At 33.3% G+C, this 285911-nt stretch overlaps 29 protein-coding genes, 1 long non-coding RNA gene, 1 other non-coding gene and 1 pseudogene across 60 annotated transcripts in view; 15 read left to right on the forward strand and 17 right to left on the reverse strand.

Annotated features, from left to right (window-relative positions):
• Positions 1-2141: 2141 nt before the first annotated feature.
• On the forward strand, positions 2142-5281 carry LOC105257391 (annotated as a pseudogene).
• A 347-nt stretch (positions 5282-5628) lies between these two features.
• LOC105257362 (E3 ubiquitin-protein ligase TRAIP) lies at positions 5629-8077 on the reverse strand. Its single transcript, XM_011267930.3, has 7 exons — positions 7571-8077; positions 7021-7395; positions 6806-6907; positions 6564-6686; positions 6245-6476; positions 6024-6170; positions 5629-5938 (listed from the first exon to the last, which is right to left on the reverse strand). Exons 1-7 carry the CDS (start codon positions 7681-7683, stop codon positions 5825-5827), a joined length of 1206 nt encoding a protein of 401 aa, XP_011266232.1. The 5' UTR covers positions 7684-8077; the 3' UTR covers positions 5629-5824.
• Positions 8078-21174: 13097 nt separating this feature from the next.
• Positions 21175-30860, reverse strand: LOC105254236 (bestrophin-4). 4 transcript variants are annotated; one of them, XM_025412654.1, is made up of 12 exons: positions 30489-30860; positions 29870-29974; positions 26088-26157; positions 25835-25967; positions 25245-25521; positions 24739-24873; positions 24394-24560; positions 24167-24324; positions 23075-23383; positions 22850-23001; positions 22488-22622; positions 21175-22186 (listed from the first exon to the last, which is right to left on the reverse strand). In XM_025412654.1, the coding sequence occupies exons 5-12, from the start codon at positions 25421-25423 to the stop codon at positions 21343-21345; spliced, it is 2079 nt and encodes a 692-aa protein (XP_025268439.1). In that variant the 5' UTR covers positions 25424-25521; positions 25835-25967; positions 26088-26157; positions 29870-29974; positions 30489-30860; the 3' UTR covers positions 21175-21342. The 4 variants fall into 4 exon arrangements, with proteins under 4 accessions (XP_025268439.1, XP_025268441.1, XP_025268440.1 ...); XM_025412656.1 differs by lacking the exon at positions 29870-29974 and having other exon boundaries at positions 30683-30860; XM_025412655.1 differs by lacking the exon at positions 29870-29974.
• A 953-nt stretch (positions 30861-31813) lies between these two features.
• LOC105254209 (RNA polymerase II-associated protein 3) lies at positions 31814-36387 on the forward strand. Of its 2 annotated transcripts, XM_011262739.2 has the most exons (9): positions 31814-32048; positions 32424-32546; positions 32648-32892; positions 32984-33194; positions 33280-33561; positions 33629-33919; positions 33994-34186; positions 34262-34392; positions 36278-36387. In XM_011262739.2, the coding sequence occupies exons 1-8, from the start codon at positions 31905-31907 to the stop codon at positions 34348-34350; spliced, it is 1578 nt and encodes a 525-aa protein (XP_011261041.2). In that variant the 5' UTR covers positions 31814-31904; the 3' UTR covers positions 34351-34392; positions 36278-36387. The 2 variants fall into 2 exon arrangements, with proteins under 2 accessions (XP_011261041.2, XP_019883910.2); XM_020028351.2 differs by lacking the exon at positions 36278-36387 and having other exon boundaries at positions 34262-34462.
• LOC105254217 (TRAF3-interacting protein 1) lies at positions 34646-37798 on the reverse strand. Of its 2 annotated transcripts, none has more exons than XM_020028345.2 (10): positions 37485-37798; positions 37112-37229; positions 36927-37027; positions 36579-36863; positions 35944-36329; positions 35718-35846; positions 35398-35635; positions 35148-35273; positions 34994-35079; positions 34646-34852 (listed from the first exon to the last, which is right to left on the reverse strand). In XM_020028345.2, the coding sequence occupies exons 1-10, from the start codon at positions 37617-37619 to the stop codon at positions 34702-34704; spliced, it is 1755 nt and encodes a 584-aa protein (XP_019883904.1). In that variant the 5' UTR covers positions 37620-37798; the 3' UTR covers positions 34646-34701. The 2 variants fall into 2 exon arrangements, with proteins under 2 accessions (XP_019883904.1, XP_011261052.1); XM_011262750.3 differs by having other exon boundaries at positions 36927-37039.
• Positions 37799-37893: 95 nt separating this feature from the next.
• On the forward strand, positions 37894-39207 carry LOC105254224 (39S ribosomal protein L40, mitochondrial). 2 transcript variants are annotated; one of them, XM_011262771.3, is made up of 5 exons: positions 37894-38079; positions 38236-38319; positions 38407-38577; positions 38708-38906; positions 39036-39169. In XM_011262771.3, exons 1-5 carry the CDS (start codon positions 38045-38047, stop codon positions 39048-39050), a joined length of 504 nt encoding a protein of 167 aa, XP_011261073.1. In that variant the 5' UTR covers positions 37894-38044; the 3' UTR covers positions 39051-39169. The 2 variants fall into 2 exon arrangements, with proteins under 2 accessions (XP_011261073.1, XP_011261063.1); XM_011262761.3 differs by having other exon boundaries at positions 37897-38079; positions 39008-39207.
• Positions 39208-39661: 454 nt separating this feature from the next.
• LOC105254189 lies at positions 39662-47128 on the reverse strand. 2 transcript variants are annotated; one of them, XM_011262704.3, is made up of 4 exons: positions 46752-47128; positions 44547-44808; positions 41223-41637; positions 39662-40951 (listed from the first exon to the last, which is right to left on the reverse strand). In XM_011262704.3, exons 2-4 carry the CDS (start codon positions 44794-44796, stop codon positions 40456-40458), a joined length of 1161 nt encoding a protein of 386 aa, XP_011261006.1. In that variant the 5' UTR covers positions 44797-44808; positions 46752-47128; the 3' UTR covers positions 39662-40455. The 2 variants fall into 2 exon arrangements, with proteins under 2 accessions (XP_011261006.1, XP_011261013.1); XM_011262711.3 differs by having other exon boundaries at positions 39664-40951; positions 41223-41634; positions 46752-47125.
• On the forward strand, positions 42575-52659 carry LOC105254204 (neuroparsin-A). Of its 2 annotated transcripts, none has more exons than XM_011262724.3 (4): positions 42575-43189; positions 51685-51751; positions 51831-51972; positions 52315-52659. In XM_011262724.3, exons 2-4 carry the CDS (start codon positions 51699-51701, stop codon positions 52525-52527), a joined length of 408 nt encoding a protein of 135 aa, XP_011261026.1. In that variant the 5' UTR covers positions 42575-43189; positions 51685-51698; the 3' UTR covers positions 52528-52659. The 2 variants fall into 2 exon arrangements, with proteins under 2 accessions (XP_011261026.1, XP_025268430.1); XM_025412645.1 differs by lacking the exon at positions 42575-43189 and adding an exon at positions 50675-50822.
• Positions 52660-54348: 1689 nt separating this feature from the next.
• LOC105254179 (AT-rich binding protein) lies at positions 54349-59235 on the reverse strand. Of its 2 annotated transcripts, XM_011262695.3 has the most exons (3): positions 58931-59235; positions 55802-56250; positions 54354-54926 (listed from the first exon to the last, which is right to left on the reverse strand). In XM_011262695.3, the coding sequence occupies exon 2, from the start codon at positions 56224-56226 to the stop codon at positions 55867-55869; it is 360 nt and encodes a 119-aa protein (XP_011260997.2). In that variant the 5' UTR covers positions 56227-56250; positions 58931-59235; the 3' UTR covers positions 54354-54926; positions 55802-55866. The 2 variants fall into 2 exon arrangements, with proteins under 2 accessions (XP_025268443.1, XP_011260997.2); XM_025412658.1 differs by lacking the exon at positions 58931-59235 and having other exon boundaries at positions 54349-54926; positions 55802-56259.
• A 568-nt stretch (positions 59236-59803) lies between these two features.
• On the reverse strand, positions 59804-68481 carry LOC105254171. Its single transcript, XM_011262688.3, has 5 exons — positions 67601-68481; positions 62772-67447; positions 62410-62504; positions 61095-61396; positions 59804-60926 (listed from the first exon to the last, which is right to left on the reverse strand). Exons 1-5 carry the CDS (start codon positions 68437-68439, stop codon positions 60179-60181), a joined length of 6660 nt encoding a protein of 2219 aa, XP_011260990.2. The 5' UTR covers positions 68440-68481; the 3' UTR covers positions 59804-60178.
• Positions 68482-69777: 1296 nt separating this feature from the next.
• LOC105254164 (diphthine methyl ester synthase) lies at positions 69778-71169 on the reverse strand. The gene is made up of 5 exons (XM_011262676.3): positions 71122-71169; positions 70907-71045; positions 70594-70770; positions 70156-70480; positions 69778-70016 (listed from the first exon to the last, which is right to left on the reverse strand). Exons 2-5 carry the CDS (start codon positions 71039-71041, stop codon positions 69802-69804), a joined length of 852 nt encoding a protein of 283 aa, XP_011260978.1. The 5' UTR covers positions 71042-71045; positions 71122-71169; the 3' UTR covers positions 69778-69801.
• A 178-nt stretch (positions 71170-71347) lies between these two features.
• Positions 71348-73366, forward strand: LOC105254149 (essential MCU regulator, mitochondrial). 2 transcript variants are annotated; one of them, XM_020028322.2, is made up of 3 exons: positions 71348-71773; positions 72125-72217; positions 73268-73366. In XM_020028322.2, the coding sequence occupies exon 1, from the start codon at positions 71436-71438 to the stop codon at positions 71712-71714; it is 279 nt and encodes a 92-aa protein (XP_019883881.1). In that variant the 5' UTR covers positions 71348-71435; the 3' UTR covers positions 71715-71773; positions 72125-72217; positions 73268-73366. The 2 variants fall into 2 exon arrangements, with proteins under 2 accessions (XP_019883881.1, XP_025268451.1); XM_025412666.1 differs by lacking the exon at positions 73268-73366 and having other exon boundaries at positions 72125-72563.
• On the reverse strand, positions 73349-79898 carry LOC105254155 (protein flightless-1). The gene is made up of 22 exons (XM_011262663.3): positions 79715-79898; positions 79251-79361; positions 78815-79053; positions 78549-78710; positions 78216-78436; positions 77924-78140; positions 77580-77821; positions 77391-77479; positions 77243-77313; positions 76887-77133; positions 76590-76775; positions 76192-76506; positions 75822-75994; positions 75621-75747; positions 75410-75532; positions 75121-75324; positions 74889-75010; positions 74537-74788; positions 74325-74454; positions 73941-74123; positions 73699-73812; positions 73349-73585 (listed from the first exon to the last, which is right to left on the reverse strand). Exons 1-22 carry the CDS (start codon positions 79775-79777, stop codon positions 73451-73453), a joined length of 3726 nt encoding a protein of 1241 aa, XP_011260965.1. The 5' UTR covers positions 79778-79898; the 3' UTR covers positions 73349-73450.
• LOC105254143 (mitochondrial import receptor subunit TOM22 homolog) lies at positions 79888-82481 on the forward strand. Its single transcript, XM_011262646.3, has 4 exons — positions 79888-80071; positions 80501-81011; positions 81415-81520; positions 81640-82481. Exons 2-4 carry the CDS (start codon positions 80898-80900, stop codon positions 81843-81845), a joined length of 426 nt encoding a protein of 141 aa, XP_011260948.1. The 5' UTR covers positions 79888-80071; positions 80501-80897; the 3' UTR covers positions 81846-82481.
• A 428-nt stretch (positions 82482-82909) lies between these two features.
• On the forward strand, positions 82910-83846 carry LOC105254135 (39S ribosomal protein L17, mitochondrial). The gene is made up of 3 exons (XM_011262635.3): positions 82910-83159; positions 83387-83597; positions 83672-83846. Exons 1-3 carry the CDS (start codon positions 82965-82967, stop codon positions 83803-83805), a joined length of 540 nt encoding a protein of 179 aa, XP_011260937.1. The 5' UTR covers positions 82910-82964; the 3' UTR covers positions 83806-83846.
• A 55-nt stretch (positions 83847-83901) lies between these two features.
• On the reverse strand, positions 83902-86692 carry LOC105254270 (2-oxoisovalerate dehydrogenase subunit alpha, mitochondrial). The gene is made up of 8 exons (XM_025412672.1): positions 86636-86692; positions 86026-86187; positions 85436-85631; positions 85176-85337; positions 84820-84964; positions 84544-84747; positions 84100-84363; positions 83902-84021 (listed from the first exon to the last, which is right to left on the reverse strand). Exons 1-8 carry the CDS (start codon positions 86690-86692, stop codon positions 83940-83942), a joined length of 1272 nt encoding a protein of 423 aa, XP_025268457.1. The 3' UTR covers positions 83902-83939.
• Positions 86693-87364: 672 nt separating this feature from the next.
• On the reverse strand, positions 87365-92209 carry LOC105254098 (D-aminoacyl-tRNA deacylase 1). 2 transcript variants are annotated; one of them, XM_011262597.3, is made up of 10 exons: positions 91512-92209; positions 90138-90250; positions 89947-90059; positions 89694-89858; positions 89479-89624; positions 89077-89311; positions 88679-88991; positions 88293-88597; positions 87695-88158; positions 87365-87592 (listed from the first exon to the last, which is right to left on the reverse strand). In XM_011262597.3, the coding sequence occupies exons 2-10, from the start codon at positions 90205-90207 to the stop codon at positions 87427-87429; spliced, it is 1977 nt and encodes a 658-aa protein (XP_011260899.1). In that variant the 5' UTR covers positions 90208-90250; positions 91512-92209; the 3' UTR covers positions 87365-87426. The 2 variants fall into 2 exon arrangements, with proteins under 2 accessions (XP_011260899.1, XP_011260907.2); XM_011262605.3 differs by lacking the exons at positions 87365-87592; positions 87695-88158; positions 88293-88597; ... (4 more) ...; positions 89947-90059; positions 90138-90250 and adding exons at positions 90505-90706; positions 90832-91067; positions 91178-91268.
• A 22-nt stretch (positions 92210-92231) lies between these two features.
• Positions 92232-99864, forward strand: LOC105254120 (centrosomal protein of 152 kDa). Of its 2 annotated transcripts, XM_025412671.1 has the most exons (12): positions 92232-92764; positions 93328-94198; positions 94362-94450; positions 94534-94734; positions 94811-94846; positions 95089-95328; positions 95443-95615; positions 95714-96175; positions 96281-96603; positions 96714-96817; positions 96903-98243; positions 98343-99864. In XM_025412671.1, exons 1-12 carry the CDS (start codon positions 92645-92647, stop codon positions 98514-98516), a joined length of 4134 nt encoding a protein of 1377 aa, XP_025268456.1. In that variant the 5' UTR covers positions 92232-92644; the 3' UTR covers positions 98517-99864. The 2 variants fall into 2 exon arrangements, with proteins under 2 accessions (XP_025268456.1, XP_011260930.1); XM_011262628.3 differs by lacking the exon at positions 94811-94846.
• An 835-nt stretch (positions 99865-100699) lies between these two features.
• LOC105254089 (lysosomal Pro-X carboxypeptidase) lies at positions 100700-105228 on the forward strand. The gene is made up of 7 exons (XM_011262585.3): positions 100700-101029; positions 102564-102707; positions 103084-103364; positions 103827-103984; positions 104063-104235; positions 104324-104673; positions 104969-105228. Exons 1-7 carry the CDS (start codon positions 100859-100861, stop codon positions 105171-105173), a joined length of 1482 nt encoding a protein of 493 aa, XP_011260887.1. The 5' UTR covers positions 100700-100858; the 3' UTR covers positions 105174-105228.
• A 1043-nt stretch (positions 105229-106271) lies between these two features.
• On the reverse strand, positions 106272-110136 carry LOC105254083 (kinesin-like protein KIF3A). Its single transcript, XM_011262573.3, has 9 exons — positions 109949-110136; positions 109105-109523; positions 108699-108889; positions 108488-108627; positions 108185-108382; positions 107633-108018; positions 107075-107492; positions 106752-106877; positions 106272-106604 (listed from the first exon to the last, which is right to left on the reverse strand). The coding sequence occupies exons 1-9, from the start codon at positions 109961-109963 to the stop codon at positions 106467-106469; spliced, it is 2031 nt and encodes a 676-aa protein (XP_011260875.1). The 5' UTR covers positions 109964-110136; the 3' UTR covers positions 106272-106466.
• A 158-nt stretch (positions 110137-110294) lies between these two features.
• Positions 110295-136269, forward strand: LOC105254043. Of its 6 annotated transcripts, none has more exons than XM_011262531.3 (21): positions 110295-110499; positions 112127-112393; positions 123091-123269; positions 127513-127763; positions 130426-130511; positions 130679-130877; positions 131176-131543; positions 131854-132079; positions 132167-132315; positions 132503-132538; positions 132802-132896; positions 132983-133156; positions 133351-133548; positions 133630-133899; positions 133994-134167; positions 134281-134473; positions 134570-134796; positions 134856-135075; positions 135382-135502; positions 135571-135782; positions 135968-136269. In XM_011262531.3, exons 3-21 carry the CDS (start codon positions 123207-123209, stop codon positions 136120-136122), a joined length of 3417 nt encoding a protein of 1138 aa, XP_011260833.1. In that variant the 5' UTR covers positions 110295-110499; positions 112127-112393; positions 123091-123206; the 3' UTR covers positions 136123-136269. The 6 variants fall into 6 exon arrangements, with proteins under 6 accessions (XP_011260833.1, XP_025268454.1, XP_011260825.1 ...); XM_011262514.3 differs by lacking the exons at positions 110295-110499; positions 112127-112393 and adding exons at positions 119882-120091; positions 120679-120874; XM_025412669.1 differs by lacking the exon at positions 112127-112393.
• On the reverse strand, positions 124528-127502 carry LOC112639273. Its single transcript, XR_003123406.1, has 3 exons — positions 127315-127502; positions 126361-126566; positions 124528-124607 (listed from the first exon to the last, which is right to left on the reverse strand). It is a non-coding gene; the product is annotated as an uncharacterized LOC112639273 (long non-coding RNA).
• Positions 136270-137228: 959 nt separating the features above from the next.
• On the reverse strand, positions 137229-138322 carry LOC105254072 (small VCP/p97-interacting protein). Its single transcript, XM_011262558.3, has 3 exons — positions 138100-138322; positions 137673-137840; positions 137229-137582 (listed from the first exon to the last, which is right to left on the reverse strand). Exons 1-3 carry the CDS (start codon positions 138163-138165, stop codon positions 137568-137570), a joined length of 249 nt encoding a protein of 82 aa, XP_011260860.1. The 5' UTR covers positions 138166-138322; the 3' UTR covers positions 137229-137567.
• A 2614-nt stretch (positions 138323-140936) lies between these two features.
• Positions 140937-141098, forward strand: LOC112639274. Its single transcript, XR_003123407.1, has one exon. It is a non-coding gene; the product is annotated as a U1 spliceosomal RNA (small nuclear RNA).
• Positions 141099-142159: 1061 nt separating this feature from the next.
• LOC105254035 (somatomedin-B and thrombospondin type-1 domain-containing protein) lies at positions 142160-152700 on the forward strand. Its single transcript, XM_025412662.1, has 5 exons — positions 142160-142969; positions 147447-147647; positions 148185-148263; positions 149031-149104; positions 152039-152700. Exons 1-5 carry the CDS (start codon positions 142711-142713, stop codon positions 152404-152406), a joined length of 981 nt encoding a protein of 326 aa, XP_025268447.1. The 5' UTR covers positions 142160-142710; the 3' UTR covers positions 152407-152700.
• Positions 152701-154799: 2099 nt separating this feature from the next.
• LOC105254027 (phenoloxidase 1) lies at positions 154800-161285 on the forward strand. Its single transcript, XM_011262478.3, has 9 exons — positions 154800-155053; positions 155546-155738; positions 155886-156109; positions 156605-156807; positions 157372-157789; positions 158039-158167; positions 158965-159292; positions 159693-159925; positions 160183-161285. Exons 1-9 carry the CDS (start codon positions 154940-154942, stop codon positions 160429-160431), a joined length of 2091 nt encoding a protein of 696 aa, XP_011260780.1. The 5' UTR covers positions 154800-154939; the 3' UTR covers positions 160432-161285.
• A 29448-nt stretch (positions 161286-190733) lies between these two features.
• Positions 190734-245371, forward strand: LOC105254013. 3 transcript variants are annotated; one of them, XM_025412631.1, is made up of 3 exons: positions 190734-191130; positions 241896-242151; positions 245075-245371. In XM_025412631.1, the coding sequence occupies exons 1-3, from the start codon at positions 191053-191055 to the stop codon at positions 245176-245178; spliced, it is 438 nt and encodes a 145-aa protein (XP_025268416.1). In that variant the 5' UTR covers positions 190734-191052; the 3' UTR covers positions 245179-245371. The 3 variants fall into 3 exon arrangements, with proteins under 3 accessions (XP_025268416.1, XP_011260754.1, XP_025268418.1); XM_011262452.2 differs by lacking the exon at positions 245075-245371 and adding an exon at positions 242994-244254; XM_025412633.1 differs by lacking the exon at positions 245075-245371 and adding an exon at positions 243819-244254.
• LOC105253972 (facilitated trehalose transporter Tret1) lies at positions 214760-220985 on the reverse strand. Of its 3 annotated transcripts, none has more exons than XM_011262400.3 (3): positions 220360-220985; positions 217578-217695; positions 214760-217474 (listed from the first exon to the last, which is right to left on the reverse strand). In XM_011262400.3, the coding sequence occupies exons 1-3, from the start codon at positions 220375-220377 to the stop codon at positions 216051-216053; spliced, it is 1560 nt and encodes a 519-aa protein (XP_011260702.1). In that variant the 5' UTR covers positions 220378-220985; the 3' UTR covers positions 214760-216050. The 3 variants fall into 3 exon arrangements, with proteins under 3 accessions (XP_011260702.1, XP_011260692.1, XP_011260684.1); XM_011262390.3 differs by lacking the exon at positions 220360-220985 and adding an exon at positions 219485-219944; XM_011262382.3 differs by lacking the exon at positions 220360-220985 and adding an exon at positions 218515-219000.
• LOC105253989 (unconventional myosin-XVIIIa) lies at positions 228075-273570 on the reverse strand. Of its 6 annotated transcripts, none has more exons than XM_011262408.3 (27): positions 273065-273570; positions 270805-271449; positions 269343-270002; positions 268437-268904; positions 265346-265480; positions 254704-254892; positions 254402-254578; positions 253991-254191; positions 253765-253917; positions 253099-253682; positions 252618-252800; positions 252181-252443; positions 251942-252104; positions 251674-251848; positions 251004-251162; positions 250559-250774; positions 235661-235789; positions 235121-235264; positions 234938-235027; positions 232313-232672; positions 232093-232247; positions 231348-231471; positions 230790-231244; positions 230375-230687; positions 229902-230165; positions 229391-229728; positions 228075-229221 (listed from the first exon to the last, which is right to left on the reverse strand). In XM_011262408.3, exons 2-27 carry the CDS (start codon positions 270937-270939, stop codon positions 229215-229217), a joined length of 6240 nt encoding a protein of 2079 aa, XP_011260710.1. In that variant the 5' UTR covers positions 270940-271449; positions 273065-273570; the 3' UTR covers positions 228075-229214. The 6 variants fall into 6 exon arrangements, with proteins under 6 accessions (XP_011260710.1, XP_019883854.1, XP_011260712.1 ...); XM_020028295.2 differs by having other exon boundaries at positions 270748-271449; XM_011262410.3 differs by lacking the exons at positions 265346-265480; positions 268437-268904; positions 269343-270002; positions 270805-271449; positions 273065-273570 and adding an exon at positions 256390-257406.
• A 520-nt stretch (positions 273571-274090) lies between these two features.
• Positions 274091-276125, forward strand: LOC105253962 (hemK methyltransferase family member 1). The gene is made up of 5 exons (XM_011262364.3): positions 274091-274594; positions 274934-275022; positions 275100-275313; positions 275413-275666; positions 275754-276125. The coding sequence occupies exons 1-5, from the start codon at positions 274334-274336 to the stop codon at positions 275995-275997; spliced, it is 1062 nt and encodes a 353-aa protein (XP_011260666.1). The 5' UTR covers positions 274091-274333; the 3' UTR covers positions 275998-276125.
• A 41-nt stretch (positions 276126-276166) lies between these two features.
• Positions 276167-283454, reverse strand: LOC105253954. 4 transcript variants are annotated; one of them, XM_020028377.2, is made up of 10 exons: positions 283313-283454; positions 280545-280860; positions 280151-280328; positions 279343-280084; positions 279000-279256; positions 278357-278538; positions 277968-278199; positions 277735-277894; positions 277215-277515; positions 276167-276872 (listed from the first exon to the last, which is right to left on the reverse strand). In XM_020028377.2, the coding sequence occupies exons 1-10, from the start codon at positions 283437-283439 to the stop codon at positions 276587-276589; spliced, it is 2781 nt and encodes a 926-aa protein (XP_019883936.1). In that variant the 5' UTR covers positions 283440-283454; the 3' UTR covers positions 276167-276586. The 4 variants fall into 4 exon arrangements, with proteins under 4 accessions (XP_019883936.1, XP_011260642.1, XP_011260651.1 ...); XM_011262340.3 differs by having other exon boundaries at positions 277258-277498; positions 283313-283439; XM_011262349.3 differs by having other exon boundaries at positions 276626-276872; positions 277215-277498.
• An 801-nt stretch (positions 283455-284255) lies between these two features.
• LOC105254262 (fatty acid synthase-like) overlaps positions 284256-285911 on the reverse strand; it is a 9694-nt gene continuing 8038 nt past the window's right edge. Inside the window, exons 15-19 of the mRNA XM_025412639.1 lie at positions 285898-285911; positions 285346-285812; positions 284932-285186; positions 284598-284849; positions 284256-284527 (exon numbers count right to left, since the gene is read on the reverse strand). The exon at positions 285898-285911 is cut by the window's right edge and continues 818 nt beyond it. Coding sequence (XP_025268424.1) covers positions 284351-284527; positions 284598-284849; positions 284932-285186; positions 285346-285812; positions 285898-285911 — 1165 coding nt within the window. The 3' untranslated portion in view covers positions 284256-284350. The remainder of the gene's footprint in view (positions 284528-284597; positions 284850-284931; positions 285187-285345; positions 285813-285897) is intronic.

A 285911-nucleotide genomic window follows, 5' to 3' on the forward strand; every position in this document is an offset into this window, starting at 1 on the left:
CGTCAACCGACTGCGTAACTTTCGCGGCGAAATCCGCGCAGTCGAACACGGATTGTGCTCGACGCGAGGGAGAAATCGCCGACTCGCATTAGCACCGCGAATGTTCACGCTATCTACAACGAATGAGCAGGGCTAATTGTTTTATAGCGCGATAAGGGAGGAAGGGTGAGTGTGACGCGACCATCCTCCTCGCGATATCCGGTTCGCACTTGACGCAATACTGCAATCAGTGTATCACTGTACGGGAAATCGTGCCGCGAATGTCATCAGTTAATCGTCAATCGCTTGGATAATTAATAATGCAGACGTAATATATTGTTTTATTCGCGAAACGCGTGGCTGATAATTAGAAACTGTTCGTGCAAAGAAATAACTGTAACAATCAGAAAAAGAGCAAGTGATTTCGAAACGTTCTATAGATAATTTCTATTTTTAATTTTGTTATATTTTATAATGATTTTATAATATATTAACCTTGCCCACAATATTGTACATAAATTAAATTAAGAACAAAACGCATTTACTACTTTATTAATATGAAAAATAAATGTGGATATAAATATGATCCTGAACTCCAGGCTGTGAATTAGACACCTATAGTACGCAATTTAATTAACACCGAAATTATGTCTTTGATATTTATCGATATTAAACCCCGAAATAACAAGCGCGATTTCACAGATCGCAGAGAAATTGAAGTTTTGCACAGCTTCCATCTGCTCATTTACGCAACGGAAGTCTTCGCTCACTCGACGAGCGCGCAAATCGCGCGATTTCCACGCATTTTCTAATCAACGACCACGCTCACCATCGGCACTGACGATCTAATTAAAGCTCGCATGCGAAATTCCGCGCGTTCCACGTATAATCGGTTTAAGCGTTTGCGCCCGACATGGCGCCGCTTAATTCTAAGCGATCTCTCTCTTATGAATACACGGGAGTATCTTATATATATATATATATATATATATATATATATATATATATAACAGGAATAATTAAATATATATATATAATACATACTCTCAATGTATGCACAGACCGTGTTCAACAAATGACGAGGAAGAATATATCTTTTTATACGATTTACCCTGAAATACCTTGATTTACCTATAAATTAATCAAGAAATATTTCAAGGTAAATCGTATAAAAAGATATATTCTTCCTCGTCATTTGTTGAACACGGTCTGTGCATACATTGAGAGTATGTATTATATATATATATTTAATTATTCCTATTTGTTGGCCGCTGAAATAATAATCTGTAATCGATTTCACAGCGGCGCTTAATTAGTTGTTCAACCAGATGTCTATGTGTTCTGAGTTCATTACCACATCTTAAGACAAATGCATATTCACGATGCACATAAGCGCGCGTTGGCGCGAATTATATATATATAAATATATTTATATATATATATATATATATATATATATATATATATAATTCGCGCCAACGCGCGCTTACTTATGCGCATCGTGAATATGCATTTATCTCAAGACGTGGTAATGAACATAGAACACATGGATGTCTGGTTGAACAACTAATTAAAGCGCCGCCGTGAAATCGATCATTACAAATTATTATTTCAGCGGCCAACAAGCAGGAATAATTAAATATATATATATATATATATATATATATATATATATGTATATAATACATACCCTTAACATATGCACAGACCGCGTTCAACAAATAACCCTTCTTTGGGATCTTTTTATACGAAGAATCTTTTTATACGATTTATCTTGAAATATTTCTTGATTAATTTATAAACGATTTTCTCGTGATATGAATTTGATGAAAGAGATTATTAAATATTAATGTCATATCAATTATTAATGTCATGTGGTTAAATTATTTTATTAAATTTAGTTTTAGAATTATAATAGCATTTATCAATTAATAATAAAATTCTATTGATATAAATGTATCGAGATTGTAACAAGTATGAGTGCGCCAAATTTGTATTGTAATCATGAACTCTGTCGTCGTTAAACAGTTAAGTGTACCTACATAAAATTTACAGTACCATAGACAGATATCAGTTTCTTTATAGCAAAGTGATAACGTGCGTTATCGTTAATGCGATAACGGTTACTCAGATCGGTTACAGCTATTTCATTGGCATATTAAATTGAAACTGTATCTACGGGTAATTCGGATTCTAATGAAAATGCTCCCTCGGAAAATGCTCTCGACGAATATGCCGAGTTGACATACTTGAGTGACATTCATCAGTAAATAGAAAAATTTAATTTCATACAAATCACTAAAAAGTACGTATGCTAACGAAAAATTTGGAAAATATTATAAAAATGACGCATATCAAGTATCGAGAATTTAAATCCTTTTATGTGTAACAAACGTTTTTTCAGTTTACAAATATATCTGTCATATTTCAATTTTAATTTTAATTGAATTAATTAATTTTTTTTACAATTTCTAGGATTTATAAATTTGTAGGCAATTTGGAACAGAGGTATTTTTAAAAAAAAACTTTATTATCGCTTTTTCATGGAGTAGGTCGACAAGATTCTCCCGCAGATTCGCGTAAAAGAGTTCCGAGAGTTTCACATTATTTAATGTAAAATATATTCTTTTTATTTATATGAATCATTCTAAGCTGAATAACAATATATGCTTAAAACTTTTAGAAAGAATACTGTTCAAAGTTCCAAGTTCCAGCAAAAAAGAGTTTTGATATTGGATTATCACAATATACAAGAGTTTCCGTTTTCTAAACATCGTATATCACACAGCAATAAATCCTTCTTAAACGTTAGCATTTTTTCCTGCAAGTTAGAAATTTACACAAGGCGATGATTAACTGCGACGCGACGAGCTAAACACACACACACACACAAACTGTTCTTTAAATATTATATAGTCTTCATCAGATCGTCACTTTAATAATTAACACATTAGAATTAAACTCCAATACTTATTAAACATTTAATTAATTTGGACTTTATTTGAATTTTAATTAATTTGGATTGATTTTTCAAAGATTAAGTATGGAGCATTGTCTGCATGTTGCAATACGTTTCTCAAAGCAAATGAAAAAGAGAGAGAATTTGTGTACGTATATAAATCAAGTTTTTACATGATGAAAAAAAATGATTCTCAAATGTTTTTATTTATTTACATAGGTTTAATTCAAATATAAAAGAGATAATATAAAATATAGAATACGCGATATTTTCAGTGCAACCCGTTCTGCAACGTGATATACCGGGCATTCTCGTCAAAACAGGACAGACATTTGAGCTTTGAGGACATTCTCGACTTCTGTTCAGTCTTCTCCGCGAATTGTCCCCAGGGCGTTCGAGCTTTTGAAATTTTTAGTAAGCTCGCAGAAATGCAATTTAATCTACATCCGCAGACTTTTGTGTGCTCGGAATTCTAACTTTCGTCCCAACAAATATTTGCAGTCCACTGTCCTACACGCTCATTAAACATACTCGCGGACAATGCATCGGTCACTAAAAATATAATTACAAAACTCTGTCGTTTGCTAAAAAAAGTCTTGATATTATGATACAATAGTTTTCCAAAATGCGAGCAAATCTCATCAAATGTACGGAATATCTTTAGCAAAGCAGATCAACGTTTATAAATTAAAGGCTGGACACATGCAAAAGACTGTCTCTCTTTCAACTTATAAACATCTTATTTTATCGAAAATATTATATAAAAATGTAGTATATAGCTGAAATAGTAGTATAAATTGTAAATCATCGAGCATTTATATAATAGCGGTCGATGATTTGCAGCCAATTTCGTTAATCAAGATTATTTAGTTTCGCGGGTCGATGTGTCAATTGCTGTGTCGCGCTCTTGCAACAATCTGTTTTTGCAATTCTATTTAGATAAATTGAAGGATTATATAATATAAAATTAACATATAAATATCATTTCGTGCCATTTTCAATTATTATATACATATATATATATATATATATATATATATATATTTATATTTATTTATTTTTCCTAATTATCATTATTTAAATTTCTAATTAAATCTCCCCTTTATATCTGTAATAAATATCACTTATTTTAATATTGTATAATGTGACAGGGAAATATATCGTATTATTCAACATTAATCGCATACTTGCAAAATTCCAATTACATATATAATCTGAATCATCTGTATCTGTAGTATTTGATTAACACATATATGTTATTATAAAGATATTACGCAAATTAATTAAAAAAAGAAAAACTCAAAAGTCAATATATGTGAAGAAATACTGCATTATATGAATATTTTTCATGATACAAATTATAAAAAATTCTTCTTATCTTTTGTATCTTATTTAGTTTTATCTTTTATGACAAATTTACCTGTCAACATTGCAAGATGCATATCATTCATTGTTTCGAATACATGAATGCAAACAGCGACCATCACTGATTGTCTTTATTTTTAGATTTCGACGGCAACTATCAAGTGTTTCTCGACGATCTGATCGAGGCAATCCAGAGGCTGGCAGGTTCAAATGAACGCGGACAGATCCGAATCGATCGGCAACGTGCGGAGAACATAGCGCGAATGGTCGGTGTGCATTCCTGCTGTGCGTTCTCGACAAAGGACGGAATCGGGAAGCGATTAATCCTTTTGCCGAAAGCCGCTTTCTGTTGCAACAAATTTCCGGTGGTGGTTGTTGATTTCGCGGCAGAAAGTAGGTGAATTGAAAGGAACTACCTTTCGTGAAGTGAAATTAATTCTGCGAAATTGTACTCGTACGATCTTTAAAACCGGAAATTACTTTTAAAATCATTAATTTCTTTTTTATCCTCCTTTATAGTGAAAAAACAAATTTATTTTTATATTCTCTACTTGAAATCAAGTATTTTTATTTTTCAGTAAAAAATGTTTCCTCTCCAAAATGATAAAAGTTTCTTTTAAAAGGAAGTAAAAAAGAGAATTAATCTTTAATATAAATTACTGTCTTTCTTTTTTTCGACTTGGAAAAATTTCTATCAATTCTTTTTAATTCACTTATTTTTTTACAGGCTCATCAATACAATTTTGATTATAGCAATTTATAATTTTTCCAATAGCACTTGTTCTTTCAGATATTGTGAGAAATAGATCTTTCTGGCACAGGCAGTATTGCACCACAAGAATTTATAATACAATTTACAATACTTTCAAGAATGTCAGACTTTGCATACACATTTTAATTCAAAATTTAATAAAATTCTTCATTTCCAACTTTTTCCTAGACAATGTTTCAGTATCTTTGTACAACAAAAATATTTGTACGCGCGCATGTATTATATTTTACTTACTTGAAGAATTATTTTGTTAGAATTTTATTTCAGAAATTGTTACGTAATATCACAATCATTATTTTACAAAAAAAGCTTTTTTTAACATTAAATAATTTAATTTAATTTAAATATTTATGACTATATTTTATTAACTTGTGTGAAAAAAACATAAATTAGAATTAGCAAAAATTAATATTAAAAGCCAATTTAAAATTAATAATGCAAAGAAATGTTTTATTTCATAAAATTAAATTTTATATAAAAATATCATTAATTGAAAATTTTGGTTTAAGAAATTTAATATGATTTTATTCTTAAATAATCAATTTTTCCAGCATTTTTTTCTTAAATAATTAATGCAATTTCTAATCGTAAATCTTTTCAAAATGATTTCTTGATTCTTATAATTTAAATTATTTTTATAACTTAGACATCACACATTATATCCATAGTCTGTATTTATTATTATATCCATAATCTGGAGTCACTGAGTTTCTGATTATTACCAGTGTCCAGTTTCAATCTCTTTGTCTTCATTTCTTTTTCATTTTCTTTATATGTGAACTAGAAATTGGATTAGGATATTTATCATACTTTGCATGTCCTCCGAAACCATCAAAAGTCATATCATTACCACTGTTAGTTTTCTAAAATATATGTAAAAAGAATTATGAATACTCAAATGTATAAAAATAGAGAATTATATTAAATAAAAATAAAAAAATAGTTTACTTGACTTGGTGCATTAAACTTTGATTTTTTGGCAAGTATAGAAGGTACTTTCAAATTGGTATTAGATCTCTCCCTTTTAATACCATGATCTTTCATTGAAAAGAAACCTTGTGATTTTATGTTTAGTGGAGTCATTTCAATACTATCCTGCAACAAATATTAATTTCAAAAATAATGTGATTGATGAAATGTATTGATGTAATAAATTACAGTTTACTTACTTCTATAATAATACAACTATCATTCTTTTTGAGTTTTAGAGCATCAACTTCACTCTTGTTTATTATTTCATTAAATTTTACTTTGGGACAGTCTTGTACTTTCAAACTGTCTTGCTTCTCTACAGATATTTTACTAGAGGCACATTTACATACACTTGTTTGCATATCAAGTAGCTGATTTTGCAGAATTATCTTTTCACTTTCACAATTAATCAATTGTTTTTCCAACTCTCTAAAAATAATAGTGATATAATGTAACAATATAACCTAGGAAAGACAATTAGAAAGGTGATTCTTTAGTTTCAAAAATGTTATGTACTTTCTTTTAATGCGTTCTTCTGATAAAGATTTGTTTGTTGTAAAAACTCTTGTTAATTCCTGTTGTAAACTTTTAACTTTATCTCTTAACTCTCTCTTCTTTTGCAAATCAGTATTCATATTTCTGAAAAATACATTAATTAAATTATATTAACATATTATTTGCATTTATACAATCAACACATACATATTATATATATATATATATATATATATATATATATATATATATAATAACCATACTTTTTCATTATTGTTATATATGTCTTAAGTTTATCAATGTCACAAGTCATCGCTATTATATCATCCACTTCATCCACAGAAGCATCTAACAAAGCCTGCAAACTGTAAAATTCACTATTAATTGCACAATTTAATAGAACTTATAAACGACATATATTTTCTCTTTTTCTCTCTCTAAAATCTATAAGAAAATTATTTAAAAAAAATATATTTACTTTTTTAAACTTTCAATATCTTTTTTCAACTGTTTTATTTCATTCTTATAAATGTCTACATCCTGACATTGCTGTTTATAGAACTTAATTTGCTGCTTCAATGCATGAATCGCACTATTTTTGCCATTTATTTCACTTTCAACATGTCTAACTTCTTGTCTTAAACCAGCTGTTTGCTTCTCCAATTTTTCTTTGATTTCAGTAAGATTATTGATATTTTGGTCCTTCAACTGCAGCTGAAGGGTCAGATTATCAATTTTATACTGTAGAGAAGTGGGATCTTCTACGATGCTATCACTGTTTGAGAAATTGAAATATATCCTGTATATCTTGCTCTCGGTTGTCCTTTCCCTGCATTGTGGGCATGTTTTGGATCTTTAAAAAAATAATACGTTATTCTCTACATATATATTATCAATGTTTTAAATACATAAATAATACACAAATATAAATTTTGAAGAATAGAATAAATATTTCATCAAATGATAGGCAAGAACAGAAAAACAAAAAATATAAATGAATACAATTTTTGATAATATCAAAAAATTACCTCTCCAGCCATTGTATCAAACATCCGAAGTGGAAAATATGTCCACATGGTGTGTGGAAAACATCATCGGACGATACTAATAATTCACTGCAAATCACACATATTATGTTCATTTTATCCAGTTTTGACAATCAAAAATCAAACTTCTTCCAAATATAAAAATTTATATCGTAGTAAACCGATGATACGAGAATGATAAAGCTCTCGATATATTTTGATGAATATTATGTCATCGTGAATTTTTCTTCGCACTATCCCCAAACTGTGAAGAAAACGTTAAAATTGTATGTACAATGATATAAATTTAAAAAAACAGATTTGTGGTTTTATCAGCTGTGAGAGGCAAACAATATTGCGCCAAAACATTGAAACTTTTAAGTAATGCCATCTGTGGTGTATATTTCTCATCATTAGATAAAGTTTAAACTTTTCAGAGCATGGTAATATATCGATAGAGTATTGTTAAAGATTTTCGGTCGATAAATCTTAAATTATGACATGCACAATCATCAATGATATTGAAGATTATCAGTCTTGCATTTAATTGGATTCCTTTGTCATCATTCGCACGATGACTCTTGAATAATAAAATAGTGAGAAACGCTTCGAATATTGTAATTTTCTTATTAAACACGATTAGTATCGAAACATAATTTGTTTTAAATATTAATAAAAATTAATTAACAATATGAAACTATATCGCAACCATAAAACTTTATCGAATTGTAATGCTTCATTACTGCGATTAAAAATTGAAACAGGAGATATATAAAAGGATAAACAAATTAATTATGTAATGATCTTTCGATCATTGCTGTTAATTATAATATTTCTTTAACAATATTATTAAAATTAAATATATTTCGAAAATGCTTTAAATTTTCTCAATCCTGATTAATTAAACAATATACAATTTAATCGAGAATCGATTAAATGATAGGAATCCAAAATATTAAATAATCGCTTCGATCGTTGTGATTTTTACAGACAATAATTATTATTTTAATATTTAGAATCACAAATATATTTCATCCGTGTTACTTTATCGTTCTACTTGATAATCTAAATATAATTTAGGATGTGAAAGAACGCAAAGGTAAAACAATCGAATTACAGATGCACATAATTAACATAACAAAAGATTCCGTGATAAATTATTTAATATATAATCAATTTTAATCAGTAAATTAAAATACTTCATTAACTTAATATTCTGCGTAAATGTATATTTTATACAATTTATAAAATACAATTAAAAATTATTAATACAATTTATACAATTAATACAATTAATACAATTTAAAATATTTCAGCAAATTATCGATAACACGGCGTTCGACTTTGGCAATATAAAATATAAACAGTAGCTCTCTATACGTTACCGCTTTGTCATCATTCGCACAGTGACTCTCGAGTAATATAGTTGTGGTGAGAAACGCTTCGTATATTGTAATTTTTTTTGTTAAACATGATTATGATTAGTCTTGAAACATAATTTGCTATGAATATTAATAAATGTTAATTAATTAAAAATTAATTAACGACATGAAACTGTATCGCAACGATAAATCTTTATCGAATCGCAATCATTCATTACTGGGAACAAAAATTGAAACACGGGATACGTAAAAGAGGATAAAAAAATTAATTATGTTATGATATCGATCAATGATGCTTATTGTAACATTTCTTTAACAATATTAGAATTAACTATAATATATTTCGATCAATGCGTTACATTTTCTCAATCCTTGTTAATAAAACAATGTACAATTTAATCGAAAATCGATTAAATTATAGGTATCCAAAATATTAAATAATCACTTCGATAATTGCGATTTTTATGGATAATAATTATTATTTTAATATTTAGAATCACAAATATATTTCATCCGTGTTACTTGTTCGTTCTATTTGATAATCTAAATATAATTTAGGATGTGAGAGAACGCGAAGTAAAACAATCGAATTATAGATGCACATAATTAGCATAACAAAAGGTTCCGTGATAAATTGTTTAATATATAATCAATTTTAATCAGTAAATTAAAATACTTCATTAACTTAATATTTCACGTTAATGTATATTTTATAATATATAAAATATTTTAGCAACGAATTATCGATAACATGACATTCGACTTTGGAAATATAAAATATAAACAGTAGCGCTCTATACGTTACTGCTTTGTCATCATTCGCACGGTGACTCTGGAGTAATAAAGTAGTGGTGAGAAACGTTTCATATACTTTAATTTTTTTATTAAACACGATTACGATTAGTATCGGAACATAATTTGCTATAAATATTAACTAAATTAATTAATTAAAAATTAATTAACGACATGAAACTGTATCGCAACAATAAATCTTTATCGAATCGTAATCATTCATTATTGCGATTAAGAATTGAAACAGGGAATACATAAACCAGGATAAAAGAATTAATTATGTTATGATATCCATCACTGATGCTTATAATATTTCTTTAACAATACTAGAATTAATTATATTTCGACCAATGCTTTAAATTTTCTCAATCCTTATTAACTAAACAATATACAATTTAATCGAGAATCGATTAAATGATAGGAATCCAAGATATTAAATAATCACTTCGATAATTGCGATCTTTACGGACAATTATTATTTTAATACTTAGAGTCACAAATATATTTCATCCGTGTCACTTTATCGTTCTTGACAATCTAAATATAATTTGGATTGTTGAGAGAACACGAAGTAAAACAATCGAATTATACATGCAAATAATTAGCATAACGAAAAGCTCCGTGATAAATTGTTTAATCAATAATGAATTTTAATGAATAAATTAAAATATTTGTATAATTTAATATTCCACGTTAATGTATATTTTATAATATATAAAATATTCAGCAAGCGAATTATCGAACACGGCGTTCAACTTTAGCAATACAAATTATAAACAGTAGCGTTCTATACGTTACCGCTTTGTCATCATTCGCACGGTGTCTCTGGAGTAATAAAGTAGTGGTGAGAAACGTTTCATATACTTTAATTTTTTTACTAAACACGATTACGATTAGTATCGGAACATAATATGCTATAAATATTAACTAAATTAATTAATTAAAAATTAATTAACGACATGAAACTGTATCGCAACAATAAATCTTTATCGAATCGTAATCATTCATTATTGCGATTAAGAATTGAAACAGGGAATACATAAAACAGGATAAAAGAATTAATTATGTTATGATATCCATCACTGATGCTTATAATATTTCTTTAACAATACTAGAATTAATTATATTTCGACCAATGCTTTAAATTTTCTCAATCCTTATTAACTAAACAATATACAATTTAATCGAGAATCGATTAAATGATAGGAATCCAAGATATTAAATAATCACTTCGATAATTGCGATCTTTACGGACAATAATTATTATTTTAATACTTAGAGTCACAAATATATTTCATCCGTGTCACTTTATCGTTCTTGACAATCTAAATATAATTTGGATTGTTGAGAGAACACGAAGTAAAACAATCGAATTATACATGCAAATAATTAGCATAACGAAAAGCTCCGTGATAAATTGTTTAATCAATAACGAATTTTAATGAATAAATTAAAATATTTGTATAATTTAATATTCCACGTTAATGTATATTTTATAATATATAAAATATTCAGCAGCGAATTATCGAACACGGCGTTCGACTTTAGCAATACAAATTATAAACAGTAGCGTTCTATACGTTACCGCTTTGTCATCATTCGCACGGTGTCTCTGGAGTAATAAAGTAGTGGTGATAAACGTTTCATATACTTTAATTTTTTTACTAAACACGATTACGATTAGTATCGGAACATAATATGCTATAAATATTAACTAAATTAATTAATTAAAAATTAATTATCGACATGAAACTGTATCGCAACAATAAATCTTTATCGAATCGTAATCATTCATTATTGCGATTAAGAATTGAAACAGGAAATACATAAAACAGGATAAAAGAATTAATTATGTTATGATATCCATCACTGATGCTTATAATATTTCTTTAACAATACTAGAATTAATTATATTTCGACCAATGCTTTAAATTTTCTCAATCCTTATTAACTAAACAATATACAATTTAATCGAGAATCGATTAAATGATAGGAATCCAAGATATTAAATAATCACTTCGATAATTGCGATCTTTACGGACAATAATTATTATTTTAATACTTAGAGTCACAAATATATTTCATCCGTGTCACTTTATCGTTTTTGACAATCTAAATATAATTTGGATTGTTGAGAGAACACGAAGTAAAACAATCGAATTATACATGCAAATAATTAGCATAATGAAAAGCTCCGTGATAAATTGTTTAATCAATAACGAATTTTAATGAATAAATTAAAATATTTGTATAATTTAATATTCCACGTTAATGTATATTTTATAATATATAAAATATTCAGCAGCGAATTATCGAACACGGCGTTCGACTTTAGCAATACAAATTATAAACAGTAGCGTTCTATACGTTACCGCTTTGTCATCATTCGCACGGTGTCTCTGGAGTAATAAAGTAGTGGTGAGAAACGTTTCATATACTTTAATTTTTTTACTAAACACGATTACGATTAGTATCGGAACATAATTTGCTATAAATATTAACTAAATTAATTAATTAAAAATTAATTAACGACATGAAACTGTATCGCAACAATAAATCTTTATCGAATCGTAATAATTTATTATTGCGATTAAGAATTGAAACAGGGAATACATAAAACAGGATAAAAGAATTAATTATGTTATGATATCCATCACTGATGCTTATAATATTTCTTTAACAATATTAGAATTAACTATATTTCGACCAATATTTTAAAAATTCTCCTTGTTAATTAAATCCTTATTAGTTAAACAAGTTATGTATCACAACATATAATTATTTTAATCTTTTAATCTTACGATACATTAATACGTTTGATATATGAAATACATTAATATGTTAAAATATTTCAACATTGAATTAACAACATATAGTATCCGATATAAACAGTACCGCCTTAATGATTTTGTTTTTCGGTCTTATTATGAAAATTTAAATTTATATACCATATCACAAAATATATATTAAATTATATATATTATATTATATATAAAAGAAGTTATATATAATATAACCCTCCCATGGGGTACACCTTGTCGTGGTGGGAGGGCTTAGTACTTGGATGGTGCCTTGAGATTTATCTTAAATTTTTCTATTTATGATAATCTTAAGGTGCTTGAAAGGGAAGCTAAGTACCCTTTCGCGTTGTCGGTGCCGTCAACGTGCCGCGGACGGCTGCGCTTCGTAACCGCGTTTTCGCGTTATAGCATTCTCGCGTTATCGCGTTTTCGCGTTTTCAAAATCCCAATTTCGTTTTTGTCAACGAGTCTCTCCTTCCGACGCCAACTAACTGGGATGTTTCATCGAGTCGTTGCTTTGCGACGTACTCGCGCCTTGTGCAACGTGGCACTTGGTGATGCCGGCCGCGCAGAACGTATGTCCAGTACAAAATGTACATGGGCGCGCGGGTTCGATGCTTCGCGCTCGATCGGCTTAGTGATGAACACGCTCTGCTTCGTCAATTGATTTGGCCCGAATCGGTTAGAACTCGATCGATTGTTCGAAATGGTCGTCAATGGGTCCCTTCTCTTTGCTCGTCTACCCTACAGCCACACGCCTAGCGTGTGTTAACCCTGTCGAGGAGTCGAGTGGATTCCCCTAGGCACGATTTTCGCTCGGTAAAAGGGGTTGCCTCCCCATTTTCTAAATTGCTGAATGTTAGCTTTTAAAAAATGTGGGTATCCTCTTCTTTTATCGTCTATCAGCCTTGTGTACTGCGCTAGTGATATAGCATCCGTGCGGGTCACTTGAAATCGTGCTTAGCGGGTCCAGGTTCGATATGAGATAGGATAATTATGCGCGAAAAAGAGCTGGTGAACTTTATTTTCCTCTATTCCGTCAATCGTTTCGTCTTCTTTCCGGTTCGGGCCTAATCTTTGCTCGTTGTAACGTTGCATTCCCGACCTGTTGGCTCGAATTTGATTCTCGCGAAATGAAATGGGATTTTCGCTCGTACCGAAACCGGGAGTGCCGTACACAGTATATATATATTAAATATATACATCGCGCGACCAAATTTTTAATCCGAATACCGAAGTAGTGCGGGAGTGCCGTTTAGTATCGCGCGTAAAATAACGAAAATAACGATATAAAAATATCGCTCGTGAGTGCGGGAGTGCCGTTTAGTATCGCGCGTAAAATAACGAAAATAGCGATATAAAAATATCGCTCGTGAGTGCGGGAGTGCCGTTGAAAGTATCGCGCGTCAACAACATGAGAGGAGGAGGAGGCCTGGGAGAGGCATCTTGCATCGGCGGAGCAACCTGATGGTGAATATTTATTATTTGTATATCAATTGTTATAAATCGTACGCATAATAATTCGATCTTATTATTTAAATGAATTAAAGAGAAAATTAGAGAGAAAGATTTTTATAAAAGTTATATAAAACTTTTTAAACAACTTTCTTAAAACACAGTTTTAAAATTTTATAAAAATTTTCCACACGTGTTTATCTCTGCTTATTATTTTACACATCGGATATAAAATTCCGCGCGATAAAAATTTTTTGAAATATATTGATTGCATTTTGTGAGCATTAATATAAATGAATTTTATATTTGTATGTTACAGACAACGTAGCTTCGATAATTATAACTCCGCTGTTGCGCATCAGTGTCGGTGAGTGAGAAAAACTTTTATTTAACTTTAAGGTAACGGATTCGTAGAGATTGTAGATGTAGATTGTAGATTGTAGATTGTAGATTGTAGATTGTAGATTGTAGATTGTAGATTGTAGAGTGTGAATTGTAGAGTAAGTCCGTTGCCTTAAAATGGATGAGCTAGGATAGATTAAATTAAATAACTTTTAATAAATTCTTTCGAAATGCTTTGCATCTATTGCGAAAATATATTGAAGTATTAATTTAAAAAAGAGAATCAAAAAAAGAAAATTTTTTTTGTAAAGACTTGACTAGTTTATTAAATCAAGAGCACGCATTAATAATTTTAACAATTTTATCAATTTTTGATACTACTTTATTCTTATAACGCCCACTTATTTTATTCTAATTTCTTATATCATAGCTCATCCATTGTAGAATTTGTTTGTAGATATTGTTTTTAAATTTTACTTTAACTTAAAATAAAGCCAAACGATTAATTAATTAAATAGTTTGTAATATCATAAAAGTTATACACATACATGAATTTTATATTTTATTAGAACATATAGTATATAGAAATTTGTAGTAATTTGGCTTTATTTGAGTTAAAATAAAGTTATATTCAAATATTTAAGAAACGATCGTAAAATCGAGCGATCGTTACGATGAGCGTGAAATATTTACGCTCATTTGCCGGTAATTAATCGGCAAAAGAAGGAGTGTTTATCTCCTTTTTCGATCTCTGACCAGAGATCGAGCGAGAAAGTGGCCAGGATCAACAAAAGTAAGTTCAACTGGCCTGAAGAAAAGCTTTACGTACAATAGTACGTAATGTCGGACATTTATTCACGCGGTTAGGGCATGCGGTTAGAGAATGTAATTAGGGCACGTAATTAAAATATACGTGATTAGAGATAGGCTTTCCTCGAATAATTTCACTTAATCGAGAAATAGGATTGTTAAGGCTATTAGGTGATCATTAGGTTTTTTTCCTTTCAAATTCCTTTCTATTATGTCATGCTATTAGGTCATCATTAGGTATTCCTTTTTATTATGTCATGCTATTAGGTCATCATTAGGTTTTTTCCTTTCAATTTTCCTTTCAAAAAGTAGAGGATTGTTAGTGCTATTATGTGATTAATTTAGCTCATTTTATATTATGTATCTTTTAAGGAATCAGGAAATGTAGGTTTAAATAATATTAGGGAAAACAAATTAATAAATATTTCAATAATTATATTATTAATATTAAGAATTTTTAAGGGATCAATATTTTTTGAGTGTTTTTTTATAGGTATTTTATTTATATAAGGATGAAAATTAAATTGTTAACACTCTATAATTTGTATAGTAATACGAATTTTTTTGCGAAATTTTATGTACTTATGTAATACGAAATTTATGTACTTTTATGTAATACGAAATTTTAAATGAAAAATTTAAAATATAAATTTATATATTAAGCTATTTTTTAGTAATATGAATAATAAATTTCGTATATTTATAAATTTATAAGTTATTTTTAAATATAGAAATTGAAAGATTTAAAATAGAATTAAGAATTATATTAAAGAATAGATATTAAAGAATGAATAGAATTTATAGGAAAAGATTTATTATTAAAATTTTAAAAAAAATTTTAATTTAAATAATATTTTTAAATAATAACTTTTCGAAAATTTATATATTCATTTATTTATATATTTATGGTTTTAATTTAAATAGTAATTTTTACAAAATTTATATATTTATATACTTATATATACATTTAAGGTTTTAGTTTAAATTATAATAATTTTTATATAAAATTTATATGTTTTCTTATATATAGATGTTTGTGTATTTATGTATTTAAAGTTTTAATTTAAATAATAATTTTTATATAAAATTTATATGTTTATTTTCTTATATATAGATGTTTGTGTATTTATGTATTTAAAATTTTAATTTAAATAATAATTTTTATAAAATTTATATATTTATATATATTTTGAGATATATATAATTTCATTAATTGTATTTCATTAATTTTATTTATATAAATTTATCTAAACAGCTTATATTATTAAAGTTTAACATCGAAGATATTAAGAAAATTATTTTTTTTAGATATTTGTGAAAATATATTGAATGTATATAATATTGAATATAGTGAATATTATGAACATATAATAGGATAGTAGTTTGTTAGGGCTACTCCATATAATGCTCCTTATGCACATGGTTCCGGGGACTTGCGCGTTGGAAGACTAAGGAAAGGCGCGTGGGGTTTTTAGTTGGTAGTCCCTGCCGTTAAAATGGCGGCGGGGAGAGCCCAACACTACCCCGACGGGACCGCTAAATAGGTCCTATTTAGCGGTCCCGTCGGGGTGTGCATAAGGAGCATTTTCCCCACGTAAAAAAAAAAAAAAAAAAAATTGTTAAATTATGTTGTATTACATTTCAAATTATATTATATTTTAATAATGAATTTCAACAATGAATTTCAACAATGAATAACATAATATCCGACATAAACAATACCGTGCCAATGATTTTGTTTTACGGTCTTGTTATGCAAATTTAAATTTATATACTATATTGCAAAATAAATGCTGCAATTGTATATATTATATTATATATAAAATTATATATAATATAACCCTCCCATGGGGTACACCTTGTCGCGGTGGGAGGGCTTAGTACTTGGATGGTGTCTTGAGATTTATCTTAAATTTTTCTATTTATGATAAATCTTAAGGTGCTTGAAAGGGAAGCTAAGTACCCTTTCGCGTCGTCGGTGCCGTCAACGTGCCGCGGACGGCAAGTGTTTCGTTACCGCGTTTTCGCGTTGTAGTATTCTCGCGTCGTCGCGTTTTCGCGGAAATTTTGGACTTTTTCATATAAAATCGCAATTTCATTTATTGTCACGAGTCTCTACTTCCGATGCCAACTAACTGGGATGTTTCGAGTTTGCACACGTTGTTATGCAACGTACACTCGCGCTTCGTGCTTCGTACTTCGTCAAATGATTCGGCCCGAATTAGTTAGAACTCGATCGATTGCTCGGAATGGTCGTCAATGGGTCCCTTCTCTTTGCTCGTCTACCCTACAGCCACACGCACTGCGTGTGTTAACCCTGTCGAGGAGTCGAGTGGATTCCCCTAAGCATGATTTTCGCTCGGTAAAAGGGGTTGCCTCCCCATTTTTTAAATTGCTGAATGTTAGCATTTAAAAAATGTGGGTATCCTCTTCTTTTGCCGTCTACCAGCCAGGTGTAGCCATATCCTGCATTGCGGGAAACTTCGTGTTCCGGGCGAAGCACCTGAAATCATGCTTAGCGGATCCAGGTTCGATACGAGATAGGATAATTATGCGCGAAAAAGAGCTGGTGAACTTTATTTTCCTCTATTCCTCAATCGTTTCGTCTTCTTTCCGGTTCGGGCCTAATCTTTGCTCGTTGTATCATTGCACTCCCGACCTGTTGGCTCAAAGTTAAGTCTCGTAAATGAAATGAGATTTTCGCTCGTACCGAAACCGGAAGTGTCGTTGAAAGTATATATATATTAAATATATACATCGCGCGACCAAATTTTTAATCCGAATACCGAAGTAGTGCGGGAGTGCCGTTTAGTATCGCGCGTAAAATAACGAAAATAGCGATATAAAAATATCGCTCGTGAGTGCGGGAGTGCCGTTTAGTATCGCGCATAAAATAATGAAAATAGCGATATAAAAATATCGCTCGTGAGTGCGGGAGTGACGATGAAAGTATCGCGCGTCAACAACATGAGAGGAGGAGGAGGCTTGGGAGAAGCATCCTGCACCGGCGGAACAACCTGATGGTGAATATTATTATTTATATAATTAATTGTTATAAATCGTTAACTTGTTATAAACGAACAATAATTCGATCTTATTATTTAAATGAATTAAAGTGAAAGATTTTTATGAAAGTTATATAAAATTTTCTATTCATAAAACAGTTACAAAAATTTATAAAATTTTTTCATACGTGTTTATCTGCTTATTATTTTACACATCGGATATAAAATTCCGCGCGATAAAAATTTTTTTAAACATTAATTGCATTTTACGAGCATTATTATAAATGAATAAATGATTTTTATATTTGTATGTTACAGACAACTAGCTTCGATAACAACAATTCCGCTGTTGCGCATCAGTGCCGGTGAGTGAAAAAAACTTTTATTTAACATTAAGGTAACGGATTTGTAGAGATTGCAGATGTAGATGTAGATGTAAATTGTAGATTGTAGATAAATCCGTTGTCTTAAAATGGATGAGCTAGAGGGATCAAATTAAATAAATTAAATTAAATAATTTAATTAAATTAAATTAATTAAATTAAATTAAATAATTTTAATAAGTTTTTTCGAACTTACGCTTTGCATCTATCGCGAAAATATATTGAAATATTAATTAAAAAGAGAGAGATCAAGAAAAGATTTTTTTGTAAAGATTTTGTCTAATTTATTAAATAAAGGATACACATTAACAATTATCAATTTTATCAATTTTTGATGCTAATTTATTTTTATAATACGCACTTTCTTCTAATTGCTCATAGCTCATCCATCGTAAAATTTATTTGTAGATATTGTTTTTAAACTTTATTTGAACTTAATATAAAGCCAAATGATTAATTAATTAAATAATTTGTAATATGATAAGTACGCACATAAATTTTATATTTTATTATAAAATATAATTTATAGAAATTTATAAAAATTTGAAGTAATTTGGCTTTATTTTAATTAAAATAAAATTATATTCAATATTTAACGAACGATCGTTAAATGATCGCTAAATAAGCGTAAATATTTCACGCTTTTTTGCCGGTAATTATCCGGCAAAAGAAGGAGTAATTATCTCCTTTTTCGATCTCTGATTAGAGATCGAGAGAGAAAGTGGCCAGGATCAACGAAAGGTAGGTAACTGGCCTGAAGAATATAGTTAGGGCACACGGTTAGGATACGCGGTTAGACTAAAATATATACATGATTAGGTGAGGTGATGATTAGAGATAGATTCCTCCAATTTCGAATAATTTTAGTTAATCAGAAAGTAGGGTTGTTAAGGCTATAAGTAGAATCATTAGAATTCTTCTATTAATATTAGGGTTGTTAGGGCTATTAAGTAAGATTCATTCTTTCTTTTAATATTCTAATAATTCTAGGGATAAATTAAAATGATTTTATTAAGTTGAATTTATTTTTAAAAACGATCTAAAAATAAATATAACATGTTTTAAAAGTGAAATTTAAATTATCAAAATTATTTTCAGAAATATTAAAGAAATTGCATATTTACGTTCAAGAAATCTTAACATGTTATATTTTATTTTAAAACTTAAAAATGTGTGTATTAAATCAAATATAATATTAAATCCAAAATGTTAATGCTATCAATATTAAATTATTACACCGATGTTATTAAATATTTGAATAAATGGAATATTATTACATTGACATTGATAGCATCACAAATTTATAAATTGTAAATTTAAATAGTTAAGTAAATTATAAATAATTATAATTGTATTTTAATTATAATCTAATATTGATATTTTAATTGTAAAATACAATACAATTATGATATACGTATAATGATTACATAATAGTAATTAATATAATAGTAATTCATTAAAGTATTTATTTCTGTAGTATATATTTTTGGAATATTCATAAAAGAGTAATTGTTTGTATTTTCATGTCAAAGAGTCATTAATAAATTCGGAAAATCTTTATATAAAATATAAAAATTCGATGCTAAATTAATGATAAATTAAATATAAGCATTATAAAATTTGACGCCTTTGTTACAGAATTGCGAGTTAATTATTATAAATTTAATGTTATGCTTTCCGTTAGCTTTATTTATTTATGAATTCCATATCGCGCGGAACTGAATATTCTTAAATAATTAAATTATGATTGCGAAAATACCGTGTTTTTCCGTATTCTCTTCGCGTCCTTATACAAGATTATCATTTTAACAGAAGAATTTTACCGCTGTCGCTCTCGTCAGATAATATTCTAATTATTAATAATATTCTAAATATTGCTAATTAAATATAAAGGAAATGTCGAATAAGAGAGTGAAGATTTGATGTGATAAGTCAACGATTAAATATTAGCTTCACAAAATTTAACAATCACCTTCGATATTATAGAATCGCGAGTTAATTATTATGAATTTAATAATTTGTTTTTTCAATTATATTTGTATTTACGAATTTTTTTTTTCGTTTCGAAAAATATTCAGAAATAAATTAATAAATTACCGTTACGAAAACATCGTGTCTTTCTCACATTCTTTTTCGAGTTTTTACGAGATTGTCGTTTTAATAAAAGAGTTATCATTGTTCCTTCTGTATAATAAACGTTAATGAAAGTTGCGTGGCTCGTACCGCCGAGGAGTCGAAACAATTTTCATCATGGAGAATTATTTCTTATCGATTTTTGTAAGATCCATTCGCGACGTCTAGTTCGGTGCCCCGTTGAAAATGAGGAATTTTTATTGTAAGATTGGAATAATTAATCCTATACTAATTAATTTATGAAATACATATAACTAGAATATTTTATGTATCACTGGTCATCATAATGATAAAACATGTACTGTTTATCTATTATTATTATTTCAGATAATTCTATAAACAAATATGTAATAATCAAAAATCGTTCATAAATATAATTTTATAGTTGCTTTATCATAGCACTATCAATATTTAATAAGATAATTTTAAGATCGTACAAAAGGATGTCACAACATTATTAAAATTAATAATAATATGTAAAGAAAAGAGAGAAAAAGAGAGAGAGAGAAAGAGAGAGAGAGAGAGAGAGAAGAGGGTAATGTCCAATGTTTACACTGAATTCTTTAGTGGGAAAGAATTTCATTAACAAAAAATTTCTATCTTCAAGAGATTTACACAAATTAAGAATAAATTTTGCAGAAATTATATTGAAACACTAACTCATTACATCATTCACAGCTTGGAATCGCCTTCTTCTTTGCAAGAAGAATCAATTTTGACACTTCGCGCAGTCTTCCGTTCTTCTAGATTTCTCAAGTTCGGCGAGCTTGAGCTGGTACGACTCATCATCGTGTCTATCACGGGTATGTTATCAGTAGTTCTTCTGCGAAATTTTAATGCTTTGCCGGATAATTTTGGCCATTGGATGCTCTTTTTTCTTTTAGAATCGCTAATCGATTGATTTCTTTTTATCAGATGCTTCGAACTACTCGCACAACTCGGTTCGCCGCCGATTACGGGCATATCAATTGGTTCTGGAATCTGTGAATGCTGGTAAGAGTCATCACGCTGATGTGGAGAACCAAAGTTATTGTATTCTTCTTTATCGCAGTCGCAGATGTCTGGCACGTCATGCAACTTCTCCTCGGTGAACGCCGAGTTTATGACACCCTCCTGACTTTTGTTGCTTTGCGACGAGATGCTCGGTTGTCGTCCCTCGGAATCATCTGTGGAAGATTGACGGAAACTCTTGAACGAATCCTTCCTCCAAGGATTTCCCTCTTCGGTCGACATGGAAACCGGTATAGATCGCGAAATGTTCATCGTGCTCGGCCAAGGATGATGTATTACTGGGTTATTGTTAGACAACTTTGTTAACTTTGTTGTCGAGAAAAAGGGTTTCCCGGTGTGAGACGCCGAGCCCTTCGCCAGAGCGGAGAATTTCTTGACCGCCTCGGTTATGACGTGCCGTTGTTCCATTTCGATCGGTTGCTCTTGCCCATCTGCATCCAGCTGCACAACCGTTTCGGAACAATTGCCAGCCATCTTCGCAAATGTTGCAGACCCACTGATCTGGCTGAAACAAACGAGTCTAACTTAATAGAGTTCCTGTATCGCGTTATTTTCGAAAGTTCCTGAGACGGAAATTTGTTTATATTCATTTGTTTATTCATATTTCAAGAACACAGTTTTTTAAACACACACACACACACACACATATTTTTTATAATTGACTGAAAAAAGAACACGATAAATTTATAAGACTTTATGATTAAAATAACTACAATTATTTATTTTATTATAATTATGATACATCTGCAAGCGTCTTAATTATAGTTACACAATTGTTTTGAAACAATTATGAGCCATATCCTTACCGCTTTTCGTTTACCGGACTCTCGTTTGGATTTGCTAAACTGACAGTGGAAGTGCGAGGTGTCGGAATATTCTTATATTCCTCTTCTTCCTCTAAAATTTCGGGCAGGAACATCATCTGTTTTTCTTCAGGCACCCTAAACAATCAATAATAATCAATCATCCCAAAACAATTTTTAATAGAAGCTGTATTTCCTGATTTTTCAAGACAAAATTTTCATGAGAATGTGCAAAGCATGTTGGGAGAGAAAGAGAAAGAGAGAGAGAAGAACAACCTTATATTAAAATCAATGTGATTTTATAAATAGACTCGACTAGCCAGAGTTTCAAATATCGTTGTAAATAGCACATACGAAATACTAACGTCATATTTGCCACGCTACCGCGATAAGTTTTCTTCTTGTACGCCGCGGCCGCTTCCGTATATGGCAGGCTCACATTTTCAGAGTCGTAATAAATGTCCTTGACGAGCGGCGGGCAGCGGTTCATCAGCGTGTCCACCCCGAGGTACGATACCTAGCGTTCGCATATAAATATAATTATGTCTTAAAATACGATATCCCGAAAATAAAGTTTAATCAGTTTCTACCTTGATATGACGATCGATCAGCCAGTTCAACTCAAAATCTTCGTCATCGTCTCCGAACGGATTTATCAGCTGTTCGGCTACCTTCAATAGTCCCATAAAGAAAAAGAACTGCAGAATCGTGAAGATCGGCAGATATTTATCTATTTTTAATTGAAATTGCTTTTCACCGTCAATGTATTGTCGACCGATTAAAGCGACCGCAAAAAAGCTATAAGTAGCGAGCGTCACTACCTGGGTATACACCAATGGGATAGACACCCAGTCGTAGCTCCATAGGAGACCACATTTGGTCCGGAACTCGCTGAATTCCTGCAAAATAAATATGTTTTTGTTATCGAAAAGGTGATTAATTAATCTTGGATTTATTAATTGATTCATTAAAATATTTGAACAATTAAATACTCAATAATTATCACGTCGTTAAAAAAAATCTATTTATGAGATTAAAAGTATAAATAAAATATTGATTCAATTGTTAAATAAAAAAAAATTTGCTTTTAAATTTCGTTATGACATACGTCATACTCGCTGATTAAGTTTATCGTGCATATTAAAATTGACTTGTTTGTAATGTGCAAACGCATAATGTGTTTGAGACATGTGTGCCTAATCGCGAAAAATAAAAACGTGGTTGATAAGCCGCGACACGTAAGTTTATGACTATTTCTAATCGGCCATATATCGACTTATCGTCGCAGTAGATGGTCGTAAAACCTAATCGTTCTTGCTATTGACTTCCTTGGTGTTAAACTTTTATATCATATAAGCGTTTCTAAAAGAAATTTAACACGGCAGAAAGAAACAAAAATAATGAGGTTCGACAGTTACGTTTTCAAAAAATTATAATAAATCTTAAATAATTCTATTTGCTTTACCAGTTAAACAAACTACAATAGAAATTAGAAATAATTTTTAACATTAATTTGTTTCATTTTAACATAGAACACTCATATGGTTATTATTATTTTTATTATATTTATATAATTTTTTTTCTTTTTTTGTACTTTATTGTAATAATGAAGGAAATTTACATCAATTTATAAAGATATTAAACAAATAATTAGGAGATACATATAGAGTTCATATTCGCACCTCCATAATTAACTTTAAACCTTGCGGATCAGGTATCCTGTGATTCTTGCGTGCCTCCTTGAGAAGATTAATGAACCATGTACTCGGTATCCAATAAGTGTTAAACTCACTACTCGGCACCGATTGATATAATTCGCGCTCCAATGTGGTCATGAAACCTGCAAGACACTCATTAATTTTTAATCACCAAGAGAACGATGATCAATAGTCTTTTTATTGTGATTTACCAGAATCAATAACATGATCAAGAGTAGGAAATCGCCTCTTCACAGCCGAACTGATGGAACGTAGGACAAGTATCAAAGAGAGGTTCAGATAACGCATAAGAGCTCTGCGCAGCATCCGACTGTATTCGTCGTTTCCGCTGATGTAGAGAGCCACGAGATGCATTACCCTGTAGGAGAAAAAAATGAAACAAAAAATTATACACACTTTTCTTCCATCGATTCTTTTGGTATTTGTTTCCTGCAAATTTTATTTTTAAGAGAAACAGAAATAATTTTCTTCATTGTTGAAAAATTAGGAACTTAATTAAAAATTAAAAATGCATTGTTTAATAACTGCTTTCTCACTTGTCAGGCCACGGTATTGCCTTGTATTGCTTCCACCATCTTTGCGCCACGTAAGATACATAAAATCCAAGCACGAAACTGAGCGGGATCAATTTGATTAAGGTGTCGCAGTAAATGACAACTTGCTCGAACTCTCTGTAAAGGATTATATATTACAATAATTCTTAAAAAATTACTAGAAAAAATTAACTAAATTAGATTTGAACGAGATAAATATGTATGAATGTGTATGATGAGATAATTAAAATAATTAATATAAAAAATAAATTTTTATATATATATATATATATATATATATATATATATTTAACATTATAAAACAAATTAATTTTTCTCTCATTGCATTCATATATGTTTATATTGAACTTTATTGACTAAATCAATAATATATTCTTATTTTTTCTACAATACATTAATATATATTAATATATATAATATGTCTTTAGATTTATATATATGTATATTTATAATGTATGTGTATGTTTAAAACATATCGAAGTATCCACCTTTTTTGTGCGTCATTAAAAGCATAACGATAAAGTGCGGACAAGGTGCCAAAGAGAAGCAAATAAAGTAGCAGTTCTCTGTAGATGAGCTTATACAGAGAACCACGCCACATAAACAGAAGCCTAGTGAATCCACCGCTGGTGGAACTGGCGACCTCATACTGATAAGAGACCGTCATCTTTTATCCATTCAATAATACCACTAAATTCTTCTCGAGAACGACGTGGTCGCGAGCACATTATTACTCATAATTCTTGAAATTTTCGCCTATCGAGCCTAAGAATAAAATTATACAGTTATAAGATGCAATAATTATGCAGTTGTAAACTGTTTAGTCATTTAAATATTTTTAAAAATAAAATATATAAATATTTGAAGAAATTTTCAAATTATATTATTAATAATATTAAAATTTTTATTAATTATAATCATATGTTTGTAAATTAATTTATTTTGATAAAATTAATTTTTTTATACATTAATTCATATAGAATGGAACAATGGATAAAAGAAATAAACACGCTTACAAAACTTTGTTTTAAATTTCGTTTCAATATAAATGTTGGAAAATTTATTTCTAAATACATACATGTTTTTCACCTAAGTAATTTCTAGTTTAAGATAGATCGGCTATTGTGCCGAAATAAGGGTTTGTATTCTAACGCAGAATAATTCATTCCAAGCATTAGCCATTTCCAAATTACTGTAGTATCGTAAGATATCTATTAAAAATAAGTTGTTAAATAATACATATATAATTAACATTAACTGATATATTCTTTTTATATTTTATATATTCTTTATTTTTTTATATTAAAAATTTTTATTGTTCAGTTACGTACCAACTATAAATAAATGCTAACTGAATCCTCAGGTATAATAACATTAACACATCAAACAGCTAGAAAAGTCCTGCAATTGATAAATAATCGTTAAAATACACATATCAATTGTGAAAATAATAGTACTTTTTAATATTTAAAAATACATACAAAGATACTAAACATAATTATATATATGGAGTAATCTAGCAAAGTAAAATGTTGCAATACATATAATTATATTTAATAGTGTTTAAAAATACATAATTATATTTAATAGTGTCAATACATACATATATATTGACCACATACATATATTATTAAATATAATTATATATATCGTAATATTATATTTTACTTTGCTAGACTACTGTCCACTAGATAATACGAATACATGTAGCAACCATTTGTTTTTGTCAGCAAGCTCTTATAGCGCTTTTGTGTACGCCTAATAATGTAGCGAGATATGTACCGTTGTCGCAGTTTTAGCATGAGTTGTGCCAATAAACAATTAATTTAGCCGACTGTAAAACGCAATTTCACAATTTTTTCACAGATGATATATCGCGTGTATAGATTACTTTCAGTTTTAATCCTCCAAATCATGAGACTGTTAAATGGTTTATGATCATTCAAAGTGCCAAACCAAATTATCTGAGCAAAGCAATTTATCAAGAATAATTCATTTAAGAGAAACGATGATCTTCTTGCGATTCAAGATCATCGCAGTGACATTGGTAATATGCGCGATCGTATCATTCGCTAGAAATATCCGAAATGCTAAACCTCGACTAAAAGTGGACTAACCCAGACTTAGATATTGTTTCCTATATTCCAATGCTTTGCCAATAATCAGAGTCATAGTTCAAACATAGCTGTATAAAAGATTTATCGCGCACTTATTGTATAAAAGATATAAATATTAAAATTCTATCACTCAGAGATAAAGACTAAGAGATAAAGGCTAAGATAGATAAAGTCATCTCATTATGACATTATGAAACTTTCGCTATTTAACAAACATTTAAACATCATCAGCGAATATAAGGCAAATATAAAGACATTATGAAACTCCCACTAATTAGCAAACATCACTAATTATCAAACTTCATCAGCGAATACAAGATAAATATAAGTTTCACGTGTAAAAAGAAAATTTTTTGTGATTAAGCAATTATTTAATTTATCAGGTTAATATTGTATCAATTTCGTTATGACTGCGATTTGAATCTGTATCATTCTTGATGTTTTATATGTGTATTTCGTCATAACTATGAGCTGGACGGAGCTTCAGATATGCATATGACGCCAAAAACGATATATACGTCACAAACGAAACGTCATTGCTTAACGATAAATGAATTAAGATTGCCAGGCGTGACTGCATTTTTTTCTGTCGCGGGACGTATCATAAATAATGTCTAATAGCAACTGTCTGTCTCTCGGGAATTGCGCCAGTAATGCGAAGGTAAATATAACTTTGGGCGTCGATGTAACCACGAAGTGTCTGGGTAAACACACGATTTGCACGAGATTTCCGCGCGATCTTTACGGCTGCATTTCAGGATACATTTTGTCCATCGATATCTCGAGGATGCATCTCGAAGCGCAGCCAGAACGATGTAGGCAATTGCCATCGTGTGCTTGGCACCCTAATTATCATCATTTGACTTTTAAAGCTTTTCAAGTATTTAACAGAGAGATAATCTGAGGTCTCTTGCACTTTTTACTGTCATCTTTTTATATTATATATAAATTTCAATATTTTATACTATATATAAATACTTTAAAATATATAAAAAAAGAAATTTTCTATTTCACACGGAAAATATATAATGATAGAGTGATTGCGCGCAATATATTGTTTTTTTTTTCTTTAAAACCTTTAGACTTATATCTGACATTATATACTTAAAATATCAATTTAATTGGTAATAATTTTTTTATTTGATATTTATATTTGCATATATATTTCATGCATGTTTCGAACATAAAAGTTTTCCTAGAATTATTGCTATCTATATACTTGTCAAATATATAAATTAGTTTTAAAAATGCACTTGAGATTTATATATAATTGCATCATAATTAAAAGTTTTTCATAAATGTGAATAACAATTAGAAATAAAACATAATATTATGATAATCATCACTTTGTTATTTATTTTGATCTCTTTCTTAATACAAGTCCAGTAGTAATCACTGAAATGATGTAGTGAATCTGTACTAAAGGAGTTTTAGGAGTAATTAGCTTGTAATTTAACTATTTTACATCTAAATCAACAGATTAAGACAAACATACACGCATTTTTTTCACGTTTAACGAAATCATCGACACGCGTGGCATTTCTTGGCTAACGAGCTACATAATATAAAATACACGAGATATATCGCTTTGAGTTTTTGGCTCAAGTTTATTCAATCCCATGAATAGATACGTCTTCGACATAATAACTTCATCTTATTAGTCATTCATACCTTATAATGCTAATGCATCACAAACACGCTGTTAATAATACACGTATGGAATAATGTCGCCGAATCGTCTGACGGTTGCGTTATATTTCCGCGCGACCTTACCGAAAATACTCACGACGAAAACCACGACCATGGACAAAATGCGGAATTTAGAATTTCTTCTGGAAGAAGGCGCTATCGATTTAAGATCGAATTTATTCAATACAATATTTGTTAAAGAATTAAACGTAATTAAACGAGATTATTATAAATTATATATATAATTTTATAAATACAGTTTTTTAAAATGCTACATTAATAAATTTTACAAATAAATATTATTAAAAATAAATAAATAATTCTCGAGATATGATATCATATAAGTATATATAAGTAAATTTACTTGTAAAAGTAAATACAGAGAAAAAAACATGCGGGTAAGATGCAAATAAAATGTTGAAAATAAAGTATTTAATAAATCATTTCTTTTAATTACTTTAAAAATAGAAATATGTTTGCCTTAATTTAAATAAAGAAAAGAATCATATTTTTTATAATATTAAATAATAAAAGTGTGTTTATTAATTATTAATTTAATATGAGAAAACAATATAATATTAATTTAAAATGCAAATAGTGGGATTTCAAATTAGAGATTTAATATGTTATAAATTAGCATTAATCAATAACATTAATATCAATTCATCATCATATCATTTTCCAGACATTATGTATGAATCTTGTGAAACTAACTATATTTAATTTGTGTGTTATTAATTAAAAATTTAATCTTAATTATTTAATCTTAGCAATAGTAACAAGAAAGTTAAATTTTAAATACTAAATTTTGATTCGTTTAACACAAAGCATATGAATATATATATTGTTATAAATGTTATCCAAATAATATACAAAAATTATTTTTCAAAATTTTATTTATAACTAGCTTATGCAAATTTCTAGCATGAACAATGTACATTTGTTGCTTTATTTATAACACATAATTGTAAAACTAGACATTACATGTTTAAGTCTTGACCACATTGTATTAATATTGCATGTCAAAAAGTAAACATTCTCATCTTTATAATTTCGTAGAAGCAAATATATAAATTATTAATAAATAAATTTTTTCAAACTTTTTTGCATCTAAATATCTTATGTATTTCGCGCATTCACGCGATTTTATTACGTAATCCCAAACTTTGTCTCATATATTTTAAACATAATTTATAATATAATTTACGAATAAATACGTAATTATAATGGCTCTTGATATAGAAATCTGTTTTTCTATTGTCGTGCAAGATACTCTGAAAAATTGAAAACATGATAGTTTGACTCACCGTATAAAATATTTTATCAGTCATAACTAACGTATTTATTATCTTCTTTCTCGCATAAAACCACTTTTCATCGTGCACAACGTGTTTGTCGTTTTCGCATTCGCGCTTTAAATAAAAAAAATTAAACGAGCCGATGTGTTACCATCCCTTCCGGTTGTATAATATATGAAATCAGCTGGCTAAAGTAACGGCCAATTTGAATATGAGCGACACAAAAATTAATTTGATCTTCATTAAAGGTTACAGTTAATCAGTGTCACAATTCTTTCGCATTATTAATAATTTCTAAATTCAATCTGAATTTTCTTAATTCTCTTCCTTTGCGGGAACACTTGTCATAAAAATATTTATTTCATTTATTAAAACACTAGAGGACGATTAGAAACTTATTTAACAATATCTTTTTTTTTAACATCTTTGAATCATATTGTTTCACATACACAGCTTCTAAAATTAATATGGTTATATCTAATTATAAGTATATGCGGTGTCGCTTATAAATTATAGAAAAAAATTGTTGAATTCTAATGTCTAAATAATATTAAAATGATAAAAATATATAATTTGAAATCACAGTTTCGGCAGAAAATTAATAACAGTTAAAGTTTCTTCTCTCTACCTGCATATCTTGAATGCACATTTTATCATTCAATCGATATATTTTCTCATTCTCTGTTTAATTGAAAGATCTTTTAGCAGCTGTTTATGACTTCTCTTACAAATAGGCGATTTAAATGTTTTAAAGTTCTTCATAAACTGTTAAAGAAGAAATCAATTCGAAGCAAAACAGATTGCACCAGAAATAATTTTCACCTGACGCGATCGATTACGAGAATCGCGAAGCGATCTCCGAGGATTGTCTCACGGATCAAAAACTCGTCAATGGAAACGAACGGGGATCGCGATTCGAGATGTATCGAAGGAAGGCATTATCGCGTGGGTGCGCACTTGGCGCTCGTCGATGACGAACTGGTCGCAAGCAAGTAAATCGAAACGCGCGACATACTCTCGTATAGGCGACGAGATATTAAACATTACAGGGACGCGATCGCGATCCGATGGCAGTTACCCAAGATCTAAAAAGGGCCGAATGTCAAGCTCACGTAAAGTGCGCGTGAGCTGTTTGTTGACGGGGGTGTCTAGTGCAAAATCACCCTCAGAGATCAACCCTATCGCTCTAGAGAAATATATCTTGTCCTTCATCTGTCTCTTCAATGATGATAGATGAGAGAAAAATTAATAAAACTAATTTCCGATTCGTACAATCTAGTCTAAGTGCAAATAACGTCAAGATACGTATAAGAAACATCCAAAAAGTACCAAAAATATTAGAAAATGTCTTTAAATATTATTTATAATATTTTTTGAACTCTTGTATCGTCTAAATTAATGAATGCAATGTTCACGATTTCATGTTTTAAAACATTGATATAAAACTACAAAAGTTAAAATATCATTGGATTAAGTATTTTTGTGTATATATATATATATATATATATATATATATATATATATATACACAATAGTATTAAATATTTTGTACATAAAAGTACTTAATTTCATGAGATTTCTATTTTTATGTACATAAATTATTTTTTATTGATCTATTATTAATTATCTATATATTAATAAATATTTTTTTATTTTTTACAAATATTTTCGATATTTTATAAATCTAAATTTCTATTTTTGACTTAATCTATGTAATCTATTATTAAAAAAAAAAATTTCGATGCGCTTACGAGAATGCAATTTTCGTCACATTAGACTGTAGCCATTTTTTTAAAAGGAATAAAAAGTAGATCGTGGTGCCAACTTGTAACATATTTGTGAACATTAACATCAAATGGAATAGATAACTTAGGAAACGATTATATTTCCTGAAGATAAAACAGAGCATTTGTTTTAAATAATCTTTAGCTTTATGTCCGCTTTTTCAGGGAGCGCATCAGGACATGCGTGAGCTGAGGCAAGATGGCTGTTCTCAGATTTCTCGCTGGTATGAAATACAACACGAAGCAATTCTTGTTTTATCATGGAACTAGATAAATCTATCTTGATGCAAAAGCAGGTGAAGGATAATTCAGAGGATTTACGAAGCGAATTTTTGGACTTGAAAAATTGGGAAGAGCAAATGAAGCGAAAGGAACAAGAATTGTTGAATGAACGTACTGGACAGGTATTTTTGCGATCAAAATATTGATGGTATATTTATTAATCCTTTTATTTCATATTTTATTTTTAAAATATATATATTTTATTAGAAACGAATAATATATGTAACATGCAATAATATATATCTTAAAAAATATATAAAATAATAAAAAGGTTATACAGTGAAATGAATAATGTTACATGTGCTTAAAATCTTATAAACATAAATTGTTTTGTACAATTCTATATTACAAGTTTATTTTAAAATTGTTGAGATATTTAAATTTTAGATTTTATATTTATGTATAATATTAAATTTTTTGGCAAATATATGTGTAATGCATATATTGATTATACATTTAACTTACTTAAATATATATATAAATGATATATATTTCAGAATATTTTGCCTCCAATCAGAAGCAAAAATAAGAAAAAATGTATAATAAAAGAAAATAAAAAGACTGAAAATTCTAAACGAATAAAGTCTTATGATTATTCATTATGGGACAAATTCGATGTTGTAAGTAATATTTATATTATATATTATATGAATTCTCTTGATTTTTTTAAAATAGTTGAGGAAATATTTATAACAAACTATTATAATTATCATTGTGACAGGACAAAGCATGCAAAGAATTAGATAAAGAAGGACAATCTAGTGATTCTTGTGATGAAACTATGTCTAAAGAGGAATTGGAAAAAGATCATAGCAAAGCATTAGAACACAAAGATCAAGGCAATATTTTTGTGCAACAGAAAAAATGGGATAAAGCAATTGCTTCATACAGCGAAGCAATAAAAATTTTTCCTTATGATGCTATATTTTATGCCAATCGTGCACTTTGTTATTTAAAACAAGACAAGTAAATCTTATACTTTAAACATTTAATAAATACAAATTATGTTAATTTCTACAATTTATATCATTATTGAGTTTGTTATATTATATTACAGCTTGTATTCAGCAGAAGCAGATTGTTCATCTGCAATCGAATTGGATGAAACTTATGTTAAAGCTTACCATAGACGAGCAACAGCAAGAATGGAATTGAAACAATATAAAGAGGCAAAGGAAGATATAGAAAAAATATTAACTTTAGAACCTTCTAATAAAGAAGCAAAGGTCTTACTTAGCCAAATTAATAAACGACTTGAAAACTTAAAGGTATGTATATTTTTAGTATTATATATTTTGAATTAAATTGTTATTAATATATAAATTGTTATTAATATATTTATTTATTTCTTAGCCAATTATTAAATCTGTTGAAGAAATAACCAAAGACATACCGATAGAAAAAAAAATTGCTGAAAAGATGTTTGATAATGTAAAATCCAATAAAAAAATAATTGATATTAAAGAGAATAAAAATAAAAAGGATAATGTAAATAATATAGGAGCTATTGCAAAATCGAACACCATAAATCTAACAGAATCAAAGAGAGATCCACGCATTCCAGATTGGCTACCAGAAAAAGATGATGTTGAAGTTGTGGAATCTATTGAAAAACCTCCTCATTTACGCTCAAAGGTAAATTTGTATTAATATGTCACACAGTATTTGTGCAGTAATGTAATTACATCTTATTATTAATTAGGAACCATTAATAAGAATACCTGTGCAAGAGGCTGATTTAACTAAACCTTTCGAAAATGATTTCTTTTTAAAAAAAGAAATTAAAGCATCATGTAATAAAAATCAGCATCTAGAATTCAAATCAAATGTACACTCTGATAATACAAAGTATGAAGAAAGTATTACAAAATCTAAACCAGAAGTAAATTTTACCGAAAATATGGAAATACCTCCCATTCCAAGAACTGCAGTCCAATTTATAATAAACTGGAGAAGATATACTTCATCTGATTTTCGGTACAAATATTTAAAGGTAATTAATAAATTTTTTACATATTAACTAAATATGACTCATACAGAAATTGAAAGCAAAATCAAATTTTTCAGCAAATACCATCAAATAACTTACCAAAAATATTTCAAGATTCAATGGAAAGTGATATTTTTAGTGATATATTAGCAATACTTAAAACAGAATTTATGAAACAGGAAGAACCTATATTCCCGTATTTAAAAGATCTCAGTGTTGTTAAGAGATTTAGAGCTCTTATTATGTTTATCAGTAACTTAGAAAAACAAGGTATATAATGATACATATTTATTTTTCTTAATTGATTTAGGATGCTTAGTAATATGGAATTTAAAATACTTCCAGATTTGAAGGTCATGTTCTCATATTGTAAAACATTAGAAAAGATACCTGAAGAAGAAATTATAAAGTTGCAGAATAAATATGAAATTTGATAAAATGTGAATTGTAATCTTAAAAAGAAAAGTTTGTGGTAGGTAAGTTGTATCAAACTTTTGAGAAAAATATAGATTCATAAGTATTCACAGTACACAACATACAGATTTTCAAAAGTTTAATTTATATTTTAAAATATATTTTAAAATATATTTAAATATTTACAAGAAATACACAAATGTTACATTTTCAAATGCTAGAATAATGTAACAGAAAAAATAACAAAATCATTTTATACATAAAATATGTTATACCTAAGCTGTATAATTTATAATGAAATAATTAAATATTTTCAATAGCCTATAAAAATATTTACAGTCTAATATACAGTAGTAAATAATATACGCGCACTATAAATTACCATTAAGTAATCGTCGAATTTTTTGATCATTTTTCATAATTTGTGCCTTTACTTGACGTATTTTGCCCAATTGCATCTTCATGTTGTCGTCAATTTCTTTTAATGTTTCTTTCATAGGTTCTATCATTTCTTGTGTTTCTCTGAAATAAGAATTTCCATAAAAATTTAATTATTAAATAATATTAACTTCCATATTTATATATAAAAAATTTTCAAGACTTTATTGCAAGTTAATATACATATATATAAACTTGCAATATTATTATATATAGTATATATACTTTTGTTCCTTTTCCAATTGTTCATTTAACTGGCGATACTGGCTTTTCCAATCCAACAGTTCTTTCTGCATTACTTCTACGTCTTCCTGATATCATAGAAGATTTTGTAAAAAACTGTTGATTAATATGTAAAAATATGCATATAATGTACTACCTGTACATAATCTAACAATTTCCCTAGAGGATTCGTCGCACGCGTTAGTGTCTGTATTGTTCCACGTAATTTGTCAATTTCCTTAGCTACTACTTCTCGATCGCGTTTCGAACCTGATTCCCATGCCTATATTCAAATATATATTAATAATAATATATATATTCGTTAACGCGGACTATTTGATATTTTGCAAAAATTACGACAATTACTGCACAAAAATGTATAAATAGCGTATTTCAATACTTCTTACAATGTCCACTTTTTTCGGTAACACATCAACATTGTCGGTATTAACTAATTCTCTTTGAGTTTCTAAGATTTGTGCCACCAAATGCCCATGTTCCTGCATCAGCTGATTGTCTATCTTATAATCTCCATTCTCTAAGTTATCGCCACTGCTTCCCTTAGTTTCCATGACTACCATATCTTCATCATCATCCTTCAAGTCTGCGTCTTCGACAATAACACTAATATTTCCTATTGGTGTCCTGTAAATCGTAAAATATTTAAAGTATTATAATTTTAATATAAATAACTCTTTACAAAATAAATATTTTATCGCCGTCTTACTGTATCTCCTCGTTGATAATTAAATCTGTCTTTGCTCTTATTCTGGGAGCGGCTGGTCTAGCACTGATAGGTCTAGCACTAGGCGGTCTTAAGGAAGTTTTAGGCCTTTCATTGGATTGCTGCAAAACGCTAAAACAAACATTAAATTAAATCTACTTAAATATATTGATCTTTTCAATTTATTAAATATATTGATACTATCGAAAGATTTAATTGAATATATTACGTCGTTTCAGTAGTTGTTTCATTTTGAGAATCTGCAAATTCTGTTGTTGGCATTTGCTCGCTCTTTTTTTCAGCGCTCTGTTGCCGTTCCTTATTTTCTTCCGATACTCCATTTTTCTTAATTTCTTTGTTATAATTACTCATCTGATTTATTTCTGATTTATTTTGTTCTTCGTTATTCAGAGACATCTCTGAGGGCAGATTTGCTATTTTCTCCTGTGAGCCACTTACTTGCGCTGAATGTCTTATTTTACTTGATGAACTCCGATGTTGTATCTGTTCCTCTTTTATTGGTTCATGGGGTGAGATTATAGCATTTTGCTTTGTTTTAGCAGATGAAGAAGGCCTTCTTTTTTGCGCCGAAGTAGGAACTTTATCTTCAACTGGCTGAATATGATAAAAATAAGGTATATTAAATGAAACAACATACATATACACACATATATAATTTAAAGTACATGTTTTTGAAAAGCAAATAAATTTTAGAATTAAGAAATTATTTCTTTTTTATTTTTCCTTAATAAGTAATAAATTTCAAATAATGTGAAGAAAAACAAATCTTAATTCTACCTAACAAATTGGTACATTTTACTTCAAAAATTTTAGCAATATTTAAATGAGATTTTAACTTTTTACCTCAGCTGGTGGAATATCTATAGCCTCAACATTCTTCAAGTTTTCCTTTTTGTTCTCTTTTCTTGCTTTATCATTGACGTTCTTTGTTTCGCTCGATGCTACTTTTCCCGTACTAGATGATCTTTTCTTTCGATCCATCGAAATCTTATCTTTCTCCGATGATTTCCTCGTTTGCGATGCTTGCCTTGGTGCTGGCTTTTTTGAAGTTTCATCTTTAATTGTAGATTTTGATTTTTTCTTTTCCAAATTTTTTTTATAATGTTCAATCGCTTCTACACTACTGACCTAATATATATATAATAAGTAATATGTTATTATTTCACTTTAAAAAGATATAAAATATATTACTTTTTTATCGAGACATTTTCCAATAGCTTGCAATAAGTCATTTGTCTTTGTCGGTTCTTGACCAGAAATTATCTTACTTGCTCTAACCATTAGATTAGCACCTGAAATTAATTCTAAAACACATTATATATATTAATTACATGTATATTTGTAATAAAATATGATAGCACATTAAAGTTACTCACTGACAACGTCAATGAGTTTTGTCAAAAAGGCAAGCTTTGCCTCTTTATCTTTTATATTATCTGAATTTAACTCCTCATCGGTATATAATCCTTTCAAGAAACCCGTCTCTTTAATAATCTGAAATCAATTTTTATCCATATGTATCAAGATGTCCTAAATATGAATCAACTTATGATTTATATAAATCTATATTTTGTATAAATTTAAGATATGTGATAGATGATAAATAAATGTGAAATGTGAATGATGATAAATAAATTATATAAAAATAATTATATAACAAAATTATATCAAAAAAGAAAGAGAAAAAAAATATTAAATGTTGAATAGTCTGTAAATATATATGTGATAAATATATATGTGACAAATTACAGCTGTTATAATATCATGAAGAAAGCGAAACGGTGGTTTTCGCAGCAATTTCTCGGTTAATGGTGGCTTCTTGAAATATTTTCCAAGTAAATCTTGCGTTTTCTTTATCACTTCGGATCGTACTTCGTCCGTCATTGTATGGTTGTCTTTAAATCATGTTCTACGATAACTCACGATCCCAGTCAATGTAATGTCAAACGGTTGCTAAGCAACGACCACGTGAGAACTACGATCAATGGATGCGTTTCATTTGACATTACGAAAACTTTGAAGCGTTTCAAGTTTGATTGACCAATCAGAGCAAATAAATCTATGTTGTCTCCTTCATTCTGATTGATCATTCAAAAGATTCTTTCAAGGATCAATGAAATTCATTCAGAATCACGTGATAATCGTAGATCATTGAGCTAAATTCCGATTGATTACTTCGACATGTTAGAGATTTTAATGGTTAGTAAATTTCTAAATTGTATGCTGGTAATACTGCGCGCTACTACTATCATCTAGTGACACTGTATATGTGAGGTTATTTGTAAAAGTAAGGAAATTATCCTGCCAAGATGAGTTTTTTAAATTTATTGCCTATATTTTCACGGTAATTATGACTTCTTCGCTTTAATTATTTACATAATATTTAACTATAATTAATAAGTAATTTGCGAAATTTCTAATTAATCAAAATTAAATCAGAAATATACATATTTGTAAGTTTGATATGTAAACATTCACATTAAATAATATTTATTTTCAGATTATCTGTACATACTGTATCTGGCATTCGAAATATATCGGCATGCACTAATCCATTGTACTTCAAAGTTAGTAATGCGCTCTTGTAAGTTATTGTAAATATAATTGTAATATTTGAAGTGTCAATCATACATGTACTATAATTATACTATAATTTTAATTTATTCTGTAGGGGAGAACCATTGAAAAAAAAGAAAAAATTAGATCCCGCGATTATCAGGGCACGAGAGGAAAGAAAAAAAAAAAAGTTAGAAAAGCAAATTCGTAAATTAGAGAAAGCCACCAAACAATTGAAACCAGTCTCTGAACTAGAAATACCATTGAAGTTAATAGATGAAAAAAAGTAAGCATGTATACATATTGAAATTTTATTATTTGAAATTAATTATATGTGAAACATATATAATTTCAATAATGTATCGATTTTATATTATTTATGTATTTATAATACTAATTATAGAAATTAATTTCAGAAAAAGGTTGCGACAGCTTCCAAAGCTATCAGAAGAGGAAGTAGAATCTAGAATCTTATTGCAAAAAGAGTGGTCTAGATATAAAACTCAACAACATTTAAATAATGTTCAGATTATAGATTCTATATTCTATTCGCAACAGAAAGCACTCGATGAACTTAGAGCAGAATCAGAACAACTATATCAAGAAGCAATACACGTAATTATTTTATTTATCTAGGAAATTATAAAATCTGCATTGTTATTATATTTTTAATATTATAATATTAATATATTCATAATATACATCTATATTTTTAGAGAGATTTTAAACTTTTGCCATATACAGCTAAAGGTCCATTAAAAACGCCAGCAATAGAAAATTACGATAGTCCAGATGGAAATTATATAAATATGACTCGGAAATTTGATGGAGAGGAATAAGTTTGATGTGTATGAAGAGGATGAATTACACTCTGTCAGAAAATTCGTATGTAAATAAAGCATATATTTTCAAATCATTCATTGAGAAATGTGAATTCATACATTTAAGAATGTTATATAAGCTTAATACAGAATAAAGGAAGCAATAGCAAATATAAGATCTAATATAAGACGAAAAGAAAAAATAATCTTTTTTTCTTTCTTCACAAAAAAAGATCTATTGTTTAAATATGTAACAAATTATTTTTAAAAAAATGTTATAATATATATTGAGAACTTTGATAAAATAAGGATTTATTTCACTTGTTATACATTTTGAAAAGAGATGAATTTTTATTAGACTATATTTTATTTCAAATATGAGATAAGTGTAAATTATAGACTTTTATTTTATAGGAAATTTGTCTCAATATTATTTAATTTTATTAACATAAATCATATGTATAAGCTTATTTTATCACGAATTTTAAAAATAAAATTATAGCGCAAAACTTTGCAGTAATATTATTTAATTTTATTAGCATAAATTATATGATGTATAAGCTTATTTTATCACAAATTTTAAAAACCAAATTATAGCGCAAAACTTTGCAGCATTTTACTCTTTGCAAATTTCACTAATTCTATTAACAATCTTGCAAAATAATTTTCCATGAAATATTATAACAAAGTTATCTAAGTTCATAAAAAGAGAAGAGTGGAAATAGAGTATAATATACTTTGCAACACAGAGAGAAAGAATATTTTATAAATATACGTATAAAGAAGTTTGTAATTTTTTTTCGATCGATTATATTAACGCTACATTAACGAAAAATAGTAATACAAAGTAAGCGTATTTTCATTCGCCAGTTACATTAAAGTTATTTACGATTCATCAGCTCAGCCACGAATTCGATCGATGATAGTAAAATGTATGTCCGGTATATAATCCTAAACTATCCGGTGCTGCTGATCTATATCACAGTAATCTCTAAAGGAACATACATTCCAAGCGTTGCGAATATTATCCAGGTCCTATAACATCGCAAGCTTCTTTCTTTCATTGATTCCTTTCCCGGGCAATATAAGCTGTGTCTACAAGAAATTCTCCCGACTCTTAGGCATATTTAAAAGAGTGACACCCTTACCATAGTAAAGAATGTCGTAAATCTTTGGGCACCAACGACGTCATAAATCTTTTATGTACAAAAGATTTCTTTAAATCTTTTATATATATAAGTATCATTTTAAGTGTTCGAGACGTTCTTCCTCATCTTCGACGATATGTTTCGAAAGCCTTATAAATCTTTGGAGACGATCAAAAGAATATTTCTTCTTGTCGTTTAGTCGAACTTGAGCTCGCGCTTGCACATGGGACATTTGTCGCTCGTTTTGAGGCATTGTCGCAAACAGTCCGCATGAAAGAGATGATGGCAGGGTGTCACTCTGGCCTTGGTCATGCTGCACAGACACACCGCGCACACATCATCGAATTTCTCGATCTCTTCGACGGTCGCCTTCCGATATCGATTCAACATCTCGCGCTCTCGCCGCAATACCGCGCCTGAATTCTGCATTAGTTCCTTCCACCTGAGATATACGTTGAGATACGTGGCGACGATCAGGAACCTCCAGGAGGCTGAGGGCAACAGCAGAATGGTGAAGATTGCCGATATGGCAATTGTGAAACAGCGAAGTATCACCGGCGCGTACAGATTTTCGATGTTCTCCAGCGCTTCTAACTGCAAGAAGCCCAGAATCGTCGGAAACATCTCCACGAAGACCTTCTCAGTTGCCGAGTAATAGACCCATGTAACCACCGAATAAATCAACGAAGGTCTGCGAGATATATATGAATATTAAAGGCACTACAATATATGCGTTAAATAATGAAGGAATTTAAATATAGATACAAATTTAAATTATTTTTATAATACACGAAATAATAACAGAAATAAAAGAGAAATTAGAGGAATCATCATCTCTTAGATTGAGATAAAAATGAAATGTTAAACAAACTCTATAATTAATTAAATGAAAAATCAATTATAACGAAAAAGATAGTTTTAATATTTCTTAATTATATCTAGCGAATAATGGAGTTACTCACTTGTAATGATCAAGACCTTGTTCTAATCCAAACACGAGGAGCATGAAGGTCAACGTGACGACAAATGTAACTGCTTTGGTCCATTCTAGTACGATCTTGGTAGCAGACATGGCGAGATGCTTTATCTTGGATCTCTCGGTCAGGGTGACGTACGGCGACCAGTCCTCCTTTTGAATTAACTCCTTAATGTAACTTACGCAGTAGGCTATCACGTTGTAAAACATGAGCGTGTATAGGCAGGTCAATCTCTGTTGCGGCAACAGCACCTTGTCCGTTAATATCAAGAAAACTATCTGATTCGCCATCACGGAAAAGTTGCGCATTTTCAGGAAGAGATTCTCCGCGCGATCCACCGGTGCGTACAATCGTCTCAGGAAGCGGTTCAAGGGATGCCAGGCTTTCTTGGCTCCGCCTTCAACAATAATCATCGCGATACAATGAGAGATTCGATTTTATTTTACATTCATAATAGTAGAAATTGACTTATATAAGAGTTTTAAAAGAGGAACACGTTTATCAATATATGGAGATAGGAAGCAGTCTTAATTATCAGGAGGTAATGTAAATTAATGAACATAAGATAAATTAATGAAGTCTGTACGGTCGACTTAAATCCGCGTGTCTCATCACATTTTAGAGATATCAAGATTGGAATCATAATTCGAAGATATAAAATGGGAAAGTTCGAGTAAGCACGTTCAAGAAGAGGTGTATAATCAACGTAATTTATTTATACTTTTAAATTACAACGTTGAAAAAAGAGTTTCTTAATATATATCTCCAAATTATAACTTAAGAAGCGCGACTTGGAAAGGGCAATTTTTTTTTACGGTCATAACTCGATATCTCGTATATGCGACATGATGAAGTAACTAACGAAGAGACCGATGACTTTAATTTTCATATTGGCCTTATTCTCGCCTTTATACAAAAACGTTTACCTGGTTATTTATATCTACCGGTCGACAACTATCACAGATGATCGAGGCAAGCGATCGTAAAACCCGGTGGTTTAATCGACAATCATATTTTAAGAATATACAAATCGAGCATGTGACGAAGGCAATTCTCAAAAGTTACATCCTGCAGCTCCTGATCGATCGGACAAAAACGTTTATAGCCGTTCGCATAATTATCAGGGGAGATTATCATTAACGTTCGCGCCGACGAACATGCGGAGGCGAGCAAAAAGAAACGCGCAGACACGCGACATCTCGTTATTATTACGCATAAGAACACATTGATGTGCATTCGCCACGAGAGATCCTCCTCCGTTTTTTTTTTTCATCGTGCTCATCTTTCACTCTTTGAAGAAGAAAGAAAGAGAGAGAGCACATAGTACACGATACGAGCGCATCGCCGTGAGTGATTTTCCGGAGATGGACCCGAACAGCAGCCCCCGCTAGGGGTTTATCCAGAGAATGACAAGTAGCTGAATAAACGTGACAGGGCGTGCTTTACGTTAATAATTGCAAACTTGTTACCAGCTGATGCTGATGAACGAAGCGAAGGCGCGCGTGCGAGAAAGAGAGAGATAGAGGGGAAAGAGAATTTCCTTCGATCACCGTTAATTGAGTATAACGTAATCGACATGGCTTCGATGAATGATCGACTTCATTTTTAGTAACGAGTCCGAGCGAGAGATCCGGCGAAAGAAAATTTGCATATTAATGGACATCAGTCAGGACGAGTCACCGCGACGTGACGGCAGGACGAGACAAGGACAGGTGCTGAGGACAGCGACGGCTACGTGGAACCCGTAGGATCTCTTCACATGGCAACTGAAGGATGATCCATCCCCCATCGGGGATACCAGGACGGAGAGCCAAGAGGGCTCTCTGGTACCTATAAAACTAACGGTGTTCGGTCTTCAGTCGAGCATTGAGCGACTCGGTGTCCACACGGAAGGAATCGTCGATCAGAGACGAAACAACATCCGCAAGCAGCGAGGTGACTCCAGAATTCAGGTAAATACCGATAATCGCCATGATTTATGATAAATCCTCGCAAAATTCGCATTTTTCGGAAAATTAGAACGGATCGCATAATATTACTACTATACTGTTACGTGTATTTTAATTATTATGCCGAGTTTATGCCGTTAGGTTATCTTGAGATAGGCCTATTTAGTCGAGGTTTTGCGAATATTGAGACATTACTAGTGTATATTACTGTTCTATTACTGATGTAAAAGTTAAATATAAGATCTTAAAAATGAATATTATTTATGATTTTAAATGATTTGGATATCTACATATTTAAATCTTTTAGAAAAGAAGAGAAATTTCAAGAAGTTTATATATATTTTATATATATTCATAGTTTTTTAACCTTTGAAGCCTATATAATTAAACAAAACGCAATAAAAAAGAAAAGTTAAAAAACACTTTATTTCTATTTATTTACACTCTAATCTTGTGCCAAGGTCTTCTAGCCTAGGTCTTCTAGCTTTTCTTTTTTATTGCGTTTCGTTATCATTCGGACCGTATATTGCTTTTGTCATTCTATATAATTAAAAAATTATTTAATTTTTTAAAATAATTCTATGTAAAATTAAAGTTTATCGGTGCTAAAATTTGAAAATAAATCACATACTGATAATGGTTGTCAGAAGAATTAATTTTAAATTTCAAAAAAAGAAATAAAAAAGTGATAAAATTCTTACATATTACAAGAGAGAGAGAGAGAGAGAGAGAGAGAGAGAGAGAGAGAGTAGAATCAAAATTAAATCTAAATACAAGTCTCTTAGAAATTTTCTGCTTCTCTAAAATATTTAAACAAAAGATTTAAAGATAAAATCGGAAAGTTAGAATTAAAGTAGCAAAAAGAAAGAGAGAAGTTGAAAGTAACGGTAAAATATCTATTTTTTTATACCTTTGACTGCTATGATTTTAAATGATTTGGATATCTATATATTTAAATCTTTTAAAAAAGAAAAGTAATTTCAGAGAAATTATATATATATTTTATATATATTCATAGATTTAATCCTATATAATTAAAAAATTATTTAATTTTTTTAGATAATTCTATATAAAATTAGGTTTGTTGGTGCTAAAACCTGGAAACAAATCACATATATTGATAATGATCGTCAGAAGAATTAATTTAAAAAAATAAGAAAGTGATAGAATTCTTACATACTACGTAACTAGAATTAAAAGATTAAATCTAACAATAAGTACAAGTTTCTCTTAGAAATTCTTTATCTCTCTAAAAGATTTAAACAAAAGATTTTAAGATAAAATTGGAAAGTTAGAATTAAAGTAGCAAACAGAAAGAGAGAAATTGAAGGAAACGTTAAAATATTCATTTTTTTAATACCTTTGACTGCTTCGGCGAGAGTCTTCAAGGTTGGAACCGGGTACCTGTAATTTGCGCTTAAAACCACTGGTAACACAAGGGCTGAATATAAGACAGGCGCAGGCGATGGTAAAAGCGGCAAAGGACTGCGTGGACAATAAGGCAGAAGAAGGATTGCGCTTAGAAGACAAACGCTTTGCGCTGTCTTTTCCTTGTCCACTGTCAGCGAATTTGCGCGAACGCGGCGTCTTACTCTCGCTATCATGCCCATCTCCAAGTTGTCCTGAAAAATTACATATAAGCAAGGATCTTTATTAATTTAATATTTCTCCATCTATATATTAATATTTTCTATATATTAATATTTATATTAATATTTTCTCGTGAAAATTTGCATTGGATCGCAAAATAAAAGATCTAATTCGGGATGTCACGTCAAACGCTGATAAAAATGGAATATTAGATCTGAAAAAGAGTTTAATTTTAGATTAGAGTTTTTGGAGAATATTTAATTAAATATCGTCGTTTATAATTAATAGTTAATTAATAATTAATAATATAATTAATAATTAATTTCTAATAATTAAATCGTCGTTTAAAAAATATCAGACTATGAAATAAAAATGATCGAAATAAATACTATATTGCTAAGAATTTCGATCAATTAATTTCGAAAATCAATTTAAATTAATCGTGAGTTAATCGCGAATTTATAGACTTCGTTAATTGCTTAATGACAAGTTTGAGATGCCAAAAGAATTACTATTGAGCTCAAATCGCTTAGTGCAGCCAAAAGTCATTCGCGCGACGTGCTTTGGCAAGTTATCTATGTAGATCTTTAAATCTTCTGCATCTCTGCTTCTTGCTTCTCTATATTGGACGCTTCAAACTATTTCTGAACGCGAAAAATTCTCTTCACAAAGATCTTCGTAAAGGTTTATCTTTTTCTCTCTCTCTTTCTTAGAAGAGAAAAGCAATGCTTCCGTTTTGCGCCCACGATTTACACCGACCATCCTGTTTCTTCCTCTCTATGTGTTTATTCAAAGTCTGGTATGCGTGGCGTTTGTTGCTCTTCGAATATACGGCCTCTGGTCATATATTTTTCGACGTCTGAGGATAACCGAGACGATAATCAAACAACTTTTTCCGACTGATGCATTCTCGATTCGCGGAAATTTGTTCATCTTTTTCGAAAAAATTCACCTAACTATAAATTATAAAATTATTATCGAACATCTGGAATTTAATTACAATATTTTTCTGCAATTTCATAAATTTTTTCGACCAATTTTTTTATCCATATATAGTCTCTATTTTTTAAATATTAATTGTTATATTATTTATAAATCAGATTTCTTTTTTCTCTTTCATAAAATTCTCATGTTGCAACATTCGCGGTATTACACATCGAAAGACACGCGATGTCAGATGATTCGATGATGATCACATGCTAGCCAATGAAAACTGCGAAGACAACGTGGCACATTTGGCGCAAATTTTGGAAATCGCACTTCGTAGTTAACAACAATATCCCGGTCCATAAAACAAAATTCGCTAAAATATAGTGAAAACACAAGTCGCTTCTGAATAAGTACGATTTTATAATTTCAAATTCTATATTTTCTGTTCTCTTATTTTTATTAAAAATTTAAAAATAGCTAATTTTCGTTTTAAAAAATATAAAAAATATGAAAAATATGAAAATGAAGAAACATGGAAAACATTATATTCCACTATCAAAGCATATTTAATATTAAAATATATAAGTCATCTGGATTGTTTTTCCATGTCTATATCGAAGACTATCCGTATGAAGTAAATAAGACGCAGAATCAGATACCGCATTTAGCTCAAAACATATGATGGAAACTTCTAAATATGCAATCAACGCAGATCCAATGCAATCAGTCTTATGATACGTTCGCTTCTTCCGAAACATGTGTTTATTCTTGGTTTTTCATCAAATTTTTTTTTTAATAATAATTTATTATTATCAATTGATTTTAATTGATTCCTTGATCTTATATTTTATCAAGATTTATCAAAATTTAAAGAATCGCTGTCAAAAGAAAAGAGATACACTTTAATCTATGTTCATCAATATAAAAATATATATATTATATAATTATAAAAGACTATCTGTTTCTAATGTAATGCGATAACTATTTAATAATCAATTTAATTTCAATAATATATTTTCGATTGCTAAATGTCGATAGTACTTACTATCAAACTACGACGGAGAAGGCGTATTCAATTTTCCACAAGAAAATCGCGAACTTTGAGAGAAACGAAGGAATTTTCTCGCACTCCCTCGAAATCCTTTAGCAGTTCTTCAGTATTATCAGGTCCAAGTTCACACTTTCGAAGGATGCGTCTCTTCAAGATCTCACTGTGGAATGAATATACCGCTTCTTAGCTTGCATACGTCCAAAACGAATGCTAACTGGTACGATACTGACCGTCCTGTCGGTCTTTGTACCAGCGGAGCAATGAGACAGGGCATAGTGTGTGCGTGCGTATATGCGTGTGACAGAAAACGAGAGAGCTTGAGAGGTGAGAATGGTGCAAGAGAGAAGAAACACGATGATCGCAAAAAACGAGAAATAAATCAAACAAAGAGAGAAGAAATAAAATTCAAGAGTGTGGAGGAAAGATAAAAATACAATATAAAGATAAGAATAGTAAAAAAGATAGGGTAAGTGAAGAAGACACAAATAGAGAAAGACAAGAAGAGAGCAGAAGTGGAAAGAGGAGGTATAGAGATCTAGAGAGGGAGAATTTGGCATCGGTGTCGAGCAACGCAAATTTCTTCGGCTATTCTTAGCGAGCAGAGGCGCGATGTCGCGTCAGACGCGTTTTCCGATCTGCGAAAATTCCCTCACGGATTTTCTCTGTGTATCTTTCTGTGTAGAATGCGTGTGGGCCCTCATACGATCCGACTGAGTAACGAACACGCAGCTCTATGACCATTCACGTTTTCTACTTCCTGTAGATTATGAGTATTATTGTTAGAGTGATAATTTTTGAAAGCCTCATATATTTCAAAATTACTGTATAACTGAATATTTTTTATAGATTAACTTTCTTATTTCTGTCATCTATATATTTTACATTTTAGTCCATCAAAAAAATCATTATTAAATGATGCAATGCTAATCATTATTTAAAATGATGCAATGCTAACAATCTTACAATTTTATATCTATTAAAAGTTATGATCTTACGTAATTTTGTTATTTCACAAATTATATCAAAATCTTATCAAATATATCAAATTCCAGAAACTTTATTACTCGTTCACACTGTAGTAATATATAAAGTTATCGACATATATTTCAGTATTTGTTATTCACATATTTATTATAAATTTTCTTTTCCTACTCTGTAATGTGGAAAATATTTGCATCACGTGAAACAATAATGTAGAAATTTATGCATTTACATAAGAGCTCTGTTAAATCTATAAATAAAATATGAAATGATCTCGCGCAATAAGCTAAATTAAAAGGAATTAATATCTGCGAAGCATCAATGAGAATTCCGCGCGCTGAATTTCATTGTCTGGCGACGAGCGTCATTCACTACGGACGCAGAAAGTGACGATTATAGCTGATGATTCCGCTGGTTCCTAGTACCGATGATTGCGTAGAGACTATTGACAATTTTCACGACCACGTGAAACTAATTCCGGTGCAACATAGTGTCACGAAAATAAACAGTAGTCGAATATTTATATCTATAATGATATCATTTATGCGCGGAGGTTTTTTTAATCGGACATATATTTGCATTTTTAAGATATTCTGATTATTATTATTTAACATAAATATTGTATTCATAAATGTAATAAGATTACTCGGTACTGGTAATTTTGACATTTCTCTCGCAGCTCGTTATTTATACGGTATTTAATTCTTATCTTTTTGACACAATAAAGTGTATCAATTAAAAATTAAAAATTTGGATCCGTCCTTCGAAGATGCATATTTCACGTGTCATTGATCCGATTCTCGTGGTACGCGTGTTTTCGCTCACATCGAGGGAGAATCGGCCAGTCGCCGTCTGGGGAGCTAATTTTACGTCGTCTCGCAGCGAGTTTAGAAAGACTCGCGGTTCGACGCAGTGACCCACAATAAAGATGTAACATCTCGACAAATAATCGTAGATCACACACGTCCCGAAAAAGATATCTCTACGCTTGTGCGGCGAACAAAAGATTATCGAATATTAAATCAAATGTAGTTACGACGGATCTATCCGAGACAAAATATTTCGCAAGGCGCCAGCCATATCTACATTTCCATTATCTTATTATAATGCGGTTTTTGTGCAAAAACACGCTGATTGCGCATTCATCGACACGGCATTACTACGTGATATTAGAATCGCTAGATACGTTTGACACACAAATAACTCTTTAAAGAGGAGTTCGCGTAAAAATATGTTGTGTTGCAAAACTTTAAAAGTCTAAAGAGAAAATAACTACAAAATTGATGAATCAATATCCTTGGATCATATTTATTGTATTTTTCCAGACCTTTGCAATTTTTATGTGACAATGAAGAGATTATTATGCTTTGGAGCGACTCCGAAAATAATACACACACATATACATATAGACGAGAATGCAATTGTCACAAAATGGCAGACGAAAATAAGCTTATATGAAACAATAAAAGATAAAAAATAAATTCTTTATTGTTACACTCACATACACTTACAAAAAAAACATAAAGGAGGCCGCGAGATTCGCGGTCTATCAATGCTGAGTCAGCCAACACAGTTTCCTTGTTTTTGAACGAATGTTTATGGGAAGTTGTGTAGGAGGGAAGAAGGGAAGCCTTGTTTGGCGGAAAGTGGATCATGTGGTCGTATAAAATATTTGTATTTATTATTAGTACAATCAGATAGAACAAGAAGAATTTATTTTATTTTTATTTCAAAGAAATGATGTGCTTTTTCGATCAATGAACTCACAGAGAGTTTAAAAATCTCATTTACAGCTAAAGAAAATCATTTAATTACAATTATGAATGAAACAAGTAATTAAATCACAATCGATGCATAGTACTATGATTGTATTTCATTTGTCTACGAATTCTGCACTATCGCAGCTTACTTAGAACACTGCAATATTCCAAGAAACTAGTAATATTAATATGTTATCGCTATTTATTTATTTGCAGCAGACAAATATCGTTAATTAAAATATTCCTTATCTCATTCTTACTCATCACATCGTAAGATCGCAAAAGCTTTCCAGCTTAATCCGATATAAGTTTCTCAGCATCTCCTAATTACTGTTAATTTATTTTGATCGGATTTTTCACAAATCTCACACTATTCTAAATTCTCTTAACAAATTCGAAAAGAAAATAATTTTTTGAATAATTCAAAAAAGATTTCAAAACGAGATTTCGAATCACATATGGGTATTTGTCTTTATTATCGGTTCAAGCCGGTAGTCTTTGCCCCCGTAGAGTCACGGAGGCTACGACTAAATCGTTTCACTATATGTAGAGTGGGGATCCTCGATGTGGGACATCAGTTTTGCCTGTTTAATTCGCGAGACGAGTCGCCGACGCGAACGCTTTTCCACGGCTCTCACATCGCGATATTATTATCATTATTATCATCCTCATTATCATAGCTTGGTTTAATAAACATTATGTAGTCGCGAATACATATTATAGATATCATCATAGAAAAATTAATTCAATGCTGACACGATTGATTTTTCATTCGATCGCTATTAAGGTGCCCAAGTTAGAGACTAAAGTGCATATGCAAGAATCTCTTGTGTGTTGTGTTCTCTCTCTTTGATGAGTTAATTAAAATCTATTTATTCGATTTCTTAATCCCTAAGTGTATGTCTTATACATATATATATCTTTTAATGGATGCAAAAATTTTTCTGATCTTTCTAAAAATAATTAGATCTTATCAAATAGTTACAGCATTGGATATTTCATAATTATATATTTTTTTTTGTGATATATATTTTGATACATATATACATATATACATACATACATACATACATACATACATACATACATACATACATACATACATACATACATATATACATATATACATACATATATACGTACATATCTCAAGGAACTCGTTATCATATCCGATCCACCATAGCAGCACATGATATACGGCGATGAAAAATTGATTCCAAGACACACGATGAAGTCGATATTTCGTAGACATTTAATATTTCCGGACTGGCGTGTCGAACTGCTTTTCATAATGCTAAGACATTAAAGAGGGTGATTGAACTTGGTAAATGAAAAGATTATTTGCATTTATTGTGTTACGATAATGGAGATTTTACGAGAGAATCGCTCATTATTAAAATAGAATTACATTTCTCTTAATAAATTATTCATTATTATTTTATTATTAAATATTTTCTAAGAAGCAAATTATTTTCTATAAAACGCTATTATTTTCTACTAAAGAAGTAAAATAGGTGAATAAAGTGAAAGTCATTGATATTTAATGTGTAATTAATTTATTAATTAAGCTAATCACTGTAATCCAAGACTGCTTTTTGACAATTTTAAATTATATAAACACTGGAAAGAACAAAAAACTTTAATAAAAATGTCAGAAAGTTTATAAAACTTTCGACAATAACCAAGATATCATCATAAATAGAGTGATAATGGAGAAATAATAATAAGAAGGAATAATAATAATAATAATAATAATAATAATACAATAATATGCTTTAATAATTTATTTAGGACAAATTTTATTCTTTCTCTTTCTCTCTTTCTTTCATTTATACTCCGTCTTTCGAAACATGTATAAATTTATTCAACCAATTATAAGAATTGCTCATTTTAATCATTAAGACGAAGTATTTGCATAAATAAGAGAAAAGAAGAAATAACAAAAAATCATATCCCATACAGCACAGACCATTGTTGTTACATTGCAGCAACATTGCAGCAAATTGTTACAATGTTACAACAATGGTCTGTACTGTATGGGATGTAAAAAGATGATGATTTAAATATATAAATGCATTTCCACGTTTTCTGAAAAAAATTATCGATTAAATATTTTATATATGTACGATTTCATATAAAATTTCATATTGAAAAAGTCATTAGGAGTTAATGCATCTCTGTTTCAGACCGGTGAATTATCATGCTTACCTTCCAATTCACTCACGCGATCACTTTTCTGGCCGCAATCTTTCTGTAAGTGTTAATAATAGATCAATGGTAGAGAAAGTCTTGCCTAAATTACAATTAATGTAATCTTAATACGGTATTTCAGAATCGGCAAGTGCTACGCTCATCCCACATCCCGACGACAAGAGGTGAGACCTGCGTTGTGTGTTGGCTGCGGCACCGAATGTGATAAATGCAAGTTTGGTTTCGTAATATCGGCTATTTGCGGTATCGCCGAATGCCGACGAGTAAGTAACAACATCAATTAACACAATTGTATTTTTACTCATTATCATAAAAAGTAATTATTCTTAAAAAATCTCGCCAAATAATTGTATTGTTGGAATTCAATTTCAAAGGATGAAATTTCGATGTTCAATTCATAGAACTGAAGATAAAATCGAAATTTAATTGTTCAACTAATTTTTTGAGATACACTTTCTGAAATTTCTTCCCAAAGTTAAATATAAATCTCATGAATATAATCTTTATTATCGATCTCTCGTTGACGTCATGTTTCTTTTTGAGAATTCGCGAGAGACAAAAATCTCGTCGCGTTCTTTCGCCATCTTATCGGCGCCGCTTTATAGGGTCCTGGTGATATTTGCGGCGGTCCAAGCGAGGCCTGGGGCGTATGCGGCGACGGATTGATCTGCAGTTGCAACCGATGCGCCGGCTGCAGTCTGGATTCCCTCGTGTGCTTTGCGAATCATGCTTGCCTGCCCCATCAGAGCCTGGAATCGGGAAGCCATCTCGATCTCTTCGAGAGATTTCCAAGTCAATTCGACAGAGTTGCCAAGTAAACCAAGAAAACCCACAATCCATAAGCCGCTCTGGATAAACGAAAAGGATGACGGATGGATGATATGACGAATGAGAAAAACGAATGTGAAATTAGAGAGAGAGAGAGAGAGAGAGAGAGAGAGACAGAGAAATGCGAATATATATTAGCGATTTTCCGAATTATTTATTACATTTCACGATATCTATAATCTCATTAAGTATCCACGATTGTGATAGATAACTCGTCGGGGCCCGGGTCTCTATTCCCTTCTCGTGAGACAACGGTGCCCCTGTCCATGTTTAATGGCATTTCTGTGATTTTTTAATTACTGTGTTAATTATCGTGTTCTATCTACGCACGCCTCAATGAAACGCGGTTGCGCGCGCGTGAACGAGCGTGCGTCGCCGGCTAGCTTGATCTCGTGAGATACTCGATGAATCATCGCGCATTGATGATTCTTGGCTGTGAATCGCGTCTCTCGCGGAATACGCACGCGAGGCGATTACTGAGTCCTCCATGTTTCCACGCGAATCCACCATAAAGGTTTCTGCCGAAAATCGAGAGCATCGTCAATCGAAACGCACGCGGACACGGGAGAAAATATCGTAGATAAGACGAATGAAGAGAAGGAACTCTCGTGCTGACCATTAAATATTATCGATCTAAAAATTTTGATATTTCTTTGGTTGTTCGCAGAAGTTGCTCCACTTTTACGTATTCGTTTCAGTTATACGATTTTTAAACATCTTTTTCCACGTTCGTTTACATATTAAAATATTATTAATATATCTATATATTGCGTCTTTATTTATACATTATTATTAATATTTGATTATCAAATATTAATAATATTATTATTAATATTATTATTATTAATATATTAATTATTATTAATATTATTAATATTTGATAAAAAATGAGAAGAACTATTTTTTCGTTTCCGCATATAATTTGTTTTATATTTTTATTTCTTTGACTAGTCATTCGTGAGCATCTTAAAAACACAACGTACTTCATGTAGCTCTCGATATTTTTGCGGAGACCGATCGTGAATGTTTGGTGAACGCCATCCTATATAACGGGCAACAAAATAAAATTGGCTGCATATGTGCATTATTGATATTGATTTACCTTCTTACCTCTCCTCACTCAAATAACTTTATTTATGTGCTCTTAAGCGGAATGACAGTACAATAACAGATAAAATAAAATATTTCTTCATGATGAAATAAAATGATTTGTTTACAATGATAAATGAAAATAGCTTTTATGTCTACGACAATGATGAGTGCATCAAGTTTTCATGTTTCCTAGATTTTAATTTATATATGTATATTTATATGTTAATTTATATATGTATATTTTTTTTATTTATACATATTCTTTAAATATATTTATTAAATGCATCGATTTTTTTTTAGAGAAAAACTTGTCACTGATATTAAAATTGAAAATTGTATCGTGTATTTCGATGAAAGCCTTTTTTCATAATCAAGTGCTGCCATCCAGAAATATTAGCAAGCTGTTGCTTTCTCATCGGATAACAGCTTTCATGTTTTTCTTTTTTTTAATTTTAATACATGTTAACATGATACATATGCATATAATGATTTTGTTTGGTTGTTCATCAGTTAAAAAAATAGCAATTGTATATGCAATGAATACAACATATTCAGTATTAAATGAATTTCAATTATCCTTTCTCAGTGTCCAAAATATTAATAGACAGTGTCCAAAATATTAATGTATTAGAAGCATAAAAAATAATTATTATAAAGATTAAAGATTTATTATCCATAAAATCAAAGCAAAATTATGAAATATAACAAGAAGTATATATACAGCTATACACTATTCATTATACAAATATATATATGGTTTATCGACAAGATCCACATAGATACGAAATTACAATATAGAAATATTTTTAGCCTGCATTATTCAAATTATCATAATAAGCTATTACCTTAATTATATCGCAATAAAATTGACATGAAATAACAAGAAAAAAATATTTCAACAAGTTCATATAATCATTTAACTAACTTCTATCGCATATATATATGCACATTGCTTGCTTTCGTAAAACAATGTTTTTTATTATTGCTTTTGTCCTTATCGTCATCGTTTATCGTCATCTTTATACGAAATTCAGAGTAGGAAAGATCGAACAAAGTAAAAATAATGACAAAATACAAAGGTTGTTATGAAACAATGTGTCATTAGTTATCATTCATTAATTCTGGAGACGTATTCGATAAATTTCACGAAGCTTGAGTCCAAAAATACACAGTGTTCCAAAAATATACATATGTCAAGCATCGTGAAGATCAATTGATTCAATTAAAAGTTGTTTCTTCGACGCTTCCAATCCAATTCTCAGATCTCCTCCGAGTACACGAACGAATCCACATATTACTGAAAAATAAATAATAGATGGTATGAGAAAAAGTATATTGAGATAATCGAAGAGAACGCATGCCAGAGAATTCGATGCTAAGAATTTAAGGGTCAAGGGCTCGAGGCGCGCTCGGTGTTATATATAAACCGCGTTTGTAAAAGCCACATCCAATGAGATGTCGCAGATGCACACATGTTGCAGCTGTTTACATTTTCCTTCTGCAGTTAATGAGTGCTGATTAATATTAGCACGCATTTGTCGCGATCATCGCGAGCTATTACGCTTCAAAAATAGAATCTAGAAAACAATATTTTTTTATTTTATAGGTAATTCTCGTTATATTTAATCAAACAATTGCTATGTCGATCATGCAATGTCTGAATAAAAGAAAATATTAGATAATGTTCATTATGTGATACACAACTCTATTATCTCTCCTGATAAATCTCTATTATATTTCATTATAATTACTTTCAAACAAAGAGCAAGTTTAATAAACTTGAAAATTCTTTAATAGAAAAATTTATCATTTCTGAAAACATTTTTTTGATAAATTTGTTTGTTGACTTTTTATTATTCTATTATTTGTGTTTTAAATATTTACTCACACAAGCCATGCTACAAAACAAAGTATTTTTAGTCGAACAAAAATTAGGTAATAGATACGTGGAAGTAATTAATATCAATATGAACTAAAAGAATTAAACCTTTTATATTTATGATAAAAATGTATAATTTTTAATAATTAGTTATGCAATTATATATATATCAAAACATAAGAAAAGAAAAAAGTTAAATTAAAGAATTCTTACGTCTTTTGCTCAATCTCTCAACAAACACATGTATCAAACAGCCATAAATTTATATCAGCGCAATCATAAATAAGAAGCACCTTTAATATAACATCGACGGCCTATATTATCCTTCATCCAACGGGAAAAGATCAAAAAGTACAGCCTATTGGCCGTTCTGTTTCAGCAACTTCCGCGTCTTGAAGCCACGGAAGCCGGCCTGGATCCTCGTCGCCGCAGCCTGAACAGCTTGTTGTCTCTTCCGTACCAGGAAACCGCGGATACCCGCCTGGATCTTGGTCGCTGATTTCTCCTCAAGTGCCTCCCGAGTGTCCTGTCTCTTGAAAAGATGGTCCTTCGACTTCGGATGCTCCTGCTGTTGTTGATTCTGCTGCTGATGCTGCGACTCCTGATGCTGTTGCTGCTGACTCTGACGACGACGTTGCGTAGATTCCTTCAACTGCTTGCGCACACGATATCCGCGAAAATTGGCCTGGATCTTCGTCGCTGCCGTATTGGCCTTCATCTCATCGGCCTCCTCCTTAGGAGTCTGCGACATGAACGGAGTTTTAAGACGATCACGCGAAAAAGCTCCGTGTCTTTCGACCGCTAAAATCCGTCGATCCAAATTTCTTAAATCATTCCATGAGGACTGATTCCGAAGAAACGTCGAGATGTTTGTTGAAATTACTTATAAATATTGTTTTCGGAGAGCACGTACGTATCTTTGGCTTACAAAAATCGATCTCAAGAACAGAAATAATTTAAAATTATTCTTGATTGCCTGTGAGATCGCTTCTTAGAAAACAAGCTAAATTCAGGATTTTTTCTATTAATCGGAAATCGATCGAAATTGATTCAAAATGAATCAAGAGAGTTTAAAAGAGATGAAGATTTCCTAGATTATTCTTCAAAGTTTATTTTAAAAGGCAAACTTGGGTAATCGTGAGAGCGGAATATTCCCTCGATTATTTATAATTCCACCAGCGGAAGTAGGACAAACTTTAGGATACTTCCAATCATCTATAAATATCGATGCCAAAGTGAAAGAAAGAGCAGCTTCTTCCTTTCTGAAAATTCTTCAAGAAGGAAATCACCTCAATATTTCGTTTTAGGAATTGATTTGAAAAATCGCACTACTATGATTAAATGTAAAAAATAGCGAAGCAATCGCAGAAAGCAGAATCTTTCAGTAGCGCAGACCGATTGAACGATCTTCACAATGATCCATAAGTATTGATTAAAGAGAACAAACGAAGTAAATCCTATCTTTTTGATTCTTCAGGATTAATGTTAAAATGCAATTTTTCACAGGAAAAGATTCAAAGATGAGAACGATTGTTCTTCCGATCCAGCACTCTCGCTCACTTCCGATCTCACTATGATCTCTATCGCGCGTCCTCTTGTCTAGAAGCGAAATAGGAAACTGACGTGTAACGGATGCATGACAAAGAGTCTCGGCGATCGTGCTTGTCCATCTCGAACCTAGGATGGATTTATCGCGCATGCGTTCTGTGATGATACCCCGCTGCGAAAGCTCTCATTTTCCACGTCGTCGATCGCGTTACATCTTATTCAGCGCGTTCGAGAGAGAATGGTTAATTTCGTGTAAACTTGGCAGAGAATGAGCATAGACCTTGTTGATAATCGTGGCATGGCTTTTGTACTTAAATGATAGCTAGAAATGAACGCTAACTAATTATTTATCTTATAAATAAAATTAAAAAATATGCAATTCAAACTTTTATTATATTGCGTCTCGAATAGAATCATTCCTATTTTTCGAGAGACAATTTCCACTTAATTTATATATTTAAAAAAATTTTATATCGTTTACTCTCTTTATAGTTTGGAGAAAGTAAAAAATTACATGTGGAATATTTCGAACTAAAAGATCTTCGCAACAATTACATATATGAAACTTTATGCATCAAACATCGAAGCATGTTTTCATCACAACTTTCATGTTAACTTCATTTTCCCTCAATTATTTGTTTTATATTCTGTCAAAAGTATAAAATAAATAATTTAATTTACGAAACTTTAACACACCATTTACAAAAATAAATTTAGATATTTATATTCGTCTACTTGCGATTTGATTAATCTCAGCGAGCAAAAAAATCTGTATTAAAGGGGGACCTCGCAAAGTGTCCGTAATATCATCACCCGGGCACAGCATCAATTTCGGTCTCGTGAGTGCGGTTGACGCGCGCGTCACAGTAAATTCGTCGTCCTGAGGCCAATATACGTTGATTGATGATTGATGGTCGCGAGAGTGTCGACGAAAGTCCGCGGACGCACGCGCGCGCAACCGAGAGCATTCCAATTTGTTTGCGTCCGCCGTTTGATCTCGGGCATATTCGCGTATAACGCTTCCCTCATGCTCATCATTACGAAAATATACTCGTTCGAACGATATACGTCGTTCAATCGGCCAGTCCGTACATCGATAACGATCCCGCCCGTGAATCTCGCGCATATTCGCGTCACGTCTTATTTTCCTTTAACCATCATATATTTAGCACAAATATATCATGCAAATCATATCACAGTTAATTCTCACACACTGCTTTGTTTTTTAAATTCTATTACATCATGATATGTAATTATAAAATTAAAAGACTAATAATTTCACTTTTTTAAGCTGGAGCATAAATGTATATGTTGTTCGCTTATTATACGAGGATGTCATTTTAATCCGCATAAGTTTTATGAAAAGATAATATCTCAGTTTTATATAGGTTTTATAATTTTATAAAAGTATACAAAAAGAATAGGGAGGAAAATTACTGCACTATACAATAATATCAGCAGCAACAAAAATTTGCAAAATGCAATACAATGAATTGATACGGATATCCATTATTAAATTAAAGACATGTCTGAAGAGAAATTAATTTTAACTAGTTTGAATTATCAAAATTCTTTTGTGAGATAGTGCAAAAAAAAGAAATTCAACGGAAAGCCACATCGTTTATTTTATTTTATTCTATTTCATAGCAACCTAAATAAAAATATAACAATATAAGAAAAAAAAATATATATATATAAAATATGTTATTAAATATTAGTAATATATAAAATATATTATTAAATAATTTATTATAGAAAAAATGTTATATGTAAAAATTAATGTGCAATTTAGATCCTCTAATAAATTTTTTGAAATGCTGCTACCTGTCTCACAATTTGCGACTCGCGTTCGCGCTTTTGCTGACCTTGCTTACCTCAGATACCGGACGTATCAAATACCGGACGTGACAAAGCTGCAGAGCAATCACTGACAACTATCGGCAAGCGCGACTGATTCTCCCGAAGTGGCAATATCGTTTACACACGGAAGCGAACAATATACACGACGACAGAGAGAGCGGCGACAGGTCGCGGTGATGTCTACGCGCGAGTGACCGCGGCGATGGCGACGACGACGACGACGACGATGCCGATGCCGATGCTGTCGTCGCGACGCCCAATGACGTCACTGCGACGTCGTTCTCTTACCTTGGATCCCCGCTCACTGAATGCTCGCGACGATCACGATACTGATTTCTCGTTCCTCTCGTTTCTCTCTCTATCACGGCGGGCACTAAAAATATGTATCAAGGTCCGTGTACCCGAGGTCCGTTTGCATTCCGTGTGATCGAAATGCAAAACATTGCAGGCTCGAGATTCAGAGCTTTTTTTTATTATTATGGACACAATTAATGATCGCCATGTCTGGAAGATGACCTTAATGATGAAACTTCGTCTCTATGTTGCATTTCTCAGAGAACCAATAACTAAAATTGATAGCAATATAATATAATATTCAGAAATGACTAAGAGATTACATTTTTTTTATCCTCGCAATTTGCGATTAATTCATAGTACTATTGTGATGCATAAACAGTATTATAATCATGCAATGTAAACATCGGGAATATCTTATCACTGAGTATAATGCTTTTTAACTTACGGTTATCTCTTGTAGTTGTGTGATATTGATTGAAATTATTAAATATTTTTTATACGTGAGATATAGATGCTAAAATGATATAGATTCTAAAATAAAAATAAATCAATATAATTTATCATATAATTTATTACTGCTTTATGCAGCATTTATAAAGATATATATTTCCAAACTATATGTAGCGGGAAGAGATCGCTCGCTTGTATTGTGTAGTACAATTGCAAATCCAAAACTCGTTGCATTTATGTGTATTAGTAACGTACATTTTAAAATTATTCCTGAGAGATAGTCTCTATTCATCCTCTATTATTCTCTATTATTCCTATATAATCGAATTAAAAATTAAAAACTCTAAATCGTAGAAGTTAAGAATAATGTTTCCTTGCAAAATTATCCTAAAATAATGCATGCAAAGTGAAAGTACATTGATAATTATTATCTCACACACAAGCGACGATCTTAATTGAAGGAACTAATCGTGCCGTGCTTCGATTCACTCCATATATTTTCATAAATTTATAATTCACGTTTTTTCATTCTTCTCTTCTTCCACGCGCTCATGATTGTCGCAAGAGACTTCGCTAGATTCTTTTTTCGCATCTTCGCTATGCGAATCGTCTTCTGAGATGCCCTCAAGGTGCTTGCAATCAGACTTTTGTTTTTCGGTCTCTCCGTCTATATGTTTCCGGTCTTCCATTGCATCCACGATCCTTGGCGATGTTCCTAAATCATTCTTTTCGTCCTCGAGGGTACATTCCTCCGATGGCACCGAGCTATTTGTATCTAACGAGGTTTTCGACGTGATCGACGGTTTTGACGCGGACTCCGATGGGACAAGTTCAGTTTCCAGACTAGTTACTTCCTCAATCACGACACCCTGAGGAATGCCCGGAAGAGCTAGAGGTTCCCTGATGCTACCTTCGCCGGAAGTTGTCGAAGGATGAGCATCGTCGGTATTTTTCGAGCACTTTATTGTGTTGTTTAGAGATAAAGAATCCATGTTACAGCCGAGATCCTCGACACTGGTTATGAAATTCAAATATCGATTCTCATCATCTCTTGGGTAGCCTAACATTAGGATATCCGCTAATGTCGGTTCCGCAGGTTTCGCTCCTCCAGCATTTGTATTAAAATCAGGACGGGAATTCTGACTGACTGTAAAGTGGCAATTGCGAGATGCATCCGCTAGAAGATGCATCACGATTGGAATAGTCGAATGATCGGTAAATATGTTGCCTTTTTGAAAACTTCCTCCGTGTTTATCATCGTGACTGTACAAAATAACAACATAATTATATTTAATATATAGTAAAAGATATTTATAAAATAAAATTTATACGTTCACGACACTATCTATTTTATGATATATTTTAATACAAGTTATTAGGAAGAGGATAATATTTAAAGCATTCTTAATTTCTTTTATAATAATTACTTACACGGAATTGTTCTCGTCGACATTAGATTTTGCAATATCAGATTGATTAGTTTGTTCTGCATCCTCCTCAATCACTTTATTCAAAAATTCGTCCGTGGTTAAATTATCCTTACGATAAATTGGATCGAAAAGAGCCAACGGCACAGAATCGTGAAATTCGCCGGTATGTTGAAGTCTACCTGTAGCGAAAGCGTTCTCCAACGAGAGAGTGGTATTTCGTAGAGCTTCCTCTCGTCGAAGACGTTGCCTTCCAGTTTTGACTTCTCGCGAACTTGAAGAATGTGGTACCGTTAAATGGTCATCCTAAAAATTAATAATCTATTGAATTATTGATTATATCGTTATCTTTTTTTAATATTAAGAAATGAAAGACATATTCTTTCCAGAAAGAGAAATACTGTCCCTAGCCATAATTATACTTTAATAATTACACTTAATTATACTTAAATAATTATATTTAAATACATAATTACTCTTATTAAGGGAAACATTTAATAAATATTTAATTAACATAATTTTAAATTTTATTTTAAAATACAAAATTGAAGGAAATCTAACAGAAATAATATTTGTAAAGTCGTGGACGTCAATTCGAATCTAAGAAACAATTATTTTAAGGGACCAGCGCTCTCGAGATGCATTTGCCAAGTTTATTACTGCCAAATGCCAAACCGCCTGTTGCAATCACGAAAACTGCTGACGTTTAGCAGTGACCTGCTACTTCCTCTTTTACGTAATATATTTCCGGCGGGCGTGGTGTACAAAATATTACGTTCAGCTATTCGACTTTACAAAACGAAGGAAAATCAATAGATTCAAATTCGAGGCTTAGTTTCAACATATTAAATAACTGCATGCAAAATTACAGTATATATATATAAATATTTGAGAAGGCCTTATTAAAGGTTATAATATATATAAATATTTTTGAGAAGGCCTTATTAAAGGTTATTTATTATATAATTTAAAATAATCCTTCTCTTCTCAATTATATAATTTTTATATAAAGTTTGCAGTTGCGTTCAGCAATGGTTTTTATTATTATCCAGTCTTAAAAAAGTCATTAAATCGATATTATAATAGATAATCGATATTATATATATATATATATATATATATATATATATATAATACAAATTATTATATTATTATATTTATTTAAATTTAAGAAAATTAATAATAAATTTAAAGTGAAATTTAAGATTTTATTAAAAATTAAATTTGTTTATTTAAAAAAAATACGTAAATAGGAAAAAATAGGTAAATAAAAATTTATATATTTTTTAATTTATTATATATATAATTATTATACTTACTATATCTATTTTCTGTGCTGAAGAAATATTGTTCGAAACAGATTTTGAGCTTGCATCTTCTTTCATGCGACGACGCATTAAAAATCCTCGTAAACCTTCACAAAATTTTATTACTTATTCTTTTATCATTTCTTTAAAAAAATTAAACTTATCGTAATTATCTCAAAATAATATTATTCTATCTTTCAGTTTCGATAGAATTAATAATCCTCGAACTTGTCTTTTTTAAATTTTACTATGTGACTTGAATATATCAAAAGATAAGAAAATTAACAATCAATTGTTTACACTGTATGTATGCAAACGCAATATAATTAAAATATCAATTTATAACATAATTTAATTAAAATTACATTACTTACAAGCTTGGATTTTTACAACTGCCGAATGAAAATCATCTTCTTTCTGAATAAGCGATTCGTCTTGGATAATTTCTGGCACATTAGCATCAGGCTCCATTTCTTCGTTAGAAATAGAAGTTCCAATTACTGTTTCCACAGTTGATGATTTCGTTTCCGTAATCCAATATCCTCCATGAAAATGATCTTTCGTCGATTGTTCCGATATTGGCTCGTGAATATTCTGTATCTTTGCTGAAAGATCTTCAGATTTTTCGATCTCATTATTTTTCGTTTCTTTTTCTGTCTCATCATCAATGATCAATTCATCACAAATAATTGGCTCAGTCTCTCCTTCATCGTTATTATTCGTCGATTCGTTTATTGAGCCTTTTCTTGACTCTGTTGCTTCCAAAGGTATTGTTTTTATATCGACAATATTTTCTTCTAATTGTAAATTTTCGTGATTATCTGTTTCTTCGATTTTTAAATCTTCTTGCGTGCATTTCTCCGATTGTTCTTGCTGGCATTCTTCATCTATTTCTAACTTTTCTTGTTCTTCTTTTTCCTCAACTTCTAATTTTTCTGGCTCATATTCTTCCCTATCTTGCACTTCTTCATTTTTCTCTTGTTCATGCAATTCTTCAATTTGATTAATATTTTCGTTACTTTGGCTCTCTACAACTTCCTCAATATTTGTTTGACTATTTTCAAGATTTTCCTGATTATCGGTTGAAACTGTATCAGTGTCAAGCTTATTTTCGACTGTAATCTTTTCTTCATCTGTTTTTATTATTTGTGTATCATTGAGTTCTAGTAATTCCTGCTCAAATTGTGCTAAAGGTGCAACATGCGTAATTTCTATACCATCTTTTTCTTCCACTTGCAGTTTAAGTTCTTCAGTTTCATTGTCTCCTAATACAATATTCTTATCTTCGCTATCTTGTTTGATATCTTCCATTTGGCTAGATAATTCATTAATTGTTTCAGTCCTTGTAATTTTATCTAATGTTTGAATTTCCTCTGAAGAAATTTCATGTTCTCCTTTTTCCTGTTCATCAACAGATTCCAACAAAGATTGATTAGGTTTGTCATTCATATTTAAACTGCTCTTCTCAGATTCTTCGTTCTCTTTAGATTTTTCTTCCAACGCTTTACCGTAAAGTTGCATATCTTCTTCTAGCGAGCCTATCAATTCTCTCGCAATCTCTTCCTCATTGTCTATTTCTTTTTCCATCTCCTCATCTCGTAAAAGTGGGCCAACTACAACAACATCTTCCGGTAAAGCCTTTAAACCAATACTGTTTTCTTGAGATTTCACTTCGTCCTCTAAATTGGTTTCCAGAGATGATGAATCCTTCTCTAGCCACTCATATTCTGCATGTTCCGCTTGATATAATTGATCGGCCTCCGGAACTTCCGATCTTAAACTTTCCATGAGCTCTTCGGCAGCAATATCTTCTTCGCGATCAGCTAAAGTCGGCTGGTTCATTAATCTCTCGTCCGAAATCAATGGCTCGATCAAGGACGTCGTGGTGTCGCTTTCCCTAGGACTGTCATTGTTCTCTTTCGTTACTGTTCCGTTCGCCGTCATTTTAAAGGACGATACCGTATTATCTTGAAGAGAATCCAGGTTCAACTCTGGCACTATTGGCCTGTCCAGACTCGGACTCTCGATCGATTGATTGCTCACGGTACTTTCTTTCACGTCGCTTGATGTGATTGTGTGGGTATCCTGCGTGCTTCCGTTCTCTTCCGATGAATTCTCCATCGTGTCCCGGGATTCTACCACAAGATTCATGTTTTCTTCATCTATCAAGCCAGTATCTGCCATTAATTCCACGATATCGAGCGAAGAATCATATTTGGAAATTTTGCAGGAAATTTCCTCAGCATCCTTGGATTCAGAAGTCATTTTCATGCTAGTTTCTTCATTCTCCTCGTGTTCCACGATGCCTTCCAAAATCACAGGTTTCGTCTCTTCTTCATGTATGATTGGTTGTGTATCATCTTTTTGCTCTCGAGGAGTCTCTATCTCTTCTTTTTCAACGTCTTTCGTCTCTTCTTCTTCACCCTCTTCCTTGATCTTGTCCAAGTCCTGATGAGCGATTATTATCTGACTCGACTTTACTCCTCTCATATTATGCACGAAATCAATATCAGGCAAAATATCGACTTCCGGTTGGATATATTCGCCGAAAATTTCCATGCCATTTTTATTTTCCTGTGTTTCACTCTTTTCAGCGATATTAGAATTGGTATTAAATGATTCTTTTTCATTCGTCGATTCAAACTGATAATTCTCATCCTCTAGAGTCGCAGGAGATGAATAGTGTCTATCCGGAATAATCACGGTTGTCACGGAATCAGGTATCTCACAAGGAGAACCCTCGCTCAGAACGTATGAAAACGGAAGTTCTAAAGAGAGTGACGTTGTTGGACAAGAATCGATTTCGCGTTTTTTCCGCGCTTTCGTCGCTTTCGCAGTATTTTCATCTGGAAGATCTGTTGCTGAGATTTCTCTTTCGTTCGCAGCACTTTCGCAAGCTACAGTCTTGGAAAATTCATTTACCGTATTATCAGCTTTATTGTTAGACGTTGTTACATTATCATCGTCTGTTTCACAAACAGCTGCTTGACTCTGATCATCATTGTTTTGTGATTTTAGATTTATAGACTGTGCATCTTCAGTTTGAATTTTAACTGTTAATTTTTCCACATCAGTTGGTGACTTTTCGTTTATCGATCTTTCATTTTCATTCGTTGATTTTTCGTCTTCAGATACTTTGATTACCTCTTCTGCTGCTTTTGTTAATATTTCCTCTTGATTTGTCACTTCCACTTCATTTGTTAATATTTCTGTTTCATTCAATTTGTTTGACGATTTTTCAATTTTGTTTACTGAAGTTTCTGCTTCATTTGTCGTATTTTTCATTTCATTCGATGATCTCTCTATTTCCTCTTTTACTTCATCCTCCGATTTTTCTGTTATATTTAATAAGTTTTCCTTCTCATTCATCGATATTTCTATTACATCTTTAACTTTTTCTATTTCATTTGTATTTTTTCCCTCTTCATCATTTCTTTTTTTTTCTTCGTCGTCTTTATTCGTTGATATTTTTTCCGCATCCGTCGACTTTTCTATCTCACTCACAGTTTCTTCCATCTCATCAGCCAACTTTCCTACGTCATTTATCTTCCCGTCAATCATCGACTTTTCCGCTTGGCTCGTTTCTTCGCCAGAGTCATGCATCACGAGTTGTTGGCCAGCCAATGCCATCTCGATATTTCGTTCTGCCATCTCGATCTCGATCAACTTGTCCTTCAGTTCGTCGAATGTGTTAACTCGCGCAAGATCCACATCGTCGTTTTGAAGTTTCTTTTCCTCATCGGGTTCCAGCGAATCCGGTCTTGGTGGCATATCTACCACTTCCGGCGTGACGTTTAAACTGTCTTTGAAGATTTCTTCCATCTTCTTTCTTTCCAATTCCTCATATTCCTCAAGACTTTCGCATTTCTCAATAAATTGTTCTGGAATATTTTCTAGAAGAACATCATCCGTATCTTTATCTTTTTCATGTTTTTCCGCATCAAAAATGTCCGAGACTGTGCTCGATATTAAATCAGTATCGAGGTCCTCTTTTGTATCTACAATCACTTCTTCCTGATCTTCTGGAAGGATCGCTATATCTTCTATGTCATTCGTAATGTCATGCATTGTTGAGGCTTCCTCAGCATCCTGTGATTTTCTAGAATGGTTGCCATTAGTTGCCACCGGCAGAACCGGCAAGGATAGCTCATCTTTCTTCTTCGTCGACTTGGGAGCTTCCGGAGAAATAGGTGGCAGAATCAGACTATCCGAACCGTTCTTAGTGGCGCTCCTGGAGTTTCTAGAAGATGGTGGTCTTACGATTGGCAGGGATACGACGTTTGCGTGATCAGAGATCTCTGATTCCGTCAGCTCACCTCCCGCAGAATCATTCTTGCGACCACCGCCTAAGTCATATGTGGACTTTGAGATATCTTCCAAAATGTTTTGTGTAGCCGTCAGTTTCGCTTCCAACGTATCATGTGTTGCACCGAACTCATACTCCAATTTATCACTGTGCTTGTCATTAATTTGATCGACGACTCCGACATCACCACCATTTTCGCGTTTTCTCGCTTTTTTGCCCGATCCTCCACTGCGCCTCCTCGATTTCTTTTCCTCCGTTTCCACATTCGAAATCATTTCGTCTTTCTCGAGATGGTTTTCCGTTTCTTCCTTGGTATCGACTTTACGTTCCGACAATTCGTTTCCAGTTTTTCCTTTGCTTTCCTCTTCTTTTTCATAATCGCGACATTTCTTTCCATCTCGACTGCGCTGACGAAAGAATTCCTTGTTCCAGGCGAGATCAACTGATCTCGAACGCTTTCCCCGGGATCCCCTGACCTCCTCCAACTTCTCCTTAATGATTGGCGCCGCACGATCGATCACCTCCTGCACCTGTTCCACATACGTAGGCGACCGCAATACTTCCAGACTCGCAGAACTCGCGAATTTGCGTAATACATAGGCCCGGATACGATCCATACTGAGCGCTCTCGACGACACTTTCCTCTTGGAGGAATGTTCGGAGAACTGCGCTTCCGGTCTCTTCTCCCTGTTTTCAATCCGAGTGATAGTTTCGCTGTTCGCACCATTGTTCTTAATGCTCGATCTGACAAATAAAGGAAGAAGAAAGATTTAATCTTTAAAAATAAATCTAAAAAATTTAATCTTAAAAATAAATCTTTTTAATTCTTATTTATGTGTACTCTTCATTTTACATAAATTATTATACAATTAATTAATAATTATAGTAAGCTATTACCTATTTTCATGTCCAGTCTTGGCCATTGTTTCACCACTTATTGTTTCGGTTTCGGTCTCGGATTCAGTCTCTATTCGTCGAACTTTTCTCAAGGGTCTTCGAGCAGAAGTTCTACTCGAGCTCGTCGTCGTCGTAGTACGTTCAATATCCTCTTCGGGATCCTTATCCGTCTTGGAAATCCTCATTCTAGATCGTCTCTCATTTCGAATTCCTTTCTCCGTATTGTCAGTCGCTCTCGCTTTCTCGCCGCTTAATTTGTTCCTTCTGAGTTCCTGCTTAATATCCTTGGTCTGGATATTTTTACCGGGAAGAACAGACATTTGCGAGATGATTCTCGTCGCGCGAATGTCCGATGTTGTCTCGTTGTCCTTTGATTTTTTCGAACTTCTTTTCGCAGTCGAGAGACTTCTCGTGCATGTTTGCTTCGACGTTTTTCGATTCTCTCTATCGGTAGAAACATCCGTGCTTTCTTCCACGTCAGCAGACACTTTTCCACGTCTCTCAAAGATCTCGATCTCTTTCTCCAAGGACCAATCGCTATTTGTAGATCTTCCGATATCCTTAGCCTTTTTGGTGGGCCACAGTTTGAAATCGCAACCAAAGTCATGATCGAATTCGCGACCACTGTATTCTTCAGTGTAATACTGTTCGCGCAATTTCAGCAACTTCTCAAAGTGATGCGCTGCAAAAATATATATGTCCTCGGGACGATGACGCAGGACCTCTCTAGTAAGACCTTCGACTACGGACGCGAGCCCGTGAGGTACTCGCGGCGCGATAAGGTATCTGGTACCAGGATGTAGACTAGGACGATCGATAGGCGAAGTAGAGCTCAACATTTTTTTCCCCACTTATATATATTATATTTTCAATATTTTATACATAATTTTAATACTTTACTGCTTTACAATATTATTTCTTTTATCGCATTGATGCATTGCGAAATAATTTTCTTCAAGAACGATGTTAGTGCGATCCTTCGTTTTCATCTGCATTCCAAATATTTGAAATTTTAAAAAATTATTTTAAAGAGTTTACTTTGTTATAAGAAAATACAATAATTCTCTCTTTAGATTTTTTTAACAAATAATGAAATGTTTATAATTTTTTATATAATTTCAATAAAGTAATATAATATAAGGCATATTTTTTTGCAAAAATTATAATGATACATATATATATATATATATATATATATATATATATATATATATATATGTGCATATGATGTGCAATATTATTACGTAGAACACAACAGTGCTCGTGATACTTAACAATTAACAGGTATGTGTGTACCTGTTAAAATATAAAAACAATAACAAATAAATATATATCGTTATTTTTTACGTTCTGTGTTTCGTGTTTTATTTTCTGGAAATTAAGTGTACCTGCTCGGAGAGAATAAAACAGAAGGGTTGCCACCACCGAGCTAGTGCACCCCCGTGGCACAACTGAATCACCAATACGAGCCTCGTTCGGTGCGGTGGTCGATGCTTATCCATTGATTAGTTGGCCCTGACGCGCGGCCACGTGACTTCGCCGCAGAATAATATACATGTGACTTAAAATATGGAAAAGAATCGGCGGAGGAAATAATAGAATAATAATGCGGTATATGCAAATACAATATACGAAAATCAATTTTTCTATCTTTTATGAGGCGGTCTCACGAAACAATAAAGTTCGCTTATAATCGATCCCTACGTATGTATATAGCCGAGAATACTGAACATTTAATAATACAAACAGCGACAGCTCTTGTAAATTTTATATAACGTAATGCTGAGGATAGAAATTACTATAGATTCCATAATAAGATTTGCAAAATATATAAAACAGCATAACTAACAATAAGTATTAATCTATAATTCATATTGCATATTTGCATGCTGGCATGTATACATATCTTTAGAGAAAGAAGACATATATAAAATATAAATCTTGATTTTTTAATGAAAAATAGAATTTAAAAATTAGTATATTTTAATTAAATAAATTAGTAAAAATATTAAAATTCTTAAGATCTTATTGATGATATTTTCTAAAAATATACAATTATATTGATATTACTTGCATTTAAAAAATAAATATATTATATTATATTTAATAATTTCTTAATTAACTTATTTTAATTTATTATTTTAAGCATTTAGGTATTTCTCTGAGGTAAATGGTTTTTTTCTTTATATGAATAAAAAAATTTATTGTGTCATTTCTTTAAATTGACTTTTATCAAGAGTGTATTGTGTTAGAAATTCGATTTCAAGAGGATGTAGTTTCTCAGCCGGTATAATGAGGCAGTGCAACGGTGGTCCCAGGTCTACATGAGTCATATCTTGCAGAGAACAAGCAACAATGTGCTGGTCCTCACAGCCTACCCGTGCCAGACCTACTGTTAAGCTCTGATGTGTAAATGCTATCAAAAACAAAAAGAATATTATTTCAAAAATAATGTGTAAATATATTATCTCCAATCACTTTAATTAAATCTTAATTATTTATGTGCTATTGTGGTTATGATTATTATATTTTCTCAATAGAATTTGGTGACACACCTAAATCTTTGTGGCCATCTTGAATCTTATTGTCGAGTATTGCTATTAACTGATTAGCTGCTTCATTGACGCTCATAAATCTTGAAGGCATATATTCCTTCTTTTTTTTCAAGATACTCTCCAAAGTAGGCTCTTTGATTTTAATATCCAAGAGACATAATGTATGTAGTCCTCTTTGTCTGTTAGAAGCTATCTTTTCATAAAAACTGTCTGGCTGCCAAGTATAAGTCCAATACGGAATTGAAATTGTTTCTCCATATGAATACAATTGCAAACCACAACAACCAACTGCAGTCAAAATTGACGAATTGTGTATGACTTTTACCTAATTGAAAACACAATGTTTTTCAGATAATTTTTCTCAAATAACAAATCTTTAACAAATCATAAAATAATCTTAATATTTCTTAAGAATAATTATTTCTCTATTTTCTGCACCTTTATATTTCTCTCCTTTGCACGCAAAATTAAATCTGTATGTGTAGTAGCGCCAAAAGGATCTCCTACAACTAGGAAAGCAACATCTTCATCTTCATTCCTTGGCAATATCTCATCTGCACCACTCTCTACTAATTCACGATCAGCTGTGATCAGGGAACGTCCGTAGAACTCTTCCTATTACATTAACATATGTATGATGGAAAATTGTATGTTTAATGTTAAATTGAAGTTAAACATTTCGTTATATAAAAATATTCGGATTATATTGTAACATATTTATTTCATAAAATATGAAAGATTAGAATAATACCAGAGCTTCTTGTTGTACTGTCAAAATAGAAGTATATGACTCCAAATATACACGGTCACATTTCTTGATAATTTCGAGTCCTTTGACAGTGATATCTTTCGCATCGCCGAGCCCTAATCCTATCACATAAAACATGATTCTTATTCGGAAATAGCCTCTACGCTCATCTGCTTTGCTGCAAAAAAATAATATGCATCTTCCAAGTTTTGAAATACCTTGCTGAAATTTGTCCTGTGGCAATTATGCTATTCAAGCAAGGTGGTAACAGCAGTTTGTTCTAAAATCTCTATCAATATCATTGCCAATATAGAAAATTTATCTCACTATCCACACCAACTTGTGATTGGTGGATAGTGTTGACATATCGAAATAATTGGTACTTCCCCCTCTCTTTCCGTAAATTCTCCCATCATCGCAAAATAGACTCCGTCTTTCCGTCTACATATTTTATGTTCGTGGCTTCTACCGGCTCGTGTACGAAGAAAAGTGATCAGCTGATTTATCTGAAAATAAACCCAGGGAAAAGAGAATGCTGTTGCACAGGGTGAGATCTTTATTTTACGGCGCGATTATTGTTAAGGAGACGAACACAATATCCAGGCCGTTTCTCCGGTCGACGATAACCACACCATCCGGGGCAATCCTGCCCGAGCCAAAGCGAACTCCATTCAGTTTCCTGGGCGTCTTCAGCAGTGTCGTGTTCGGTCTCCTGGTCGGCGCCACGATCAGCAAGAACATAGCCAACTTCCTGGAGGAGAATGATCTCTTCGTTCCCTCCGACGATGACGATGACGACGATGATAATTAGTACAACGATCAGCGTTTCCATTATAATTGTTGAAATTAGAGATTCTCTTAATGCTAATGGTAATTCTTCATGCTTCTCGTATTTGTAATTGTAAAATTTTAAAAATTTTAATGCACATTATGAGTTTATGTATAAAAAAATCTGCAGTGTTTATTTTTTTAATGTTTAAATATGTGCTAAAAAAATTATATATTTTTATATATTGAAAGTTAGGAGAATTGCTTTGAAAGTAATAGCTTATGTTCATTTCATTATTGATTTTAACTTATTGATTCTCTCTCTCTCTAATATAAAGATTACTGATAATAGATTTTAATGATCTGATATATGTTAATGTTAAATGTGACCAAAAAATTCTTATATATAATTCTTATACTCAAAATTTTACTTTTGCACTGGCTTATTTTCAGAGTCATTTGATGCAACATGAGGTGATACAAGAGGAGTAATTACACAAACTCAAGTGACACGTGGAGAGAAATCTCATTGCTTATACAATTTAGGTATCTTATTTATGATTACTCTAATACCTGAGAGAGATTATGTAAATTATTATAGAAATATTTATTTATACAGTTGTTGGAAGTAGAGCTTTTAAAAAATCTATGTATAAATCTTGCTGTTGTTGCACATGACGGTGCAAGACACTATCGTGTTTTTTGATCTAAATATATATATAATATCTATAAATAAATTGAATTATATGTTAAATACAGTGTAAGTAATACAAAAACGCTCATTATGACATCTATACAATTGAGTGGCGTTTTATATCAGATGTACATGCTATTATAATTACATGTATTTTTTTTCAGTCTTCGATTAATATTCACAAATTTCTAAATGCGATTTTCAATAATCCGCTTAGAATTGACATTTTAATAATATTTACTATAGGCGCATAGCACAAATCTAGAAAACTCGTGAAAAGACTCTATTTCAACCCTTTTAACACTATACAGATAATAAATTTATCCTTCTTACAGAAAGATTAATATTTCTCTATTAAAAAAAAAAAGCTTTTTTTAATATTACAATTCGACGATAAAATATGTATCACAATTCATCGAACAATTTCTTAAAATGTGTACAATCACATTATCTATCTGAAACAAAATTGTAAGAAATAAAAGCAGATATGCAGTCTAATCTGTATGAAAATTCATAAATATGTGTGCATAAATAAATAAATAAGTCTTGTTGAATACACAGAACACAGATTATAAATGATTAAGGCAGATAAATCTCCTTTTTAGTGTATAATAAAGTAGAAGAGAATCTCATCACAAAGAATCTTGTTGATTTCCAAAATACAAGTATGATAGAAGAACTATTTATACTTGCATCAATTAAAGAAACAAATGTAATCGAAAAAGCCCGTCTGCTGGTAAAAAAATCTGGACTGAATACGCCAAACAGATTGATGCATAATATTAATGTGCTCAAAATAGTCCATAAAGAATTATTCAGTTAGTCAAAAGCAAACGCAAAAATATAAGCTTTGTAAATTAAATATATTATTTAATGAGCTATTACCATGTTTTCTCATTTAGGTCAATTATTCGCATCAAGATGTACAGATTATTGCGATGGATTGACTTCTGTTTGATTGCAAAATGCGAGTAAAAACAAGATTGGCGGTATATTACAAGTCTAAGAATGTTGCGCTTGTGTTCATTTTACCTGTGTATAAAACTATTCCAAATGGTAAGCGTAGAGTAAAAACTGACTCGATTTTACTGTGGTGGTCTTTTGTGTAAACCCCAACCATGAAAACATTTCGTGAATCTCTTAGATTCCTTACCTTTGGCAGTTAAAAATAATTTACGCGGTTTCTCAGGTTGCTTCACGCGCAAGTGTTGAATATATACCTGGAAAAGAAATGAAACATTAACTGATTTTATATTGCCCTGAATGCTCGAAATTAATTTTTGTCATTGAACATTTTTACAAGAAGTATGATCATTGAATTTGTATAATTTACCTGAGCCGATTTGTAGGCCAATTTGATTTCGACTTCCGAACAACGAGTGCCTAACCAAAGAAACACTTGTTCTCCATTATCGAGGATCATTATATCATCATCTGCCAAATCATCCTGCAAAAAGTAGTGTTATCCATTATTTCTGATTCATAAAAAAATCAAAAAAACTTTTAAAAATATTATAAAAAGCTAATATCAATATATTTATATTTATATTTATTTTTATATTTATAGAAACTTACTTGACAAAAATCAGTGCACTTTTCGCTAATTGTAAAGTATCCCTTCTCATTAGAACATCTAAATAGTCTTGTATAATTCATATACTCTGCATCAGTGTCATAAGGTTTCTTTCCTCCTAGTGCTACCCAAAAGAAATTATCTGGTTCTTCGCCTTCGTTTAATACTTGCAGACTTATCCAAGGCTATAACATAGTATATTTATATTTATTATTAATATAAAATAACATACAAAAATATATTTTGCATATAAAAGAATAGCAAAAGATCATTCTTTTTTGAAATATATTAAAATATTTTAACAGGTATTTGCTTATATTACTCATTTCACATAAGTTCGCAAGTTTGAAATCAATTTAAATACAAGTACAAGATTTATAACTCACATTATTGAACATTTCTTCTGCAATTTCTCCGATTAAACGAGCGTCTTCGGAATCAGCTTTCGACCCAATCCACGCGTATACAATACCGGTTCCTTCATCAGAATTGTTGAATGGCACATTTAAGAGATAACTACAAATAAAAAAAAAGATATGCATATTTATGTATATATTTATATTAAAGATGGAATATACTCGTGTATCAGATGTCTTACCAGAATGCAGAATTTAATAATGTTGAATCTGCCGGTATTTGGATAAGCCGAGTGCACAAGGCACTTCCATTACTTCGCAGATGATAAAACTCCACTTTGTTACTTCCTGCAGGTTTCGGCTGTTTACGTTTGCCTTGATGAATGATGAATTTACGCTTGAAATAACTCATAAATTTTAAATTTTCTTGTTGCTGATGTGTTCTCACAACTTCCAAGTTTTCACCAAACAACGATTTAAATTTCTTTTGCAAACTGAAACAGCAATATAAGGACAAGATTTTTACTTTAGAGATTAAGATAAAATAAAGATAAATTTAATATTTTAATAAATAAATATATCTATATATTTTACCTAAATGTAAATGTTAACCATCCCATATTTCCTGCATCTCTACCTTGCCAAAAATATACTGTACACTGATAATCATCTTCGTATTGCTCTTCACCATCTTCGTTCTCTGTTATATCCAGTGGCTAGTGTAATAAAAAAGCAAATGATCATTTATCATAAATGTTTTACTTTAATAGTTTTTTATTCTAATTTTTTTTTATTTTTACTTTAATAAAATGTGATATCTACATACCATCCAATACCGACATAAGAAAACATAACAATCTGCACTGTAAAAATGTCCTAATTCTTCCTCTGGCAGGCGAACAAATTTTTTCCCTTCCAACACCAACGCTTCCATTCCTTCCAAATCGTCGTTCCACTCCGTCATGAGTTGATGCGCTTCGGCAGCTGACATCAATGGTTGTCGCGGCATAAATAAAGCAGCCAAATCCGCCTAAAAATAACAGAACAAAATAAAAGTAATAGAAATAAGAGAAATATTAAAATAAATATTAAATTTTTGCAAAATGTGAACGCACTTTGGTTTCCTGTTGCTTAGCCCATTTAGTAAGATCTGCTCCAGTTTTAGCGACCGATTCAGCTGTCCTAGTGAAATCCACAGCAATCACTTCGTCCCATCCAATAAATTTAGACTTAAAGATCTATGTATATATAAAATATAATGAAAATGCATGAAAAATATTTTAATGAAGAGATTGCAATAGAAATTAAAAGAGAATATATTTGCACCTGTGATTCAGTGCCCTCTTGCAGTCTTGTTACCATTGCATATTCCGGCCTTTCTATCATATTAAATAATTCTTGAGATAATTTTACAGCAGCAGCGCGCACTAATCTTGTTGATTTTTTACCAAACCTATAATTATATGTGGAATTAATCAATCAACATATGTTTTAAGTTTAATTTAAGAGTAAATTTTTTATACTTACCAAACATATACATCCAAATAACAATCTAATATATATACATTGCGATTATTCAGCAAGGTATTTGTTAATTTTCCGTGAGGAACTTCGACTTGCGGTAATTCCAGATAACCCATTCCAAGTTGAACTTGATACAATCTAGGCGTAAGAGGCATAAAATTTGGATCTACGTGTTCCTATCGTAAAAACAAGGGAAATTATTACAATAATAAGAAATTATTATAGAATATATATTATATATGAAAGAATTATATAAGAAATAATTATACATTAGTATACATTAATATAAAACAGATAAAACTTAAAATTTTTTTCTTATATAATTGTAAATTTATTTTTATTGTGTTATTAAGTTATTAAAAAAAGAACTTACAATAATTTGCAGGTTTTTCCGTTCATGTTCTTCCACGCCTAAATGTAGCAGGAAGTCTTCTGATTCGGTGTTCATAACTTCCGTTAAAATTTCGGCTTTATTTTTTCGTTCGTTCTTATTAATTTTCTCCGCCATCAGTCGCGCTTTGGATTTTAGCGTGCTTTTCGCTTTCTTTCCATACCACATAAATATTTTATTTCCTGTATCAAGAACAAATACATAACCAGGATCCAGAGATTCAATACAGACTGGAACTGGTTCCAAATGTATAGATGCTCCTGCCGCGTGTACTCTATATAGACGAGTAATTGCCGGCTGAAAAAAACATAATTTTGAGATTAAAAATTCTTTGGACAACTTAATCATGACATATATATAAGAAAGAATTAAATCCTCACTGTATCCTCCACCGTATAGAAACCAGACGATGTTCGCCCGCCTTCGATGTATGTAATATCCGAATCGAATAGCATTAGAAATTCATCTGATTCGTCTCCCTGTTCCTCTCTGATTGTTCGGCATTGTGCGCCCAAGTAATTTCTCAAATTTACAGCATGGATCGCCGCACACGCTCTTTTATCCAACTGCGGGCACAAATTATAATTAAATTAATCGTGCGTAATTATATGCGTAAAATAATTATTAGCATGTCTTTAACTTTTTCTTTTATTACATCAATTCGAAAATACACCTACCGTTGCCTTTTCTCCAATCCAGAAATAAATTGCCCAGGTCAACGACCCACCCTCGTCTATCCCGGTTTTTAAGATGATGTAACAATCACCTTCGTAAAACTTGCCGTGTGCTACCTCCTCGATCTCGTTTGGTAGAAAATTTTCTATTTCCCAAACCGATAGCCCGGGTATTTGACCAGCATCTTCGTCAAAAAATTCGGAGTAGTCTAGTGGTGGTTTTTCTAAAGCTTCATCCCATCGCTTGGGCCTAAAACATTAGTTATTTGATTCTATATAAATGTAATAAAAATTTATACTATAACTTTATAATATAACTTTGCTATATAATACATAGAAAATTTATATATTCTACTTACTTTAAGGATTCTGCTTTTGATTCCTCACATTCTTTATCTTTATTTTTCTCCTTTGCTATGTCTTTCATGCCCTGAAAATAATCATAAAAATTGCATCTTTTTTTTTTGTATAAACTCTGCTATACTAATTAATGAAAAAATGGTATACTTTAAGTATCTTAGCTTGATCTTGATCAGCCTCTTCCTGATCTCTTCTTCTTCTCAACCTCATTTTACGTGCAATTGGATCTTTACTGTCTAGAATCAAAAACATATAAAATCGTAAAACAAAACGCACAATATTAGATCTGTTCATTTTACTACTAAATTAAATACATTTGATAGCCATAATACATACTAGCAGCTTGAACTGGAACTGGTACATTAGCACCAGCAAGACGCAATTGATGTTGCAATGAGAAGTCGATATTATAAAATTCGATGCCCGAACCCCTTTGTACTTCTGTTGGTTTTGGTGGCATCACTAAATTTGGATTGTCTCGTAAATCTAACTGTTCTAGATCAGTAAGAAGATGAATAGCGTCTGGTACAGTGATTAAACGATTTGATGTTAATATTAATTGCTTTAATGCACCACATCTAAAAAAAATGATAAATTTCTCTTTACAATATTTTATTAAAGAATAAGATCTATTCCTCTTACAATAAAGTAAAGTAGAAAAAAATGTTTTAAATCCTTACCTGCATAATCCTTCTGGTATCATTTCTAAATGATTGTTAGCAGCAGAGAATACTTGTAGAGATGATAATTTTCCTATTCCAGAAGGTATACCCTCAAAATCTAATTCATTATCATTTAAATACAATCTTTTTAATGTAGAAATCTTGCATAGAGAAGCTGGAATTGCACTTAATTTGTTTCGTGATACATTCAAAGTTTCCAATTTCATCCAAAGTTCTGAAAGATGTATAGATTTTATTATTCTATTCTATTAATTGCATAGGTAAGACAGTTGTAAAGCAATCTATTTACCAATTGCTGTTGATAGTTCCATTATTTGATTGTCACTGAGATTTAAACGACGTAAATTTGATAAAGAATAAAGTGCATCAGGCACTCGAGGTAAATTGTTTTGTGACAAATCAAGTTCTTGTAAATTGGTTAAGGTTTCTAGACTAGAAGGTATATTACTCAATGTTCGTTGTGTGTTCCGCATTTGTAATGTTGTTAAATTCATCAATGATGGCAGTTGTCTGAAATAATTTAAAATAAAGAATTCTTATGAAAAGAAATATTTTAAAAATAATTTAAAATAAAGAATTCTTATAAAAAGAAATATTCTAAAAATTGATACATTATTCATACCTTAATTGGAAATGACCCAAAGGATTATGATTCAAATTTAAAGTTTGTAGATTAGCCAATCGTCGAGTTTGTGGTGGTACTGTTTCTAATTTATTGTGGCTAAGATCTAAGAACAATAAATCTGTCAAATGGATAAACAGTGTATTTGGTATAGTCTCGATACTGAAAGAATAAAAATAATATCAGAATTCTCTCAATATTTTTCTATATGTCAATCTCAATAATTTTCTACATGATTATAATATGTATTAATTGTTGATACATACTGATTATGGCTTAAGTTAAGATTGAGCAAAGAACGTGCTCTCTCTAGGCCTTCAGGTACCTCCTTCAAATTATTATGACTTAAATCTAATGTTGTCAATTCCTCTAAGTGAAATAATTCTGCTGGAATACCACTAGATTTTATATTATTATGTCTTATGTTCAACGTCCTGAGACATCCCAATTCTGTTAATTCTCCATATAAGCGTTCCAACTTATTTTTGACAAGTGACAGATGTTCCTGACAGATGATTAAATCATATCAAAGTACTTTTAACCATTTAATAATATTATATACATATAAATTGTCTTTAATAAATTCATATGAATAATAATTATATATATTTTTAATAAAATAATAAAAATAATAATAATAATGATATAAAATATACTACTAATACTATTATTACTGATATTATTCTATGAATGCTGCTTTACCAATTTCAATAATTTGCCCATCTCCTCTGGAATCTCTGTCAAATTTGTTTTGTCTAATTTCAACCATTGTATTCCAGTCATGAGACGCATAGATTCTGGAAATTTGCCATCCTAAAAATATTAAAATAAACTTTGTTATAACTGACTGCTATATATATTCATGTAATTGATCCTAAGCCCTCATGACCAAATATTGACAGATAAAAAATAGCTAGCCATTCATTTTATTAAAAATGTTTTTTTTTCATCTTGAGATAATCATGTATCACACTTTACTTGTACATCAAGAATATCCTTACTATTGAATCAACAAAGTTGCAAACGAGTGCATAAAAATAAACAAAAAAAAAAAAGAAAATAATAAGATTGAGACACACGATAATCTAATCGATAGATATATCTGACTGGACAGTTTAGAGTCTCTCTTTGAGGTTAATCCCCCGTTAAATCCCCCGCGTACTCACGCCGAAGTCGTTGCTGCTGAAGTCCACGCCTCGCACGAACGGCAACACCCCGGTGTTCGCCATCGCGCCGGGTGGTTGTTGCACGACGACCACGTCGACGTCGACGACGACGCGCGTGCTCCAAGACACGGGATGCTCGGTATCCTGCTAAGTATCGGTATCGCGATGCGTCGCGTCCATTCGATCAGGATGTCCGATGCCGTGCCGATCTTATCGTGCCATGTGGCAAGCGCGCGATAACCGCCGAACTCCCTCGCTTCGCTTCGACTGTCGCATCTGGGTCCAACGGCTCGTCCTCGCCCCGTCACCGGATCGAGCGCGCATCACGACGAAAAAACGACGACTGGATTTTCAGAGGTGGACATCATTCGCAGATGTGTGATAATCGCGAGTTAATGACGAATCTATTTGTCGATTTAATTGCTATTAAAATATAATCGTCTGATTAATAGTCTGTATAAATTATCATTTTTTTGATTGGAATAAATTAAATCAAACATTGTCTTGTCATTTTACAGAGGTTACTCATTTTAACTAGTGCTAAATGAAAGCAAAGTAATACCATTGATTAGGATAATCACATTGCGACAAATTTTTTATGCATCTTATATTCTTGTGAGACGGATGTAATTTTGTTGCAAATGTAAAAATTATTAAAAATACTGAGGTATTAAAAAATGCGATTCCCCAAATGTCGGCGATTGCGAAAGGTTTGAGCACCGCTGTTTATCGCAAATGTTATACGCGACAAATTCGATATCGAACTATAAATTTTTTTCTACATAGTTTCACAGTAATTGTCACCTTTGCGAGAAAAATTCAGCGTGATCGAGATATCGTTGTGGGCTGAGGGAATGGCAGCATGGACATCAGTAGCACGGGGAACCTCGTCTACAGGTACAAATCGTTGCCTTCGCTTCATTGCTCCGCGTTAGCTTCGTATTGCGCGCGTAAATCCGAAACTTGAGTCGCGTTGTACCGACTTGGAGCGCGCGCGAAAGAAAGAGAGAGACAGGAAGAGGGAGGGAGAGAGAGAGAGAGAGAGAAAGAGAGAGAGAGAGTGCACCGCTCTGGATCGTGAATGATCGTGAACGTGCTTGACGCCGTGTGATTCTCGTCCGCGTTATTCTCGAAACAAATCTGGCAAGCGAGACAAATTCTTCACGCTCATCCTCGTGTATATATGGCTTCAGTTGAGGAGCTGGATCATCAGGTCGATAGCGGCATGGGCAGCAGCGATGTACGCTCCCCTGAGGTGAAGTCGCTCCTCCCCGACGAAGAGGACGACGACGAGGAGGTATAGGATAACGTGTCTGTACGAGGAGAGAAAAGAGATGATAACTTATAAGATAATTGTACATCGAGACATGTGACTTACACGGGTTTTGTCTTGGCGTTTGTAAAATACAGGATGTTGTAAAAGATGTATCTTTAGGGTTACATGTATAATTCCATGCATTATTAAGATATGTAACGTGAAGTATTATATGAAAGAAAAGCTCAGCTTTTCTCTCAAAATCAGGTATGTGAAGATGAATAATGTACATATGATCCTTTTCAAAACTCAAGTTTGTGAACCATTTATACATGTACATTTATCTTATGAGTATAACATTTTAATATTTTCTTTAATAATAATGAAGAAATAAGTGTCTTTAATATTTAGTCAATTGATAAAAATTTTCTATATTTTTTTCAAGGATGAGAGCTTAACGGAAAGATTATTAGGACTTACTGAAATGTTTCCCGAGCCAGTTCGCAATTTTGGATATAATGTTGGGACCTGCCTATATACATGTATCAAAGGTACTTTCTTCCAAGATATACATATTTTTGCAAATACATGATCAAATTGAAAATATGTATAAATTGAGAATAAATTTCATGTGTGTTTAATATAAATATATAATATAATATCTTTACAGGTCTATATGCATATTCATGTTCAGCTACATGGCTGGTCTTCAGTTCGTCCACCATTCTTTTTGCACCAATTATATTTGAAATGGAGCGTGCACAAATGGAAGACCTGCAACGTACGCAACAAAAACAAGTTCTCTTAGGCCCTAATACTGCTTTGTCCGGCGTCAACACCTCGGGGCTTCCAATGGCACCACCTGTTCAGCGATAAACTATTATATATTCACACATATACGTGTATAAAAACACATACAGAAATATCCAAATCAGGAAATGTGTTAATTGAGTCGTCTGCTCAATTATTTATTAGTATAACTTGTTTATAAGATCATAAGATTTTACACAAAATTGTGAATGTAGCGAACGAGGACTCGCAAAAATCAAGCATGTAATTATCCTCAACCAGAATAATTCTTGCAAAATGGACGAGGTAATATAATATAAATTTGAATCGTTCTATATAACAAATTAATAAATTAATGCAGTATGCATCTCTTGGTCTAGTCCACCCTCTGTGTCTCTATATTCACACATAAATTATCTAATTTTTCGTAATTTTTACTGAAAACTAACGTATGATGTGCTGCAACATTTTATTATCAATGCACACGTTGCAGAAGCAACAGTAGAATTTTGTTTAAACAAAAAAGGCAACAACGGTTGCCTTATTAAATTTATTGTGAATGAGCAATTAAGAAATTGAATAAGCAATTATACATAATAGTTACTACACAATCTCTGTTATTGGGATAACATGGTGGTTATCCTTGATATATCTCGCCTGTTATATTGTAATTTCGACAAAAGAAATAAAAGGCATAGTGAAATAGTCTTTAATATCGTTCAATCTATCGTCGTATTGTTTATCTCTCCTGCATAACATTATGTAAAATATTGAGTAATAAATGCAACGACAGCTCTGTATAATATCAATTTTTATAATTTCTATTTGTGAGATGTTAAGAGTTATAAAAGTTTTTAGTAAAAATATTGGAAGATATTTAATATAGTTTCATGAAAAATTGTGAAAGGTGTTCATGAAAAGGAAATCATATGTTGCAAAATCTATTTTGTATATTATAAAAAATAATTTTCTAATATAATTAAATTATATTCTAATATCATTAAATCAATAGTGTTAAGAAAATTTTACTTAAAATTTTAATCGATTGTAATTCGCGATAAATTAGTATAAATATGTATAATTTCATGGACGTATGGAAACGCACATACACACATGATCCACACTCGCGCATACACACATGTGATCAATTTTCTCGAATAGATTTTAGGTTAGAAATTGGAGTGAATTAGAGCACCATCAGCAAAGATGAATCAACCCAACTTGGAGAAATTGGTAAATAAATTAAGATATAATGTCAAGCCACGTCGAAAATTCCGGAATCCTGAAGGTTCAGAGGGACGTCTTTTGAAATTCCGAAAAACTCTGACGGCATTGATTAAATACGAACGACTCGAGTTGAATTATCCGAGAGGCGATGAGGCCAGAGGTTACGTTGATCAGGTACTCTCATTGCTCTTTAATTATTATTTATTTCAGAATTAATTTATTTCTTGAAAAAAAACAGCAATTTATTACAAATATAAATATGCATAAAGATACGTTTCTTTTCAGCTTATTTATTTTTAAAGAGATATTTGTAATTCTTCAAAGAAATATTGCGATCCGCGTTTAATAGCTAGCTTTTTATCTTGTATATCCAGAATTTTCATAACAATATCATTTTGCAGTTGATATTTGAAGCGATACGCCATGGACCTATGCACAAGGAGACAATGGATATGGCGAATTTCTGGATAATTGAGAAACAACTAGTACACAAATTATTCAAAGTCCTTGTGCCCAGATATCAATATTATACCACATCATTTACAAAACTTCACAAAGCGCCAAATATTTATCCTATAGGCCACTATGAGAGAGCAATTTTGGAACTCAGAGGTAGGTCTTACAAAAAATGTTTTTTACAAGTTATACAAAAGACTCATTTACTTACATGATTTGTTATTTATCAGGTAATATGTATCCAAGCGTAGAACAATATAACCCACATGAAAGAAATTTACTTCACAACTTACTACTTGATGCGGCAAAGAAAGAATACAGGATGGAAAAGTATAAAGAAATTGCAAATAATATAAAGCAGTAGAAAAAACAGAAGATAAAGTGGCTTTAAAGAATGCTCTTGTACATATAGTAGATTAATTGTTTAAGATTTTAAGACTTTATTATTAAAAAGACGTATAAAATATAATATCATTTATATAATAAATAAATTTTCTCTCACTTTTTATGTACAAAAGAATTTAATGGGTAATATTCTTTGAATTCTTCTAGATGTTTTTCCATTAGATTCATTTGTTTTCTGAAATATATCAAGTATTGAAAGCTCATAACAATTTCAATTAATTTATATGATTAATATATATATATATGCTAATACCTGATATGATCAGGAATTTCCTTGTAGACATCTGTAAACAATTCCTTCCAATATGGCTTAGATTTCTTTTCTGCTTCTTTAAAGAAGTGAAGAATTTCTTCCTTAGTGGAATTTATTAATTCTTGTTCCTTTTCTTGACACCATAATCCAAGCGATTCTAAATAGAAACGGAATTTTGCAAGTGGTGTCTGAATATTCCATTGAGCGATTTCATCGGATGATCGATAAGCCGTAGAATCGTCCGATGTGCTATGATGTCCAATTCTAAAAGATTTTTTACAATGTGTAATTTTATTAATTTATTAGATACAAAAGTTTTACTTTGCAGGAGATATTCTTTCTTTTCAGTAAGTAAAAAATAAGAGTATCAAAAGTTTTTAAATTATAATTGAGAAGATATATTTATTATTATTTGTTATTGTAGATATATTTTTTCTTTCTCACCTATAAGTCATAGCTTCTATCAAAACAGGTTTCTGTTGCTTTATGCAGAAGTCTCGAGCATTTTTTGTGGCATAATATACGGCGAGCACATCGTTACCATCCACTCTGATTGTGTTAATTCCATATGCTGGGCCCTTAGCCGCAATACCGTCTCCTTTAAATTGCTCGAAGACTGGTGTAGAAATGGCATAGCCATTATTTCGACTGTTAAAATATTCTCTTATTTTATTATGTATATATTTTATAAAATGAAATTCCAAATTATTGAAAAATTACCAGATGAAAATGATGGGACATGATAAAGTAGCTGCAAAATTGAATGCTGCATGGGCATCGCCTTCGCTCGCTGCACCCTCGCCAAAATAACAAACCACACATGCATTTCTTTTATCCAATTTAAAAGCATAGGCAGCTCCCGCAGCTATGGGAATAAAAATTTGTATGTTAGATTATCTTGTAAAGCAACATTATCAGTATACAACTTTGCCAATTTATTAATATTACTAAACATGTATTACATAAACAATATACATATATATTATATAATACGCCTCCTAATTTGCAAAGTAGCAATTGAATTTCATTTGCAGTTTTTATTTTATATAAAATCTGAACAATATATATATGATTACCTTGTGGCAGTTGAGTTCCTAATGGAGATGATATAGTCATAAAATTGAACTCTTTGGAACCATAGTGTATTGGCATTTGCTTGCCTTTGCCCTCATCGTCACAGTTGCCGTAACATTGATTCATGAACTTCAGCAATGGATATCCACGGTGTAGTAAGACGCCTGTTACATTATAATAACTTAAATATGTATATATATATATATATATATATATATATATATATATATATAAAATGAATACACATAGTGCTATTTCTTACCAGCTTCGCGGTATTGTGCATAAATCATATCTTCTAGAGTTAAAGCAGCAGCGGAACCAATTTGCACGGCCTCTTCGCCAAAATTTGTCATGTAAAATGAGATGCGACCTTGTCTTTGTGACTCGTATAAGATCTTATCCATTATGTTTATGGTCATCATACTGCGATACATTTTTATCAAATATGTCTCATTTAACTGTAGTGTAAGAATATAATATTTAGTTTTATATTTGGCACATTATATATTTATTTTAATTTAAAATTATATTTATTGCATATGGGCGCGGTATATTCGCTAAATTTAATATTAGGTTTAAAATCATTATACTTAAGATTTTATATTTCATATTTTTTAAATATATAAGATATATATATATATATATATATATATATATATATATATATGTATATATATGTATATATATATATATATATATATATATGTATAAAACAAAATTACATATTTACAATTAATTGCGTGTCTATGTTTCTATAAATTTATATTATATTAAATTTAATTATAAATTCTATAAAAAAATTATTATATTATATTATAAATTTCTATAAATTTATATTTTTGATAATCAAACCTTTTCATTTCTAGGTAATTCAGGCTTGCCTGAAGGTTTCAAAATCCTGTATATTGGAATAGATTCATAACTTTCTTGATTGATAAATTGAATATTATTGGTAAAAACATTGTTGATTCCCAGAAATTGCGGTTCGTTTGTTATAGTGGTATATTGTTTTACCTAAAATAAAATAATTATATATTGTTTTACCTATAATAAAATCTTAATAAAAAAATCAATACTTATTAAAATATTTTAAAAAACCAAAGAAATATTTATTTATATACAGTTTTATGTTATACAAAATTTGAAAACAAAACATTTTAAACAAAATATGGATATATGTCAAATATGAATATATGTTAAATTACTTAAGCAGAATTAGAAGAACACACATTTTTATTTGCTTTCAAATATTATTCTAGAAGGATAACAAATTACAAAATAATCTGATCAAAATATTAAAGAATGATCACAATGTTTGATAGGATTATTCGTTGTTATTCGTTATAAGCAAATGTATATATTAATTATACTTTAATAAAAGCAAATGTATATATAAATTACACTTTAATAAAAATTTATTATTACAGTAATGAATAAATAAAGATTTATTTATACTATATACCTGCCAGAGAACGCATCGAAAGCGCGAAATTCCTTGGAGTAGTTTCTTTGCGATCATTTTGTAGCACTTCGTTTGACTTCTTCTGTAATTATTTGACGCACATATGTATAAGTTGATAAGTAGTTATTGATAACGTTGTGATAATATTTAGTCTCTTTAGCTGAACTGACTACACTAGTTCAGAGTTTATCTTTTTCCTTCCAATGTGGAGTAAAAAAGATAAACTCTGAACTAGTGTAGCCAGTTTGATTAAAAAGAACAAATCTATATAATTCATATATACACGCGCGAGGTCACATGAGTAAGCGTAAACATATACATACATCCATATTCATAGTGAGTGACATAAGCGAAAAATATATATGTGAAATTGGAAAACCGTTATAAAACAAAATCTGATGAAGAATGATTATAGTATGTAATGAATTTCTCTACTATCATTATACTTTTTAGATTATTTTACTTTAAATCTGCAAAATATTATTTATTATTGTTTAGATATGGAGATAGAAAGGAAAAGGAAAGAAACAACTCAAAGAGATAAATTATTATTACTCACTAGAAGAGGTGAAAATGCAGGAAGGAACTTGATAATATTATATCATACCTGGATATTCAACTTTAATATATTATTTATTTTTTCTATGTGAAATATATATATATATATATATATATATATATTGATAATAAAAATATCTTTAATATTAATTAAATGATTTTTCATAAAGATTCTACTTTTTTTTATTCGCACTGTTCTTTGCCCGTTTTTTCCGTCACATTATATTTTAATATTAATGCTTAACTTTATTAAGCTCTTCGGGTGTGAAACGCAGTATTGTTGAAATAGCATTTAACATATGCCGTTTACTAGATCCGTCATTTGTTGTCAAATAATTTATGAATACATTTTTTAAGTATTCCAAATTCGCACCTTCTCTCGACTTGCATGCTTCCAGTCTGTAATACAAATTTTTTAAGTTTATGTTTATGAAATTACATATTTTTATAATTTATTATTTTTCTAACATTTTTTTATTAGTATTATTATATAATGATTACCTAATGATATGCTCTTTCAAAGATTTAGTCTCCTCCTGTTGTTGCTCTTTCATATGAAATATTTCTATCTGTTGTTCTCTTAATGATGCTTCCAATTCTAAAATCTTTTTCCTCAAAGACGATACTTGTACTTCTTTCCTAGACAATTCCTGAGTGTAATGCAATATCTGAGGACTGTCATTCGTTAATAGTTCTGTTACCAAATCGGTAACCGGTTCGACAGTATTCTCGTATCTTTTTAGATGTGTTTTAGTTTCTGTTGTAGCAGCAGTCTCCTTGTTAGGCAGTAATGCACGAAATGATGCTTTTAGAGTCAATATTTCTTTATCTTTTTCTTCCATGAGAGCCATAGATCTTTCTCTTTGTCGGAGTAATTGTTGTTCAAGGGTAGATATTCTATTACGATATTCGATGTCTTTTTGATGCAATGTATGTTCCAATTTTGAACGTTCTTCTTGAAGCAACTAAAAACGTATACAACGTGATTTATTTTAATTTAGAACGATTAAATATATGGAAAGTTTTGTCAAGGAATAAATTTAAATTTTTGAATTAACTGTTACTTAGTGTAATAGTAAAGTGTGCATAACTGTATTACCTTTTGTTGATGATCCAATTGTTCTTGCAAACCTTTTTCTTTATTTAACATTTCATTGCTCATCATACGTATTCTTTCTTCTAAATTACTATTATGCACTTTGAGAAGATTTAATTGAGTCTTATCATGATTCTTGTCATGTGTCAGAGATACATTTTGTCTTTGTTGTTGACCACCACGAATATTAGATGACATATTATATTTGTACAGTTGATGCTTGTAATCTTCAAATTCTTGTAAAAGTATGTCATACTTTTCTTTATAATCGTAATGTTCATCCCATAGATCTAAACTATTCAGCAATGCTAAAAATAAAACGAGTTATTAAATTATTTACTTAAATTCTAGTCTTATTTTGCATTTTATCGTTGATTAATGTCACTTACATTTTATATAAGTTGAATCTTTCTTCTGATGATTGAGATCTAACAAACGAGTAAACATAATTTTTATCTTGGAAATAATTTCCTCTGGCTGATTATTCGACATCATGATTTCACTATGCTCATTATTTTGCAAAATAGCTAATTGATCCTTTAATTTTTGAATAGTTAATTGATCCTGTTGTCTCAATCTGTCATAGCTCCCAACAATCTCGGAGAGTTCAGCTAATCGAGCTTCCAAACAGGCCACTCTTGCTTCATATATCATTGTCGATCCTCTTGCTTGTTGCTCTGCAGCCGTGGCTCTTTTTTGTTCCTAAGTCAAAATGTATAAACTATTATACACAACAATTAAATATATAATGTGCTAAATAATATTTGATGAAGAATTTTGTTTTTACTTCACGAATTGCATTCAAATGTTGCTTCTTCATCAAGGCCATCTCAGTTTGTAGGGAAAGAAGAATCGGCGGTGTTTCCTTTGCCGCTTCTTCGGCCTGTTTAAGTTTGGTCTTGGTGATCTCTAGTTCGGCTTCTAGAATCTTGCATTGTGTTTTATTCGCGAGATGAGTCTTTAATTGCCCCTCTAATTGTTCTTTGCTGCGTTGCTCGTTATATAGTAATTTTTGCAATTCTCTGTAAGAGCATACTTGATACTTTTTATCATAAATTAATTTATTATGTAAAAACATGTACTTTATACTTTTTATCATATGTTAATTTATTATAATGATAATAATCCTCTTCCTTTGGAAGTACCATGCAAATGGAGCATAATGTACAGAATCAAATTATTAACATACTTTAGCTTCTTGACAAAATCGGCGTGTTCTTTCTCTCTGTCGTGCCGTTCCATAATTAATTTACATTTTACGTGTTCGATTTCGGAATGATTGACATTTTGAGCCTTCTTTAGTCTTTCTTTTAGATCTTTAATTACTTTCTCACACTATAAACATTAATGTTTACAATTATTATTACATTAAACAATCCTGATAGTAGATATCAAATTTCTCACTTCATCACGATCGTTTCTCAATTGCTTCTTATCGATTTGAAAATTGGCCTCCATTTTAGATTTTTCTGCTGATAAAGTAACCAACTGATTCATTAATACACCCAATTGATTTTTCAACTGCTCCACAGTTTCTGTGTCTTCAGAATCCGTCTGACTTTCACGTGACTAAAATTAAATAGATTATTAAAAATGTACCATAAAGATTATTAAAAATGTACCGTCATTGAACTTATAAAAAAATTAATTATTATACCTGTTGATTGACGAATGTATCATTTTTAGATGTAGATGATTTATCTACTTTTGGTTTATCTATTTTAAGTGTATCTTCTGTATCCTTTACACTAAGCTCTACAATCTTCTCATCTAAAATATTTTATTTTTATAATATAGAGTTAAATGATATTTTAAACAATATTTATGTATCAATATAAATATATATACCTTTTTCATCTTGTTCTTCTGATTTACTATCCTCGTCTTGCACAATAGTTTTCTTTTCAGCAGTTGTCATTGTTGATGATTAAAAAATATAATTATAACTCATTAACTAGCATCTGAAACAAAATAACAGAACAAATTTTTACATAAAATATTATAATTTTTCATTTCATTCATTTTTATAATTCTAAATTTTTATGACAAAGAAGCTTTAAAAATAAATATTATAACTTCCATTCTGTTAATATTGGAGAAGAATCTGAGATTTAATTTTTTCTTTGAAATAAAAATTGTTTTATAATTGCATTAGGTTAAATTAAATAAACACTTATATATTTTATACTTGATTGTATAAGTTTATTGAATCATTTATAAAAAACATATATATACATATGAATGCTTAATCAGATGCATAAATAGATGCATGGTTAGAAAACACTTTTGTCTTCTGTATTATTGAATTTTTCATCATTAGAAATTGAGCTAGGGTAATAGAGTTGGGGATTCTATTTCCAATGTTACTGGCCCACTGTTCTGTATGCAAACTTCCATCATTGCGCCAAACTTACCATCTGCATAAGTTCATCGAAAATAAAAGTTTTTAAAATTTCTTTCATATTTAACTCACATGTATATATTTTCAAAATACAAAATAAGATCTATTACATTATGTTAAATTGTGTTATTAGTGCAGTACCTTTAACTAATTCTGGAATATATTTTGTACGCAGTTCAGCAAGAAAGTTCATGTAAAAGGGTTCTGATTCTTGTGCAGGCATAGCTCTATGAAAATCTAACTTATTTCCTTTCAAAACATGATACAATGTGAATTGACTAATGCACAATATTTCATATTTTTTATCCACTACACTTGCACCCCATTTTTTACCCTTGTCGCCGTCAAAAAGTTTGGTATTCAATATTTTTCTCACTCTATGACATAGAAATTTACGTTGAACAATTATATGCACTTGTATATATATATATATATATATATATATATATATATGCATCAATAAATAAAAATAATATTATTTTATTACATGTATTCCATATCTACCGCTTCATCACCTTTCTTTATACCAATTAAGATGCACAATCCATTTCCAATACTACTAATAACTTCTCCATCAACTGAAAAATTACATTTGAGTCTAATTATCGTGGAGTGATATCACAACACTCACAAAACTTGTATGAATTTATATTACATAAATTACAAGTATTTCTCGAAAGGTCATTTACAGTACATCATAAATTTCTTCTTGTCATACAGAGAAAATTTATGTAGTTATATTATATGCATATTAAGTCTAATTATTTGAATATCAATATACTTATTGGTAGAAAATACTTCCAACCTAGAAGAAACTTTACCTGAAACTGAAGCCTTTGATACTCGTTGTATAACTGCCTTCATTTCGCAAACTGCTTGATCTCAATATCCACAAGACTCGCAATCATACGTTATGTCTATGTCGACAAATATCCCTTTCTCTGACTAACAACAAATACAATTATTACAGCTGTAGCAGCCTACTACCAGCAGAATATACACGTATACACGACCACGAATGCGATCGTATTTTAAAGGCAGGGGTTCTCAAAATGTCAAACGTCAAACACTCCTGAACACTATTTCACGTGCGTTGACTACGAATAATATGACATATATATCGCTAAAAGTTCAATAGAAAAAAAAGCAGCAAACAATAGCAATATTTATGCTTTTACATTGAATAAAAAATGCAATCAATCAATACAAATCAATAAAAATCAATGTACGCTCGCATAACTTAATTCAAACGCAACTGAATTGCCCTCTCGCACATACGTCACTTCGCTAGTCGCAGATGCAATTCGTTTCTCGTATGTATACAGACGTATATATCGATACGATCGTCTAATTATTAGCAAATACACGATCGAGTCGCGTACGTTGGCGGCGAGCGGAGGCGCTAAATGGGCGGTTTGCGGGGTCTCGTTCTAGTGATAACTGGTGATAAAATCGTCGGCGGCGACCAATGACAGGCGAGGGAGCCCATTTCCGCGTACATACGTACGAGCCTCTCACGGTACCGCTCCGCTGCCTACGTCGGACTTAACGAGCGATTGTTTACAAGCGCGCGCGCTCGGGTCCTCCCGCTCCCGCGATCTACTACGGAGTACATAGCGTAGCGTGTGTAAATAATAATCGCGCGCGCTCGTCCGTGTCGCGTGTCGTGTCGCAGTATTCGCAGCGGCCGCCCGACCCCGTCGGTTCTCCGAAGGTGAGACATCCCCGAGGGATGTGCGCGTCGCGACGCGTCCTATCCCCCGTCGTACTCGTCGTACGCGACGCGGGCCCCGCCACCGCGGCGTACATCGTGTGTACACCACCGTGACCCACTTGTTGCGTCTAGGTTATGGCGTTATAAACAAAAATATGCTGCGCACAATAGACGCGTCCGTCGTCAGTCGCGTCGCGAGTCGTGAGTCGTGAGGTTTGTCGCGCTTGCCGGCACCAGGGCATGGAGGCGGGCCCGGGCCTGAGCCTGTTTCAGGGCACCGAGAGCATACAGCTGAATACGGTGGCGCAGAGGCTCGAGGAAGAGGAGGAGCAGGAGGATAAAAGGCGACGTGAGGGGGAGGTAACGCCAATCTCTTTTCTCTCTCTCTCTCTCTCTCTTTCTCTGTAGAATTGTTGGTGCACGCGTGCGTTCACGATTCGTGAGGAGATTGCATGTGTAGGAGCTCCCCTATGGAATTTTGCTGTGTGCAGAGAGAAATTTTACAATGTATTGTTACATTTTGCAAGAGAGGTGGAAAATGATATATCCAAGTCCACACATTAAGTGATGATGTGATAAAATTTTGTCACAATTTTTTGATACAAACTGATACTGCTATTCTCTACGCTAGGAAAACAATGCATAAAGTCCACTGTGTAGAGTCCTCCTTATCGAGCAATTTCATTATTGTACTCTGAAAGAACAGAATTTGGAGAAGAACATATTAAATTTTTATTGTATAAGATTCTATTGCAAAAAAATTGACATAGAAAAAAAGGAGCTATATATATGTATAAATATCTATTGCATATAGTCTCTTTTTTTCCTTTGAAGAATTTTGCAACATTGTGTATTTTGCGATGAGAAATGATAAAAGTTTATAGAAATATGTCCAAATTTTATTACAATTGTTGTCTTTTCAGCTCCAGGTTCTCATGACAACGGCATTCAATGATTTAGAGAATGATGATGACGATGGCACTTCTGTCGATAGTAGCCACTATCAAGATGATAGTATCAGAGATACTGATTGCACCAATACAGTAGTCAACTCTGGCCTGGAATCGGTTACATCTGCCAAAAGTCAGGTAGTGGTGCAAAAGGAACTTGATGTCTATAATCACATAGGGAATGTGAATAATTACGATCACGATGTGATAACAAATCACATATCTGACTCCGAAATCGGTGGAAATGTGCAGGCCGATTTCGATTTATGTAGACAAACGGGAACGCCGTATGTCAACAACAGATTCAACGACAACAGCAACAGCAATAGCATGCTGGATACGCCGTATGAATTATCAAAACCACCAACTGGATACCCTCGTAAGATGCATCCACAGTCGGTTGAGGAGTGCACGTTCGGCGAAACTTATCCCTACAATTATGAAACACCATCCAATCATTATAATACTCACAAACCCAAGAAATACTCCAACAATGGTTTTACCGATATATATGAAAATAATGTACAAAGTAAGCAGATTCAGGAATTTGGTGGAGGCGATAACGCTACCTCGGATCATATAAATCATTGCTACAAGACTAGTCCAAATGGCAGGTCAATAGATGATGATGTAGCATACAAATCAGCAGAGTATAATAGCAAAGAGCAACTCGAAGTATTGTACAAAGTCAGATTAAGAGAGATCGATCGTTTGACGGATGAATTACAACAAGTACAATCGGAAAAAGAGGATGAAAAAAATCAACTGACGAGGAAATTATTGCTGTTACAAGCGGAAGTTGACAAAATTAATATTTCCAGGACTCAAGCGCAACATGCGCTGGGTAAGCATAAAGGAAGCTATATAATCATTGGAGTTTAAGCAAAAATATATATACTAGTATTAGTTATTGATATTAACAATATTATCAAATATGTATAACCAAAGTAATTTTAATTATTTTGCCTATTTAACAATATAAAATCAGACTGAATTAATTTTTTTAGTTGATGCTAAGGCTGAGATAAGTGATTTGCAAAGGCAAATGGAGTCTCTAAAAGAGAAAAACGCAGTTTTGGAGAAGACAAATCAAAATGTAAAATATACATATATATATATCTGCATTTTATATTGATTAATATTAAGTCTTGTAATATCAATAATATTAATTTTGTGTAGATAACGGAAGAATTGAATATTGCGAGAGACTCTGTCATAGATTTGCAACAAAAAATTACTGTGCTAGAAAGAGCACAGATGTTACAAACAAATGATAAGACGCATGAAAAATTTTTGAAACAGGCGCAAGAAAAACATGCGGTGGAAATGAAAAATATGCAGACTCAGATAGATGTTCTTACAGACAAGTTAAATGTCAAGGTATTGTCAAACTCTTTCTTTAAGTTATTTTTCATATTTCGCATATATATTTTCTCTATAATTATATTTGCCACAGCTGCTCAATATGGACATTGGCAACAATAATATTTGGGCAAGTCATTATTGATTATTTTTGTAATTGTGCAGAATATATTTTTTAAAGCTTCTTCAACATAATTTATTTATTTCAATACACAGAAAATGATTAATATATATGCCTAATAATCATGCATTTTTAATATAATAAATATAAACCTGATATTTTATTTCTCTTTATATTACTGTACACATTTATATGTAACGTTAATATTTAGTTATATATATTTAGTTTCCTATATTGTTATCTTTTAACAGGAGACGTCGTGTGTTACTCTCGAACATAAATTGAACGATGCTCGAAGAGCGCACGAGGCTCTCATGGTGGAGAAGGGTGACACCATGAATCGATTGGCGCAAGCATTGGAAGAAAGTCAAACCCAATGCCGCAATCTTATGGCCACAAATAGTGCGCAGCAAGTAATGCAATTACAAGCGCAAGTGAAAATGTTGACTCAAGAAAAGGAAGAGCTACATAAAACTGTAGATGATTTGCAGGTAATTTGTGTGTGTGAAAGATTATGTTAAATATATTCCTTAATTACCCAAAAAATACACTAATTATAAGAAATTGATTTAAAGATAAGATTTTTATTATATAATTATTTATAGAACAAATTGGAGGTAGTCAAAAGTGATATAGCACAATACGATTCATTATTGACCACAACTTTGGATGATGAATCTGATTCAATTAGACAGATGAAATTAGGTGAACTTCATAATAAATCGAAATCAAAACCAGTTGACGATATCACAAATAAATTGAAAGGCGAGCTGCAAAGGTAAGATCGTCTATATATATTTTAGTTTAAATCTGAATTATTAAATATTGTATTAAAAATCGTTTATTTCTGATATATGTAATGTAACTTTTGGTTAGATGTCTGGCTGGTCAAGCTGTAAAGAGAAAGGAAATAAATCGTTTAGAAAATACTCTATCACAGAAAGAAAAGGAGTTAAACAAAGCTCTAATGTTAGCTGAAACGTGTCGACAGGAAGCGGCGCGGTATGCCAAACGAATTAACGAATTGGAGCAAGAATTAAAATCTGTATTAACAGACGAGGCCATGAAAGCGAATGCTAAAATACAAAAATTGTCAGATCATTTAAATGATGTGAGAAAACAATACGAATTGTTATATGATGAGAAGATTAGCATAGAACAAAAATTAGAAGAGGCTTTAGCTGTTAACCAAGAGAGACTTAATAAAATGCATCAAGAGACTATAGAACAACAAGAAAAAGAAGCTATTGATGAATATAACAAAGAATACTTGGAGATACATGCTAAAGCCATAGAAAGAGTAAAGCAAGAAGCACAAATGGAGATAGTACAATTATCGTAAGTATTATTTAATTTAACATTTTCTGAATATTTTTAATAAAAACTGTTATTAAGAAATATTGTAAAAATGTATGTGTACAAATGAAATTTCTATTTTTCTAGCGTACAATTAGAACAAACACAAAAAGAGTTAAGTCGCGTAAAAGAATTATACATAGATGTATGTGGAACAAAGGAACAATTAATAAATGAGCATAAAAATGAAATCAAAACATTAAAAAATAAATACAGTATAATTGAATCACATCACAATGATGTAGAAAAATTAGAAAACGAATTACAAACGCAGATTAAACTGTGTAATAAACTAACTAGAGAATGCGAAGATTTCAAAAGCAAAATAATCGAGTTGGACAAAGATCTGGTATATGAAAGGAGAAAAAAAGAGGATCATATGAAAAAGATACATTCTGAAATAGAACGAGGTAAGTACTGAATATTATAAAAGAAGAAATAAATTACATTATATAGAAAGCATGATGTCTATAGTAATCAAACAAATTTTATTCTAATTTAATCAATATTCCATTTGAAGCGAAAGAAGAAGCGTTACATGAATTAAGAAATGCACACCCGAATCAAGAAATCAGTTTTCTTCTACCAGATCATTGTTCTGAACATTTAGAAAAAATTAATCAGGTATAATTGAATTCTTACAAATTTTCTTATGCTTTTACGTTAATGTTTTTACGTTTTTGTAAATAATCACTTTATTCTATTACAGTTGGAGGAAGATTGCAAGCGTTTGGAAGAGAAGCTTCAAATCGCCATGCAGGAGCAAAAAAAATTATCTGATTATCAAACTGAATTGGACGATGCCAGATTGAAAATAGCGCAAATGGAAATCTCGCAGGAATCGTGGAAGAAGAAATATGAGAAAATCGTCAATGAGAAAAAAGATCTTTTTGCAAAAGTCTCTAAATTAGATATAGAATTATCGAATCTAAAACGTACCACAAAGTTCGAAGACTCGGACGACGTGAAACTGAAGATTGCTCGGTTTCAAACAGAAAATGAGACACTGAAAAGTCAATGCGATAAGCTACTCGGCGAAAGAAATACTTGTAAAGAGAAAATCGCTGAACTTGAAGCAGAGTTGTTCGATACAAAGAAAAAAATTATCAATTTTGAAGGAAAATTACGGAAAAGCGGCGAGGTAACACTAAATTCGAAGAATGAATTGGAGAAAGAGCTCTCTTATTATAAGGATTTGGTTGCGCAATTAACTAGGTTAAATAATTCAAAAGAGGAATTAGTCAATGACTCCGCGACATTGGAACAGAGAATGCAACAGCTTCAGCAGGATTTACGAAGCAAAGACGAAAAACTGAGTAGGCTACTGAAAGATTATGAGAAACTCAAAGATGAAAGAGATCAATTAGTAATAAAATTGCGAAATCAAGCCAAACAATTCGAACAATACGTCAAAAGTCAAAATAAAGTCTCCGCGGAATTGAATCTGTCTCCTCGTAGTACGAGCGATAGTACCGATTTTCAAAAAATGAAGGAGATTATGGCAAAAGAGGTACGAGAAGGAATGGAACAGAAAGTGGTGAAGGAACTTAGAGGAATTGAGGAACGGAATTTCGAAAAGCGGAAAGAACTAGAGGAAAAATACAAAACTATTGTTTCGGAGTGGCAAACAAAATATAACGAGAAAAATCAAGAAGTAATAATTCTGCAAAACGAAATAATGGCGGAAAAAGCAAAAGTCAGTCAAATTAGTCAAATTATAGGGAACAAACTGGAAATTTGCAATCGAGAATTGCAAGCACGAAAGTTTCAAATCGAAAAATTGGAAGCGGATTTAAAGAAAAAGGAGAACGAAGTTGAAGAGGATAGAAACTGGATGGCTCAGATGATGACCGGATGGGCTGCTGAGCTTAAAGAGAGTAAAGCTAAGGAGACGGAGAAGAATGGAGAAATAAAGAAGTTGAAATCTAATGAAGAGAAATTAAACAGTAAAATCAAAGAGCTGAAAGATAAAGAGATACAGACGAAGAGCGATATGGATACGTTAAAACATAAGTATCAGAGAGCGAAAAAGAGTGCACAGAATTATAAGGTGAGTAAAACATTTGCTAAATTATTTTTTGTTTTATAAAAGATATGAAAATACGCGAAAAGATGCGAAAAGTATTACGAATGTATGTGCGGATTTTAGAGTTATGCGAAGAATGGCAGAGAGTTTTTCACAAGTGAATGCAAACGTATCGAGGAGGGATACAAAAAGGCCATCAATGAAGTACAACAAAACTTTTCGGTATACAACGAAAAGTACGCCGCAAAAGTCAAGGAACTTGAGCATCAGTATACAGAGAAAATAGAACAAATATGACTGGAGTACAAAGATAAATGTTGAAGTATGTATTAAGTATTTTTTAAATATATGCAATATAGTTTCTTTTTTTCCAGCTAATATGTAGTTACAGAGGCTAGATATCTTCTTTGTCTGTAATGTAAAACACATTATTGTACAACATTTTATTAGCAGAGTTTTATGTTAGGGACCAATATATACATATAAGTAAAAATGATATATTTCCCAGTAGAATTATTATCGCGTTTGCTTGCCAATCTCGATTCATGACAAAGCGGCGAACGTTAATTGTAGCTCTATAGCTATAGACATCTGAAGTACAATTATCTGGTTAATCGTCCGAGTACTCTAACTGGATAGTAATGTTTATATATAAGTTGATACGTCAAACGTATGAATAGGAAGGAGCCGTTTTTACATTAACCAGTATATATTATATTACAATTTTTTAATAATTCGTCTATAATTTAAGACGAAACACGACATGATAAGCTCACAAACAAAAGGAAAAGCTTTAGTCACGTGTTTCTACCGAGCATTATTATGACATAATATGCAAGACTGGATCTCTATTGGATTTTTCTCTTTTTTTCTCTTATGAAAGTAAGTAATAAAGAAGAAAAATCAAAATATGTAGACATTAAGGAAAACATTAATTTTCACTTCTTGTAAAAAATTAAAGCACTATTCCGATATAATTCTCTCTCATCTCTCTATCAAAGAGTTGTTTATCTTTGAATATTGGAATTCGTTTATACATTTTATACATGTCGCTAGAAGGGATAATCAGATCTATATTAAGATTGTACAAAGTGACTTTTACAATGTAGGAATTTACTTTACATATAAAATTCTTGTAACTAAGCGAAAAATCCGAATTGTATTAAAGATTTTTTAATGCGTTAAGCAGCAGGACTGAATAACAAAGATCTTTACATTATCCTTACTCTTAAGTGACTTAATGTGTATATTTAATTAATGGTAACGATAGCTTTCGACGAAGTATCGAAGACGTTCGTCTTTCTTCTTTACATTGAAAATTCGACGAAACGTCTATTCGAACAAATAAGACGCCATAATTAAATTCGACGAACTCTCAATTTTTGTAATTTGCTTATTTTATTATGCAATTGTGTGCAATCTCAGAAAATGGCCAATTATATCATATCGGCTTATAAGAATATAATATAAATTAAACATTGTATATCTCTATATGTGAAGATCTTGATAAGATTGTTCGATACACACCGCGGATATCGTACGTTTAAATAGATAATATTAATTTACCAGTGTCATTACACACTTACAGACAAACACGCGCATACACACACACATACACTGGATATAGAGAAGTATTATTAATATTAATTAGTTATTGTATTTTTGTATATGTAGAGTGAATTAATTTATTTTTTGTAATAAAGAATTTATGTCGCTGTCAAAATATATCGTTACATTTTATTATTTTATCTTATTTTCCACACTATATTCCTGATGTGTGTGTATGTATATAGGTTTATCTTTGAAATAAATATGAAAGATAAATTAACATAAAAAATTATAATCGATTAATGAAAACGTTTGCGATATTGAAAAATATGATAAGTGTATTAAAAATTATATCAAGAGAAATGACTGACTTGAACAAACTGTACTATAAATAGCAAATTGTAATTTATTTAAACCTATAAAACTTTATATAGTTTTCTTTCTCTATACATATCTCTTATATAACTATTCTTTTCATATAAATAGCATTTGAAATAAATATCCAAAATAATTATTGATATTAAATTTGAAAAAATATCCAAAATAATTATTGATATTAAAGATATTAAAGATATTGATATAGGATTGTCTCATTAAGACCAGGAAAAAAGAATATCTCTTAAAATTTATGTAAAATGACGTTATGTGCACGTGCAGAACCTGTAACATATATGAGATGTGGGATTCAAAGTGGATCCATTTGTTTTACGACATCTCGTATACGACGCGGCGGTAATGGATTTGAGATTGTTTATCAGAACATTGGCGTATTATTGGACGTTTTTCAGTAAGCGACACAGAAACATAGTAAGTGCATCCAGAAGCGCAACCGCTCACTGAGCGGCTAAGTAGTAATTGAATGTGATTGGTTTCTATCTTTGAATTCACCAATCACATTCGATTGTTACTTAGCCGCTTAGTGAGCGGTTGTGCTTCTCGATGCACCCAGTGAATCATTTCATCCTTGTTTATATTCAACAATAAACAAGGATGAAGTGATACATTGTGTCCTATGTCACTTGCTATCATAACGACTCAGGCTGAGAGCGCGAATTCTTCAGTGAATACACGGATCTCGTTGAGATCGCATCATGAATCTATCGGTGAGGATATTGCTACTGCTCGTGATCGCGCTGTGCCAGTCGACGACGCAATTGACGTTTCGAAATAGATTCGCCGAGAACCGGCGATTGACAGTCAATTATGACACGCCGCCACAAAGCACCAGATACATATATGATATCAAAACATTCAACGTGCGCGTGAGTTATGTCATACATGCTCCATTATTACACACATACACACACACACATAATTAATAATAATAAATAATAATAAATAATGTTATTAATAAAAAATAATAATATAATTAATGAGTTATTTATTATATTATTTTTTTATTAATTATATTGTTATATTAATGATATACACACATATATGTACCCTAACAACATATATGTCCAAAAGACGTTCATAGAATATCTGGAGGACAGCCAAAGGATATTTTATGTCCTCTGGATGTTCTCTCGATGATCTCTGGACATCTTTTGGACATATGTGTTGTTAGGGTATGATATTGTATATGTACATTTATATGTATACAGGATGTCCCAGGTATCTATCGTACAAAAAAAAATTATAAGTTCACACAAAAAAAATTATAAGTATATAGAGCTCGCTAAACTGAATTAAAGTCCTGCCCCATTTTGCACAAAATCACATAAAATTTCGAGGTATTAATTAAAAAAGATCGGCCAATAAATGAGCGATTCACGTGGCTAGGCAGTCCAGCGAGGATGGTCCTGCCCAAAACATGCGACTGCTCGACAATTAACGGTGAATATCAGGTAAACGAAAAACGAAGTAAAAATGATTCTTATAAACTTGTAAACACCGTATCTAAAAATCTAAAAATTTTTTTCGAATTCTTAACATTCTTTTGAATAATTTTAGAGTTTTATGTAAACATTTAAAATAACTTTGATGATTAAATACAAAAAAATCGAATCTGAAAATATGGTGCGTTAAAGTTCACGCATCGCACCAAATCATGTAAAATCAATTATTCTTCGGAGTTGTAGTTTATTTTACAATAGTTCTGTATCAAATATATCAATAGTTCTAGCAAATTAAAAGCAAAAAATCGATTTTTGATAACTCGAACTATAATTCGTATAAGAAAAGTGAGATCGGATCGTATTTTTGCGATATTTCTATGCGATTTTGTAAGAAATTTTAATCACTTTCTAATCAAATAATTATTTTTCAAATAAAAACCATTTTCAACATTTAAAAATTAACATTTATTAAACAAAAAATTTTTTTTACCGACTCTAATCCATCTGATAAGAATTCTGCGCAGTATTTCTTGAATTTTACAAATCTTATAACTTTTCCCTGTAAAATAATTATAATATTTTAAATAAATATTGATTTTTAAATGTTGAAAATGGTCGCGAGCAGTCGCATATTTCAAACAGGTGATGGACCATCCTCGCTGGAATGACCGACTGCCTAGCCATCACGTGGATCGCTTATTTATTGGCCGATCTTTTTTAATTAATACCTCGAAATTTTACGGTTTTACAAAATGGTACAAGATTTTAATTCAGTTTAGCGAGCTTTACTTATAATTTTTTTTGGACGGAAGATACCTGGGACACTGTGTATATATATATTAGTATTTTTTTTATTACTCTATTATTTTTTAAAAACTATTAATTCTAAAATATTCATGGAGAAACACTGGTAATTATTAATAATTATATTACTATTAATTTTATAATGTATTTCAAGGTGGATCACTTTAGTTTCGCCGTACAGGATACTTTCAATTTGCGATATCTCATAAATGATACCTGGTGTAAAACTGTAAAGAATGCTCCTATATTTTTCTATACCGGAAACGAAGGTAGAATCGAACTTTTTGCAGAGAATACGGTAAGAATAATCAATTATTTTTATATTTACTAATTAGTATGTGATATTGCATTATCGCTCAATTAATCATGTAATGGTTTAATTAAAGGAAATGTTGATTGTATATAGGTAGTAAATTTTGCACATTATTTCATCTGTGATATTTCATGAGAAATATATGTTTCTAAGATTCTCTTCTACTCCAATACTTAGAAAAAAATATATATCAATTATTATTATAATAAATTTGAAATTGATGCTAAAAATACATAAAATAGATAAAATAAAATATAGATTGATTCTTTTGTAAAATACGAGCCACCAACTTCTATATGTTGCGTTAGTTCGAATTTTTTTTTTGCACAATCAATTTGAATTATACATACTTAATATACAGGGCTTCCTGTGGGAAATCGCGCCAAAATTCGGTGCACTGGTAATTTTTGCCGAACATCGTTATTATGGCGAATCGCTGCCCTATGGGAACCAGTCTTTCGCGAATCCGCGGTATCTCGGATATTTGACGTCTCAGCAAGCCCTGGCTGATTATGTGGAGCTTATTGGATACCTGAGATCGAAGGAAGGATTCGAGTTCAGTCCGGTCATAGTTTTCGGTGGTTCGTACGGCGGTATGCTTAGCGCTTGGATGCGCATTAAGTATCCTCACATCGTCCAAGGGTACGTTTTATCACAAGACAAGCGATATCTTGGTCATATAGCTACTATATAAAGCTAAAGATATGAATGTATGGGAGAAAAATATCACATAAATATAATTGTTATATTTAGTGTTGGATTTTATGTTATTTGTGCTTGATAATCAGCGGAGTCAGATGTCACACGATAACATATCTAAAAATCAATCTTATCAATATAGATTAATTCAAAATATGTTCGAATTTTTCTTTGCTCAGTTTTTATAATTAGATATTTATGAAATATATATTAAAAAATAAATTATAGATGTAGTAGAAAATTGAAATTAATATCAAAAAATCTCTATATTTTGAATATAAATATATAGTTTTATATGTTAAACATATATATAATTTGAGATATATATGTGATAGTATAAATTCTTAAAAAATAATTCTTACATCGTGCCAAGATTGTAAACAATATTGTCATAATATGTTGCAGTGCGATTGCAGCTTCCGCGCCAATTTTGCAATTTACCGACATCGTGGAGTGCGACGCTTTCGCTCGAATAGCAACATCGGATTATTATGTCTCGAATCCAACGTGTCCGCAGCTTATCCGGAAAGCATGGAAGACGATAACCGAAGTGACTTCAAATGGTAGTGAAATAATTCGCTTATAATTCATCTTTATTCGCACGTTATTTCTTTAATTCTTTTGTTGTTCTTACGCTTTAGATGAGGGTAAAAAATGGCTGTCAAGCAATTGGAAGCTATGTGAACCATTGAAAACTGAAGAAGACGTCCAAGTGCTGAAAGATTTCCTGCAGGAAATCTACATAAACATGGCTATGGTCAATTATCCTTACGAGACTAACTTCTTAGCGCCGCTGCCGGCCAATCCAATTAACGTGAGCGCTTTAAATTTCAAGTTTTTTCTTCAATATGAATTAGTCTGATAAATGTAAAGTCGCTTATAAATATTCTTCTATTATTTAGGTTTTTTGCCAACATTTGACGAATTCTTCGTTGACGGGAAAACCATTGTTATCAACACTTTATCGCGCTATTAATGTTTACACAAATTATACTGGTAAAGCGAATTGCACTTTTACGAAGAACACGACGCCAACTTTGGGTGATGAAGGATGGGATTATCAGGCGTGTACAGAAATGGTGATGCCGATGTGTACCGATGGTACCAATGACATGTTCGAACCGGCAACGTGGAATTTCGACGACTACAATAATACCTGCTTTAAAAAATATTCAGTATCCTCGCAACCTCATCTGGCTTGTCAACAATATGGCTGTAAAAATCTTGATACTGTGACTAACATCCACTTCAGGTATATAAATAATATTTACAAAAAATTAAGAAAAATATTTGAATTTTTTCGATCGTATATCTTTATCTTTTATGTATATATGATCTCATTTCCAATCTTGATCCTGTGTTTCTCTAGTGATATATTATCATTATTTTATCTTTTCAATTTAATTTAATTTAATTTAGGGAAATGTTCTCACTTCTCCATTTTTTCATTTTATTTTTACTTGTCTTTCCGTTTCTTATATATATATATATATATATATATATATATATATATATATAAGAAAAAATATATATATATTTTTTGTTAGCAACGGATTGCTAGATCCGTGGACGAGCGGAGGCGTGTTGCGCAATTTGTCTTCGTCGGCGACTGCCATCATAATACCGGACGCTGCGCATCATCTAGACTTACGAGAGAGCAACAGCAACGATTCGTATGACGTCATTTTAACGCGCAAATTTCATCAATACTCCATCAAAAAGTGGATCGCAGAATACCAAAGAAAATTTTAGAATTTGATGTGACGAGAAGAAAAGTTATCGCGCGGAAAGAAATTTTGTCGATCTATTTGAAATTCTTTTCCTTTATTTCTGAAATTATAAATACAAAAAACAGGACGTACGCTGCAACAAACAATAAATAATCAACGCTGCCGTGGACTAATTACTTGCTAAATGAAGCATTGATAAAAACTTAATCGAAAATATACATACGCGATAGTATTTCGATATCACAGTAAATAATAAATGCACATGATTCGTCAGGCATTCTAAAAGAATTACGAGATAAAAGAATAAAGATGCTCTTAAACGACGAAAAGTATAAAATATCTGAAAAAAATGTCTCATCTCTTTCCGACGTTTTCACGATACATTTCAGACATTTGCGTTGTCTAAAATCTCTTGTTTCAAATCTAATATCACTAGATTACGTAAAAATGGTTACTTTATCAAATAAAAATTCATAACACTATCGAGATTATTTGATACTAATACTCGACATTAATTATAAATATACGCACTGTATTATTTCTAGTTTATGTCCTTGTCGCTTTGTATAATTTTTGACGCGAAGGAATTATGAAGAGTATAGCGAAAACAAAGCTATTAAAGAGATATATACGAATTTCTAAATATAGAATAATTTTTTTTCTTAAGAATGTCGGATTTTAAGCGAAATCCATAAATATCATAATCTATTCATAAATATATTATGATTTTATATTATCGATTTTCTCAAACTTTCGAATTCTTTTCATTGCACAGGTACAGTACGTTTCCATTTTTCTAACGGACTTGTATTTTTCACAATCTTGATCTCACATATATTGTTAATAAATAAAAAAATGCATTTCTAATAATTTAAATACACAATTTACACATATGTATGTGCTTGCATTTTGGAATATTTTTACTATATTATATTCTAAAATAAAAGTAAAAAATTGAATACTTTTAGATAAAATACTTGTGCCTCTTATATATTTCAAAATAAATTCGAAAGCAATGTGTTTTAGATTATCCTAATTATTTTCTGATCCGTTAAATATATTCTCAATTAATTGTATTTGTGTAGATAATCTTTGTTAAAAATGTTGTACCTGTATTAAAAAATCTTAAAGCTTTAAAAATGATATCGTGACGAAAACGTTAAGATAAATATTATCTCTAATCACACATATGAACATCGAAGAATATTGCGAAGTATGATGCAAACAAATATAGATGTGTAAATCTCCTCAAAAAATTGATCAAAAAAAGAAAAAGATTTAAGAAAAAATAAACCTCTATGATTCCATGATTTCTTCAATGTGGTGTACGTCGATGCGCCGTAGTTGGTCGAGGAACGCCAGATCGGCTCCGCACTTTCTTCGGTTGCACGAATGTATTGTCTATTCCGGTGTTGTAAGAGAGATATATGTTCGACATATCTGGCGGTATTGCCTGTAAACAGAGAGATTTTTATGTAATATTTTATAACATTTTAAGCTTTTTTGGCCAAGATTTTGGAAAATAAATATTACTGAATAATATTGAAAAAAATTTGTTTTTCTAGAATTAAAATAATATATAAAATGAATAATTTTTTACGTCTTTATTATTTCCCGCCGATGATATAGTTTGCGCTTTACGCATGTTGTTTCCTGTGTACGCTACACATTTTAATTGCCATTCTCCGATATCCTCATTCCAATGAACATATCTCTTGATCATCGTCTGTAATGTGTAAAAAGACATTTAAAAATTCTTTTTTTTAAATTAAGAACAATATATCCAATTAATTGTTATGTAATTTTAACGGATATTTTCCGGACTCCTTGTTCACTATTTGAATATTTTAATCATATTGATTTAAAAAAATTTTAATTACTTTTATATCATCTGGAAAAATTCGCACTAAAATATTCACATACCTGATATTGAACGGGAATGTAATGATTCACAATAAGATTCTGTAGTTGCAGTTCTCTACCGATTCCCCGTACACCTTCTAATAAACCTTCCATTTCTCTTTGATGTTCCTGCTGCAAATCGGATAGCTCCGCCTTGACAGACATCAACATCGTATATACACGCGCCAACTTTTTTGTTTTTCCAGCCGCTTCCTCTTGCAGAGACGAATACTTCTCTTCGATGTCGATGCGTTCCGCCTCTTTTGCCTTAATAGCTTTCTTCAGTTGTTCTTCTCTGCTCTTTCGTTGCTCAAGTTCAATCGCCGCAGCCGCTAACAATTGTTCTTGAGCTTCTGCTTTCTCCAACAGATTTTCGCCACCTACTAAAATTTTATTCTGCAAATTTTGCATCTTCTGCCGCAAGGCTTCCTTTTCGCTCCTGAAATTAAAGTATTTAATCTTCAAAATTTCTATGCTTAAATTAAATTTGTTATTTTTATATTGTAAATTTTGTAAATCATTTTTATAATATCATCTTTTTTCTCTTATTTAAGTATTCTATATTTTCACAAAACTTACTGAGTCTTTTTCAATTCAATGACATCTTTATCCACTGGACTTTTATCATCTCTTTCAGCTTTATCAATTTTCTCTGTCGAATCTGTGTCTCTGTTTTCCAACTCTTCCATCGACAATATTTGACTCCGTCTAGCCTTCTTATCTCGCTTTGTTTCCTTCGATTCCTCCGAATTTTCGGATTCTTCTTCGGATTCCGAAAGTTCCGCACCGTTCTCTTCCAACTGTTTACGCAACTGTTCGATCTCGACTTGGAACTGACGAAGCAAAGCGTCCTTTGGATCCTCATTAATCCTCGCACGATTCTTGATATTCTTCGCGCGATTCGCATAACGTAAAGTGCTTATAGTCTCATCATAATTTATATCCGCTGGACTGATGTTTGCACACTGTAATAATGTATTAATAATGTTAGCACACTGTAGTAATGTATTAATAATGTTAGACTTGAAAAGTAGACTTGCATAATCATAATATTAAATATTAAAATAATAAATTTTCAATTATTTAAAATAAATATATGAAATAATGTATGAAATATTGTATTATATTTACCATCAACGTTTTCGAATTTCCACCCAATGAATCTTGAAGCAACCTGGTTAGCTTGGAATTTCTGTAAGGCACGTGAGAACTTTGTCCATCAACCAGTGCGGATATTACATTCCCCAATGTAGATAATGACAAATTAATTTTAGTAGCTTCGCGAAGTCGCTGACCTGTCGCCTTTGTCTTGCTTTGTCTTTCTGATCCCTAAAAATCAACAAATATGGAAATATATAGGCATGAGAAAACGTTTGAAATAAAATTTATATTTAAAAAAATGTCTTAATATTTCATTAAATTATATATACATACGGCTAAATCCACCAAATGAAGCTTCCCCATTTTTACATGTTGCTCTCCATCTTCACCAATCTGACTAGATTCGACTGTAATTGTAAATATCGCGTGGGATCTGGAGCTAGATACATTCATGGCAGTAGCCCCAACAACACCTGCATTTATGAGTTTAGAGAAGTACTTTTAACATATTAAACAATTAATATAATACATTGTTATTACTCACGATTTTTATTGCCGAGCGACATTATGCGGTCCAAATCGTCGGCGTTGTTCACCACATATCCGCTCAAGTCTTTTACGAATACTCCAATGTCCGGCCTTTCTTTTACTTCCAATCGAGTATTTTGATCCTTCCCAAGCAAATCTCGGACTTCTTCATTATAAATCTCTAAGTATGTCGCGCGTACGAGGAATCTATTAATATTAATCACTAATTATTAAATATCCAATCAATATATAAACTTATTCAAACAGAAGTAACTTAACTACATGCATTGTAATTATAAGTTGCCTCGAGAAATATATGTTTCATAGAATTATATGATATTATTTTATAAAATAATAACAGTCTCATCTTTATGTTATTATATATCACATTTTTTGGTTTCTGACAGCATGTAATATCTTACTTTTGGTTTTCATCAGCTTTAGCTATGTGTCCAAAAATGTGTGCAAATGTATTTGGAATAATTCCTCTAGCTTGAGGTGAGGTCTTAGCACCAGACATAGTGTATGTCTTGCCAGTGCCAGTCTGGCCATATGCAAAAATCGTTCCATTGTAGCCCTGCAGCACCTTGTCCACTATAGGCCTAGCAGTCTCATTATAAATGTCCACCTGGGTTGAATCTGTGTCGAATACTGCATCGAAGGAAAAGACTTTAGGTGGTTCTCCTTGCGCTGCATTTGGATTCTCTATAGTGATCTCGCCATTCAGGGCATCCACATCTATTATATTCCTCGAATGGGTATCCAACTCCTTGCTGCTTAACGGTCGAACTCGCACAACCACCCTGACATTTTCTATTTCTCCTAATTCTGTCGTGCTATCCTGAAACATCGTACTTCATAAGAACAGATCTTACCTTCTAAAATATATAATGTTATCTAATTCTAGAAATCTACAACTCTTGATACAATAATTAATAAGTGTACATAAGCTATAGCAAATTCCAATAACAAGATGCAAAATATTGAAAATCCACTGTATATATTAATATGTATAAACTTAATTAGTGTAAATAAAAACTTATATCTTATATTAATAATACAAATATTTATGAAAGTATGATTACTATTATTATTATTAATATTATTATTTAAATAATAATACTGAACTAGATTAATTAATAATAAAATAAATATTGGGCGGAAATTCTGCCTTGGTTGCAGACTCGCGATCGAATTTGACGTTGAAAACTGTCAGGAGAATTCATCATTGACCTGATAATATTTGTTTCGCAGAGTAATACTAACTTCGGTCCCTGGCATCGCGGATCCGTTTACCCGCAAGAGTCACATAAAAGCGCGCTTTTCTCACAGCATAATTCGTAAACGTCAAGCGACACGTCAAAGAACGTCGGGCAGTCGTAGCAGACGACCTCCGTAAACAGATGGATCGATGCTTGCGGTTGTCGCGACCCGCGATTACACGAGTCTAACTAGATTCGCCAAGCTTACGGACAGCTGAGGCCATCTTTCCTATGATAACTGCAAAGTCAAAGTATCAGTAACAGATAAAGGGAACATCTAGTTTATCTACATTATTGAAGATTAGCCTACGTTACCGATAGATTAATGTCTTTCTGTTAGATTGAAATTTGAATGGCAGCAAGGTCAGTAGTTTCGTTTTCATCACAGATTTTCATATATCTCCCTTAGGAATTGCTGAAGAAGAAGTGGGCGAATCGAATGAAGTTAAACTGCCAAAGTATATTAGAATGTCATGGACATTATTATCATCTTTGTAATTAACGAGATGATTTGTACGAGACTCAAGACGCGCTTTGTCAGGAGGTTATTTCTAGGTCAGTAAATATTGTTATACGATATTCTACTTTTATACAGTATCTTTATACAATAACTTATTGTGTATCTTTATACAATAACTTATTGTGATTGATCAAATCAAACGAAGGCGAAAATTTTCCACATGTTAATTTCATAAATGTTTTCTAAACGTATATAATAATATTAAATGCATTTAGGAAACGCTTATGAAATCAACATGTGCTACTTGAACTATTTTTACTTGAACTATTTTTAAAATACGTTATAACGAATCATTCTATGCAAATATGAAATTTGAAAAAGCTTTAAAAATGTAAATAATTAATTTAAAAGTTTATTCTATATTTATTATATGTTATATATTTTATATATTATATGTTATATATTTTATATTTACTATATATTTATTATTCTATATTTATCAACATCTATCAGCATCTAAAATTTGCTTTGATAATACTTTGATTTTGAACGTGCATAATTGTGTAACTGATTCTCTATTTCAAACACCCACATTAAAAGAAATAAGATGAAGTCTTTTTAAACTTAATATTTATCTTGAGAAGACTTTAAGACTTAACAGTTGACAAAGTTGAATATTGATTAACTAGAATTTGTTAGAAGTGAAATATCTTGTGTATAATACAATATATGTGTAGTTATAATATGTGTAGTGTTGTTATATTCGACTTTTGCATATTTATATTTGCGTTGTGCAATTTACATTGTATTAATTAAGCGTCCGATATAATAAGCGCATAGCTCGCGATGGAAAACGCACGTGAAGAGATCCTAAGATGAGATGGTACACGCACACGTAACGCTTATGCATAAAAAACACATGCTTTCTATCGATGAAAGTTCTAAGCGTGGAACTCGGCACTCTTATCATCCGACTTAATTTATGTTAATAGACCTTTTTAAAAACTGATCGCGTCGCGACCTGCATTTTATCGATTAACAAGATTCTCGCTTTCTCTTTCTTCTATCATTTTCCCTCTTTTTTCCTTTTTCTCTGTTTCTCTTTTATTACAATCTTTTAATTTGCCTCTCCGTCCTCTCTCGAATATTTAACAGAAAAGGAATAATATAATATAATTAATTATGTCAGTCATTATGCAAAATGACCTTATTCAGTAAATGATGATTCAGTGTTGGACAAATAGCTTTCTTGTCGCTTTTCTTGTCTTTCTTCCTCTATCCGTTTTTCATCTTTTTCTCCACTCATTTACTTTCTTTTTATTTTCCTACCTTTTCTCTTATCAGCTATTTACATTTAGTAATAATTAATTACCCTTTTTTAATAATTAATTATCTTATTTGCTAAACAAAGTAGTTTAATTTGCAAAAATAATAATTCCACATAATTTTGCATGAATATTCTTTCTTCTTTTTCTTTTCTCTTTTCATCCTTTAGTTTTCTTTTCATTTATTTTTTTCTTCTGTATTTTTTTTCTTTAATTTTTCTCTCATAAGAACGCGAGAAATAGATAAACTTCATGTTCTCTAGCAATTAATTTTCACCCGCGTCGTTCGAAATAATCCGTTTGGGGTCCAGCTTCGTATGAGCGTTACTAACTGTTCCTTTCCTTTCTCTCTCTTTTCACTTCTCGTTTTCCCTGATTTTGTCTCTCTCATCGACAGTTGCCCCAGCGTACCCTTCTCCACGTTAAAGCCGGCTTCGCGCCCCTCTTGTCCCCCCCGGTGAGCGTGGCAGTTCGGAGCAGAGCAGCAGCTGACGGACGTAACAATACGTTGTTCCTGGTGCACGGTAGCACTATGTGCCGCACGACTACTAGAAGGAGAGACTACCAGAAGAGAACCGCCAAAGCGGCATCTCCGATATAGAGCGTCGATCAGCCGTTACACGGGACGCGCGATGTGAGCCCCCTTCGATATAGGATACACCAGGTAAGGCTTACAAGCTCGATTCAATCGAGGGAGAGCTCTAGTTTTGATCTGTTAGCTGTGTGAGAAGTCAAAGGGAGAAAATTGAGAAGAGATGCGATCGTTTCTCTCGTCGTGTGACAAGATGAAATTTGGTCGCATGATACTTACATGAATAAAGCGATAAATTCATCGACATTTATATAGTTACATTCTCGGACAAAATAAAGGATGTTAAAATTTTTGCGAAGAGAATGCTTGTTAATAATTTAATACCGTTTGATGCTGCAATTTTATTCTTTGGGCACTAGAGATACGATCGTGAGTGATATAATAGTGAGATGAATAGAAAATTATTTTCAATGTTATAAAAATAAATGTGAAAAAATGAATCGAAAATATAAAGGTGTGAAATACAATTGACAGATGTCTAAATTAATTTAGATAATTTAGCAATATTAAAAAGCATTTTTAAAAATGACAGAAATCATGATCATCATGTGCGCATTTAATAATTAAAGGAGTAACTTTACAGAATAATCGATATATAATAAAGAAGCAAATATGTATGTGTATTGGTTTAATATTACAAATATATAATATAAAATATTGTGGCAAAAACATTCGTGCAATCGTTAGTTACTTGTATAATATGCATTTTCTCCTGATGTACCGGAAAATGCAGAGAATTGTTTGCAGTCTTGATACTCTTAGTTAGTGAAATATATCCTAAAAAGGGATGATACTTTCATATAAATTGCCAGTGATTCTCTTTAAATGAATTTCTATCTATAGTTACGCAATAAATATATAATATATTGAAATATCCGATCGGCAGAAAACATTGACATGATGCTATTGTGCTCGCTCTATCTTCAAGACTTAGAACTCGCAGCATTATTGATCGATCGCGTCTCCCGTTGCACGAACACTAACGTGCAAACTAATCGCGCGAAAACTCGTGATTAAATCTTATAATGTGGCGTACACCCTTGTATATATGTATATGGTAAAACGTGAATATTTTGCGAATATCACTTGGTTCCGCAATAATGTACTGGATACAATCACGCAAGAGCAGTGTAAAAACGACCGGCGTACATCGAGCTAGCGATGTATTATCACTTTTGATTACGAAGAGTTACGCTTTTGATTTTAATGAATTCAAACCATAATTATGTAAATTTGGTGAAGGATATCACGAAGAATGTCTGTCATTGCGACTATGTTATTAAAGGGATGTAGTGTTCTGTAGTGTTGCGTGTTCCCAAAACACTTGAATCTAATTTTAGAAGATTAAAAATAAATTTAAAAAATTATTTTTAATCTTCTAAAAAAAATAGACAAACATCTGAGAACATTCATATATATAACAATATATTATATTCTGTCTACATAAATACACACACATATACTTTTTCTCTCGAAAATATAATTTATAACATAATATTATATATTATAATATTATATATTTGTTTTATAATATTAAGACAACTGAAAATCTTGTGCATTGTGTGTGTGTGTGTGTGTGTAAGTGTATGAATGAAACGTTTATTATAATTATTTAATAGCATCTAATTCATTGAGCCACTTTTTATCAAGCCAAAGCTAATATTGACAATGTCTCATTAGCTCCTATATAGATCCGCCCCTGTGTTTATCGTAACATGTCGTCGCGGAAAAGGAGGAAAAGGGGATTAGAGCTTTACCAGGAGTCAATGATCCGCACGCAGGCATTCCTCTCTTCTCAGGCTTCACTGACAACGAACGAGGTGTCTCGCTCGGATACTTTCTCATATACTGTCTCGTTGATCAGGTTCCCTCATTATACAAACATATAATTACTAATGCATTTCTTTCAAAGCAATATTAGAAACGAATTGAAAGTCGATTAATATGCGAGCATCACATTACACAGTAATTTTTTCATTAAAATAATGAAGAAGATTAAGAATGTAATATATATTACAGGTATTGTTGCTTTTTCCTATCCGTTTAATTTTATTTATGAGTTCGAAATAAAGAGAAATTTTAAAGAGTTCGGTTATAATTTGAAAAAAAATATGCGCGTTCTTCGCTGATGCTTCGTCTTCCCTTAATTGGCGATCACGTGCGATCTGAAGAAGTTCTCTCTTTAGTTACTATTTATGGACTCAAAATAAAAAAGAGACCCTCAAAGGATACAATTAAAAGTAAGAAAGAGTATGTTCTCCTTCTATCGATCTTCTGTCGTCTTTCCGTAACCGGGCAGACAGGAGGTCGAAACAAACTCTTCTCACTTCTCTTTTAAGCTACTCCTTATGGACATAAAGTGAAGAAAAAACTTGAACGCAATTAAAAATAAGAAGCGCCATGGCCTCCTTTTGCTGTCGACTTCCTCTCTTCTCGGCAATCAAAGGAGTCTACTTTTCGCTTCTCTTCATGTATGAGAAAAAGAAAATCGAACCATAGTAGATTAAAAGTTAAAGAGAGAGATGCCCTCCTTCTGTCGATATCGTGTCTTCTTCAGCGAAATTGCGCTCTAAGGCATTCTCTTTCTAATCTGGTCTATATATATATATATATCCATTCCATCCATTAGATATCCAAGAAAGTTTACTTTCCTAGTCTTCTCGAGTACGTGGGAGTAGAAAATAAAAGACACTCAAAAGAGAATCTATTTTTAAGAGATGGAAGTTAATGAATGATCAATCCCGTTCTCCCCCAGAGAATATTTTAAGAATAAAAAAATGAAGAATTCCTGTTCTGATCTTCTGGTTTTCTTTGCTATGGACTTCCGTCCTCTCTGGGACACGTGAGTCAAAGAGGTCGCCCTTACGTCGCTCTTACTCCTCTGAAGAAACGAGGAGAGAGGTGAAAACGGCGAAGAGAGAAGAAGAGAAAAGAGACACGTAGAAGAGTAGGGAGCAACGCATACACAGCCGGAGGAACCCGGAGGAGAGAGGTTCTGTTATCCGGTCGCGGTCCTCTCTCCTCTCGATGGTGGCAGGTCAGTGTTGCCGCGCTCGTGGCCGAGAACGGCCGTCGCTTCTCGCCGGAGACGTCTCTTCTCTCTGCCATCTCTCGCGCGTGCGGGGGTGCGGAATAAGGGCACGTCGCGTGCCCTCCACGAGCGACAAAAGTGCGTCCGCTGACGGCGGCGGCGGGCGACCAGGACGATGCGTCGCGCGACCCCGGGAGTAAAATCGCCGCCGCGAAGCGACGCCACTGCGACCAGGTATGCGCCATATACTCGGTGCTATGAGAGGGCCCGAGAGCACCGCTTCCGTTCGGATACGCGCGATCGTGGAGGAGTTATCGCGCCGTAAACCTGGCACGAGAATCTTCCCGCCACGCGCTGAAATCTTGTTTACCTTCGTCTCGTTGTGAATGCGTCTACTGTATTACTGTATATTCTATTTAATCTTTGTAGAAAAAAGATTGATAGAGTCTGATAAATCTAGAAAATGATAATAAATTAAATGATTGACAATTTCTTAGGTGATATATAATTGAATATAGTCGACATAAGTTGATATAATTGAATGTAATTGAATATAGTTGAATAATTGAGTACTTATAGACAATAGATAATTATTAGATGAAATAAATTAATATTAATAGGGCTAAACTTGATGAAGGATTTAAAACAAGGTTTTACTTGATATATTTTAGAAACGTGAAACTTCGTACATTGTGTTTTATGTACAATGTATACAAGCGCAGTATAAATACAATACTTACAAATATAAAATAGAATTGATAGAAAAATATATATTTTTTGAAGTAATGAAAAATTCCCTTATTTAACGTGATGATGTGAGCATATCTTCTTTTAAAAAATATGATCATTCAACAATTAAGATAATATTTCATTAAATTGCATTACGATCATTCTAACTTTTAAATTAGAAAAATATCAATTAAAAATTTCAACAACGCAAAATATCCTATTTCCAGTTATTAATTGTGTTACAATTTTATGTTTAATAAAAATATTACAATAAAAATACTATAAAAAATTAAATATTGCAATTTAAGATTTATCTTCTTCATTAGTATATTAAAACTTTTAGATGTTATTAATTATAAGACTTATCATTATTAACCACAACACATAATGTTCTGTGATATACATGGGAAAAATGATCTTCGATTATTACGCGGCTTTTGGAGCGTTACAATTTCAAATTGACTTCATTGTAATAAGACCGTAGAGATCACAGATCTCTTTTCTTCGTGATATCTTCCTCTTTTTTTCAACAGGTCGCGGTCATGGCGTCACGCTATATGAATCGGATTTTGCTTTTCGCTCTGATACCTTCCACTGTTTAACATTGATCTTGAACTCCTTTATATAGTATAAGACTTCCGTCAGGAATATAAAATTCGTTAAATTTATTATAATCTTTAAAGAATGTCTCCATCAGTTTCAACGAGATGATAATTTTTCTAAATTAAAGTCACCCTGTTACATTCCTGTTACATCACTTTGAATTTTATATTAATTTGCATTTAGTTCCGTACAAGAATTATTTTTTATTTCATTTTCTTAAATGTATAATAATGTTATGATCATAATAAGGAATGCAAATACTAATTAACCGTATCTGCAAACAGAATTTTAATTAGTACAAATATTTAATTTTTTAAATTACTTTTTTTAATCACACAATGTTGATTCATCTTCTTTATATAAATATTTTTATTTGAGAGGAATTAATAATTATAAAAGCCTTATGCGCGACCATATTTTTGGACTCGGATAGCTCTGCTTCGAGCATGGCACGAGAATACCGAACCAGACGCGCATACGTCTATGTAAATATGTAAATACCTATAAACCGAGGCAGGAAACAGCCGGAATCCTCTCTCCGTTTCTTTCGGCAAAACGAGAACAGGTTCCCGTGTGACAGCTTTTCTAAAATCTTTGGAATGTATCGCCTACAGATTTTTCTATCCTTAGATATTTAATTTAAGATTTGTCTATAATTATGAGTGAAGCCATTAAGAGATCGAGAATTAATTACAATACGTTTTATGAGCCTTCTACGAGTCTTCTATTCTTTTACATCATCATTATAAGAAATGTATAATGTATTGCGAGGAAGAAAAATGATGTTTTGTATTTTCAGATGCCATTATCTAATCTTCAAATTCAAATTCTTTATCTAGATAAATTAAATTCTGAATTTACCATATTTAAATTTCCAAAATTCCAAATTTTATAGTTTAAATAACCTCTTTATTAGAAATATTTATTTCTTTAAAATGTAACAGTTTAAATAATCTTTTTATTAGAGACATTTAACTCTTCAAAATGTCAAAATGACACTAAAAAGTTATATCTTTGAATCTACATATTCGCAAGAACACTAGATTCATGTATGATCTCATTTCTCAAGTTACGCAGTATCCAGATTTCACGAATATATATACATTATGTTTATATTATACGTGTCAGCTTTTAACTTCTGTGAATTCTGAAGAATTATTTCTTGATCGTCGGATAGCAAGACGTGGCATCCTCGGACACCCGGTATTCCTCGGTCGCCTCTAGTTCGTTTTTCTCCGAGTAATTCTCTGAAACTCTTCTTCTCTCTTTGTACTTTTCTCTCTTTCTCTCTCGCTGCCCTTCTTTCTTCTTTTCTCTCCCTCTTTCTTTTTCTCTGGTGATGCACCTTGCACCATAAAGTCCGACTCGTCGGCGTCATCGGCTTGTGGCAATGTTAAGTGGCCGTGTACATACATACACGCTGAGGCACAGTGCGTAAGACAGATGTTGTCCTCGAGGAGCAAATAAAATCGAAGGAAAAGGAAGCGAAACGATGACGACGACGACGAGCGACAGTCTACCGTTCTGTTCCATTACCTTTTACCTCGTTCAAGTAAAAGCGAGAAATCCGGAGAACATCGCGAGCTTCGTGGAACGCTTTTCGAGAGAATAAAAAAATAATTCAAGCGTATAGAGACGAAAACATCCCTTTTCACATTTTTTCTCTCCTAAAATAAAAAACTAGGAGTTAAAAAAATACACATATTACATATTCATATATCTTTGTTTTCAAACTTGCCGTTCGCAAATCAATTTCTGTTCCTTCAATCTTTACATTGCGTGGAAGAAAAAAAATTGATGAAAAATCCGCTGATGAAATGCACTCGGGAATTGAAATTTCCATGTCGCGGCGGCACTCGGTGCCGTTAAGCAACGGTGCATCGTCTTCGCCGCTGCATCGCACTGCATAGCAGCGAGATTATTTGATGCGCGCGGAAGATTGTAAATAATCATCAAGCTGGCGAACGATGAGGTTGTATCGATTCAACAGAACAATAATTCCTTAGCGACGGAAGTATTGAACTATAGTGTGCGCGCGTTTTCACGCACGTGATTTCGTTCGATCAATGTTGGTTGCATTCCAAGTCATTGCACTTTCCAGCGATCACTGATCTAGCGCTTTCGTTTTTCGAACTTGCGATAATAACGCTAATTATGAATCAATTCATTTAGATGTTATTAAATTTTTCACTAAGATATTAAAAATAATTCAGCAATCGTATCAAAATGATTGCTTCATCGCGACTTCGAGAAAAATTTATTAAAACGCTCGATGAGGAATCAATTTATTCAAGTGTTAATAAAGATAATTTAGCGTCTATAAAAAAAAGTAAATCGTTTTCTCACCGCGTCTTCATTAACGGCCAGTGGATTACGAATAGGATAATACACGTGCTCGATTATAGCTGCAAAGCGGCGGTCTTGTATATGTCTTGTATATGTTAAGTTAACGGTACGGTAACGGTCGATGTTAACTGCAATGTTCACTGCGAGATCTTTAATGCCGCCGTAATCGTTGGCCCATTACTCAAATTACTCGTTCTTGCTATTAACCGTATGAGAGACGCAACGCCGCTGCAGTCAAGCGCATTTCGATCTTCGATTAATTGACGAGCATTTTCCATCGACCGACCTTCGGATCAATCGAGCGGTTACTCCTTGACTTTTTTATTTTCACGTACGAAAGATATATTATTATATAGCACATCTTTTATAATTTTTCTCCTTTTAATTCCTATTTTAATTAATTTTTATTATCATTGTTATGTTACTCTAACATGATTATATAAGAGAATATATAATGAGTCCGAAATCTTTACATTTGAAAATAATTACACTGTATTTAATATTTAATTACTTCATTTCTACTATTTTTAATGTAAATATTATATTCGTACATGACAATAATAGTCAATGATTATGTGGATTAAATCTGCGAATATACATCTATGGATAATATTTTAATCAATATGTAAGATATAATCGCATTGAAACGCATTATCCTACCATGACGTTCACAACGCCACGTTTACCAAGTTAATTGCACGGGGGCGCGATTTCAAGCTGTTTCCTGGCATCCAAGGGGGTGGCGCAGGCGCGAGACTTTCACCATCCCTTTGAGAGGGAAACTGACGGGGTTCGGCGGCAATTTGCGGGGGGAAGGATCAAAGTTTCCTCAGTGTTTTCGCGTACGCCGAGCACTCGTGATCATCGCGAATTTTCGCAGGAGACACATCCTCGCGAGATGTTGATTAAAAATTCTTCGACAAGTGATGTGTCCTTCGAAAGTATCTAATAAAATTATTCAATAAGTGACGATGTAAATTGCAGCGCAGAATTAATGAAATTTTATAATGTATGAGATTGCTCATTCAATCTATTTATAATCATCTGCACGCGATCGAGACGTAAGTCAATCACTTTCGAGCTTGACTATCGCCGTTTAACATTAATCGGATATTAATTTGAAAATAAATCAACGCTATGAAATTGATTTTATGAGCCGAATTCAATAATTTTGCTCATTTTGGAGCAGAAGAAATTTACATATTTTGGTATATGATGTAAACAGTGAACAAATTCTTTGTCGGCGATTTTGGCAGGTCAATCGGACGAATTCTATGAATCTTGCGTGCACAGTTCGAAATAAATTTATGTCTCTAATGATGATATCATTTATTCTCGAAATTTTCCAAATATTAGTGCTAGTAAAACTGCAATTAAAAAACTGACTATTAATATTTTATATTTTTATTAATACGTTTTATAAAAAATATTTATACATTTGTATTCCATCGACTAAATAATAAAGTCTCGCTCTTCTCCTCGAGAGTGTGAAACACTACAGATTTCTTGAGCTGCTCTACTTTATTAATCGCGGACGCGAAAATTTTTTTCTCACTGGCTTTTGTATTTGCAAACTGATGGGACTCGAGATACTTGTTGATATGCAGTGGGAAAGCTGATGCAAATATTTAATAGGCGATATTTCTAGCACGTGATATGAAAGAAATAGACTCCGAATAGCGGCTATTTAGCGGCGCGCGGTTTCCGGAACCCGGTGAACGCGATCGATAGTTTTATCGGAATCGCCGCGTTCGGTCTAAAGAAGAAAGTGTCGGGAAAAAGTATGCAGCTACTTTCCAGCTTCATGGGTCGCCAGACGAAGCGAGGAGCTTCCTTAAAAAAAGGTACGTCGCGTTGCGGATGAGTGCGCTCGCGTTCTCATGAAGCCACGTGACATTAATCAACTAGTTCAGCAAGGGAAGACAGGAAAGCGAGCAGCAAAAATTTCACGCGTGGAATAGACACAAAACAGATACTAGAACTTAAGAGATGAGACAAACCGTGTTGGATGTCTTTTAATTTTCTCTTGCAAAAAAAAAGATTCGTTGAACAAATGCTATGACAAATTTTACGTCAGACGAATAAACGTCGATAATTTTGCTGAACGCGTAAAACGGAAGATCCATGCATGGCTTCACATATCACGCTTTGTTCTCCCAATAAAAATAAAAAAGGCGATCAAAATTGCAGTCGATACGCTATATTTAAACTATATCATATAATATGAAAATAATTGGAACATGGAGACATTTTGAATCAGTATAAATCAATTCACTTTATCTTTCTCTCATGATGTGACTTCCGATGTTTACGAGCATTTTGCGTCACATGTTGCATGTATAAATATCACATATTAGTTCCATGTGACATGATAAGACCGATACACTATATTGACCGTTTGAGTAAATTGTTGAGTTTCTCTACATACGCGTGCAGAAACTATGTGGAACGCAGCGATAGAATATTAAGGTAAAGCAGGCGCATGATCTAATAACTTATTTGATCGATACTCTTGAAAATACCTATACAACGTCAGCATGAAGCCGCTACGCTCACGCGATGTAGATGCTCCGTGACCAGTTTTGTACGGTACGGCGATCATCGAGAGCATCGAAATTGCTTTTCGTGGTGCCTCCATAGAGAAGACCCCCGTGTGCAAACACCTGATTTCCTGTCCTACTCAATTCGTGACACAGTTTGAAAGACGCTCGAGACGTCGTCGATTTATGCGTAAGAGAGATACACGTGTAATAAATTTTTATGCAAGTTTCTAAATATAAATTTTATCGGTGTACGCACGTGGGGACTGGGGACTCATGTTTATTTTATCGATTTTTATCCGTCCACATAGTAGGTACTTATTCTACTGTCCTTATCGCGCGTATCCTTCACGACATGCCAACGATTTACTTCGCGTATCACGTATATATTCGAAATACAAAGAGCGTGATTCGCCAAATTCAATCTGCGGAAGTAATTACTCTTGGCACACAGTTGTACGCGACGTCAACCACGTGAAAGGTTGCAACGTTAATTTCACCCTATATACGCCTTTATAATGTCAAGGCTATGTCCTGAATTATCGTTCTTATCCTTCAGCTTGATTTGTTGTGGAATCAGTCGCATATTATAACCATACAATATCAAGAAGATAATAGACTGCTAATATTACAATATAAATAATTTGTTTAATGGCAAAAATTTAGTGAATTGTTTCTAATTGTAAGATATACAGTGACAAAAGCTTTTTTGTCTAGAAAGACAGATCTATTAAGTTCTTGTCTGTTTCAATAAGTGTTGAACAAAATTTTTCTATTCAAGGATAATATGTGTAATTTGACTAAGTATTCTGTATAAAGTAAATTTACAGAATCAATAAGAACGTAATTCAAAGGACTGAGGAGAAATTATTAGGCGAGACAGTTGGCTTAATAAATGGAAGATTTCCGCGGGATACGTCGCGTGGATGCATTTCTTGGAGTGCATGCATTTCTCCTCAGCAATATCTCTTATGCGTGACGCTGGTCCTAGCTCCTTTACCGGTGCACTGATTGATATGCACCGCGCATACAATCCAGAGAATTGTAAATTTATTATAAACTGTAGACTTACATTCCACTTGAATTAAATAAAATTCAATTAACTCTCAGAACAGGTACTTTAACAGAATTTCAAACAATATCACGATAAAAAGAATAGATAACAAGGAAAGGCAATGGAATAAAAAAATAATGAAGCACGTAAAATCGTACTCTTGTTTATAGACAGAAATACGTAAAATGCGAAAAGTAAAATTCACGCATATATAAAATGCTAGGATCATCCTTTAGTTAATTAAATAATAAGTCTTTGCGTAATTAGCAATCATTAATAGAAATTCAGACATCATTGCAGCTTAAGATCTACCTTCTTTCCACATACTTAGCGCTAATGCGGTCGTTTAATTCTCACTTTATGTTTACCTCAACTGCGTTCTGAATTTAAATCCTCTTTACAGTAGACACTTTATGCACGTTGTGCACATCCCTCTAACGTTGCGGATATATTTTCTGTTCCTCAGGAAAGCGCGAATCCACCGGAGGCGGGAATCCTGCTGGTAATTGGCCGTCTTCAACGGGGGGTCCGGTCAGACCCCTTAACAGTACCGTTTGCGGCGGCGGTGCGGGGGGCACCAACATGACACCCGACGATCCCGCGCCCGACGAAGAATTCGCCCTCGCCGTCGCGCAAAAAGCACAGGTAAGGCTGCTTATCAATGAGAGAAGGGTTTTTTGCTCGATCAAACCGAATAATAAATTCTTGATAGCGAATCAACAAGCGCGTATGCCGTTCTTTCGTGCCGAGTCATTTCCTTGCCTCGAGAAATAGGCCACGATAAATGTTTTCATCTATGAATACCTTAGTCGAAACATTTTATAAATTTATTAATATGCAAATGACATTATGAGCAAAAAATCTTCTTAAACTTTTGACTCATTTGTCTTAAAAATTTACTAAAATATATTCAAAATTAAGTCAGTTCAAAATTAAGTTTAGATTAGATATTATTAAAAGACTGAATTAAATTCACGCATTTAATATAAATCGCGGAGGGATTATTATTACAAAAATATAAATTGTTTTAAATTAATTTAAATTATTAATCGAAGTTTTATCACGATATATTTAAAGTAAAATTTTAATTAAAACTATTAATTAAACTCATAAGGGGAAAAGTTAGGACAGCTACAAGGCTATAAAGGTACAATCATAGAATCGTGTGAGTTGAAATTCACATACATATACATATATATATATATATATATATATATATATATATATATTATATATGTATATGAGACTAACTCAGATACGTACTATTTCTCACGTGGAATGCCTCTCAAGCGCAGGTACGTATATTTCAATGGCCGATGTCCTCTTGTACGGCAGATATTTCTCAAAGGAACCTACGCAAGTTGAATCGTCAATTCCGTAAAAGCGACCGGGCACAATATTCTGTAAAGAAGAGAGGAGCCGGAACGATGTCCTGGCAACGTGTTCGCGATTCATACAACGTACGCATCGTTGAACGTTCGTTGACGTTGTTATGACTATTGTCGTAGAACTCAATGATTTTTTACGTTCGCTTTTGTGGTTTTGAAGTCGACCTATTTAAGCTTCAAGCGGTTCGTTCACAGGAAAATGTGACGATATTTATTCAGCTGGTTCTATAGTTCCAGGATTATATTATTGATCGATTTATTTAACTTTATTCGGATTTTCATCTTAATAGAATATTTGTTATTTGTAATGATAAAAAATTGTAGCGCGAGAAAATTTCAAAAATAAAATCAGTCAGATAATTAAACAGATGATAGATAATTAATGTAAAGGAAATCTTGTATTTTTGATGAGAAAAAATACAACGTAGAGAAATGTATAAAAATTATAAATGGAATAATTTTAAATGTATCTTTTTCTTAGCAAATTAGTAGCAATTCTGTAAATGCTCTATGTAGTTCCGTTTCGTTGCTCATTGATGTTTCGTGTCGATCAAATTGAATTTTAAGAAGAAGAAACTTCTTTCACGGACCGTATCTGAAAGTAAATAAAAATTGTTGACATACTATATAATGATTATGTGGAATATATAAAATATTATAAAATTTTATTGATCTTAATTTTTTAATATAATATTGAATATAATTTTTATATTTTTTAATGAATTTAAACTCTGTTACTTTTAGAAAATTTTGCTAATAAATTCCAAAATAAAATTATGAGAAAGTTAAATTTCCTTAATTAAATGAACGATGAGACTTTATTGTTTATAATCCAATATTTTACCGCTTTGAAGATACTTCCGTTAAAGAAGAATTTATATAAGTTTTTACGTAAGTTGGCTTAATTAATTCTCTAGATTCTTTTTCATACATATATAATATTATTTGATTATTAATTAATAATCAATATATTTATAATTAATAATCAAATATTATAATCAAATTCCCTTGTTTTAAAATGTTCTAAGGTACTTTATTTTACAAAAAATCGGTTTTTCAAATCAGATGAAAGATGAAAATTAAACTTGAAAGCCTTTATGGAAATTTATGCAAAACTGAAATTATGGGAAATTATGGGAAGTCATTGAAATAGTGCTTTCCGGTACTTCTGAGATTTCTCGAAGATCTTTATCTCACACTTTTTTCCAGTTGTTCTATCAAGAGAAATTAACTCTCTTAATAATAGAATCCTTCAAGATAAATTTCGAACACGTGCTGTATTTAAAAGAAGTCGATTGCGTTTAAAATAATTCTTTTTATATACATAAAAATTCAGACACAATTTTTGCAATCTTATTGAATATGATATATAAACTCATTTTTATGCTAGAATATTATCACCAGAATATTATAATCTATAATTAATTTCTTATAATTAATACGAAAAAATAAATCCTAGAAAGTGCTCTTTTTCTACTATAGAAATAAACAATTTATTATTATAAAAAAATCAATGCAGTTTCACGAAGAATATTTCGCAGAATGTTTTTTATAATTAAAACCGGCGCTTTCATGAAAAAATATCATGAATTATAATGTAAGGAAAAAATAATATCGCCGCCGATGATATTTATTTCGCTGTAATTTCATAAATGGGAAAAATATAACTCTCGATGAGAAATACATGGCTCCATCAAAGCTCTTTCGGAATATTTTACGAGAAGCCGTACACGCCTCTCTTAGCATTGGACAACTTTCCAATTAATGAAACGTTACGTTCTTGACGGAACAGGTTGAATTACTATTGCGTAAGAGTGCATGTTGTATGCGACAGCGATCTTACGTCCTCGAGACGAGATCGAGAAGTGCGTCGAGGTATCTCATTGCGTTAATATCGCTCTAGTTAATTTTAAAAGCGGAGCTCACTCGAGTTTAAAGATATGAAATAAATTCTGTAAAAATAAAATGTGTTTTGTAAATCGGATTTCTAAAAATTGTTTCATGTAAACTAAAAATTCTGTCGCAAAGTGTCATGATTATTACATTTATTAATTATAATATTATAATATGGTTGTATGAGATATTATATATTGGATATTGAAAAATTATTAGAGCGCATTTAAAGGATTAATTAGACTAACTTACGATAAATTTTCTTTTAACGGAAATATCTTTCCTTTCTTAGATTATCCTTTCTTAGATAAAATTTATTTTCATATTTATGCGATGCTATCGGAATGCGCCTTTTATTCGGTATCAAATTCGGTATTTTCTCCTTTTAGTGCCATCGAGAAATCCAAAATTTCATGAAAAAGAATCGTAAAAAACCTTTTATTTCTTATGCTTACGATATTTATTATTCACGAGGTTAATGACGCTCTTCGGTGACGTCAGAAAAACCTCTTGAAAACGACGTTGCACGCAATGTTGCGTGTAAGCACGCAGGAATCATGTCCTACATCCTAGCAAGACGAAGATACGACGTCTTGGACATTTCGCGTGATGTTGCTTTCACTTTACGAATCCGGGGACAAAAATATTTTCCAAGAATATTCTGAAATTGCGATATATACGTACGATCTTAACATCTCAAGGTAATTGCTGTTAATGATATGCTGCGAGTAAATACGGGTGGAATGTCACTGCAAATTTTTTCGCTAATATCTCTTTACCGTGCATTGAATACGGCAAGAATGCCGAGTGCGCTATGTCTACATGGTATTTAGTTCACGAGTAGTAAATACTAAAAAGACACGGAGAAAAAATAAGAATATTTTACATTCTCGTATATCTGCGGATAATTATCATTCTGATGCAATTGTAGAAATACAAAATAAAAAAAGTATATTTTATTAATGTAGGTAAATATAATTTATAATAAAGGAATAATTAATTGTTCCATATGATTCTTATTCATATATCCGTTTTTAAATTATATTTACTTATATTTAAGTAATTTAACATTTTTATAATTGTTATTCTTTCTTAGATAAATTCTTAGAATGCAAAAGAAAAAAATAAATATTTATATTAGCTATCGATATCAAAGATGAAAGAAAGATAAATATGTGTATGCATATAGAATATCAAAATTATAACTGAAGAGAATATCACGAAATTACATAGCTAATGAAAAAATAACATTCTCGATATTAAATCGAGTATATAAGCAAAATAATTCTGAATGAAATAAATATATATTTGATAATAAAAAAAAGCGGTTCCGTAGCAAGCTATAATGAAATATTAAATCGATCAAAAGGTTTTCGTGTCATGTCATTATCCAGAATTAATTATCTCACCATGGATGATAGATAATTAGCATTAATCATTTGATCATTATTAACATCAATGTTAATGCAACACTTTGAGCACGTTATGCGAGTCGATTATCGTCGGATTAATGCGATGCGTGCGAAGGCCCCCAATGCCTTCATATTTATTTGATACATGCAAATGCATGCGCGCGTGAATGCATCGAATGAAATATCTCTTTGCAGAGAGACGCAGAGGCAATCCGCACCGCTCTGTATCTCGGAGTGGCACTCGCGATCACCTGGATAATAGGAGCGGCGGGACTGTCATTGGCGTGGCTGGTTCTGGTCCTGGCACTGGCTGCGACGATCGTTAAGGCAAGAGTATCCCGGCTTCTTCAGACGGAATTACAACACGAATTGGCGAGGTTACGTAGAAGACGGGCTTTGTACAAAGATGAGACCGCTGAATGGCTCAGTCTGCTTCTCAATAAGTGGCAAGTACCGTTTCCAGCAGTTATCGATAACCAAAGAGGCTAATTGTGAGAAAGGAACACCTGGTATATGTTAATGTACCATCTGCTGTATGTTAATATCGATACGCGTTACTTCGAGTTGTATGCAAAAGCGTGCAATTATTGTCAAGTCAACTATTATAAAGAAATTCATACATCTTTTATTAAAAAGTATAAGCGTTTTTAAATAGAAAAATTGATTATTCAAATTTAAATTAATTATATATTTATATATATTTTATATCATTTTATACATCAAATTGGTCTTATTTAAAAAAATAAAAATAAAATAAAAGTATGTTTAAAGAGAAAATTTTGCAAATATAGCATAATAAAATATATATACTCCTGGACAAAATTAATGCATATTTTTTTTCATTTTTTCTTTAAAATTTTTCGTTAAAATCTAAATATCAGTTTTTAAAGAAAAAGTGAACAAAATTGTGTGTTAATTTTGTCCAGGAGTATATATTATTGCTATACTTTTAAACTCATAAATTATTTTTTCGTATAACTGAGAAGCGGTAATAGCACTATATTACTATACCTTCATATATATACAATATATATATATATATATATATATATATATATATATATATATATCGCGAATGTCCTCGTAACGGATGGGTGAATGAACTTTTCATTTGAGAACGAGTACTACATATTGTAAACATACCACATTCCTACTGCATGTGATGTATAGACGTAGCCTTTCACGTTTCTGCTACTCGTGCCGCGAATAAAATCCTTGTTCGTCGTTGCTGCTGACATATGTTGAATGGAATGATTTGTCGATTTTAAAATTGACGTAAATTAAATAAATCGTATAATAGAATCATATATTAAAGCAGATTATAAAAAAATCATTGTTAACTGGATTCCAAATCAGCTTTAACAAAATACACATAAAAGAAAAATTGAATGTAATTATATGTAAATATAAATCTTTATATGTAATCCTCTTATTTAAATTTATTTATTATTTATAAAACGTATTCAAAAAGATTGATTATTTATTACTTGAAAAAATAAAAATGTTAATAAAAAATCTTTAAAAGTTTTAAAATGAATTAATTTCTGATTTGAAAAAGAGTTCTAAAATTTTGGTGATACTTATATATTATTAAATGTGTATATATATATATATATATATATATATATATATATATATATATGTGTGTGTGTGTGTGTGTGTGTGTGTGTGTGTGTGTGTATGTATGTATGTATGTATGTATGTATGTATGTATGTATGTATGTATGTATGTATGAATATATATTTAAGAATGATCATCTTCATGCATGATTCTTCGTTTGTCAGTGGTTGAAAACAGCTAATGCGACACGTGGAAATACATATAGGAAAAATGCTACTTATTTGGGTAGTTGATAATTTTGTTCGAGCATTCCTGAACTGTCGGCTGCGAGTTCTCACCGAATCGCGAGAATATCTATATGCGAGAAAATATGCGAGAAAAAGCGCGACATATATATATATATATATTTATGTGTTATATATATATATATATATATATATATATATATATATATATATATGCGTACACACATAAAGGAAATAGACACGACGGTCGTCATACCGGCGTTTATTTAATCATGTGAAACGTACAATAGCTATGAAAGAATTTCTATAGAAAATCGATTCCATAGAAAATTCCGTAGAATGTAGAAAGCTTGTATAATAACTCGCAAATACACTCTAATTTTGTACATGTGTGACAATATTCTGAAACAAACAAAAAATGTTTGAAATAATACACTCTAATTTTGTACATGTGTGACAATATTCTGAAACAAACAAAAAATGTTTGAAATAATACAAAAGTTTTGTTTAGATTCTTTGCTTCGAAAAGAATAATGATATAAAAAGTTAAAAATAATTTAATTAATTTTAAAAATAATATAAAAAATTAATAATAAGTATAAATAATTTCTTGAATAAACAAATCATTAAATATAAATATTTATCATAATAATACAATTTAAGAGAAAGAGGGGAAAAAAGAGAATATATAATATCCTAATGTACATTAAGGAGGGAATTTATGATGGAGAACACGAAAAGGTCGAAATTGAAAATAATAAGATATTATCAGTATATTCTAAAAAATGTCAAGTGCGTGCAATTTCGTTTCTTAATCTATTCATGAAGCCGTGTGGGTTATCGAGTATTATACGATTCGACTCGTTGTCGATGACGAAAATGGGATGTCATTAGAGATAAACTCTGAAAATAACTTGCTTCTCATGATACCGAAACGTCAGTACACATTTTTCATGCTTGAAAGAACATTTTTATCGTATTAAATCTAGCTATTGGCTTAATTAAACTGAATATTGAATGAATCGTTTCTTTTTTATGACGTCGCCCTTCGAAATATCTATTCACATTCAACATGAATGAAGGAATATAAAAAATTAGAGAAGAAATTTAAAATATTCTCTGAGATATGAGTTTAATAAATTGAAATAAAAAATAGTATTTCTTTAATTAAACCCATCAAAGAGATAATAGAATGTTCCGATTATAATATTAAGTAAATGACACACACACACACACGCACACACACACACTTTTTCTCTCTCTCTCTCTCTCTCTCGTTTACATATCGAATTATTTTCATAGGTGGAGATTCAGCGCTGCCAGTATTTTTTCCTTGGCGAAGGAACGACTAGAGCCTCTCCTTAATGAAGCTAAACCAGGTATATTAGGTAAGGGCTTTAATTATTCAAATATAAATTATCCAAGAATAATTAGGTGATTTACAATGAGAAAGAGATTATAAAGAAAACTCTGCTAAGGAAATTAATCATTGAACGCTCGAAGGATTCCAAGTTATTTCATCATTGACTTTTCATAAGAGATCTTCATTATTCAGGTCCGTTAGAATTACGCGAACTCACTCTTGGCGAACAAACACCATGCATCACTCGCGTGAGAACACTCGATTGCTGCAGTGACGATGACCTTCCCAATGGACATCATTCTGGTCAGGCTAAACTATCCATCGAGGCGGATGTGCGACTAGATTGCGAACAATTCCGCATGCTCATCACTACACGGTTGTTTGGTAAAGGGTGAGAAATGAAAAGCCTTTGCTATATTACAAATCTTTAAGAATATTTAGATATTTGTAAATATTTTTGTATTTTTTATCGTCATTTCACGCAAATATTATTTTATCTTCTGCATTTTATTTATAATCTTGTTGCAGTTATTCAATCAATATTATACAACACTCCAAATTTCCTCTTGTTTTATTCTGGATTGCTCTAAGTTATTATAATTAAGATTCACTATCGCGCGAATTTTAAATTGATTCTTTCTATCTGGAAACAATTTCAAGAATGAAATTTTAAAAATGTCTCGTGCTAGCGTGGGAATGGACATCGATCTGGCAGTGGAGAAGCTATCACTATCGGGCACGATTGTAATCGATCTAACGTTAAACGCGTCAGCGCCGTTTCCTCATGCGACCGGACTTAGCGTGAGTTTCATGGAAAAACCGGATGTCTGGTTCAGCGTAAGAATTCTACGAGCAGTGCAAATGATGGAGATGCCATTGATCAAGACCTGGATTCACGCGGTGGTCACTGATGCCCTGGCCAGCTGGCTGGTCGACCCGGGTCATCTAGAGGTAAACCTGAGGGCGCGCGAACGACCGGGTCCTGGACTGGATTCCGTGACCAGTTCTATGCCGCAAGGAGTGCTCACAGTTGTGCTGAGTCAAAATGGGTGTCCTGGTAAATGTTCTTTAAAATGATTGTCTCTTACATTTACTAATACGCATCAACTATATTATTTTTAGCGCGCAAGAATCAACCGATTCTTCTTTTTTCATTGTACATGCGAGAGAGAAAATTGAGCATAAATGAGGCTGAAAATGTAAAAACACACGAATATTGAAATTTCTTTATTACATGATTAATATAATTAAATCGTGTAATTTACATATCTCGTGAAACACGCATATGTTATATTATGATTGATGCGTATTATTATAAATCATAGAATAAAAAATCATTAGAAAGTTCTAAATGAGTCTTTCTCCAGCAAATGTCGCCGATGAGGTGAGATGGCTCGTGGTAACAGTAGGCGATCAAAGACGAATCACCTCGAATTTGAGCTCCATGTGGACTGAAGATGTATCATTCTTGGTCGGGTCGTTAGACAATGAGAGGATCACTATCAAACTGAAAACAAAACGGCTTGTCAGTACCATCACTTTGGCGCAATTTGAATTGGCATTAGGAGTCTACGATTGGGAAAACTCGCAAATGTAAGTAGCATTGAATTATAGAAACTATATTATCTCTTATCGATCTGTTAATATATTTATTAATGCACTTATCTTGATTTGGCACAGCGTTGAAACCGTGTTACAACAGAAGAAACCGTCCCGTAATAGCGTTAACATTCCGAGCATCAATGCGCGATTAGAATACACTACTCTTCCACATTTGGATCCCGAGTTACCACAGCCAGAACTAATAGCCGATAATATGCATCTTGCAGGTATACATATAAATAAATTTAATTGATAAGATATAAATATAAAAACACAAAGGAAAAATATTTATTCGATTATATATATGTATATTGAACTTATTCTCTCAAGTTGCAACGAAGTCTTAATAAAATGTCCGACATTTTTTTCCCGCGAAATAATCAATATGAAATGTGTCGTATGAAATATTTTCAGTGCCGCGAGACTTTTGCCACAAAGCGCACAAAGCAGGTAAATCTGACCGAGATATCGAGTGACGAATGCGAGTTGAGCATGATTTGTGCAACATTTTTTTTATTTAACGTGTTGCTTAATTAAGTGTGTACGCTTGATTATTTTACCGAGATATTTATCGGATAGTAAAGCTTTCAAAATATACAAGCCTTATATTTTATCTTTCGCTTTCTCATGAAAACTCGTAAAAGTTGGATGCATTTTTTGTTTGTAATAAAAAGGAACGAGGAATTTTATTTTTAATGCATCGTAATTTTCAGGAGTATTGGTGATTTGTATTCATTCCGCTGACAATCTCAATGGTGATGTTACACAGTGTAATCCTTACTGCATGTTATTTAACAATCGGAAAAAGGTAAAGCAATTTATTTACCAGATATATATTTTTACGAGAGTTATATTTATGTGTGAATCATTAATAAAAGTTTGATGGATTTTTAGGTCAAAACGACGCATTATATTCGTTCAACTACATCTCCAGTTTGGGACTGCAGAGCGCAATTTTTAGTTCAGGATTATACTCAAGTATCACTGAGCTTTGTTATTTATTCATGGAACATAGCGAAATCGGTGGATACAGACATGCTTGGATTAGCAATGCTATCTCTATCTCAGGTAGTCTAAATTTCTTTTTAACAAACTAAATGATTCAGCACGTTAAGCTGAAATAAAGTTATAATTTGCGGGGATCAATTTAAATACGATGTCAATTTAAAATAGACTGATTTCATTGTTGCATTAAGCATTAATTTATAGTATCGTTATTATCATGTATTTTACGATCAATGAAAAATTATGTTCTATTAAAGGATACGACATGGATCGTTAGAAAAGAACTCACGCTCAGCGGGTCCAACATAGCCTCCTCTATGACAGTCTCCGTTCTTTTTTACCCTGTCAAAAGCATACAACAAGTGGTTAGTAGTCGTAGAAGCAGCATAGTTCCGACTACGCTGGACGACGAACCAAAAATCAAACGAAACAGTCTGCCATGGATGCAACAAGCTGTAAATTTATTAGAAATCTAGTATTTTTCTAGAAGAAAAATATTTCAACATATTTATTTCCATTTTTTTAAACATTTTTAGAAGTTGTTACTATCGCACAAGGATGTTGATCCTGCTTCCTCCGACATATCGAGTTTACTATCCACCGGAAGTGGTTTGATGGAAGTGACGCTATTGCGTGCGAAAGATCTCGTTGCGAAGGATCTGAACGGTTTCAGCGATCCTTTCTGCGAACTGAAATTAAATAACGAGACAAAGTACAAGAGCAGCATAAAAAAGAAGACACTGAATCCTTGCTGGGATGAAAGTTCCATTATGGGGTTGCCGAAGACCGGGGAAGCTTTAGATATCGTAATTTTGTACATTTACTTATTTCGTGCACTATGATTATCATTGGAAGAAAGAGATGATTTTTTAAATCGGTTTAAATCGGTTTTTTAAATAGGTGTTATGGGATCATGATACTTTCGGTATGAAAGACTATCTTGGGAAAGTATCATTGACTCTCGAGGATATCAGAAAGCTGTCAAACAGCGATCAGTCTCATTGGTTCCCGCTCAGGGGAACCAAAACGGGATCTATAGAGCTGAAAATTAAGGTCTTATCAGAAGAATGCGAGGTAATGCGCTCATGCACAGTAATATTCTATTACACAATGACATCATATTTTTATCTTGTTACTTTGCTATTTATTTTCGTTAAAAATTTTCATTCATAATCTATGAATTCTAGACGCAAAGTACGTATGCAACCAGCAATGTCAGCGACAATTCTTCTCGTTTAAATGTTGAGCCTGACTCCTTATCGAGTATTGTGCGAAGACCTTCCATGGAGAAGTCTAAAATACGACTGCATTTAGATCCAGTCGTACCGCCACCGCCTCCACCACGGACTGTCACTCTCTTAAAGCCGACTAATCAATCTGGTAATATTTACATCATTTTTTTCTCTCAATCGTATAATAAAAATTATTTCATTAAATATATAATTTACTTATAACATTTCGATGTCTCTCTTATAGAAAAGGCTAGTATCACCAGTAAGGAGTCCAACGAAACAAACGGGACATCGAGTTTCTGGATTCCAAAAGTTATCGAAGAATCTGCGGCTGTTTCCGTCGACGAAGCCGATACCACCAAAGTGATCGCAGAAAGACGTTCATCTCAACATAGTTTGACTCCCAGTCCCGAACAAAGTTTTGGCAAAAAGTTACCACAGTACAACAGTTTTCGGATGATGAAACAGAAGGTAAATACGATTGAATAATCGTGGTAGAAGTCTCAGTTCAAAATTTTGTATAATTGTAGGTGAAGAGAGGTTTAAAACTTCGTAGATTCCGTTCAGAAGTAACTATAGAGGATAAGAATGATACCAAGGGCATCACGTTGAGTTTGGAACCCCGAGGTGGTGGAGAAGCCGATGCTACAGAACTTCTCTCAGAATCCGGTCTGGCGCATGCAGTATCGCAACCAGATATGTTGGGCAGAATAAGACAGCCCAGTCCACGCTTGAGATTAAGGCCGAGTGGTCAGTAGATAATATTAAAATATCACATCATTATGTCATGTTTTAAAATTATTTTAATACAGATGTTTTCACTATAGATCTTTGTTATCCTCGTTGATTTGAACTGAAAAACTGAGACATAATAAAAGTATATTAGTAATAAGAATCTTTTTATGAAAAAAAATATAATAAAACATATTTTATATATAATTAAACATATTTTGAAAACTTGAAATATAAAATATAAATGCTAAAATGAAATAAAACTGTTTCTTCAATTCTAAATTTTAAAATATTAAACATATTAAAAAATCAAACAATTTTCAGACTTAAAAATTGTTAACGGCACTAGAGAGAAATATTCCGGGATAGAAGGAAAAGTTCTTCAGGCGCAGGGTCTTCATGTAGCGCACATTGCCCAATTATACTGTCGAGTGAAGCTTCAAACGTAAGTGTATTAATGTTGAATGATGAAAATTCACATGTGTGTGGATGACAATGACCGGAAATTTCCAGATGCACCAGTCCGGATAAGATTGTGTCACCTAATGGCGGTAAAACCATCGCGAAATCACGGCTGCTACCGGCTATGCCTAATCCTCAATTCAGCATAGATTTCCACATAGACGGTGACGGCGTACCAAGGCAAGCTTTGCTGATATTTGAGATCAGGAGTGCTAGCAAAGAATTGCTGGCTAGTCGGCGTATAACTTTACATGAATTGCTAGGTATTTTAATTATTTTTAACATAAAAAAGTTATATTTAATTGCATATATTTTAAAATTTAATGGCATATATATGTTATATAATAGATAATTCATATACATGTAAATTGAGATTTTTTCTCTTCATAATCTTTTTTATGTAATTAGTTTTAATTATGACATAATTATATCGTATTCAAATTTGTAGGCGTATCCGCAGCTAGCGACGAGATTCATACGTGGTTGGCGCTGAATAATGGTGCCTCATTGGAAGTACAAATTGCTCACGGAAGAGAGCTTAAGAATAAGTCGGCAAAAAAATTATTTCGTTCTTGGTCGGTACATCGGATAGGGAAAATATGAGATTTAAAGAAAATCAAATACTGCTGTTGTACATCTATTTAATATATTAATAAAAGTGTAAGAAATTTTTTTCGTTTTTTGAGAAAGAATCAAATTTCAGGAGAAAGGAATTCCATCAACATTTTTTTTGCAAATGGAAATAGACAAAAAAAGCTTATTTTTACATAAATAATATCAATTATACATATCTGTTTAAAAAAAAAACTGTAAAAAAGTTTATGGAAATTTTTTTCCAGCTACATCTATTAAGACTTCAACAGCATTCCATATGATGTTCTTTAATCTTTTATATGATTATATTGACAAGAGATTTTGCATTCTGATACATAATTTTTGACAAGATTGTATAAGATGAATTTTATATATACATACATACATATATACATGTATATATGTATGCATGTGTTAAGTCCTAATTTATGTATATTAAGATTTTTCTAATATTTGCAGAATATTAAAAAAAATCAACGAGAAATATTTCGGAATACCATTTCACTTATATAATTGTAATTTTCGATATATTACATTTGTACATTTACATGTATTGTTATTTCATATATATATATTTATATGTATATATATAAAATAACACATATAATAATAATAATGATAATAATAATAATAATAATAAATGTATATTTTGTATTATCTCAAATATATATACTATATAACATTATAAATATATTATCAGAGTTTAATTGAGAAATTGCGCCATTTTACACCAATTATTAAATATTATAGATATAAAATTTCTATTTCAATACATATAAACTTTCTTATATATAGATATATATATATAAGTGATTATATATATCACAAAAATGACACATTTTAGTCTTGTTTCTCAATACACATTTTTTTTATAAGTATAGATATAAAATACCTTAAAATTTGCAATCATAAAAACATAGTTTTGTTAAAAGAAAAGTTAATGCATAAAAATATTTTTTCATATTTGCTGCTTTCTTCGTTATAACAATTTATTATAATTATATGTAATTGTGTGTAATTGCAAACATTTATAAATATGTGTGTATACAATAATTTAATATATTTATATATATATTCTCATCTCTCAGAGTAAGAAAATAGAGAATTATTTATATTTAACATATTCTCTCAAGCAAAAGCAATTAAGCCTTGAATATAATGTAAAACTATAATATTTTTGGTATGTATATTTAATTGCACACATAGTTAAATTCTTTAGTTAAATTAATATATCCAAAATCTAATCTATTCTCATAACTTAATTCTATATCAATGGTACAAAATAAGATTGCACTTGTGTGATTATATTAATATCATTACTGACAACAGGTCTACCTCATTTTGATCGACCAAGTATTATATGGAATACCTAATACCTTAATACCTTAATATCTTGTGAAAATTAATATACAGCCCACTTCTATTATAGTAATATGCATCATCTTCTTTTTATATTAATTTACCTGCCACTGAAATATATCAAGGTGCAAATACTTATCCAAATATACAATCAAATAATTCAATACAGTAGCAAGAGTGCACTTGCTTTGTGATTTTACCTTTAATGCAGGTTGCGTATTGCTGGCAGCAGCTTCTTGTTCCCGTTTCTCAAGTTCCAATGCTCGTCGTTGTTGTCTTTTAACAGACTCTATATCTTTTATACCCCTTTGCTGTTGCTCAGCAATTCTTTTCTCAGCAGCTTCCGCTTGTTTCCTACGTATAGTCTCCTAAATAAACGTAATATACATAAAATAACACGTCAAATAGCAAAACGACGTAATTTTATATTTTTCATATTTCTCTATTATATATTAATTATAAAGATTAAAAAAACAAAATTTTTGGAGTTCAAATAGTGAAAATGATAGAAGCTACTATCTTAAAGAAAAAGAAAGTTTATCAAATAACAATATAACGATATAAAAGCATCATACAATCAAAATATTGATATTTTGAACGGATTTTTATAAACTTTTGCAGACGTACTCGGTCAGGCGTGAGATCTTCATATGACGATGATTCTTTGTAACAGAACGCACAACAGTTGCCCATGTTGATACGTTGTAAAACAAATCTTATAATCACTCGGAGTTGTGAAAAGAATGCTGTTAAATTAAGTTAACAATAGACAAAATATACATGACAAATCCAAAGCAATGGCTGGTAGCTGTCGGTTCGGATCAGCTGTCGCATGTCGTACGTATATGCTCGGTGATACGCATGCGCAATATCGTGATTGAACCATGTATGCTTGGCATAGGTCAATCACGATATTGCGCATGCGAATCATCGGGCATATACATATGACATGCGACAGCTGATCCTGAATGAATACGTTCGATTGATTCAGTAGAGGTTATTCGTAATAATTTGTAATATGAAAATAAGTTCTTTGCGTTTGTTATGTGCATCATTTTTAATATTAAATAAAAAAATTAAATTAAATAAAATAAGAAAATTGTAAGAGACATATATTTCTTACATTGCTTTTCTGTCAAATAATAATTCAATTAAATGCTAATTATATTCTAATTATATTCTAATTATTAATGCATATTACACGCATACATATATCTACACACAAAATAATGTTATTAGATTTTATATATCTTTTATTAGGGAAATAATGAAATTTTGAGAATAATTCAAAAAATCCTTAATGATAAAGGATCAATTTTCTCAATTTCATGTTACAATCAATTTACGTTCTAATGAATTTTTTAAATATGTCGAATAATAAAATGTTGCATTTATATATTTGACCAGAATATTATAAAACGTGTGTTTTTTTTACCTCCAAAAGAGAAATTCTTCTGTAAATTTATACGTCAAAGAAAAATAATTCCAAGTTTGAAACAAAGCATGCTTTGTATTTCTAATTGAAATCATAAAAAGCCACAATATATATCGACTTACTGTAATCCACAACGATACATACATCTTCTCTTATTAATGTCGGCGCAGCTGGCGCGAACATTGTGAAACGGCCGACAAGATTGAGAAAATTAATTGTCGTCTTCCAAGAGCGCGCGTTCCACCTCCGTGAAAAGGGACTGTGGATATCGAACATGTTACACACGTTGTTTGCACGTGCAATTAATCAACGGTCCTAGCTGCCTTGGGTATCAACCTGAAATTCTATTCGATCGATTCATACATTTCTTTGGGATTTTTCATCTCATAAAATACTTTTTTAGCGATAATACGAAAACTCGCTACCGAAACTTCCGAAACTTTTAAAACTCTTCATATATAAGCATCATTGGCGAACATTATCGTTTTATTATTAAATTATATTCGAAGTGCATTTCTATTATTCAAAGTCATTTTATTATTCAAACTTGGAAAAAGTACTTTTTCTTCTGCAAAAAATATTTGCTTAAATAGAGATTAAAATGTAATATAGAAATGATAAAATAATTATTTGATATTATTTTATATGTAATGTCAATAAGTTTTATTAATAACAAATAATAAATGTTATAAATAATAATTTTTTAAATAAATATATATAATAAAATAACAAGATAATATTTTAAATATTATATATGTAACATTTTCTATTTTTTATTATTTTGACGACATTTTTATTAATATCCAGATTATTAAATCAAGATTAATTTTTTTTGTATATGTTTTCTATACATATTCCGTAAATACTGTATGTATACTGTATTAATTAATGCACATATTATAAAATATATTTGTAATTGTATAATAGATAGAACAGACATAAAAATCTTCGATGCAAAAATGTAGATTAAGTAAAAAAAAAATAATAATTAAGAAATATTTGTTCGCGTGCATCGTTTCAGCATCATAAAAAGTATTAAATAAACATTGAAAAGTTCTTATACATTCGTACGAAACTCTAACGACTTTTCTCATCGTAAACCAGTGGAGCACGTGCCTAAGGTTGGATAATAAGAAGCAAGAAACAAGAAGAGATTATGCTCGTGGCAATTATAGAACACGCGGCAAACTTTTGCAATATCTCTCCAACTTTTATTGCTTAATACAGACTGTATTCTGAGAACGTGAGTAACTTTTTAATCTTAAAGCGCTCGTTCTTTTGCTATTCTCGTATATGTATATTAGCTATTCTAAATGCCATTCGATCTTCATCACAAATACATCTCTCTGTAAGACTTGCTTCTTGATCAAGGATTCTTGTCTCCTTTATTAATAATACACTTTATAATATATATATATATATATATATAATTAACACACATCATATGAAATTAAATTTTTCCTTATTTTTTTATTATTTGATAAATGTAGAAATAAATATTTCTGTATTTATTCTATTTTCATATTACAATGTAAATCAGTCAATAAATTACTGCAAAAATAAAAGAATACATAATAATATATATACACATAATACTAGTTTAGCAGATAATTTTTTAAAATTTAAATAAATTTAAAATAAATATTTAAAATAAATATAGCACATTTTAAATAATATATAAAAATAAAAGTATAGAATATTTAAATAGAGAATAAATTTTTTAATATAACGGAATACATAAATTGTATACGTATATTTTTTTAAATTTTACATGTGTTTAAAGTAAAACACAATAATATTTAATATTTCCCGAAGAATAAAAGATTAATAATTTTTCACTACTCTCTCTTTCTCTCTTTCTCTCGAAAATGTTGGAAATGCGACCGAGAAACATATGCAGAATCGGTCGGTATCTCTCGTGCGCGTAGTTTGTAAACTCAACGCTAGGCTTCGCAGACGATGAATCGATTACTCGTATTTGAAATGACATCTCAATGAGGATAAATTGAGGCTCGTCGCGAACGAAAGCATACTTACCTGGCGCAGAGGTTACCGTGATCAAAAAGGCGGTTCCTCCAGGGCGAGGCTCTTCCATTGCACCACGGTTGAGCTGACCCTTGCGAATATCCCTAATGTGGATATCTCGGGCGTACAATTTTTGATAGTCGGGACTGCGTTCGCGCTATCCCGGTCTAAGATAATGAAAACAGAAAAATTTTTCAGCATTATGAGAAAGTAGAATAAATCAGAATAAAAATTTTCTTTGATGTTGATTAGTCTTAAAGAGAAAAGATTTTTTCCGCGAGTAGAAAAAATGTTTCTTATTTTAATGTTGTTATTGTTTTCGTTGGTTATGCATAATTAATGAGAGAGGCGCTATGTCTCTCTCAATAGAATATTAGTATTTTACTCTTAAGATACTCTTAAATATATCTTACATGTCTTGCAAAATATTAGATTATTTGTCATACGCAAGCAAGTTCGTGAAAGAGATAACAGCTGATAGTTATTATAGAATGACACATACAAGTAATTAATATGTAAATTATTTTTTATATCGTATATATTGCAACATTGCTTTTCAAATAAATCGATATAAACAATTTAATGTAAAATGGAAAAATAATTTAAATAGTTTTCTGATTTGGAAATATATACATCTTTTAATTTTGTAAAAATGCAATCTGCATCAAAGCAAGAATAACAATGACTGATTCATACACTCTATGATAAATTGATCAGAGTATTAGATATCATATATAGATTATTTTCTCCAAATCATATTTAAATTAATCAAAAAATATACAGTCGATAGAATGAAATACACTTGCTCGGATATAATTCTATATAAAATTAATTGCAAACAATGAATATGTTTGCCATAACGCATATTCGCTAAGGACATTTCTTTTCTCCTATCGAACTTGTAATATAAGAAGACGTCTAATGGTTCTGGGATGCCAAAATATATGTTACCGTTATATACAGTACGAATTGTTGCCCTTTAAATTCCATTAAAAGCTGCAGGCACTAAATCGTCTGGTATCCCGTGAGGATAGCAACGGGCATGCGCCCAGGTAGGTACCGGCTGCTGCGGTTCCCGTGGGAGGTGCGCCGAGTACGAAAAGCAAGGACGACGAGTCGGCACAAGGCGCAACATAGTGCGCGCCTAGTTATGTTCTTCTCACGCTCGTGGGGTTGAAACGCTCAGTTTGATCGAGACACGGTCCATCGAGTCACGGAACGGACGCGAAAACCGATGCGTGTCACGAAGTGTTTGTAGGCATTCCTCATTTTTATTTCCTCTCTACTGGCACTTGAAAATAAATGTGTACTATGCTAGCTAAAGATAAAAAAAAATTATTCTAGATTTTAATTAAGGAATTAGTTTAATTAATAATTACAAGATATTAAAAATTCCTAAGGTACATCGAGCGATAATTATTTTTCTGTTCAAAGTCTCGTGATGTGAGAAAATTAACTCTATGAACTTCCCATGCGTTTTCGAAGAGCGCGATTCCAATCGATAACCAGTAATTCTGGTCGCAATCTCGAACATGATTTCCGCTAAAACCGGAAGGACATTCTCTCCGAGAGATTAGGCGCGATATCTAGGAAGCGCAAGACGGAATAGATCGACATGTCGACGATCAATCGCGCGCTTTAAAGTGGGTCGAGGAGGAGTCATAACGTCACGGTCACGTGCGGTGCGTTTCCACGTCCGCTAAGGAACCGCTCAAGGTCGTTGTAGTGGCTGGTGGCGGAAAGAGCAAGGTCGTCAGGGTCGCGGAATCGCGAAGAGAATGTGGAGGAAGGACGCGACGTTGGCCGGGTCGATCGTCGTCGTCGTCGCCACGTTGATTTCTCTGATCATTGACGGGACCGTCGCCGGAAGCTGCAGCTCCGCGAAGCTCTGCTGCCAGGGCAGGGACTCCGGCTGTGTCATCCAGAAGGAGTCGCCGAACGCGATTATCGAGAGCCCGCGCGATAAGCCGTGTTACTGCGATCATGCTTGTCTCAAGCTCGCCGATTGTTGCGATGACTTCAAGGAGACCTGCGGTGGTATGTGCTCGATGATCTTTGAAAGCGATAATCTTCTTGAAAAGAAGATTCGTGTGATTTTAATCAAATGATTCATTATAAAAAAAGATATCGTACTATTTTTGTGTACTAATAACTTATTTGGGAATAATCGAGTAATTTTAGATGAATAATTAATCTGAATCATACGAATTCATTTTTAACTTAATTAAATTTTCTGTATCTATTTAAAGTAAAAATTCATCCTTTAAATACGTTGTTCTTTCCAAGAAATAAAATGAGAGATTCGTATTCATGTTAAAAGATAAATCTTTTTAAAATCATCGATTGCAGATATAAGAAAATTTTATAATATAAATTATTATTACTATTAATATATATACTTATTATTAGTAGTATAAGTTTATAGTTTAAATAATTCAATGTCTATATCAATTACCAAATCTTAATAATTATTTATAGTAAAACCTGGTGTAAAATCAAAACATGGAATAAAAATTGTACTGATTTCAATTAATCGAAAATTTCGAAGAAATCAATTCTAGAGATTAATTAAGAGAATATGACATAGTCTGTCTTTACTAATGGATTAATTCGTGTTAAGTACATGGTTAGACATTACGGACATTATGGATTTTGTAGGATTATACTTGATTAAATACTTATACAATGCATATCTATTTTAAGGTCTTGTAATCATTTCAAACTTAATAATCTATAATCAGCTATTAAATTTTTAATTAATATTAGCATTTGCGTTCTTTATCTAGAAAAAAGTTTTATTGATGGCAAATTTTATTCGCCCATGCAAATTTTTTTTATTATTAGATAGTTTATTTTTTCTCATCTTTTTCACATATATTTCTCAATAAATGAATTAATAGCAAGTGATATGATTTATTTTTTTTTATTTTATAATACTTTAAAATCAATATTTATTTTCAATCAAAATTGTAAAAAAGTTCTGATGTTATGTTTCAACAAGTATCTACAATAACAAACAATCTGCAAACATTTAATCATGTAACTATCAATTTGATATATATAATCGAGCAACTATCAATTTGATGTATAGATGTTGCATTTAACAAGAAACAACGTATGATAAAGCGTTTCATATCGTATGTTTGATGTTCCTTGTTGTATATCGTATAAAGTTATCGACGCATAACGTATTCTAAAATTTGATAAGAAATATTAAGAAAATCAAATCTTTGTAAGTCATTTATTTATGAAAAAATTGATTAAAAAATTTTTCAAAAGTCAGTTTACAAAAGATTGAATATCAAAAATAAACACAAAAAATATGCCTATATAAATCTGTATGTATATGTAGGTGTTTCGTGTTCAGAAGAAATGGTCCGTAAGAAATCATCCTTTATATAGAGATAGGAAGAATTATTACCGCTTGTATTGCTTAAGTAAAGCTGATAACAGAGCTCTACCCAAAGGGTCAGCTCTGACAAAGTATAAAAGAGAAGAATATCTTTGCAAACTCATCCTATAATTTATAGACCGAATCTTTATGGTCATATTTTATAAATTTGACATAATATTGAGATAATGACATTTTCTCAAGTTTTTTGCTCTTTGCAATATCTTGTAGTCCCTAACGCATTTCAAATCTGTTATAATAGAATATTATCTTTACTTACTTTTTTATATTAAATGTTTGAATAATTAAATTAAGAGAATTTAGACTTATCTTTCTACTTTTCAATATTTCTTTCTACTTCTTGATATTTTATTTTATTCTTCTTTTATCGTAATTAATTTTTGGAAACTTTTGTTTGTCGTTAACAAGAAATACTATTGTAATTTTGTTGCCCATATTTACATAATAAATAGTCGAGCTGTCCTATATGTGGTGCGCAGTTTGAAATTATTTCCATTTTTATTGGTCACTGAGTGACGCCTGTTAGTAACAAAAAGAATTAATGTTACCCGATTCACATTTTCATTCGTTTAACGTGGCTATACGTTACCAGTTTAATTGCCAAATAATCAATAGCATACGTATAAATTGTTCACTATAATAACAACGCCAAATAAAAACCAAAAAAAGTTATAATTTATTGTAGATCAATCATGAAATGATTGCAAACGAGGAAAGCAGCAACTATCGATAATAAATATAATTTTATAAATTTTTTTAATAAATGTATTTTTATTAAAAAATGTTATGTTATTTATATTAAAAAATTTTATTAATAAATATAATTTTATTTCGTTGCATTTCATCTGGAATGTACATCTTTAATGCTCCGATTTCTTCTGTAAAACTTCGATATTCGCCAAAGGCAAAGCTACGCCGGAACGCGATTATCACGCTTACCTGCCGAAGAAGTTCTCGACTTAAAAATGTAATGCATAGCACTTGTGACTGAAATTTTTCGAATAGCACAAAGCCGTTCGTCCACAAGCGGGATAATCTTGCTCCCATTCTCATCGAATAAGTTTGAGACGTAATCTATAGATTTTATACGAAATCAAGAGATGTATTGCACATACATTCATATCAAATGGATTGTAAAAAGCAATCATATGAAAAGAATATTCATGCGTATTCCGTCGCTCTCTATAATTCATTTTTAACAAAAATTTATAACATAAATCTTTTATCGTTTTATAATAATACACTAAGAAAAAAGATTATTAAATATGTTTCTTAAGAATGACATGAAAATATTTCAGACAATTTCAATAAACTAGAGATTGATGAAAAATAATTGCACTGAGTGTTTTACTTAATGATATTTTGACAACAGATTTCAAAATTCATTGTTTAAAATAGCTTAGAGAGATCGTAATACATAAAACATTCTCATTTGACACGAATGGTAATAATAACCCTTCAAATTTCAATAGTATCCGGCGACAGCAATAACACATATGACATCATCTTACATAAATTACATAAATTACATAGATTAGAGACGATTATAGACGCATTATATTCTCGTTGTCTCGATGAATTTCCAACATCGCATATGTCATTCGAGCATTCATATTCAGTGAACCGTCAATCGACGGGTAGACAAAATAATTTAGTTGGTGTACACAATCGATCGATATAACCGTGGTCACGATCAGGTTTGGTGAACCAGATGCACCCCGATTCTCTCTAACGTTGAATAACCATAAAAGAGAAACGATAAATAAGTGATTATCTTGTTCTAATCGGCGTTTGCCACTTGCTGGCAAACTAACGCAAAATTTCGCATTTTGAATTTTATCGCGCAGGTGTGTTTTAATACCGGTTTATTCTCTATAAGTCTATAAAATATTCCTCTTATATTTATGAGTATTTACTAAAAAATTGATCACGTATAATAAATCTTTAAATTATCACTCATTGGAAACGTGAGAAAATACTATGTGAGAAAATATTGAAAATATGAATAATTACATTAATACATCAATTTGCGTAGGTAAAAAACGTGATTACATTAATATGTTAGCATCCATCATTTATTAATTATACATTATTTATTGTAAATGCAAATGCAACACGAAATATTTAATTTCATTTCATTAATTTTATTTCTCTTTTTCGTATTGTTTTAATATTTTTATTATGTGCCTCATTTATGATACATTTCGCTTCGCAAAGACCTCTTCAAAGACCTCTTTCCTATATCTTGCAGATAAAAGAGCAAGATCTTATTTATTCGAATACTTCTTCCTAATTGCTTTTTCAAAGCGTAATGATGCTCTATTATAAAAGAAGAACATTTTAGAAGCATAGAATAAATTGTGCTGTTCAACTTTTTGTGTTCAACAGAAGGTTAGATATCACTCTGGGTTAATTGCCCAGATGACTCACATTTTAGATGGCTGTTAAAAATTTGACGCGAAATAATTACTGCTCAATATTTCATCTGCAACGTTTAATTAACGCCGTTAACTAACTATAAACACATCGATCGTTCCATTTTTTAAATGTTGCGATAATGGTTTTCGATTTTGCGCGATTCTGCGTAAAATAGAACAGTACATTGAATTTCTACTTGCAATTTTTATCTCACGTACTTCACGTATTTTTTAATGGCAAAGTATCAGTGATTGCTGACACATTTATCGCACTTTTATTCTCCTTTAATACCCGTTCTCTCGAAAAGACGATATAGCAGAGTGACGTGAACAATGCACGGCGTTTCGAAGGGACGCTCATAAATCGCTATTTCTGCGAGCTGTCTTTTTATAGGCGGCGTAAAATATCTGGAAAATAATGCGATTGATCATTTGATTTCTATTGGACCATACACACATCTCAGTGCTGTATTGTATTGTATTTTGGAGAATTACATCTCGTATAATAATCGTCGTGTTAGACAGAGTTAATTACTTGAGAAGTTAAAGTGAGGAGCTTAAACGAGACTTTTCCGAATGTCCTGCTATCGATTTGTCGATCGCAGTGATGGTTTCGAAGCAATTTTATCGTTCGTCCACGATTAGATGGCCACATCTTAACCCCAGGTTCATCCAATCCTTACAGTGGTGGACTGCGCGGTGAGCGAATGGAGTCCGTGGAGTCCATGCGATAACGGATGCGGAAGTGGCACTCAAAGACGCAGCCGGGTGATCGAGATCTCGGAGAAGAACGGCGGAAAGCACTGTCCTCGTCTGGACCAAGTCAGGACTTGCCGCAGCTTCCAGACATGCCACGCCGGAATTCGTTCGCAACCGCACGCTAAAAGTGAGTCCGTTTCCGGCAAATGAAATAAACCGACGAATGAGTCGCATTTCAATTTAAGGGGAGTTTTTGAAACGATAAAAATTAATCTTGATTTATATATAGTATTTGATTTTTGTATTATAATTAGTCGATTATTGAAATTATTATCACGTTTTTTTCTGTTTTAGATTCACGAAATAAAATATTAATAATTCTCTTATAATAAGTATAATTATTAATTATTACGATTTTCGCGTGTGAAATTAATTAGTAGCTAAATTTTAATATAAAGAATAATATAAGAATAATATAATTTAATATAAGAAGAATTTAAAGAAAATTGAGATATAAAGAGAAAAAAATTAATTATTTTCTTTCTTCTTGAGTTTTCCAATTTTACACAACATACACATTCTCGCGACATTTTCCACGAGTATTTTAGAAAGTTTACAATCATACGCGGTTTACTCTCGAGATCACGTATTTACCACGACGCAAAATTCTTGACGTCTACCAACTGTTTCTCGATCCTAGACAATTTTCTTTCATTTGCCGCAGGTGTGACGCTTCTTGCGCTTTTTCCGGGTGATGGGAATACTACAGACGTAAGGATCAAGGATAGGATTGTCGATAAAAGGTAGGTAGGTCAAGCCCCCGTGCTTAGCTTTGGATCGTGCGAAATACGATTTGCCACACATGTTCCCAATTCGAACAGAAACAATGCTGTTTTCAGTCATTCGATCGATGCGTCGTAAAAATAGATAAAATAACGACAAATTCGTGAGAAAATTAAAGTCCAAAATCCTTTATATTTGTTTCACGTGGATATTGTTAAAGTAAATTTTTAAAATAATTAATTAAATAATATAATGAATTTATTTACAATAAATTTCTTAAAATATTTATATATGTAATGATAATTCATACTTTGTCTTAAATTTATAATCTTAAATTGCGACTTACATGTGTTAGGTGTTATTAATAATGCAACGCAGTTGGTGGGCAGATTAATTGGTGCTCTTAATTTTCAAAGTTCATTAGCTTCGAGATTATATACAAAGTTTATCACATTAAAAGGTGTCTCTTGAAATTTCTCGACAGATACATTTTTAATACTACTTCACTGTAACTAACAAAGATAAAATCGTCAATGTGCCGAGAATCTAATTTGACACGTGCTTCAGCTTGTCACAAAACACGTAACGCGAATATCGTGTCGTAGAATATCAAGATCTTTTGGTCATGTTGTCGAATGAATAAAGCAAGTTACAAGACCGGCAGCAGGCAACGGAATCCTTTGGGCCATTACACAATAGTCCGATGGCTGAAAAGAAAACATGAGAGAACTCGTTCTGGTTTATATTTTGCAATCTGCAATATAATGCGATATTATACACGTTTCAGAGGCAGCTGCGTTGCTTTCACTATTGTACGCGTCTCGCAGGGTTGCAGTAAAATTTCGGATTTACTCTCGGAAGGTTGGTATAAGTAATATACGATAATTATATCAATTATACGATAATTGATCTTCCAATATAAGAATCGGAAATATTATTTAATGGAATTCTACTTTTATTACCGAAATCGGATATTGAGATATGAAGAAATATATGAGAATATTTTTCTCTCAGAAATTGTGCGCTTCCTCTCTATTAAATTTTGTGGAAAAACTGAAATTTATTTATTTCTTTTTACACAGATATTGGTATACATATACATAATTTAGCTGTATTTTTTATTATTTACATATGTTTCATTTTTCGATGTTATAATTTTTAATTTTTTTATTAAATTACAAATTATAAATTGCTATGAGAGTCGGATGCATTTATACTTAAATAAAAATGTAAAATACTGTTATTTATGTATCAAATTGGAATATCATTTCGTAGAAATTTATAAATTATTAAAAGTTCAAGCTTTAATTTCGATAAATATATAATTATTGATATAGTTATATAATAAATATATAATTTAAACAAATATCTTATTTTTTATATTCTGATAATTAAATTAAATTAAATTAAAAAACATCTTAGGACAAACTTAGATAACATTAAATTCTGTAAAATTTTCTTTGTCACATTTTTCGTTAAAAGATTTATAATTTTAGATAAGTTCTAGAAAGACTTTTGTCTTTTGAAAGCAAAAAATTTCAATTAAAATAGAATATATAATACAAATGCTATTATACAAGCATTACAGTTTTAATGTTTGTGAATTATGTTCTTACAATTTTTTTTCTTTAAGAATTAAAATTTAAAGTATCGAAAACTATTGGAAAAGAAAATTAAAATTATCATTTATAATAATTAATGAAATTGCATGAAATAATATGCTAGCTTCGCAAATGCATGCTATTTATATATTATATATTATACTTAAATATCAACATAGTAAATCTGCATTTTTTTAATATTATATTTATGTATAAATTTATGTATTTCTTTTCTTTTTTTAAAAAGTTTTAAGAAATCGAAAAAGCTGCTTTCTCATGTCAAGAATAAATAAAGTCAGATACTTACAATTATTTAAAATTACATAGTTTATTTTAAAAACAAAGTATATATTCTCTTAAGTCTGTATTTCCTCGTGGAAAAGAAAAAGTAAAGGCAGATATTACACTAGAGAGCCACTTTTAAGACTTAACATTTTTCAAGTTTTTGTAATTATAATGCTTTGAAGAGTCAATAAATGTCTGTCTTGTTGCAAAAAAATAGTTTGCATTATAATAGGATCCGCTTTAAGGGAAAAATTGTAGCTTCATGCTACACTTAGCAGTTCGACATTGTAATAAAAATAAAATTCAGTAGTCGGCACATGTCTCGCAAGAGTTTTAAACTTGTAATATTAATTTCAACTTTTGATATTCTCATTTATATCGCGTGACGCACGAAACTCGAAAGATTATGCGCTCGCACGCGTTTATACATTATATACTATAAATATATATATTATTGAAAAAAGTTATTTAATTCTCTTTTAAACAAAATATTGCCCTTCTTTTAATCAAACTTTTGAATAAAATGTAATTTGAAAATATTTATTAAAATAATGTAATATTTTGAACAGCATATATTAAGCATTGTTATGATGAATATTTTATCTAATTAAATTATATACAATTATAAGTTCTGTATTAATCTTGTAATTACAGGAATTTTCTGCACGCTCGGTTTTTACTACAAAAGAACGAGATCTCTTATCTAGAATTGTATAATAAAGTAGGGCTTTTAAGGGAATCCAAACCTAAACTCCTCAAAATTTGAATACGTAATTCGCATAATGATGAATCGCGTCGCCAAAGTGGAAATGAAGCGACTCGATCTAGTCTCAATTAACGTGCGCTACGGTTGCGCGACGTAACGTCATGTAAATTGGAGCGTAGCTTCCGCGACGCTGTTCTACGACGGCTGTTATCGCAAAAGATCGACCGGATGAAGTGGATGCGGTGGCGAAGATAACGGTTGTTTCCTACCAACGACATATCAGACGCAGATAAGACACGAACGCGGAAATTTGCGGACAAAAGCAAGTTATTTCGATGATGGCTTACTTATTATCTTTATATCATTAAATTAGGCGTTTTGTTTTTCCCACTTTATGCATTTTGGTCTAATCACTTCGCTCTTCTTATCAAACTTAGTAGAAAATAAACGTTTAATTACTTTGTGATATTTATAGTATATATATTTTATTTAAAAGATGATTGAGAAAGGGATTATTTATTTCTCCCATGCCTTTCGATTTTGGATGACTTCCAGTTTTATCTGTAATATTTATGTAGTATAAATGAATTTTTTAAATTTCTAAAATAAAATGTCCACAGTACCTGACGATATCTGGAATAAAGCATAAAATAGAGATAAAATAGACTACAAGAATGAAATAATAATAATATTAAACTTAATATTATTTAAAATTATTTAAAATTACAATTACAAAACAAAAAGAACATAATATTAAAGTTTAAATAAACAAAAAATAACAAATACACATAAAAATTAAAATAAGAATTAAAATCAAGAATTAAAACTTTGGTTACTCGTTGGTCTCTTAAAATTAAAATTGAAATCAAAATCACAAGCAAAATCAAAATTTAAATTGGACTTGAATTTCAATCTTAAATATTAACTATTATAATTAAAAGATTAATTAATAAAATAATTAATAAAAGAAAATTAATTATAATATATTATAATTATTAATTTTAACTTTTTTTGTCAACACTATACGACGTTAAAAACCGCAAGAGAGTTTTTAGGCGTCTACGTTAAAAGCGTACAATATTAAAAGCACCTTTTTTCAATAGACAGCGCATCTCTCACGGGCCTAATTATAACAAGACGGTATATAATTATAATAAAATATCGCTTTCGAACGAAAGCGATAAGCGTCTAAAATTGTCGTAGGTTCACGGATCTGCGTGGAACGTCCCGATAACGAGAGTCTAGATCGATACGTGGGGATCGGCAAGTGGAAACTATCGACCGATATCGCCGGCAGCAACAATCGGCGCGGTCGATCGACGAACTCTTCCTGTCACGGCAAATGGATCGGCGATTCACGGTTGCTAGTGGATTGTCACGATCCGCGATGCGAGCAAGTGCCGCCTCGGTATACCTCGCAGGTGTTCCGCGGTCGCAGGGACGTGGACACCACGGACGTCGTCGTCATCGTCAGCAATCCGGATAGATCCGTGAGAAGACGTAGAAGAGGCAGACGACGGAAGAGGAGCAGAAGGAGAAGACACGACGTCGCCGCTGTCGTGGAACGGTGAACGTTCCTACGGCGGCTTCCGTGTCGCAGCTTCTTCCCCGCGAGTGTCTCACTTCTCACATTAGAGAATCCTTTCCTCTCTTCCTTCCTCTACCCTACGTCTATTATACATGTATAGTGTATGTGGTAATTGTACGTGAGAAAGGCACTTCAGAGATTGATCTCGCAGAAATTTCGAGTCCCTCTTCCCGTAGTGAAGTCGACTTTGAATTATAAAGATTGACAATATGAATAGCATTTCATAAATTAAACTTCCAAGCTACAAATAAATAGCAGAAAGTTAATAGAATTTTGATTTCAAATTTAATTATTTTTTTCTTTATCAAAAAATATCGGATTTTTGTAAAAAATTTTTGTAAAAATGAAAAAAATGCAAAGATTATATTCTCGACATAAATTTCATTTTTTCCATTCTTTTAATATATTTTTTCTATATCTAATATTACCAATTATAATATAATCAACAATTTTCTGCTATCTTTTTTGTTTAATTGTATTTTATTTTCATTAATTATTATTTGTAACCATTTAATTATCTTCGACGTGAATTTTTCTCGTGTTAAGTCTTTTAAAGCTCTAGAAGTTAAAATATAGTAAAAACTATTTTATTTTATTTCTTTCTTCCTTCTCGCCTTTTTTTATCCTATCTGACTGTAGCAATCGGAATCAGATTATCCTGATAATTATCATATCGATTTTATCATTAGAGCGGACTTGCAAAGCGTCCATCGGGAGACAGTGTTTCTTATTCCCTTGACACTTTGCAGGGAAACATGCATGATTATCGATATCAGCACAACTATGAGCGCATTATGTATTAGCATTATGATTCACATTGTGATTGTAGATTTAATAAATTGTTAGACGACAAGACTATAGAAATAAGGATACCAAAAGGAAACAAGAGTGCTGATAATATATATATGTTGCATTTCCTTTTTTATTATTTTTCCTCTGCTTTTTCCTGCTCTTCGAATTTAATCTAATATATTATACGTATTGTTGAAGATATGTGAATTATATGTATATACATATACATAATTCATATATCATTCAAATATAGCAAATAAAAAAAGAATTTTATCATTATTATAATCATAAATATTTGTATTTTATTAATAACATGTGACTATATTATAGTATCTCTCATGAGAAAGAAGATTTATAAAAGCAAAGAGATATATGCTGCTTTATCTACGTAATTTTTTTATTATCATTTTATAATATAACCGACATTGTAAAAATTCTTTTATATATTTAAAATACAGGGTGTTCCAAAATTAGTATTATTTATAATTCGAAAATTGTAATGCCTCGACACTAAGAACAATATTCTCTTTAATTCGAACTCTAACAATAAGGATTTATTATGGCTTCGTAGTAATGTTAATTTAATGTATGCGACACCTTGTAAGTTTTGAAATGTATAATTTTCAATGTATCCCTAAATATATACATATATTATATCAAACTTGTATTGCGAATATATCATATGATATAATAAAATTTTCATGAAACCTCGTTTTTTAGTTTTTAGTATCTGCGGCTGTAAACGCGCGGAATGTTATCATTTACGAGTACATATCGAGTGCATGTCGAGAGGATAGAGACTCTCGAAGCGAGATGAACAAAATGTAAAAGCACAGTCAATAAAGGACACTTGCACATCTGAATTACTGAGCATAATTGAATTAAAGTTCAAGACAATTCCTTGCCCATTTATCTACAATCTTTTATCTTTGTTTCTTTCTTTAAACTATAAAATTTTATTATGATCTATCTAATAATGAAGAATATATAACATACACTCGTATATATGTATCGGTTAGAAATTAATTAATTGAATGAAATACTTATCAATTATTTAGCTGGATTATAAATTACTATATTGGATAATAATTGCATGCCAACAAACATGATAATCATAGCTTATTGTTTATAATCATTCATTTCATGAATAATAACGTTTAATATCAATAATAATTAACATATTGCGATTTAAGTCTGCTTTAATTACAAATAAATATATTATACAATACTTTGAATATATATTTACAAAAATATTTTATATTCTCCAAAAACACAATGATTACATTAATATGAAAAAATTAGGTGTGATTTGCGATAAAATAATATGTCGGTCTATTTTCGGATTCACGTGATTATTGCAGTTTTAACCGCTTTTGATTTCCTTCGAAAACAGGAAAACCTATGCATAGGATTTGATTTGAGCAGTGATGCTTTCATTGTTTTTTTGATGCCGTCTTTCCTGTCTATCTCGCACTTCCTGGACGGATCCTGCGGTCACTTGGAAGCGCGATTGTTTATCGTTGACAGACCGCCATATCCTTTGCGATTCTCTTATAAATGCTGACATCAAGACACTCAGTTAATAACTCGTTGTGTCTCAGGAACAATCCTTGTTCTCGCGCTATCGAGATATCAAGCTTCGCTATCAATTTCCAGCATACGCATCACGTGTTCGCTAATCTTTTACTTGTCGAATTAGTTGCTCGCACTTGTTGACAGTCAACATGTCGGGAAACAAGAAATCGGATATTCTATACCTGTTTGATCGACCCGCAGAGCCGGTGTACGTGCCCAAGGGAGAGAACCAAGTCGCTTTTCAAGTACCGGATAACTATCTGGTGAGTCTGATCTTGTTTGGCGCTTTTATTCCGCGAATAAATTTGAATTTCACAACTGTAAATTTGAAGCTTTGTAGTTTATATGATTTTGAATCTTTCGATTATATATTAAAAGTAAATTGTATCTTAGATATCTCTCTATTCATCACATGCAATATTTTTTAAGTTATTTAAAAGCTAAAAAAATTGTGAAGAAATGTGTGAAGCTAAAAAAATTGTGAAGAAATGTGTGAAGAAAAGAAAAATATAAAAAGATTCCTTTTAATTCCTTTATCATTATGTCTCTTGAATTTCTCTCATATTATCTTCTTCTTCATGTTTTACAGAATTTTTATAAACAATTTGTAATATTAAATTTATTTCCATAATATGCAGAATTTTATTTAAATGAAGAAACAACTTTAAATATTTTTTCATTAACATTATTGATCATTTTTCTTTGTAAACGGTTCTTCAATATAAATTTCGCTTTTTTTTCAAACAAATTTACAGCCTGAAAATCGACAAGCGATGGCTCCTGCGGTGTTTAACCGTTTCGCTGATGACACCAAGACAAGAGTTCAAGTGAAACAGATTAGTCTGCCAGATTTAAGCGTCCCTCTTCAACTTGGACGTCGAGAGCCCTTCTCTCTTTTCATCCCTAAACATCGAAAATTAGCTGCGCGACTTATTGACATCTTTTTAGGTTCATTTCCGTGATTTTATTTATATATAATATCTTATTTTGCTTGCGTATAATTAAATTAATTAAAATTCTTATTTTGCATAATAAGTTTTTTCGCACGGACAAACTTTGCGTTTTAATAATTAACTTTTAATTTATTTTATACAGGTATGCGAACCTACGACGATTTTCTTTCGGTATCTGTTTACTGTCGCGATCGCGTTAATCCCGAGATGTTCGTTTACGCTCTCTCCGTGGCGATCCTGCATCGTCCCGATACCAAGGATTTGCCGATACCACCGCTGTCGGAAATTTTCCCGGACAAGTACATCGACAGCGCGATATTTGCCAGAGCAAGGGAGGAAGCCAACATTGCACCAACTGGCTCCAGGGTATAATGCACTTGCTCGCTGACGCATTAATTACCAACAAGCCCGTTTACTCGATTATGCGGTTTAATTAACCAGTTAACTTATTCTTTGAATGCAAATTGTGATTTAAAATGCTATGGAATTTTCTTTCCAATTTTATTATGCTTTTCGATATTAAATTCGGGAAAAGTATCATAACAGACCAAGACACACACGTTTGATTATGTTCTAATAGATTGTACTAGAAGCTCAAATAGCGTATTACAACCTACTATAGTTTAGTAAGCGAATCGTGTTTAGATGTTCGATTGCAATTTTCGGAAATTTACATACTTTAAAGACCGTTTTATTAGATTTGTATTCCAATATTGTTCGCGCAAGTTTCTAAAGCGAAGAGTTACAATAAAAATTACTATAACGCGATAAATAGTCGTTTCGATAGAGAGGATTGCTTTTGTCAATCTTCAAACGTGAACAATTTTATTATTACATCATATTCGCGTAATATATTCGTAGTTGCCCATCGAAATTCCGCGAGATTATACCGCGTCGGATCTCGACGAGGAGCATCGCGTGGCTTACTGGAGAGAAGACATCGGGCTCAATCTTCATCACTGGCACTGGCATCTGGTCTATCCATTCGAGACTGACATAAGGATTGTTAACAAGGATCGACGTGGCGAGCTATTCTATTATATGCACCATCAGATCCAAGCTAGGTAAGACACACGTAAGATAAGATTGGATACCGTATCGTGCCGCAAGATCACGCAGACAACCGAGGATCAAATTCTGACGTCGATCGTTGTTATCGTACGGAAACTTGTCTCGAATCTGATATTCCAGCATTGTTTGCCAACGGGTTCTAGTACGCATTCACACGTAGGAAATCATCGAGGAAACTTGTTACGTAGCTAATTTAAAAAATGAAACTCGAATGCTTGTTGAAGCACTTATCGAAATACATCAGAGAAATTAAACGCAACGTTATAAAGAATATCTCGTATAAAGAGAATTATATTAAAACTTCAAAGTTATTATCTTTCTCAACGCGTAATAGCCTTCAGCTGTTCATGAAATTTTAATTTATTTTTATAAACTCTATTTATATAGAAAAAGCGACTTTTCCGTAAGAAAGCTTAGTTTTTCTTTTTATTACAAAAGTATTTGCCGTCAATTTATGATTTGCCGCTAGATCGAACATTTGCGGATATCACCTGCGGGAATTTCCGAGGTTTCTGCCGTTATTATTCTCATTCCGTCTGATTTCTCTCTTTTCGCAGATACAATTGCGAACGTCTGTGCAACCGATTGGGTCGGGTGAAGCGTTTCCACAATTGGCGCGAGCCGATCCCGGAGGGTTACTTCTCCAAGTTGGATTCGTTGGTGGCCAGTCGCACCTGGCCGGCCCGTCCGGCCGGTGCCGTCCTCAAGGATATCAACCGTCCCGTGGATCAACTCAGTTTCGATCTTCAAGATCTGGAGAGATGGCGCGATCGCATCTACGAAGCCATTCACACCGGCGCTTACATCAACCCCCGAGGCGAGAGGGTGCCTTTGACCGAGTTTGGCGGCGTGGACGTGCTCGGTAATATTATGGAGGCCAGCATTCTGTCGCCCAATCAAAATGTCTACGGGGATCTTCATAATCTCGGTCACGTTGCTATTTCTTACTGTCATGATCCGGATCATCGCTACTTGGTAATGGGTTACGCAATCATATGTTGTTATAATTATGAAAAGATATGAAAATAACAATATATAATTTTTAATATTAAAGATTTCTTCTTAACTGTATCGATCGTTTTGTCTTTCCAATTTTTTAACATGCAGTATCTCGGATAAAAAAAAAAGTCGCATCTCTACTTTTCACGTTGAGAATTAATGAAAATAATTATATTACATGTTGAAATAATAAACGGAATATTTTTTCTTCGTGTCCCTTTATAGGAAACTTTCAGCATCATGGGAGAACCGGCCACCGCTATGAGAGATCCCATCTTCTACAGATTCCACGCTTTCGTCGACGATGTATTCCTGGAGCACAAGAATACACTTCCCGAGTACAGCCTACAGCAGGTGGGTGTGCACAGCTGTCCCGCTTCCGCGATATATCATCAGTTCACCCTAGTATATAATGCCGCTAAGTACATGTAACATGTGGCCTCAAATTACGCGAAGCCACCAGACGACAAAAACGCGTTAAACTATTTAATTTAACAAGACCGCTGGACATGTCGGAATTTATCAATCTTTTTGCCATTGTGGCGTTAATTTAGTAAACCGATAAATAATACGTCAATTTTATTTTATGATTATTAATAATAATATAGGATATTTTTATCAATCTTTTTTCCAGTGCGCAATTTCGTTAAATACTAAACCGATAAATAATATATTAATTTTGTTTTATAATTGTTAATAATATAGAATATTTTTTAATTATCTTTACAAAAGTCTTTGAAAAATTCTTTTCTTAGTACACATTTAATTTTTTTTGACGTAATTCAACCGATGTAATTTAATCTTCTCACCAACACAATTTTTAAGTTTTTAATTCTGAATAACTTGGTAATTAAAACTTAGGTTAAAGAGACGTAATTTAAAGACGTGGTCGGAGAATTAAAAAATTTAGAATTAATTTCACTACTTCTTTATATTCTTAAGTCTTTACGTGTCACATTATTTTTATTTTTAATATGAAGAGCTTCTTAATTAAACTTCAATTTAAATTTTATTTTGAAGAATGCCAGCCTTAAATCCTATCTTGGAATTTGACTGAAAGATTGAAGAGAAATAATTACCGAGACCCTCTTTTTATACACGGCATTAGCGCGGAATTTAATGGACTTTTTTTGTTCGCTCATGCGATTTAGTTGGACTTTCCCGGCGTGGAAATCACGGACATAGGAGTGCAGACTCCGAATCAACCGGAAAATCTTCTCGCTACTTTCTGGAACAAGAGCGACGTCGATTTATCCCGCGGTCTCGATTTTACACCGCGCGGTCCGATTCTTGCTAGATTCACTCATCTGAATCACGCCGATTTCACATACAAAATCACTGCCAACAATCGCAATAACGCACCGCGCCGAGGAACCGTTCGTATATTCATGGCCCCCAGACAGGACGAACGTGGACTGCCTTACGTCTTTAGAGATCAGAAGGAGCTCATGATGGAAATGGATAAATTCACTGTGCTATGTGAGTCGCTTTCATATCAATTTTGTTATTATTTTTATCCTGATTTATTTTTAACATAATCTTATAATAATAAATCTTATAATAATAAATCATATATCCAATAATATATCCAATAATAAATATAAACATACATTAATGTTGGAAATTTGTAGGACTTCTTTTAATTTATTTTTAACATATGACGATCGAAAATGAAAATATTAAAATAATAATATATAATAACGTATAATTTTTGTCATATCAATCTACTTTTGTACATAATCAGAAATTCCAAAAATAAATATATTTTATTATTAATATATTTATTATTTTATTATTTTATTATTTTAAAAAAATATGATAAGCAAGTGATGTTTAACAATACTTGAATTTTATAAAATTTTTGTTTACTCGTGTCTAGTGAAACCAGGACAGAATACTATCGAACGTAAATCAACGGAGTCCTCGGTAACTATACCGTTCGAAAGGACATTCCGCAATCTCGAAGAGAACAGACCGATCGGCGGCGATAGTCTGGAACAGTTCAACTTTTGCGGGTGCGGCTGGCCGCAGTACATGCTGATACCTAAGGGAAAGGAGGAGGGATTCCCAATGGACCTCTTCATCATGATATCCGATTACACCGGTGACGCGGTGAGTACTTTTTATACTTATTGAGCTCTTACGGGGGGGTGCTTAAGAGCTTACGGTGTGTCAGGTGATGGAAACCTTCCAACCTTCTCTTTTCGTCCCTTTTCCTATCCCTCTTCTTTTTTAACGTCGTTCCGGAAAGACGCGTTTGCGTTACTTCGCTTCTACCCGCAAAAAGAGAAAAAGGAAAAAAAATAAAACGATATCCAACCAACGCGCGCTAAAGGAATTGCTTTACCGTTCCGCGGTGACGCGTACAGGTGGAGCAGCCCGAATCAAGGGATGGATGCAGGGACGCCGTGAGCTACTGCGGTCTGCGGGACCGCAAGTATCCGGACGCGCGACCCATGGGTTATCCGTTCGATCGCAGAGCTCGAGTTGGCGTCGAGACTCTGCCCCAATTCCTCACCGGTAATATGGCGGTCACGCAGATCACTATCCGCCACACGGACACTGTGCTACCGCGAATGCGATCCGGAAGCATGAGCAACACCCTCACCTTCGCCTGAATCTGATGATTGACCGACCGACCGACCCACGGAGCACTCTCATGTACCTCCGCCGAGAATTCCGTCACCTCCGATCTTCGCCGCATTCCCGCGATCCTGCAATATCCGTCGGAGATCGCGACTGATTGCGGGGGAGGAAGGGGGCAGGAAGGGGTGCAAGAGACATGGTTCTATCTAGTCTATATCCTTGGACGATGAATGCCGGAATGACGGGACGAGAGTGAACGAGAAAAGCCGGAGGTTGGACGACACGCTATTTCCATATTTTCAAGACGCAGGATTATTCGGAGAATCTTTTCTTGACGCAGGAACGCACAATCTTGTACAAGAATAATTGCTCTCTAAACGCGAAATTGATTCTCCCTCGAAAAACGATATTTCACTTTAGTTGTGTTCATGTTGTAAAACATAGCGTTACTCTCCTATTTTGCCGCAATTTTTTTTTCATGCGTACTTAGTTTCTTTTTAGTTATTTTAGCATACATTTATATAAATATAGCGCTTTGTATCTGCGTAGCTTACAGTTATATTTGCGTACTTCTCTTATATTTTAATTTTAATTTTATAAATGTTTTTCTATTACGCGAATCAATTCTATTTGAATCTTTCTCTCGAACGATTCTGTAGAGATTGTTATATTTACGATTTCACAATTTACACGTCTACGAACAATAAGTACCGCTTAACAAATGTATCTTTGCGTAAAAACGGGAACAAAGACATGCCTCGGACGCCCAAGCGAAGCTTTTCCTGTCTTCTTTCTCTCGTTTCACCCGCATTACGGAAACTAGATTGTAGGAAGCAGCAAATGTAAAAAGCAAAAAAAGATAAAAATAAAGTCTATGCAAATTAGACGCGCGTTTTTTAAACTCTTTTATCGCATTTCCGGTGTTGAAAGCAAGCGACAATGTTTCGAATACACGAAAGCATCATTTAGCGAAGATTCTAAATAATTTAATTAAATATTTCAAATTTTGTCACATAAATTTCTCTCTTTCTCTCTGTCTCGTTAGCATCACATAATTAGTTTTTACATTATTATTAAAAATATTATTAAAAATACCTCTATCTCGCATACATATTTTCGTAAAATATTTTCAAAATATGTATATATTAAACTAGGAATATTTTTATTATATTTCCTTTAGTCGCCTCGTTATCATAAAAATTACGACGGGATATTAACAGAAGAATGGAAAAAATAATGAGATTTATGTGTATGTCTTTCATTTATAATTTATATTATAATTAACATATTATAGTTTAATTACTAAGTACATCTCTATCAACTGATCCGCAGTCAACATTTTCATATGTATCTAACAAAAATGTCGCTCGCTTTAGAGTCGTGCAATCCTGTTCTCTCCCCCCAAATGCATTTATCACGCGTTTGTTTCTGCTAGTTCGCAGCTAGACGGACGTGGATTTATTCCTGCGAGGGGTGGAAATAGGGACGGGCGGACGAAGATAGATACACGTTTACGACCGTCGCTTAAACCGTCGTCCCTTCCCCTAATAACACTCGCGCGGTTATTCAAAGATTCCGTTTCACGCGAGCATACATTTGAACGTTTGATATACCGAGTCGTCTAGAAGCAGCAATCAAAGGGCTAAAATTATTTGTCACCGTGCTAAGGCGTGACGACTGACTGCGACACCATCGCGCAATATTCAAATCAGAAGAAGTGATAATGCATATTTCGTGTTTGTCGATTTGTCGAGAGAAATTTAATGGCGCTACGACAAAAAAAAAAGTCGTTCAAAACAATATTCGATAAAGTGCATGTTAATTTCTAATTTTTTAATTTTTATAAAATATTTTCATAAAATATATCGACTCTTTATATAATAATTAAAATCTTATTTTTTATACGATATACATATCTTAATTATGTATAAAGGTTAATTTATAAGAAAATTACAATATATGTGTATATTATTTATAAAATAATCAGAGTTTTCTCGAATAGTTGAAAAACTTCTATTAATTATTTTTTGCAAGAAGATAGAATTTCTTTTCATTACAATTTCTTTACATTCATCTTAAATAGCTTAAATACCTAAATAGCTTAATAATTGCATCTTAAAGGACACTATTATGGTTTCGTTCAACTGTTATTTTTGAACTCTCTATTGTAATGTGTATACACGTTCAAAGGTGGAAAAGGGAGTTAGACGAAATGGGTAACACTGAAACGGTATTGGAGTCATGTTATAGATCAAAGGGCACAATGGAAGAGAACACTGCAGATGTTTCAGTTTCAAAAACGAAATGGATTAAATTGGAATATATTTCATCAAATATATATATCATAAATAACATTTGAGCACAAATAACATTTTAGTTGTTTGTTTCACGCTTCTTTGTATAATTTCTTGTATAAATGCAAATAATGTGTGTGCTTAACAAATATATAAATAAAAATCTAAAATATCAGATAAACAACTGTAAATAAATACAGAAGAAAAACTTCTTTTTATCATACACATAGTCTAAGTGCTCGAAACAGGAGTGATATTTCGGATAGATGAAATGAGATCCATCAAAGAAGTCGTACGAGTAGACAGATGTCTTGTGCATTTAGATATGCATTTACATTTCGTAACAACTTTCTCTTTACCTTCCTAAGTTACAGCGAAACTATTTACGCTTTGCAGCGATTTGCCGAAATGAATTTAGGGAGAAAGCATGCAATCCAATATTTAGTCATAATAACTTGTGATATACACACACATCTACATACGAATATTTTCATATACATTGCAGTGACCTGCGCAGGTAATAAGGATCGTTAGGATAAATACCTCTCGGTTAAAAGCACGATCCTTATTTCGAACATTCATTTCCTTTATTCAAGAAGATTTTGCGAGACGAGACGTTACGTTTATAACGTATATAAAACTGAAGTACGGGCGTTTATGAAATTGCTACGGAACTACGTTACCGTCTCAGGTATACGTTCTATTTTGCAAAGGAAGAGCACGTCTTGTCCTTTGAATTTAAACGAAGAGCTAGTTCATTTGCACCAATTATATTTTCAGCTACGATGTATTATACATTACGTTTCATTCTTAACAGTTTGTTATTAAAATCTCAAAAAAATAATTTCTTTGGTAACGTCAAAATTTCTTTTGTAACGTCATTATTTATATTAATAGAATCAGAATATTACCACTATGATAAACAGTGCTTTTAGTTATAAGTATAGCACTACAAACAGTGAAATTTCATTGAGCAGAATCAATCAGTATTCATGATTGATTTTTTAATGAAATCTTCCTGCTATAATCAATGAAATATAAGATAGAGAAATAAAGTGATGATAAAGTGTTTTCATCGAAAATTATATGAAATATTTTCTGATTTTCGATGAAATCTCGTCATTGCTTTAATTAGTGACATTTTTACTGATCCAGTTTAAAAGTGTAAATAATAGTTTAATAAGCTTACTATTTTTAGAAGGAATAATAAGGAATTATTTTACGAGCTACTATTACGGTTGCATGATGACCATTTCTATTACCCAAAGATAATTACGTAGGTTCATTCAAATTACTCCTGAGGTTTCTGACGTTGTGTTCTGACCACGTAATTTCCTGATATCGATCACTATGCACCGCGGCGCCAAAGAGGGGATGCAAAAAAGACCATTAAAGGTGATCGCGTTATATGTCTCGCTACTTTAGTGAAAATCAAGCTGCTTCCTTCCCTGTCACGAACCTTAATTCGGAGCAATTAGCGGCGCATGCATGCTGGGTGTGTACACAATTTGTAGTCGTGTGTATGTTAATGGAGAGATAATCGGTCATTAAGTCTCATAATATTCGAGGGATTACTTCCGCAAATAATGGTATTTTAATACCATTATTGTTGTTTTGTTTCACGAAATAATATTGTAGACTATTTAACTTGTTACAAATTAATCAAAATTATTAATGCGATATATGTTATTGCGAGGTTGTTCGCATGCAATTTATTGTATATTGCACGGGGAATTGTCATTTACGACTGTAATTAATATCATTACATACATTAGGCTGTATACATATATTTATACCTATATACATATTTCAACTTTATAATTACGAATAGGCATTTTATTGCAATTGACATAGGCAAAAAGATTTTACGATTTTTTAATTATTAAAATATAGGAAGATACAAACTCTAACTGTATATATATTCATTTATTTTTGTTTATTGTTATCTATCGTTGTTATTTGAAGGTTCATTTGAAATTTGTGTTTTTTGTGCAAACATATTTGTTTGATAAAAAACTCACTGTTTTTTCTCATTCTATTAACCTAATTAATAACTGCATAACTGTGCAGCACTGTTTGTCCACAACGCACGCATGCACGCAATACCTTTCACATGTGCACATAGCCAAGTTCATATGATGCTTGTTAAGTTCATATGATGCTTGTTAAGTTTGACGATGCGGAGAAGAGTACACGAGCAACGAAAATCAGCCCAAATCCAAACTTTGCTATGTGAAAATCACGTCAAATGTGTAACATCCGGCGCGATAATAATTGTTCCGGTAATAATGTAATCGAATCACACACGGCCATATTAGCGAGAAGACAAATAATATATAACGGAATTAAATAAATTGTGTGCGATATTAATTCAAACGAAATTTATCCATCAAATTAATTTCAAATATTGAGTTTGCATTCCTATCCTCCTGCGACTTTTCTAATGTACTTAATGTCCTGAATAAGATACTACTCGATAAGGGCACGATACAAGAGCTGTAATGTATATCAGCCATTTTTTCGCGGTCTCTTTTGGGAGTGCGATTTCCCAACTGCATTAGGCCGGGAGAAAGATAATATCGTATTCGCATCTCGATACATTTGTTATAGAGAAAAGAAAGAAAGAGGATGTCTTAGCTCTCAGAGGAAACACGGCGAGAATGAGAGTCAAATATCTTAAGTCCTCAAAGGAGGCTTTAGTCTTCTGTATATATTTACGGGAAGCTCATTAAAATCAGTAATTACGCTTGCAGACTCAAAGAATTTCCAAACAGGATTATCACCCTGTTAATCATACGCTACAGAGTGGGGTAATGACATGCAACGTAATACCTCGGAGTTATGTACTTTTCACAGAGCAGCATCAGCTGCACTTAGGCTTCTCTCGCAGGTGAGTCATGTAATATCTCTACGAAATATCTATGTCGTATCTTAGATTTCTAATATTTATAAAATCGAGAATATATCCATAGAACATAATTGCAAAATAAATGCGCTGATGAAATTTTACATAAAAAATACACCTTTTTTGATTAACATATTTAAGATATATTTTTAGCCACGCATGCAATTTTAAATATAATTACAATAAAATATGATTCGTTTTTGTTTTTTTAAGTAATTTTACGCGTTTTTTACTATTTCTCGTGCATGTGAAAAAGTATTTTTATAGATATCGAATGCAAAAGAATTATTTTGCGCATTTTGACGCGAGCATTCGTCGATAAACATCTCATCATTTCCGCGTTTATCGTCTCGGAATAATCGTCGTTATTCGACACAATTCGTTTATTTTCCTTTTCCATTCGCCATAAGTCATGCGTAATAATTATACCCTCCGAGCTTGACGACTCGATCTCGATTCCATTCGGTCGAAAGCGAATAGTCACGTTGGCGCGTTAATCGTTAAAGTTAAACTCCGTTTAGGCATTCGCATAGTTTCCGGACGCCAATATAACTTGGAGATTTATCACCGGGCACACGTGCTATGACGGCGTTAATTATTCCGCTTTTATTGAATACCGCGAGGCTTTTTTACTGCGAGAGACGGAAACCTATCGTCCTCGACCAAACTTTTTATCCGGCGATCATATCTCTTCGGCGATTCGTTGGCTTCTTCTGACCCTTTTGTCGGGTACGGTGGTTAGCATCGGGCATATATTACTCGACGGTGTCAAAGTATTGTCCCCGGTGGACCCAGATGGTCGATTTTTCCTTAACTTATTGTCGGAAATTCGTTCTCTCTCCACAAAAATGTTATAAAAAATACATTATTATATATTCAATTTACAATTAAATTTATAATTTAAAAATTATGAGAGAATGAGATAATGAATTAATGATAAACCCTTGCTCTAGTTTTTATATTAAATTTCTCAATAATGAAATTCTTAATAAAATGCGAAGAATACAATGAAACATCCGTTAAAGCAAATTCCGCGTCTGCATTTTTTTCTTGTTTTTTCCTCTTATTAAATTTTCTAATAATAAGGATGGAATTTAACCCGAATTTGTCGAGGGAGAAAGTGATTGCCAATATATCCCCACATAGTTTAACTTCTACTTGCACAAACCTCGGTCAAGGTCATGTCCAGCACTCCACGGGACATCAATATGTATTTTGTTCGAAAGTTATCTGCACTAGGCAATGTATATTACATTGATATATATATATATATATATATATATATATATATATATATATACAGGGTGTCAGGGCAATCTATTCCCAAAAAAAAGCTGTTGTAGCTTACCTCGAGAGCTTTTCAAAATACTATAATAAAATATTTTTTCATCGAGCACTTTTCGAGTTATGAGGCTTAAAATAATTTTGTAATTTTTACATAAATCATAAAATAATCAGTAAAATATTCATTTTTCGATCATCTTAATATTTTTATGTACAAAATAATGAGAGGAATCAATTGGTGTCAAGAAAACACATAATTGTTTCGAAAAAAAATATGTAATTGTTAATTGCAAATTACATATTTTTTCTCTGAGAGCTTTTTTTAGAAGAGATTGCCCTGACATTCTGTAAAATGCAAATTTCTCATAGTATTTTATATTTAATTTATTACAACATGTTTATACAGACGGTAATAATATGTCGATCAACGTCTTTCAATTTCCTATCACGTTCGACGCCGACGTAAATGCTTCGCGAGGTATAGACAGCAAATGACAGGAATCAAAAGCAAATCTGTTCCCTGCCTATCGATTCCTCCTCCGGGGAGTACCGGCTGCTTTCTGTCGTTGAGATCGCCGTTTTATAAGCCGTATAAAATCTGGCAGCGCGGCGACGTTTCCGCGTCTTCTACGAATCTGTAACTATGAAAGGATAGGAAAATGCTAAGGAATCGGTTCTCCCGTCGTGGTTATCGATCGTTCTTACACAGACTACCTGCTTCTCTCGGTCTTTCTTCGTCACTCGCATCGGTCGACCCTGTCGCTCTCCTCTCAAAGATAAATCGAGTTTACCGCCAGGTACCGTGCTCGAGACAAAGTTATTATAGTTTCGATTCGATTACGTTGCAACTGCAACGACAGTTACAGGGGAAAACCGAGCGTCTCGAATCCCACCGCTTCTGTCCTTTCGTATCCTTTTATCCGACCACGATGATCTTTGTCCTAGATTAGCTAGATCGCCGCGTCTTTCGGGACACTCCTCGCCTGGGACGAGAGGCAGCGAACAGCATGTGTACAAAGTTAGTATAGATGAAATCTTACTTTTATAATATACAGTTATATACAATTTATAGAGTTTCGTGATATCAAAGTGTCGCGTATTTCTTTCAAATATTTCAACATTAACATCAAATAACTGACATCGATATTTGAGAAATAATTGAAAATTAAAAACTGAAAGTTAATTTTGAGATTTAAAAAAATTAAGGGAAATTTTTAAAAAATACGTTTTGTAAATTTATGTTAATTGCTTGGAAAATAAAAGATTTTACAAATAATTTTGCTGTCGCAATCGTTAAGTAAGGAGGTGCCCCGATTACACGGCTATATTTTACCTCAGCCTCAGTAATCCGGTCGATTCAAATAACCACATAGGTATTAGTTGGGTAGCCGAGTCTAATTTAACTGGAGATAATGGACTGGATATAACTAGGGATGCTTAAATTAATGGAGAATTCAATAGGAGATGATTACTTTTTTACACATTAGACATCGAATATCAAAAGTGTGTATTCAGATTTAATATTTTTTAATATATTCCGTTGTTAAATCTGGGGATAACTTTAAATGCATCACAGCTGTTATTTGTTACTTCCTCTCCCAGTTGAATTATGAATAATCATTCAGCGAAACTATGTAAAACGAAAAGTACCTCTTGCCATGATTATTCATAAATTAGTGACAAGAATAGTATAGTGTTTCCATTTCAACGATTATTAATAAACTTTCCAACAAATCATTCTTCTTAATAAACGAGGATCAGTTAGCGGGGCAATTTAATTTTCTGTTACGACACAAAATCTCGTATTTAACCATCGCGCGGTCGGGTGTTAATAACGTGATACGTGCGATTTCGCTCGTTTTGTTGCAGCGGCTATTGTAGCGAACGCGGACACTTATTGAAGCTTGTGCCAATGCCAATCGCCGTTCCCTCACAGCTTCCTCTCCCTTTTATCGTTCGCGTTGCTTTTTTTTTCGTTTCACGTAGTGTCCGGTCTATCGTTCGCGCAGGACGAACTGACACGTATCAAAATGTGGAAAAAAGGGCAAAGCCAGCGAATATTGCTGCGTACGTGTCGGGAAATCGTTTACTCTATCGTCCCCTTTTGGGGGGGGGGAAAGGGAAAAAGAAATGTCGGGAAAGTATATTGTTCGCATATCTGACAATTTCTACTTCCCCGTGCACGCAACATTATAACGTTGTCTGTATTATTACACACACACACACACACACACACACAGTCGCGCACTTTCTCTCAATGGAAATGTTGAATGTCGAGGTACGAGAGCACGACGGTTGTTCCAAAGAGCAAAGATGTGAATAGTTTCCGAGTTCTATGCAATTTTAAACGAAAGGTCAGGGTGATACGCTTGAAAAATACATAGGGATAACAAAATTCAATTTTTTCTCTCTTCTTTACATATAGAAAAAAATTCTTTTCTATACACAATTTTTGATATTAAGGATGTTTTGTACCTATTTTCAAAATATTGAGAATTTAATGAAAATTGTGCAGAATGTCCTTACATATGTTTAGAATCTTCAGTACAATTTTTAAATCGATTCACTAAAGCATTCACAAGTTATAAGGATTTTAATTTGCACCGAATTAACATGTATTATGGGAAACGTATAACCACGTTGAGTCAAATGACAAAAACACATGGAAATAATATTCAAAATTTGTTTAAAATTTGCAAAAGTTTAGATACAGAGGAAATATTTGGTCAAATAATGTTATACAAGTACTAATTGATTAAAAAGATATTAAATATAATTCAATGAAATTAGCCATGTATCTGTCACAAGGCGAAATTCTCTGCCAAAAGTTAATCATTTCGATTAACAAAATTCGGAATATTTCAGTAAAAACGCAATAAATATTAAAAACTATATCTCTGTACTGTAGCTATGTAATATTCCACACAATTTCTTACTCAAAATACATCAAAAGTGTATATATTCGTCAATATTGATTTTCAGATTTTACTTTTTGCTGGGATTGTATATACAAAACATCCTTAAAAGAAAGTCATTTCTAAATTTTTAAGAAAACTTTACAAATCTTTTATATTCGAAAATATTCGACATTAATCACGATTAAGAGATAAAATTAACGCGTCGATGGCTTGTAATTTGCAATACTGAACGCTGCGATTTTGACAGCGCGACGCGGCAGGAGGGACATGAGTCACGGAAATATCGTTCGATGAACTAGATATTCACGAGCAATTGAAATATCACTGCAACTGTGTCGGAATAGAATAGCGCGCCCGACATTAATTCGCGCGATATTTCATGATCCCGATTGAAACTTTTCCCACGTAGTCGCCGCCGTCAGACAACGGCCGTCCATTTCTCCGTAATGTCGCTTCCGCGATCGGTCCATTCAGCGGGGTAGGTGACCCATCCTGGACCACCCAATGCGAATCGTTCCCCGTGAAGCGTCGCACTTCGCGGATACTTCGCTTTTACGAGTAATGGAAAAACTTTGCTCGACGACGACGACGACGAGGACGGGGAGAATATCGCGCGTTTCCCATTCTTCTCGGTCAGCGACGATAAACACGGCGAATGTGCGCACCGTCAGTAATGTCAGAGTTTCTGCATTCCTCGGTGGCGTTGACAGAGCGATGTCAATGATGGTCTACCACCATCCACGATGAGAAACACGAAGAATGTCGTATAAGGCAAAGTTGATCCGCCTATTTCCTACACTGGAAACCATTAATGGATAGATGGAAGTTTAATCGTTGGGCTATTTTTAACTCGGAATATTCTTTGACGATAATTTAGCTCAGAAAGAACGGAGATGATAGATGAAAAGTGCGGAATGGTCCGAGATATTATACCCTCGTAGTAAGTAGTCGAGAAATTTCTTTGTAATTACTTTAAGTGTGTTCGAGAGAATGAGATTTAATTTCCGATTTCTCGCTTTTATCACTCGCAAGTTTCTATTCGGCGTGTATATCCCGCGATTGTGGGGAAATTTGCACCTTTAGAAACGAAATTCACGGGTATTTGAAATTCTAAATATGGACTGACGCGGTTCACGGCCGACTGAAACTGCAACGTTCCCGGTCGATTGCATGCATTCCATTTGGATTCTCCCTTGTAACTGTTGATCGCAGTACTTTATCGTCTATTAATTTCGCCCCAACGAATTTCGCTCCTTTAACGGGAATAATGTTGCATATATTTCGTTACATTTTACGTCATTTATGCCACAAGTATACATACGTTATCGCGTGACTGGAAATCGAACTACTTTTCTCAATTGCGGTTAATATTGCATGGTTGAAAGAACAAGCTTCTTACACCTCCGTTATTCCTTATTTCGTGAGCTAATAAAGAAAGATAGATTGCTCTATTGGATCGCAAAAGAATATTTAAACATTTTCCTATTTTTTCCAAATCATTTTTTTTCCTCTTTTGCAGTACATGTATGTATATGTATATTTATATTGCGCATATACATATATATATATTGTCATTTCAACTATTTCAATCAATATTTGCCCGTACAATTCCCGCTGGCTCTCTATGCGGCTTCCACTTTCACAATTAAAGCCTTTCTTAAGATATGAATTGTCTAAGAATAATGAAAAAAGAACTTTCATACATTTTGTCGTAATTTTTCTATATATCTTTCTCTTTTCTCCAGCATAGTCTGTTTCGTCGACTTTTCGTCGAATTATCCAACTGTCATTCTATATATTTGCCATAAAAGATTGACATTTCTCATAAAAAGATATGTATGTCAATATAAACTTCGTCTTTTCCGATTTCACACACACAAATTGCATGTCACAAATTTTTCAAATTTATACATTCTCTTAATCCAATAAAATCTATAGATATTCTTTATTTAAATTCTAGGATGTTATTCAAACTTACATTTTATATCTGAGATATCGTGCAAATAAAATTACTTAAAAGATCCAAGCATAGGCTTCATGTCTAATGTTATATCATGTGAGATTTGTGATTGCGACAGTGAGGCGAAGTACGAACGTATCTAAAAATGCGATTTCATCCTGCGGTTACCCGAAAGGCAAGAGATGATGGCGATTTTCCGCTCTGAACCGAGTGTTGCAAATCAATCTCTTGCAACCGAGAGGTTCTCGTCGGTAGCGATCATTTTTATGCCCGCTTGCCTAACGCGAGAGGGTTGCGACGACAGTGAACGGTAGGGTAGTAGAGTCTCTCGAAGATGCTCGAGCAGCAGGAACGGCGCGGTGAAGAGTACATTTTTCCGTGGTGGAGGAAATTTGAAAGTCAAATCGCTGGAAGAGGAAGATCGTCGAGCTGCTCTAACAAAAATCGACTCGAGCCCCTTCCGGCATCTAGCGTGTTCGCGCATTCGTTTATTCTTGCTAAGGACCATTGCTATTTCTATTTCTGTTCATTTTTCGTTTATTCCGTTTATTACATTCGAGTAATAAATTCTATTATATTTATATTTACACACTCTCGCAAAATAAATTGCCTCTAATGCAAGAGAAATTACGATATTACGAAAATATGATTATCGAAGTATAAGCGACTAAAAATAAATGGCATTTCGTGTGAATTAAACTTTTGAAAGGAAATGCAAATAAATAATTTTATTTTTCTTTTAATATTTTTTCAGATGGATCTTAATTTATCAGAGAGAATTTAAATAGGATTTTAAGTAAAGTCTTTTTCATCTGCGAATTCAATTCATATTTTTCTTTTTAGAAGAAATCAATTTTAATTTTGTTACAAATAAAAACAAAATTTACCATTTCCAATTGGTCCAACTGAAAATAGGATGTGCGAGGATTGAGTTTAAAAACATGGCACAGAGTGTACTTAAACGATGGTCAAACTGATCCGTGCGTTAGCCGTGCAAACAGAGACTGTTAGTATTTCCATGTTGATATTGGTATGCCGCATTGCACTTTGAGCCAGTTGTCGCATCGTTCAAGTATTGACACTTCTGGACTAGATGCTAGGAATACTTAACAATCGAAGGCAAACTTGTTGGGTCGTGTAACTTCATTGTTTGTCTGGTAATTCATTTTAATGTTATCCAGCTCCTCGACGGGAACTAAATGGAAACTCCGCTCGATAATTCAATTGTTGAAATTTCCATTTCTTATTAAACAACACGATGTATCGCGTAGTCTCGACGCAGTACAAATACGACGTGGGAAAAGCGAGGACAAAAGCCACGGGCAGGAAAGTGGCTGCCGGATAAAATCAATCTCCAGCTACCGTCGAGGGGCTTATCTCGATAAGAGCTATCGTAAATCGCATTGGTTCCCGCATAGTTATTGGCCACTTGTATTTTTGAGATTTATATGCAATTTTTGCGCTTACGATATATATATCGCTGCGATTAAATAAAAACATATTTTCATAAATAAATTTCTAGAAATAATTATACACTTCCGTAGCATCACTTCTAAATTTTGACAAATGTGATTTAAGTGATTTATTCTCTTCTAAATGACATTCATTATAAAAGAAATAGGATCTAGTACTGGTACATAAGTAATCCATTCTCCGTTCTATCCGGAAAAAATTTTAATTATGTTCGCAGTTTTAATAAAATGGCCGTAAATCATTTTATACTGATAGCTAAATAATTTAAAGTAATCAATAAAGTAATCAATAAATTTAAGCGATTTATGTATACCTTGATACGATTTACCCCATTACCGTTTTACGAGGTAGTAACTGATTAGCTTCAAAAGTACTTTACAGCCATGCCGCCTTACTGGCAATCTTCGCTTATTGGGGTAATAGGATCAACGCTTAAGTAGTTTAGAGAGAAGATAAGTTTGGCAACTGAAATCGCAAAATAGCATTTACATAAGTAACTTCTGAAATTGCTGAGCTTTTTCTTAGAATTCTTCCGCAAATTCTGCACTTATGCAACATGTAAAGATGCGCATGTTTTTAAATTTAAATTTTACAGAATTTCGAAAAAATCAAAATATAGTAAATTTCGAAAATGTTTTATATGATCACGATATGATCCTCTTTACTGTTTCAAAAGCGTATTATTATTAAATTCGTTATTCCATAATGACTATAATTTCGTAAATGTACACGCACTTGAAAGACATTCATAAAATACCATGCACCGAATCGCGAAGTGGAAGTTCGAATCAAGGCGAATCTTATTAAAATAATTAAAAGACTACTTCGAGAGAGGAAAAAGAGACAATCATACATTTACGGACTTCAATTAAACTCACTCCGAATCACGAAGTCGAAAGGATAGAAACGGTAAAACATTCCGCGATCGTGATTTGCATTTATACAGGTTGCCTGCGCAATGTCTCGCTTTAACCGAGGATGATAAATTTATCGTTACAGACACACGAACGAGCATGCGAGATGAAATCCAACGTATCTCCCTCTTTCTCAGTCACCCTACTTCTTTTTTTGGCCGTTTGATGAGATAAAGTACGAAAACTTTTCACGGATGAATTTTCATGCTTGCTCACGACGACGAATTGAGATGATATATTCTCGCTGGCTTTTGAAGGGAAAGGATCATTAATTCTTTCGTCAGTTACACGATTTGCGGTGAACTTAAATCGCGCCAAATACCAGAACTTTCACAAGAATTTTCAAGATCCTCGGAGGCATTTGTCGCGGTGAATTTTAATCAAATCATTGTTTTCGAATGCATGGTATTTATCAGAATTGAACTTAAAATAATAATTAAAATATATATTTTTAGATATTTAGAAAATTATTTTATGTAAAAATGATTATATTTAATATATTTTAATATATTTTGGAACATATAAAGTGAGATTTTGACATATAATTTATAAGAAAGACTAATTTGTATTAAAGATTTGTTTTCTCTTTAACATTCCTTTCAGAGAGATAAATAATAAATTATTTTCTTATATTTTTTTATAAAATTTGGAACTTTCAAAAAAATTTCCAAAGAAAGGCGAGAATTATTGTATTATTAATTATTTTCTAACTAAAAATTTTTACAAATTACATTATTTTACAAAAAAATTTCATAAATCAATATCTAATAATGCAAATTTTCTGAAAATTTCGCGAAATATGCAAAATTATAATAAAGTTAAGTATAAACAAATTAATCTTATAATTTTGAAACTTATATATAACATACTTTAAAATAATTATTCTATATATACATATTTACATATTTAAAAAATTATTTTGTATGTTCCAAAGTAGTCATTTTTGTATGGAATTTTTTAATTGTGAGTAAAAGAAAAATAATCATACTCTTATATAGAGAATAATCGTTTTCATATCGAGAAATTTAAAATGTTGTAGCATTTTCGATTTTAAAAAAATAGTTTTTAATCTTTAAAAAGTTTTGATAATTTCTTATTATAAATCGATACAAAACATTCAGAATTTTCTTGACAAAATTTAAATTCTTTTAACGATTAATATAATGATTTCGTAACTAGTTAAATTATTAAATAGAAAAAATAATTTAAAAAGAATGTGGATTTCTGAAGCAATAATAACTTTTTTAATTTACTGCATAATTTTGTTTTTTAATTTATTGCAAATTTATTACAGCTCAAGTTCGTCGCGTGCATAATCAATTGTTGTCACCCCCAATTACCAAACACTTTATAGATATATTCTTGCAAACTTGGTGCGAGTGCCGAACTATTAATTTTCTCATTAAAGAAGTTATCGTGCAGTTCACAATAGCAGTAATAAGTTTAATTTTCGCATGAAGAAGCAGGATACGTTTCCAAACCTCGAATTATACTTCGTATTGACTTAGGTTAAGAAATTATTAAGAACTTTTAAAGTTTGTTAACTGCAAGCTGCTAATTGAAATACATTTTATAACAACTATATATTTAATATAAAAATCTTAATTAAAATGAGAAAACAATGGAATAATGGAAATTCAAAATGATTATAATCGATATATATTGAGTCTATTCTGCTTCAAATCTTTTTATATCAATCGATTTTCATTCTACATTTAATAAATAATTGAAAAGAACACTTAATTAACAGAAACAATAATGTGTAAATTTGGATAGTACTGATGGTGTGCGCATATGCCTGTTTGCATATTGTGAAAGGCATTTGTTTGAAATATAAACAATTAAAACCACGCCGAACTACCCGCATCGCTTTTATCATGCGTGTTCATTGATTCATCCATTTTACAGTCGCATCACAAAATATAATTAAAATTATTTAATATGTAAACAAGATATAAATAGAAAACTTGTAACTTGTAGCTTGACTTTAATCACGAAACTAGAGACCTTGTAATTACTTACACACATACACACATACATAGAAAGTGTAATATTCGAAAATAAAATAAATCCTTTCTTATATTTATTGCTATATTTATATCTCTTTATTTATATCTATTATATCTCTTTATTTATTTACAAGAAACAAATCTGCTGCTTGGCAAAATTTTATTTCTCTTATTATTAAAGTCAACTAATAGCACTAAATATTCATAATTAATATGAAAATTGCATCAAAAATGTAATTTAAATGATGAATTTATTATTTTTTGAGAGTAATATAGTAATAAAATATCTAACATTTACTTGAAGAATATAAATTGATTATTATATATAAAGAATTTTATATATAAAGCATTAAGATGTTCGAAAAATATAGAATTTGCAAAATATTTCTTCTATTATATAAAATATGTTTTCAAATACCACTCTAAACAATAAAGATTTTTACATTATTTTATTATAATTTTTATTATTATTCTATTACTTTTTATTATAAGCATATTTTGAGGCTTGATGCTTTATATAATTATGATTTATAAAATATAATTATAATTACAAAATATTATTAGTATAATATTGTATTATTAATATAATATATCCTTAACAAATTTTATACAGTTGCAAATTGTCTTTTCATTCGTAGCTATATGCATTCCTGTTCGTAATCCAATGCACTCTCTTCTTTACATTTTCGGATTGTTATGGCTTGTTGCATTCCATTATCTTAAGATCATAAAGGTTGCGCTTCTTCTTTCCTGTGAAGTCTATTGAAATATCTTCTGTGACTATTTATAATATTTTCAAGCATTTTTTTAAAAGCTGTTTAAATCATTGAAGTTTTCTCTTTTCTCGATCACTAATCTTTGCTCCCATCTTATTAAAAAATATTAATAAAATAATTATTAACGGTATCTCTCTTGGTCTGACTCTTTCCCTTCGACCTGTCCGGCATGAGTGACCCTACCAGTAACTATGTTACCACCGGCATAGCTCTCCGGTTCATTAGAGTACTCAAACCTCTTCACCCGACAAATGCCTTCGTTAAGGTGGAAATACCATCGAGGAGGTAAAATTTTTATAATTATTTTATTTAAATACAAGTTATTTTATTTCATAAAAAATATACAATATATAATATTTAATATGCATAATATACAATAACAATATATAGAATGTAATATATCTACTTTATAAAACATAATTACATATGTATATGTAATAATATTTATAAATTAATATAAAATATCGTATTACATATAGAAATGTCTGAAGTAAAACACAAAATTTATTCAAAGCTTTCAAATCAGATGATATTTATCAATTCTCAATTTTTAAATATAATATACTTATATGCATATAATATTCGGAGAACAATTTTTCGAAAAATAAAAAAATATTACAATATATTTTTTCTTTGTGAGTAACATGCGGCCCTCAAGCATTACCATAGCTTGACTTATTTTTACATTTGCGAAACGTTTATTTATTATGTGAATTTGATTTGACTGTAATTTCTAATTTTTATCTTTGTACGTTAGCAATTTTTCGACAATTCTATGTTTAACATTGCGTTGCGAATTTAGCTCTTTTGAATTTTTTTGACTATTGTTTTTCTTTAAGTAGCAAAAGATCCAGAGTTGAAAAAGATCCAGAGAGGATCAAAACGTTTGCGTTTTGTATTATATTGAATTTTTATATCTAACGACCATGTATTCCTTCTTTCGCTTAAATATTATTAATTTGGAAATTTAATACATTATTAAATTATTATCTTTTTTTTGATATTTGCATCTATCAACGCTTGTGGTTTATTTGTCTTTTAATTATTTTATGATTCATATTTTTTCTATTTTTTCTTTATTTTATTTACGGAGATGTTTCATTGCCACATTTCATTATAAACACAATTTTTACATAATTTTATTTTATTATAATCTTTATACAAGCGTTATGACTTGATGCATATTTTATTATAATATGATAGTTTACTTCGAAATATAATAGAATACACTATAAATAATATATAGTTATAAAATATAAATATAATTACAAAATTAATATATTTATAAGATTTTCTAAAAAAGTGACACCATGGAAAAATAAAGCTTTGATATTATCCAACGATTAAATTAGAAGATATATCATGGTTTAAATTTCACGAATATACACGACGAATAAATAAATTGACGGTAGTTGTAATATTTAATTACGATGCCTCTAATTTCTCTGATAATTAAAATACGATGTGCGCGCGCGATATAATTATTATTATTTTATATAATAAAATTTCGATACATTAGGAACGCATTTCATGATCTATAATTATAATAAGCATAAAAAACCAAATGCGAATATAAAATCAAATGCTTGATTTATTTTCAAATTTTATGCAAATTTCGCGATTTAAAAAAATATACATATATCTTGTTTCGAGGACAAATTATGAATAATATATTATAAAATGAACTTTAAATACTTAAAACAATTGCGTTATCGCCATGTTCAATGAAGGATAACTGGCCCAACGATTAAACCAAATCAAGATCCCTCTACTGAGTGACACGCTAGTTAATATCTGAGAGAGAAGAACGATCCTTAAAGTGGAAAGCAACCTCAACTTGTCTTATTTCTATTTCGGGCCCCGTGGAGTCGATTCGCAAAGGGAAGTTAAGTAATTCATTGAACGTCAGAAGTCCCATTACAGGAAGGAATGAATCCCAGATCTTCCTGATTGCTCCAGATAACAGTGATTTTGAAATAACTTTTATCATATATTAAAAATGATGACGATTGTTACCGTCAATTACGTCAATGTTACGTTTTCAATATATGAGATACAAATTCGAAATGAAAAAACATGTTCTTCCATTATTAAGAAATCTCTTTTTATTAAAAAATGAATATAATGATTTTTATGTACACGTGGTTACAATCGAATATATTTAAGAAAAATAAAATACATACGTAATTTTGTCATTATTTAGTTAAATATGCGAGCACAACTTTAGGGTATATGTTCGAGACGAATCAAACCTGATAACAGTAAGATTTAGACAAAAATTCAATTTGAATATTTAACAACAAAAAGAAAAATTATCAATCAATTAATTTTTCTGTAATATTTTAATAATTTGTAAACATCTTACTGATATCAGAGTACCCATTCAATTTGTCTCAAATTTTTTAATTACTCACATATTTTAATTTTATTCCTGCATTCATAATTTCGATAATATTAAATATAATATAGAAAAGTGTTATAAAGTAAATATTATATGTATTATCAAATATATTACACAATTTGCGCATGTATTTTATTATATACACATATACACTCGTCCATAAATTAATCATAATATGCTGAAATGGGGATATCCAATGCCTGCAAATGATTTTTTAAAAGAGATAACAAATTAAATTAATTCAAAATTAATTAATAAAATATTAATTAATTAATAAAATATATTTGTTTGTAACCATAATTTTTTATTAAAAAGTTTTAAATTTATTTAAATTTGTAATTTAAATTTATGTATTAAAAAAAATAAAACTTATCTATTATATCCATATTTATAATTTATTATTATTTTTATCATTAAGATAAGATAAAAAGATAAATATTAATACGAATACTAATGGAAGAACATTCTTAATGAAGAGAAGAAAATATATCTTCTCTCAAACTATATCATTTAATGAATCTAATTTCGTAATTCGATTTTAAAGTGTATGATGATCGTTGTTAAATCACTGCCAAAAAGAGTATTCCTAGGAACCACTAAGAAAATTTAGACTTAATTCCAATTCTATAACGGAAACTTCCGATTTTTAATGAGGCACCAAACTAAATGTTGCGAATAGATTCCACAAAAAACCGACAAGAAATAACTTTCCACGATGAAGATCGTTTCCATTCTCCAACAGTACAAATTACGAATTTGCTAGCGTCTACCTGACATAAGGAATAGTGATAAGGCTTCTTCGCTGAGGCAACGATCGCATCCAAAAATGTAGAAAGAACGCAATTGTTTGTAATATAATTTATTATAAAAAGTTCAGTGAATATTTACACACGATGCAAAATTGGCGAAATACTTTTAATCGAAAATGATACTCAAAATAAATTATTTTGTTTTGCAGATTTTTATTTCCCTGCATGATCGATAATATTTAATACTTCTTTGCACAATATTTTACTTTCGAATGTACTGATATTTTTGCAACATAAAAACGCGATTACGGAAAATTTTGCGAATAAAAAAATAATATTTAATCGTTGATTTAACATTGTTTAACACCGATATACACATTTATACATAAAATATAAGAAACTTTTACAGAAAATAAAAAATATAATTTATAGTTACAGTTCTTAATAATTAGATGCTATCAGTATCGACATTGTTAATATAAGAAATTACAAAATTTTTATTTTTTGAGTTAATTGATATGTTATATGTGAAAAATCCAAATTGGAAATGAAAAATGCTACAAATTATTTAATTTTGAACAATATATACTTTCTCTTAATATCAACGAATTATTAGATACTAAAAACATTCACATTTGAACTTAAAATTATAAAATTTTCAAGAAAACACAATTTTTAATTTATAAAATAAAATATTAAATAAAATATTACTATTTATAAAACCAAAATTTAAATATAATGTTATATGTTAAAAAAATACAATTTAAATATATTTTATACATTTAAGTCATATTTTTTGCAATTTTTACATTTAAGTTGTATTTTTTACAATCTTTACAATTTTCATAAATTAAATTTTGAATTTTTATGTACAATTTTTTTTATAATCGATTTCAATTTTTATAATAATTTATTTAAATAATTTTGTGTTTCCCCGAAAATATATTTTTATATTTTTTTATTTCCCTAAAAACAAATTTAATCTTATAGCTATAAATTTTTTCTAATATTGAACTTTTTTCTTAAAAGTCCTAATAGACCGATGTTGCCGTACCTAGCTGCTCTAATAACTCTAACAGACTTAATTTCTCTACCTACCCGTCCTATTTGGCTTATACCAGTAGAAATTCGCGATTTGGGGAATCTTAATCAGAAATCCGCGATAATGTGATTTGAGGAACCTTAACCAAGAATTCAATTATGAGATTTAAGGAGACCAAACCGCGATTTAATCGATAACTTTTTCGCGTGTTTTTAATTGTGTGTTATCACACACACTTATTTTTTACGCATCTCCTGGCCATGTACTTTTCAAGCCATTGAGACTTACCTTTATTTCTGACCATATTTATTGTAACTCGATTTCTTTCTCGAGTCGAAGATCGATGAAGGAGAATAATTCTTTCTATTGCTGACTAATTATTATCGCCAGCAGATAAGACGACTAATTATAATCGTAAAAAAAATTTTCAGACGGCAAATCATTTAGTCGTCAAACGTACAAATGATCATGCATAAATAGAATATAATTAGCATGCATTTTAACTCCCTGTCAGCGGATTATTAAAACTTCATCTATCATAAAACTTATATTATAAAACTCATATTATAAAACTCATATTATGTGTATGTATATATATATATATATATATATATATATATATAGACAAAATAAATGTTTCATATATATCTTGCGCAAAATAAAAATAAAAATATCATATTTTAAAAATATTATTAATTTAAAATTTTTAATATAATATATTATTTTAGGATATATATACATTCAAAGGAAATTTTTCTGTGATTTAAAATTAATCAGAGCCCGCTATGCATATGGTTATTCCGCTGTCTGAGAGTTAAATCAACGGATTTATCTAGAATTACTACAATATCTATATCTACATATTTACATCTCCATAAATCTCTATAAATCCGTTGCTTCAAAATAAAAGTTTTTGTCACTCACCGACACTGATGCGCAACAGCAGAGTTAATATTGAAGCTACGTTGTCTGCAACATACAAATATAAAATCTAAATTAAAATAATGCTTAAAATAATTAATATTTTAAGAAATTATTATTGTATGCGTTGAATTTTATATCCGATACATATAATTATAAATAGATATAAATATAAATATGATATAGATATAAATATGAAACAATTTTATAAAATTAATTTTTAAGTAGAAACTTTAATAAAAAGAATTTTTATAAAAAATTTCGCAATTTCTTCTTATTTCAATCATTTAAATAAATGAATTAAATTAATACGTATATGCAATTCATATATAATAATTAATATAAATAATAATACTTGCCATCAGGTTGCTCCGCCGGTGCATGATACCTCTCCTAGGTCTGTTCCTCCTCTCAGGTCATCAGAATTGTGTTGGGTTGATCTATAATATACAAATAGATCTAAATTGTAATAGTGTCCAAATAATTAATATTTCAAAAAATTATTATTGTACGCATTGAATTTTATATTCGATGCATATAATAAGCAAATATATAATAATAAAATTTATTATAATAATAAAATAATTCTATAAATTTTGAAAAAAGAATATTATTAATAATTCGATAGTAACTTTATAAAAATTTATACCTTAACTTTATAAAAGTTTATAAGATTATAGCTTTTATATAAAAATTTTCCCCAATTCTCTCTTATTTAAATCATATACAAAATCAAATTACGCAATTAATTGCTTAATTTAAATTGCAATTATAATAAATATTTAATAATAATTACAAATAAATAAATTATTTACCAGAAGGTTGCTCTGCCTGAGCCTCTCCTAAGTCTTCTCCTCTCACAATCAGTCTTAGACGCGCGATACTTTTATCGACACTCCCGCACTCACGTGCGATATTTTTATCGCTATTTTCGCACTTTTACGCGCGATACTGATCGGCTCTCCCGCACCTTTTGGGTACGAAAATATAAAATATAAAAAATTTTCTATTTGATCGCGCGATGTATATACTTAATATGTATATACTTTGAACGGCACTCCCGGCATTACTGGTTTCAATACGAGCGAAAATCCCATTTCACTTATGAGAATCATCTTCGAGTCAACAGGTCGGGAATTCAACGGTACCTCCGAACAAGAGTTAAGTCCGAAACGGAAGAAAACTATCGATTGATGGAATCGACGCGAATGGAATTCACTCGACTCTTTTTCACGCATAATTATCTTATCTCATATCGAACGTGGACCCGCTAAGCACGATTTCAGGTGACCCACACGGATGCTATATCACTAGCGCCGTATACAAGGCTAGTAGACGGTAAAAAAGAGGATATCCATATTTTTCAAATAACAATCAGCAGTTTAAAAAATGGGGAAGCAACTTCTTTTATCGAGTAAAAATTGTGCTTAGAGGAATCCACTCGACGGAGTCTCGACAGGGTTAACAGACGCTGTGCGTATGGCTGTGGACGGTAAAAGAGAAGGGGCCCATTAATGACGATTCCAAGCAATCGATCGAATTCTAACCGATCCGTACCGAACTAGAGCCCGAAGTAGAGTGTGACCTCAATCGAGCCGAACTTGAGCAGAAGCTCAAAACCGCACGTCCATGTAGGTACTAGACATACGTTCTACACGGCCGGCATCACCAAGTGCTATGATGCACGAGGCGTGAGAATGTTGCATTGGCAACGACTCAATGAGACATCCCAGTTAGTTGGCATCGGAAGATGACAACTCGATGACAAATAAATGAAATTGGGATCACGAAAAAGCGGAAACGCGAAAACACGATGACGCGAGGAAGCTAAACGCGAAAACGCGGTAACGAAACGCCGCCATCCGCGACACGTTGACGACACCGACGACCGATTAAATGCGCGTGCCACATATAAATCATTGTGCAACTCGTGGCAATGCTGTGCTGGGTACTTAGCTTCTCCTTCAGGCTCCTTAAGATTTATCCTAAATAAAAAAATTTAAGATAAACCTCAAGGCACCATCCAAATACTGAGCCCTCCCACCGCGTCAAGGTGTACCCATGGGGGGGGTTGTATTATATACATTTATAATATAATGTATATATATAATTTGAAATTTATTTTATAATTGAAAAATTATATATATAGCATCTCTCTATTTTTTCGATTAAAAGAGAGATACAGATATGTTTTTAAAAAACAAGCTTCAAGAGCCGAGTAATTCGGCTTTTAATTAAAAAATAAATTATATAAAATATATTATAAAATATTATATATAATATCACAATTAATAAAATATTATATATAAATATTACAATTCAAAAATTCATTTAAATATTGTATCAGAAATTAATTATTAGTCATTTGATCTATTATTCGTGATGCGAGATCATATTTGAATATAAGAAATATACTTGAGAATCATAATAAAAATAATTATTGCTTGTAAATATATTACAAACGATATTAGTTGAGATATTAGTTAATGTAGATAGATGAGATATTAGTAATTATCTATTTTCGTCCATTTGATTTCTATTTTGAGAATAAATAAATTGTGCGAAATACTTAATTCAGTAACCATCCACTTTGATACATTTATATATAAATCTTTTGTGAAGTTAATTAATTATTCGAACTGCTTGCTACTGCTAATTGTCTGTGAATAATGACAAGAAACATCACACAGAGCATTTCGATCAGCATAGTCAAAGAACTTTGCTTATCAAGAATGTATACTAATCGATTTTGTTATAATTATAATCCTATATTACTTTTTACACATATATTTTTTTCCCATTTTTTATAATATATAATTTCACAGAATATTTTACACCTTGCATTTCTAATTAATTATCAATAAATAGTACATCTACTTTCAACAATACATCTATGCTTTATAATTAATTTATTATTTATTACTTATAAAACAACTGTCAATATTCTTAATTGCATTAAATTATAAATTTTTCCTCCGTTTACTGAAGGTAGAAAATAATTAATGAAATTAATCAATTTTTATCCTCGCGATAATAGTACTTTTCAATTATTTATATGCATTATATTATGTTATATATTTTATTTTTAGAAACTCTTGAAATATATATTTAATTAAATATTTGTAATAATTAAAAATGTTTTTTCTTGACACATATATATGATGTTTTATTATAAGAAATAGAAGAAAATATTATTACATATAGTGTATAAATTTAAATTTATGAATATAAATGATAAAATGAATAAAAGTAAGAAAATATTTATTCTCTATTTATAATCTATTTATTTATCATTATTTATAATCTATAATCTTAACTCATTGAGAGAACACTCTGATTGTGTATTTTTTAAAGAACAAAATTTAATCTGAACGTTATGTTCAAGATAATCCAGAAATCATTATGTGAAATCATATGCAGAATATACAATATTACAGAATATACTATAATAAAGAGAATATACAATATGTATTACAATTAATTTAATTAAAAACTAAGTTTTGAATATATATTTACTTTATTTTCTTAAAAATGATGTATAAATTATAACTAGCAATACTAATTTTTGCTATGATAGATGACGGTAATTTTCTTCAATTAAAGGAAAATTGAAATTTAATTCACAGAAATGTTGATAAATGATAATAAAAAAATTACTGATATATAATCATTATTAATAAAATTACTACTAATCTCAATTTTCTAACAACGTTAATGTTAATACATATGACTATTATTAACTCTTTTTTTCATTATTTATTTCTACTCTTGTATGCACGTGAAATAAAAATAAAAACTGACCGAAAGATAAGAAAAATGTCGAAATATAAAATATTCTGTGTTAAACTGAATCTGAATAAGTGACAATATCATTGGATTAAAATAGTGACACAAGATTTCAAATACTTTGATTTCACTTAAGAAAGTATTGTATTCCAATAATATTCTTTGTAAATTATTTCTATAGCAATATAAATAGTTTTTAAAAATCTCCAAAAAAAATATAATTAAAAAAAATATAATTAGGATATATTTTAAATGTAATTTAAACACGAATATACATATATGGAAATTATCAGTAAATTAATATTAATATACCCCAGGTAGCAGAATGAAATGACATCTTAATAACGTTTTAATGGTATCATTGTACATCATTAAGACGTCTGGAGACATCATCTTGCTACCTGGGACATTAATTATAATGTCACTTTATAATTAAAAATAAAAAAAATAGCAATAATATACAAACATTTACTTCTTATATAAACAACATTGATTACTTTGATCGCAATATATCAATATGTTAAGCACATCTTTAATAAACCGAGTTTAAAGAAAATTCTCTAAATTACATCAACGTTATAAACGTGTACGTATCACACGTGTAACTAAATGAATAAATTAAATTTGTGTGAGAAACTAAATTGAAACATATAAATCATTCGTACGTGATAAGAAAGTCGATAACAGATGGACATGTAAATAAACATGTTATTTCACACTTCTGTATTTCACACTTTCAATGTGAAATACAGCACCTAAATAGATGAAATGAAAACAAGTCGAATTCAGGAGAGCCGAGCGAGACCTTTCATTCGACCTTTTTTAGCAATTATAGAAATAAGATAATGTGTAAAGGATGCAATAAGGATGCAAGAAGAAAGGTCCGGAATGTCAATAAGACGCAAGATATTTCGCAAATTGATTAAATCTGAATTTTCTATTGGATCGAGAATTAAATTGATTATGATTATTGGCTATTGATCGCGAGTCCGCGTGTAATATTTAGTTCAGCAGTCCGCGCGGATTGTTTAGATCAGGAAATTCGAGATGTCACCGATATATCGTGAGATATATCAGACGGATATTGTTCGTTACAAAAGCCATACACAACGAATTAAGTACAATCAATTAATAATTTTACAGCTTTATATATTCTGTATAAAGCAAAGTGTGCAAAATAATTCATTTTAAAAAATTAATTAATTCTGCAATAACTTTTCTTATTTATCTTCTGAACAGATATTATAATATTACAAATTGCATAATTATAGAAATTTTTTATAAAGAAACTTTTAAAAACATGAAGACAATAAAAATTCTAATTTTCATATATAAGATATCTAAATAATTACATTGTAAAATATTTTTTTTAAATATTCAAATATATATATACATATATTTTAATTAATACACAAATATTTTATCATATAAATATATCTTTTTTAAATATTTTAAAATAAAACGCAAAATATATATGTATGTATTATACATTATAGTATACGATAATATAGAATCAATCATTATGAAGAAATGAAAAAAAAAACGAATAACGTGTCTATTTTGAAAATAATATATAAATAATGAATAATAATGAATTATAAATAATGAATAATTTATAAATTATTCACACATCTCTTGTTGCTCCGTACGGTGCTCGATGCTTTTCTAAATCTTTTCTTTTCTTGTTCATCCTTTGCTGTTTGCTCGTGGCAACTCACTCGCGAAAACACAATTAATTATAATTAAATACAATACATTCAAGACACATTATACGACACTACTAATTATGAAATGTCATTAAATATAGGCTTTATTACGTTGTGTAAGAGCAACCCAGAAAATGATCATTTGATGTTTACGAGGTCAATATCATAAGCCACTCGCTACAATACTATCATTATTGTTGATATACTATATGTATACTAATATGAATCGTATCTTAATAAAATCGAAAGATTAAAATATGATATAGCAATTATTTAATTAATAATTAATTTATGCTTGCAGTTTAGAAAAATTTAAAGTATTAGACAAGATATATAATTTTGTCTCTAAGAGATTATTAAAAAAATAATTTTTATTCGATTTACTATAATCGAAGGATTATGAAACGATAATTTATAATTTTTATTCCTGATCTCTTTCGATTTTTAATTGCGATAATGAATAATCCCATTTTGATAAGATTTAGTGTCACAATTCAATTTTATATCATTTATCAACAGTTATTAATAATCATTAATTGTAATAATCATAACAAATTAGATTTTAATTCTAGTCGCGATCACGTTAGAAAAAGAATTCGACAATATGAAGTATTTCGCACTACTACTTTATTGCTCGAGTATTGCAAATAAGTTTATAATACGTCATACGGTGTCAATAATAGCGCGGTATTTAATGCCAGCAAGATCGAATTTTATGTTATTGATAGTTCGTTGCCGAAATATTTTACGTACTACGACTTACATGTATATATGCGTGGAATAAATTAAATTATACGAGTATTTGAAAATATAAATTAATTATTTATTAAACGATTATAATATATGTTATAAAACTTTAACTATATGACTTTATCATTCGTTTATTTTAACACGCGTTCTCAATTTGAATTGTATTTAGATTGTTAAAAAGTTAAATGAAATAAAACGAATCAAATAAAATATATTTAATCTTTAAGTATTGTTAAAGAAATAATTATTCTTATAAAGATCATAATAAAACAATAATTTACAATTTTAATTCTTGCCTCACACTTCTATTTTTAAATCGTATCTATTTTTAAATACGTCAAAAAATAAATACAAGTATAATCACAATTAATATTCTTATAGATCTATTTTTAATAAAACTCAAAATAATTGATTTTGTAAAATTAATTATTATGCGCAATCAATTTTTTAATCTTTAAAAGAGATATTTATCTCTGATATATTAATACTTTAAATGTAAAACTAGCAAAAAAGTTTTTTTATCATGAATTTTTGAAAAATATAATTAATAAAGAAGGTATATTAATTTTTATATATGAAATATTTAAATAATTATATTATTTTAAAAATATTTTATAAAATATTTTATAAAATATTTCTACCATAAAAGTATTAATTAATAATATTATAAAAAACTATTATAGATACTTTATTATACTTTAAATATGTTAAAATAAAAAATGGGATATTTTATACATGCATTATATTATGTGATTTTTAGAATGAATTATATATATTATCAAGAAAATGAAAAAATAATAAGCAATATATCTATTTTAGAAATAGTATATATAAATAATAAGTAATTTTTATAAATTACTCACCGCATATTTCTCTGCTGCTTCAGACTCTCTTATTGTTCTCTGACTGTCCGATACTTTTCCATGTTCTCCTTTCTTCATCTTTTGCTGTTTCCTTATAGCACTCATATTCACTCGCGAACAAACAATTAATTATATTTAGTCACATATAGAAACGATTGCGAGACACTTTGCACGACACTTCCGATTGCAAAATAATAAGACGAAATATTTTTTTATATTGTAAGAGAAAAACACAAAAAATATAATTTGCTCGACACTTAAATGAAGCAAAATCATGCATCACTCGATTTCTATTTATTGATGTATAATATATGCCCAATAAAATTGACATATTAAAGTAATTAATCGTTAATTGTAATAATCGTATCGAATTATACCTCAATACTAATCGCGATCGCGTTTAGAAAAAGAATTCAATAATATGAAGCGTTTTGTATCACTTTACCGTTGGAATGTCGGTGTGTAAATGATACAAATCGTCTATGTATTTGTAATTTTTGCCTTTCGTTTCAATTTTTATTTACAACAATGAAGGATCGCGTTTCGATGGATTTATCATCGCGATACCATTTTCATGTTATTTATTAAGAGTTAATTAATTGTTAATTGTAATAGTCGTAGCGAATTATATTTCGATACTAATCGCGATCGCACTTTTAGGAAAAGAATTCAATAATACGAAGTATAATATGAAGTTATCTGTATCACTACTTTACCACTGGAATGTCGCCGTGCGAATGAGACAAGGTCCTCGCCTATATAAACAATAGCGCGCTACGTCATCAAGGCCGAACGTCGTGTTATTGATAACTCTCTGCCGAAATATTTTACGCGTACTATGACGTATGTATACGAGAATTGAATTTATATACAAGATATTTTTAAAGTCACACACACACGTACACACATATTAATTATTGCACACAGATTTATTAAACGATTAATATATATCACAAGGTTTTCCGTTATGTTAATTATTCGATTTGATCATTCGATCGTTTTACTGCGTGTTTTCGATCGAATTATATTTAGATCGTCAAATAATTATGCGATAAAGCATCGGACGAAATATTTTTAATTCTAAATATTAATAAAAGAATAATTATTGGAAAATCGGTAAAGATTGCAACAAAATGATAATTTATAATTTTGATTCCTGTCACACACATCGATTCTTAATTGCTTAATTAAATGAACGCATCACGCGAAATACGTGCTTCGAAATTATCCTCCAATCGAATAATCGAATATTTCAAATAATGGAAAGAGCAATGGTCAAATCAACTATTTATTAATAATGAAATTGTAACTTACAAATGTATTCCATTTATTCCGCATTATTAATATCGCGACAACAATAAACTTTTAAATAAACTTTTAAATAAACTTTTAAAATAAATAATCAGTATATTGAAACAATTTTTCCAATTACTGATACAAAAACTGGTTAATTGAATGAGTAAAACTGTTTCAATATACTGGTTTTTTCTTAAACGACGTGTTATATGGTGCGTGTACAATCGTGTATTATGTTTATGCGCGTCACGCGTTCGAACCTTGACATTCTCGCGGAAAGACTCGAGTCGAACAGATCGTGCGTCGTTCGGTGTCGTTTGACGTTCTTCAAAACGCGATTGTTGTTTATAATTTTTGCAATTAGTGATTATTAATTTGTACGATTTTTATTCATGCAGTGAGTGGCGCGTTATTTTGACCTCAATTAATATCGAGTGAGTCATAGCTTTTGAGATTTATTACATTATTGTCGTGTAGTAAAATGGCGTGGTGTAACGTCGCGAGTGTTATACGTCACGTAAATTGTTATATGATCGTGTACTGATTAGTGCGTGATTACTTTTTTCGTAAATGAATATCAAGTGAGTCAAATGAATATCAAGTGTTATGAAGGAGCAGGAAAAAATGAACAAGGGAAATGAAAATAACGACCCATTGGATGCATCGTGCGATGGCGAAGCAATCGTGAGTAATTTATAACCTATTTTATTTTATTATATTAAATTATTTGTGAAATTAATTATTTGCTTTTATCTTTAATAATAATTTATTTGATCAATGTGAAATATTAAAATATTCTATATGTATTGTATGTGTAAACTTTATTTTAAATTATATAAAATATTAAATGATATTAATATACATAAATATAAATAAATATACGTGGAATATATATATATATATATATATATATATTAATATTATTTAAAATTAATAATGATTAAAATAAAAAATATATTTTTGTTCAGTATTCCATAAAAGCATATATTTAAAAAAGAATTTAATTGCATGCAATAATTTTTCTAAATTTCTTATTTATTTGTTTTATTACTACTTTTTATTACTACTTTTTTGTTTATAAATTGAGTTTATTTATATTTAATTACATTTACTGAATATTATATTATAATTCCGCTGTTCCGCATCGTACCGGAGAATTAATTTATTTTTATTTCATAAAAAACTTTAAGTATCTTATCGTATTTTTATCGTTTATATATACATATAACCATTTCTGCACAAATCCATTTAGTATCTCGGAGTGAATTTAAAATGTTTTCTCCTCTTTAATAATACTTTAAACTTCAATAAAGTATATTTTTACATTTCTTTGGTACATTAATTCGATATTAGATTCAAACATCACTTATTCAATATTATAAATAATATTATGGGCACAAAATTTACATGTATTTTGTCTGACAAAATCTGCGTTTTTTATCGCTGCACAATGCATCGAAACGGATTGAATTTAAAAATAGAGAATATCATTGGTCGCAGGAAAAAGGTACGATACCAGATGAATCGAACGTCGAAAATGCGTGTACGGATAGACGGTAAAAATGTTGGAATTTACGGGGATATATCTACCTTTCTTTTCGAAATCCTGCCCGCTTCACTGCACGCGTATTGCCTCCACGAACCAACCCTCCTAGGAATATCCCATGAGAACCTCTTTATTCTATGTGAACTGTGATTCGCGAATCTACCAATTTATTTGCTGTACCTGGTCAGCGACCAATCAAATGTGACATGAAAAATTCGTTTAGCCTTCATGCCAAACAATTTCATATGTATACGATAAAAAATACAATTATTGACTATCACGAAATATTTCTAAATATTTAATTATAATTATATTTACATCTAATTATAATTATATTTTATATGCTTCTCTTTATGTCTTCAATCATTAATTTTAAAAAGGGTAGAGTTTTTTCATATATACTTAAAACCATATTTTTCAAATAGCTTTCTCATTCAAGAAAATTATTGCGTAATTAAATAAAGTTATATTTCTACCTTTTAAGGAACCTTTTACGTAAACAAATTGAATTTATTGAGTTAATTGAGTCCACAAACATACTAATTTATGTATTTCCCATTCGTTTAACGATCGAAAAAATAAATTAAATAAGAATTTTGAACGTTTACGTTTGCTTGTGAGAAGAGATGTTATCATATATAAGTTTATATATATATAGTTATGATATATAATATGTAAAATTTCCATTATCTTTAAAAGAGAGTTATTTCTATCGTTTTTTTTAAATTTTTTTTAAAAATCAATTAAAGATTAATATTTAAATCTATAAATTTAATTCGACTTTTGTTTCGATTGGTCTCTATTCGGTTTGAACTATTGCTAATTATATAAATATTATTTTGCGATTCGATCGCGACAGATATTATATATGATATTAAATTTTTACTAATCAGGAAATAGAGCGAAAATAGAGAATCAGGGATTCTATTATACGATGCATTATATTTCCTGCAATAATTAATATAATAACGGATGTGTCGCGTTTCTCGCGTAATGATCCGGCGATAACTTAATAATAGCATGTTAATTGTGCGTGGAATCCTCATAGCTTAACGTAAAATTCAAGCATAAAATTTAATAAATTTAAAGTGATATATATATATATTTCCGATCGGGAGTGCATAACAATATAGACAAGAGTATTTTCATCTCAACGAGAAATAGCTTAAATAGGAAGTCGATGGCGCTTAACGCATCGTGTTCTGAATTAAATTGGTAATTGGGTTATGATGTACACATATATCATTAAAATATGTAATAATAAGCGCATATAAATATATTAATTTTATACGTTATTATCGTAGAAAATTTAATCCATTTTGTAGACGAATTTTCTGTGCCGAGGACATTAACGTATTGCCGTGTGCATAATTCAGTTGTGCCTTACAGGCATCTGATATAGGGACTCTTAGTAAATATAACTACAAGTTGATAACTGACGTTGGTACCGGCGGCGATATTAGTATGATAATGCGAAGGGCTTAAGTGGAGGCTGGAACGTGTAATGTTACTGTATTCAATTACGATATAAATTACGGGAGAATGTTAATTTCGCGTTAATTTCACTTTAATTAAGTGTATATGCAGGGGTAAGCTTAACGTATTGTAATTGAAATATATATCTTAAATATTTCTTCCGCAGAACTCAAAATATATATCTTAAATATTTCTTTCGCAGAACTCAAATAATTTACGAAATGTAGAACGATTAAAATAATTATGTAGTAACGTAACGTTTTATTTTTTTTCGGTAACATAAGCATAGGTTGTGTTTTTTGCAAATAAAAAAGAAATTAAGATTCTGTTTTATATATAAGATTAAAGATCGCGCGGATACTTTAAAAATGTGAGATAAATTCATCTCATTAAACTAATTTGTAGCTATTACGCGGTGTAATCGATCGAAAGACGAAGTGTCGATTGTCGATAGGAAATATTTGGCATAGTAATCTAATCGACACTTTAGTCGTGTTGGTGGATTAAATCGATATCTAACATCGATATCGACTGTTATAGCGACGTCGCCTTTCGTTTAGATTAATAACTATCCGAACCCGATATTCATCAGTGTAACCCGACTTAAGCACGAACAAAGTCGTGCCCTTTCGAAGAGGACGGATAAATTGGCGGGTTGTCGACACGATAGTCCAGGATAGCTCCATAGGTGTTAACCGGAAAATGCTTTCAATTAATTTGAAATATCGACATTCCGTACAGTGGTGCTTAAAAGGAATTTTACGGATGAAAAGTTTGTAATTGAATTTTTTAATCGTTTCAGAAAATTGATCAAATATCACATGCACATGTAATAATAGAAATTATTTAGGAATCGGCAATATCTATAATAAATGTCTTTATGGCTTATTTTATATTTTTGTCAATGTAACATTTTTTATTTCCTTTTAAAAAATGTCTTTAAAAGATATTAGACTCTCTATTTAATGCGAGAAATCATTCTATTGAATATTTTAATTTACCTATATTTTTATTGTAATTTCTTATTAGTCAATAATTTAAGATCATGTTAAATATGTTAGAGAGTATTTTAATTATCAAAACAAATTATTTTAAAAGCATCATTATAAAAAATGTTATAACAAAAAAGAAAGAGTGAGAGAAAGAAAGAGAGGATTTTGGTTCTGTCAGGGCAGCTATTATTGTGACGCTGCAATGCAGTTGCCGGCGGCATCGCACACTGTGTATTATTAATGGCGATATAATTAATCGCTCGCGGAGATGCGATCGATTATGTCGCGAATGTGTTGCGGCGACGGGAAACGACCAGGTGTATCGGGCAGAGAGCATTAATGATAATTCTTCTGCAGTGTTTTCCTACTTCTCCTCTTAGCTTTTAGCACAGGTTTCCCTTCGAAAACCTGTGATAGCATTAAAAACGATCCCATTAAAAACGTATAAAGTAATAATAAATTTTTTGTAATTGAAACAATTATATAACGTCGATTTATGCGGAATAATATTCGATTATCTATATTTGTTATAGTTAACCGCGATAAAAAATACATATAAATAAAATTCACGAATTTTCAAAGAAAATTTATTATTTATAAATTTATTATTTATATTATTTATACGTTATTATTTAATATATATTGCTTGAATTATAAATTCGTAGAGTGTGTTAAAAAAAAGAAATGATCGAGAGAAACTTTTCCCACCATTTCGCGCCTTTTCATTCTGGTTATCAGCAAACTTGCCACTTTCAATTTCGTTATGTCTTTTATAGAGCACACGGCACATAGGTTGCCGATGAAAAGCCAATCTTTGTGCTGCCGGCGTAAGTAGTTTGGAAAAAAAGAAAGAAAAAGAGATAGCAGCGATCTCCTCCCCTATCTCGATATTTCGTTCCACACGAATAAATCGATAAAGACTGCAATGTACATGAGATATTTATTTTTAAAATGTTGCAAACCAAATTAAGTGGATACATTATTAAAGCAGGTGGACCGCTAAATTCGATCAATACATATGTTGCATTTATATAATTCTGCAATTGATTGTCGATCATTTTTCAAATAAATATACCGTTAAAATAATATACTGTTTAAAAATAATGCGTTAATTGGTATAACAAATAGCTCTTACATTTTTGGAGTAAATCAAAACATGAGAAAGAATAACTGAAAATATTTCCAAATTATTACTACTTCTTTCTTTATTGTTCACGTTATTTCGTATATCGACGTCTATTTAATTATAATGCAAGATGTGATATAGATTGATGCGCATCATCGAAAGAAAATTATGCGACATTAGTCCCATTATCTCTTTTTAATTAATCTCAGAATAAGGGTAATAGACGTGAACGGTCTCTCCTTGGAAAATTAGTTTAACGAGATTAAATCGATCGAAAGAAATTTTATTTTTATTGAAGTAAAATTATCGACAGACGCACACGCGCGCGAAGGAAAGATAAAAGATTTCTCTTAGATGATTACACGAATTGCTTCTCGCAGAAATATCACAGAGATATAATGCGTAAGCTCTCTTATTGAGAAAAGTAACATCGTTTATTTTATCATCGCGACATATTTTTCATTTCAGTAAAACATTCTACAGTATATTCTCAAATAATCGCTACTGTTTTTAGAGAATAGACATAAAGTAAACGTTAGCTTCTGCAAAGTGCTGAAACTTGTAATCCGTTGACTTGCGTTTATATCACGGAAATTATATTACGTCGACCCTAAAAGGCGAATCCGGGATTATTGTGGGAAAAAAAACGTGTTAATGTAGGAATGGTAATTTCGACGAAAATCGTGGAAAAGTTTCACATAAGAAATGACTGGGCAACAGCATTTCTCTGCGCGTGTACATACGTTATGCTATGAGAATTATGCTTAGTCAGGGACTGCAGCGGACGGAAAATTATTCAGCATTTTTATTCGGGAAAAGGGGGAGGGCTCGCTAGGGCGTTTTATAATTCAGAAGCGAAAATGTTAATTGCAACTTACCTGTGCGCAACGTGATATGTAAAAACGCGTTATAATAATTTAAAGCGCATCAATTCGACATGGAAAACGCGTTACTTCAGTCGTAAAAGAAATTCCTCATTAAAAATGATCCAATAAAATAAAATTTTACAAATATGAAGACAACTTTTCGCGTTTATGTCATTGCATTGCTTGAGCATGAAACCTGGGCGTCTGGAATATCGAAATCGCTTACAGCAAAAAACAAATGGAAATGATTGAAAAAATATATGCTTTGGCTAAGCGTTTCGATACTGCGAAAGCCACTTAACGCATTTGGCTCTTTGCTGGTTTTATCGGATTCGGACATTTCGGATATTTCATATATTTTGTTGACGTGACTATTTTATGTAAATTTTCATAAAAAGGTTCGGTGATTTCATTGAAAATTCGATGTATGGAATCTTTTTATTCGCTCGTTTTCCAGCAAATAAAAAAATTCCGTATGTTGTTCAGTGAGAGAAAAAGAGAAAAGGATAGATTGTACACGCATATAGAATATTTAATATTTCTGCTAAAATATATATATGTATATATATATAATTATGATCCCGTTTCATATCAATAATTTTGCCTTGCTGATATGAATTAAATATTCGTTGCCATGATACAAAATGTAAACAAAATCGATTAAAATAGGATTGGAATGCATCAAATGCCCGATTACTCTGCTTAAAACTGTTTAGTAAAGTGCAATATTAAAAAAATATAACATTACTTCTGTCTAATAAGTAATATATATAAAATGTAACATTTCACATATACAAATAGTATATTTGCGATGTTTATTTATAAAGTTTAAAAATTTGAAGCGAGAATTGTTTAATTAAAACATTATTACGAAACATAGGGTATACTGAAAGCAATGCCTCTGTTTAAGATTGAAAATAATGCTTTTTTGTTTGTAATTTTTTAACTATATTTGCTTAACTTTACTTAACTTTTGTCAAAAGCATTTGTCTTTCTGTCATTTGTACGACAGATTAAAACATTTGCTTAAGCTCTCGAAATTAAAAGATATTTTTATATGTAAAAGATTTTAAAGAAAAATACCACGCTGTAGACAAATATAAGAAACAGCATTACACTGCTACCGAAATGCAACAAGAAAAATATGGTTATTTCAGTTGTTGAAATATAGTTTGTTTCGAGTGCTTCGATATGAAAAGCGTCGTGTATATTCTGTATTTTGGGAAACAAAGGTATATGTGCTATATATTATAACTCATTTAGAAGACATTTTTCGCGCTCTGTCGCATTTTACTGAAATAGAATTTAATATAAATTCGATGCTTTTTATGTTTAAAAAATATAAAAAAGTAAAAAAGAAAAAGCCAACAAAATGAAATTGACAGTTTCATTCCTTTTTATTTCTAAAAATATAAAGCTAACTACTCAGCTCTAAAAAGATTAAGATATCTATTTATGAAAATAAAATTGAATATTTCCAGTTAAGGATTGAATATTAAGTTAAAACGCAGCTGTCACACGAAATATCAATTCTCGAGCCGGAATATCGACTATATACTTTGTTTATTTGCGGTGACGATATTTTTATATTTTTCTCCAACGAATGCTCTATTCCCCTTCTGCGATCCTGAAGTTTTATCTCGTCGTGAACATAGATGAACGATCGATGACGACTATGATAAGCAATCCCAGTGCCCGAGGGGGTTGTGCTTTATCGCCCATCATCGCGTTCTTCATGGTCTCCTCATTCTCGAACTACATTATACTCACACCAAGAGCATGTTACTGCACATACTCGTACATGTATATATCGTGTAAATGTGGAAAAATACATTCCTAGGAGAAAATCGCGTGCGAGCGCGCGCGAATAACGCTTCAATATCGCGACGCATTCGACATTTTCTAGGATCACGCTCGAGCGTGATCTCTCGGTGTGATTCGTGTACGTATCGCCTGCCATCAGCCATTCTCTCGGATTGTATGTCTATTTCGATATCGCAAGCCGATATCGAAGTGACAAATTTTCATCGCGAGAAACATTGTTACAATTTGATATTAATCATTCTGAAACACAGCGAGCGAATTATAATAAGCGAATTAATTTATAATATAAGATTCCTGATTTTTTAAATAAATATAATTACTTAAAAAAGACTGACATCTCTGTAATTCTCTCAAATGTAAAATATAAAATGTCAGTAGCTAGATTTGTAGGAATATTTAAATCATCGCTTTATCTTATTACATTTTTTAAAAATAATATTCATTATTAATTTATACGCATAATAAGATATAGTTAAAAGTTTATAATTAATTTTTTAATTCGCTTTTAAGAAAAACATGTCTATATTTTTATTTAAATATTTGTATTACAAATAAAATAATTATTTTATCCGCCTTCTTATTTATTATCGAATTGTTACTGTTTTTCAATATCTCCAGTAAATAACGCGCGTATTAATTATCATTGAAATTTAATTACATCTTTAATTTTATTGTAAATTGATAGCAAGCAAGTGATATCGTTCAAATTAAATCGGATATGACATAATCGTAATATCTCTTGGAGCTGTTTTATGTTCGTTACCACAATTAACTCGAATTTAACGGTAATGCAATTCGCGTGCAAATAACAGAAAGTAATCTATGTACAATTTGCGCTGACAAGCTATTTCCGTTCATTTACAATTTATATAATCGAAAATTATTTTCTCGATTATTTCCAATTATTATTATTTTTTCAATCGTAACGCATTATTGTAATCTATATAATAAAATTGCTTTAGCGTTTATTATTATTTCGTGCCAAGGCATAGAAATAATAATAAATTAAATGCATTCTTGAAAATGGAAAATGCATTATCATGCAGTTCCATTTTGTAATCGTTAGATATAATATTAAAAATGTGATATTAAATATATATATATAATGAGATTGATTTATATAATAATGTTTCCTCTATTAAAACCGAAACTTTTCTTCGAGTTTTTAAATTTATTTTGATGTGAACGTGCATATCATGCATTCTGATTTATATTATGCCACGTTCTCATTATAGATTCTGATCTCGTAATAATGAAAACCTTATCTACTAACTTTTTCTCGCAGAGGTATATTATCCATCTATATGCATAATTTTTTTTAATTTTATTATTTTATCTTATATGAGAAAAAGAGAGAAAGAGAGATTAACACGTAGCGCGCGTTCATTAGTTTGTGCTTCATATATATATGTGTGTATTCCAATTTTTTTTTAATATTATATTTTTAGAGAATATATATTTATTTATAATACATATATGTATATATATATATATATATACAATATATATTTCTTTCTCATATTACATTATATATAGCAGAAGGATTAAATGCGCATAGCGCGCGCGTTGTAATGTGTTCTAGTTTGATTTAAAATTGAAATTTTTTTTTTTGCTCGTACGCACGGGTATAATTAATCTCGAATGCATTTTCATTATTTATCAAGAGTTATAATATTACCTTGAAAAATAGAAAAATAATAGTCATATTTGAGTTGTTAATGCATAGTTAAATATTAAAATACTATATTATGTATGTTATTTCTCACAAACATATTAATTTTTAAAATCTATTTATATGACAATGAAATAATAAAATTGCAAAGAATTAAACAGTAAATCCTCTTAATCAGTGTTAAAATGCAATGTGAAAATATATTTAATTATAAATAACTTCATTTTTGTTCGCGTAAATGATAAAATTTCACGATATTTCGACGTATCCAAATCTAATTTGACAACGTAATCCGTAGCAGTGCAGATAATATATGCGATACATTATATTTATATTATTTTTATTATTGTCTTCATCGGCAATATTTCATTCCGTGATAGCCCGAAGCTAAATATAATTGTAATTGCGCGCGATCTCGAATGTACGAGTAATTTTAACTCGGGAAAATAATATGCAAAATTATTTGCAGAAACATAACTCCCAAATAAAATTGAACGAAACGCAATCATTATCCATAATTACGTTCTTCAGCAAAAAATGTGCTGTTCAGTAAAAAATTAACTTGAGCAAAAATATGAAGAGAAATTAAATTGTCATCTGTCAGTAGCACTTTGCGTAAAATTAAATTTCAACGTCGTGATTCTTTCGATAAGTCAATTTAACTTTTGTGAAAGATTTTTATCTCTCTCTCTCTCTCTCCCTCTCTCTCTCTCTCTCTCTCTCTCTCTCTCTCTCTCTCATTAGCTCTAGCTGATTATTTCTGTATCGGAAGCCATTCTTCTCGAGTTATCTCCTTTCATTCCTGTGCCCTTCGTTGCATCGCATCGAGTTGGAAATCCGTTCGACCTCTTGATAGCATGAGTAATCTTAGTTGGAAATAGAATTGGACTAAGTGAAAATTGAGAATCACCGCCGCAAAATTAATATACGACTGTGTAATTCGCGAGCGAAAGAGAAGTTAGATGTTGGAGCAAACTACTTTCTCAGGTTTCAGGAAGAGAGCTTTCAACTTCATTCTATATCGTGTGTTCTGTAATCGGAGTGCAATCTTCGTTTATTAGATTTATTGTTTAATAAGATAATCGATTGTCGGTAGTTGCAAGTTTCGATAAAACTATCATGAAATGCTTTTATTACGATATAAGTTAAAAACGATTTTGCATCGTTCATAATTATATTTAAACGAACTAATATTTGACGAAGATAATATTTCGCAAAAGAATATCGGAGATTTTTTCAAAATACATATATCGTACGTTTGCATTTTCAGTCAAATCAGTTTTATCCGACGTAGTTTAAATTTTTTCGTATTTTATTTTCCAGACGTGTTCTGGACATGTGCTACGTACGTGTAAAGCAATTGTTATCAGAATTCGGTGGTTTCGCGTGATTTGTTTTTTAAGTTTTAATTCAAGAATTATGTGCATCGAAATTCTTCGAGAAAATACGCGCTTTTAATATTAATATATTCAAAACACACACACACACACACACACACACACACACACACACACACACACACACACACACATATATGTTTCGAGAAAATATTTCAATCAACTATTTGAATTGTCATTAACAAATACGTCATTTGCAGCATATTATTGACAAGTAAGAAAAATTGTATTGTTATTTTTGAAATTGATATATTGATTATATTAATTATATAATAATATTTGTTTAATAATGAAATTTGATGATATTGCGATAAAACTTTTTTATTGTGTTATAAATAGATGTAAAATTATCTCTCCCTCTCAAAAGGAATATTAATTCTAGTAATACTTAACTGCTCATAAACTCTACGAGATATTAATAAGTGATAATTGCTATATAAGTTGCATTCACATAGCATTCAAAAAAATAAATCGAAGTATCTTTATAAGCTTTTGATCAATCTTAATAATAACCTTAATAATAACCTAATTAATATCTTTGTTGGTGCAGTTGATAATGAACTTCAATTTATGATTAATGAATTACATTGCATTTGTTTTTTAACATTATTATTGAATATTAATTAATAAATTGCATTCGGTCATAATGCAAGATATTTTCTGCAATTTATGCTTAACAATAGAGGTGAATAAATTTAAATTTTATATAAAATTTTGATAAATGTTACATTTTTGCTTTCTCTCTTTCTCTCTCTCTAGTTTCCATTAATTTTGAAATGAAAAGTTGTATTTGAATTATTATATGAAGAGGTCTAAAGTACAATCAAGAATTACAATACAGATAAGAGGGGTTTAACAAACATTGACATTTACAGACGATGTAGCGGAAAATAACATCACACAATTTTCTGTGTCATAAGCGAAGATTATATAGTATGATAAACGGTTCACCATGGATAGTTTAATCGTTTCATTGTCACTAATGCGAGCTTATCTAATAGCGGATCTCGCGCGTCGTGTTTCATTAACGACCCTTATACCGTCCCAATTGTTTGTGAACATTGTTATCAAACGTTGCAGTTGATCGTCATAGGGAAAACGGTACATTTTGGAGAGAAAGAGAGAGGGACAGGAAGAAAGATTAATTGTTTCATTGTGACGCGTGTTGTATACGACGCGAATGCGCCATAATGATTGGCATTATACAGTATTATACTAGTCTCGCTTAGAGTCTCGTTAGTTGTTAAATTATATTTAAACTGTGTTTATATAGAAACTCTTCGCACGCAGTACGGGACAGTAAACTAATTACCTGGGTGGATGCATGCGACATGCGAGTCACACGGTTGAAAGTTTCATAGACCGGGACGACGTATTTTATCGATCGACTAATTTATACTTTTCTCCACTGTAAAAGGATTATTATTTGCAACCAGATATACGATTTGTAAACAAAGGGAAAAGAAAATGAGTAATATAACGCTCGATTTGGAAAATTAAATGTACGCAAATTTTGCATAACGTACTTTGAGTTCCAAAATTGCCTCTACAAAATAGATAACTGCTCGTGAAAGAAGTTTCTATTTCATCCCCTTATATTCTATCAAATATAACCTGTTATCATATTTGCATAAATTTTTAATATAAATAATATTGAAATAATTTAAAATAATTTAAAATAATTTAAAATATTATATAATTTATATATTATATTCATATAATTTATATATTAAATTTATATATTATAATTTAAAATATTATATATTAGGAATTATATAGATATAAAACAAAATATAATAAAACAAGATGTTATGATTAAAAATGCTATGATGAAAATGAAGAAAAGACTCTTTTCATAATAAACGCTTCGTCTTAAGATGATGCGTCGGGAATGAGGATAAGAGGGAGAGAAACTTTCGCGACACTCGGCTATATCTATAGCTCTCGGGCCAGCCGTCTTATATAGAAAGGTGAAGTAGACTGCTAATTACCGCGCGAAAACTCGGTCTTGATTTCTCGGACAACTCATTAATCTTAATTAGCACCGACGAATCTTTGAACGCTCGCACACGCCACTGCGTCTTACATGGTGGATATATTTCGGGCATTTATGCATTTACCGAAGAATCGAAACGGTACGTTTGCACATCTAGTTGACTTATCATTTGTAAAACGTTATTTAATTTAAAAAATCGAATTAAAGTCAACTAAAGAATATCATAAAATTATATAAATAATTAAATTTTAATAACGTAACAAAACGCTTAATCCTGCAGTTCAAGGTAAGCGTTTTAAATTCGTATCTTGTCTTCTTACTGTCTTCCTTTATTTTGAGATAGCGCTTTCCAATTCTCCCTCGTACGACGTTCAGCATGTCCATATTTTATCGATACATTGTGCATTCACAGTTGCAATGAAATATGCAGGCTGTGCCGCCTCGGATCACGAAATTCCGAAATTTCTAGGCTACGGAGCATCGACTCGTAGCTTACGTGCGATACAAAGACTTTCCATGGCGAGCGGTACTAACGAGCTCTTTCCTATAGATACCGAGACGCTGAAGGATGTAGTTTGAGATGCTTCGGCTCCACAGGAGGGACGAAAGGGGAAATCGTTAACGGAAGTGAGCAAGCCGCATACCACGGCATTAGGTATTTACATGAGAACATATACATAGAGAACATGTATACAGGGAAGCATCTAACTTTACCATCTGCGAAATATTTCTCTTCTTACATAAAATAGAATACTTAATCGCTCTTTTTTCGCATACAACACATATAAAACGTGTAGAAGGATCTTATATTTACGTCTTGAAAAATTTCAATATTCATGAATTTTTACTTTTTGCTGATTAAATAAATTCGTGATTATTAAACATATATCGCACAATAGTGCGATACGTCGCACATGTGCTCATGAAATTTTACGTTTACATGGGCAAGTTATACGATCCATTTCCAGATTAAATGAATGGGGCAACAGGACTGATATGTCACATTGGGCGCATTCAGCAGAAACAGCAGTTGAGTGGCAATTGGATGTGATTGATATATACCTCTAGATTTCCACTGAATCAGGTTCGATTGTTACGCGGCTGCTATTCAATTTTTCTCTGCTAAATGCAGCCATTCTTGCGAGAATTGATTCACGTCCTCACGCGGATAAATTATTATTTCCCATTGTATCGCATATGCTCTGATTTTAGTGAGTCTCTTGATTCTTTCCATTTGATAAAATTATTTTTCCGAACGGTTGACGTGATAGTTGCGAGAAGAGAGAGGTTATAATATAGAAGGTTATAATATAGAGAAGGTTAAAATATAAAAAGCAAGGCTAATTAATATTGTTTACCGATACTCGCGATAAGTAAGAAGAAACTTATGTATGTAAGTGAAATAGTATTCAACAAATTTCTTGAAACTAAGCAACTATTGCTTCTCAAACTTCTTGTACTTTCAAATATTATATATTTCTTGTACTTTCAAATATTATATATTTGTGAAAGTAAATATTATATATTTGAAAGTACAAGAATACATATTTTTGTGTTTTATGGCGAAAATAAATGTTTGAAAATAAATGTGAAAAAGATGCTTTGATGCAAATAAAATGAAACGCATTTCCTCGACTCTTGATATAAAGATTTATTTGTATACTTGTGAAATCGGGCTTGCAAATTGCAAATTGCAATTTTGCCAATAGCTCGCTCATAATCACATGGGTTGCTTGCATATGGATTACATGTAATAATTGTATGAATTATACAGGACAAAATCGATAATCGCATTCATATGTCGCTTTTATCAACCTGCTATCTTATTCTACGATGCGATGCGATACATTGCCGTTAAAATTCCAGCTAAAACGAGCATATATTTGCGTACATATGTGTATATATGGAATGATTTCCATAATTGCACTATCGATATTCGTGCATCGAACGAAGTGATCTCAAAGTATAAAACAGTCAATTGATCTTTTCTTGGAAGACTTGACATTTACGCTCTCATTTCACTGCACATAAAATAATAAAGGATAATTATAATATCTCTCATTAATTTTAATTTTAATAGCGCGTCATTATATATATGATAAGATCGATGATTTTTTACCTTAAAATATTTTACACGCGGGCGCAATTTGCCGGGAAGTGGATTTATTTCCCATTAAAATAATCCGCTCTCACCTTATATGTATGGATCACGTAAGTCACCTGTTCGAAAGTAAAAGTAGGTGATTCATAGTCGGTCGTAAGGTATAGTGGAAGTGGCAAGAATGGCTAGCCGGAGCGCTCCATTTTCCGAGGGTTATCACACTTTATCAGCTACGTGAGAGCTTGAACACGGGTGCGGTGAAATTATTTGTGGCGAACATAATCAGGTTATGAGAAAACAAAGTTAAGGGATTCATATGTAGCCTTTTGCACTACGGACTTTAAATATTTTACGGTTTCTGTGTACGAGTTTCCCTGGCGAACAATCTCGTGTTTCGCACTCTGAAAATGCGTAAAACAGCGAATGTACGGTACACAATTCATGGCATATTAACATGAGGATGCGCTTCTAATTTACACGTAACAATAATTAGTATACCGGCTTTAGTATACCGGGAGACCATCCGCATTTAGTACAATTTAAGCAAAGTTGCATCGCAGTTGTACGGCTAGTTCAGGTCAACTAAGTTTGTTCACACCGATTCGCTGTGTCTCACTCTGAATTAACCCGCGATGAGGAAGGAATATTCAGTTAACCAGTTTCCACTCGCTTTTAATTTGTCACGATTTCCGTCGCGCACTATCGACGGCTGCATTTACATTCGAGAGAAGCTTCACTCGTCACTTCCCGCCATCCGAATTCTCTTTGCCGCGTTTTCCCATCGTGTCTTTTTAATGAAGCGAGAGATGATCCAAGTGAACGAGACGAGGATAAATAGTTCATAATATTGATCACGGATAGAGAGAGATTGCGACAAATGAAAGTAATATAGTGGTGATCATTTGATATTTGCAGAGCACGGTAACATACGCGCGCGGAAGTGGTGGAAACTTTTTAAAGGACTTTCCTTCACGCATTTGTCTTTTCTCTCGTGTCTTCTGTCTTACTATTGCACGTGGCAAACTGTATTGCAAGCTCACGGAAGGGAAAATAACGAGACCGCCTGTTACAAAGTGATTCTGAAGGTTGGCGTAAAGTTTACGAGTGGCTCTATGAAAAAGAACGGTTTCCACGAAGGTGAAACATCACGTAGAATTTCATGTTACCAGAAGGACCTAGACGAAATTGCATTCTCTAATCGAATATTGATCTTTGTATAAATTTAATATTTTTAGAATCTCGATTGATGTAAGCAGGAATTTTCGAACTCTTGTAAATAGAAGCTCTCTATCAATTATATCTTGAAATTCTAAAAGTAGAATACTAGAACTTTACAGAAACTAAGTTTTATTCTCTCTTGAGGAAATTTTTCAAACTGACTGAATGGCTAACTTACAAGTTATTTTAATTCTTGTCGCTAACAACCGTGTATATTTTATCTCAAGCTAAAAGAAGAACTAGCTAAGGATATATAAACTCGAAAGTTGTAATTTTATTTTAAATTCTCAGAGTTTAGTAAGTAGACGTTTTTATAGCTGTAAAAATTACACGCTATCATCTTGATAATTTAACGTAATACGTCATTCGCGCATACTTTTTATTAATTTATTATTTATCGTCTAATTTTTCGCATACTCGTTTTATTCAGCGAAAAAACGCGCGAACGGAATCCGTGCCTGAAGATATGAAATAAAGGTACGCGTTCTGGCCATTAAGTTGTACAAGCCACGAGTGCGACTGACATCGCACAAATTTTGTACAATCGATTCTTTCTTTCCTCGGTTTTAGTCGCATGTTTTTTGCCTCTTTAAATTTCAATTACAAGATCAAAACTGCCATGGGAATAAGACAAAGACAGCAAAGTGATACCGGATAATTACGAACTAATCTGTCTCTTGAGTAATCCGTCTTTAACTCCAGTTAATTTGATCAAATTAATGTTGAGATATAATTGCGTATGATCTACTTAAAATTAATCATAGTCAAAGGAGAAGACTATATTTTTTTCTGGAAACTTTTTTTTCTAGATTGCACGAGAAAGATCGCGGTGCTTCATTAACAAACATTACGTTTTACGGTTGCTCCTAAACGACTCATCAATTGCTTTAATGAATATCATTGCAACGACGATGCGCATTATCTAGGGAAAGATAGTCCGTTGCCTACGTTTAACGAACAAAGATAATGCAAAAAGGAGATGCGGCTGGAACAGGGTGAACTCTCGAGAATGCTTTCTCCGTCGTCGCATTCGAACTTCGGATACTTTGTGTAACTGGTTGTTTAATTAAATGATAAAAGGAAATACTGTGGCACGTGGAGTACGCGCAAACGGGAAATGGACGAGAACGGAAACGAAGAGAACGGAATCGGGCGAAAAGTTGGCCGTCTCTTCGGTCAGTACTGATTTCCATGCAAGGAAACCCAACCCCTTCTTCCTGTTCTCGAGGCTTCTTTTTTTTCATTTTCTTTTTTTTCTCGCTAACATTCTCCTGAGCACTGACCCCGTTGCAAGGCGGAAGGGCCATTCTGCGTATACATAGTTATCTTTGCTATATACAAGAAAGTATAACTCTTTTAACGAATTCTTCTTCCGCTCGCTTAAAAGCTTTATCGCTTTTGATCCTTCGATTCGAATCGGCCAATAAAAATAGACAACAAAATATTAATTGACCGTATTGAAAAAGGAGAAATCAAAATTAATATTTTCAATTATTAATTTTAATATAATTAAAAATATAATTTTTATTATGGAAAAATGTAATCTTATTTACTTATATAGGTCGATATTGATTTGTTTAATGACGTCAGCAAAATTAATGAATATGTAAAGCGGGCAGTGGTGTATTATAATCCGAAGTAATCTTTTTTAGCTTCAATGCTCGTTAAATTTTTGTTCATGAAATTAAATTCAGTTTGAACGTATTGTTTTTTTTAGTACCATTTTTCCTGTGTTTCGCAATTAGCAATATATCGGATAAATAGAAAGTGATTTATACATGTGCGTTCGAATTTGTCTCACCGACCTCGTTTTACGTGCGTTAAATAATAATTTCACGACAGCGTGCTTGCAGTTAATTCAATCCATCAACACGAACCGCGAATAGGATTGAAAGGCTTGTACGGTAAACCACGTGACGGAAAGTACAAGATTGTTGGCTATCAATTTATATATATATTTGTACGGAAAGCGATAAATTATTTTGAATATTTTTCTTTGAGCCGACAATTTTTATAATATATCTCTCTTTACATATTTTTTACACTAATATTATCCCATAAATGCAAGTTTTGCTGCTTATAAAATGGAATTGTGACCTAAATATAATAGTTACGTAATAGTATTAGTTGAAACAAAGGTAATTATAGTAGAAGAGAATATATCTGACTGAATATACAAACAAGCAAAGACAAGCAATTTTGTTTCAAATGTAATGTTTCAAGAGTGTTGTTACGCGTCGCATAGCCCGTAGATGGTACAGGAAAATTTCAGAGATCTCACTGTCCTTTGCAGAATCAGTGTAGTGGCTAAATCGGGCACTCAGAAAGCGCGAGCATCGAGCAAAATATGATCGTGTTTTAGCATGCTGCATTCATTGTACCATGTATAGATATCTAATTATCGTTTTATATAAAATTAATCTTATGTAAAATTCTGTTATATGCGCAGAACCATCTCAATTGATCTCTCAACTTTTACGTAGAAAATCGTGGCTAGAGCTGGACTTTTTTGATATTTTAATAAATTTTTAATACAAAAGAAAAAATGTATTTACTAATTATTTATTTTGTAACGACTTATTTAATTGCATATCAAAAGTATAATTTTTTAAAATATATAAATAATGATATTTAATATTTCTTTCGCGTATGATATTGTTGACTGCAAATTTTTTATCTCAAGACCAATTTGTTCCCTTCGCGATGCGTATCTGTGAATTGATCGTCCGAATTATTCGCGCAAACATAACGGGATATACGCGCCGTGAATAATGCGCTAAAGTATATTTCCATCTTTACGGCATAAAGAGGGGAATATAAGTGAAAAACCGTCGCGAGCAATATCGCTCGCGCGAATGAACACGTACGAGCCTCTGGATATAAACTGAGAAGATATCTTATGAAACGACTTGGCGGCACAAAAATGCACTCTTCAAGACTCGCCATCGTTGCAGCAGTCGCAATCGTTGGATGCGATGATGCTTTATTCATTATTGTGCCGCTGCAGGCGCCGGCGCGTAAGAATTCGATATCCGGAGATTCGTTCGAGGCTGGGCAGAGACGAGGGAGAAGAAAACCCCGACAATGATAGAAATCGTCCTTCTGATACCGTCGTGGCGCGAACAGCGGTGAGTTATTTGGAGGAAGCCGTTCAAGCGAACGGAGAATAGGGCGAGAGGGTTAGACGGAGAGTGGCGGAAATTACAATAGAGGTATACAGGTGAAGGAGGAGAAGGAAGGGGGACGAGGGGCAGGATGGCTGTTCCAAGCATCGGTGAGGTCGAGGACGAGAGTGGATAACCGCGGAGGCGGAAATCGTTATTAGCCTAGAAGCAGCAGGATTTGGATATCAAAGGCTCGCGGCCGCGGTTAGGTTTATGCGCGGTATCGACGTTATCGGAGACAAAGAGCCGCGAATGTACCAGGATCTCACCCTGTGTTTGCCATGCGTGTTCAGTTCTCAACTCGACATTTCTAATTGGACGATTAATTGACGTTAAATGTGTAAAAATTTAAAATCGTGAACAGAGGTATTTTTCAAATTAAATCCCCTCTATACTTTTTTATTGAATGTTACTTCTGCTTCATTTTAACCTTGATTTCAGCCAATATCGCGCTGATATATCTCGAGTCTTTTCATAAAGATGCTGCTCGATTGCTTCGCGTGTCAAGAAATGTGCGTGCCTTCGGTCTAGCCATACGAGAGTCTAAAAACGATATTGCCCCGATATAAAGTTGTATCGATATTGTAGCGCGCATAATGGGAAACCATTATAAAAATCTATCGACAAGGGTGAAGCTAACGAAGAAATAATGGAATATCGAAGGCCAGGAGCTAAACTCTTTGAAAGCTTGAATAATGCGCATAGCAGTATTTTTCATATATTAATCTTTAATATATATAAATTTTTAAGACAAAATTGAAAATGACAAATGAACTTAATAATGGTTGCTGAATCATTTTGATTGATCGACACTGCAAATAACGCTTGCAACAAAATCTAGTCACGTTTTATCACCATGACGGTGAAAATATAAATATTCCGACATCGTCACACAAAGCAAAGAGAGGGAAACGACGAGAAGGATATACCGGAAATTACGGTCGGTCGGACAGAAACACAGGATATCGTTACTTGGTCGACGGAGCATTGCTTGTTCGCGGCAACATATCCTGTTATCGATATATATATATATATATATATCGATTTTGGTTTTTCCTCGCATGCGTCCTAAGGGTCGAATAGACATTCCCCGATAAAATCAGTTGATATGTATAAAAGGTATACCTTTTGTATGGTTGAAAATAGGAGTGAGACACGAGTGAAGTACACAAGTGGCCGATAAAAGATGAGAACGAGCAAACGAAACGGAATTCTATACAGTTATAAATGATCTAAGAGAACGAATACAATTCGATAAATCGTTACGGATAAAAGGTATTTCGATTGAATGAAATTTAATTATCTTCTGTGATCGTGATCAATTTGCCAAAAGACTCATGTGTGTTAACTAGAAATTATTTCTTTCATTTACGTCGTAATTTATCTCGAAATAAGAAATTTATATTTAAAATATATAAAATATATAAAAACTTTTCACATGTATCAATTAACGTAGGTCTGCAATTTTACGATTTCAAAGCTTACTCGTGAAATAATTGCAAAACGTGCAAATACATATAACTTGTACAATTGTAATATTTACCCATATTTTACCGCTAACCTATATGGTTATTTGATTACATGCATGCTTTTCAATTCTCTTCATTTATTCTACATATTCCCATCAATATTCACGGTGGGCTATTTCCGGCAGATCTTTTCGATAAAAAGCGCAATACAATATTTATAATATTCTCTTTCATAGCTTGGTAAAATCTTCCTACAATTTCTTTGCTTGTATCAATATAATTCTGCTGTGTTTAGTTAATGTTGTGAGTTTGTAATGCAATGCCTCTTAACTAGCTCGCGAGCTTGTTGAATATCCTGAAGGAAGAAGGCGCCAGAGAAATGGATCTCCCGTTGTAGGAAGATTTATGTCGTTGAACTCAACGAAAAGAAAAATAACGAGGAGAAAGGGCAGCAAATGTCGTGAGGACGCTACGTTTTGTGATATGGTTTAGAAGAAGCGTTTTTACGAATGTCTGTGCGAGAGTTTTCATTCCACTTACTCTCTCGCAGCTTGCGTATCTAGAGAAGCGACGCACAGAAGAAGAATAACGTACAATATGAACTTTCTGAAATCGAGCCGAGATAAAGCGAGACTGCGGCCATTCGTTTTATTTTTCACCTTTATTCGATAACATACATTGATGCCTCGAGTAGCGGATAAATCGAATTGCGATGAATCGCGATGCCCCCGACAATCGAATTAGTCGACCAGAACGAGAAATATCAGCAATTTACTCTTATGAAGCTTTATCCACGTACGCGTCATATGGCGTCGCAATAAACGGCGTCTGGAATTTCTATATCACATCGAGAAATGAACCACATCCGGAGACAGTTGGAGAGAACAATATTTCGACGATATATCGAGACTATAATAAGTATCGAAATAAAGCTAGAATTATACAATAATTTTTAATCATAAAATCATAAAATTATAAATATATATAAAATTCTTCAATTTATACACTCTTAATCAATAATCGTGATTACGTCAGGGAAAAGTTGATTACAACGCACGAATTAAAAGTTATCGTTGTTTGCGGTGATACCTGCGAGCTATTTTCACATTTGCACGTGTTCTGTAATTCCTCTCCACCGTTCGTTCACCGCAAACACTTTTATTTTTTTCCCCTCTCTCGTAATATCATGCATATTTCATACTTCTGCCAAATGCTCAACCGTGCGGTATTGTTTACGAAAAAAATCGACGGGTATAAATTCGGAAACAACATAGGCCGCATCGAGCTGCGGGTTACATTTGGTACGCGTGGAGAAAATCCGGATCGTTTTACAAGCTCGTTCGCAGCGTGTCGCCGTATTCTCCTCTGTCTGGCATCGCTGTACGGTAGCTCCTCTCGATGCAATGCACGACGACGGCTGCGAAAATAAAACTACAGCTCTCGCTACGGGTCGAACAAAGCGAACGGAACCGGTAAAAAAAAAGGGATGGAGCACGAAGGAAGAAAAAATCGCCGGCGCGATCGTAACCGGAGGCGTTTGCAGGTTTCAACGACGTCCTGGGACCCGTTAATTCACTCTAATCCGTTGCCGCCGCGGTTCGCGATCGAGCGCATAAATCGTTCCAAAGTCGGCGCAAGTACCGAAGACCGGACGAGTTTTCCGGGTTTTCCCTTCATTGTTTCCTCGGGAACAACAGATGCATTGATATGCGCGCGGTACAATGCGGCCGCGGTCTTTGATGTACATATAGAATGCATTAATGCTTCAATGCATTATTTTATACACATATCGGGATTCATATAGCGTGTTTATTTTATAGTATATGCACTCAATTTTTTACAATTATAGAATTACAAAAAATTATTTAAATAAAAGATATTCGTTTAAAAAAATCTGTATAATGTATGTCTGTATGTATGTGATTTAACAAAACAAAAATTTTAAATTATTTTTTTTAATATTATCCACGACAATTTTGATTGGTACTATCTTGTTTTCCCACTCATGTGTAAAAGTAAAGTAAGAGACGATACCTTATAAACTATTGAAAATCTCATTTTACTGTATCATCGAATTTATCATAAAATGCCTTACAAAACTGTAATAAAATAGATGTATTTTTCTATTTAAAAAAATAAAACTGTTATGCACATTATGCACATTAAAATAATATTTAAAAAAATAATTTAAAATTTTCATTTAAGTAATATATTTTATAGATTTTATTAAACAAAAATTTTTATTCGAAACATATTTTTAGAATTCTATTACTAAAAAATAATTGAGTGTATACATTTAAACCAAAATACATTGTATATATGCATTCAATATATATGCATGATCAAATACATACGTAAATTTATTTGTCAAGATAATAATGATATCATGCGTACGTAGAAGACTGCTGGCTTAAAACGCGAGAGATAGGAAAAGGTAGAATAGGGGTGAATAAAAGATGAACAGAGAGGTACCCTAGCGATAAAATTCAAAACGCGATTTTCAATAAATTTGCAATGCACAAGACTCATGAATGTGTTTCTATAATTTACTTTTTATTCTATTCGTTGATTTTTCAGATCAAAACTCATTATCTGCAGTAATATCATGATTTTATTTGTGATCGACGTTTATGAGATATTATAAAAATTGAAATTTAATAATACGTTCCTTCTGATACGGCACATTGAATCGATCTAGACATGGTCCATTTTAAAATGAAGTCATCTCCTGCATGCCATCATCGTAAGAGCACCGGCTGCAACAATTGCGTTATCTCGATTTATACGGGTTCTCTTGCAATACGGAAAGTGTACGCGAGGTTTTCTGCTTTCTATCGAACTATTCCACACCCACATTTATGATTCCTTGTCATCGTTTCTCTTCTGGGGATGCGATGAGAGAAATTATTCTCTTCAATTTACCGAAGTAGGTTTTACTTCTTTCCCGGGCAAATATACACTTTGCACTTGTTTCATCGTAGCTTAATTGTATCATACGGGCGCTTTTTTTATTTGAAATTTCTTGACGGTATAATTTTGCAATATAATTTTTTGTGGTGTCTTTTTTCTTTTCAATTTTTTCTATCTAAAGAATAGACAATTGTATATCACAACTTCAAAAATAGCGATAGTTAAATATAGAATATAGGGAAATATAAATAGTAATGTCTGTCCTCTCTTCCTCTTTCTCTCTCTCAGCTATACTGTTTATATAGTTTCATTGATGTATAAAAGAGGAAATGAAAATTCAGAATAGATATCATAAGAATAGATAATATCATAAGAATAGAACATAAGTTTTTTTTTATTTTTTAAGAACATTATCATTTGATTTTATCCACTTGCTCCACTTTTATCTCAATTTTTTAATCTCTTTCAATTTTTAATTAATTTTTTCTCAACTTTAGAGTTTGTCTTGATGTAAAAAATATTGATTTTACTTTAACGTGAAAAGCATTGAAGCCAATTCAAAGGATTAATCTCTGTAATTTATTGCACAAAAATTGTAACATTAAAATATTCCTTTCTTATACAAATATATACGAAGAAATGTACATGCGCCTTTAATGTTTCTATGTGTAGAGAAAATGTATTTGAAAACTGATAGAGCTAACTATTCTTTGTTTTAGGATACGCGAATTCGCATCTGTTGTTTTTATATTTTATCTTCAACCGCGTACGAGAGAGAGAAAAACTAGAGTTGTCTGTAAAATCCTCATATACTGGATATTTCACAAATTGAAATTTTTACGACTTTTACTAATCCAGCAAAAAGCATTGCGCGAAGATTGCCTTACATTTACGAATATTTTTTATAGCTACGGACATATATTTTCTATCAGTCTCTTTATAACAATATCACAGATATGATTGCCCCGAATTGCTTTTACTGATTTTATTATTCAAAAAAAAAGAAAGAATACATGAGAATTATATTTAAATTGCGATAGAGAAGCAATACGTAAAGTATACGAAAACATACATAAACATACGAAAATATTACTTTATAAATTAATTAGAGACTGTGAAAATATTAAAGCATGCTTGTCTGGATGAAATCTTTTTTTATCACAAAACATTTGTACGATTTTTCAGCCTTTTTCTCTCTCTTCATCTCAATGTTTAACCGCCACTTCTATGATTTCTACGCTTCTGTATAAAAGATACAGCGTTTACGCGAAATTTTTACTTGCCAGTCTTTTTTATTTTCATTTTCCTTTCTCTCTCTCTCTCTCTCTCAGTTTCCCTTACTTAAATATTTTATCTTGTATGTGCACGAGAAACAACTCTGAAGTCTGACGTCTCGTTAAATATCCCACCCGCGTAACATTTCGCGTGAGAAAAGAAAAGAAAATAAGAAAGAGGAGCCGTATATAAAGATAGCGTTCCTTGTAGCAGTATTTTAATAAATAAAGCGTGAAATTCATAACGAGAACTCATAATCGTGAAAATACTTGCATTTGAGAGAATACAAACAACACATCTGGGTAGGCACGGATTTATACATGTAGCAACAATGAATTTAATAAATTCTTTATTTCCCGAAAGCGAGTACGAGAAAAATCGTGAACAACGCGAGCCGCGAAGCAAAAATGATTCAGCGACTCGCTTCTGGTCGCGTATAAAAGTACTATATATATACAAGTAAGGGTAAGTAGTCGCCGTTTCAAGATTCGTCGTTCAAATAAAACGTTCGATGATGTTGGATGAGCAAGTTTGCGCCGCGCCCAGAATGGAACGCGACACGGCTCTCTCTGTCACCCCACGTTATTTCGACTCTGTGAACTTTCTACGTCCTCCATCTTCTTGTCACCCCTCAGGAGTTCCTGAATTTCACGGAACGTCCGGCCCTTGGTCTCGGGTACGCCGAAAAATACCATTATGAACGCACATAAACATGAACCTGCGAAGAAATAATAAACGATGTCGGCACCCAGAGAGTCGCCGATCACCTGGTATAGCTTTGAGACAGCGAAGCCAAGCACCCCGTCGAAGATGGTGACGATGGCGCCGGCCAATGCCTTTACCTCGGTGGGAAACAATTCACCGATCAATGCGCTCGGCAGCGTACCTAATCCGAACTGGAAGACTATCTGAAAGGCGATCACGTCGATGACCGGCAGAAGATTCGCTGCGGACATATCGATGCCTTGTCCGTCCAACGTGAGGTATATCGCAAGAATCATAAGGGTAACGGAGGAGCCTAGGGTGGAAGCAATCAACAATGGACGTCTGCCCGCGCCCTCGACGGTTGCGGTTGATAATCCGGATGAGATGAGGCCGACTGCGAGGACGAGTACCGTAGCCATATTGGAATCGATGCCGACGGCCACCTTCTTGAAGAGTACTTCGAGATACTGCATAGTACTGAAGTTTCCGCTTAGTTGTTGCGCCATGATGAGACCGAGCACGATACCGAGGGCACGGATATTGCTGGGCAACAGCATTAGCTTCAACTTGACAATCCAGTTGCGCTTAACCGGTTCCGTTCGTGCTCCGGGACCAGTCGTCGGGATATTATCGCAAACGTCCCCGAGGAAATTGTTGCGCAGAGCATACTCCAGTTCTCTTCTAGCCTCGTCACGATCGCGGATTCCTTTGAAGAATGCCAGGGATCTAGTGGCTTCCGCTCTGCGACCCCTCGCCGCGAGAAAGGCGGGAGTCTCTGGAAAGAAGGAAAAACACACCACGAAAAGGATGGGTATCGCGAGTTGTATAGCCGCTAAAACCTGATAAGACACCCAGGGGCTGATACAGCACGTCAGTAAAGAGCCGGTGAACACATTCATGGAGATCAAAGTGCCGAGGGCGCCCCTGATATCGACGTCGGCTACTTCCGATACGTACATCGGATTGGCGGTGTACGCCATACCCACGCCGATGCCCAGGATTATCCTCGAAACGTAGAGAGCCTCGACGCTCTGGGCGAAGAAGACGACTGTCCAGCCGACGATGAAGAAACCGCTGGCAAACAGAAGAGCTTTCTTGCGGCCATATCGATCGGCGAGACCCGCTCCGAGAAACGGACCGATCATCGAGCCGATCACCGTCAGCGATACGATCCACGAACTTTCATCCTGGGTGATCTTCACTGGAACGTCGCTGGCACCGTCCGTGAGTCGTGAGAGAGAGGCAGTGGTCCATCCGTAAACAGTACCGACCGCTACCATGGATAGAGTTGCTGCAAAATGAAGATTGATGGAAGATTAATGACGCGTTGATTAAACAATTGATTGTCACGTGTCACTTTTAAATGCGCGATGTCTCTGAAATATGACGCAAACCTGATATACATGCTAGCCATTGCCTCCATTGTGTGCGTTTGCTGTAGTAATGCTTATCTTGAGAAGACGAGGCTTGCGTCATTTCTTCTCGTGGGCCATCTTCCTTTAATGCACCAATCTACAATAAAGATAAATATTGAAATATTGATCTTATTTTCAGTCGGAAACGCTGCTAGATGAGGCTTATAGCTACTTAGTAACATAAATAACGTAGCTCTTTTTTCCTGCTTAGCAAAGATAGACACTATTATTTTACATTATAAATCTTGTTGGCAGCCGCAGTTACAAATAAATCAATCAATTACTCTTCTACTGCCAATATGATTTATGAAATTCCGTGAGTGAGCTCAAATGTTATTTTCAAATCGGGAGAAATGAGACTCGCGAATGGATCTTCTTGAGCGTGATGGAATGCAGAAATTCTTTCCCGAAGTGAGAAGCAACAGGTGATAATGATTAATGTGGTGTGCAAAGAATTAAATGAAAACCGCGTTCTTCTCTCGAAGAACTCGAACATATCGCGGGGATCAAATAAACTACGCAAACTACGTCAAACTGTGGAAAAATTATTCTCGATTTCATCAACAGTCGGCTCTCCTGGAGAAAAAATTTGTTTTAATTGCCAGGTAGACAAGCAAACATTCACAACACACGATTTTACATAGGTTTCTTACTCTCCGATTGAATAAAGCGCCATCGTAAGATCACTACTGATCGAATGCACATGCGCGCTACTATTTTCGAAGCGATACGTCACTCTTCTGCGTGTTCGCGTGTTGGTCGGCGACGCAATCTACGACAGGATCTCATCAGTCGTAACGGCAGCCACACGCGACTTATCGCGATAGTTTGGTGCACGCGAGAACATCGGCGAGGCCAGGAAAGCGAGCGAGGCAAATGGTGAACATGTCTTGGCTTTCGTTCCGTTGCTACTCACCAACGTGTTTGCGCTCCTCGTGGCTTTTCGGAGCCATCGCACGCATTTGCCCGCAAGGTATCGGGAAGCGGCATCGAATGGAGCATCCATTTTTGGCCTCGCCACGAGACGGACTGTCTCTAGTTTATTTCCCGATCGCATGCCGACATCACAATTATACCGACGTGTATACGTGTATCTAATGCACGTAATATAGAGAATGCACAAAGCGCACAAGACTCGTTACGCGATGCGCCGATGGAGGTCAATGAGCGCTGTCTTCATTCTATGCTGAATCATTCCGCCTCAAGGTTTTTTTATTCGTCCGACTCATGTGTATATTTGAAAGATTCGTTAGAACCGGATCATATTTAGACAAATATTTTTTTCATTTGAATGAATATGGAGGATTGAATTTCCTGGTTCGCACGAGCGGTTTCAAATATTGCTTTGATACGCAACGCTCTGCGTTGATGAATAGCTCTACAACTTTAGCGAGTTTAATTCGCTGAGAGTAATAATCTTGAAATGTGATACGTGGATTAAATTTTACAAAGTATAATTAGGAATCTCGTGTGTATACGTTCCGTTTTTTTTATTTAGAGAAGCGACGTATATGAGTGGGATCTTTTCAGAATCATAAGATGCTCCGAATACTTTCGCTAATGGAGGCTCATCAACCTTTTCGCGCGATTTTCTCTTTCCATTTTTTTTTACTCGATTTACAATCGAGTAAAAAAGTGGAAAAAAATGTCAAGAACGTTTGCGAATAGATATACGACATCCGTGCATCGCGTGCGCGTGCGCGCACGCGCGTTTCCATAAAAGCGTGATAACGGCGTTTCGTTCACGTGCACGCGCACGCCCACACACGTAGATATAACCTCAGATCCGAAGTGGATTTTATCTGACACGCGGTACGAAGAATCTCGGAAATGCCAATGTGTCTCGATTCCGACGAAGCGAACGAATCGTGAAGATCGATACTCACCAGCGGGTCCATTGTTTCAGTCATGTGTCCTCCGCTCCGATCCCTTTAAACGTCCCTTTAAACTAATACCCGCGATCTAAATACAACGTGCCACGATCGACCAGCTCTTCTGTCCCAGATTCGATAGAGGCGACCACTTTCATGTTTTCATCGGAATTAACTTTGGACCGTGTTTTTGGAACCAGATACGTCGGAAAATACGCAGGCGCTGTCATCGCATCTGCTTTCACATACACATGTGATCGCCTCTCTTCATATATATTTTCCTTTCTTTCCCACTCATTCTCTAGATGTTCCGCATTTCCATATTAAACGCGATATTTATAATCGGCCAGAAGACAAAGGTTATCGGTTGATGATCCCTCTGTCGCAACGTTACGATTAGAATTGGACAATGGTATCAAGAAATGATCGTTGAACATGTAAATGATTTCCTTCATTAAATTAGAAAAGCCAGAGAATTTGACAAACAAAGAATACGCGCTAAAATGTAATTACTGAATAACAATTAATTATGTTAGTAATTGATAAGTTAATAATGCGATGATTATTATGTGACAATTGCCATTGCAATTTGCACATGTGCATTTGTCCAACAAAACTATAGAAATATTCGAGGAAGATTTATGATGGATTATTATTCAATATCGTACTATAATACTCTGATCCAACAAACAATTATCGAAAATCATTGATTCAATATGCGCGGGGCAGCCATGCGATTACAATTAATAATAAGTGTCAATTAATTATTTGACTATTGAATTAACGATTGGTAGCAACGTTTCGATTTCATCTGTTTATGCGGTAACAAGAGAAATCGGAGCAACGTATTGCAACTGCGGAGAGCGCGCGAGCAAAACTGTGTCGCTTACATTTGCGATCGTAGCCATGTGAGATGGGAATGGAACGGCTGTCCTATTTTTCCTGGCGATTCCGGAGCTGCAGCTTTCAATGCAATGAATTCAACAAGTAGTTTTCTTCAAGTTTTATCGAATGCCCTTAATTTCATCAGAGACCATCTCCGAGTATCGATACTTTTATTTTTTGGAGCATACGTCGCTCTTATCACACAATCGGTCTTATCTTACAATTATTATAGTTTATCGAATGTTCGTGCGCGATCAGTTTTTCAAAGAACGATTTATTAATTTCCGTATTTTTGTAATGTTTTATATTATATTTTTTACAGTATTTTATGATATCTACTTTACGATTTACTCCGAAAAAATCGCGTTGGCGTAAATTATTATCACCGGTTCGCAGCAATCACGCGCAGCATTTAACACTTTGACGCGTAAAGCGAAAGTATAAAAAATTAATTGAGTCAGCTTTTATTACTTTTCGTTTTTTTTCTCTCGCGGCTTTATATTTGCTGATATCAGCGTCGTCGCGAAAGTTTCTCGAAGGTCGCGATTAACTAGTAGCCATTTATCACTCGCAGCCTCGGTTTTCTTGATGTTTCCACCATTCGCAGCTAACGGACACTGACGACTTCAGAATTCGAAATCGAGCCGACATCAGAGTCGGCTGCGTCTTATCGATGTGCGTGATCTAAGAGATCTATTTATCTGTTACTTCATAATTAACTTCGGAGCTGTAGCACAGACCCATCACCGCCCTCGTGATCCAATTAGCCTTAATACGATTGTTGATTGTTCATTGCATGCCGGTACAATTATACGGGCAGCTTTAGAGATAACCAGTAGATTCACGGGTCTTCTTTCATTAATCGATGATAACGAGCAACAGGCGGTTACTGTTCTCTCAGGGTACAACTCATCGTTCAGGCATGACGAGAAGGTGCATCCTAGAATGCCTCTTTTGTGCCCTTATCTCTCGCATGTTTATCATTATCTCGACAATGTTGAGGTCATATGTTTGCCCTCGCATATGTAATCCGTGAAGACGCGTCATGGTTTATCTCGCGTTCTCAATCAAACCGCGACGACAAGCAATTTAACTGTTAATTAGCGCCGGTGAGAGATGTCAAGCGATGAGTCTCGAGAATCATTCGATCCACTCTCGCAACTCGATCTATTCCAATCTCGTTTATCATCATTAAAACCGAGATCAATCGCGGAATCATAAAAAGAGAATGTTCTTTCACATTACATCTGAGAGAGATGAAAGATATAGCAGTTTCTTTCCCTGGCTTGTTATACTATTACACGTATATACAATATTTGTTCTTTTGAGCAACGCGAGATCGAAATTTATCTTTGTATTCTTTCATAGTTGGCCCGAAGGCTACGCTGTAACGTTAATCTTTTGGCTTATATCGATGAAAGAAAAAATTAATTGATTAATTCGGAGTCTTAATCGTGCGCTGTTAGTTATTTTATAACGAGAACAACAAATATAGGATGCGTCAAAGGGATTTATTGCGTTTCAGAGTTAAGCTGATTGCGTTTCAGAGCGAGTTTCGGTGCTCTTGGAATACGCGTGATCCAGGATAATCTCACGTTTCAAAGCTGCGGCTTTTGCAGTAGTCTCTGATGATTCATAGAAACACTTTCGATGTGACACAAAAGTACCAGGTAAATTGACCTTTAGTTGCTGTCGCAAATGCAATCGAACTGACTCTGATAGAGGTAAATTAATTTAAATTATAAAACATGTATAACTTGATAGAGCAAATATCTTCTAAAGTTCGTATTTAATATATCTTGAAGAAGAGCAAATTTAAAAGAACAAACTTAAAAAAGATTTTTAGCGAAACTCGTATGTTTTTATTTAATAATAATATCGCGCGTTGCTTTTATAATAATTATAATTGACAATCGTTATTTATTTGAACAGTTTGTACATTTAAAATCCACAGTTTGTGCACACTTTTTGCAAAAAAAAAGATTAATGACAAACATTTTAATTATAAGTATGAAAGCTGTCATACTGCAATTTACTATGTCTTGTAACTAATAAGACTACTGTCATTCAACATGTATGTCAACTTAATTAATCATAAGAGTAGTGACAGATCAGGCTTGACATATTATTAACGAGCAGCGAACGTCACGTTGTGCTTGTTCCATGATTAATTCCTATGCAAGCTTTGGTTTCGATTGGTAAATACACGAGTAATTCCGATGTGATAGAAATTTATATCTGTAAACAGACTGCCTTTTCATTGAAATATTAAAAACATTTTAACTGAAAACCACATATATCCGAATTTAAACAGCTATCATTGATATATCCTATATTTATATAGATTTAAATAATTATATATAGATTTATACATAGATAATTATACATAGATTATAATTATACATAATATTTAAAAATAGTTAAAGATAAATTTGAATATAGACTATGCTTTAATTAATATAAATATGAATATACATACATGCATGCTTCTAAATTTTTAAATGAAATAATTGTCGGATGTATCAAATATCTTATTATGTATTGTAATATTCACAGAGACAAATTATAATATTATTATCGTGATACAGTTTATGCTAGTTATATCGCAAAACAAATATCACATAAAATCATCTCATCCTAAATCGATTTAAAAAATTTATGAACACTGAAATTTAAAAATATTGTCGATTATAATTTATTATAATTAATTTAAAAATACTATGAATACTATCTTCCTAATTACTGTCACTCATCTGTCGCAACTGATTGTTTTGAGATAAAGTCTTTTCGCGAATTTAAAGTGATTCCTCCACCATCGTTAATAAGATAAGGATATGATAATGACAGGGTTTCATAAGAATCTCTTAAATGATTAACAAACAATTACGAGAACAATTTCGTTGTCTTGATTTAAAATCTTCTGTTTCCTGAAACATGTAATAATATCCTGAAAATCTGATATTATGAGTCTCGACGATCCATCGAAAGTAATTCTAAACTTTAATATTTATTAAGTTGCTTCTTCAGGTTACAATACAATAATATCTGTTCCATCTTTCATTAGTTTTACGCATCGTTTCCTTATATATGCTCCGTCCTTCAGATTTATTTCATTCATTACTTCTAAGCGACAGACACCTTGCGCATTTTCGTCTTGAGAGAGAACTAAATTCGTACTGAACAGCTGTCCTCTTCTCTCTTTCTCTCGCTCTCTCTCTCTCTTTCTTGAGTAAAGTAATGGCAAATCACCAAGCTTAATGCATTTCGCGACAAATTGCTTCAGTCGGTGTCCCTTGTAATCACGTAAATTGTCATTATCTTAACTGTTTCTATTTAACACAACTGATTGCTCTGCACGAAGCAGAGAGTCTTCGAATCTTAACGCCGCGTTTCGTGCTGCGGCCTCGAGACGAAAAGAAATCGCACCGGTACCGTTTGCTAGCATCGGCTGGATACGTTCATTCCCCCGCGAACGTAAAGTTAATTAAAGTAATCCTCGGTTAATCGGTGTCGCCCGGAGTCCGTGCTCGTGCGCTCATTATGTCGCCTTTATAAATGCGAGTGCGCCTGCGAGGTGCCTGCTCCGCTTGGTGTGATTAAAATTTAAAGCGGCGCGCACATTTGTGCTCAACGAAACGAGCTTGGTGAAAATATCGACCCCATCCTCTTCCGTCTCTTTTGACTTTTTCCTGCACTTCGAGTCAAAGAGCGTACGTTTATTTGCTTGTTCGCTTGCTAAATATTACGCTTTTGTTATTCCGCAAAGGGAAAAGAACAAGGGAAATAACGTGGTAACACTCTTCCGATCGAAATAGTGCAAAAATATTTCCTTATATTTTCGCCATATATTCGTGAAAAATTCTGAAACATTTTTCGTCCAACGATTAATCCGATTATAACGATTTATGTTACAGAAAAAAAAGACGCGTTTCATTTAACTCCTGTGTGAGTAATTACAGATTGTTTGTCCGAAATGTTATAAATATTCGTATAACTTATTGAAATATTATTTTTATTCATTTTTTCCTGTAGTTTGCATATTATCGTTGTATATATTCTCCATGTACGTTACTCTGCGTATCGAATATATAAAGCACTATGTCGCGAAATACAGAGTGACACCCAAAGCTTGTATAACGAATTCGATGAAATATCGACGTTTCAATCCCTTGCGTTCTTTTAATTTTTTTTTTACCTCAGTTGCACTGATAAATCCATTTATCTGTCGGGAGCAGCGAGACATCCATTAAGTTTCTTTTTTTCTACATCAAAGAATGGGAGATAAGCAAAGGGAAGAGAAATATATGTGTTTATTAACTTCTTATACATATATATAATAGTTCAATAATATTTTCCCACAAATCTAAAAAAAATAGATATTGAAAAAGATTTTTGTAAGATTTTATGGCATTTTTTTTTTGTAAAAATGTATAAAAGCAGATTTGATTAAATTCGTATTGGTATGAATTTTACTTTGGTCAGGTTTCAGATGAGTCATGTTCGTTTTGCAGCACTATGACGCTGTAACGAGTGCGCTACACGTCGTATTATGCGAAATAAATCAGCACGGATGCCGGATTATGTAAGACATTAATCTTTTCGAGACGCGCGATTTTTCACCCTCTTATTGATCTCCCAACAAGAGCAATGACTTTTGACGTTTCACGGGCCTGCCAACGGTTACATGTTCACGATGAAAAATTCATGAGGCGCTATGTAACGCATATGTAACACGCTTGCCGTACATAATCTCTGATCCATATCGACTTTGTGTCACGTGAATCATAACAGTTGTAAAATATTCCGTTAAGTTATTAATGGATACTCTGCCATTGTAGAGTATATTGATGTTATAAAAGTTATGTTTTTTTTAATTATTATTTATTCGTGATTATAAATATTTTAGTCGTAAAAGTTTTGCTACTTTATAAATTGCATCCATTACGTTAAAATCTTAACGTAAACTTCTTTTTATCCCGTGAATTGCTCAACAAGGATTAATAAGAGTCAGCCTTCGTCGTGACTACGCGTAGACACATATATCTCTTATATTAAAATTCATATTTTTAATTGTCTTATTTACGAAGATATAGTTTTTCCTAACAGCTTCTAGGTATTTTATTACTCTATTTTACTTAGTTCAAAGTTACATCGTTTAAATTAGGATTAATTGTTGGTGAAGCTTTCTAAAGAGCTTATTTAAAAAAGTTTATTCAGAATATTTGTGTATCTCTTTAAAAAAAAACTCGTGTTAGTGCCTCCTTAGCGGTATCTCTTTAACGTATAAAAATTTAATTAAAACATTGATTCGTTTAAAAATGCAAATGTTTACTCCGTCGCAGAATTTGAAACGGAATAAGAACCTGTATTTATTTATGGTTTACTTATTATTTATTGTTCTTCACAATGCATACAGCTGATACTATATATGTTAATCGATATTTTAATAATATGAGGATAATTAGCACAGCTGTCGTTATTGTAATCTTCGTACAAGCGTGAAATTTTCATTTAGAAAATCGATTTGCATCATCCAACGAATTGATTATAAGCCTCGTTGTAAACCATAATAACTTATACAAACTATCTATAATTTACTCACAGAATTGGCAGTCGTTAAGCTAAGCTACAAAATGTTGCGATGTTAAGCCGTATAAGCTCGTGCAATTCTTGCTTTCTGTTCAATGTGCGGATTAATAGCTGTTATGCAATTCACGAGTGAATAGGTGCAAATTAATTGTGAGATATATAACGATAAATTAGCAAACGTCAAGTTAATTGTTCCGTTCAAATTATTTATTTAAAAAAAGAGTTTACTATTTCGGATTTATGTAATACATTTCCAAATTATTAGATTTTTTGATATTAAATTTTTTGAGCAGTCTGCAAGTAAAGTTGCAAGATTTTGCTTTATCGTCAATTTTTAGAACAATAATTAATAATTAAATTTGCATTAAAAGCAGGAATAAAATTATGATTTGCCGATAAAAAAATTGTTTTAAAGCGTGTTTCCGCGATTTCATAAAAATCGTAAATGTTATTAATGTATATATATATATATATATATATATATATATATATATATATATATATATATACAGGGTGTATCAAAATTCGCAGATGCACATCGTGATAGTTCGTGCAAGAAGCAACTTTTCCTTTTAGCAAAATTGCGTCTGAATATTACTTTTTTAATGAGAGTAGCTTTAAACTAACGAATAGCGTTTTAGATTACTCATGAATCAGGAGTGGCATGCGCACAGCTTGTGCAGCGTTTGAGCATATACGTTATTTGATCATTTTGCTCAAGGTTTTACCAGAACTATGCATGATTAAATATTGATAACTAAATATTGATTAAATATCTATTAAATATCTATTAAATAGCCATTTTCAAAACAATTTACTTTAATGAAAAAACATTTTCCATTTGATATCACCGAAACAATGACTGAAAGTAAAATAAATAGATAGATAACATGTGAATAATTTTGATCTACACATATTAGATTTAGAAGAACAGTTCCATTGTGCAATAGCAATTAAGTATTCTGGTACACCCTGTATATTTATACAACATTTTCAACTATTTTATTAAAATTATCTCAGAATGATGTAGCATACTGAAATGAGAATTGTGTCGCGATAATTCTCCCTTATTTCGCATTTTCTTTGTAACAAGCGTTAACTAGATTTGCCTTTGCATTCTTTTCAAATTTGCTAATAGCAACCATTACGTAGGTCTCGACGCATGTTTATGCATTAACCCAGTGTGGCACTGTAATTTATCGGAGCGTGTAGTTGCTTGCGAATGGAAGTCATGCATATAACGTAATCTCTAATGAGAAGCCATGCCGAGACTAAATTTTTACTCCCTTGATGTGATATACGCGACATATACATTATACGCGCACACTGTTAAGCCGAGCATATATACTGCATATACCATAGAGGCATATTGTAATCGAACTGAAATCATTGTTTGCCAATACTGACAGTGAATATTGATAAAATAAAAACTTAAAAAAATTTATACACTTAATGCAAACTTTGATCAAATTATATAAATAAATAAAATTATAAGCGCTCGAATCGTTTCGTGATAATCGATATATCGTACGTATGTGTGTACAAATTTTTTTGTCAAAAATATAATAAAATTATAGAGCGAATCATGGCCCTCGTATTTTACTTTCACGGTTTAATAAACTTGGAAGAACTTACCTCAGGAAGAGGAGGATTTCGTCATCAAAATGGCACATCCATCCTCGTTGTCTTCGCTGTTGTCGCGGAAGTGACAGTAACTTAGTCTCAATTTAATTGTCGCTCGTCGCTTTATACGCATCTAACTGAGGTAGAGTCTGACTATAGAAGTGATGAAGAAACAGAGTGCGACGAGGAGAGAGAACGAGAGTGTGGTGAATAGAAGGGAAAGAGCTTAACTTTACTTCGGAACTTTGGCGAGCGGGACCCGTCCCGCGGGAAATCAATGTCTAGCTCTTCAAAGAGAAAAGTCGAAAGAGGACGAGTGATCGTATATGTATGTACACGTGGGTTGGTTTATGTGTGATAGTTAATTTGATAACCAACTCGCGCTGGTCTCCTTTGTTTCTACTTCGGCGACTTCTTCTCGCGGACTTTCCGTTCGTCGTTTTGCCGATTAAACTTCAAGGTATTTAGGATAGTTATGATGTACAGGATGATGAAGAAACACTTCTGAGTAATTAAATAGGAGATCTGCATTTTACAAAGCAATAAGTTACACGAGAATCCTTACACGAAACCAAAGCCCTAATTCGAGTCGTGGCACGCGTTCCTCTGTCGTGCCCCTTTCTTTTCATACAAATATGAAAATAGCAAGAATTGCAAAAATAATAAAAAGCACAAACGTGTGTCCTTTTCTATGTAGAAGATTGTTCCCGAGCTAATTCTACATGAAAAAATATCCGTACGGCGTATATTACGTTGTCGAACAAAAGTACGAATATCCTATAAAAAGTAAAATTTTGCGATGTTAAAAAAGTTTTAATCTACGCAAAATTTGTTTAAAAATACTTATTTATATTTTTCTAATAAAAAGATTTCTAATATCAAGATTTCTAATATATCTGTATTAAAAATGCTTTTTTTTCATTGGATATACTTCGACTTTTGTTCGGCGTCTTTTGTAATGCGCGTAATTTCATCAATATTCGCATTCGCGTTTATGAAGAAATGGCTCGAATTTTTGTGGAAGACTGGAAAAGGACGATGTCGTTGTCGTCGACGGTTCAAGAAATAAAAAAAGAAGAAAAAACGGATAAGATAATAGCACCGCAGATGCACGACCAGATGCGACGTGCAAAGTTAAGCCACGACATCGAGATTTTTTTTTTGAGAATTATACATAGTTAGCACCTAAAAACTTCATCATCGCTCGCAGAGACAGAGTGCGTGGTCACACAGTTGATTAATTTAATGACCTTAGCTTGACCCACAGCTCGAACTTTAACTCGCAAGTTTGATTTCGTCATTCAACAACTAGCCTCCGCGCTAGTTGATTCGCTTTCACGGTGATTTTATTCTCTATGACAGCGAAAAAAGAACGCTTCTTCAGTCGTCGTTCAAGCAGCACGATCAAAATTCATCGTGATTTCGAATTATTTCAGTCCTTCGCAATCACTTTACCAGTCTTTCGTTTCTCCGGACTACTATTCTCGTCACTTTCATACAGGTTTCGGTTGTATACGGATTAAATACGGATTCACGTTTTGCTCGACGTCTCAATATGCGAAAGTCCATCCGTTACCTGGTCCATTGATCCTGTTTCAGTCGTGCCTTCGTCGTTTTGATCGGACTCGAGGTCCGATAACGGCTCGGATCAATCACTATGAAAAGAAGAAAATTTTTCTTGTAAAAAAAAAATTGGACAGCCAAAATTATTCAGAATTAACAAATATAAATACAGATTTCAAAATCTCAGTTATCTCATATTTATAATTATTGTTTTATACTTTTGATTATATTATGTTATACATTATATTCTTTTTCTCTTACCTATCACTATTCTCGCTGGTGGCTTCCTCGCTGCAGTCCAAGTCGAGTTCACCTTGAATTGCGCTCTGCAAATCGTCGATCCTCTGTAGCGCCAATCTAAGATCGTCTCTAGCTACTTTGGTCTCCGCCTCTGCGGCTTCCAAAGATTTCTCTGTGTCACGACGAGCACGTAAAGCCTCCTGTTCGCGCGATATTGCTGCGCTGGCCTCGTCGCGCGCGTCGCGCAAAGATCGTTGCAGTCTTCTCGCCGCGTCTTGAGCAGTCTGTTCCTTCGTCCTAAGTAAGGCTGATTCCGTCTGTAATTTATCTACGCTCTCCTTCAACCGTGCTATTTGCGTCTGCAAAAAAATAGAAGTAAATAATTAATGTCAGCTAATTAAAGATAACTTTTCGGAGTAAATTAATTTGACAAATCATGTGTGAATTAATTTTTTTCGGTATTGTTATATAATTTTTTTTCTGTGACTCAATAGATTGTTTTTGATAATTAAGTACTTGCTAATTTGAGTACCTCCAAACGTGCTCTTGTAGTTTGTTCCAGTTCGAGCTTGCTCTCGAGCTCTTTGGCTCGGAATTCCAAGCGTCTCGTGGCGAGACTGTTTGCCGTAGGATCGCCAAGTTGCTCCACTGATTCTAATCGTTGTGCCAGTTCCGATAATTGATCCTTCAACGATGACTTTTCCGCCTCGAGCGCGACGATTTGCACCTGTGCCTCTTGCAATTGGCTTTGTTCCGCGGAAACTTGTTGCACGGCAGCTCGATATTTCTTTAAGACCTTTGCAATCATAATAAATGCAAAATCATTTTACATTCATATAACTTTCGTACGCGTCAACATTATAAATTCACAATTATAAATTTACAATATTATTCTAATTTAATTACAATATTATTCTACAAATCTTAACAATGACATTTGGCGAACATATGATTAATTATTCAAACTTATTAATTTGCTAATCTTCTAGGAATAAAATAGCATACTTCAGCGAGCTCTTCTTCGTTCTCCTCTAACTGAGACAACAGCTCCGTGCGTTCGCGATTGGCCACATTGGCTCGTTCCTCTGCTTCGGAACGTTGTCGCATAGCCTCCTCCAGACTCGCTTGTGTTTCATTCAATTCCTGTTCCAATGCCTGTTTCGCTTTAATTGCCGCTGCTCGAGCGCATTCCGCGTCTTCCAACTGATTTTTCAATTGACGGAGCGCGGCTTTGCCTGTCGAGTCTCCTTTGGATCTCTCAAGCATTGTCTGTGCATCCCTGAGTAAAGCCTTTGTTCTCTTCAGATCTCTCTTCAGTCTGTTTCATTACACATGTGAATTGTTATTTTTTATTTCATAGATAGAACAAATGGCAGAGCTGGATGAATAGAAATGCGATTTCATAGTTTTTGATACTCACCTCTGCAGAGTCTCAGCCTCTGCCGCGCGATCGGCTCGATCTTGTTCCTCTAGAGCTACCAAACGGCGTTCTAACTCGTGCTTTTCCCTCAAAAGAATCGTCCTCTCCTCGTGCTCGTTTTCCAACTGCGATTCGAGGGCCTTAACTTTCTTGTGCGCATTTCCGCGAACGTCTTCCAATTCCTCGTCGCGCTGTTGCATCTCCTTGCGCATCTCCTTGCGCTGCTGTTCAATGCTCATCTCCAGCCTGAGTTTTGCTTGTTCGAGCAGCTGCACCTGTCCAGCTAAATCATCCAGCTCCTCTTCTTGATCCTTGGTGCGTTTCTCTAGCTCGTGTTTCGCTTTCTTCAGCTGCGCGACTTCCTCCTCCGTTTTTCCACCGAAAGTGAGCTCCTCCAATTCTTGGGTCAACGTGCGAAGTCTCTCCTCCTTCAGTTCAATCTCTAGTCTTGCGTCCTATTATAAAGATGATATATGCAAATATATGCGATATCGCATTCATCTGTTTCAAGCTGGGAAAATGAGAAAAAATAGATAATAAGGAGGAAAATATACTCACGCTCAGATTTTGTTCCACTGTGAATTTTTCTGCGATCGCAATCTCCTTTTCTCTCGCTAATCTTTCACGCTGTGCTTTCTCTTGTCTAAGATCGTTCATCAGGTTCTGAGTTTCCGAATCGAACCTAAATTTAATACGATGATTAAATGAAAAAGATTTAAAAACTGTAATATTACAACAGAATAATTTTATATTATTGATGTGTAAAGAATTCAAAAATTTAAACAGATATTTCGGAGATATTAACAATGTTTAGTTCAGAAAAAAATATTCTCATATGTACCTATAATATACAATTAGATTCATGATAATGCATAAAAATTAATCAACTATTTTAAAACGTTATAGAATAGGTATTAGAAAGAACGGACTGGATTTTGGGAGAGAGTCCAATTTCGTTGCTTATAACGAGATCGGCTCCAACCGGCAACGGACGCGCGCTGCATTTAGATTAACAGGAAGCTATCTTCGCGAACGGTCAATCGTGATTTGCAGGCGCACCGGACGCGTCGCTGAATGCTGGCAAGTTAGATCGGGTGGCGTTACTGGCCTGGCGAGATGCCAGAGACACTTGTTGCCGCGAATGAAATGAGAATAGAGCGAGCTACTACCCGACACCGACTCGTCGATCATTAGTTAGTGAATTAAATGCGCTCACATTGTTTCTCAATGCGCGACAAAGTGCACAATTTATTTTAGCCTGCAACTTTGTTGACGCGTGAGAGACTTACTTAATGAGACTTACTTGCGCTGTTTTTTCTCGAGGAGATTATTCCTAGCAGTCTGTTCCTCCAACAGCAATCTGAGATCATGCATCTCGCCGTTCAATTTCTGAACTCGCCGTTTCCATTGTCCGACGACTTGTCGTTGCTCCTCTACTTCTTCGTAAGCATCAGCCAACTGTTTGACAGAGCGAAAATGATGGCGATGTTCGTTTGTGATTATGAGCATAACTTTTGATATACCTTCTTCTCCAACTGCTTCTTGAGTCCCACCAGCTGCTCCAGATCATCCTCGTGCTGCTGTGCCATTTTCCTCTTCGTGAACTCGAGTTCCCGAATAGCATTTTCGTAGCGTTGCCTGTAAACACCACCGTCCTCGCCTTCCTCGCCATCAGAAGCTACTCCGTTCAAGTCGGCAGCTCTCGCGTATAACAGTTCCATCTCCAGCCGTTCGGTTGTTTGCTGAAGATTCTTATTAGTTTCAGTTACATCCTGCAACTCTCGCTCGAGTCGCAAACGCTCCGATGTTTCGGCATCAATTCTCTCCGCTGCTAATGTCGATGTAGAATGTTCCTCAGCAAAGTCTGCAGTCATCTCGCTCAGCTTGAACAGAGAAACACGTATCTTACATAAGGAAATCAAATGCGACACGCGATATTGTAGATACATCACGGATCATCATTACTTAACCTTGTACTATTATTTTCTCTGTTCCGTGTCTGTTAGTTTTAAATAAATCCAAAATTATAAAACAAAGTTAATTGCGCAAATTTATGATAATACTTTTATAAAACTCGCTCAAATTTATGATAGTACTTTTTTAAACGAAAAATTGTTTTGACGTTTTTCTTATTTTTTCCTTAATGAAAATTTCAAGCCATTGTTCTTACTCTACCTCCGGCATTCCCTCCGATAAAGTGGCGTCCTCCGAAGCGCGAGATAAGGAGCGCCTCGATGGACTCTTTGTTACGCTATTTGATCTACTATAGTATTGATAGCCGCGTATCATGATATTCGTGGCGCTTTGACTTCTTCCGATTATAACACGAGGCTTATCTTGAATATGCGGCAAACTTATCGCCTCGTCGTCATCCTTGTGACCGAGGCTTCGCCACTCGTCCATGATATGATCGGTACGTTTCAGAAATTGGGAAATCTTCGAGGAGAGATACGATGAAGCGGTGGACGGTTCCAAGTGAGACGCGGTAGGTCGGAAGGATTGCTTTACTCTCTGCCGTTCGCAGCCCAGGACGAAGTTGAGACTCGCATCGAACACGACCGGAGCCTGTTCCTTGACTAGAACATTTTCCACCGACGGCGATCGCGTGCTTTCGCGAGGATACGTTCTTCGTGGTGGAGTCGAAAAGATGGGCGAGCCGAGCTGAGAGTGACCTCGCGAGGAAGCGACGGACGGCGATCTCATTCGAGACAAGGATTTCGCGCGGTAAGAGGTATTGGAGGAAATGCTGCAAGGAGAAGGACTTCGCATCGTGAGACTTGAATTGCCAGCGATATGACCTCTACTAGGTGGTCTCTTGGAGTGCGGCGGCAAGGGTGGTCTTTTCATCAGGACCTTCGTGGAATCGGGTGATTTTGATAAACCATTCATCAGACTGCTCATCGAATCGTTCCTTTCAAGCGATTCATTCGAGCTGCTGGAGGCGTTTTGCCTATTATGATGAGGGAGGGAAGGAGTATCCGAGTATCTTGTCGGCACGGAAGGCATCTTGACGATTGATTCAGGAAAGCTAACTCGGGAATATTAGTATGTATAATTAATCCGATCATGAGCGATGGATTAAACAAATTTTCCGAGGCAGAACCGTCGCGATTTGCATTTCAAACTGTTTTCTTCGTGCTTCATAGCTTCATTTATAGTGCTGACGGCCAAGATGTGATATTACTTCGGCGAATTGCGTAACGTCGAATGACAACGAAGACGCCCGTGTCGGCAAGGAGTCGCGATGCAACTGCCTCTTCCTGGGTCGACTCGCCGCCGAAGGCGTTCGTTGGAGGAGGCGGTCACCTCCGAGTTATTCTAAGGGGAAGACGGCGAGAAAGAGAGGACCGGCGAGGGAGATAAAAGCGAACAGAAGCGTGCGAGACAGCGATTCTGGCTATTCGCCAGATTCTCCGTAGATTTCGTGAGAAAAGTATCGAAAGTAAAAGAGGAAAAGAGAACATTTACTCTAGCATTTCGACAGCGGATCTAAGAATTACGGCGGTCGCCTCCGCGTTTGTAAAAATAGAAGAGAAATGGCGGAAAGAAAAAAATTGTCGAGCTGCAGTGAAATGACTCGAGGAGATTCCAACATATTAATGACATTCAAAGAAACTATGATGCGAGATTTATTGCCACTTGCTAGTTGAAGACTAGTAAATGATGATTAAATAATGGCTCTTTGTAGTAATTTATTCTTTATTAACGAAGACATGTGCAAAGCATGGGAAAGGTAATTTTCTCGAGCAACTTATAAGGATGCATGGACCGTCAGCGTTTTTATATATTAGCGGCCGACTAGAATGGTAGTGTAACGCGTGCGGTTTACTGGTCGAGTCACGATAATAGTCGCGTACTCTCGACACGAGCCGTCTGGCGTGCTTAACCCAATTGTGCAGCGTGCGTGCCGCGAATGCCTAAACGGGCAGTTTCGGCTTAATGCATCCTTCGAGAGTGCCTCTATTAGAACCCATCACGCGGTCACACGCGAAATTATTGTGGTAAAACGGGGAGTAATTTGCAGCAGCGCGTTTCATGTTTTTCAAGCCACGAGATCGTTTTTAAGCCTCGCGAAAAACATTGCATAATTGTAACTAAGAGTGGATATTCGCGTTGGATTATAATACCCCTTGCTTGTCGCAACTCACCTTCGCCTCTAATTTATCGTTGTCGTGTTTCAGATGATTGCGTTCCTGCTCCAAGCGCTCCACTTTTGCCTTGAGAAGCTCGAGCTCTTCCTATTGGAATGAAAAAGTGCATTAGAAAACAATGTATAATAGCGCGAATATATAAACTGTGTGTAACACACATATAAACATATAATTTCTCACCGTTCGCGCCTTCAGCTGATCTTCGGTCCGATGAACGTTCAACAAGGGCGCGACTTTCACGTACAATCTCCACCAAGGCCATTCTCGCACAGACATTAGCTTCCTCACGTTCCTTTGGATGCAGCGCACTGCGAGATCTTGCAGCTGTAAGAAGATTTAATTTGTTAATTTGCTTCAAATCAACGTTGTCAATTAATTACTGAAGCGTTACAAATTATCAGTAAAGCGAAGAAAATGGAAGAAGTGATGCAAGCATATATTTTTCTACACTGCATTTTCCTCCCAATTTAGCAAATTAAGAAAAGGGAGGATTTTTAAAGGCAAAATGTAAATTCAGAGTCATTAGCACAACATAAATTAGACTGTGATTTCCGAACACTGTATTTTCTGCATTAATCGAGCAAAAATGAGCGAAAGTGTTCGCTGTTTCTCATGTATGTAAGGAAAGTTCTTGAACAATTTCTAAATTGTTTAAAATGATTTCTAAATAATTATATTAGAATATTTCAAATTCGCAAGAGAGGAAAATAAGCGACCCACTTTCAAAGTGTTTAGTCTACGCCGCGCTAGATAGCCTCTGCATCTCGCCTGCAGTAGAATGATGTGGCCTGTGAGTTTCTCGTCCCTCTGAGCTTCCAATCGTTCCAAGGTGCCCGATCTGAAGAATATCTGAGAACAAAAATAGACTCTGCCTCAGATTTTTCACCGATGAATATTAATTGGCGTTTAAAATGCTGGCATTGTTACGCGATGCTATATTACTGTTAATTATCCTATCTTGATCAAGCGTAATTTATCGAGAGGAATAATCAACTATTAATAACCAGTACATTATACGATGCAAGAAGAATCGCATATCAAATTCGAGTTCATGGGCGATGAAAATGTTGAAATATGCATGGCATAGTTTCCTCTTATACTTTCATCTTGCATGTAAACGAAGGATAAATGCATATTATAGCTACTGGAGCGTAAAGGATTCGCATCTCGATTGCGTTAGATACTTTTACATAAGACTATGTAATGAAAATGTATTAAGTATTAATATAGTTACGTTAATACACACTTTCAATTATACATGCAATGCAATCTCATAAATTCTTAAGTGAGAGGACTCACATATTTTGAAAGATTCTAATCATTCAAATCTTGAAGTAATGGTAATCGACGTTTATGTGAAATTAAAGTAATTTAAGAAAGAAGATTTAATCAATAGCGATTTCCTATCAGATTTTTTCCTATTAGCATTTCATTATGTAAAATCACATTTTCTTCTCGCGATATAAACGATAAATGTGAACGCGAGCGTTGGATACGCAGAGTAATTAACGCGACCTAATTATCCAGTCGACCTTCTAATTACTGAGCGCTATCAGTATTTAAGTTAACAACTGTACGAGACTGTAATTGTTCGACACGGACCTGTCGTCCATTTTCCGAGCATTTGTCGTCCCGACAATTATCGGTGCTGCTAACATCGCTGGACATCAAGGGACTTTTTCGGTTAATGATGATCTTCTTTTCAGGTTCGGCCAGTCTGTGAATCGTCGGTTCGAAAATTTTCATACCGTTGTTATCGTCGTCTCGATCGATCCTGTTAAAGTACTGCTGCTCTTTGAACTCGTTCATCTCTCTCTGATTCTCCATAGTTTCCTTCCACTCTACTTCGTTCTCATTACTCATGTGACCGCTGTCCTCCGAACAGTTTCCATCCGACGCGTATCCACTGTACTCGTTCCCGCTCTTGGACTCGTTCTTCTTCAAGGCAGGCGTGTCGATGATAGGAACGTCCACAGATCGCGGCTTGATTAGAACCTCTCGCGGAGGTTCCTTGGCGGCTTCGATGTTTTTGCAGTTGAAAAAGTTTACCAGATGTTCGATATCCTTGGCTCTTTTACCGACAATATTCTGCTTCCTCTTCGTCTCCTGCGCGTTGTCGACAACGTCATTTCCAATTCGCGTCGCCTTCGACAGGTTGGCGGTTATCTTTCCGGAATTCGCAGCGTGGATGGTTTTCGCGTCGGTATTTTGACTCGCGGTTCCTCCGATCTGTTTCTCCCAATTGCGTCTCAACTCTTGAATGGAATTCACATTCTCCTTGCTTTTCTTCAATTCCTTGATAAATTCATCCGGATTTTCGCAGATTTTGATTCGATTAGATTTAGATTCTCTTATCACAGATTCCCTTTTTGGCGAATCTTTTTCGGATTTTATATTACTAATATTTTCAGAAATATCTTTAGAAGTAATTGTTTTCTTTCTCTTTACTTTTTCTCTCGATATTTCATTGTTCTTATCATCTTCAAAGTCACACTTTTCCATAGTAATATTTTCATCATTGCGCAGAGTCTCTCGATCCTCGTAGACAATTTCCGTTCTACACGGAGGAGCGACATCCATGACGTCCACTGGCACAATCTCCTTAGACTCCAAATCATTTTCTAATTGTGCCATTAATCGCGCGGCTCTCTCCTCGAGATTGCTCATCGACGTCGATCTCAGAGAATTGAATTTCGACGCACGATCTAGAGTCTCGCGACAATTCTCGTAGATACGTTCGTTCGATGAAGCATCGAGATTGAGCTCGAAATTGATCATCGTCTGGCCAATTGTCTCTCCAGCGCGATCTACTTGCGATAGATCGGCGAGAGATCGGCCGAGACCGGTAGATCGGGTCGCCGGAAGCGGTATCTTACTCGGCCTGAAGACCGAGTTTAGCCTCGCGGGCGCGCCGGAAGATTTCCCGCCTTGACTGTTATCCGCTCTCGGGGTCCGGACGTTCCACAAACTGGTAGATCGGTTAATGAGACTTTTTCCCGACAGTTCCGTCTTCTTCTCCTTTTCCGCCGATCTTTTCTCCGAGAAGATTGAAATCCATCGCGGACTGTTTGAATTCGTTTGATTGTCCGGAGAGGACACGGAGCTTAAACTGACCGAACGATCAAGAAGACTCTTTCGTCGTAGGGCCTCGGGTTTTGCTGGCCTCTTCTCGGGCGTATAAGTGAGGCCTTTTTTCAGCAACGCTCTGTCCTCTAGTATCGTGCACGTGGAAGACGAGCTGGCTGTTTTGCAGACCTTCCTCTTGTCGTTTCGTGCAGCGAGCGAGACAGTTTTTGCCGCATCCGGTCGGGCTTCGTTCGGGGATCGTTTCAGAGGCTTCGAAGGCACAACAAGTCGAGATTTCGAGGAATCCAAATTAGTAGAAGCACGTCGCGGCGGATTAACTATGTCGTTAGATGTCTTGATGGATATCTTCGAGTTTGTTGGTGGCTTTGTCGAACGAGACGATTTATTCGAAGCAATCGTGGGATTCGTTGTCTGGTTTGATTGACTCTGCTTTCTGGCGGACGGAAGCGTCGCTTTTGATACATTCGGACTGCTCTTGGCCTTAACTAAACGTGAACCGCCGCCGGTCACACATTTAGATACGTTATCGAACATGTTGACGAAAAATCTATGATGCAATAATGAAGTAAATAAGTCGTTATTCCTAATGGCAATAATGTGCTCCGATTTTAATATGTTTTTTCAGGATTTTTATATTGTCATTATAATAATTATTATTATAATAGTTTTTGTTATAACAAATCATCTTGTTTTGTCGTCATATATCGCAGTTTTCACACATCTCGAAGTAAATTTTCGAATGCAATGAATTAGCGTATATTTTTGTATGTTTAAAAATATGTCTTCTCTCAACAAAAATTAATTTTATATGATTTTTGTCTTATTTTTTTTTATCGATTTAAATATTTTATTTTTTGAGCATTAGCATTTCAATATTTCCCTTTCTAATTTGATTTTGATATAACTCGATAAAGATTGAAGATACGTACTTTCTCCAAAATTACAGCAATGTCTCTTCAATTAAATACTGATTAAGTATAACTTTAAATTCGTCACTCTTGAGTCAACCGATAATTTTGTTATGTGTAAGCATTTGTCATTTGTAAGCTTGTGAGCGATTATAGTAAACAAAGATACAAAAATGACTCAAGGAATGTTTGTCAGTTCAATTTTAAAACGTTAAACTTCTAACGATTCAAGTTTAAATGCATTATTTCTGCATAACAAACGTCCATTATTATTTTTGCCTCATCATCATTTCAAATAATGTCCTTTACAATCTCTTCGCACGACATTAAGCAGTTCGTTACGTCGCGCAAACTTTGCACACAGAATAAATATATATTCGTATACATATATACAAAAAATATATGTAGATAATCGTAGGTCTATCTAAATATCGGATTCAATTAATATAGTATAAAAATACAAAAAAATCACAAGTATTTTGTAAGATTCAAAGATATCTAGTCACACGCTTGGAGAAATGTGTATTTAAAGTCTAATAGCTTGTCATGAAAGTCAAGTTGTTCGCCGCACTTGTCACCTCGAGATCGCATCCCCGATCACTGACACTAGCGGGATCGCGATAATTCTCACTTGCATACGTTGCGGAATGAATGGTCGTTGAAGGAGACTTTTTCCTCTCCTCTGCCGCGCAGAACGAGCCGCGACTAAGTGCCGTAAAAGCCGCGTAAAAGTGTACACGCATCCAACTGCGAGGACAGAAGTGAAGAAGCGAAAGAGAGAACAGCAGAGATGACGACAGGAGGGAGGGATGAAGGAGTGAGGGAAATAAAGGGGAGAGAATCGAGAGAGGGACCGGTGAAGGGAAAGGGGCAGATTATCTTGAGAAGCCGGTTACCACGCATCGGCCTGCAACTCTCAACTGGCAGGAAGATGTAGCTGGTTAATGCCCGGGTGCCAGCTTATCATTTTCTTTGAAGGGAGACATCGTGTCTTCTTGCTCCGATAAATCGAAACAAACCGGAAGACATAATAATAAAAAAGTCTGTAATGTTGCGATTTATCGAGAGATTTCCGACGGAAATCGTGCCGGCGAAATTACCGCGAAAAAAATGTTTCCGATTTCCGCATCGCCTATTTCTAAAAATGATAGCGAGACGAACACATACATTAAAATTTAAAAACGTTAGATAATCTTTATTATAAAATAACGAGCCGAATATTTGCCTGATTTTATAATATGAAGTTATAAATATTAAGTTTATAAATATTACGTTCCCTTATATGATGATATAAATAGATCATTAGGAGAAGCTAATAATAAGCGCAGAAACGGCGCATTAAATTTGCTGTGACTTGGTTAATTAAACGTGTAACAGGGATATTGTGTAAAGCACATTTCGCAATCCTGACCGCTTCTCTTCCTCTCCTTAATTATACGACGCGTTCGTCTGAAGATAAAACACCCGTTAAACGAATGTCTGTGCTAAAGTCGACAGAAACAAAACATTGAGGTCCTCTCTTAATCATCGCGAGCACTGACATTTTAAAAGAAGTTTCGCGCAGCCTTTGCAACGTGCTCTTCATTAATTTCGAATGAAACGAGATATTTTCGAGATAAAGTCACCGTTACGCCAATAAGGGAATACGGAAATGACGTATTAAGGATTCTTTTAGATCTCTTACTTTGCATGAAAGTCTTATTATATGCGAAATAAATTTTGTTACACTGATCGTGTGTGTCTTCGTTTCTTTCATCTCTCAAATCGAAATGGTCTCTTTGTATGCAGATAAAAAGCCTATTCAGAAGAGCTCGTTAACTAGTGATATAATCGATTAAGAGCGACGATGATTCGACCGCTGACCAGATGTGAGGCTAATATAGCCAATATTATTCCATCATCAACTCTCAAAGAAAAAGTATATGATATACTACGCGTGCGAGGCATTTGCATGTTTTTACATAAAGTCGATGATATAACTCTCGCGTATATATGTCATCTTTATCTATAATTATTTCTCGAAGAGAAATATTTATTGTGAAATTTTGAAAGATTTGCAGAAATACTTTTTAAGTAGTTTTTATTTTAGTCTAAAAGCCGGAAGAACGTTACCGAGCCGTAAATATCAAGGGATCAACAAATAAGGCAATTAGCAAATTCACGATGTCGTAACGTTCGAATAAAGTAAAAACCGCAAAGTAAAGGTTATTGATCTTCGTTGTGGATTCTATAATTTTTCTGTAATGCGATCGTACAGGATTATAATACCGGCGTTTCGTTTGGTCGGCAATGAGAAAGCACTTGTGCCGTTCGGTGCTTTATTTCCAGGCCGATGATGTTTACCGTTATCGAAACTAACAGGAAGGTACCGGTGTGGACTTTCTCTCTCTCTTTCTTTCGCGGATTAATTAAGAAATTGATGACTTTCTCTCTCTCTTTCTCTCTTTTTCATCTTCCCTCGATCATTAGACTATCCCTAGATCATTTCGTCTATAGAGTGAAAAGCGAATGTACTTTTCTATTTCGCGCTTCATCAATCTTTATCAAAATTATAATAGATCGTTTTATATTCGACAAAATTTAAAAAATCATTTAAAGTGTCGTTTCTTTGGAAAATAAGAACAATGAAAGGTTTAAGTTTGATTAATTTAATCTTGAACAAATTCATCAACAATTCTATTATTTAGTATTGAAATTGAAATAATTCAAATCACGAGTAAGTTTAATAAATTACTGATTTAATATTGTAAATTTAAAAGTTTATAAATTTATTGCAGATTATTATGTGTGTGTATATATTATAAAATATGAAAAAAACACATGTGTGTGTGTGTGTGTCTCTTTTTAAATCAAATATTTATCGCATGTGTTACTCTTTTTAAATTAATTATCGCAAATTATCTTTCTTTGCACCTTTCTTTGCAGTCAACCAATATATTCTAATTAATTATTCTGAATAGATATCTCCATCTCCACTTTTGGGAGGAATTAAGAATTTAATCGACCGGCGTACACTCGCACTGGAAACGCATATGCGCACTCCGCGAACGATTCGGGAGCAATCCGACAAAAGGCAATTCCCTCGCTTGCTGTGCAATGTCAAGGCCGAAAGATGTTCGACGTCCGACGACGTCTCGACCGGGACCAACCACAAACTGAGGCGCAGAGGAGCGGTCGCACAGTCGTCTTGTCGTCAGAAAGCTTGTTTCGCATCAGGTACACGTCCCTCCATCTCGTCCCCACTATACAGGTAATGTGTCGCCAACACACGCATAAATCTCGCGCATTCAAACGTACGTCTGGTAGCAACCCCCTCTGCTAGCAACGGCACGTTCTCTCGTAGTGCGAGCGATATCGAATATAAATCTCGAAATTATTATGTCGGAAGAGATGGATAAGGAAGACGCGTACAGTAAAACGCTCGATTAATCAAAAGCGCGATTATGCGAATAACGAATGGCAATGATATATTCGAATTACGTGTCGCAAGTTACACGCGTTTCCGACATGTATAAAGTATTTTGAATTATAATTTTTGCATACGTCCAATTATAATCTTGCAAAAACAAGATCCACGGATTCGATATATCACAGCACCAAAATTTCGAAAGTGCAAGGGAAAGGGATCGCAGATTCGGATCCGTGACAGGTGGGCGCGTCGAAGCGTTGCCAAATGAACCCAGAGGACCGGTCCAAACTGGCAGGTCTCTTTCTTGTTTTCTCGCCTATCCCCGAATAAGGCACACTTGGCGAATCCCATTTCGCTCGTCCGCTTTTTGTCTTATGGTCCACCTTGATATTTTAGGGACACGCTCTCGTGTCATTAGTTTTCTAAAATAGTATTTTATTCTATTAGTTAATTATTTAATTCTATAAGAACGATAAAACATGCATACGCAACAAGAGATCCAAGAAAGGGGCGCTTTTTTGCCCCGGCTCGGCTCACACTGACTCCGCGAATTTTTCGAGAGTATTGCGGAAACGGGGACGCGGGGCCGTTCGCCTTTCGGACACGTAGAAAAGGTCCCTGCATCTTACCGTCCACGTCGGATCGATAGATCTTTGCGGGGATGGCTGCCACGAAGAAATCCGAAACAGACGCGGCGCGGCGTTGGAAAGCGGCCGGCGAGAATGTCCGCTGGCCTACTGACAAACGGGAGAAAGGAGAGACGAGACGACGAGAGAAGGGAGCCACATAAGAAGAGAAAAGAGCTCTGGCCGCGTTATGAAATCGCGAACTTCTTTCCGACAGTCCACGCCAGACGTTTTTTAATACTTTTGTTTAATGGGACCAACAGTCGCGTCTGCAAGCGATTTCATCGGAAAGTTTATTACTTCTCTTTGGTAGGTATCGTCGGCTTTATCAAGCAATGTCTCATTCTTGTGCCCGTAAGAGAGTGTGAGGTAAGTTGATCGGGTTTATAAATTGCATCGTAAACGATTTCGCCGGGAGCATAGAGAGTAAAGAAGAAAGTAAAAAAGAACTCGTTTCGTGCATTATGCTCGTCCGATTTCATCGTAATGCAATTTTCTTAAGGGGCAATTATTCCTTTTGGAAAGTAGTATATTTATTTTCATCTGGAAAGATCCCATAAATACGAAAATAATCGAAAAGTCTCACATTACAATATCTAATAAATCCATTTCTATCTGTTACGTGATTCACTTGTCATAAATATACAAATGTCATTTTATATTAAGCTTATCATTGGAAAAGTAGGAGACGATAATTAGAAAATTGTGTCGCAACACATTTGATGCATACGCATGGAAAGTGAAGAAAAGAACCCGTTATATTTCGCATCACGTCTGATTTAATCGTAATATAATTTTAACGAGCAATTAATTCTCTAGATAACAGTAAAGTATCAATGTCAATTCAGGTAGAAACACGACCCGTTTCATGCACCTGCAAGTGTGAATCTTATCGGAAGACATCGGACGCCTACGCCTGGTCAATTAATGGCTTGAAACCGCCGGTGTGCGGTAACACGCTTCTCAAGGGCCGAAAGAAAAGCAGGAGGAAGTTACGTTTAGCTTGTCGCAATTAACCGCGGGGTAGATAGGTAGGTAGAAATGAAGAATCTGACCCCGAGAGAGTCGTGGGTTGACGAAGCCGAGATTGAGCGGTAGAACGCGGTATGCAACGTTTCCGCTTCCCGACGAAGGGAAAACAGCACCGTGTGAGAAACTCGACAGCGTGATGTATTTCGCTTGGTAATTAGATGGTGCCTTCTTCAATCTATTCGTTTCTGATACTTGATGAACCTTGATCGTAAACTTCTCTTCTTGATCGTAAACTTGAATTAATGATATATCCCGAAGAAGTTTAAAATAAATTTAAAAAATAAAATAGTAAACAATTCAGAGAGGATATAATGTATCACTTAATAATATAAAAAAATTAATATAAAAATTCAAACTTCTTTTTTCTTAATAAATCCTAATGTAAATTTTTTACGTCTGAAATAGAAAATAATTGTCTGTATAACAATATAAATATAAATACAATATTTACACATATAAATTATATAAATATTAAAATAGAATTTATCTAGTTCTCAGGAAGGAATGCGAGTTACTATATATTATATGATATCAAATTCAAATATATATTTTTCCTCTGCATTTAACGTAGGTGGAGGCAGCGGGATATTCCACGATCTCGGCTGGCTTGTTGCCGAGATTGTCGTGCGAACCTGACCTAGGCGTGCAAGCTTCTTGGATAACTAATCGCGTTTCTTCATCATGGTACTTGATTAGTAGTCCTTCAGCTTCCCAACTTAGCATTGTTGAGTGTAAAATGATTCTTGACATGCATATAATATTTATATATAGGATTCGCATATTTCGATGAGATGTAATTTTTATTTTTATAATGGGCCTTATAAAATTATTTTGGAATATATTAATTATATGTTATATATAAAATTGAAATTTTTTTTATATTAACCAGATATATTATTTTTATTCTTCTTCATAATTTAATCTCTCTACTCCGCAGTTTAATCTCGACTGATCTATCTAATTGATTTAATCTTCACTTTTTATTCTTCACAGTTTATATCACATTGGAATGCGATGGTGGTTAAGGCACGTGCGCGCATAATAAGAATTAATTGTACGGTACTTGTTCCAGAGAATCAATATTCTAATGAAGTTAAGCCACGCTCGTGCTGTTTCCACTTGACGCTTCGGAATTACTTGGCATTCCGATCGCTCAAGATGCAAGACACGCGGTAATCGAAGGCACGCGCAACGGTCACATTTCCGTCGTGAAAACGTTAGCGCCAGATATTTTGGTAGTCATGATGTATATGTTTCAACTGACCGATTAGCTCAACTAATGAAAATACGTCGATGTCCATCGTAAGAAATCGTAATTTGAATACTTTTTTTGAAATTTAGCAAGAGAAATACGTCTTTTTTATCTTATTAAAATTATATAGATATGATATGAATATGAAGAAAAAGATGGAATACGCTGGAAATGGAAATCATAGTACATACATTACGATAGTTGTAAAGCTGCTGTAAACTAACGGCAAGAAATTGCAAAGAAGAAGACGAGAGAAAAGAGAAAATAAGAGATATTAAGAATTAAGTGTACCGGAAAAAGCTGCGCTTAACATAATGATGTTGTAAGGAGCATATTAATTCGCGAATCGTCGTAGCCGAGACTACTGGTCTTGTTCGTCTCGCGTGAAGAGAAATTGACCGGTTGCAGCGATGCAATAGAAAAAATATCGGGGAACGGAAGCGCAGTTAACGTTTCCTCGGGCGAGATAGGTAACTCCGGGGGAAAGATATGGAAAAACCTCGTTCTTTCCCGGTCATTCTGGTTTTTCGCATACATGACCGCGGGCAGATTGCGCTGGCAATGATGGAAAGGAAAGAACTCGACAGTGGATGACGTACGAGAGAAATAGGCGCATAAACACTCTCGAAGATGATGGAAGATTCATCTGACGGTCGTATAATTTGCACTTCATAATTGTAGCATCCTAGGAAGGAGAGTGCCACACTCTACGTGATGTGATCGTAATAAACGCAATTTAGTAATCCTCGTATCCTGTCACTTTAGATAGTAACGCGAGAGTTCCGTGTATCTTTTTTTTTATTCCGATAAATAATTCAGTGAAAGGGATTTCACACATCTCATTGGAAGAATAAAAAAAGTCATTCGTCTTCTCTAGAGAACTTTCCACAGAATTTCCAAGGAACTTTCGTAAAATTCGTCAGCTACATGCGGGCGTTTCTTTTTAAAGCTGCGTCTCGCGCAAGTGTAATTAGGTGGGAAGAAATGAAAGGCCGAACGACGAGATGTAAGGAGGCTGATATATCCGCGGTGCAAATGGATCGGCGAACCAGTAAGGACCAGTACGGCAATTTGTATGTGGGCCACGAGAAAGTCACAGCACGTGCACTTTTTTCCACCTTCGGGATATATTCATCTTTTTTACACTTTCGCAAGCGAACGATGGCTGCCTTTTTTCTGAGATTTATTCTATTATGATAATCTCCCGACAAGAGAAATTCGCTTTTAAGTCGAGGAGAATAATAAAAACAAGAGTCTCAGGAATTTTCATAGTAAAATTCTTGAAATGCACCTTGACAAAATATGTGATGCACCCTGTAAAATATTCACTGGTTGTTGTCACGAAAGAGACCACGTAGATCGCTCGTTCATCGCACATCGTAAATCAAACAGTTACGACATTTCGCCCTGCGCCGATGCGCGACTTGGCATGACGTCGATAGTTCGCAGCTGTTTCGATTAAGCTTCTGCAGAATCAGGAAGCATCGGTGAACGCCGCCGTACACATCTATACGAAACGATGCGATGACTTTCCACTCGTATTACAAAATGTAAGATGTGCCAGAGAAATACAGCGGTCTTACTACGAATGACGAAGATGGCTTCAACCTGTATCGCCAACATTTAATTTGTATTTCCTCTACCAACGTAATCATGCAAGTTTACTTCATGAAGTTTACTTCAGAAATATTTATATCTCAAATTGACTCATTTATGTTCGATAATGTCTTAGCCTCGAGATACATCGTTCTCTTCTCAGTTTTGTTTGCAATAAACAAGTTTGAAGGAAGTGATCTTTAAAACACTCTGTACATGCTGCTATCTTATTTAAATTTCAAGATACTAAGCTGAAGAACGATTTCACCAAGGTGTCTGTTAATTTCGATTTCTTTTGATTAGCAATTTAATAAGCCGTTTAGAATTTGTTGAAAGCATTTACATATATATCCACAGATTATATCATCGCATTATCAAATACGAGGAATTCAAAGCTATTTATATTATTACAACAAATGTAAAAAATTGGAGATTCTAGATTTGAAAAATCATGGAGTTTTATTTTCTTTCTTATATAATTCTCTATAAATAAACACTTTCCAATAATAATTATATAGCTTTCCCCAATGATTTATTTAATATTATTAAGCTCTAACACGTTTCTTCATTTATCAAGCGCAGCAAGACTTTCAACAGACGCCGGGAAACAGGTGATGTCGGTCGAAAGCACTTTACATTCCCCGCTTCTTTAGGACGAACGGGGCGGATTTCGTGCGATGGTGGCGGAGGTGAAACGAGGCAACAGGCAAGGCCAAGGTAAAGGTAAAAGGTAATATGGGGGGCACGGGGAATGCGAGACTGGGAGAGAAACCATGCGTGGCGAGCCGTGCAAAAGTCAACGAACCGAAATCGGCGTGTACGCGATAACGCGCGATAATCCACGGACGATTTCCTCGGTAAATTTCAATAACCATGGTCCATTCGCTACATTCCCTTAATCGCGAGGATATATACTTTAGAGCGAGGTGTTGGGTACTTTTTCTCAAGGCGGCGAATCCGCTTCAGTGACTATGAATTTGCGCTCTGATGAGCGCAAATATATGTGTATATGTATTATATAATATTATACATACATACTTTTTTTATAAATAAAAGTGTGATAAATAATCGAGGACTCTCCTTATGCAAATGTATAGAAATTAATATTTAAAAAAATTTTTTTTCATAGTTTTATCAGACCTCTAATTTGAATTTTGTTGAAACGAGAATTTGATTTATATTTCGATATCGTTAAAAATCTAGAGAATAATTGTATTTGTGCATAGATATATGCCATATTTATATCGCGTATGGTTTATCATAAGCAGAGGCAAACGGCCGCCGCATAACTTACAACACGCTCCGAGTCCTTCGTCGTCCGCGAATAAACCGAGTTAACGGTTGATTGCCTCGTACAAGATGCGCACAGCATCAGTTTTAAATCTCGAGCTTTGCGCCTGCTTCGCGTCACGCCATGCATTTCACCTGTTTAAAATAATATTGCAAATCATTGTTGTGACATGCTTCCATATCGAATAGTCATTCGCACTCTATAATGGTGCTGTAATATAAAATATGCAAGCCGTATCACGTGAAAAATTACAACATTGCTACGCGGGAATGATGACTCGTTAAATTCTCTCCCAGAAACCGATTCTAAATTCGTCCGAGAGGTGTTTTGCTTAGTAAAGCACGTTTCTCCCGGGAAGAAACGCTACTTCCATGACGATAGCTTTTTCTCCATCCAGTGTGTTTCATGAATAACGCATCAGCAGGTCCAAGAGTGGGACAATGCGGGTCCCGCAGAATCAGAAAGTTGCGTCGAAACAACGAATTTGGGTGAAATGCCGTCACGAACGGAAAAAGGAAATCTCGATTTTGTTCTCGCAAATGGGAAGTGATGCACTATTCGAACCATCGATGTGTGCCACTGAATTTATCGTATATCTCTCAATCCTATCGGTAGCATTTGCCAAAGATACACTTCCTGCTGCGCTGCAAGCTATACGCGTTGCAAGGTGAAACCGGCGAAGCGGGTTTTGCGTATCAAGTACAGTTGGTGAAATGCACGAACGCATGGATCGCGCGTATCGTTCGTGCGTGGCCCTTCACCGTAAAAATATACGAACATAACAGGTGCGGTAAGAGGCTGTCATTTATTGACAAGTTGCCGACCAACACCTACTCCCATAAGCTTTCACGCAGGAAGGAAGAGAAATTAAAGGAAGAAGATAGCTTTTTTTTGAAAGTAACTCGACAAGATCTCGAGAATAATTTCAAAAAGTTTAATTCACAGAGCTTTATATAACGCACATGTGATTTTTTTTTTAAATATTAACATAAAAATATTAACGTAAAAATGTCAAAAAGGAAGGAGGGGGAGAACTACTTTTGATTTTGTCCTCGATACATATTCATGATTGAGATACGGAGAAATCGTATAGTTGCGGGGGAAATGTGCACATATATGTGTGCTTGCTGAGTTAGTATTCCGAACTGCGGCATCTGTACACGGGAGAATACGATCTGACGTGCGTTATCGATCTTTGGAAAGCGTCTCAGCATATTTCCACTGGCGAAACTACCGAAAGACTAATACGCATGCGACCTCGTTGACCCTCATCTATCGAACTCGCTTCCTTTCTTTCTGATTTCTATTTAATATAAATCCTTTTTCAAAATCAAGTCGAGAATCTAATGCACAATATTTTTATATATCTTATTATCAATCCATTAAATCTCTCAATTCTTCTCAAATTGCTTTGATTATAATAAAAGAATTAAAATAAAATTAGTAACAAAAAGGAAACCATTAGAAATAAAATTTCGCGACTTATGACGTTATATTGTAATTATTTAAAGCCAGTTTTTAGATTAAATAAAATATGATATATATTTTTATAACGATCTAAGTATTTGTTTAGCCACGCTCTAACGATGTCGTTCCTGTTCAAGCGGCGACACTCGATCATTTTCGTGGAGAGAAACAATTATCGACTCGCGGAAGTGTTCGACGCGATGATTTGCACAACGCTCGTTGAAGTACGGCTGTCATTTTCCCTTCTGAATTCCTTCGACGACTTCTTGGTTGGCAAGCGAAAGTGCATTGACACGTTTCAGCCTGTGCTTTTCTGCGAGCGTCGTGTCATAAAGCGTCGTTGCGAGGAAAAAAATGTACGGTTGAACGGTTATTTGCACATGTCATAAAGATTTATAAGCTCTCGAGTAGTAAAATTCTATTAGAAAGCGAATATTATGCTTTCGTGGTCGGGAAAGAAATCGCGCGTACGGAATATCACGATTTTGTGAATAATAAAATGATAAGATTATGAGACAACTGATATATCACCGCTTTCTAACACAACCTTCGAGTATTACATGTGCATATCTCTTAATATGTTACTTCTCGTTACAGTCTTCTGATATAAATTATTTATATGTATAAACTTATCTAGTTAAAATTGCATTTAATCGCAAATTTTTTTCACATTAACTAATTTCATAATCACATATTCTGTCAGACTCATACGGTTTCTCTCTAACATTTCATGCAAAGCGGTACCTCATTGATGAATATTTCAATGTCACAAACAATGTAACAAACTTTCTCGTAATAAATATTATTTGTTCCGGCCTTTATGACTGATGACATTTTACGAATGGTGACATTTTCTCTATTTCTAATAGTTTGTCCACTTTCTAAGTTGCATCGTAAGTTCAAGAAAATTATACACACTTTCGAGAAAATATTGACTCATATTGACTCACCTGGCTTTGACCAACTCGATAGGAAGCGGGGTCGACGTCGACGGTGAGCAGCATGTCTTCGACGGCGCGACGTTCATCGGTAACGGGACTTCCGGGTCGAGCGTTCACGTCACTGGACAATAGTCCGAATCGACGTCTGAACTCACCTAGAGCCATATGCTTCGGGAATCCAACTTTGTGTAAACGAATGGCGTCTATTATTTGGCTACCGCGAATCTGTTTAACAAACATACAAAAATGTACCGTTAATATATACTGATTAAATGTTTGACGGAAAGAAAATTAAATCTTTGTAAAAAATTAATGAGAGTTTATAAAAAATTATATTTCTGCTGTTTTTATGAGAGATCTTTCTATAATAATGTGAAATTGAAATCTCGCATTAATTCTAATTTCATTTTCTCAAAATCTAATATTTTTTAAAAATCTAATAAAATGTTTTTACCTGCGATCGCAGAAGAGGCACATTAATAACGCTATCCTCGCTCTGATTTGATTTCACGGAGAGAAGGCTTTTGTTGTCGGTACAACCGGCATTGTGCTGAGGCAGAAGACAGTGCACAAATTTCACGCGTGTTCTCCGTAATGTTTCCACGAGACCGTCCTGAAAACAATTCATAATTGTGCTTTACTCCGCTTTATAATGTTGGAGGCAAACGCCAACGAGATAAACAAAGAACCGCATTGTCCTTACTAGATAACGAGCGCAAAAGAGAAAACACGAAAATAAAACAAGGTAATAACAAATGATCTCAATACATATTTCTCCGAACATTCCTAATATGTCGCATCTTGCAGAGCGAAGAGAAATGATTAACGTGCGTGAAAATGTCCACTAGCTATAATATTTATGCGACCAATGTATTGAGAGGTTTTACGATAATGGAATTTGATAACAGTCTGATCTTTGACACCGAGAGACGATTAATGACCTATACTCATAAAAATAAATTTACATAGATGCCGCGATATTCAAAGACGCGAAGAAATCCGAAAATATTTATTAATAAAGAAGCAAAAATTCATCAATTATTATTAACATTATATCACATCAATTATTTCAATTATTTTCTCAGGAGAAAGGAAAATGCGGAAAGTGCGAATTAAATACTCACTACAGTGAATTTCACTTGCAGGCAAATGTTCTTCCTTTTCACGGCTGTGAACGTTCTTCGTATGCTTGAGGCTCGCCTCAAAGATTGCGAGCCTTCGAGTCCTGGCATGGAACTGCATAAAGCGCCGGAAACACCGGCGCCTCGGGCACTTACAAACAGTTTGCTCACGTGTTCTCTACAAATTTTTATAAAATATAATAACAAACTTTATGTATATATATTTGCTAATGAAAATCTTTGCATGAAATAGATATTTGATTTGTATTACCGTGTACTTTCTTGAAGTATCGTGATGGCACTCTTGGAAACGGGATTTTCGCGCGTGGCTTTAAGCCAACCGGTGGCAGTATAAAGGACGGGATTAGTTCCCAATAAGTGTTGCAAAACGAATTGATTGTTGCCCGGCGCCTTTCGTAGAAACATTTGGTGATCTGTAAAAATTATTTTCATATATAAAAAATTCGTAGTTAACGCGAGGTGATGTCGATGTCGGAAAATTAATTTTACCTCGATCTCCGTAATGAGAAAATAAACGATCCAGGAAGGTTTCGTCGCTCCCTCCAGGACATACGGTCTCCTCATCCAGCAGCCAGAGTAATCCTTTCCGTTCCATCTGTCTGCTGCCGCTAAGGTCGCTTTGACTAGTTCGCAACATCGTCGCGCTTTGCGAGCTTCCGCGATCCAGAAGGGAAACTAAACCTTGAGGCGATCCGATACCGTCCTCGTCGTAATCATCCTCGTAATCTACATCAATGCCCTCCTGGACGTATCTGATAAATTTTTACGAGTTACTTCTCATACAATGCTATTTGTGATTAATGACATAATTAGTGACTATCGAATTAATTTTAATAATACGCTATAAAAATAAAATATTTTTACTATTACAATATTTGTTTAGAATAGAAATTTGAAAGTTTATATTTTTAGCATTTTACATTTACCTATCCTTCGGAGCTATTAACGTAGTATGATGAAACAGTAACTGCAGACGCTCCTGCAGATAATTGTGGCAAAGATCCTCAAAAGTTGCACCGGTTTGTCGGCCGCATGAAGCAGGATTTTGGAAACCTGGCGAATCACACAGCAGCACAGATGAAACTGTATGTACAGCGGATGATATGGATCTAAAAAATAACAAATATATGGTATATATAAATACTGACGAAACATTTAATAGCTTTATGAAGCTGATCATTATCGCGTTAATCTTAAGAATATATTTTCTTCCATTAATCCTCTTCTTAAGAATATATCTCAATAATTATCGAATGATTTTTTTATTATTTTTTTTTAATTCTTTAAGATAAGAATTGACAAGAATTGATCTTTCAATCGACGAAAGATAAAATGAAACTTATAAAAGTATATTTTACGATCTTTGTGAAAAATCAACGAGCATAATCAGACCGCCAATTTATTTACTTGTTAATGAGAGCCGCGACGCAGTGGAAAATCTCGGAATAGAGTCCGACCAAAAGTCCCTCCAGCGCATCGAGCCCCGTGACATCTTTGCCCTGCTCCGTCGGGCTAGGTGTTCTCAGAGCCGGTCTCGGAGTGCTTGGTGTTCCGGCACCACCACCGTTGGCCGAGAAGACGACTCGGCTTAATTCTTCTACAGTGGTGCCCAGCAAATTGGCTGCCTTCTCCGCGCATTCAACTCTGGCGAATTGCCATCTGCTCTGCGAACTGGTACCGGCCTTCACGGCACCGGCACAGCTTAAGTGATAAATACCGGCCAGCACCAGCCAGATGACCTTCTCGTCGGCCTCGGAGATGCCGAGTATCCTGAGCGCGGCGACGATGCGGTTAAACTCGACCATAGCTCGCTGCTTGTCCTCGTGCTTCTGCAGCGGCGTAACGAAGGGATTATTCTCGGCGACTAGATTCGTAAGATGTAATTCTTTTCTCAGTGCACCTTCCGCGCCTGCCAGCAGACGGTAAACGGCATGAAAGGTCGGATCCCCGTTAACTCGCCGGCCTATCCTCGATTTTTCCAGCAGCAGCACCTTGCGAAGAAAGAGAAAAATTCATCGCACGAAGCACGCGAGGCAGATGGCAAAAAGAGAAAAAAAGAAATGTTTTCCTCACTTGCAGAGAGGCCGAGGCGATTTGACCTGACTGGTCAAAGTCGAGGCTGAAGAGCTGCGTGAAACGCGTCGCGTTCGAATTCATATGCGTTCTACTATTTCCAAAGGCCTCGAGGACCGTGAAGAGCGCGTTCAGCTTCTCGATCGTCAAGATCTGTAAAAAGGAAACGATGCTAGCTCAGAGATGTTCCATATGGAAAGCGTACCTTGCGTTCTCGACATCGCACCTTGTTAACCGTGCCAGCAGCCAGTACGAGATAATGAAGAGCGTGTTTGAAGTTTGTGGTTTTCCCCGCTCCGCTACGTCCAAGAAAAACCAGAGAATGATCCCTGCGCGTCGCCAACATTCCTCGGTAAGCCGACTGCGCTATAGCATAGATGTGCGGAGGCATATCTTCGCTTTTGCAACCTCGGAACATGTGCGCGACCTGAAAAGAAGGATAGAGCTTTTATTTCAGGCATAAGAATTCAATATTAATCGTGACATTCGTCGAAAAATGAGTACATTCGAAATTTGACAAGCTTGAGCTTCTTAGTAAAAACTTACATGCATAACTCATACAATTTTATAATTTAATTTATTGTAAACTAAATTGGCACACTGAAAAATGTAAAATTTCTCATAAGAGCAGTCTTGCCTTTTCAGAATAAATTGCCAACGGTGCAACCGGATTAATAACGATCATACTGTCTCCCGCATAAGTGTGTATCAAATTACTGGCGTAACGTTGCCTCAACGTATGGAGAACGGACGATTCATTCAAGAATCGTAACTGAGAAAGCTCCTCGGCTTTATCAAACTGGGGTGGATTAGCCTAAAAAAAATTATGCAACGATATTGAATGAGATACAAGCAATTGAATTACTCGATTTGATTGAGTAATAGGTATATTTAATAAGATATAGATGAGAATTGATTAGAAGTAATCGATCTCATTACCTTCTCCACATCTTCCTCGTCCACGAGCAACTCCTCTCCGGAAGTGGTCAATCGGATCCTCAGCTTTCCTGTGTCGGGATCGGCGGTACCGCATCTTGTGGCGGGAGTGAAACCTCCGCGATGCAATAACCAGATCTTTTCAGAAGATAGCCATGCTTGTTCTTGCGCCAAATGCTCCTCCGATCGTGCCTATAAAATATATGAAAAAATGAATAATTAACACATGTAAATTATTTAAAGTCATAAAGTATTTTTTAAAAAGCGTGAAGAAAAGAATGGAAGAATATTTTACATTTTTAATTGAAATTTAGGAAATTTGCATTAAGAAAAACAAGAAGAAATTTCACAAAATTCTCTTAAATCCACTTTTTTGAAAAATATATATTTAAGAAATCATTGAAAAATGTCAACTGGAATATGTTTTAGTGTAGCTTATTTCCAGAAAAGAAGATTCAACGATCGAGAATTTAATTGAATCGTTTGTGCAGCGATCTTCCAGAATCTTTGTTTTTGCAGTCACGCGAGCTCCTCGCTCTTTTTTTCTGTTATCCATCATATAATCTTGAGTTTCATCGACGATTCAAGTTTGCCACCGGCAACTTGTTAAGTGCGACCTAGCGAGGATAGCGGACGCCTACGCTTACACGATAAGTTGAATCGAGTACGTCCTCGAGTGTCCCGCTACCGGCGACGATTAGCCACGATGGATCATTATGAAATATTTTATTGCGTGGCTACGCAGCGCATTACGACAAACGGACCTGCGTACATTAAGCGGCTCATTAACATCGAAATGGCATTCGTTTGATCCTTTCTATTTCTATCTTTCTCCGCTCGTATCTTTTTATTCCTCTTCAGGAATGATTATCATCCCGAAGGCAAAAAAGCTTGATCAATTTACCTGCATTGAAGCCTATTATTTTTAGAATGTTATATATAATTTGCCATATTTTTTACCAATAATATACAATTATAAGATATCGCTTAAAGTTATATAACTGTCTTATACAATTTATTAGGGTACTATTAAATCGGTATCTTCTAATACGCACACCAAAAGCCAATTCCGCGATTCTATTCTCTTGAAACAACGCGTGAATCACATCGTAAGTCCGGTGCAGCTGCGAATTCTCGCGTATCGATTTTCGCATCGAGCAACCGCGGTGACTCGTACGGTTCCACCGAGTAAGGACGATAGACACATGCGGAGAGTTTCCTGGTACATAAATTATCATGCATCATGGTCTCAGCGTTCATTGGTAGCGCACAACGCGCCATTGTTTCACGGTAAACGCCGTTCCTTCAAAAGGCCTAAATGAGGGGATTGTTCGAATATTACGAGTTTGCCCTTTAAACTTGCACACGCTCTCACGCGATGACAATTTGTCAGAAATTTCCTGGATACGCTGAAGGTGCACATTATGCCCAAGAGACGAAGACGGGGAAATTATACATGACATCTCTATCTATTTTATTATGAGATTGATGAGATGGTAAAAGGAAAACGATTCTTGCATTCTATGTTAATATTGTCCTTTGAAACTAGATATGTGTATATTTTTCAATATTATCGGAATTTTTTCAATAATTTTTTCTATTTCTTCGAGAAAATATTTTTCATTTTTTTGCAGACCGAGCAAATTTTAGCAGTCTAAACCTTTTTTGCAAATTTTTCGCGAAACGTACCTCGTTGATTTGCGGCTTTACTCTATTTTCCAGGAGGACCTCCAGGCGCTTCATGCACTCTCCTTCATTCTTTACGCGATTACTTTCCATGCCATCTTTTATATTCTGGATTATGTTCAAATCTACTGTTCCTTTTCCCCGTATTTTTCGCTTTATCTTTCTAGCCAAGGCGATTTCAAATAGCTCTTCCCATTCGATAATATCCTGAATCGGTTTCGCGCATCTTTGATAAACCGGTCGGCTTCGTTTTGATATCTTTTTCGAATTGTTGGTCCGGTTATTCTTGAAACCGAACATTCGAAGTCCATTGTCCGCGTTCGGTATCCTCTGCTCTATTTCCGCCGTGATCCTGTGCCACTTGCGTTCCCTTGGTATCCTGATGACGTTACTGTCATTCCAGCCCTTCTCCATTCTCTTGATTCTGTCGTCTATGCATCCCATGCGAAGCGTATCCACCCAGTTCTCCTTCTTGATATTTTTGACAGCTCGCGGTAATGGTGAACACCGATTGCTCCCACACGATCCTTTAATCCTCTCTTTGACATCGGATTTGACGCTCGATGATTGATCGAGATCGCGATTTGTATTGATCGACCGATTTTCCATGCAACCATTTTGTCCGATTTCAGACGAATGTATGCTATCGCTGTCACTGTATTCCCACGAGCTCGTGCTATTTCTGCTGTGCTTCCTGCCAGATGCGAGGCCATTGTTCGAAACGCAGGACTCGCGTTGCTTCGCAAGATCATCCCGCACCGATGATTTTGAAGACTTTTGCGAGGTTACGCTTTGATGGATATTCTGTTTGACTATCCCGCTGGCGTGGGCCTTGCCTCTGCAAGATCTGTGAAGGAGACGATGCGCACCGATCGACATATTGTCGACCTCATCCCTGTTACGCGGCATCTTCAACATCAGAAAAGTCGCTCTTCGAAGAAACAGATCTCACGCGCGCTGTCACTTTCCCAACGCAATTATCACTAATCTCGGTGATTTCTCTCTCTCCCCCCCCCCCTCTCTCTCTCTCTCTCTCTGTGCCTACCTCCTAAGTTTGCTTGAGAATTCGCATGTAAGAAATTCTTCGTCGTTTGAGAATCTCTTCATTAGCGTTTCCCAATGCAAAGATTTCTTTGATCGGTTACGTGGTAACTATGCCACTCCTTTTGTCAAACATATTGCTTAAATTATGATAAGTTTCATGATGAAAAATATATAATATATATTTTATTTTTTAATCGATATTAATTTGTCATTTATAAATATTCTGATCTTGATTTACACTCGCAATTTTTTCATCACACGACACTTTATCGAAAGCAATCATTAGCAATACCGCCAGTCGTCGTCCTCAAATTCGAAGTGTGTTGACTCATAAGAACGCAAATGTCATTTCGCGTTCTGCGAATTCTCTGACATGTTCCATTCGATTTCTGCTTAGGAACGTTTCGCGAAGAACCGAGACGCGACTTCCGCCGCGAGTTCCTCTCATGGCTCGGGACGACGGCGACGACGGTCACGAGGGACAGAACGCGATCACGAGGAGCATCGCGGGTCTCTCTAGTGTCGACTGAGGCAACGCCGGTGCCTCGAGACAGAGACAGGTCCTCTCTCTCTCTTCCGAGGAGAACGAGAGAGGCGTGTGCCCACGAGAGCCGCCCGGGAGTTCTTTCTCTCCATCACGAAACGTAATTCTCCCGCTCGCTCACCACGTTCCTTCGTCCTCGTCTCTCGCCTCCATCGGCACAGGAGTCCCTTCTCCGTCCCTCCATCGGCCGGTCGACCATACGCTCGTTTGGTTACTTCAGACACGTCCTTCCTCCGCAATTTACACAGACGGCAAACAGTCGGCCAGTAGGCCGATTTGTTTCCGTGGACGATCGCCGATCGAGGTGCGGTTAGCGAAACTTTGAATGATGACGTCTGATGACTTGACGTACAGATATTTGTCGTGACGTAACACTTGTTAATGCTATTTGAGGAGTTTCGATAAAAAAAAGATTAAACTCATAAGAGTCGTATGTGATCTGTTCTAAAGTTTCACAACCCTACTAATTTATTATTCAAAATTTATTAGAATATTATTTTCAACATACTTACATTTAAATTTAACCAATAAATTAAAGCTAATGATATAAATTTATTATTTAAATGGTCCGCAGGGCTTTACTTGGAGATTCGATTTATGAAAATGTGATACGAGTGAAAACAAGAGCCATTTCTGAAAAATATTTGACTCGATCATTCGCCTCAAATATATGTAGCTACCGTTTGTCGTGCAAAGCTCCCGTAAGCGCTTTCGTAAGCTTTGAACGAGAAGCAAAGGAAATGGAGCAATACAGAAATGCTTATATATAGATTTTCTCAGAAAGAAGTTCCGTAGAGACTTGAAGAATCTATTATTTAAATAAGTCTATTAAATAAGATTGTAAAAATTAGTAGCACGCTTTATACATCAAGCTTTCATATTATTCAATTTTCTAAAGATTTTCCCCTTTGAATATTTCCTTTTTAATTCAAGTTTTACCTTTTACTTTTGAATTCCAGATCTACCGGAATAAAATTACCATTACCATTTTTATTTTATACATAATTGTAGCATTGTGATAAGAAAATCAATCTCGAAGAAAAACAGTCACGGACTGGGCACGTGCGACGCATTGAAACGGCTTAGTGCATCGCACGTGCTGAGAGAAACGCATTCGTGAAGATTCGAGGGAGCAACGAGCTGCTATTTTAAGAAACTCGTAACACGCGAGATTGCGTCCAACCAAAGCAAGTTCCCCGACATCGCCACGCCAAACACGCTGTACAGAAAGACGTAATGTAACGGCGAAGTCGGTGTTTAGCGCTTTGGGGTCCGAATATCGTCGCCGCAGCCATATCGGCCGCAAGAATGTGGGCAGAAAGTTCTCGATGCATGATAATTCGCCTTTTGCGTACGCCACAGTATCTAAATATAAATAAATGGAGTACGATACGGTACATTGACTGTAATAAGGCAATTAATAAGCTCTCTCGCTCTCTCTGCTTTTATAGCATTTTTCTTTGTAACAGAAGAGATAAAACTTGCAAACCTACTCGGAAGCAGAAATAATACCATGCAAGGACGTGTGGCATTCAATCGACTGTAAAGAATCGAGCCAATTAGTTTTCAAAAGACGTTATATTCTAGCTTGTAAATTATGCTAGACCGATGACGCATGGTTGTCATTGTTCGACAATGGATGCTTATTCAATACAGAAACGAGAAACATGAATCGATCGCAATGTGGGTGGATTGCTACACGACAATTTCTTCGTAATGTTTTGTCCGATGTGTAGGATGTCAGATCAACGAATTAGAAGCAGGTAAAAAAAATTTACATATAGTGCAGCCTAAGGCCAGATCTCAAAAGGAAGAGCGATTTAAAAATTCAAATCAGTTTTTTCTCTATTTTTCTTTCTCTTTCTATCGAAATCGACATATAATATTTTAGTATGGTTTAACTAAACGATAAATAAAAGAAATGAAAAAAATTAGGAAACACATTTAACACAATTTATTTTTGTGTGCACGTAAGCGCTAGTTAGGTTGAAATTAGCAACACGTGATATGACGCAGGCACAGCTGGCATAAATTATCGCGTGTAATGCAGTGTAATTACGACACAATTACGATCCTCAATTATCGATGCTCAATTGAGAATAACTTTTTACTGCGAGATATATATACGCCAATCAAGGGCAGTCGTTAACGCGAAGCTTGTGTGCGGCTTTAAAAGTTACCTGTCAGGAATAATTCCTGACGAATTCCTGAGAATGGCGATCTTTCTCACGGTTCGCAATGTGCGAGCAGACTTCACAGTTACATTGTTCCGCGCGGCGATTCGCGCTATGCGCTTTTTTATGCGCTATGATACCGGCGAACGGAACGATGAGGAGATAGGTGGAACAGCTGGAATTAAAGTGTAGGCCGAAACGACTGGATCCCTCTCGATGCGGGTCGTGCGAGGGCAAAAAATATGCGACAAATAAGATGAAGTAAATGACTGGACGCGTTCAACGGACAAACGGATTTCAATAATGATTACCTCCTGATGTAACGCGATTTTTTCTCGTCGTATTTCCGAAAATTTCACATCCCGAAGGAGTAAGGATAATAAAGTCGATTTAAAATTTAGGAAATGATTTTATGGAAAAATTACAGGTAGATTGATGAATTTCATGCACTTATAAGCATCGAAAATGTCGATAGAACCCATATTGGAAGGTCACTCGAGGCCGCTCCGAGTTCTTGAGAGAAGAAGGGAAAAAAAGAAAGTGGAAAACGAGTCCTTTGGTCGTTCATGCTGCGCGAATTGCTAAATCGACCTTGCTCGTGATCGACGTGTAGGCGCGATTGCAACCAGCAGAGTTGTAGGTGGATTTAATTGAGCTAAACGTCATTAAAAGTTAAATATCCATTAAAAGCCCGGAAGAAAAAGAGCAATTCAACAGATCAGTAGATCATATGAAAGTATTTTGCGAGACAAAATCATGATAGTCGCTATCATAGACGATCTGTCTAGATTCGAGAAGATGCGGCGACGACGATTCGAAATTTTTGGCTTTTGAATGAAAACTGAATGTTGTTGATTCGCGGGGAAAAAAGAATGATGTTTCGATGACTCACATTGATAGAGACTGGATTGACTGGTACGATTGCAGCAGACGCGAGTCATAAATCAGTAACAGCGTATTCGTAGTCGCATCGAGTGCGAATAACATGCTTAAAGGCTCGCGTCTAAGCCTCGGTTCTTAATACGATTTGAAACAAGTTCGCTGCCATGGCCTGTACAGAAACCCTTACACGTCCGCTGCATCTAAACATCCATTCGCGATATGACTGCTCCAATTGCAAGCATCGCTTTTTTTATTGATTTTTAATAAATCCTTGATGAAGCTCTAGTTACCCAACAAATATAGAACTTGACGCTATATATATTACACATGATCTCTTTTTTATTTTCTTCTAGATAATTATATTTTAATATAAACGCAATCTATAATAAAAGACAGGAAATATTATTTTTTAATACCGTATGAGAAACATTATACATGTCAGATTTAATTATTCCTAATCCCTAAAGAGCATCGGGTTTCATCGAGGAAAGAAAAAAATGTATGCTAACATTATGGAATACATTCGATTAATTATTTCGCGGAGTAAGAGAGCGTACATTGGGGGAGTCCATTCGCATGGGGGGAAGAGAGAGGACAGAGAGGGACAGTGTTAGAGAGGCGCCAAGGATCAGCTGTAATGCACGCGGCATCTCTCTTCTGTCGCAATCAAGATGCCTCTCGCTACCAGGCGTTGACGGCGCAGCGCGTTAACGCCGTCACGCATCGACGTGGGCAGATAAGAGAGCGGGAGCACGCACGTACATACGCACGTACGAGTATACGTATGCGTACGTGTGGAGCCACCGCGATTACGTGCATAAAATTCAAATTACGCCCCGACGTCGCATTCTCGTGAATGCCGACTTCGCCTTTTGCCCACCGATCGCAACTGCATGCAAATTTATTCACGCGCGGCAAAGCCGCTCGAATAGCCTATTCATTTTTGCGAAATAGCGCAACGCTAATGGAAAGTTAAACGAATCACCATTTTTGCCGGGATTTTAAGACTTAAGCCGATATTAATGATGCGTCTCGAACACTTCAATTTGGAAATATTTATTGCGTAATTATTTTCCTCCGATTGACACTTTGCTGAATTAACGTTCACTTAAAGTTAAATAAGGAGAATATAATGTTCGATCTCTCTCTCTCTCTCTTATTGTTTATATTTCTGCTACTGAAATATTCAAATTTGAAGCACAATCCTTTCTTGCGTGCTTCATCATTGCGATATACCAACAACAGTTTTATAAAGTCGTAGACGCGCATAACAAGAGGCCATTAAACTCTCGCAATTTCTTGCGTGGGCAACCCACTTTTTCCGAATACCCGATATTTATAGATGATAAGCTGACGTCATATGCCAAAACTGCACTCGTGTGTGCTTTCGGCATCAAATGTATTATCGCACGTTTGTTGCTCCACGAATTCCTTTTGCTTATGAACAACAACATTTATCATGTATCGATCAAAAAAAATTGACAAGAGTTTACGGTAAACGATTTTAAAAATTGATACGGATTTAATGGCGCGCGATTTTCCAGATGGAAAAGAAAAATCACGAAGTTTGCTCACGTTCTTACCTTGCGCGAATGCATATGCGCGATCGAAAATATGCATTATTGGCCTACATATTGCGACAAGCAACCAGCTTGGCAGGATCCGCCGGAGATATTATCGCGCGCGCATATCCAGTGCCTTCCTCGCGGGCATAATAATAGTGTTACGGCGGTAACGGCGTAATTATTTAGCGTGGCGCGTAACGTGCAATTCTAATTACGTAATTTGACATTTATGTAGTACTTATACGGAGAGAAGGAGATAGAGAAAGAGAGGAGAGAGAGAGAGAGCGAAGCTACGCGGACGCTGCGATTCGTATGTCGTAATTCCAAGTTCATATTTTGCAAATTTGCCAGGTCTTTGATTAATAGCCACGCCAATCGCGGCCGTTGCTCTCCGCATACATCAATACTTGGCAAGAACTTGGTATCCTGAAACGCGACTCTCTCATCGTTCATTTCAGAAATAATATGTAGGATACCGAAGCTGAAATTGCAAAAATATTTAGAAAATTTTACTCCCAATATTTAGATTTAATTTTTAGAGAGAACCAAATTCCGTAGAAATTTTGCCAACATTTTTTAAATTATTATCCTTTATAATATATGGATTTCAATCTTTCTTTTTAAAATATAAATATTAAATTTATATTTGTATAAATTTTTAAAAATAAAATATTAATTTAATATATATATAATAAAATTTTGATAAAAGTTTTAGCGATATAGGAAGAATGCTGCTCGTACTACTCGATGTTCTTTACAACGACAGGTCGGCAGCACGTTCTTTACTATGCCACCATATCGTGGGCTTTACCGGCAGTCAGTAAATATCATCATGCGATTCTACCATGTATTTTAGCACTGACACAAGTCGCACTTTGTTAGAGCTAATTGCCAATTATTACACGTCGCTGCTCGCGTCAAATTGCGCAGCGAGCAATGACGTTCGTTTCTACGATTCGATGTTCATACAATGTTTCATTTATAAAACAATTGCGCTATTTCTCATATATCTGTGTCGTTTAATCGACATTGGCAATTTGATTTTAAACTGTCAGATCTACACTTGTTAGGAAAGTTTACACAGCTGATTCAATTGAAATGATAATTGAATTACCTGTCTTCCCTACAAAAGTAAACTGTTTCATGTTTACCTTAGGCTTCACGTATTTACATACGTAACAAACGTATTAATTCATTTCCTCATAATCTATTTTGATTATTATAAAAATATGATCAAAATATTATCGCTAATCATTTTCGAATACGATTCGATTAATTATTATTAAAAAAATACATTTCAATATTGAATATTTCACGTAATGTGTTTCCCTTTCATTAATGAATTCAAGTAGTACGATGCTCATTTTCGACGTGTTTGTAAACGCGTTACGATCTCATCCACGATGATGTGTAGGAATGCGTATTATGTATATCGCATGACGGTTTAATTTAATGAAGGCAGCTTGAAAGCCCGCAAGCTCTCGACTACCAACGAAGCCGCGACATAAAGGAGGACTATATATGAAATATTGTGGGAAAATAACGAGATATGCATGTCCATTTTTGCTCATATCGAACGTTAACTCGGAAAATTTTTTATAGATTATATTCTTCTTCCTGCACTTTACTATCATTATTTTATTTGCGATAGTTGCGGTTGCGACTTTTAACTCTCTCGGTACGATCGCCGACTGTAGTCGACGACCGTGAACGGTTTGCGTATCTATGGCCGAGCGTCAACTATGGTTGACGATACAGAAAAGAAAATTATTCAATCGCTACATTTTATTCAATTCTGATTAATTAATTTAATACTCTGCTGTTAACGTTTCGTGACAGATATCTGTTGTAAGATCTTAATTCGAAAGAATGAATAAAGATAAAGACGAGACATCAAATTTCGAGGGATCATTTGAAGTATTAAAAATGTCCTATCTTAAAAAATCTGTTAAGATAATTCTCTCTCACGCAAGTAAAAAAATTTAGGTAACATTTATATTTCTTTCCCTTTACATTTCTAAAATAATTAATTGCTGGATGACATTCCAATTGTACAAATCCGAGGAAATAATTGCTTTTTCTAGAAACGAGTTACGCCTATAGCTAAATAGCAGTTCGAAGCTCGGCGGAAACGAGATATTACGGTACGAAGCAGTAGATGTACCGTTACGCGATTGCTATGCCACTGCGTTGCTCTAGGGAATGTGGGTGGAAAGTGAAGCGTCTCTACTATTGTCTTCCTCTTCCCTCGCTGCTACATCACGCTGCAGTCCTATCGAATTCCGATGCATTTTTTTGTACCCTTTGTGTCATCCTCCTATTTCTCTGCGCATCCTTCGCTAAATCGATTGCCTTTTATATTCAATTTTCATACCCCCTTTTTTTATTCATCAGCCTTCTTTTTATATACGTGACGTTTTGTTGTAGCCTATATATAAGCTATGAAACTACGTGATATATTGAAGCACATATAAGAAATTGAATGATTGAGCAGAGAAACCAGAACAGCCTGACACGTGAAATAATTCATGCGTGACGACTTAAGTATGAAAACCTGAATGACACAAGTCAATGAACGTGATTTCTTAATTTTATCTTTCAACGAATTCTTATGCTACTGTTTGAAGTCGAGAAAGGATAGTTTTTAGACACTTCCTTATTAATTTCTCTTTTCTTTCGAAAGGAGAATCTCGACGAACTTGACTCGTATTTAAGTGTTAAGTCGATGCCAACTGTGACGATAGGCTTACTGTATTCTGATGAAACCGCAAACTGCCAGATCGTCGAAGCGTGCCGCCACGAATATTCGCAGGTGCCAATTCGACTTGACGTCCGTCACAGCCGCCGCGTCTCGATAACTCTGACAGCTCCCCGACCGGCTGCACCTGCAACGAGATCGACGCGTTAATATCTATAATACGCATGCATCACGCAAGCACGCCCTTGAGCGTGCCGACGATTGCGATGGCAATTCATTTTCGCTTATGAATAGTCGCATCGCACGAATATCCACGCGTAATATAAATGCAAAACGACAGACACGCATAGCTGCCCTCAGAGAAATAACAATGATTATGATTTTTTTAATATTTAAAATCGCACGTGTCGGAATACGGCCTTCCTGTAATTGAGTATATCGTGGGAACTCTTTAAAATTCCCGACAAGAAAAAAAGCTTGAAGCTTTATCGAGTGTGTCGAAAATATTGTGAGAGTATTAGCTTCTTGCAGAAGTCATATGAAGCACACATACTACGTCCTCCTTCTCCCTGATCGCCCCTAATTCCAATTAATCACCGTTACGGCTCCGCCTGATATCGATGTCTGCGTGCGCGATACGCACACTTCGTCCATCGGGCGGGTATAACGGGGCACGTGCATGACTTACGCGTGCACGAAGCCGAGCTCATGCGACATACCGTGAACAGGAAGCAGGATGTTGACCGAGAGGCCTGCCGACGCGTTACCTATACACAAATATGTAAATCACGTCACGTTTCTCTTTTCTGCCGAGATGCTGTTATGCTGCGGAAAGAGAGAGAAAGAGAGAGAGAAAGGGAAAGAGAGGAAGATAATAGAAGATTGGATCTCTCACATGCATGTATTGAGAAATTTGCAACACACAATAGATATAGTCTTCTCCAATATTTACCACTTGGTAGCCATTCAATTACAGCGATGATGATGGAAATGGCGAAATGAAATAGAGACGTACACATATTCTAGTGTGCAATGAATATGACAATTGTGAGAGGAAGATTTTGTGTGTGTAATAAGAATTAAAAATTGTAAAAATTTCTGAACTTGCTGAAGAACCCTGTGAAAAGTATGCAAGTTCTGACACACCCTATATGCAGCATATAACACGCTCGGCTTGCGAGCGAATTACATCCGGTTTTTCCCCCTCTGCCTCTTTCGCTCTCGCTCTAATGTTTATTTCCTTTCTCTCCTACTCATCCTCTTACGTGCCTAGCATTTTTGGGTGTCTACGCGTTCGACTGGAGAGATTCCCAAGTTCTTTGAGTTCTAGACACAAATAAACTTGGTTGTATATACTTAGAGAATATATCGCCCATTTTTCCATCATCATCAGGACTACTTCCTTCGCTGCTGGATGCTGTTTATACACATGTTTCCCGAGGAATGCATTTACGGTGATGCAGTACAGAGACGTATATCGATTCTTCGACGTCTTCCGATGCGCGCTGACGCACAAAATCTTCGGATTAACCGTCCAATCCACCCCGGGGGATTACATTCTGCGCGTGTGACGCGCAGTGAAAGGGAGAACGATGCAAACGGACAACACATGGCGGAATCGCATACATTTCGTTTCTGTCGCGGGAACGCGGCGGCATTTTTAGAATTCCGCGGCTACGAGACAAGGTCAGATACACACTTGGGCGCTCTTCACTAAGCCGCCCCCTTTTACTTTTTCGTTCTCCAGATGCGAGCGGACTCATCGCTTGGCTCCTCTATATGAGACGCACGTCCTCAGGATGGTCGATTTTTCGTCCGATGGTGACGACGAAAGAGAAGATTGGATTCTCGGTAAGGCTGCTATTTTCACACGACAGTATCGCTTCCCCCCTCGACGTATAGTTTTATTAGCGAGACCGTGACTCACTATCCCGCTATATTCGTTGCCAGCAGTGGCAATGAACCAACCGACATCGCACGGCAATCACCGGTCCTGCCAGACGCTCGTCCGTTTTGCGCATTCACTCACTTTTAACAACCCGAGCGGTCAAGCATCAATGAAACCGATGCAGATTTCTCTCTCTTTTTTTCCCTCTGTTTCGTACTAATATTATTTTTCGTGAAAATATAAGTCTTTATAATAATTAATTAATTAAACTTTTAATAACAGATTAAAATAATAAAATTGATAAAAATTAAAATATTTTATTCAATAAAAAAAGTATTCAGCTGACTCACATTCTAGATAAATCAAGTGAAATTATAAATTGAAATAAAGTATTCTGGTTAAAAAGAGAATGAAATTATAAATTCGAATAAAGTGTCACGTCAAAGTTACTGTCATTTAACGCGATGCGTTTCCACTGCAATGTAAAGGTCTGAGAAACAACATTTGACCGATTCCTTTCTATAATCTAAGAATTCCTCGACCTTTCACCGTTTCAATATTGATTTTTCTGTACGATACCGAATGATATTCGTTTTTCCAGCAATACTTTAAAATAATCCAAGGCCAGTTGCGACAATAATAAAAGATAAGCGCTTCCGCACAACGAACGATAAGTTAATAGTTATTATCAATGGCTAATAATCGAAGATAAGCTCGTTGCAACATAATGTCGTCATATCAGACCGTTTGAATGATTACTTTCCGGTAAATATCAAATTTCAAATCGTGCTTATGCTAATAAGCTCCGTTGTTGCACGCTCGGGAAGAGAAAGGTTCGTTTACAGGGTATGAGAAATCGACATTATTCGACGCGACCGGTACGATCTATAGAAGAGAAAAGGACAAAGTATAGAGAGTACTATCGCTTGCGCAATGACTAAAGTACGCTCCAAGCATTCCCATCGTTTGACTCTGACGCCTTCGTCAACAAGTCTAACGCAAATAGAAGTCTCCCTCCAACAATAAATAGATAAAAGAAATCTCCATCTATATATCTCAAATAATTTTATATAACGAAAAAAGATATTACTCTGCAAAATATATCGATTAGATCACATTGATTTTTTATTAATATTAACATATCGATTAAAAATGTTTGGTAACATACACAATATTTTTAAATGAATAAAATTATTCTAAAATGGTGGAATATATAATTATTGTACAAGCTAAATTGCATTAAAATGAGAATTACCTTTACAGTGACGCTGCTGGCAGAGCTCTTGATGAGATCGATAATCTCTTCGCGCGATTTGTCATCCACGTTGATCCCATTGACCTCGATCAGTCTGTCACCGGGTAATAGACCCGTGTCATTGTTATGCTGAACCAGGGCGCCGGGTTCGGCGAAGATCACCGGTCTCATCTGCGTGACACCATTTGCCGCTCGTTCGACGATGACAGCGCGACGAAGGGAAAAGCCGAAATCGTTTCGCGGTGGCGGCTGCCTCTGAATGGTGAGCTCCCTAGGTTCGGGTAATTCGAGCGGCACGAGCTCCGGCAGCTGCAGCTCGATCCCCTGCTCTTCGAAGGAGACCGACGAACGCCACCTGGAGAAACCCTGGGATTCGCCAACGGGTGACAGGCTGAACGGCGGGGTGGCGAAACTCGAGTTCGTCGTGTCCGTCAAGGAATCCGCGGATGGACTAGCACTAGTGACGACCTAAATATCGAAGATATTTGTTACATGATAAAGATTTGATTTGATTTAAATAATCACTAGAAATAACATCAAAGCGAAGCTTTAATTATGAAATATCAATGATAAATTTAGTTAATTTAGAGAAAATTAAAATAACGATTAATAAACTTTATCCACGTTTAGAATTATGATACAGAAATTGACAATGCAAATATTTAATTCGAATAATCTTGTTATATCGTAAAAAGAAATATTTTGACGATTGCACGCAAAGTGTAAGTTATGAAAGCCATAATTCGCTTTTGTTTCAAGGGAACTTTTTTGCCATCCTCCGTTTACGTCAAATTATGAACAGACCCATCATCAGCGTCTCATTATTTGAAAATAACTGTAATAATCGAGTTTCATATTGCAGCTGTAATGCACGAGTCGGAAAGAGAAAGCGAAATGTTATCTAACCTGCAGCAGTTTGGCGTCGATTTGATGATGCTGCTGTTGCTGCTGTTGCTGATAGTGTTGCTGAACGGTCTGTTGCGGCGTGGTGACTACACGCCACGTGGTTTGACAGATTGTCTCCTCCTCGCTACAAACCTCGTCCTTGTTTAGGACGCTGTTGAGATGCGTCGGCACATTCTGATAAGCTATCACCTCGTTCTGAAGAGTATTCCTCACCAACAGATTGCTGGCTTCCTGGTAACTCGTCTCGGTACCGTTCGGCAACGCGTTCTCCTCCGAAAGGACACTCACGACGCCGCTGTTGACGCTCAATCGAGGCCCTTTGAGGATCCCTCGCTTGGGCGGCTTCGGTGGCAATGGCGGCAGATTCTTGCCACCCGCGTGACTCGTCGTCGTCGACGATGTAGTCGTAGTCGTCGTTAGTGAGGTAAGAGACGCCTCCGACGAGTCACTTTGCATCAATCCGTCGGGTGTTCTGACGCTGGTCCAACTGCTGGTACCGGCGCTGATCGCCGAGCCTGGACCCGAGTCCGCATTCTGCGAGCTGTCCAGAAGATCGCGGTCCAGATGCGCAAAGAACGACGCGCTGTAATCAGCGGTGATACCGCTCGGAAGCTTTTCCTTCTCCTTCCGGCGACCGGGAATCTTCAATGACCTACGGACCTGCAACGAAATTTTCGTGGCGAATAAGAAACATTTTTTAAGAAAGCCTTCCGAATCATCGGCTCCGAGAATTGGACTCTAGCTCATGGATGGTGTCTTACGATGTTTCTCAAGAGACCTTTCTTATTTTTTGTCGAACGATGCGATCGCGACGACGCGTTCTCCATATCGCAGAATAATTTTGCAATTTTCACTTCGTGTAACAAATGCGTACTTCGCGACCGATACTTCTTATCGCGTGCAACCACATCCAACCGGTGACAATACTGAGTCTACAGAAGAAACGAAAATGTTTCAAAACAAAATCTCTTCCGCGTTTATAATAATTAAATCTTGCGTATTTTTATCTAAAAATCTTCTTACGCACATAATTATTGTCTTCATAATAAATTCATTTCTTTGAAAAGCGATATATAACATATTCATCGCGTTAATCTAAATGTACAATTTATTAATAATGCCAATCTGCATCAGGAAAGCGAAATACGTTACTACCTTTCAGAATTGACAACTCGTTTATCGAAAAACTCGAACAAGATATCGATACAATCGATATCTTTGTGCAACTCGCGTAAATCTACATGCAATATCAGTATACACCCACCTTATTAATGGAGGATGCGATAACCAAACGAGTATACGTCAATATACAAACCAAATGACCAATGAGACATATCGTTATTAACATTATTTATTTGACCGATGAAATATATCGTTATTAGGATTATTTATTATGTTTACGTACGACAAGAAAAGAATAATATTGAGAAGCCAGATTCCTCGGTAAGAACGATGTTCTCACCTCGTCCAATCGCAGTAGCTCCTCCGCGGACATGCTGCTGCGATCGCGCTTCTTGACATCCTTCCGCTCCTTCTTCTCGCGCTTCCGCTTCTCCTTGTCGTCCTTCTCCGCGGCCTTCTTCATAAAGTTAAACATCTTCCTCACTCGTTAAACGTTCCCGAGCCGAACGCGAGAAAGAGATAACATACGAGATATCTCGTTTCTCGATTGCTTCAACGTGCTTGACGTGCGACCTTACGCGACGCAATCGCGGACAGTCTCGATTTCTCGCACCTCGTAGCATATATATGTATATGTATATATGTATGCATGTATTACGTATATATCACAGAGTGTGTATATGTGTGATTACAGCACCGTCCGTGGAAACAACCGGCGAGCGTGATTCGCGATTGAGCTATCGGCTATCGGCGTTATTGGTCGTGCGTGGCGCGCCAAATCGCGAGCATCGCTTCGTCACCGCTGCCGCGACCGGCGCTTACAATGACCCGGAAAGAAGCGTCTGTCACGATTCGTTCCGTGATAAGCTCGGTCCTGCGTCCGAGGAGGCTCCCACCAACGCTTCGGCTCGCCCCGAAGCGTACCGGTGCACCCTATCGACCGGCAACGGCGCGGCGTTCATCGAGTCGCTCTCAGGATCGTCCCCTGGAATGCATCGGAATTAAACGTCACTTACAAGAATCATGGCATTCTTGAGCGAAGAGTCGCGCGGTGAGAATCTCAACGATGCGCTTGATACCAAGTCGCCGACATCGAATTCCCTTGATATAATTGATGTGTACCGGTCTCTCGACCGAAGGCCGCCCGGATATTAGTGCGCAAGGGTGTGAACCGAACTGCTTCTTCATGCCTGGACGCTTCCGGCACTCGAGACCGCGAGGTATGCGGAAACGGGGTGACGGCGAGCGAGCTCGCGGACTTCTCGTTCGTTAACACACCGGCGGAAGAAGCGGCGATAACGCAATCCTTGTTCGGTGCGATTCACCGCGCGAAGGAAGCTTTCTTTCTTTCTCTCTCTCTCTCTTGCACTTTTTCTCTTAATTTTTTATTGCTCGCGAACCGCGTTAATACGCACCGTTCGCGTTTTTGTCGTCGCGCTGTCAGCGAAATAAGAAAGTTGTCGAATAGTGCATTTTGCGACCAATTACCTCAGCGATTATCAACATGCGCGTTTCATATTAGTATTAGAAATGAAATTGAATAATCAGTTGAATAACCAGTTATTTAATTAGAAAAGATTATATTTTTCTCATATATGATAGATATTATGTAGAATGAAATGCATCGAGCGAGCCTTCATATCCTCATTACTTACATTTGCATGACCTCGCGGAAAGCGATTAAGAAGTCATAACTGGATTCTGAGATCTACGAGAGCGTAAAGAATTAGAAAGGCGACAATTAACTATCACTAACGAAAAGACACACATTTCAGAGTCATTTTAATTGTACGTTCTCATATACACTTTCTCATACATATACCAGAAGAGAAGATAATTTAAATGCAATCGGAACACGCGGAAGTTTGCATTATGCAAACGATCTTACATCATTAAACTATCACGCGGAATTCCACATGGAAATGCGAACGATACGTTGGCGATTAAATAAATATCTATACACGTAATATCATTTATTCTCGCGTGTGACGTTTGCAGTGCCGGCGTTATTCGCTCCGCGGGGTGTAAACGACAGGCTCGTTTTCCACCACACCTTACTCCGTATTCTTCGTTCAAGGGCGGCTCGGAAAATCCCGTTGGTCTACGCCGACGAATCTACGGACGTATCGATCGATCATACGTACGTTGATTCGCATACGAGCGCGCTCGTTGCCGGCGAATTTTTCGGAGCACGCGGACTGCTCCGAAAATCTCGACTGCGATCAACGTATCGATTCGCGTGCGCTAAAAACGAATAAAGAATAATCAAAGTTTCACTATTACCAGACAATTTTCTACAAGAAAAAAGTTCAAATTTACTTAATAAAATAAGAAAATTTAAATGTCGATAAGCTTTGAATTCTGAAAATTTCGTAGAAGTTTGACAGGATTTTATTTTTCAGAAATCTCGAATTTCGATAAAAATTATACGCGAATTACCGGCGAATTTCTCGAGGCATGCAACCAGCAAGTTACTCGGAATGTCTCGAAGCGATCGATGCTCGCTGCACTTTGCGCTTCGCTACGAAAAGCGCGTGTGGCATTTTCATTTCCGGCAGATGCTTAAGAGGTAAGTCTCGGAGAAGATGTATCCTGCCTACCTATGGGATTCGACGAGGCGCATCGATCGTCCGAATCCAAAAGAAGCGTAGCTGCCTGTTGTATCTCGAGGCGGACTAGTACTTAGTGCTCCGTAACTGACAGCGAGCCAGACGTGCGTGCGGGATTCCGGGACACGCATCACATCAACAATACCGTCGCCACAACACCCGCCACTTTGCACACGGATATCCACGACGCGCACACGCGCTTTGCGAGACTCCCGCTGATGATGATAGTGATGATCAGCACACCCAGGGCGGCCGCGCCTGGTCGACCTGGTCGACCCGCGCGAGAGCTGCTTTGGCGTAATTCCAACACTGTAACGAGCCACGAGCCGAGATCGGATCTCGGTCGAGTACCTTCTCACAGTATAATGCGGATAGGTACATCAGTCGGGCGTTCAGCAGCGGCGCTCTTTAAACGCGTTGGTACTCGGTGCACTCGCCGCGACACGGAGAAGGACTGTCATGGCAGCATGGATTGGGAGCGGGGCCGGTGGCGACTGCTAGCGCCTTTGGCCAGACAACGGTCTGTTTAGCCAGCACCCTCATTTTCCAGACAGCTACTCTTGTATTCGCGCATGCGTGAGCGGCCTTTAGACCTTTCGATCCACTGGCCGAGCACGGCTTTAGCGGCATCTTCTAAGACAGACCAGGTCTTTGACTTCAGCTCTGGCCGCTTTCCGAGTTGGGAAAGGAAATGATTTCACCATCAGTCGGTTGGAGAATCAGGTAGACGAGTCCTAATGGAAGGAAGGACTGAAATATTGATATTTCAGTGTACTTCAATGAATACAATATAACGATGTGATAGGATAATAATTAAATAATATATAAATTCGATTAAATAATTGTGTGTATAGTTCATTGATGAAAAGAATTAATAACATAAGTCTTTTCCAGAACATATAAAGCTATTTTGTTGATAATGTTATTTTAAAAAAATACCATTTTACATCAATACTATTGCGCATGAAATATATTTCTATTATGTTCTATATTTGAAACAGCATGTTCTAATTGTTTTATGCATTTTCTTATTCTTTTTGCATATGAGATTGCTTCATCTTGTCGTATAGTCGATAAACGTACAACTGATTTTCATCTCGCCAGTTGGCAGCAGTTTCTCTACATAATAGAACTTAAAATACGTGTATAATTCCCGATGAATCTCTAACATGGTCTATCAGCTCATGGCACAACCTCAATAACATCTGGTAACCTCTCAAGTCTGTATTTTGCAGTTTTCACAGCATCTAATGAAATATCATGTGGTGTCGGAGTATCTTGAAGACGCGCGCTGTCTTCAGTAATCCGTCCATATCTACCTATGTGCAATGTTTGACAATTAACAGTCCCAACTTTGTTACGTTGAGACATCCAGTGCGACGATCGTTCAGTTCGAACGCATGTGACTATACCGTCGGTGATATTATTGATCAATGGAGTCGCCGATTTGAGAACGAAGGCATAACGGAGCCAGTAGAATCGATAGAACACATAGTGGCGCATGTTATAGGAACTAAGAAGGTGACTCGCTATTTTTTCATTTTGAGTGTAGTTTACTGATAATTAGTTTGCATACATATTTTGTCTAACGCATGCGCGTTCTATTATTTTATTTTTTGTTTGAAATTATTATTGGAGCAGCTGTTTGGCGCGAATTTTATGACTGTTATTTTCTAAATATCCATTATTTTTATAAAATTGTGTTAAAATAGAAAATATAAATATCATATGACAATAAGACAGGAAAATATGTCTTATATTATATAAAGAAGAATAAATACTGAAGTTTCTCTAATAAAATACATTTTTAGATTTTATTAGACAATTTTTCTAATTTTTTTCTTATTATTATATTTACAGATAATAGATATTTTGAACGTCAGGAATAATCGACTTAATGCAAATCAAATCGAAAAATTGGAATCGATGTGCGAATGTCGGTTATCGAGGTAAGAATTCATATTTTACTATATTAGACCATGCGTGAAGTCCTTTATATTCGCTCATCAATGCAGAGTCCTTGCAGAATGCCAGTTCAGTATATTATTGGCGAGTGGGATTTTCGAGACATCACCGTGAAACTTGTGCCACCGATTTTCATTCCTCGTCCGGAGACAGAAATATTGGTAGATTTTGTGTTGAAGAGACTGAATTCGTTGCAACTCGATAGTTGCGAAATCCTGGAAATTGGTTGCGGCTCAGGCGCAATATCCTTGGCTCTCGCTCATGCTTGTGAAAAGGTACACACAAGGATACTATAATAATATTATCGATGATATTTTATTTTTCGCTAAATCAATCAATAATTAATAAAATTTAATGTTAGAATTTTTTTCTAGATCAAATGCACAGCGATTGACACGAGCCCTTATGCGTGCGATTTAACTATAATAAATCGGGATAAATTGAACTTGGCAAATCGAGTCACAGTGATACATGCAACTCTAAAGTCAGATGCAACTGTTGAAGTTTTTAAGGAATTGAATGGCGCCAGTGACATGGATCTAAATTTAAGATTGTTTGATTTTGTAGTCAGTAATCCGCCTTACGTGCCGACAAAACACATATCAAAATTGCAACCCGAGATAAGAATGTAATACAATTATAATTGCAAATTTTTCAATAGTTGTAAATGTAAATAATTTAAAAATAATTTATAAATAATTTATCTATTATGCAGTTACGAGGATCTCAGGGCATTGGATGGCGGCGATGATGGACTAAAAATAATCAAACCGCTCCTAAAATATACTGCCAAAGTGTTAAAACCTGGTGGACGTCTCTTTTTAGAAGTTGATCCCACTCATCCTGAATATATACAATTTTTCACAAATAAATATCCCGACTTTAAACTACATCACGAACATACATACAAAGATTTTTGTAATAACGATCGTTTCGTTGAAGTGGTGAAAGCTGCCTGAAGATGTGATATTACATTCATGTCACATTTTACTGTTCCGATTAAATCAATTTTATATATAATTATTTTTTGTACATATATGTATATAGAATAGATATAATAAAATGACCACGCGCATTATACATACAAGTTTATTATGTATTTCAGTTATAAATATGTTTCTAAGTTGGACGGATCGCAGTTACAAAAGAATTAATCTTTTGAAATTTTTTATATGAATTAAACTAATTATTTATGATTGTATCAAGATTACAAATGTATTCTACATATATATATTCTACATGTGACTTGTTCAATATGATATATATACAGTGATTGGTTAATAAGCCAAATTTAGTGGCACAATTTTTGCTCTTTATAGCATTGAAACAGAATGATTTATCTTCTGCGAAATATTCGCGCATTTATTATGACGTACGAAATATGATTTTACTTCACATTATGATGAAAAAGGTTCAACGTCGAGTTAGAAAATTTTCTGACAAAAGTTTATCAAATATTTACATATTTTCGTCTTTTGATTCTTAAAATTGACGTATCACTTTGCGAGAGTATTTAAGCAAGAGTATCTATCGCACCCTGTTTACCTTTTATTGATGATGAGGAGAAAACTTTTCGAGTTCCTTCTTGATCGACGCGATTAAAGGTACCGCAGGATCTTCCGGTGGAAGTCTGCTGTCTGCCAATATACGTCTAGTTTCCACTTCCGGTAAATTCGGTCTATGGAATGGACCTGCGCTAAGCGGCCTTGAACCCCAGGCACTACGTGAATGAATTTCAGCCTGGCCTGTCTCTGGAATATCCTCGTCAAGATCCCTACGTGGTAATGATGTACGTGGTCGTGTTTTGATTTCCATCGTTGGCGTTGCTACTGGACTGCATAATAATGCAATTATTTTTATCACACTTTTTAATAAAATTAATTATACATATATAATAAAATATCGTATAATCGTCGGACGATTTTTTATCGCAAGTTTTTTATTAAATATATGTCTTTTATTAATTCTGAAAAAGGCAGAAATACAGTACCGAACAAAATAAATCATACATTTTTCAACAAATTGAATTTGTTAGTATAACTATTCTGACAGCTGCTCACAACATGAATTGAGCGCAATAAAAGAACCAATCGCGGAAAAACGGCAACAATTCAAGCGTCACATGTCTTTTTTCATATAGGAATGATTTAACAATTAAACTTTAATGATTAATTACCTGTGAGAAGAAGAAGAACAAGAAGTAGAGGAAGGATATGTACCTGACGTGGGCGGATTTGCCTCTCGTCTCCGAAAGTATCGCGAATGTATCCGCCGTACGTGCAAAGGAAGCCGACGGTTGTGACGTTTGCGGCTGCTGCGGCTCTTTGATCTTGACATCTCTACTTCCGAAGAGACTGAATGAGTCCTCCAGGAGTTCGTGGAGTCTCCTCCTGGCGCGACCCACGGGTCCCGATGGTAGATGGTACATTCCATCGACATCCGTTTCGGACGTACCGTTACCTTTAGGCAAGTTGAGTCTTTCGAGAGATTGTGAAGAGATAGATATTGCTTATATTTTATAATAATCGATTGCGAACGAACAAGTCTATACATTTCGCATTCTTGAATTACAATAATTTATGTAAGATTATTATTTATTCGTTCGTAATCGAAGTCACAGAAATATTAACGTCGCTGATAAGTTCTTAAATAATTATCATAAATATAAAATTGAACTACAAGAAGCGATATGATACCTTCTGTCGAAAACAACTGCTTGCTAAGATTCCAAACAATTGGTCCTACAGCTCCAGGATCCTTCGAGGCACTCGATGTTCTCGCAAGAAATGTATCGTCAATATTGCCATCTCTATCGCGGCGTACTAATTCCGGAGAATCGATGTCCAAGTGTCTGACCTGGAGTGCATCTTTTTATTAGTATAAAGAATTTACATCGATTAGATCAATGTTAATATTTTTCACTAATTACCATGACGGGTTCTAGCACTCTTGACAGCGGTTCCACGCTACGCATGCTAGGAAATTGTTTGCACGATGGCATTGACAAGTAAGATCGCGGTGAAGCGGTAGATTCCTCTCGTTTTACGTAACCATTTTCCAATGATTCCAATGTCTCCACGTGGTCGGTCACTGTGTCCAACGAATCCGGTGTCCTGGGTTGGTCCATTGCATTTGTTCTTATCATTTTTGCATGCGATGTTCTATATTTTGTAAAATTTATAATTATTATAAGAAGATTATATCGCATATTTTATATTTTTACTATAAATTAAAATTAATAAAATATTAAAATAAGATTATATTATTAATTTTTAAATATTATTTTTGTAAGTATCTGTCAAGAACTTTGTTGAGTACCTTGCTTTCTTAGCTGGATGTTCTTGAGTACCCCAAGGGGTCGAACCGCGAGTCTTTTTCAGTTCTTCGTCGTCGTCGCTAGAAACTTCGTGAATGCCCAGTTCTAAACTATCGGGCGTGTCGGGGGTGATCGGAGTTCTGGACAAAGTTCGTGGAGTTTGCCGCTGACTGGTACCGTCCGTCTGCGAACAAGGGAGAGCCGCGTAAGAGGCAAAGATATGCGATTTAAAACGTAACAATTTGCTGGGGAACGGAATAATGTTTCTGTTAAAATCAATATCGTCCCTGACATCGAGGAAATTGTCTTTTGGTTCGCAATGCTCGACGTTTGTTGCTCGTTCGCGTGCCGTAATGGTTTTAACGATATCAGATTTATTTCCTTATGGTACCCCATATCTTTGGCACGCAAAGTAAGAATTTAAAAAATGATAAAGTATTTCCTTTCTTTATGAGACATTTCTGTTACACATAATATAATTTGGCAGATATATGTTTCAGCTTTCCTATTAAATATTTTACATGTAATCAAATTTAAATCAATATTTAAAACATATGCATAAGATTGATACACTTATAAAAAATATTTTTTCTTATTATTATATATATTTAAAAGAAAAAGTAGTTATATTATGTGTATATATACCTTAATTTCGGTTTCCGACGTTGAAAACGCAGCGTTATCGAGACCAGGTGTCGTAGTTGTATATTCCCGTTCCTTTTTCAGGATACTTTTGTTTGGCGGCGCAACGACAGCACTATGTGCTCTCTTTCTTTTGGCAGCCAAGATTAAACCAGTGAGAACCAAAATTAGGAGAACGACACCCGCGCTAGCTGCACCGATCAGCAACCAGGCGTCCCTTTTCCTCGATAGAGCCAGAGGTCGACTCTCCTTCAAATAAGCTACGAATATAAAGTATATAAGATAATTTCTAATGCTTACGTTTCTTTTGTGCAATTCTGTCTAGTAAAAACTACTATTTACTTACGCTCGCTTTGAATAATCACTGGTGCGCCAAGTTCCAGAGCCACCTCCTGGGGCGAGAGAAGTGCCATGTCTCTCGCAGCCATTTCAGCGGGAACGGGCTTATCGTCCAGATGAACCGAATAAATTAATCTCATTGCACCGCCTTCGATAACACTCGTATTCTGCATTCTGACTTTTACGACCCCCGGAATTGATCCATCCGCTAAACGCAACCTCGAGCGCATACTTACACTCTCTTCATCGCTCGATCGGTTTCTGGAGACGACGTCATTGTTGGATTTCGAATCTGTGGATGTCGGCATCAATTCCTGCGGGACTTGCTCGCTGGAATGATCAGTTTCATCGGAATATGTTGGATCGATAGTTCTAGGTTCATCGTCCGAAGGTAAAGATCTCGTATTTCCTTTTAAAGTTTTGACGATCTTTTTCAAGGCAAACTCTTTTGTAGGTTTCTCGCGATCGTCCATCGCGTCGACTTCGAATGTCGGCAGCAACATCGTCTTCGGCTTGGGAATTTCTATCAGCCTCATGGATTTGATTTGCGAAACGTTTGGAAAATACAATTTGTTGTCGGTTAAATTGGAAACGCTCGTTTCGGTTTTTTCGTGAATCGATGAATTCTCGATGGTATCATTCGAATTATGATGGATTAATTCGGATAATTGAGCTTTGGTTGCACTGACAGAAATTTCTTCTTGACGAACTTTTACTTGAGACGAAGTTTCAAAACGTTCCGGTACAATCTGTGCGTATCGAGAAGAATAAAAAAGAGTGGGCAAAGTTAACATCTAAACGTGCACACATTTTACCTTTCGACCAACTAAGCCACGTAATAACGCGTCTCTTCGAGATCGTGGATCCGTCGATAGCAGACCAAGGTGACGTTGTTGTTGTCTGGAAAATGCGGCTCGATATAAGCGAGCTAAACGAAGCTCGACTTTAGGTGGCACAGTCTCCCCTGGTCGAAGAACCGTCAACAACCAATATCTGATAATGTAAGTTTCAATTTTTATCTCTACATTACAAATGATATTTATTTTATTAATATTTATATCAGATTACTTTTATAAATATAATGGACTTATTTATCAAAATATTTTTCTGTCATTTTTTAAGTTGATTCTAAAAAATATTTTTAAAAAGTTTTGAGAACCATTTAACATATATTATTTTATAATTAATTTATTAATTAGTTGCAGCTACCTTGGACCTGGATCATCTCCGATAAGAACTCCGATACTCTGATCGTCATCATCGTCCAACCTAGGTGTCGGTTCTATGCACGTAATACATTCCGGATTGTAAGTATCTGGACGATGAGGCGATATAGGGTCTGATGGACCTTTCTCGTCGCTCGGAGTGTAAACTGTGACAGTATGAACGATCGTCTTTGTCTCGTAAAATGTTAAACCCTGATTGGGATCTACCCATGACGGCGCATCTTCTAGACCGGTCCAGAAGAAATCTTGCAGATGCACCCGCCGCCCTGGTAGATGTTCGATCAGAATAATCTCGTCTTCTGTGCACGAATAAAAATTGATTTCATTATATTTGATTTTATTACGTCTGATAAAAATATGGCTAATATTCTTAAAGCAACATTTATTATTAAAATTACAAAAATTATCTCCTATCTTCGTGCCTTTAGATTTCAAATATAAAACGCATGCAACACACATGCTCATACAAATTTTAAAATATTTAAAATATTGTACATCTTCTTTATATAATATTTTAAATTGCTGTTATAGTTTTTTAAATAAATGTTGTAGGATATGAATCTTTAATCTTATCTAATAGTTATAAAAAATATTAATAATTGTCTTAAATTTTAATATTCAATGATTTCGTGTCCTGTCAATGAAAATGTCTGTAAAGATTCGTGAAGGAAACAGGACAAGAAAATACAAGTATATATGTAAAGGCTTTTCCTCGTCGATGAGGTCAACGATCGACAGTCATGCGACTTATTGGCGATGTCACGACATGGCTGAAGATGAACCGATCATAATAGATGCGATAATAAAGACGAGGAACGCAACAGAAGAAGGAATTTCTTATCACGCGATCACGTGATCAAAGCTCATGAAAATTGTACAATCCATTTACATGCGTGAGCAAAACTATTTTCGTTGCGATTTCAGACGAAAAATATAATAATTATTGCTGTTTATTATATAATTTTAATTATTTTAATAATTAGAGGGTAATGCCCTCTTGAATTAAAAGTTTTAATTATTAAAAATAAAAAGGAAAATCTGGCTCATGTTTTATTTTAGCAAGCACACGAGCTTTAGTATAAAATTGATTCTGCGTTGAATAATTTTTTCAGTTGATCATCTAAAATTGTCGATCAATTATGACACTACCTGGAACACGTCCATGATCTATTCTTCACGCGTAATTTTTTTCGCGTTGTTACGACGACCTGGTTTCACGGTTCGTTTGACTTTCCGGTGCGTGGAAATATTGTTGTAAAAGTTACGCGCATCCTGACTGCTCGCGTGATTCTGCAACTTCGTATCTGCGAGGACGAGTACCTCGTCTCTGTTTCCTTGTCTCGTCACAATTATCAAGAAATTTAAAGAGAATCTAATAATTCCGGCATTGTATAACTTTCTTTCCATGTGAACGTGCACATGTACTATACATAATGCATTGTATATAAATGCGAATGCATACTTTTTTCTATCACTCAACTGTACTTAAGCATACTATGCGTATGCAGAGTTTATAGTCGCGCAGCACATCTCAGGTATTTTTAGTACATGATGGTAGTGTTAAATCGATAGAAAACGGAGTTCCTATGGTGAGAATGAATCGAATTGATCGCTATTAATTCCCGTATACCGCGTTGCTAATTCCATTGCATTCTCATTGGTATTCCCGTGAATTTACGAAGCACGAATCAAATTATGTCGACAATTCTTCGCAATATTTACACGTATCAAGTCATTATATTCTCGATACAATTCGTGTTCTAAAGAAAATCTATTTTCTTCTAACGATAATATAAATATGCAAATTTTATTTAAATATCACAAGATATAAAAAAAAATAATAAATCTTATCGCGAAAATACAATGCTACTTTACCGTAATCAGGATAGTAGTACGCGTACAAGCTGTACTTATACAAGCATGTGCCGATAATAATATTGATTACCTGCTAGAACGCACACCTGCACGAGAGCGTTGAATTACTTAAGCTGTCTCGCAGACTGGCGCCTAGTTGGCAACCTGCTCGATTTTGACTTACGCGGAATCGCTAACATCATTGACAACGCGTCAGGTCACGGAAGGATGCACCCCCGCGGAAATGAGATCACGGCACATTGCTTGTATTTTCACGCGCACGTGTAGTATCACGATGTGAAAGAAAGACTCGCGTCGAATCGATCGAGCACGTGGAACTACGTATATACGACCTGCTCGTTGCTCGATTCACGCTACATATACGCGCGTAAAAATTTACCGTAAAAATTAGCAATATAAATTAAAGATATGTGTGTGTGATTCATAAAATGAATTTGTATGCGTGTAATAATTTCAGCGTAATTCATAAGAAACAGGATACATATATTATAAAACAAATTATAATTTATAATAAATTTTATTATAAATTATTATAAATTATAAATTAATTTATTAATTTATTATTATTATAAATTAATTTCTTCAATCAGACCAGAATAATAAAAAGCTTTGCAGAATTCTAATATCTCCAATAACATCAATGAGATTTGTATAAAATGCATAAATATAAAAGATTAATTAAATTAAAAGTAAATCCAAAAAATAATCTTGAAAGCCATTATCAACTGAACACATTGCTTTACACAAAATGATGCAATTGCAATGAAAAAATGATAAAATGCATTTCTTTGTCAAGAAAAACACTTATATTACTCTTTCGTATCGATTTTGTCCATTCATAGTAATCTATTTTACGAATCGCACTAGGTCACTGACCGGCTCCTGGCGGCATGGACGCGAGCACTCTGGAGATATTGGAGTTTTGCAGTAAGAAGATTGCAATCTGCACGACGGTCCCAAAAGACGCGGATAACGCTGCACGCAGTATACTGCATAGTAACATCGCGTCAAGCGCGCTCCGTTATACTGATTCGACTACAGGGTGTTCTACATGGATGAGTGATAAAATATCAGAGTGGGGTAGAGTTTGCGCAGAGTGGTATATGTTGCGAGGATGGAAGGAAATAGAGTAAAGTAACGATGCGTGAATGGAACTACGAAAAAAAGATGGTCATTGACTGTTACTAATTATTTCGGGTATTTCTTTCCTTTCATTTACCAAACGCTTTTATGAAAGGCTGATATATTGAAATCCGAATTTATATACTCCTATTTGTCTATAATATTATACTTTTTATTTTTTTTCAATACATATATTGCATTCATGACTATATAGTATATAATATATTATCCGTAATAATAATATATTGAATAATAATTTTAATCGATTAATTAATGAGAGGTTGATGAGTTTAACAAAGTAATATTTGTACAATCTTTTAAATCGCCTTGATTTGAGAAATCTTTACTATACGCAATATGATTATATTTCAGCAACAACAATCAATCTCTAAGAAATTAGATGTAATAAGTATTGTAAATCAGTTAAGTATATTTGATAACAGTGTAATATGGCACATGAGTATATAGCATTAAATGAATAAAAATATAAAATATTGCATCAATTTTGGAAAAAAATACAACTTTATTGATTCATAATTTCTTTTAAACTAAATATATATTCTATTTTTTTTACTTTAATATTTTTTATATACAATTAAACATTAACTTCCAAAATTAACTTATATATTTAACTATATAAATAAATTATAAAGTTAAATATTTTAAATTTATCTAAATGTTTTTTACATATGCTTGTTGAATTTAGATTTAGATACAATACAAACATCACAAAATATAGATAGAAAACATATTTAATTAAAAAAGAAATTAAAATATCTAATTATACTACTATTATGATCTGGAATAAATACTTTTAACAGATGTTACGTTATCATCTATTAAATCTAGCTTTAATTTTTTGATATTTTCAATATGTTTTCCATTGATTGCAGCGACGATTTTATCGTTATCCATCATCGTAACGTGATTACCTTCGGTATAACATATTTCCACACTTCCTTTAGTAATCTGAAAATTATTTAGCTGTAAAATAATTTTACTGTATGAGTAATCTTTCTATAATCATCATAAAAGTTACCTTATGTAAACCATAATCTTCTTGAGAAAAAGATAACGCTTGTATTGTAGGTTTTAGGAGTATTATAGGTGATTTAATTTTTGGTAATAGTGTGACATCATATTTATGAACAGCGATCAACCGCTTGTAAATTGTTGTACACAAAGATTTATTGTTTTCAGTCGATAAATGTGTATAAGATGAAGGAACATAAGTTATAAAAGTATCTAATTTTTCATCCCAGCTGGTGCATTTATTTAATTCTAAAAGAAGCTGTAAAAATTAAATTACTTATAATTTTCACAAAAAATCTCTCTTCTTATTCATTTAAATATAATGTCTACAAATAATATACCTTCCCACTAAGTGTTGGTTGTATAGTATCCATTATACTAAGAAGTACATTATTCTCGAGTTCGAAAAACGTGGTAAAAGGTAAAAAATGATTTGCCATTGCTTTTATCTGCTCCGGTGCACCATCGATAAGCACTAATCGACCTTGGAGATTCAGCTGTTCTAATTTTCGCATTAACTCTATTGCTATCAATGATCCCATTGAATAGCCCACAATTACAAAGTCTTGATTCAATTTCTTTTTGCTTAAAATATGCTACAAATATAAAAGATTGCAAGATATAGAAATATACTATACTACAGTTAGTTAAAATAACATTATATTAATTATCTTTCTCCACATTTTATACAACATTTTAATTATAATTATATAAATATTCTTCTAATTATTATTCTACCGATAAAGAAGTCATACCTGTAGCAAACAATCAGCAATCTCGTTTATTGAAGTACAATCTGCACCAATATTATATATTCCATGTTGTAAACATGTTGCTGGAGCTTCGATTTGTTGTACTAATGAATCAAATATATTTCCGCAGCCTTCCATTCCCGGCAATAGAAATACTTCGCTTTTCTCTTTGTCTCTTTTTGTCGGAAGATCTATACAGATATCGGGAATCAAATGATCGTTACCCACCAAACGAACGAACAGTTTAATACCAGTTAATTCGTTCTCTTCTCGATCGCTTTTATCCTCCGATTTATCTTTGTCAAACATCTCATTAAGCTTAGCAAAGTTGAGATAACGAATATCCTGCGCTGTAAGAAAAACATCGAATTCCCGTTCCAAAGTTTGTTTAATTTCCACGGCCATCATCGAGTCCATACCGAGTTCCGGTAAAGGTGTGTGGCGAGCCACGTTATTCAAATCCTTCAAACCTACATTAACATATTGAATTTTCGTTATCATATTAATTCGCTTTCTTAATTAATTGATTAATTTTTTATTCTATATAATTCTTACCCATAATATTAGCC

This window comes from Camponotus floridanus, unplaced genomic scaffold (genome assembly GCF_003227725.1).
Source record: "Camponotus floridanus strain SB8 unplaced genomic scaffold, Cflo_v7.5 scaffold54, whole genome shotgun sequence".
Classification (NCBI taxonomy): domain Eukaryota; kingdom Metazoa; phylum Arthropoda; class Insecta; order Hymenoptera; family Formicidae; genus Camponotus; species Camponotus floridanus.

What these genes read in the sequence shown, in the direction of transcription:
- LOC105254236 (XM_025412656.1), bottom strand. Translation starts at nt 25,423, where the DNA reads ATGACGGTCTCTTATCAGTATGAGGTCGCCAGTTCCACCAGCGGTGGA. An exon ending in TTTAATGACGCACAAAAAAG is followed by an intron (nt 24,874 to 25,244) that starts GTGGATACTTCG and finishes AATCCTTTACAG; the next exon opens with AGAGTTCGAGCAAGTTGTCA. An exon ending in TGATCGATCGTCATATCAAG is followed by an intron (nt 23,002 to 23,074) that starts GTAGAAACTGAT and finishes TGCGAACGCTAG; the next exon opens with GTATCGTACCTCGGGGTGGA.
- LOC105254083 (XM_011262573.3), bottom strand. An exon ending in TTCATTTGGTGGATTTAGCC is followed by an intron (nt 108,383 to 108,487) that starts GTATGTATATAT and finishes GTTGATTTTTAG; the next exon opens with GGATCAGAAAGACAAAGCAA. An exon ending in GAAATTCGAAAACGTTGATG is followed by an intron (nt 108,019 to 108,184) that starts GTAAATATAATA and finishes ACATTATTACAG; the next exon opens with TGTGCAAACATCAGTCCAGC.
- LOC105254098 (XM_011262597.3), bottom strand. Translation starts at nt 90,207, where the DNA reads ATGACAACTGCTGAAAAGAAAACTATTGTGCAAGACGAGGATAGTAAA. An exon ending in ATACATTCGTCAATCAACAG is followed by an intron (nt 89,859 to 89,946) that starts GTATAATAATTA and finishes ATTTAATTTTAG; the next exon opens with TCACGTGAAAGTCAGACGGA. An exon ending in TGAGAAACGATCGTGATGAA is followed by an intron (nt 89,625 to 89,693) that starts GTGAGAAATTTG and finishes TAATGTTTATAG; the next exon opens with TGTGAGAAAGTAATTAAAGA.
- LOC105254013 (XM_025412631.1), top strand. Translation starts at nt 191,053, where the DNA reads ATGAAGGAGCAGGAAAAAATGAACAAGGGAAATGAAAATAACGACCCA. An exon ending in CGTGCGATGGCGAAGCAATC is followed by an intron (nt 191,131 to 241,895) that starts GTGAGTAATTTA and finishes TATTCTGAATAG; the next exon opens with ATATCTCCATCTCCACTTTT. An exon ending in GAAAGCTTGTTTCGCATCAG is followed by an intron (nt 242,152 to 245,074) that starts GTACACGTCCCT and finishes TACTTGTTCCAG; the next exon opens with AGAATCAATATTCTAATGAA.
- LOC105254155 (XM_011262663.3), bottom strand. Translation starts at nt 79,777, where the DNA reads ATGGCGAACACCGGGGTGTTGCCGTTCGTGCGAGGCGTGGACTTCAGC. An exon ending in ATACCAGAAGGATTATGCAG is followed by an intron (nt 77,822 to 77,923) that starts GTAAGGATTTAA and finishes CATTTTTTTTAG; the next exon opens with ATGTGGTGCATTAAAGCAAT. An exon ending in CTAAGCAACAGGAAACCAAA is followed by an intron (nt 75,325 to 75,409) that starts GTGCGTTCACAT and finishes TGTTATTTTTAG; the next exon opens with GCGGATTTGGCTGCTTTATT.
- LOC105254089 (XM_011262585.3), top strand. Translation starts at nt 100,859, where the DNA reads ATGAATCTATCGGTGAGGATATTGCTACTGCTCGTGATCGCGCTGTGC. An exon ending in TATCCTCACATCGTCCAAGG is followed by an intron (nt 103,365 to 103,826) that starts GTACGTTTTATC and finishes AATATGTTGCAG; the next exon opens with TGCGATTGCAGCTTCCGCGC. An exon ending in TGCCGGCCAATCCAATTAAC is followed by an intron (nt 104,236 to 104,323) that starts GTGAGCGCTTTA and finishes TCTATTATTTAG; the next exon opens with GTTTTTTGCCAACATTTGAC.
- LOC105253954 (XM_020028377.2), bottom strand. Translation starts at nt 283,439, where the DNA reads ATGTTACTATGCAGTATACTGCGTGCAGCGTTATCCGCGTCTTTTGGG. An exon ending in GTGGCTTAGTTGGTCGAAAG is followed by an intron (nt 280,085 to 280,150) that starts GTAAAATGTGTG and finishes CGATACGCACAG; the next exon opens with ATTGTACCGGAACGTTTTGA. An exon ending in CGTCGGAAACCGAAATTAAG is followed by an intron (nt 278,539 to 278,999) that starts GTATATATACAC and finishes CCTTGTTCGCAG; the next exon opens with ACGGACGGTACCAGTCAGCG.
- LOC105253989 (XM_020028295.2), bottom strand. Translation starts at nt 270,939, where the DNA reads ATGTTTAACTTTATGAAGAAGGCCGCGGAGAAGGACGACAAGGAGAAG. An exon ending in TCGACGCCAAACTGCTGCAG is followed by an intron (nt 268,905 to 269,342) that starts GTTAGATAACAT and finishes TTCGATATTTAG; the next exon opens with GTCGTCACTAGTGCTAGTCC. An exon ending in TGCGGTTTCATCAGAATACA is followed by an intron (nt 254,893 to 265,345) that starts GTAAGCCTATCG and finishes TATATTTTATAG; the next exon opens with GCACGATCGGAGGAGCATTT.
- LOC105254224 (XM_011262761.3), top strand. Translation starts at nt 38,045, where the DNA reads ATGAGTTTTTTAAATTTATTGCCTATATTTTCACG. An exon ending in TTATTGCCTATATTTTCACG is followed by an intron (nt 38,080 to 38,235) that starts GTAATTATGACT and finishes ATTTATTTTCAG; the next exon opens with ATTATCTGTACATACTGTAT. An exon ending in AAAGTTAGTAATGCGCTCTT is followed by an intron (nt 38,320 to 38,406) that starts GTAAGTTATTGT and finishes TTTATTCTGTAG; the next exon opens with GGGAGAACCATTGAAAAAAA.
- LOC105254209 (XM_011262739.2), top strand. Translation starts at nt 31,905, where the DNA reads ATGGAACTAGATAAATCTATCTTGATGCAAAAGCAGGTGAAGGATAAT. An exon ending in TGTTATTTAAAACAAGACAA is followed by an intron (nt 32,893 to 32,983) that starts GTAAATCTTATA and finishes ATTATATTACAG; the next exon opens with CTTGTATTCAGCAGAAGCAG. An exon ending in CAGTAACTTAGAAAAACAAG is followed by an intron (nt 34,187 to 34,261) that starts GTATATAATGAT and finishes AAATACTTCCAG; the next exon opens with ATTTGAAGGTCATGTTCTCA.
- LOC105254072 (XM_011262558.3), bottom strand. Translation starts at nt 138,165, where the DNA reads ATGGGCAACTGTTGTGCGTTCTGTTACAAAGAATCATCGTCATATGAA. An exon ending in AAGATCTCACGCCTGACCGA is followed by an intron (nt 137,841 to 138,099) that starts GTACGTCTGCAA and finishes ACGTTTATTTAG; the next exon opens with GAGACTATACGTAGGAAACA.
- LOC105254143 (XM_011262646.3), top strand. Translation starts at nt 80,898, where the DNA reads ATGGCTTCAGTTGAGGAGCTGGATCATCAGGTCGATAGCGGCATGGGC. An exon ending in AAGAGGACGACGACGAGGAG is followed by an intron (nt 81,012 to 81,414) that starts GTATAGGATAAC and finishes ATTTTTTTCAAG; the next exon opens with GATGAGAGCTTAACGGAAAG. An exon ending in CCTATATACATGTATCAAAG is followed by an intron (nt 81,521 to 81,639) that starts GTACTTTCTTCC and finishes ATATCTTTACAG; the next exon opens with GTCTATATGCATATTCATGT.
- LOC105254217 (XM_011262750.3), bottom strand. Translation starts at nt 37,619, where the DNA reads ATGACGGACGAAGTACGATCCGAAGTGATAAAGAAAACGCAAGATTTA. An exon ending in AAAACTCATTGACGTTGTCA is followed by an intron (nt 37,040 to 37,111) that starts GTGAGTAACTTT and finishes AATGTGTTTTAG; the next exon opens with AATTAATTTCAGGTGCTAAT. An exon ending in AATTGTTAGATTATGTACAG is followed by an intron (nt 35,080 to 35,147) that starts GTAGTACATTAT and finishes CTATGATATCAG; the next exon opens with GAAGACGTAGAAGTAATGCA.
- LOC105253972 (XM_011262382.3), bottom strand. Translation starts at nt 218,655, where the DNA reads ATGCGATCGGGAAATAAACTAGAGACAGTCCGTCTCGTGGCGAGGCCA. An exon ending in CGAGGAGCGCAAACACGTTG is followed by an intron (nt 217,696 to 218,514) that starts GTGAGTAGCAAC and finishes TCTTTATTGTAG; the next exon opens with ATTGGTGCATTAAAGGAAGA. An exon ending in ATGGCTAGCATGTATATCAG is followed by an intron (nt 217,475 to 217,577) that starts GTTTGCGTCATA and finishes TTCATTTTGCAG; the next exon opens with CAACTCTATCCATGGTAGCG.
- LOC105254204 (XM_011262724.3), top strand. Translation starts at nt 51,699, where the DNA reads ATGCTTACCTTCCAATTCACTCACGCGATCACTTTTCTGGCCGCAATC. An exon ending in TTTCTGGCCGCAATCTTTCT is followed by an intron (nt 51,752 to 51,830) that starts GTAAGTGTTAAT and finishes ACGGTATTTCAG; the next exon opens with AATCGGCAAGTGCTACGCTC. An exon ending in GTATCGCCGAATGCCGACGA is followed by an intron (nt 51,973 to 52,314) that starts GTAAGTAACAAC and finishes GCCGCTTTATAG; the next exon opens with GGTCCTGGTGATATTTGCGG.
- LOC105254164 (XM_011262676.3), bottom strand. Translation starts at nt 71,041, where the DNA reads ATGTTTTATGTGATAGGATTAGGGCTCGGCGATGCGAAAGATATCACT. An exon ending in CAAAGGAGAGAAATATAAAG is followed by an intron (nt 70,481 to 70,593) that starts GTGCAGAAAATA and finishes GTTTTCAATTAG; the next exon opens with GTAAAAGTCATACACAATTC. An exon ending in AGATGGCCACAAAGATTTAG is followed by an intron (nt 70,017 to 70,155) that starts GTGTGTCACCAA and finishes TGTTTTTGATAG; the next exon opens with CATTTACACATCAGAGCTTA.
- LOC105254120 (XM_025412671.1), top strand. Translation starts at nt 92,645, where the DNA reads ATGGAGGCGGGCCCGGGCCTGAGCCTGTTTCAGGGCACCGAGAGCATA. An exon ending in TGGAGAAGACAAATCAAAAT is followed by an intron (nt 94,451 to 94,533) that starts GTAAAATATACA and finishes AATTTTGTGTAG; the next exon opens with ATAACGGAAGAATTGAATAT. An exon ending in ATGGAGATAGTACAATTATC is followed by an intron (nt 96,176 to 96,280) that starts GTAAGTATTATT and finishes CTATTTTTCTAG; the next exon opens with CGTACAATTAGAACAAACAC.
- LOC105254027 (XM_011262478.3), top strand. Translation starts at nt 154,940, where the DNA reads ATGTCGGGAAACAAGAAATCGGATATTCTATACCTGTTTGATCGACCC. An exon ending in CACCATCAGATCCAAGCTAG is followed by an intron (nt 156,808 to 157,371) that starts GTAAGACACACG and finishes CTCTTTTCGCAG; the next exon opens with ATACAATTGCGAACGTCTGT. An exon ending in CCGAGTACAGCCTACAGCAG is followed by an intron (nt 158,168 to 158,964) that starts GTGGGTGTGCAC and finishes CATGCGATTTAG; the next exon opens with TTGGACTTTCCCGGCGTGGA.
- LOC105254149 (XM_020028322.2), top strand. Translation starts at nt 71,436, where the DNA reads ATGCTGTTGCACAGGGTGAGATCTTTATTTTACGGCGCGATTATTGTT.
- LOC105254189 (XM_011262704.3), bottom strand. Translation starts at nt 44,796, where the DNA reads ATGGGCATGATAGCGAGAGTAAGACGCCGCGTTCGCGCAAATTCGCTG. An exon ending in TCTCGCCGAAGCAGTCAAAG is followed by an intron (nt 41,638 to 44,546) that starts GTATTAAAAAAA and finishes TGATTATTGTTG; the next exon opens with AAGGCGGAGCCAAGAAAGCC. An exon ending in CAAGGTCTTGATCATTACAA is followed by an intron (nt 40,952 to 41,222) that starts GTGAGTAACTCC and finishes TATATCTCGCAG; the next exon opens with ACCTTCGTTGATTTATTCGG.
- LOC105257362 (XM_011267930.3), bottom strand. Translation starts at nt 7,683, where the DNA reads ATGAACATAATATGTGTGATTTGCAGTGAATTATTAGTATCGTCCGAT. An exon ending in TTGATACAATGGCTGGAGAG is followed by an intron (nt 7,396 to 7,570) that starts GTAATTTTTTGA and finishes ATTTTTTTAAAG; the next exon opens with ATCCAAAACATGCCCACAAT. An exon ending in ATAGTTGTATTATTATAGAA is followed by an intron (nt 6,171 to 6,244) that starts GTAAGTAAACTG and finishes TATTTGTTGCAG; the next exon opens with GATAGTATTGAAATGACTCC.
- LOC105254171 (XM_011262688.3), bottom strand. Translation starts at nt 68,439, where the DNA reads ATGTTGAGCTCTACTTCGCCTATCGATCGTCCTAGTCTACATCCTGGT. An exon ending in AGTTGTAAAAATCCAAGCTT is followed by an intron (nt 62,505 to 62,771) that starts GTAAGTAATGTA and finishes AATTTTGTGAAG; the next exon opens with GTTTACGAGGATTTTTAATG. An exon ending in GTCGACGAGAACAATTCCGT is followed by an intron (nt 60,927 to 61,094) that starts GTAAGTAATTAT and finishes TATTTTGTACAG; the next exon opens with TCACGATGATAAACACGGAG.
- LOC105254043 (XM_025412669.1), top strand. Translation starts at nt 110,418, where the DNA reads ATGGACATTATTATCATCTTTGTAATTAACGAGATGATTTGTACGAGA. An exon ending in ACACGGTTGTTTGGTAAAGG is followed by an intron (nt 130,878 to 131,175) that starts GTGAGAAATGAA and finishes GTCTCGTGCTAG; the next exon opens with CGTGGGAATGGACATCGATC. An exon ending in TTCGGATGATGAAACAGAAG is followed by an intron (nt 134,797 to 134,855) that starts GTAAATACGATT and finishes GTATAATTGTAG; the next exon opens with GTGAAGAGAGGTTTAAAACT.
- LOC105254035 (XM_025412662.1), top strand. Translation starts at nt 142,711, where the DNA reads ATGTGGAGGAAGGACGCGACGTTGGCCGGGTCGATCGTCGTCGTCGTC. An exon ending in GATAGGATTGTCGATAAAAG is followed by an intron (nt 148,264 to 149,030) that starts GTAGGTAGGTCA and finishes TACACGTTTCAG; the next exon opens with AGGCAGCTGCGTTGCTTTCA. An exon ending in TTCGGATTTACTCTCGGAAG is followed by an intron (nt 149,105 to 152,038) that starts GTTGGTATAAGT and finishes AAATTGTCGTAG; the next exon opens with GTTCACGGATCTGCGTGGAA.
- LOC105254270 (XM_025412672.1), bottom strand. Translation starts at nt 86,692, where the DNA reads ATGATCGCAAAGAAACTACTCCAAGGAATTTCGCGCTTTCGATGCGTT. An exon ending in AATTACCTAGAAATGAAAAG is followed by an intron (nt 85,632 to 86,025) that starts GTTTGATTATCA and finishes CTTACACTACAG; the next exon opens with TTAAATGAGACATATTTGAT. An exon ending in AGGAACTCAACTGCCACAAG is followed by an intron (nt 84,965 to 85,175) that starts GTAATCATATAT and finishes TTATTCCCATAG; the next exon opens with CTGCGGGAGCTGCCTATGCT.
- LOC105254135 (XM_011262635.3), top strand. Translation starts at nt 82,965, where the DNA reads ATGAATCAACCCAACTTGGAGAAATTGGTAAATAAATTAAGATATAAT. An exon ending in CCAGAGGTTACGTTGATCAG is followed by an intron (nt 83,160 to 83,386) that starts GTACTCTCATTG and finishes ATCATTTTGCAG; the next exon opens with TTGATATTTGAAGCGATACG. An exon ending in AGCAATTTTGGAACTCAGAG is followed by an intron (nt 83,598 to 83,671) that starts GTAGGTCTTACA and finishes GTTATTTATCAG; the next exon opens with GTAATATGTATCCAAGCGTA.
- LOC105253962 (XM_011262364.3), top strand. Translation starts at nt 274,334, where the DNA reads ATGTGGTGTCGGAGTATCTTGAAGACGCGCGCTGTCTTCAGTAATCCG. An exon ending in TGCGAATGTCGGTTATCGAG is followed by an intron (nt 275,023 to 275,099) that starts GTAAGAATTCAT and finishes GAGTCCTTGCAG; the next exon opens with AATGCCAGTTCAGTATATTA. An exon ending in TCGCTCATGCTTGTGAAAAG is followed by an intron (nt 275,314 to 275,412) that starts GTACACACAAGG and finishes ATTTTTTTCTAG; the next exon opens with ATCAAATGCACAGCGATTGA.
- LOC105254179 (XM_025412658.1), bottom strand. Translation starts at nt 56,259, where the DNA reads ATGTCGCAGACTCCTAAGGAGGAGGCCGATGAGATGAAGGCCAATACG.